The 225,532-nt window shown below is 51.2% G+C and overlaps 5 protein-coding genes, 1 long non-coding RNA gene, 1 other non-coding gene and 1 pseudogene across 8 annotated transcripts in view; 3 read left to right on the forward strand and 5 right to left on the reverse strand.

Annotated features, from left to right (window-relative positions):
• The window catches only part of EIF4A3 (eukaryotic translation initiation factor 4A3), an 8,380-nt gene extending 4,496 nt beyond the window's left edge, over positions 1-3,884 (reverse strand). The window contains exons 1-6 of the mRNA XM_075562318.1: positions 3,629-3,884; positions 2,254-2,326; positions 1,682-1,748; positions 1,034-1,096; positions 455-587; positions 261-341 (exon numbers count right to left, since the gene is read on the reverse strand). Of these exons, the coding sequence (XP_075418433.1) occupies positions 261-341; positions 455-587; positions 1,034-1,096; positions 1,682-1,748; positions 2,254-2,326; positions 3,629-3,797 (586 nt within the window). The 5' untranslated portion in view covers positions 3,798-3,884. The remainder of the gene's footprint in view (positions 1-260; positions 342-454; positions 588-1,033; positions 1,097-1,681; positions 1,749-2,253; positions 2,327-3,628) is intronic.
• A 19,027-nt stretch (positions 3,885-22,911) lies between these two features.
• CARD14 (caspase recruitment domain family member 14) lies at positions 22,912-40,524 on the forward strand. The gene is made up of 21 exons (XM_075562319.1): positions 22,912-23,189; positions 24,523-24,660; positions 25,829-26,133; positions 27,291-27,458; positions 27,723-27,842; positions 29,010-29,135; positions 29,420-29,575; positions 30,000-30,116; positions 30,476-30,594; positions 30,799-30,890; positions 32,169-32,195; positions 32,541-32,553; positions 32,789-33,002; positions 33,242-33,368; positions 33,535-33,772; positions 34,979-35,042; positions 35,545-35,670; positions 37,276-37,435; positions 37,848-37,969; positions 39,016-39,131; positions 39,626-40,524. Exons 1-21 carry the CDS (start codon positions 22,979-22,981, stop codon positions 39,831-39,833), a joined length of 2,967 nt encoding a protein of 988 aa, XP_075418434.1. The 5' UTR covers positions 22,912-22,978; the 3' UTR covers positions 39,834-40,524.
• Positions 40,525-40,549: 25 nt separating this feature from the next.
• Positions 40,550-47,734, reverse strand: SGSH (N-sulfoglucosamine sulfohydrolase). 2 transcript variants are annotated; one of them, XM_075562322.1, is made up of 8 exons: positions 47,579-47,734; positions 46,050-46,210; positions 45,327-45,432; positions 45,033-45,183; positions 44,490-44,646; positions 44,180-44,261; positions 43,633-43,836; positions 40,550-42,225 (listed from the first exon to the last, which is right to left on the reverse strand). In XM_075562322.1, exons 1-8 carry the CDS (start codon positions 47,673-47,675, stop codon positions 41,666-41,668), a joined length of 1,518 nt encoding a protein of 505 aa, XP_075418437.1. In that variant the 5' UTR covers positions 47,676-47,734; the 3' UTR covers positions 40,550-41,665. The 2 variants fall into 2 exon arrangements, with proteins under 2 accessions (XP_075418437.1, XP_075418438.1); XM_075562323.1 differs by having other exon boundaries at positions 41,725-41,947.
• A 16-nt stretch (positions 47,735-47,750) lies between these two features.
• SLC26A11 (solute carrier family 26 member 11) lies at positions 47,751-62,644 on the forward strand. Its single transcript, XM_075562320.1, has 17 exons — positions 47,751-47,837; positions 48,922-49,157; positions 49,783-49,975; positions 50,291-50,376; positions 52,382-52,461; positions 53,848-53,990; positions 54,867-55,042; positions 55,537-55,609; positions 56,747-56,797; positions 57,626-57,686; positions 58,006-58,061; positions 58,585-58,725; positions 59,455-59,582; positions 59,841-59,940; positions 60,180-60,313; positions 61,167-61,239; positions 61,879-62,644. The coding sequence occupies exons 2-17, from the start codon at positions 48,924-48,926 to the stop codon at positions 61,968-61,970; spliced, it is 1,821 nt and encodes a 606-aa protein (XP_075418435.1). The 5' UTR covers positions 47,751-47,837; positions 48,922-48,923; the 3' UTR covers positions 61,971-62,644.
• Positions 62,645-74,008: 11,364 nt separating this feature from the next.
• Positions 74,009-208,464, forward strand: LOC142460102 (E3 ubiquitin-protein ligase RNF213-like). Its single transcript, XM_075562324.1, has 67 exons — positions 74,009-74,176; positions 78,445-78,608; positions 91,965-92,495; positions 92,731-92,841; positions 93,271-93,443; positions 94,414-94,572; positions 94,876-95,075; positions 99,463-99,746; positions 99,921-100,171; positions 102,093-102,284; positions 105,628-105,850; positions 106,373-106,428; positions 110,867-111,020; positions 112,382-112,552; positions 113,809-113,898; positions 114,418-114,540; positions 115,678-115,858; positions 117,932-118,105; positions 118,430-118,579; positions 121,489-122,075; positions 123,488-123,653; positions 124,318-124,535; positions 127,393-127,533; positions 127,640-127,804; positions 138,244-139,399; positions 140,280-140,473; positions 140,638-140,793; positions 141,629-145,240; positions 146,627-146,763; positions 147,349-147,444; positions 149,113-149,231; positions 152,234-152,353; positions 152,842-152,990; positions 153,699-153,840; positions 154,972-155,107; positions 168,290-168,481; positions 170,160-170,296; positions 171,037-171,191; positions 171,294-171,506; positions 172,008-172,189; positions 172,719-172,839; positions 174,622-174,722; positions 174,831-175,013; positions 178,422-178,591; positions 178,690-178,789; positions 180,840-180,951; positions 181,502-181,709; positions 181,939-182,129; positions 182,895-183,017; positions 183,779-183,889; positions 184,310-184,549; positions 184,912-184,993; positions 185,750-185,784; positions 187,285-187,379; positions 188,407-188,566; positions 190,994-191,174; positions 193,938-194,029; positions 194,594-194,845; positions 196,263-196,395; positions 198,896-198,979; positions 199,922-200,102; positions 200,318-200,519; positions 201,700-201,777; positions 202,238-202,432; positions 203,135-203,224; positions 203,319-203,497; positions 206,498-208,464. Exons 1-67 carry the CDS (start codon positions 74,083-74,085, stop codon positions 206,649-206,651), a joined length of 15,507 nt encoding a protein of 5,168 aa, XP_075418439.1. The 5' UTR covers positions 74,009-74,082; the 3' UTR covers positions 206,652-208,464.
• Positions 95,048-217,253, reverse strand: LOC142460103 (uncharacterized). Its single transcript, XR_012786501.1, has 3 exons — positions 216,987-217,253; positions 139,297-139,462; positions 95,048-113,865 (listed from the first exon to the last, which is right to left on the reverse strand). It is a non-coding gene; the product is annotated as an uncharacterized LOC142460103 (long non-coding RNA).
• On the reverse strand, positions 128,880-129,805 carry LOC142460245 (histone acetyltransferase type B catalytic subunit pseudogene; annotated as a pseudogene).
• Positions 131,684-131,790, reverse strand: LOC142460382 (U6 spliceosomal RNA). The gene has a single exon (XR_012786594.1). It is a non-coding gene; the product is annotated as a U6 spliceosomal RNA (small nuclear RNA).
• Positions 217,254-225,532: the final 8,279 nt, after the last annotated feature.

A 225,532-nucleotide genomic window follows, 5' to 3' on the forward strand; every position in this document is an offset into this window, starting at 1 on the left:
AGTGCTTCTCTAGCTGCACTAAGACACCTGGGGAGGGGATGGTGGCTGGAGGACACTGGAGCTGCTTGAATGTTATAGGATGGGGCTAGACCCCTCCCTCCAGAAAGGCTCGTCGGAGCCACACCTCAACTCTGCTTCCCCATCCCGCTGGTCCCAGTTTGTGCTAGTTAAGCGAAGCTCCCTAAGGCCACAGGAGTTTTAAGTTCGTCATTTGGGTCCCGGCTGCCGAGCCTATGCTGGGAGAGCCTCTCTGCACTCACCTTTATTAAGCATCTCGTCCGCCTCGTCCAGGACCAGCATCTTGATGGCACGCGTCCTCAAGCTCCTGCGACGAATCATGTCTGCAGACCAGGTTGTACAGTTACCCCTGGAGACGGCACAGGGGAGGCAGCCGGGGCACGGTTTCCCACGCAGACCCCTACCCAAGGGTCTGAGGGCAGACAGGCACACTCACCAAAGACGCGGCCCGGCGTGCCGGCGACCACGTGCTGCCCGTAGTCGAGCTTTCGGATGTCCTCCCCCACGTTGGTGCCGCCAATGCAGGCGTGGCACTGGACGTTCATGTAGTCGCCGAGAGCAAGCAGGCCCTGGGGGACACAGAGGCCTCAGGGCTCAGGGTGTTCAAGTCCAACCCAAGCACCCCCCAGGGCTTCTGCCTCCATGAGAGCTACCAGGAGCCCCTCCCACTGCTTTCCCCATCAAAGTGAAGGGAGCGTGGCCAGGCTGACAGAGCGACCACCCAGATAAGATCCAGGGAACCGATGGCCCTGCCCGTCCACAGGCACCATCAGGGCTACCGAGGCCCCTTTCTCACGCCTGCAGGCACAAGTGCAAGCCGCCATGCTTACTCTCAAGGGGACAATTTGTTTAGAAAGTGACCACAAGCAGGACTTCACACACCACAGACAGCAAGATGTGTGACGTTCCCTGGCTCGACTCAGGGACTGGGACTCGCCCACAGGCACCCACAACCTGCCGGTTACAAAAGGATCCCATTCTGAGGGCCCAGTGGTCTGGGGTTGAAATGACTGACCTTCTGAATCTGCACAGCCAGCTCTCTGGTGGGAGCCAGGATCAAAGCTTGGGTCTCACGAACCTGTCAAGGTAACCAGAACAGACCCCCCTCCACTAGTACTCAGTCATCCGGCCACTGAGGCCGCCGTCAGTAAACACAACCCAGCACCACCCCCAACCCACCTGTCACCTCAGAAACCCCACAGGGCACCCGACTGCCTTCATGCCAGAGGTCTGCTCCTGATTTCTCATAAACCCACTGCCACCGAGGGGCTTCCGACTCAAGACCTCCACAGAGCTACTCCGCTGGAGCCTCTTCCGGGAACAGAGTGCTTCAGCGTCCCATTAGCAGCCCGGTGCTTAGCTCAGTGTGTCTACCGTCCACTCAGAGGGGAGTGACTCTGAATGTTCATGAATACCCAAAGCAGATCCTGGGCAGCAGGCGGCATGCCCTCTAACTGCGCATCAACTCTCAGGGTAAGAGGGTGGTGGTGTGGTGTGTCTATTTTCCTGACAGGCCAGAGTGGAACTGCCCCGAGGGTATCCGATGAAGCAGTCAGCGGGTTCACACCGCAAACTTCTCCAATGGGGCTTGAAAACCTCACGTGCCGTATTTTCCAACCAAGATTCTCCCGGACGGAAGCTCAGGGTCACGGCAGTGTGTTACCTGGATGTCCAGACACTGCAGAACCGAGATGCTGAAGGTGGCTGTTTTGCCGGTACCAGACTGGGACCTGGAAGGAAAAGTGGGTACAGGCTGTAGCTGCTGCCCACCCTCACCCAAACACCCCCCCATAAACCCCTCAGGGCAGGGAGCAGCACCCTCCCAGCAGATTCCAAACCTCCCACCCCCAGCAGGCCAACAATACCTGTCACAGGGAGGGATGGGACCTGGCCTTGTGTTGGAGGCCATGGGCAACGGTTCTACAGGTATTTTACAACCAGCCAAAAAAAAGTGGGTGCGGGGGTGTTTCTTTTTACACAAAGACAGTTCTGCTGTCTGGCCTTGGACTGGGACAGTCTTCTGAACTCCCCCTCGCCAGGGGGGTGGCACCTGTGTGTCCATGAGTCTTGCTATACAAAACAAGGCCCAGGACGTACATCTCCACCCCCGGCAGGAAAGGGGAAGCAGACTCCCCCAGCACAGGGCCCCAAAGGACCCACAGCCAGACACAAGACCTGGGCTGTGGGGAAGGGAAGCAAGGGACCAGCATGTGCCCAGGGGGCAGAAGGACTCACTGGGCGATGACGTCCCTGCCCTTAATGATCTGCTTGATGGCACGCTGCTGGATCGCCGACGGTTTTTCAAAGCCTGCCAAGAGAGCACAGACCACCAGTTCCACCCACTGCGCCACCACGTTCCCGGTGCAGAGGCCAGCTCTCTGTTCACCAGCAGCCCCCACACTTCAGGCAAAACAAGTGCGTTCCCAGGAGCAGTGAGTGCTTGGGGCCAGGGATGGGGTCTGGTCACCTCTGGTCTTAAGCTCTGGCTGTGCAGCTGACTGGTGAGATGTCAAGGATGGGCAGTGACAGATGCCCAGCCCACACTTTGAAAACTGACCACCTACCTTGTATGCCCATAATTTGCACCTCCAAACCACCTCAATCTCCACCCTGCGCTCCAGCCTGCCTCTCAAGCTCCCCACATCCCAGACAGGACTCCTGCCTCCTCTGAAGGAGTCCCTACCAGAGTGGCACCACCCAGACCAGAATCAAGCCAGAGCCAGGCATCTCTGCTGCTCACACTGGCGTTGGGGCCACTGACTTCTCCCCATGGCAACACTGTCACTTCCCAGGGACCTTGCTCCATGTCCATTCCTACCACATTGCCTCCAAGCCCAAGGGCCACTCCAACCCCACTCTTGAACCCTGCAACACACGTGCTGTGTCCCAGGGTACAAGGCTCTGCAGGCTTCTCCAACAACCTGGCTCCAGGGATTCCTCCCCCCAAGCACAGCCCCAGGGCCGCTCTTTCGCAGTTCCCCCTCCTCTGCCCCTTTCACTGACAGCACCCTCGGTGTCATCTGCTCCTTTTCCACGAGAACCCCTCCCCCTTTAATCGCTTCCTAGCAGGGAGCACTCAGTTCAGTTCGGTGGGGTGGTCTTCCTCCCTGCAGGAAAGTGGACCCGCTCAGTTCAGTATGTGTGTGGGGTCCACTTCTGCTCCGCGGCCCCTGGTGACGGGGCAGGGCAGTCTTAGACTGCCCACAGGTTCAGTTCCACCCTGTCCAATAGGGAGGGTCACTCAAAGTCAGAATGGACTCCATCCATGGCTTTGCTGCCTGCAAGTGAGCAGAGCGCCGGCCTTTCTCCGGGATGGGTTGGACCTCCGGCCTTGCGGTGAACAGCTGAGCGCTGAACCATTGCAACACCAGCCCCCGGGCCTTAGCACCTAAAGCAGCCCTGACTCACGGCCCCCCTAGGCAGGGCTGACGCGCGCAGGCAGCCTCTTTCCCTCGCTGGCAGCTGGTGGCTCAGCCGCCTGGGCGCCGGCCACAGCTGCCCGTCCGATGGGCGGGTCCGCGGACACGGCCCGCAGCAGCCCTGGGAGCCCTGGCCCCCACGTCCCCGCTCGGCCCTGGCCTTCCCGGCGCGCACCGGCCCGCGCCCCCACCGTAAGCGTAGATCCCGCGCAGCAGGTCCTCCCGCAGGCCCATGGTGTCGAAGGTGGGCGTCACGTCCACCTCCTCGCTTGTCTCGAATTCCACCTTGGTCATGTCCTCCTCCTTGAGCAGCCGCTTCCGCGCCGAGCCCGAGGTCGCCATCGTGGCCGTGGCCGCCATAACTGCTGGTCGGCCGAGAAAAACGCGCGCCGGCAGGCCGTAAAGGAAAGTGGAAGGTAGGCCGCCGCTGCCGCCGCCGCCAGGAAGTGACGCCACCGAGCGCGCCTGCGTGCGTGCATGCGTGCGTGCGTGCGTGCGAGTAAAATCGTTGCCGTAGGGAAACGCAGGGACCTGTTCTCGCGAGATCTTGAGATCCCGCGGTGCCGGTAGTCCAAAGGGGTCGGGTCCTGCAGGACCGGAAGTGGGCGGGCACCTATCCTGACCGGCAGTGCGTCCACGATGGTCTCTGGGCTTTTCGGAGCTTTGTTGCTATGAGGTGTCGGTCCCGATCCTGTACCTGAGAACAACCCGGACCATCCTCACAATTGTTCTCAAGCTTGAGCGCAGTTTTACAGCTGTCTCCTTGAGAGCCTTCCCCTTTTCCGCCGGCCTCCCTGACATGTCCGAAGTGTGTGAGATGCCGTCTTAGCGTGCTTGCCTAGGGAGCACTCTGGCCCTACTTCTCCCAAGACGCGTCTCTTGACCCAGGTACAGGTTTCCCATGAGCACAAGGAAGCGTCTGGGATCCCCGTTCTTCCCAAGGCTGTCCACAGTTTGTGATCATCCACAGGGTCCATGCCTTGGCATCGTCAATAAAGCACAAGTCAAGCTCTGTCTGGTATTCTCTGCTTTACGCCAAGATCCAGCTGATATCCCTGGTTCCACGTCCTTTTCTGAACCCATCCTGAACTGCTGGCAGCTCCCTGTCAACGTACTGCCGCGACCATTGCGGGTGGTCGTCAGCAAAGTTTCCCTTGCATGTCGTGCCAGTGATAGATGTTCTGTAGTTTGAGCATTCTGTTGGGCCACTTTTCTTTGGAACTGGTACAAGTATGGATCTCTTGCCAGTCTGTTGGCCAAGCAGCTGTCTTCCAAATTTCCTGGCATGGTGGGTGTTTCCAGTGCTTCTCCATCAATTCCTGGAACCGTGTCTTTGGCTAATGCATTCAGTACAGTTTACATTTCTTCCCCCAGCACCACTGGTTCTTGCTCAAATGGTAGCATGTCCACTAGGTCTTTTTGGTACAGCCACTATGTATTCTTTCCATCTTTAAAAAAAAAATCATTTTATTGGGGGGCTCTTACAGCTCTTATCACAATCCATGCATACATTCATTGTGTACATTTGTTATCATCGTCATTCTCAAAACACTTGCTTTCTACTTGAGCCCTTGGTATTAGCTCATTTCCCCCCCTCCCCAGCCTCTCACCCTCATGAACCCTTGATAATCCATAAATTATTTTTTTCATGTCTTACACTGTCCGACGTCTCCCTTCACCCACTTTTCTACTGTCCCTGGAAGGGGGTGGTATGTCAATAATTGTGATCAGTTCTCTCCTCCCCACACCTTCCCCTTCCACTCCTGGTGTGGCTACTCTCAATATTGGTCCTGAGGGCTTTGTCTGTCCTGGATTCCCTGTGTTTCCAGCTCTTATTTGTACCCATGTACATGCTCTTGTCTAGCCGGATTTGTGAGGTAGAATTGGGGTCATGATAGTGGGGGAGGAAGAATTAAAGACCTATAGGAAAGTTGTATGTTTCATCAGTGCTATACTGCACCCTGACTGGCTCGTCATTTCTTTGTGACCCTTATGTAAGGGGATGTCCAATTGTCTACAGATGGACTTTGGGTCTCCACTCCACACTCCCCCTCATTCACATCAATACGATTTTTTTGTTCTAGGTCTTTGATGCCTGATACCTGATCCCATTGATACCTCATGATCACACAGGCTGGTGGACTTCATCCATGTAGGTTTTGTTGCTTGTCAGCTAGCTGGTTGCTTGTTTATCTTCAAGCCTTTAAGATCCCAGGTACTATATCTTTTGATAGCTGGGTACTATCAGCTTTCTTCACCACATTTGCTTATGCACCCATTTTGTCTTTAGCAATCGTGTCGGGAAGATGAGCATCACAGAATGCTGGGTTACTAGAACAAAGTGTTCTTGCGTTAAGAGGTACTTCAGTAGAGACCCAATGTCTATGTGTACATAGATCTATTTCTCTATCATTATATATAAATATATTTACATATGTAAACACCTGTATTTAGACATCTATAAATGCCCTTTGCCTTCTAGTTCTTGCCTCTATTTTTTTTACTTTCCTCTTGTCCCACTATCATGTTCGGCCTTCATTCGGGTTTTGGTGGTTCCTCTCGGCGACATTGCCCTTGATCAAGCCCCCCCATCCTACACCATCTTCTCTTGATGCTTCCTGCATCGCTCAGCATTTTACCCACACACTCGTTCAAGATTGCAACTCAAGGCTTGGATTTTTCCTTCAGTCCTTTCAGTTTAAGATATGCCCAGCATGCTCTTCTTCTCGGTTTTCTAATTTTAAGTCTTTGCATATTGCAGTGTAATAGTTTACCTTTTCTTTATCCTATCATGGACAGCATTGTGCCTCAAGGTGGCTCTTGAAATGTCCTTTTTGACTTTAAGGTGACACCAATTCCTCTGGATTGTCTCATTCTCAGCTTCATAAACCAGAGGAGGGATACGGTACCTCACTGAGGGGGCAAAGCCACACTTGCCTCAGGGAAAGGGAAGGAGACTGCTGTTATTGTGTGAACTAGAGTCAGGCTAGGTGGCCATCTAAAAAGGGTGGGGCCTGCAGAGAGCAGCACACACACACACACCCACACACACACACACACGCACACCGCTCCTGTCTGGCCCATTGTCACTGGGTCTGTATCCAAGAGCATCTGGGAGTGGACACTGGCCTTATTTGAGCAGCAGAGTCAAATTGGCCTCAATTCCTGCCCCTGTGTGTGAAAACAGAGTTTGGCATGAGACTGGAGACCCAGAAGTCAGAATGAGGATCCGAACTTGGGAAACCCCAGCCACCTGGACACCTGGGCACCTGGATGGAGTCTCTAGGGGGCTGGGCCTTGGCAGAAATAACCTTGAGTCTGAATCTCCATTTCATGGTTCCTTAGTTGTTTGTATTACACTAGAGCTTAAATTCGGACACCTGCTTTAGTGACAGCCCCAAATCCATTACATCCAAGGCTCCAAACTCCCTGCCACCATGTCGTCCTGACTCACAGCGGCCGTAGGACAGGGAAGAGCTGCCCCGGGGCTCTCCGAGACTGCAGCTCTTTATGGGAGTAGAAAACCTGGTCATTCTCATTTGGAGCTATGGATGGTTTCAAACTGCTGACCTCAAGGTTTGCAGCCCACCGGGAACCACACTCGCAGCCATCCAGTCTGCTCTGACTCACAGCGGTCTTATAAGACAGGGCAGAACTGTCCCTGTGGGTCTTTGAGACTGTAGCTCTTCACTGGAGTAGAAAGCCCCGCCTTTGTCCTGTTGTGAACCGGCTGTGGTTTAGAACTGTTGACCTTGTAGTTAGCATATCACAATGTAACCAGGACTCCATTGTCTTTGCCTCAGGGGCCCCCTTCCTGGGTCTGCAATGCAGTTTACAAAGGCAACACTGCGGGTTTGGAATGCCTCCAGCCCAGGGGCTTGGGCATCCCGCCCCTCAGCAAACCTGCAGGCTGTGTTTCCAAGGCTCCCGCTGTGAGCCATCACCCCAGCCAGAACAGAGGTGCAGGCGCTCCCAGTGCCTCTCACCTCCCCGCCCTAGCCCCGCCCACCTCCCTGTCTGCATCTCCCTTGCTGTGGAGGTCGGTTCCCACCATAGGTGGGATTCAAATAATATAGCAACCCGTCAGCTGCCCTCATGACCGTGTTCGGTCTAAAGAAAGGATACATCCAGGGGAGCTGACATCAGGGGCTCAGGTGGGAGGAGCATGCTTTGAAAATGATGATGGCGGCATATGTGCCAATGTGCTTGACACACTGGAGAAAGGTGTGGATTGTGATAAGAGCTGTCAGAGCCCCCAAGAAAAGTATTTAATTAAAAAAGCATGAAAATAATAACAATTTATCAGGGGCTCACGAGGGGGGGGGGAGGATAAAAAGAGGAGCTGATACCAAGGGCTCAAACGGACAGAAAACGTTCTGAAAACGATGATGGCAGCATAGGCGCAAATGTGTTTGATACAGTTGATTGTTATAGGAGCTGTCAGAGCCCCCAGTGAAGTGATTTATTTTAACAAAAAAGAAATGATATAACCAAAGGTGGTTTATGATTTCACACAATTGATGCTTACGTAAGAACGATAAAAGAGGTGCACAGGACTAGATGGTTATAAGAAAGAATTTAAAAATATTCATGAAAAATATTGAGCAACACCCGACTAAGACAGTGAAACTGTTATTTAAAGTACTTCCATATTTCTTCTCGATTGGCGTCCTCACTGCAATATTCTCCACGTCCATCCAAGCGAGCGAGCGTCGTCGGCTGTGTGACGTGTCTTGTCCCTGACGGAGGAGGGTCCCTGTCCTTAGAGGCAGGCCAATGAGGCAGTAGTCACCATGCTCCATTGGTTAGGAACAAGCTGCTTCTCTGAATCGCGTGTATTCACGCGTCTGAGAAACTGGACGATGAAGGGCTGGACGATGGCGTGGGGCTGACAGTAGTGCCAGCTCTTTGACGTTTCTCAGGGATTGCACAAATCACGCCTCCTGTGGGAATGTGGGGTCACACAAGGCTGGGACACATGACAGCGTGTCACCGTCTGGTGGTTTGGCACTTGTTTACTGAAGTAACAAGAGCAGGAAAGAAAAATGTAGTACTTAATCAGGAGCATAATGAATCTACAAAACAAATAAATCAACAAACATTATAAGCATCGTTCCATCTAATTTTTTTGTTCCGATGGAATTGATGAGCATTGCGCTGGGTGCTTAGAGTGGGAGGAGGAGGCGGCAGGGAAAGGAGCGGTGAGCAAACAACACCATAGACAGGGAATTAAAATCAACAATGAGGAAGACCTAGAGATAGGGAGCAACAGCAATCTAGCTGAGAGGAATTACTGAGGCAGAAGGACCAAGGTAGTGGCAAGGCAGGAAGAAGGTAAAGGAAACAGAGGAAAGATGTAGGAAGCAAAACTGTGGATAGAGGTAGAAATAGGTTGCACTTATGTAAATATACTAATTCATAAAAATAGAGGTATTGGCCTATGTAGATATTTTATATGGCAATACATTGAGGTAGTGGACGGACTTCGGGCCTCTGCTCAAGCCCTCCCTCAGTGCAAGAACACTTTGTTCTAACAACCTGGCGTTCTGTGATGCTCACCCTCCTCCGCATGATCGCTGAAGACAAAACGGGTGTCTAAGCAAATGTGAAGAAAGCAGATGGTGCCCAGCTATCAAAATATTTAGTGTCTGAGGTCGGAAAGGCTTGATGTTAAATCAGCGGCCATCTAGCAGAGAAGCAGCAAGCCCATATGGAAGAAGCACACCAGCCTGTTCAATCACGAGGTATTGGGATCAGGTAACAAGCATCAGAAGACCCAAAACAAAGAAACAAACAAAAATATATTGTTGAGAATGAGACAGGTAGGAGCAGACATAAACCCATCTACGGACAATAGGACATCCACTCATAGAAGGTCACAAGGAAGGGATGAGTCAGCCAGGGTGCAGTGTAACATCGATGAAACACACAATAGTCCTCTGGTTCCTTGACGCTTCCTCACCCCCACTATCATGACCCCAGTCCTGCCTTTCACTGTGGGCTACACCGGAGCATGTACGCAGGTACAGATAAGAGACGAGAACTCACGCCACACGGACTCCAGGAACAGGAATGGGAGTAGCGGTACCAGGAGGGCACCGGAAGGTGAGGAAAGGAGGGGAGGAAGGGGAGACAATCGTGATGATGGACACATACCCACCCAGCCCACCCTGCAGGGGACAAATAACAGAAACTGTGAGGGAAGGGAGACAGCGATCAGTGTAAAATATGAAAATAATAATTAATAATTTATCAAGGGGTCACGAGGGGGTGTGAGGGAGGGGAAAAAGAGGAGCTGATACCCAGGGCTCCAGTAGAAAGTAAGTGTTTAGAAAAGGACGATGGCAGCCTATGTGCAAATACACTTGATACAACGGATGTATGGAATGTTATAGGAGCTGTAAGAGGCCCAATAAAATGATCTTTTAACTAAAAAACAAAAAAAGAAGAAATTAGGTATCAGTTCTGCCGAACCGGTGTGAACAGCCGGGCGGGACCACCCTTGTTCTTTATGGGAGTAGAAAGCCACCTCTTTCTCCCTAAGAGCCGCCGGTGGTCTCGAACCGCCAACCTCCTGGGCAACCACTCCGCACCGCACAGGGACAAAAAGACAAGTCTGCTAGGAGCCGCAATCAGATGCACTTCTAGCTCAGAGTCTTTAACTCCCCAAGCAAACTCACTGCCCCCGCGTCAGGGCCGGCTCTCAGCGGCTCACAGTCTCACTCAGCGCCCGTTTTGTGCTTGTTGCCCAGGTCTTTCCTCTCAGCCCCATGGCTTCTCGAGAGCGGGTCTCCCGGCCACGGACGCAGACTCATGCTCTCGGTCCCCACACAGAGTGTCTCACCTGATGAGACTGTATTGCCCAGAGGACAGGGACCTGGCATTGAGTCAAGCCTCTCTCATCGAGTGTGTGGGGCTTCTCAGGCTGCCAGTCTCTCTGGACGCGGCAGGTGGTTGTGAACCCCCGACTTTTCAGTTAGCGGTTCACCACTTCCCTGACAGTGTCCTCCTATGAGCTTGCCAGCTTCCTGATGGACAAGGGACTGAGGGCATGGTTCAGCTCAGGGGCTCCGAGATCTGTGGGGAAGGTGGTACAGCAACTGAGCCCCCATGCTGGAGCCAGCCTTCCCTCCTCCCTTGCCCAGGCTGGCTCTGGGCTCAGGGTGGAGTAGAGGAGATCCGGAGGTGGGGTGGGGTGCGGGTCCTCGATGGAAGCAGCAGAGGCCGTGGGTGCTGGCTGGCTTCCTCCTGAGTCATCCATCACTGCAGGTGGTGCTGATCCCCTGGCCGTAGTCACCCGATCCCAGGGACAGTCCCCAAATGGAAACTTCCTGCCAGCAGACCTCACCCACTGAAGGACAAACATTCTTCCCGCTGACCCCATCTGACTGGGCGTGGGCATCTCCCTGGGCACCAGCTGGACGCAGCTTACCTGTGTCCCGGCTCCACGGTCAGGAGCAACCGGATGGCCACAGGTCTGAGTCACCCAGCAGGGACCAGGGTCACAGGCCTGGCCTTGGCGCTGGTTCTGTCCTGGGCGCTGGACTCAGCAGTGGGATGGGGCGGCGGGGGTGCCGGGGAAGGGGGGCACACACAGTAATGCCCACTCGTGTGCGCATCCCAGTGCAGGGCAAGACCCACAAAACACCGGCACGCTTCTTACACTGGCTGGCTCTCTCATTTCTGGGGAGAAACCCAAGAAGGTCAAGTGGGAGAGAGGCGCCAGCTGGGTGGTCTCTCAAAGGGGCTGGAGGAAGGCGCCCCCCACCTACAGTGAGGTGAGAGGTCGTGGCCATGGGGACATCTGCGGGGTGGGGTGGGGAAGGCACTCAAAGCAGAGGAGGACAAAGTGAGGTGTGAGGACAAAGACGTGGGGTGTGGCCGGGGTTAGATGGCTGGCGAGGCTGTGGTCGTGACCGCGGGAGAGCTGGTGGGGCGGAGGCGGAGGGCTCACCAAGGGGAATGGGCCTGGCCTCTTATCCTGGCATGGGAGAAGAGGGGTGGCCTGGGTCCCCTCAGGCTCCCATTGTGAACGCCCGCAGCACAGATGAGCTATCTCATCATCCAGAGACCGGGCGCCCAGGACCAGGGGCTCAGCCATGGGAGTCCTCCCTGGGGCTCTGCAGGACTGCCTGTGCCCACCTCTCTCTCAGCCGCGGGGGGCAGAGGAGGGTGGCTCCCGGCATTTGGCTGCCACCACAGCATCAGATGCATCCTTCCTCCCTCTACCTGCCTCGTCCCCTCTTTGGCAGGGCCTGGCTGACCCCGGTCCGAATCCACGTTAGATGGAATGGTGGCAAAGACCGCCGTGGCCTGGCTAGGAGATGCAGGGCGGTCCCTGCCGGGATGAGAAGCTAGAAGAGTCGGCTGGCTGCTAGAGGGTTCACGCAGAGGTGTGTGTGTGTGTGGGGTGGGGGACCAGCAGAGCGGGTGTGCAGGGCACAGAGAATGACGACCCCTGGGCTTGCACATCCTGGGCCTGGGGATCCAGGGGTTCCATGTTCAGTGACCCGGGGCAAAATCACCAGCTCCCCCTGAACCCATTGTCCTGGAGTTGCTCCCACCTCACAGCTGTCCCCATGGGTCACAGCAGGGTGGGGCTCCCCCAGGGCTGTCGGAAGTGGACCTGCAGGCCATGTTTCTGGGTGGACTTGGGCCCCCTGACCGGCGGGCAGCTGAGTGTGGTCATCGTGTGTACCCCAGGGACTCAGTGCCAGGTGACTGGACTGCAGGTGGGAAGCCCAGACGTGCCCTGGAGGTGTCAGGGGGCATTGATACCTGCCTGCTCCTTTGCAGGTGGGAAGCAGAAGGGAGTGGCTGATCTGCCCGCCCGCCCTCCCCACCCCAGCAGGGCTGGTGCTTCCTGCTCCCTTCCGGTGGCAGCCCTGTGGGGTGGGGAAGGCCTGCTTAGGACATCGGAGAACAGCCCTGGAGCTCTGCCATCTAGGGTTAGAAGCGCAAACTCTCCCTACGCCCCGCCCGGATCCTCAGTTCAGCACCCGTCCTCAGTTCCCCCCCATTCCTGTTCTCAGAGGTTCACTTGGACAGGCAAGCTTCCATACCTAGGAGGCCAGCACTGCCTGTCATGCTGCTGCACTGCGGGGCTGCGTATTCCTGCGGTGCTAGAAGCTTGGCCAGTTCCGGTTTTCCCAGACCACGAGGGTCACCGCCATGGACGAGGTTCAGTGGAACATCCAGACTCAGACCGCCTGGGAGAAAGGCCTGGCAGTCTGCTCCCGAGAACCGGCCCCTGAACTTCCTCATGCTCACATGGGGGCCTGGTCCCATAGCTGCTGCAGAGCCACCCCCTGGAGGGAAGGCACATCGCTGGGCTCACGCACTGCCTGTGGTCATGGCGTGGGCACCACGGGGGCCGCCGAGTCAGAGGCCACTGGACAGCAACTAACAACCACCACCACCATCACTACCCCAACAACGAGCACAACCACAGCATAGCCACAACTCCAGCCACCACAACCACCACCAGACACCAGCCGCCCCCACCACATCAACCACAGGCCAGCCACGACAGCAAATGGCACACCACCCACAGCGCAATAACAACCAGAGCACCCCACATCCGTGCCGCCGTGCCCCTACACATGGCAAGAGCCCTCGTCTTCACCGGAGAACCGTCTCAAGGTCCAGGCAAGTCCAGGAGCCTGCCCCAAGCCCCACACCACGCTGCCCACCCGCCGAGTCCATTCTGACTCGGAGACCCTCTGGGACAGGCTGGGGCCGGCCTGTGGAGTCCCAGCTGTCACTCTTGATGGAGCAGGAAGCCCCCCACTCTTTCCTGAGGAGTGGCTGATGGGTTCCAACTCTGGGCTGCAGCCCCGCCCCGTTTACGGCGGAGTGACGTGTGGCCTGGAGGAATTCCGTGGCTGCCTCCAGTTCTAATGGAAGAGCCTCATGGAGCTGTCTTGGAGAAAGACGAGTCAGGTGCCCCTCAGAAGCAAGGCTGGCGAGAAGGCTTCGTCGCTCACAAGGCTTCATCGCCCTGGAGAGCGTCACTGAAGACCGGGAAGGCCCCGACCAGGTGGGTGGGCACGGCGGCTGCTGCGGGGGCTCACACACTGCGGTTTGGAGGACGGCAGGGTTTGCTCACACTGGACTCGGGGTCGCCAGGGAGAACGGCTGTGGAGCAGCGAACCACGTGGACTCGGGCTGGGGACCCTCCAGGTGGCGTTGCCCCAGTGCCAGTCTCGCCCCGTCCACCCACTGGGTGTTTCTCGGGAGACACACCTCAGCCATGCTCCCAGAAATACTGCTAGCCGACTCTCAGGGTGTGTCCCCTGACAACACAGGGGTGACCGGGAGGCCCCAGGGGTAGTCTCCCAGGTCTGTCCCCGAGGCCCTGTCATTCTATCTGTAGGACAGACAGCAAGACCCCTCCACCTGCAGGTCCTCTGCTGACTCCCCAGTGGTGTCTGGGAGTTCTGTTTGTCAGGAACATTCTGTGTGGTGGCGGGCATGGTGACAAGAAGGGGCTCCAGACCAGCTGCAGCACCCTTGTTAGTCCCCAGGAGAAGCACCCACGTTCTAGAAGTCACCAAGGCCGGGGTGGGGGTGGCCCCATGACAGGCAGGGACTGTGGTTCCTCCTGAGTCTGTGTCTGCCCAGTGCCCAGTGGTCTGGCTCCACCGCCTGGTCAGCAGGACAGGAGACTGGGCTCCTGGGACATTCCCAGGCTCAGAACTAGCCTGGAATGATTGGAGGAGGTGGATTGACACGCTGGCTGCAACGACAGGCTCGGACAGGACCACGTGGGTGAGGATGGTGCAGGACAGGCTGTGTGTGATATAAGGTCTCCGTGAGTCGGAGCCAAGCAGATGGTATCTTATGACAATGAAACATTGTAGCTATTTAGCGGCTCTTCCCACACAGCTCACAGCCTCCCCAAAGGCCCCTTCTTCCTGCCCTGGAGCCCCTGATGGGTTTCAACTGCTGACCTTGAGGTGATCAGTGCAGTCCGTTTGCTCTTGAGAACCGGAGAGCAACATGCGGAGCTGTGGTTGGCAAGACTATTCCGAGTGGTGACACCTGTGTGTGCGTGCGTTACAGAGCAGAGCTGAATCCCATGGCAGGCGTTTCTTCCGTGGCTCCGCCGGGTGGGCTCGAAGTCCAGTTGGTGCCACTAGTGTGCGCCGCCGAGGAGCCTGAGGACTGAGGGAGGACGGCCCACGGTGCAACTGGCCCAGGGTCAGAGTCATGGTGAGCAGGCGGACGGGTCACAAAGGCGAGGACCTGTTACCCCCTGCCCCCAAGGTCCTCGGTGTTTGCTCCTGTGAGTCTGCCAGATGCAGGGGTGGTTCTTGGGGCAGGGTGGGGTGGTGTCCCTGTGACTCTGTGACAAGCAGCAGAGGGAAATGCCCCCCTGCCCCCACCCCCAGCCACACCATCCTTGCCACGGGGACTCTCGGGGTGCTCCCGGGGGCGTGGAGGAGCCAGCGCATCGCTGAGTCTCTGCGGGCAGGGCTGGGCGACATGTCGTCAAACCGGCTGGTTGGCTGCCGTCTGGGCAGTCCCGTCAGCCGGAGACACAGAGGACGAGGACGCGAAACAGGGCCACCGATCAGGTCACTGCTCCCCGGGGCCCGGAGACACCCACATGGGCTCAACCCCCTGGAGCGCAGGTCAGCACGCCAGGGGGGAGCTGGCTCTGGGCGGGACTGAGAGCTGTAGGGGGGCCCAGGGCCTGGTGTGTGGCAGGGGAAGGACCGGGGTGTGTGGGTAGAAGGGGTGGGTGACTAGCCAGCCCCGTTTTGCGGGGTGAAGTGGCCTGTGACGGGCAACTTCTGGTTGCTAAGGGCCATCTCCAAGGATGGGTGGTAAGCGAGACAGGGGCCTCCTTTGTGTCCTTGTCTTCTGGCCCACTGCGGCCTCGGGAGGAGGGTGAGGGAGAGGAGCAACAGCTGTTGGTGGGCGGGGCACAACGGGACCCCCATGAGGACAGTGGGCCTGGGCTTGGCCAAGGCTGCAAGGCCACTCCTTGCGGTGGGCTCACGGCCATGGTCCATGCCCCTCATCTGTGGCCAGCTCTCCCTGCCCTGCTATCCTGGAGTCCTGCATGCTGGGGGGCAATTGTGCCTGAGTGTCTGTGGGAGCTGCGTGTGTGTGTGTGTGCAGACATGCGTGCATGCTAGTGTGAAGTGGGTGCCTGTGTGTGTGCGTGTGGCATGGGTGCCTGTGTGTGTGTGTGTGTGCATGCAGGAGTGCACGTGTCCACCTGCATGTTTGTATGACACCCCTGGCCTGAGACGCCCGTTGGCATGGGGAGGGGTGCAGGAACCGTGGCTCTTGGGGAGGCTCTGTGGCCCCGCCCTTTGTAAGACCCGTGGGATTGGAGCCCCCGGTGGGTCTCGGACTGTTTTCCCCGCCCCCGAACTCCCGGCAAACTGGGTCACTTGCTGCAAAGCAGCCCCCACCCCCGTTCACCCACAGCTGCGGCTTTCTGAGCTGGTGCCTCGGGAAGAGCCGGCTGGACCAGTGGGCTGCTCTTGCTTGTACCTCGTGTCCCATGTGGCTCTGGGAGGGTCTTTCAAAGTGCTCTGTCCTCACTGCTCTGTGGGCCCCCCTGGCCAGAGCACCACCGCCCTGCGTAGACTGGGGAGGGTCGTGCTCCGGCCATGTGCGTGAGTGACGTTGAACTAGACACCCCTCTCAGAGAAGGCGCCCTGTGTCTCTGCATCATAACTATCTGGGGGCAGGACAGACCACGGCTTCAAGAAACAGGGGTACCTGCTCAGCAAGCAGGGCCATTAACCCTCTGGAGCCCAGACAAAGGAAGGGATTGGGGATGACCCTTCAGAGCCATTCATCTGCTCTGACCTCCAGGCCGAGGTCTGTGCCCAGGGAAGAGAGAGAGAGAGAGAGAGAGAGATGTTAGGGAACAGGAGGATTTCATAAAGCCGCGCATCCCTTATGAATTGGAAGTAAAAGAAGTGCTGTCTCGCCAAGGGGGTACTGATCCACCACACCCTGCCTTTGCCTTCCTGCGGCTGTTCCAGAACCTTCTACTGGCCCCATGTGGAGTACCAGCCCCCATAACCGAAGGGGCCCACGGGGCGGCTGTGTCGCTGAGGGATGGAATTAAGAGACATCAGACAGGTACGGCGTGCAAGGGCTCACCTCCGGGACTGCCGTGACTGCAGGAGCCAGGTCCACGCAGAGAGAGCAGATAGGTTTCCAGCCAGGGCTTATATACACACTAGGGGCATGCCAGCCCCCTAGTTACAGTCACCACATACACAACAAAGTGGGCTGTACCCTGACCCCAGAGGTCCCCGAGCACATTGGAGGAGTCACCTGACACCAGGGTCGGGGCAGGTGAGGGAGCGGCCGTCTTCTGAGCCCAGAGAGCAATAGCGCACGTCTGCCCCTGCAGTGGAAGCTGCCGGCCACCTAGCAGTCAGCCGTGTGCTTCTCCGAGGTAACCTTAAGGCAGCGCTGTGATGGGAGGATGTAGCGGGAACAGTATTAACTATGAGAATGTGACTGGGACTCAGCTACAACTCTCAAGGGTGAAGGCCTCCCCCCACCCCAGAAACCCAGCCTGCCGGGCTTCTTAACATATGAGAATAAATCCGTATACACTCTGCCCGTTCACTGCTTCCCACAGCCCCACTCTCTTCAGAGTCCGGGCCGAGGAGAAGCAAGGACAGGACATTGTGAGGTTTGAGGGGCTGGGCACCTGTGCCTCTTTCCCTCTCACCTCTTTTGTTCTTCTCTCTCTGACACACACACACACACAGATGGACAGATTGGATTGGGTGGACAAACAGCCCTGTCAGCTGACAGAGGGACAGATGTCATCCTTTAAAAAGTGACCAAGTTCTGTGTGATCAGCAAGTGAAGGGTCCGTCCACTTCCCCACTGCCGTCTCCTGGGTAGCTGCTGGCTTGGGGGCCTGACGATGTCCTTTGAGAACTGTTGGGGCCGGCAGTTCACACGTTCCACGGCCACGGGTTCACACGTTCCACGTGAGAGTGACGTGACAGGCGGTGGCTGCACTCAGGGCACTGTCACCAGAGAAGATGCAGGGGGACCCCAATGGCGCTGCATGCAGAGGGGTATTGCGGGGGGTGTGTGTGTCAGGGGGTGCAGCCAGGGTGCTGGAATGAGAATGTGGCAGGGGCAGCCCTGGCTCAGCACCTCCCAGGGGTGGAGAAGTGGGCTGGGCCTCTGCTCCTGGATGGAGGGCTGGCCTGCGGAGGGCAGGGCCAGTGGGTGCCAGGGGCGGGGCCTCCTCCTGCCTCTTCCTGAGGCGTCCCACCTGTCACTGAGGAGAGAGGCAGGTAGGAGGCAGGCTTGCGGCTTTGGGATTTTTGTCTTTAAGGCTTTATTGAGGGCAATCCCCCTCCACAATTCCCGTGCCAGTCCGGTACACAGCAATCGCCACCACAGGCCTGTCTGCTTTCTGTTGCTCGTTCTTATGAGCTATTTCTTGAGGAGTCTCACACGCCGAGCCAAGCCCCAGCTCTGCGACTCACCAGTGACCCCAGTGACGGAGCAGGGGCTCCGAGGGGTCTCTTGGCTCTCCCGTGGGACCTCCCACTGGCGGTCCTTCCAGTCGAGTCCCACTCAGAGCGACCTTGTGGGGCAGGGGAGAGCCGCCCCATGGGCACCCGAGACAGTCGCTGCCCCCAAGGCGATTCCAACTCCCAGCAGGCGGAGAGGACTGTGCGTGGGCTTCTGAGGCTGTCACTCTTGATGGGAGGAGAAAGCCGCCTCTTCCAGAGAGCCTGGGGGTGGTTTCAAACCGCCGACCTCGTGGTTAGCAGCCCAATTCTAAACCCTCGACACCACAACCGGTCAGTCAGCAGTCAAGCATTCAGCCATCTGCCTATCCAGGACTCCGTCACCAATCCTGACCCCAAAGCCCACGACCATCGAGTCAAGCCCACGTCTAGGGACCTTTTGTAGGGTCTCTGAGACACCGGCCTTGATGGGCGCACACCGCTTCACCTTCCACGTGCGGAGTGGCTGGTAGATTCTAACGACTCCCCTACGGCTTACCCAATGCCCAACGCAGCAGCCAGCTCTCTTTTTTTGTGTGCAGTACTGCTGGTGGGTTTGAACCATGGACCTTGGGGTTGGCAGCCCAGCGCCCACCCCACAGAACCAGGAGGGCTTGCTAACCCAGGTTGCGGTAGTTTTACTTTGCACCATCCGGCTGCAGAGCATGAAACCGGCAGCTGGCGGGTCCGTGCTGACACCTGTCAACCTGAGTGAGGAGTGGCACGGTGGAGCCGGGCCCCAGGGGGCTCCCGTTTCGGTCGGTGTAAGCTGTTGTTTATCAGTGGTTCTGCTGAGGACCGACAACAGACCAGGCAGATTCTCCTCCGACCTTTCAAGTTGCCGTTGTCCATCGGAGCCCGGAGAGCCCTGGTGGTGACAGGGTTATGCGTTGGGCTGCGATCCATGTGGTCGGCAGTTCAAAACCACCAGCAGCTCCTTGGGAGCAAGACTGCGGGCTTTCTACTCCCCTATGTGGTTACAGTGAAGCCCACAGGGGGTCGTCATGAGTCAGCATTGACTCGATGGCAGTGCCTTTATATTTGGGGGGAGTGCATTCTTAAAACAGCGTGGGGTTCAAGGCAGACTCATGATTCTATTTTCCACTAGAGTGCTCTTGTGATTTTAAGACAGCTTTGAGGGGCATTTTTGTTTACAGATCCAATGGTCGCCTCAGGGTGATTGCTGCCGGGGGGTTTACCCATGGCTGCAGAAAGCCAGGACTCTGAGACTTTGAAACCATGTTCGGACTTCGGCGCCCTCTGGGTTTCTGGTGGCTGATGTTTCAGGCCAGGTGGCCAGGCCTTTTCCCCAAGACACCTGGGGGTGAACTCCAGCCTTCAGTCGGTAGCTGAGCAGATGCCTCATTCTCTTCCCCCACCCTCACCTCTGGCGACAGTGTCCTTATTCTGGGTGTTACACTTTGTGGATGGTGCTTCTGGGGGCTCCCATGGTCACCCACACTGGCCTTGGATGTTAGCAACTTAGTCTTGGGGGTCAGGGGCGTGCCAGCATTTAGCTAACTTCCAAGCCCTCAAATTAACAATCATCAACCAGACTCCCTCCTAAAGCAGCTTGGAGATGGGACCTCCCCGCTCCCTCCAGCACACCCCGCCCCCTCTCCAGCAGGCCCCTATGCCAGTCAGGAAGCTGGGGGATGGTGCTGGTACTGCTGGCTGACTGGAGGTGCAGATCCCAGAGGACACACAAGGGACCCCTTGGACCTCCCAGGTTCATAGCCCAGGCTGGTGGCAGACAGACACCTGTTCAGGCTCCTGAAGCCCCAGGAGCCCGAGTCGCTTGCCCAGGGTCAAAGGTCTAGGCTATTTCCTGGATCACGGTTTGACCCTCCTTCGTATTCCCTTTACATCTAGTCTTCCGTGCCGGAACTTTGCATTTGGGAGCAAGTCACGTGGTCTGACACAGCTGCCGGCTCCTTGGCACCAGCTCCGCATCCAGTGCTTCCTGTTCAGCCCCGTCCCCTCGGCGGCCTGCAGAGGACAGGGCGAGCCAGCGGCCGGCCCTCGGACAGGACCCAGGAGCCCCCACGTGAGTTCTTGAGACCTCTTTGGATGGACTGCTGGGGCGGTGCGTGAAGGCAGGGCCTCCCAAGGGCCCTCTTGTAACTGGTAGGGTATGGTTCGCTATGGTCCACCGGCCGCTGAGGTTCCAGAGGGAGAGGAGGCTGGGGAGAGGCATGTCTGTCAGAGGCACGGGGCCAGGAGCAGGGCGAGCAGGGCAGAGAGGAGTCCCGCTGACAGCTCTCGTTGTGTGTGGCTGCTCTGGTCTTCACTGGCTCACGGGAGTCCTGGTGGCAGGTGGTTACGCATTGGGCTACAAGCTGCAAGGCCAGCAATTTGAAACCACGAGGGGCCCCTTGGGAGAAAGGGGACTTTTCTTACAGTTCCGGAAACCCACAGGGGCAGTTCAACCCTGTCCTGTAGGGTCGCTGTGAGTCAGCACTCACTCAGTGGAGGTGAGCTTGTCTTTAGTTTTACCCCAGACCCTGCCTTAATCTGGGAGGGTCACTGAACCTGCGGGCCATCCGAGCTGAACGGGTCTCTAGAGACAGAGGGCTGAGGCTGGCTGGGGCGCGACCTGTAACCCCGTGTCCCCCCTGTGCCTGGAGAACAGCTAGTCAGGCCCTTCCATCCCAGGCGCACAAGGGGGCCCAGCCGGCCCGTCGGCTCATGGGCTCCCATAAAGCAGGGCCCACGGGTCCTCCATGTTGAGAAATGGCAGGTGTCCCCCACCAAGTAGCGTGGGGGTGTGGTCTGTGTAGGGTAGCCCAGAGGGTGGGGGTCTGGGTCCAACAAGGGGGTGCAATTCCGCTCTGAGCCACGCGGGGCGCCAGGGGCAGTCAGCTCCACAGCAACCAGCAAGTGAGCGTGTTTGCAGAAAAGCCCAAACCAAACCACTGCCACGGAGTCCGTGCCATTCGTGGAAGGGTGCCCAGTCCCACGGCCTCCAGCCTGGTCTCAATGCTCAGCCACGATGGTGCCCGGCTAGCAAACGATAGAGCATCTGTGTCTTAAAGGCTTGAAGGTAAACAAGAGGTCACCTAGCAGGGAAGCAACAAGCCCACCTGGAAGAAGCACACCAGCCCGTGTCGATGGGATACGGTATCCGGCATCAGAGACCCAAATCACATCTATCATTGCGAACACGAGGGGATTGGAGTGGAGACCAGAGCCCACCTGTAGACAATTGGACATCCCCGCGTAGAAGGGTCACAAGGAAGGGACAAACCAGTCAGGGTGCAGTATAACCTGTGGGTGGTGACCAGTTTGGGGATGGAACGACCCTTTCACAGGGGTGACCCAATTCATAATAGTAGTAAAATGACAGTTATCAAGTTGCCATGAAAATAATTTTATAGTTGGGGGAGTCACCACCACATGAACTGTATTAAAGGGTCGCAGCATTAGGAAGGTTGAGAACCACTGCTCTAGTTCTTGAATGCTTCCTCCCCTCCACTATCACGACCCCAGCCCTACCTTACAAATCTGGCTGGACTGGAGCATGTACACTGGTAGAGATAAGAGCTCTGGACACAGGGAATCCAGGACAGATAAAACCCTCAGGAACAGCAATGGGAGTAGCAATACCGTGAGGGGAGAGGGAGGGTGGAGGGAGAAGGGGGAGAAACGGGGAACCGATTACAATGACGTACAACCCCCCCCCCCAGGGAGATACACAACAATATAGGGGATGAAGGAGACAGCGGGCTGTATGGCATATGAAAATAATAATAACTTTTCAGTGGTCCATGGGAGTGGGAGGGAACAGGAAGGAGGGGAGAAAAGAGGAACTGATACCAAGGGTTCAAACAGACAGAAAATATCTTGAAAATGATGAAGGCAACAAACGTACAAATGTGCTTGATACAACTGATGTATGGATTGTGAGAAGAGCTGTAAGAGTCCCCAATAAAGTGATGTTTTAAAAATAATAATAGGAAAATGTTCAGCCAAGACCCAGGGCAGTAAAGGAGCATGTATTACCCTATAAGGAGCCCTGGGGGCGTTGTGAGGTATGTGTGGGGCTGCTAACCACAAGGTCCATGGTTCTAAACCGCCAGCCGCTCCGCAGGAGAAAGACAAGGCTTTCTACCCCCATAGAGAGTGACCGGCTCGGAAACCCGCAGGCCCTTCCCGTTCTACCTCAGTCTTACAGGGCTGCTATTAGTCGGTATGGACTTGAGGGCACTGAACTTGGTTCTGGTCTTGGTATGTGGTGGCAGAGCAGCCAGTCCTCTTGCTGATTCTGTCCTGAGCAGGTGGCTTAGTAATTACAAATTACTGCTGCCTGCAAGGTCAGCAGTTTGAAACCATCAGCCGCCCCGGGACTTCATCCTGGCTGCTGAGCCCTGTCACCCCGTGGTGATGCACCTTCTAGACCAGGTGGGGAGCTTTTCTTTTGGCCAAGCAACATTTGGATATTTTTTTCAGATTCTTAAGCCATACTAGTCAAACATTTCATCGGATCACCCTTAAATTGAGGGCTTGTCAGGAGTCCTGGTAGTGCAGGGGGCTACACAATGGTCTGTTAGCCATGAGGTTAGTGGTTTGAAACCACCAGCTGCTCCAGGGAGGAAAGATGAGACTTTTCACTAGTCTCTGAAATCCACAGGGGGCAGTTTTACCCTGTCTTGTAGGGTCCCTGTGAGTCAGCGTGGACTGCGTGTTAAGGCTGTGATGGCTGGAAGGGCTTCTCTTTGGTGAGGGAGGCGTGTGGCTGGAGCTGGTATGGACCACTTCCCAGGCCTTGTTCGGCCCAGCCTAGTTCTAGACCAATGAGAAAAGGGATCTCCTTTTAAGTGCCACCCTTGTTTGGGGCCTTAGCCCAGGGCCAGGAGCAGCTTCCTGTGGCTAACAGGGAATGCAGTTGGCTCCCTGTCCAGGGGCTGGCCTGCCTCTGTCCAGCAGAGCCTGTTCTCTCCTCTGCCCAGGGCCCCGAACGCACGGTTGGGAGCTCACGACGGCCCGCTGTCCCCTCTGACCCCGGGACCGACCGGAGCAGCCATGGCGGAGCTTTGTCGCACAGAGTCCACGCTGATGTCGCTGGACGAGGAGCAGCTGTGGGAGATGCTGGAGAGTCACCGTTGCCGCATCGTGAGCAGCGTGTGCCCCAGCCGCCTGACGCCCTACCTGCGCCAGGCCCGCGTGCTGGGCCGGCTGGACGAGGAGGAGGTGCTCCACGGGCCCAGGCTTTCCAACACCGCCATGCGTGCCGGTGAGGCCCTAACCAGCCCCCCACTGGCCTTGACCGAGACCTGCCCTGCCACTGGCCTGCACCTACTCACCCCGCCGACCCCTGCCCTGGCTCTGACAAGGCCCTGACCCAACCCTAACATGACCCTGATCTGGACTTGACCCAGACCTGCTGATACCTTGACCCTGATTTGGAACTGACCTGTCCATGACCTATATCTGACAGTGACTCTAACTTGACCCTGACCGAGCCTTGAACTAGCCTTGTCTGAACCCAAACTGAACTTGATGCTGAACTGGCCCTGACCCAGACCTGACCTGACTCTGACCTGGCCGTGACTGGACCCTGACCTGGGCCTAACCTGACTTTTATCAGGTTAGATTTGACTTGACTCTGATCTGATCCTGACTTAGACCTAACCTGACCCTAACACAGCCCTGACCTCATCCTAACCAGGCCCTGACCTCTCACCTGGCCATGACCCTGACCCAGACAGATGTGATCCTGATCCTGACAATTTCCTGCCCTGCCCCTGCTGGCCTGGGTCTCTGTCCCAGCCTGGCTCAGCCTCAGCCTCAGCTCCAGCTCCAGTCCTCAAACCCTGTCCCACTGACCTGAACTCAAGTCCTAGGTCTGAGACCTGACCCCTGCCCTAGCCCCAGTTCTCAGGCCCTGCTGACCTGGACTCCTTCTCTGGCCTGCCCCAGCTTCAGCCCCAGCTTGTCACAGACATCAAACTCAGCTCCCAGACCTGACCCCCTGCCCAGCCCCACAGGCCTCTTCACTGCCTGGCTGGCTGAGTGGTTCTTTCTCTCCGCTCCTCCCTTGACCCCCTTGCCTCTGAAAGAGCTCCCTGGGGCCTGGTCACACAGCAGCTTCCCCCCTACCCCCGCCAAAATCCACAAAGTCCCCCCTTTGAGTGTGTGGGCTGTGAGGGCACTCAGCCTCATCGCCCCGGATCTTTCACATGCGCCAGGCACAGTGACCCAGGGCTGACAGGGCAGCATACAGGCCAAGTCCAAACATGAAGGCCTGGCCTTGCCCTTCCACAGACCAGCACTCAGGATCCTCAGGGGGAGGGGTGGGGGGGCCAGACTCCCTCTTGAGCCTCTGGTGGGTGGGGCCTTCCTTGGGTCTCCCTCTCCACCTCTCTGCCCTCTTGGCCCCATCTTCTCCCCCCGGAAAGACTGGGAAGCCTCCCCCACAGCAAACCCTCCCCAGACAGGCCCTTACTGCAGTGCCCATGGGGACCCAGCCCAGCACCCGTTGCTGCAGGCCTGTCCCCCAACAACACACACAGGGCATCTGCAGGGCTTTTGCTTTCCCTGCCGCTGAAGGCCTGTGCCCCCCACAGGGCACCTGCTGGACCTGCTCAAGACTCGGGGCAAGAACGGGGCTGTGGCCTTCCTGGAGAGCCTCAAGTTCCACAACCCCGACGTCTACACGCTGGTCACCGGCTTGCAGCCCGCCGTGGACTTCAGCAGCTTCAGTGGTGAGCGCTGGCCTCTGCTGGGGACCCGGCTCCATGAGCCCCTCCCTCCCAGGGCCCACGAGGTCATCCAAACGAGGGCCCCCGCTTGCCTCTGCAAGGACACAGAGCCTGCACTACTCCCCCCTCCCATTAACAGGGCAGGGGGAGGAGGGAGAGCCCAAGTCCAAAGCCCCTCACTCCCCGAAGCACCAAGGCCCTCTCGGGTGGAGACCTGAGTTTGAGAGGCGCAGACCCTGGGTACTGGGGCATGTTTCTGGGAGCTTGTCGCTCCCAGGCCTGTCCTTTGCTGAAGCAGGTTATGTATTTGTTATGCATTTGGTGTAGTGGATTATGTATTGGGTTGCTAACCACAAGGTCAGCAGTTCAAAACCAGCAGTCACTCTACAGGAGACAGATGAGGCTCTATCCCATCAAGTTACCATCTAGGAAATCGACTTGAGGGCAGGGAGTTTGGTTTTAAAGGGTGATGGTCTCAGAAATCCACTGGGGCAGTTCTGCCCTGTCCTGTCGGGTCTCTGCGATGCAGAAGGGGGTTCAGCAGCAGTGTATTCAACAGACGAGGAGCAGAAGAAAGGGCTTGCGTGCTGAGTGCATGAGAACACAGCTCTGAAAAGCGGGTAGGCCGGTTCACTCTGATTACCCAGTCCCTGCGTGTCAGCATCAGCATCAGCATCGAGGACAATAGGTGGGTTTGGTGCTTGGGGACCAGCAGAAGTCTCTTCTAGAGAGCTATGTTCTCTGTTAGGGCTCTCTCAGGAGCCCTGGGGACCCAGTGATCACAGATGGGGCCCCTAGCAGTCTGAAACCACCAGCTGCCTTGAGGGATAAAGACAAGGCGTCCAGTCTGGGAAACCCACAGGGGCAGTTCCACCCTGTCCTAGGGGGGTCACTGTGGGTCGGCATTGACTAGGTGACAGTGAGTTTGGTTTGGGTTATTAGGGCTCTCTCAGGTGACATCAATATAGGGCGTTGGGTCTGAACCGCAGGTGTAGGGACTCCACACAGCCGTGAGTACCACCGCCCCTTCTGCCAAATGCGTGGGCAGGGGCTGGTCGAGGCCTGGTCCAGGAGACTGCCGGCCTCAGGGACCCTCAGGCAATTCGTGGCTGACATTGGGCCCTGGAGGAACAGGGCGGGCAGCCTGGACCCAACTGCCCGCCGTCCCCAGGACTCATGGAGACGTCCAAGCTGACAGAGTGCCTGGCGGGCGCCATCAGCAGCCTGCAGGAGGAGCTGGTCCAGGAGCAGAGGCAGAAGGCAGCGCTGCGGGAGCGCCTGGGCCTGGCCGAGGCCCGTGTGGAGAGCCTGCGCTCGCTGGAGGCCGACCACGGCCGCATGAAGCGCGAGCTCAGCGCCCACTTCCACGAGGTGCTGAAGCTCAAGGACGAGCTGCTCAACCTGTCACTGCGCTACAGCAGCGCCCTGCAGGAGAAGGAGCTGGCCGCCACGCGCTGCCGGGGCCTGCAGGAGGAGGTGGGGCCTGTGGGAGGGCGGGGCCTATGGGAGGGTGAGGCTGTGGAAGGAGGTGGGGCCTGCAGGAGGAGGTGGGCCTGTGGGAGGGCGGGGCTGCAGGAGGAGGTGGGGCCTGTGGGAGGGTGGGGCCTATGGGAGGGTGAGGCTGTGGAAGGAGGTGGGGCCTGCAGGAGGAGGTGGGGCTGTAGGAGTGGGTGTGGCCTTAAAGTGGGTGTGGTTATGAGATGGGTGAGCCTGCAGGAGGAGGTGGGGCCTGTGGGAGGGTGAGGCTGCAGAAGCAGGTGGGGCTGTAGGAGTGGGTGGGGCCTTCAAAGAGGCTGTGGCTGAGATGGGTGAGCCTGCAGGAGAAGGTGGGGCTGTGGGAGGGGTGAAGCTGTGGGAGGAGGTGGGTGGGTATGGCTATGAGATGGGTGAGCCTGCAGGAGGAGGTAGGGCTGTGGGAGGGGTGAGGCTGCTGGAGGAGGTGGGGCCTGCGAGAGGGTGGGGCTATAGGAGGAGGTGGGGCCTTAGAAGTGGGTGAGGCTATGAGATGGGTGAGCCTGTAGGAGGAGGTAGGGCTGTGGGAGGGTGGGGCTGCTGGAGGAGGTGGCACCTGTGGGAGGAGGTGGGCCTGTGGGAGGGGTAGGGCCTGCAGGTGGAGCTGTAGAAGGAGGTGGACAGTAGGGGGAGCCATGGGATGACTGTGGGGAGGCGGGCCAGCAGTCACCTCTGTGCTTGCTGTTCCATCTGTCTGTAACTCCCTTTGCCGCCCTGCTGGCCAGGAGTGGGTGCTGCAGCCCACCCTACACCTAGACCCCACGGGCTGCCCCTCCCCCCTAGCTCTAGCCCCAGCGCAGAGGAGGCAGGCCTGGGCACTGCAGGGCCCCTGGGCAGACAGCAGGTGGTGCACTTCCCCAGTACACCAGCCCCAAGGAGCTGCTGGAGAAATGAGTCCTTGGCCCCTGCTGCCATGATGACAGCGTGAGGGCTGGCTCCCAGGGCTCCTTGTCGGGGTCTGTGGGCCCCCATGGCCCATCTGCCAAACACACACTCTAACCCTAACCCATAAGACCATTCGATGGCGTGCGGAGTCCCTCCTGAGTGAGGAGGGGTGAGGGATGCTCTGTGCCAGCCAAGCACAGGCCCTGAGGTCACCCCGCACCCCTGTGTTTCCTCAGCTGTACCTGGTGAAGCAGGAGCTGCAGCGAGCCCAGGTGACCTCCTCAAGCGAGCAGGAGTCTCAGGAGCGCTCCCTGGAGATGGTCAGCAGCCTGGACTCTGAGGACGAGGAGCTGAGCCGCCTCAAAGAGGAGAACCAGAAGCTCCGCTCGCTGACCTTCAGCATGGTGGGTCCCGCGGGCAGCGTCCATTCCGAGGCCCCACCGCTCCCCAAACCACAAGAGCCCCACTGGCTGCTCCATGCTGACCCTGGGCGGTCCTGTGTTCTGACTTCGCAGATGTACATTGCTAGACCTTTCTCCAGAGGTGTCTGTGGGTGGATTTGACATTTTTGGTCCATAATCCAGCACTGTGTCTGGCCTTAGTCTCAGGGGCTGGGCAGGGGCATCTTCCAGGTAGCAGCCTGCCTGGCTGACCCGTCTTTGTCTCAGGTGGAGAAGGATATTCTGGAGCAGAGCCTGGACGAGGCCCGGGAGAGCAAGCAGGAGCTGGTGGACCGGATCCACTCTCTGCGGGCACGGGCTGCAGCCGCCGAGAGGCAGCGCAAACAGGTGAGGACCTGACCTCCTGACTCCCTCCTGTCCCTCCCTGCCTTCCTGTCTCTCCATTCCTCCTGTCTCTCCCTCCCATCCTGTCTCTCCATCCCTCCTGCCTCTGCCATTCTCTGGACCTCTGCCTCCCTCCTGCCTCTGCCTCTACCCATCCACCCCTGCCCCAGAGAGGAGCCCTGTCCTGTGGGGTGGAGCTCAGCTTAGCTGCTACCAGAGCTCTAGTGTGTGCCAGCTCACAGTCCTTGGCCTCCAGGTCACAGTGGATTCGAGGGCCGGTGAGAGAGTCCTTGGTCAGGGAAACCAGCGAGTGAGCCCTTGTTGCGGTCCCCAGGGGGAGAGGCAGGGCTTAGTGCATTCAGAGGCTGAAAGATTAAGTCAGTGGGGAGCTGACCCCTCTCAAATGAACCCACATGGCTGAGGATGGGAAGGGGCTGCTCTGGGCTCTCCAGGCAGTGACCTGCTGGGCCTGCTCCCAAGGTGCCACAGTAGTGTACTAGCGGATAGTGCTGGACTGGGCAGAGAGAGGTCACCGGCTCGGGGATGGAAACATTGTTTCCAGCCTCACGGGGGGTGGTTACACAATGTACTGTCACTGGGGCCCCTCAAATGCCCAGCTGGCCTCCCAGGGACTGGGAACCCCTCATCTCCTGCCTGGGATCTTTGCCGCATCATTCTCGGGCCGTTAAAATAATTAGCCTGCTGACTTCCGTCCCCGACGCTGAACTCACTCAGCCCTAAATTGATGGCCGGAACAGCGGCTCTTGGGTGGGGCCGACCGGGGTGTGAGCAGGCGTTGGGGATTTCTCGGGCCTGAGATGACCCGTGGGCTGGTCCTTCCTCACCCCTGTCATACAACAGCAACAAAAAGTGGGGGTGATGCTTACACAGAAACACCCCCAGTAGGGAGGGGTAGGGATGGGGGATGCCGTGAGTGGAGTGACCCACAGGGGCAGTTCTGCCCTGTCCTAGCGCTGGGTGGTGGTGATGATGAACGTGAGGGTGGCCGAGAGGGAGGCAGGTCAGGGGAGGGCATGTGTCAAAGCCACACCTACAACCAATGCCAGCCCTAGCAACTTGGAGCCCGGTGGGTGAGAGAGGACAGCGAGGGCGGCCCTGGCCCTGGGCACGCTGAGCTTCCTCGCCCCGGCGACCGGTCTCTCTAAGCAGTACTGGGAGGAGAAGGAGAAGACTCTGCTTCAGTTCCAGAAAATGCAGGTGGACTGCGAGATGTACCGGGAGAAGACCAGCGCCCTGCAGGACCAGGTGGTGGAGCTGCAGAAGGAGCGAGACCAGGTACCCCACCTGCTCTCCCTCCTGTCCCCCCACAGGGAGACAAGGTACCCCACCTATGCCCACCACCTGAGAGACCAGGTACCCCCCCTGCCTCACTCTCCTGACCCCCAGGGAGATCAGGTACCCCACCTGTCCTTCACACCCCCAGAGACCAGGTACCCAACCTACCCTCCCCCTTCCAAGAGACCAGGTTCATACCTGTTCCCCGCCCTCCCAGGAACTGCCCCTCAGGGGCCGCCTCTCCGAGGTGAGTGAAGGGTGGGCCCCGCCTCTCTGGCCCCCAGGCCTATGCAGCCCGGGACCGTGCCCAGCTGGAGATCTCGCAGCGGCTGGTGGAGAAGGACTCACTGCGCAGGAAGCTGTTCGAGCTGACTGAGGACACCTGTGAGCTGCGCAGACAGCTCCGGAAGCTGCAGGACAACCCGCCCCGCCAGGGGAGCGTGTCCCCAAGGAGTGTCCGGGGAAACTCAGGAGAGACAGACACCCAGGTTCGTGCCCCTGGGGGCTTCAGTGCCTGACATTTTAGAATTAAATCACCTGGCCTTTCTTCTGAGGCACCCAGGGGAGGACTGGGCCATCCTTTCAGTCAGCAGCGATGGAGGTGGTCGTCTGCATCCCGGGGGGCGCTGGAGGGACGGCAGGCAGACTTAACTGCTCCGGTCAGTGTCCTGGGGCCTCTCCGGCCAATGTGCGTGTTGTGGTCAGGGAACAACCTTCTCAGGTGGAAGCTCTCTCAGGCCCTTCTTTGTACCTTCTGGGTGGAGGCCAGGCATGCCAGTGGTCTGGGGTACCCAGGAGGGGCCCGGGGAGGAGCCCGAGGGCCCGTGGGAGCCGTCCGAGCTGACCGGCCTCTGTGTCCAGCAGGCCAGGCTGGAGATGGGGCCCCGGGATCCCTGTGCGCGGGGCAAGCAGCGGCTGGTCCGGATGTATGCCATCTGCCCTCAGGTGGACAGTGATGGCAGCCCCCTCAGCTCCACCGAGGTACCTTCTCCCTGTGCTCCCTGGTCTCCCGGGCAGGGGTCCGTCTGCTCAGTCTCTGCGGCTGGTGCCCCTCTGAGCAGGCTGACAGCTCTTGGGGACTCGCTGTATGTCTGGGGCTGGGGTCCCCGTGTTTCTGTGCTCCCCAGTTGGCCAAGGGGAGCCGGGACTGGGTGCCCAGGTCCTCAGGGTGAGCTGCCGGTGACTGAGGCAGGGTGGGAGGAAGGGGACCAATGCCCAGCCCCCTTCCTGGGTGCTTCCCTGGGACAGCTCCTGGGCTGGGCATCACCAGGTATACGGGTGGTGGGGAGGTTCCCTATGGGGCCACAAGGGCTGTCTCCTTTGTCCCCCTCATCCCCCAGCTGTGGTCAGACACCAGTACTATGTCCAGCTTCCGCTCCTGCAGCCCGGTGCCGCCCAGCCAGCAGTCCCTGTACAAGCGGGCTGCAGAGGACCAACTGGAGGACCCCTGGTCTCTGAGGTAGTGAGGGTGTGGGGTGCAGGGTGTGAAGGGTGTGTGTGTCTTACATGAGGATTGGCAGCTGGGCTCAGCCACCTGGCAGGGGCAGCTAAGGTGTGCCAGCTGGGGTCTCCCTTAGACTCTCCTAGGCGCTGGGGATCCCAGGCAGTCCCAGGCAGGAAGGAGCCAGGCTCCGGGTCTGAGGTGCCCTCTGTGGTCCAGCAGCCCTCCTGAAATCCTGGAGGCAGATCTGAGGCCCTCCCCAGAGGACAGGACGGACGACGTGGACCTGGACTATGAGATCGTGGACAAGGCAGGTAAGCGAACCCTCCCCTGAAGCCGGTGCCCAGCACCTTCTGGAGCAGGGCAGGGGATGAAGATTGGGAGGGGGAGGGCCGCCCGCCCTGCACGGTTCTGACCCTGCTCTGCCCTGCTCTAGGGCGCCGTCTGATCCCCTGGAGGCAGAGAGGGTGTGTACACACCTGCGTCCCACTCAGCGTGCAAGTTCAGAGAGCTACACACACTCACACAACATGCACACCCCAACTCCTGAAGACACACAGACACCCTCTGTGCTCTCTCCCCCGCGGGTACCGTCACTCAAGCCCACACACGCACACACCTTCACACACGTGTGCACACACAGGGACACACACATACACAGAGGCACCTACCCACTCATGCATTTACACATGTCCCCCACCAACCTCAAACAGACACTTGTGTAAATGCACAGGTACCCACATACCCTCTCTCACACCACCCAATCTCATACACACACACACGCTCTCCCGCACTGCCCCTGCCGTGGACATTTGGGGACCTATGATTTTGGGAGGTGACAGGTGTCGGGTGTCAGTGCCTGCCTGTGGGGTGTTCCCAGGGAATGGCACTGAGGGCCTCACCCTACTCCCTCTTTCTAGTCTGGCACCTGAGCACACCTGGCCCCGCCCCCCACATGCAGGGACTTAGCACCCACCTGTATTTCGCCCCTCAACCACCAGGGGGGGCTCGCATCACGCCACTATGCACAGTGACTTTGGAGGTAGGGGTGATGCCTCTTCGGACATCCCACACTGTCACTCCCATAAGGGCCCACCTGAGATCCGCACATACCTGGAGGCCGTTCCCAGAGGACTTTAGACAGAGTCACTGCTGATGTTGCCCACAGGTGACAGTGGCGGCTGCGTCCTCCCAGAGGGACAGGGCATGGTCCTCAGCGCACAGTCCTCAGCTTGCTGGGCTGGGGGCACCCCATTTGCCTCATAGGTTGCAAATGCTAGAGCCGGGGGGACCCTGGGAGCATGTGACCCTGGGAGGCCAGGCCAGGAGGCCAGCAGAGCGGGCTGTGCACAGGGGAGGCAGTCGCTCTGTGGCCATGCCCCTGCCATGCAGAGACTCAGGCCTGTGCAGTGGGTCCAAACCAAGCCCCCCGCCCACTCTCGGCTACCCTCGCGGCCAGAGGAGAATAGGTCCTGCAGGATTCCAGGACGAGACAGCCCATCCTCCTCCTGGTGGCTTAGAACTGCTGACCTCGCAGTCAGCAGCCCCACGTGTAACCAAGACGTCGCCAGGGCTCCTGGGTGGGAACGCAGCCCGCACAGAAAGGGAGGCCAGCTTGGGTTTTTCAAGTGCACCCAGAAATCTGACTTCAGTGAGATAGCTCCTGATCTTTTAAACCACGCTCAAGACGGAGCTGTCCTCCCCTGGCCCACAGGGTCGCGATGGTTGTGAGTTGAGTTAAAGCATTGGTAACAAACCTAAATAGTCAAAGAGTACCATGTGGATTGGGCCCCGCCCCCCACTGCCCATGCAGGCCTCCACAGGCACCACCCCTTTATCTTAGAGAGGATGAGTGGAGATTCTTTGTGACCAGGAGGGGAGGACTGCTGGGATAGGGGCCTCTGAGGTCCAGCCTGGGCTCCAGCTGTAAGCTCCTTCCTCCCTTCTAGGCCTTCCTGAGGTAGAGGGTACTTCCCAGCCCTGCTGCGGTGACCCCTATGCCTCCCACAAGTGAGTGGGGACAGGGGAGGCATCCCTGGGGAGCTGGGCCTGGAGGAGGCACAGAGCAGCCTGTGTCCTCTGGGACATGGGCTGGGGCAGGGCAGGTGAATGGAGCATTCCAGAACACCCAGACACTCGGTGGGCTGGGGATCCCGGCCTGGCCCTCACCTGGCTGCCCCTGCTCTGTTAGCGCGGCCCCTGTCCCCCACAGCAGCCTGTGTCCCTCCGGGGGAAGCATGCCCGTGCGGAGGCGGCCAGCCCGCAGGATGCTGAGCCAGGTCACGGCGCTGGCCTTCCAGGGGTGCTCGTTGCTGCGGCAGATCAGCATCATTGGGGGGAACCACGCTGGCATCTTCATCCACCGTGTCACCCCCGGCTCAGCGGCCGACGAGATGGCACTACGCCCAGGCACCCAGATAGTGATGGTGAGTGGGTGGAGGGTTCGGCGAGACGTCCGTCCAGCCTCTGGGGGCCTGACCCAGGCTGTGGGCAAGGGTCAGGACTGTGTGGCCTTTGGCCTGCCCGTGGCTGGGAGGGGGCACGTCTGTCTGACTGTGGTTCTGCTGTGCCCTCCCCGAGGACACCCTCCCCCCCAGCCTCCTCCTGTCTAGCCCAGGACCCCAGAGTCCTCAACCCCAAGGCCAACCTGGCTATTTGCTCTCAGGTCGACTGTGACGCAGCGGGGTCCCTGGTCAAGGCAGTGCTGGAGGACACCACCCTGGAGCAGGCCATTGGGCTCCTGGGGCAGGTGGACGGCTTCTGCTGTCTGTCTGTGAAGGTCAACATGGAGGGTAATGCCCACCAGCCCTGCCTGCTCTCTGCCCCCGCCTGTCCCTGCTCTGGGGTCCCCCAGGTGATAGCACGGCTGTGGCGGTGGCCAGGTGGCCCCCCCTCCCATGTTCTTGTTCTAGAATGGAGCTTCTTGGCATGACTGCAGCTCCTATCCGCTCTCCTCAGGGTACAAGAAGCTGGTCCAAGACCTGGAGGCCAACATGGCCACCTCGGGAGACTCGTTCTACATCCGTGCCAACCTGGCCATGGAGGGCCGGGAGGAGGGGGCGCTGCAGGTGCGCTGTAACGAGGTCCTGCATGTCACCAACACCCTGTACCAGGGCCCGGGCCGCTGGCACGCCCACCGAGTCAGCCCCTGCACCATGAGGGACATGGACCACGGTGCCATCCCCAACTACTCCCGGTGGGTCCTGAGTACTGCTGGGTGATGGGAGACAGGCCTGACCATGGATCATTCTAGAACCTTCTAGAGGAATCCCATCCTCTGCCCCGTGGGCAGCCGGGGCTGGGTCACTCCACCCTGTGCGGGGCGCGGGGTGTGAGCATCATCTTTGGCCCCACTGGTGACAAGCCGACCTGTTCTCAGACAGGCCAGGAGTCACCATGGCCCCATCTGGCACCGGCTCCCTTAAAACATCCAGGAAACACCCCCATTCTGGGCAACCCACCAAACAAACAAAAGACCCCAAACATCACGCACGTGTGCATGTCTGTGTTTGTCTCTGTGTGTGTTTTCCTGTATGTATGTATGTATGTATGTATGTATGTGTAGAGCTGCCCATGGACCAGTTGTGTGAGCCATGCGTGGGTGTAGAGCAGTCCCCGTGGGCAGTGTGTAGGGATAAGACAGTCCCCGTGGGCAGTGTGTAGGGATAGGACAGTCCCCGTGTGCAGTGTGTAGGGATAGGACAGTCCCCGTGTGCAGTGTGTAGGGATAGGACAGTCCCCGTGTGCAGTGTGTAGGGATAGGACAGTCCCCGTGGGCAGTGTGTAGGGATAGGACAGTCCCCGTGGGCAGTGTGTAGGGATAGGACAGTCCCCTGGGGCAGTGTGTAGGGATAGGACAGTCCCCGGAGGCAGTGTGTAGGGATAGGACAGTCCCCGTGTGCAGTTTGTGTCTCTGGAGGGTCCTCCGTGTTCTCATCCATAGTGGTTTCCCAGCCTTTCTTGGGAGGCGCCTCTGATGGAGTCTCCCCAGTTTGCACCCAGTGTTATACCTTTGTGCCACCCAGGGGCTCTGTTCACCCACTCCGGGGGGAAGCTGGGCTCTTGTTTCGAACCACAGAGCCCGGGCACCCTGTGTGAGCCTCTCAGGGTGAAGGCCAGGGCTGCAGGACTGAGCAAGGTGTCTTCCCCAGGCCGGCTCAGACCCTGTGCAAGTCCAGGTCACATGCGATGGGGTCGACGGGTCGGGGACACCTGAGTAGCGAAGACCTGACTCCTGAGAGCAACGCCTGGGAGAGGCTGCCTGTGTGGGGCCAACTCCCCCAGGGAGGACTCAGGCGGGTGGGCAGAGAATGCAGCCCCAGCCGGCCCCCAGGGGCTTCCAGATGTCGCAGCCCCAAGCCAGCTCCAGCCATCTGCATCTGTTCTGGCCTCCCCTCTGCAGGGCCCAGCAGCTGCTCATTGCCACCATCCAGGACATGACACAGCAGAGTGCGGCCGCCCGCAAGGTGAGGGGCGTCTAGGGAGCAGCACCCACTTGGGGCCGGCCCCTTCCCATCAGCACTGGTCCCACCTGAAGTCCTGCCGCCTGGGGTGGTGGGCCGGGGCTCCTGGTGGGAGTCCTACCTGCCTGTGCCCTAAGTCGGTGTGGCATCCCCAGCAGCATCCTGGTCTGCACGCGGCGGGTTCTCAGGCCTGCCCAATCTTCTCAGGGGTCTGGCATCTTCTCTCTCAGATGCAGACACCCCCCCCCCCTCAGGGTGTAGCACTCTGACCCAGGGCATGCTCCCCTGGACCTCACTCTGCTGCCTGCTGCAGCGAGCTGCTGGGCAGGGGGCTCTGTCTGCTTTGGGCCCCCTCCCATCTGCCGAATCCCCCTCGGGCAGCCTGAATATTGAGTGACACACAGGGTCCCAAGGCGTTCCCTGGGTTGGGGTGCTGGCAGGCAGGGTCCCGGTGTGCTCTCATGGCTTCATCACCCTTCACTCATCTCCCCTCACCCCGTAGCAGCCCTCTGGGGGCCCTCAGAAGCTGGTCCGCTTCGTCAGCGCCGACAAAGCTAAAGGCAGTCCTCTCTGCTCGTCCTTGGACGGGGGCCCGTTGGACACCAAAGGTGAGGCTCTGGGGGCTCTGGTGGTGGAGGAGGGGGAAGGGCCCCTGCCTGCCACTGGAAGGAAGACCCTTAGCTTAGGAGCTTGTGCAGGGATACTGAGCTCACCCAGAGGCCCTGGGCGCTCACACTCCCTTCCCGTGGTTTGTCTCTTGGGACTCCCTGCCAAGACTGTACATTTCCACCGGGTCTCCGCTAGCTCCTGATCCACTGCGCCCACTCACTCCCGGCCGTGGGTGGCTCCCACGCACCAGGACAGACCCTCTAGGACGCAGTAGACCGGGCCCCTGCCCAAGCTCTCCAAGGCTGTGCATCCTTACAGGCACACGCAGCCTCCGCTTTCTCCTGTGCAGTGGCTGGGGGGTTCGAACCGCTGACTTGCATTCAGCAGTAGGGTGCTTATCCTCTGCTTCACCAGGGACCCTTAACACCACCCATGCTGCTGCCTTCATTCCAGCTCGGTGTCCCTGTGGGACAGAGCAGAACTGTCCCTGAGCCCCCCACCCCACCCCAGGTTGTGAATCTTAAAAAATTTTTTTAAAAATAGGGGCTTGTGTAGCTCTTATCACAATCCATCCATCCATCCATCGTGTCAAGCACATTTGTACATTTGTTGCCATCATCATTCTCAAAACTTTTTCTACTTGAGTTCTTGGTGTCAGCTCCTCATTTTTTTCCCTTCCCACCCCCTCCCTAATGAACCCTTGATAATTTATAAATTATTATTATTTTCTCATGTCTTACACTGACCTCTGCCTCCCTTCACCCAGTTTTCTATTGTCCATCCCCCTGGGAGAGGGGCTATATGTTGATCATTATGATTGGTTCCCCCTTTCTCCCCCACCTTCCCCTTATCCTTCTGCTATCACTACTCTCATCACTGGTCCTGAGGGGTTTATCTGTCCTGGATTCCCTGTGTTTCCAGTTCCTATCTGTACCAGTGTACATGCTCTGGTCTAGTCAGATTTGTAAGGTAGAATCAGGGTCACGATAGTGGGGGGCGTGAAACATGAAAGAACAAGAGGAAAGTTGTATGCTTCCTTGGTGCTGTACTGCACCCTGACTGGCCATCTCCTCCCCCACCTTGGAGGATGGGGTAGTAGGTACCCTTAAAGAGTTGCAGGTGTGGGAGGGGCTGTCTAGAGGAGAGGGGTTGTGGGATCTCGGGGCACTAATGGTGTGTGGGGTAGCTCATGATGGGTGGGTGCTGATGGTGAGAGGGGCTGACAGTATGGAGGACCGACAGTGTAGGAGCTGAGACAGTGTGGGAGCTAACAGTGAGGGGGCTGGCAGTGTGGGGGCGCTGATGGTGTGGAGGGCTGATAGTGGAGGTGTTGATGGTGTGGTAACTGATGGTGTCTGAGCTGACGGTCTGGGAGCTGGCAGTATGGGGGCTGATGGTGTGGGGAACTGATAGTGGGGGTACTGATGGTGTGGGGAGGCTGATAGTGTGGGGGATGACAGTGTAGAGGCTAACTGTGTGGGGTCTGACAGTATGGGGGACTGACAGTGGAGGGGGGGCTGACTGACAGTGTGGGTGACTGACAGTGGGGCATGGATGGTGGGGTCCCTGAGGTGGAGGGAAGCCGACTGGCCAGGCACACGCTCTCCCCACAGACTCCTTGGCTGAGTGTTTCTGGGCAGAGAGCTGCTTCACCCTGGTGCCCTACACGCGGGTGCACCCCCACCGGCCCAGCAGGCCTCGGCCGGTGCTCTTCGTGCCCAGGCTGCTGGGGAAGATCCTGGCAGAGAAGCTGAGCCTCTCCAGAGGGTTCGAGAAGTGCCCTGCAGGTATGCCCCAACTGTGAGCCCCTCCCCACCCTGCCCACCGGCCTCTGTGACACCATACCTGCTTGCCACCGAGGCCTGCCTAGTGCAGCTGGGTGGGTGGGTGGGGTTATAGCTAACTGCTTGCAGGGAGGTTAACAACTAACTGCTGGGGGAAGTGATAGGCTGTGCCCCCCCGGACCTGGTCTGGAGCAGGGGCTGGCACAGACTTGCTGTGTGCTAGCTGTGCGCTGTCCTCTGGGAGCCCCGGGCTATGGTGGGGGGCAAACACCTGGGGGACAGTGGAGTGGGTATGGGTGGGGTCAGGGGAGGAGTGGGGTGCTGCCCTGCAGGGGAGGGAGGAACTGAGTGCCAGGGCGCCAAGGTGGTCCTGTGAGCACAAGGTGACACATCATGGTCACTCTGTCACCTGCAGAGGCCCTGAGCCCGGAGGAGTATGATGCACAGACCCAGAGAGGGGACATCATCCAGGGCCCAGAGGGGCCCCGAGGACGCTGCGGGGTCACCCGCCAGGCTGTGGAGTGTCTCATGGAGAAGGTGGGGAGTACGGGGGGCAGAACCCTCAGCGGGAAAGTAGGCAGGGTGCTAGGGTCTTGGGGGGTGGGGCTCAGGGGGTGTGGTCTCATGGATTTGAGTGGCGCACTGGTGCCTCTGAGGAAGGTGGGGGGTGCAGGGGGTGTCTCATGGAATTGAGTGGGCTTTGAGTCTCTGAGGAGGGTGGGCAGGGTGCAGGGATGAATGGGCCGCTGGGGTCTCTCAGGGAAAAAGTAGGTGCTGTGCTGGGGGGTAGAGTCTGTATCTGGGGAGCTTTTCTCTGAGTTTGTCGAATGGCCCACATAGTCGGTGGTTCAAATCCACCAGCCACTCTGAGGAAGACCCATGAGGCTGTGCACGTCTGTAAGTGTGTTCACCCTGGAAACCCACAGGGGCAGTTCTCTGGTGTTCTGAGTCAGAATTGACCCGACAGTAGTGGTGTGTGGCTTCCCAGGGGGAGGGGAGATGCAGGGGAGTGAGATTCTTGCAAAAGCCCCGCAGGTGGGAGCACACCTCCACAGTTGTAGGTCAGGCCTAGATCGAGGTCGTCCCCTGTTCAGCTGCCCCTCGGAGTGCAGCCCCCCCCCCCCATGTCCAGCTCTGCTCAGCGGAGCCACTTAGAGAGACTGCCGGCCACTCGCAGGCCTCCCATGGCCCCAAGTCCTGGGTAGTCCTGTGGCAGACAGGCCCAGTTACCTGCACACGCAGGTGAAGAGGCAGCTGAGAACCTCTCTCTGTCCCTGTGGGTTCCCGAGCATACCAAGTCTTTAGAATAAAAAGCCTCCCTCAAGGTGCGGCGGGTGGTTTCAAACTGCTGACCTTGTGGTGATCACGATGCCACCAGGGTTTCTGATCTCACATCGTGGCTTGCAATCTCTGGATTTCCAGATGAAAAAAATCAAATGAGGTATCGATATGCTAAAAGATTGCATGCAACCCCACCCCCACCCCAAACCCCCTCCCATTTGTGGGCCCCAAGATCCGCCCAGGTCAGGCTCCTTTCAGGACCCAGAGACCATAGCTCACACTGTGCCCCCCCTCCCCTGCAGAACACCCACGGCCTCCTGGATTTGGGGCTGGCCAGTGTCCGCACCCTGCACCACTGGGAAATCTTCCCCATCGTCCTCTTTGTCTCCCCCACCGAGAAGACCGCCCGGAGGCTCAGGTAGCTGTCTCTCTCCTACAGCAAACTTGGGTCAGGTCTCTGAGTCCCATCAGGGCCCCACCCACAGGCTCCACCAGCAGAACGTCCCCTCCTTTGTCCCTAGAGGTGCTCTTGGGGTGGTCACACACAGTTCCCTGGACAAAGTCCCCTCACCCCTGGGGAACTAAGGGGCCAGGCCCAAGGCCACCTTAACTTGATCAAGGACATTTCTAAGGGGCTAGACATTCCTGGGGTGCATGTGGACAGAGCAAGGCTGGGCCCCCCTTGATTTGCACCGGGGACACATGTGGCACTTGGGATGGAAGGTCACAGATTGATTCTCCCTGAAGAGGGGACTGTCACTTGAGGACCAGCTGGCAGGCTTGGTCAGCTAAGCTCCAGTCTTGGGGTCTCTGCCCCAGCCCTCTCAGAGTGGGGTTGCTGTGGCCATGGCGTGGGCACCTCTTGCTGGGCCTCTGCCTCTAAGTCCGCCACACCCCCGACACCCCCGGCAGGAAGTCCCTGCAGCGGCTGGGCGCGTCTGAAGAGCAGCTGCTGGAGGCAGCCCGGCAGGAGGAGGGGGACCTGGACAGGGCACCCTGTCTGTACAGCAGCCTGGCCCCTGACAGCTGGAGCGACCTGGACACCCTGCTCAGCTGCGTCCGCCTGGCCATCGCAGATGCACAGAAGAGGGTCGTGTGGACCGAGCAGAGCCCCCACTGATGCTGTGCCCCTCCCCCCCGGGAATGCAGATCCCCTGTGGGCTTAGGGTTCGGGTCCACAGCAGACACTGCCGTGGGGTGTTGACCCCACTGACCTGGCCCCTCCGCCGCCCACGGGTCCAGACCCCCAGGGCAGCCCTCCCACCACTCAGCGGTTCGAGAGTTCACCAAGCCCACCCTCACCAGGGCTTGGCGTGTGAACTTACCCGGTGACCCGTGGACTGTGCAGGATGGGTCAGCGGGCCCCGTCCCCGGTGTTTTTGTGGACACCGGCTGCCCTCTGCCTGCTCCCTTGACTTCATGTTTCAGTGTCAAAGGGCTAGTCGGACGGGCAGAGCTCTGCCAAGGGCCAGCTGCCCTGTGCCTGTGAGGTCCATGCCCTCCTGGAGGACAAAGCAAACTGTCGCTGTGACTACCATTTCTTAGCCCCCACAGCTGGGGAGGACAACTCGGGCCTGAGGTGCTTACCTAGCAACACAGGCCCAAGGGACGGGAGAGGTGTCTAGCCTGGGTCCTGGCGACGCCTGGCGGAGACCACAGAAGTACCAAATGGTCTTCCTGCACCCAAGACTGCCTTCCCCTCCTAAGTACACCTCAACCTCCAGGGATGCCCCCCACCCCACCTCCAGGGACCCCCGTGGGCCCCTTGCAAGACAGCAGTGGCAGGGATTTCTGAAACAGACCAAGTTCAGGTTGGGGGCATTAAAACCAAGTCTAGAAAATGCAATTCTATATAATTGCTAAAATTAAGTTTTGGGGTTTTTTTTTGTTTGTATTTTTTGTTTACAATACTGAGGCCTGCTGCCTGCCATGCCCCCTTGGCTTCCGTATGGTGCTAATGAATGTTGGGAGCCCCCCACCCTGGGGAGAGAGCCTCCATCTTCAAGGCCTCCTCAGGAGGTCGTGGCTGCCGTGGTAGGTAGGAGCAGAGTAGGGATGGAATGTTCTAGAGGAAGTGTCTATATCTGACACTGGTGCTTATCCAAGTAGATGTAAGTCAAGTTCGAGGGGAGGTGCCGTTCTCCTCCAGCAGTGGTGGTCCCACCCGTGGGTGCTTCAGAAGGAAGGGCGAGCTTGGCCTGCCACCCTAATGACACTTCATGGGCCCTGCAGTGAGCAGTCAGGTCACACAGACCCAGCGCTGGGGTCACGAGGGTGACAAGGGGCTAAAGGGAGGAAGCAGGAACTCCAGGACCTTTGAGAGGTGTCCTCGAGCCCACAGAAACCCCGAAACCTCACATGGCCACCGAATTAATTCTGACTCATAATGGCCCTGTAGGGCAGGGTGGAGCTGCCCCTTGTGGGGTCCCAAGACTGTAACTCTTCCCGGGAGCAGACAGCCTCATCTCTCTCCTGTCAGTGCAGCTGGTGGTCTTGAACTGCTGACCTTGCGGATAGCAGCCAGACATATAACCAATACACCACCAGGGCTCCCCTCCAGCCCACATCCTGATTAAAATCAAGATGTGGTGTTTCCAAGCTGAGGGTGGTCAGGCCAGCCTGCCCACCCCCCCAGGCACGGTGGCCCATCTTTACGGGGAGGGCTCAGAATGACCCGGGGGCAGCCACCCTTCCCTGAGCAGCCTCACCTTGTGGTGGGCTCGGGCCACCCCATCCTAGGCTGTCCCTGAATTCCTGTGCTGGGCCACATGGTGTGACCCAAGGACAGAGTATCCTCTCCCATGGGGGCAGCATCCTGGGAGGGGCCAGTGGCCAGGCCTACGCTCTGCCCCTGGGGCATGGAGGAGGGATGGCCGGTGTGCCGAAGCTGTGTCCTCCCCCAGTCTGGCCGAGGGGACCATGCGCTGGGGAGGGCCACGTGTGGCGGGGCGCTCACAGCTCATTGTAGAGGGGCCGGCACTCCGGAGAAAGCCGCTCTTCCAGGACCCCGTCCGGAGCACACACCCAGGGGTCATGGGTGGCCCACTGCCACTTGACCAGCTGGGTCTTGAGCCCTTCAAGGAGCTGGGCGTAGCTGGGGTCCGTGGCCAGATTGTGGGTCTCGTGGGGGTCCCGGCTCCGGTCGTACAACTCCCAGCGTTCACGGTAGTAGTAGTGATGGAGGTCTTTGTACCAGCCCGTGGGCTGGCCCGCCCGGGTGCGGTTCAGAAGGTCCTGGAAGGTCGGGGAGACGTAGAAGTCTTGGTCAATGGGAAAGGGCATCTTGAAGTGGAGGTTGTGCACCAGGTGGAAGTTCTGGTGGTGCACGGAGCGCATGGGGTAGGACATGGTGACCTCGTGCAGGCTCTGGCTGCCGAAGACGGTGGCCCAGGGGGGCTCGGATGCCAGCGCCGGCAGGAGGGACCGGCCGGTGAGCTGCACGGTCTTGGAGCCGAAGATGGCGTAGCTGGGGTAGGGGATGGAGAACCAGTCCAAGATGGTGGGCGTCAGATCTGGAAAGGAACTGAGGTCTCAGCACGGCAGGGATTCCCTCAGGGGCCCACAGCCCACCTCCTGGAGGTTGACCTAAGCCCCTCAGCACGGATGCTGGGGCTCTGGACAGAGGCGGTCTGCAGAGGACCCAACATGTGATCACAACCCTTCTTTTAAAACCATTTTAATTTGCTCCTTATAACCCTTCTGAGGGCCATGTGTTAAGGGTCCCACCATGCCCCCCAGAAAGAGCTGTTGAACCCTAGTGGCTGCATCCATGGTGACCTTGTTAAAAGTGGGGTCTTTGGCAGGGGTAGGCCACCACAAGGGCCTATTAAGGTGGGGCCTACACCCTGTGTGACTGATGTCCTTATGAAGGAGAGACGGGCAAGGGGCAGGGAGGATGCCACGTGATGCTACCGCTGCAGACCAGGGCCTCTCGGGGCCTCCAGGGGCAGGCAGGGCAGGGGCAGTCTCCCTCAGAGCCCCAGGAATCAATGGCACTGACCCAGCGCCAGGACTGTGGGACAATGCATGGCTGTTCTCAGGGGCCACCTGCTCTGGGCGCTCTGTCACTGCTGGGCTGGGAGGCTTCTGCCCCACAGCACCCCAATCATATGCCGAGAGGCCCCCAAAGGTCCCTTTGAAGCCCAGTGAGGGTACCCCCCGGCTCCGTGTGTGGCACAGAGGTTCCCGGCTTCATGTTCTGGGGCTACCCCAGTGCTTCACCCAAGCCACCCACCAGCTCCCCCAATGCCCTGGACTTTGTCTGCTTAGCTGTCCAGTGGGAAGACACAGATCAGGCTTCTGGCAAGATCCTCGAGGGGCAGCATGATGGGATGCGGGCTCTTGGGGCAGAGGGTGATGGAATGTAGCTTCCTGGGGGGCAGTGTGAGGGGATACAGTTTCCCAGGGTGCTGCAGCCTCGCCTGGAGGCTTGTCAGAAATGCTGGTTCTCGCACGGCCCTGGATCTGCTGAGGCCAAGCTTGGTAGGGGCAATCCTGGGATTGAACAAGCCTGTTCTAGGGAGTCTCGAGCCTTGGTGGCACTGTGGGTTAAGCAGCCGGCTGCTACAGAGAGAATGGTTGATGGTTTGGATCCACTAGTCACTCTGTGGCAAGAGATGAGGTGGTCTCTCTCCACAGTGATGTACAGACTCAGCCCCTGTGAGCACCTCTGTTCTGTCCACAGCTGAGGCAAGTCCGTATGTACAGGTGACTCAGAGCAGGGCCAGTGCTTGAGCACAGCAGGCTGCCTGCCAGGTCCCAGCTTTGTGCGGCCCTGGGCAACTGAGTGGTTTTCTTCCCCCAATTAAGTGGGGGTGCCCAATCCTTCCTGGCCAGGCAATGGCAGAGCCCTGAGGTGCTGGGTACAGAATGCCCAGCTGTCCATCCCCCAGCCGGCACCTGAGGCAGCAGTGGCTTACCAAGGAGGCTGGCGAAGGCCTCGCTGACCTGGCCCCAGCGGCGGGAGTTCTCGGGGGACGAGAGCAGCAAGGGCTCGGCGGTGCCCGGCCAGTACAGGTTGGTCCTGCCGCTGGGGAAGGGGATCCCGTTGTCAGACGTGAAGATCACCAGCGTGTCGTTCAGGACGCCGGCTCCCCGCAGCTCCTGCAGCACCAGGCCGATACCTGCAGGCGGAGCGGGCGCAGGGCTCAGCCCGCGGGCGCGCGAGACACACACACACACACACACACACACACACACACACACACACACACAGAGCCTTCTTCCTGCCTCAAGGCCTACCAGTCCCGCCCATGACTCCCGCCGTCCAGGGCCTCTGGTCAGCCCCCTGCACTCCGTGCAGTGCCCACAGAGTGCGACCTCCCTGAACCGGTCTCATGTCTGCTCCACAGAGCTAACAAGGCGCACCAGGACCGGTCCCCTGGGGCTGACAGTGCCCGCAGGGACAGGAGGAAGGTGCATCCACAGCGGGGTGAGTGGCAGCCACACACGCCTCCTGGCACCCACCTTGATCCAGGCGGCCAATGGTGGTGTACTGCGCGGCCAGGTCGGCTCGGGCAGCTGGGGTGTCAGGGATGAAGTACGGCACCTGGAGCGGTAGGGAGGATGGGCCTGAGGGGGTGCCCTGGGACAGGCAGGATGCAAGGTGCCAGCCTCCTGTCCACATCGGAAGCCACTTCCTCCCTGGGGATGGATTGGCCAGAACACTGTCCCCGGTGGTACCTGGGTCCATCTCCGACAAAAGGGCTTTGATCACTGAAGTCATGCCAGGATGATGCAGGCAGTGAACGAAGGGTGGGGGTGGGGAGCTTCCTACCTGCACGTGCTGGGGGTCGTAGGTCTGGGGGGTCCAGTCGGGGATGCGCCCCATGCCGCTGTCCCCATTGCCGAACTTCTCGCAGAAGGCTCCATACTGGGGCTGGGAGTGGCCGCAGCGGTGGGGGTCGTGGAAGGCCACATACAGGAAGAAGGGTCTGCGGGCAAAGGCAGGGCGTGGGGTGGGCGGGTCTGCTTTGGGGGTACCTGTGCTTCAGGGGGAGCTTGCCTCTCAGCTCTGCATGCCCAGCCCCGAGCCTCCCACCACCCCACCTCCCCTCTTCCTCCACCCAGATCAGTATGAGCACCTGAAACCTATTCCGGCAGTGCGGGGAGGCCAAGGGTCCCAAAGAATGTGGGTGTCCGTCAGGGATTAAGGGCCTCTGGGTCTGGATGTGTGTCTAAGTGTGAGTGTATGTGCACAAGTGCAAGAGTTTATAAAGGGCAGGGGGGGGCCCTGGGACTGCAAGAACATGCCTGTGTGCATGAGTGAGTGTGTGTGTGTGTGTGTGTGTGTGTGTGTGTGATGTAGGGCCTGGCCCACCTGCTGCCCTGGGACTGCAGGAACTTCCGGACGAGCAGCTTGATCCTGGTGATGTTGCGTCCCACCTGGAGGACGGAGTTGTTCTCCTCCGTGTAGGCGAAGTCGAAGGGGAACACCAGCTCCGGCCCCACGTGCTTCTTCCCGATGATGCCTGCGCAGGGCGGGCAGAGGGCTGTGCAGGCGCCCCGGACCCCACCCTCCGACCCCAGGAGCTCAGTCCTCATGACCCCAGTGATGCTCAGGGTGACAAGGCACCAGTGCTCAGGCCGGGAGCGGCTGTCTGGGGTGCCTCACCTGTACGGATGCCTGCCTGTCTGAGCAGCAGGGGCAGGCTGCGCACCTTGTCGAAGGAGTTGAAGTGATGGACATCCTGGTGTAGGCCATACATCCCATTCTGGTGCTGTGGCAGAGGCCCGTTCATTCCGTGAGGCCTGTTCATTCCGTGAGGCCCGCCTGCTGCTGCCCCCGCCTTCCCCGGTGTTAGCCACACAGGCCCTGCCTGGTCTCTGAGCCCCAGAGAGAGTTCCTGCCCCCCAGCTCCTCGCCCTACAGGCCCACTCCGAAAAAAATCAGCAGTCCGCAGAGACCAGAACACTGGCCACGACAACAACAGGCAGCTTTGACTCTCTTCAATGAACCCTGCTGGTGTAGCGGGTTATGTGTTGGGCAACTGACCAAAAGGTTGGCAGTTCAAACCTACCGGCTGCTCCTCAGAAGAAAGAGGAGGCTGTCTGTCCCCATAAAGATGGCCACACGGACTGGCTATGCACCAGAAGGGAATCAAGGGCAGGGCTTAGTCTGGGTTTCACTGTCTTCTTTCTGCTCAGCTGTTCTACCCAACCACCCAATCTTTCCACAGGGCCCCCGCAGCAGACAGACCAGACTTCCACTGACCACTCAGGCCACAGTGATGCCTGGTGTGGGTCTAGTGCAGAAGAAGACAGTGACACCCTGGGGAGACCTGGTCCCTGGGCTTGCCTCCACCTTCCCTGGCTTGGGGAACCCCACTGTCCTCACCTGGGGCAGGCCGGTGAGCAGACTGGCCCTGCTGGGAGAACAGCTGCTGACAGAGGTGAAGGCATTGCGGAAGATCAGGCTGCGTCGGGCCAAGGCATCCAGGTGGGGGGTGAAGATGGCACTGTTGTTATATACGCCACTCTCAAAACCTCCATCGTCCGCTGGGGTGGGGGGTGGAGGCAGAAGGAGCAGCATATGACAGAGGGCCCTCGCCCCAGATGCTGGGAGCATGAGACCCAACAGGGATGGCTCCTAGATGGGAATGTACCACTAGGACCCCACCTGGTGGGCCTGCCACCTGGAGGACGTTCTAGCAGGTGTGGCTGAGGAACAGACTAGACCTCCCCACCCCCTGCCAGGCAGTCCTTGCAGGTGTTTGAGGTCCCGGAGAAGTGCCCCACCAAGGGGCTGTCTGTGTGACTGTTGCCCATCCTGTCCAAAGTCTCCTGCGGGTACACCTGTCCCGCCTGGTGTGTAAGGAGACTCTGAAGCTTGTCGGGTCCCACCTCCTCGTCCTGTGGGGAGCACCTGAGGCCCAGAGGCTGCCCAGCTGCGCAGTGGGGAGGAGAGGGTCTAGACCTCCTATAAACTTCCCATGCTCCCCCTGGCCTGCAGACTGGAGAGGCCAGTGGGAAGCCCAGGGTCAGCCTTGGCCCCAACATCCTCAGAGGGCAACTCAGGGGGGCCTGGAGGTGCTCCCAGTGGCCCTTGCCATCCACCCGCTGACCTCTGATGGGCCGATGGCAGCTGAGCCCAGAGAACTGGACTGGGAGGGCAGCCGTCAGAGGCCCAGGAGGGACACTGCTCTTCTAACCTGGGTGTCCCAGCCCAGTTGCAGCCCTGGTCCTGGGTTGACCGTCCCAGGCCACACACTAGGACCCTCAGGGAGCCCCCAGGAGCCCCCCTGGCAGGGGGAGTGCACAGAACCCCTGAGGAGCTGTTTGTGTTTTGATTAGTGGAGCCACACTCCCTGACACCACAGTATCAGACCCACTAATCAGAAAGCCTGGCCTGGCAGGGTGCCAGACCGCAGAACAGGAAAGAATCGGGCGCCTCAGGCTGGCCTGTCACGAGCCAGGGCCCGGCCATTCAAACAGGAAGTCTTGTGAGCAGTGGGTGCTGAGGAACTTGGGGTTTTGGGGCAGCTGGGGGAGACAGCAAGGGGGGCATGGTCCTTGAAAAGGTTCTTGGGGTGCGAAGGATGGTAAACTCAGGGGGCTACCATCACTGGCGGTGGGGGGAGGTACCCAGGGTACCCCAGCTGTCTCCCTCTGGGCTGTGTTCACCCTAAGCCTCCTGCGTGGGGGCCACGGTGTCACCCCGGCTGCTCTGGGTACAGGTGGGAGTCCTGGGTCAGGACAGGGTCACAGTGGACGCTGGGGTCCCCTGCCTCCCCTCTAAGGAGCAGGTCCAGCAGCGTCTGGGGCATCAGGGAGGCTGCTGGGTGCTGGCGTGGGGACTGGCCGTGGTGGGGGTCGGAGAGGTGAGGCACGTCCAGCTGGCCGAGGCGCCGGCGCGGGAACACTCACCGAGGAGCAGCAGCACGTTCCGGGCACGCGCCCCGGGCGCCGAGCACAAGGCCAGGGCGAGCAGCAGCGCGCAGCAGGCGGGCGCGCACGGGCGCATGGTGGCGGCTGCGCGGCTCCTGCAGCGGCCGCTCGGACGGTCCCGCCTCGTCACGTGGGCGCCTGGCCCCGCCCCGGCCCTGCCGCCGCCGGGTCCCCTCCCCCTGCGGATCCTGCGGACCCGGCTGTGGCAGCGTCGGGAGACCCCGAGCTGCGGCGACAGGTGAGTGTGTGGGCAGCGGCGAGGAGGGGATCCAGCCGTGGGCTGTCGGGATCCGGGGGTCCAGGAGCGGCCGGCAAGGGGCTCTGAGCGCAAGGTCCCGGGGCGTGGAGTCCCGGGACGCCTCCCGCGGCGCCCCACCGCGTCCCACCGCGTTCCTACTCGCCTTGCCCAGGGTCTGGGGGCCTCAGCTGTTTTGGGGTCCCCACCTTAGACAGCGGACACGGCATTATCCGGGGTGCGTTCTGTCCAGAGCGACCCTTGGGGGGCAATGGGGAAGGGGCTGGGGGCGCCCTTTGTGCATGGTGGGGAGGGGGCGCCAGGACCCAGGAGGACCAGGCTGAGCTGCTCTGTGGTTCTCCAGAACCTACTAGAATCTCCGGGACCCTCGGGGATGCGCAGGCTACAGGTGGGGTCCGCTAAGATAGGCCTCCGCTGAGACCCCCTCCCCCTCCCCCTTGCGCCGCAGTTGCAGTTCGCCGTAGTGGGTGGAGCCGGCATGTACACACTTGCAAAACCTGGGGTCCCCAGAATCCCCAGAGAGGCATCCGGAGCTCCCGAATGGGGCTGGCGTGATTTGGAAAAAGCAGGCTGAAAAAGGGAGTCAGCCCCGCGGGTTGTAAGGGAGACGTGGTTGCTATGGCCACGTCTTGATGCACCTGTTCTTCATCACAGTAGAATGTTTGTATTGAAAAAAAAAACACCACCAAAAACAAAAACCACCTTCCAGGGGGAATAAAAACGGAAATAAATTCTCCCCAAGGAGTTGTGCCCAGTGTAAGGAGCCTTTAGGCTTCCTGTTAAGAAATCAATCACAGATTCAATTGAGGGACCATGGAAGTTCCCCTAGGATTTGGACCAGAGGGCTGTGGTGATGGGGTAGGGCCGACCTCAGTCCTCACCTTTGAAGAGACCCCTGAGCACCCTGCGCTTTAAAGATATGAACGACTCCTCTCTCAGGCCGCCATGGCCCCCTGGGGAATGAGTCCTTGTTTGGGACCCTTGCGAGGATGGAAGCCTGCTGTAGCCCTGGTGCACCCAACCTAGCCCCTGACCGGGCAGCTGGTGTCTCCATCTCTGCCCGCAGGCATGCCCTCCTCTGTGCAGGCTCTGGGAAAGCCCCGGTCAACCCACTCTGGCATGGCGGGGCCAGGAGGCTGCTGCTCGGCATCGGCCCTGCAGAAGTGGCTGCCCATCCTGTCCTGGCTCCCCAACTACTCTGGCCAGTGGCTGAAGATGGACTTCATCGCTGGCCTCTCAGTTGGGCTCACGGTCATTCCTCAAGCGCTGGCCTATGCTGAGGTGGCTGGTCTCCCACCCCAGGTGAGACTCCGGGTCCTCACCCTACAGCCTGGCCTTCCTCCTCCCTGCCACAACTCACGTCCAGAGAGGTGTCCCACCGGCTGCCCAGCCCCAAAGGTCCACTGTCCTTAGATAAACTCCCCTTGAGCAGCTGCAGGCCCACACGGCCTTCTCACTGATTCCCACATGACAGCCCAAGCTGGGCTGAGTCCAATGGAGCCTGCAGAATACACAGCCTCGGGGTCACCACCACTGTCCACTCTGGTCACATAGTCCCAGGGTCACCACCACTGTCCATTCTGGTCACATAGTCCCAGGGTCACCACCACTGTCCACTCTGGTCACATAGTCCCAGGGTCACCACTACTGTCTACTCTGGTCACATAGTCCCAGGGTCACCACCACTGTCCACTCTGGTCACATAGTCCTGCAGGAAGCCCCACTTCATCTACTCTGGTCACAGGCACCCCAAGATCTAGCAGATGGGAACAGGAAAGGCCCTTCATCACTTCAGGTGGCCCCCAGGTGCAGGGTAACAGGTTAGATGCACCACCCACAGGGACCCTGGGCCTTAAACCACAGGATGTACTCAGTGGGGTGGGGTGTGCCTCCACCCCCAGCTCCTCATTGCTGTCTCGTCACACAGTATGGCCTCTATTCCGCCTTCATGGGGTGCTTCGTGTATTTCTTCCTTGGCACCTCCCGTGATGTCACCCTGGGCCCCACGGCCATCATGTCCCTCCTGGTCTCCTTCTACACCTTCCACGAGCCCGCCTACGCCGTGCTCCTGGCCTTCCTGTCTGGCTGTATCCAGCTGGCCATGGGTTTCCTGCGTCTGGGTAAGGCTGCCATTGGCAGGTGTCTGTGTGTCCCACCGAGGTGCCTGAGTCTGGGGGTGTCCTTGACCTCTTCGCTCCCTGTACATCCTTCCCCTGGCTGTGGGGCAGGGATGCCCTCGGGGGCTGGGGCACTGAGAGGTGGACCTGGGCCTCAAGTGGAGTCTCCTTTCCCCACGCTTCAAAACCAGTCCAAGTAGCACGTGCCCCTCAAAAGTCCTTAGCTGCAGCCTCTGTCCCCAGTCCCGCCCAGCCACTCATCTGCCCTGGGCTGGGAGGAGCAGGTGACCAGCTCCGTGTTCCCTCCTGACTGGCCAGGGTTCCTGCTGGACTTCATTTCCTGCCCGGTCATCAAAGGCTTCACCTCGGCGGCTACTGTCACCATTGGTTTTGGACAGATCAAGGTAGGTGTACTCTCCGCCTACAGGAATGACTAGCCGGCAGGCAGTGTAGACCGATGGGGCTGAAAAGGCCCCTCTGGGAAATGGTTCCTGCTCCCAGAAGCTTGGATCATGTGGTCTTCCAGGAGTAATTAGCAATGAGTCACCAACCTCTCACCATAAAATGGCCCTTGCCAGGGAGCCCGTGAGCAAAGCTCAGATTTCATGGTGGGTAATTTGGATAACTGGTAATTACTCAGTGGCCCTGGTCTGAGTCTGCCACTATGCCACGTGCCTAGCTCCAACCCCCAGAGTAGGAACCTATTACCTGAATACCCACGCTGCCAGGAAGCCTTCACAGCCTGCCACCATCCACATCTCCACAATGCCCTCCCATCCCACCTCACCTGGTTCAGTTTTCACTCTTGGACCGATTTGTGTTTACTATTTCTTTTCCCAATGCCATGATTTAGACACTTCTATTTCAGACATCACTACTACCCTGGTGGCAGAGTGGGTTATAAGTTGGGTTGCTAACCTCAGGGTCAGCGGTTTGAGACCACCAGCCGCTTGAGCTTGGTTGATAAACGTGTCTGTCTGTACCTGTAAAGAGTTACAGCTGTGGAAGCGAAGCACCAGGCACTTTAATCTTCTTTAGGCTCACGATGAGCTGGACAGTGAGTCAAAGTGGTTCTTTTTAAACCTCTTTTAAACAAACAAACAAAAACCAAGCCCCTCGCCCTGAGTGGATTCCAAATCAGACCAAACCTAGAGGCAGAATGGAACTACTTCAGGGATTGTCAGTCTGTCCTGAGAGGCCCGTGGGTTTGAAGTGCCAACCTTGCAGTTAGTGCCTCAATGTTTATGACCCACTGTGCCAACGGGACACCGTTAATATTAAGTTGATGGGGCCGAGTGGAAGGCTACAAATGCAGCTTCAGGGTCACTCCCCTGACTTGGCACCCAGGCCTAGGTTCTGCCCTGGCTGTACCCTGTGTGTGGGCAGAAGATCCCGTGCGTAAGTAAAGGAGCAGGGATTCCCCCTGCTTGCTTGCTCTGTGCCTGCACTTCAGAGGATAGGTGTCAGATGATAGGCACTCGGTGCCAGGCTGAGCGTGGCACATGCTGCCATTTCCTGGACGGTCTGGTCCTGATTCTGAAATGGCAGCCACCCTCTGGTTTTCATCCTAGGACTGGGCGTTGTCCCATCAGCCCTCGAGGATGGGATGCCCGTTGGGCACCTTCCAGCTCCCAGACTCAGGGCAACTGGTACCTGTAGCCCTCGCGGGATTGGAACTGCTCCTACGTGGAGGGCACCTTCCCGACCCCATCCCCCACCCCCGGAGTCCCTCTGCCCAGAGCCCTAGGTCTGCCCCGCGGTGCCAGAGACCCGCGCAGGTAGACTTCCGGCAGCCGCGTTCTCTTAGCCTGCCCCGCCCACCGCGCGGCGTGATTTCTCCTGCCGGCAGAGGGCGGTGCCTCCGGAATAGTGTATGACGGACGTGGCTTCGAGCCAATGGCGCTGGGGCCTGTTCGGGGGCGGGTCGAGCCAACCGCGAGTGACAGATGAGGCTTGGAGCCGCGGCTGCTGGGCCTGCGTGGCGGCAGAGGGCCGGGCCACCGTGTGACGGACGCGCCTGTGAGCCAATGGCAGCGGAGCAGCGAGCAAAGGGGCGGGCCGGGCCGCGGAGTGACGAGCGCGGCCTTAAGCCAATGGGGGCAGGGCCTGCGCAGTGTGGGTGGGGCCCCGGTGGGGCCCCTGGCTCCTCTACCAACCTTCTGATTCGTCTGCCTGCGGGACCCCCGGACCAAGTTTTCCTAAAACCAAGTGTCCTTACCCCAGATGTTATGAGCCGCGCCCCTCCCCCAGCTGGCTGTCCAAACCAGGAGCGGGGACCCCAAGGACCTGCGAGCTAGATGGGGTGGGAGGCGCCCCCGCTTTTCCTCCCTGTCCGCACAGGTGCAGCCTGTGGGGGCGTGGCAAGCAGGGGGCAGGAGGTGTCTGACGGACCTGTGTCTGTCTGAGCAGAACCTCCTGGGCCTCCACGATGTCCCGCGGCAGTTCTTCCTGCAGGTGTACTACACCTTCCTGCGCTTGGGAGAGACCAGGTACGGCTCCTCATCACCTTCCCACCGCTACCTGGGGCAGCCCTGTGGGACAGCAGACCTGCCTTACAAGCTTCCCAAGGCCATGGGCTTTCTCCGTGGGAGCCACTGGTGGGTTTGACCCACTGACTGGTCCTCAGGTTAACCCCTGTTGCCTCAGGGCTCTTCCTACTGCTCTCCCAGGTGGTGTGGATCCCCAGGAGGCCGCACCTGGCTGCTGGGCCAGAAAGGCAGCAGGAGGAGGGCAGGCTCACCCTCTCACGAGGTTGGGCTCCCAGGAAGGGGTGTGGCGTCGCCCCACCTGCTTGAGAACTCAGGCCTCCCAGGTCATGTGGTCAGTCAGAGGGCAGCACCTGGGTTTTCGGAGTGCTGCCTGAGCTTCGCAGCAGGCATTGTGTTTCATAGGGGCCTCTCTGTGGCTGACTGCCCCATCCCCTTTTACTGTTGAGTAACTTTTCCTCACACAGCCCTGGTGGCACAGCTAATCAAGCGCTGGGCTGCTTACCCAAAGTCAGCAGTTTGAGTCCACCACCCGCTCCTTGGGAGAAAGATGAGACTAGGTGCTTTACAGCCTTGGGAACCTGATGGGGCAATTCTCCTGTATACTGGAGTAATTGACTTAGGGCATTGGGTGAAACTTGGTAGAAGAGGCAAAGCTTTGTCAGTGCACCATGTGAGGTGGTGTGTTGGATATTTTCCATTCGGGGGGATTGTGAATGAAACCCCTGAGAACTTGGAGTAGAAGAGGGAGGGAGAGAGATGGAAGCAGAAGCCCCAGGTGCAGAGGGGCAGCAGGTGGCGAGGAGAGCTGGTAGTGGTATGGTCCAGTCTGTAGTGCAGGGTCCCTCGCAGGGGTGGAATAGGTGGGGAGCAGACGCTGTGGGAGAGAGCCCAGCCAGGACTAGGACCTCGGCCTTGACCTTGGCCTGGGGGCACGAGGGGAGAGACATCTGCAGGACTGGAGGGGTGGGCCTGCAGGCAGGAGAGGCTGTAACACCCCTCCCCTCCTCCTGTTTAGGCTTTCCACTGACACAGTAGGAACCAAGGAGCTCCCAGTCCCCACCCTTCAGGTGGTGGGGGTCAGCCTTGGGGAGGGCCGGAAGTGGACGCCGGTCAGTCACAGATGGCCAGGGGAAAGAGAACTCTGTGGAGTAGTCCAAGACCCTTAGTGTCAGGTCATCTAGTCACCGAGACCCTCAGTGTCACATCATCTAGTCATTGCTCTGCCATGAGGATCGAGGGGCACGGCCCCGAGAGAGCAAAGTGTCTGCCAGTGGGCCCACATGCCTGCCAGCTGAGGGCCCTCACTCTATGGTGCATGTGTGTGTGTCAGCTCCACCCCTCCCCCCAAGGCCTACTGTCCCCACTCCTGCATGCATCTGTCCGCAGAGTGGGGGATGCCGTGCTGGGACTGGTGTGCATGGTGCTGCTCCTTGTGTTGAAGCTCATGCGGGACCACGTGCCTCCCGTCCATCCTGAGATGCCCCCAGGCGTCCGGCTCAGCCACGGACTTGTCTGGACGGCCACAACAGGTGAGCAAGCCTCTGGGCTGAGGACCAGCTCAGGCCATGTGGACCAGGTCTAGGTGCTGGTTCTGAGGCATTTGCACCTGCTCAGGAGACACTGGCAGCTTAGTGGTAACAGGCCCTGCCTTCCACGTGAAAGCCCCTGGTTCGATTGATTCCTGGCCTGTACACCCCTTCACAGCCACCGCCCACTGACCCGGAGGCTGGCATGTTGCTGTGAAGGGCGTCAGGCAGGTTTCCGCAGCGCCTCCAGGTGAAGACAGAGCAGGAAGACAGACCTGAGGTCTGCTTCCAGAACCCAACCCCGAGGATCACCATGGCCTGATCCGCCCTAACCGATCAGAGGGGGTGCAGGATGGGCAGTTTTGTTTCAGGGCTGCTGCATGCCGGACTCTAGCGGTGCAGTGGGTTTGGCTGTGGTCGGTAGTTTTTAATCTGACCTCTGTCTTTTTCCTGGGTTCTTCGTGCCGTTGGTGTGTTGGTTTGTCCGCTTAAACCCACCCGTGCTGTTTATTTTCTGTCCCCTTCCTGCTTCCTGTGTTCCAGTCTCGTTGCCTTCTGCAGCGCTGGGGGATTTGTGTGTTTCTTTTATTTCCTTTGTTAGCTGTCACTCTGGTTGTGTGTCTGTCTTTTCATAGGTGGTGGAAGGGTTATAGCATGCATCTTTTTCGCGTTCTAGGTTCAACTGGCGTGACCAACTCCATACGTAGTATCAGACCCTGTAACTACATCCTTCCTGGCCTGATGGGGTGTCCCACAGCCATCCTGTCACAGGCCCACGTTTGGCTTTCCCCATGGCTGTGTGTGTGTTTGAGCATGTGTGTGCGTGCCCACACACCAAGGGCACAGGCAGTCTCTGATAGGCCTCTCCCCCTGTCCCAGCCCGCAATGCCCTGGTGGTCTCCTTTGCTGCCCTGGTGGCCTACTCCTTCGAAGTGACCGGCTACCAGCCCTTTGTGCTCACTGGGGAGACAGCCGAGGGTCTCCCCCCTGTCCGGATCCCCCCTTTCTCAGTGACCACAGCTAACGGGACGACCTCCTTTGCTGAGATGGTCCAGGTGAGCCAAGACGCCAGGCCCACATCCCTCTGATTCCCGGGAGGACTGCTGAGCCTGCAGTCAGGGTCATGCCTGGGCACAGGGACAGCTGAGACAGAGCCTCCTATCAGGGGCCTGAAGAAACCTGACATTCTGCCTGGTGACTGCAGGCATGACTGAGCAGAACTCTGTTCAGGGGCTTCTCAGGGGCTGAGTCATTAGGAAGTAGTACAGCTAGGTCTTTCTTCCAAGGTACCCCTGGGTGGACTCCAATTTCCAGCCTCGTACCCAGGTCTGCATCGAGCTAGAGCCCGGAGTTGAGGTTGGGAGGGGGTCCCTCTCCTGAGCGCTGGCAGTGAATGAACCCACTGGGTTGTACTGGCATCAGAATTATACCATGCGGCCATGTGTGAGGAGGGTGTGCTCCTGCAGCCAGTGTGGGGATGTGCCCATCTTGAGAGGTCACTGTCCAGCCAGGCCTGACCCCTCCTCACCCAGCATTTCCCTCCCCTCAGGACATGGGGGCTGGCCTGGTCGTGGTGCCCCTGATGGGCCTGCTGGAGAGCATCGCCGTGGCCAAGGCCTTCGGTAAGCACCCACCACACGGGCCCTGCTGGCCTTGGCTGGGGGCTCTTGGCCTTGCTTGTTGTGTGCTTCTGTTGCTCGACAACCTGTCCATGTGGTTTCTTTAAAATCGGCCATAAAAATAGATTGATAGTGCAAAGCCCCATCCAGCCCTGTGTCCCGTCCCCTGACCCTCCACCAAGCTGGGAGGTCTTGTTCTGTGGTCTCTGCCAATTGCTGTGGGGTAAACACTCCCCGCAGGCTGGCTTCTGGCTGATGGATAGGACTGACTCCTTGCCCAGTAGGGGGGTTTGAGGTCTGAGATGCCGTAGCCCCAGTTACATCCACCCTCAAGCCACTAGAGAGAGGAACAACCTGGCAGCATTGGGAACTGCAGAATGCTGAAAAATAGGGAGAAGGCAATGCCTTTGTGCCTGACGGGAAGTTTTGATCATAACCACGGCGGATGTGTGATTCCTAAGAAGTGGGCGCCTCTCAGAAAGGACAGTGTCTACAGCCCACCCCGGACAGCAACGTTTGCTGGCCCCAAAGACCTGTCCTGTGGACAAAGAACTCAAGGCGGCTGCACTGTTGGACGGCCCCCCTCGTGGCGCCCTCGTGTGGCCAAGCCGGGACTGCGCGCCACGGCTGGTTTTTCAAGTGGGGTTGACAGGCCTTTCTCCGAGGTGCCCCTCATCCCTAGAGGCTCCCCCATCCCTAGATCTTGCCCCTCAAATCCAGGCCTGTGGGCCTCTAAGCATGTCCTCCGGCTTGCCAGCAGAACAGCTTCTCCTTAGACCCAGGATCCCAGCTGGTCATCCACGGTCAAGTGTAGGATCTGTGTTTGTTTGCAGCACCCCTTCTCCTCCCCTTGCCCCCGTCATTCCAGCACTGCCCCATAGGGGGACAGTATCACCCACTCTGGGAATAACCCCGATTCAAACTCCCCTCCTTGTGAAAACGGCCTCTGTCGGAGAACGCGGCGGAAGCGCAGACGTGCAGAGTGACACGCAGACACGGGTGTGGGTGTGTGCAGCGAGGACACACGAGGAGGGCGGGGGATCCGGGAGTTAGTGGAGCTTGTCTGGTGGGGCTGGACATGCGTTTGGTCTCGGCACGTTTCCTTATGCAGCTGTGACCTCATTCTCCCCCCTCCCCCAGCTTCCCAGAACAACTACCGCATTGACGCCAACCAGGAGCTGACGGCCATAGGTGGGTCACCAGTGGCGGTGCCCGCATGGTACTCTTGGGGGCATGTGTGTGAAGGGGGCTGGGCGCTGTGTCCCTCTGGTGTAGAGACTCCTCCCAGATAGCTAGAGTCAGCGGCTAGGGCCAGGCAGCTTACAGAAGTGTCAGTCCTGACCGCTGCTTATTCAGGAAACCAGGGTGTGCTGGGCTCCTATGTCCAGCCTTGGGTGGGGTGTTGTCAGAACGGCGGGGAGGACCGGTGGGCAGCCGTGGAATCTGACTTGGCTCGTGGTTTGTCCGGCTGCCTGTGAGGAAGCCCTCAGTCCGTTTGTGGTTAATCGTGGCCTCCGTGGGACCCTGGGTGTGGGACTGGGTGTTGTCGGGTGATCCTCCCTGCTCGGCATTGTACCACTGGGGGACCCGCTCCCACCCCTCACGACATCCAGTCCAGCCAGCCTGGGTGATGCTCTGACCTGAATCGGCTGCCCCACCCTGGGGTGGTCAGCATAGGGCGGCTGCCCAGGGCTGCGTGTGGGCTGCTGCTCTGCAGTCTCTGGGGCCCCTGCACCCTCACTGTGGCAGCACCCTCGGGGTGGGGGAGACAAGTGCGGGTGTCTCTCCCCCTTTTGAACGGGGTAGGGCATGGGGGAGCCGGACCCTCTCAGAGCTGGGGTCAACAGATCAACCCCGGAGAACATGGCCAAGATGATGCTGGTGTTCTCCGTCAGAGAGAGAATGAGACGGATGGGGAGCGATGCAGAGAGGAAAGACAGACAGAGAGACACAGAGCACACAGCAACACACCATCTTTTCTTACCATTATTTTATTGCCCCCTTCTCCCTGGCCCCCAGGTCTCACCAACATGCTCGGCTCCCTGGTCTCCTCCTACCCCGTCACAGGCAGCTTTGGGCGGTGAGTGAGCGGGTCCCCTCCCTCAGGCCTGGGCCGCCCTCTGTGGTGGTTGTCCTCCCCAGCTAGAAGGCAGCTGTTCTCAGGGTCCTGTGGGTGGGCAGATGAGGCACCCCCGCCCCCGCCTGCCTACGGCATGGGCTGCCCAACTCTGAGAGTGTGTGCATGTGTCGGGCCACGAGGGATGGCAGGTAGCTCTCAGGGCCCCTAGGGTGTAGGGTCAGACCTGCCCAGCCAGCTTCCACAGGACAGTGCTTATGGCTGCGGTGTGGGAGCTTTTCCCAGGGCCGGCTGGCTGGACAACGCCCGTGTTGCCTTTCAGGACAGCTGTGAATGCCCAGTCAGGGGTGTGCACCCCGGCGGGAGGGCTGGTGACAGGTGAGTCCCCATCTTCCTCTGCGCCCAGGTGGTCAGGTAGGGAAAGGGGAAGGTACATCCAGCTGGGCCTCCAGGATCCTGCTGGGCAGGGGTTGGGCAGGTAGGGCCACACCATCAGGTAAGCAGGATAGGGCCAGCCATTCAGACCCATCCAGACCCTGGGAGGGGTGAGGCTGTGGGCTCCCTTAAAATGCACAGCCTCCGACACCCCCACGCTGCCCAGCAGGATCACCGGGCTCAGAATGGACGCTGGCAGCACTGGGTTGAGGGTTTTTATTTCACAGCTGAATGAGCCCTGGTGGTCCAGAGGACTGAGTGCTGGTCTTTCAGGCTCAAGGTCAGGGGTTCAACTCCACATGCTGCCTCCCAGGAGGAAGACGAGGCTGTCTGCTTGCTTGCATTAGAAGCCCCACGGTGTAGTTCTACTGTGTCCCATGGACTCACTGAGAGTCGACGCTGTGGGTGGGCTCCGCCTGGGTGGCCACCTGCTCATCCCTGTCATCCCTCCCCTGGCCCCTTGCAGGTGTCCTGGTGCTGCTGTCCCTCAACTACCTGACATCGCTCTTCTACTACATCCCCAAGTCCGCCCTGGCCGCCGTCATCATCATGGCCGTCGCCCCGCTCTTCGACACCAAGATCTTCGGGACGCTCTGGCGTGTCAAGAGTATGTGCTTGCGCGGAGCGTGCGTGCTTGCATCTCGAGTGCGAGCTTGCGTGGGGCATGTGTGCTTGCAGCGAGAGTGCGTCCAGGGCGTCTTTCCCGGGTTCTGACTGGCTGCGGAAGCCCTGCGGTCAGCCTGGGGTCGTCAGGCAGCTGCAGGCACATGACCTGCCCTGTGGCAGCGGACAAAGCGTCGCCCATGGGGTGCGGTGCAGTGGGGGAGCAGCGGCCGCGCCGCATGGTGTCAGGAGCCCAGGTTCCGGGCATCGGGCCGCGTCCTCGGGCAGGACCCACAGGCAGGCCGGTGGATGGCGGACGCAGTCACTTGCACGTCTGCAGGTGCCTGCCTGAGCCCCAGGGTGCCGAGTTGCCACCTTTAATCCTGAAAGAAAGGAAGCCCCACGCACAGATGGGAAATGGAGGCGTCAGTGGTACTGTGCCTCAGGCTGGCCCCAAAGCCCACCCCTCCTCCAGGGCTAGAGAAGTGGAGGGGCTTGCCTAGGACGGGTCCCTGTGGCCTGGTCTCTGCCCCACCTCCCCTCTTGCTTGCCTGGGGCTGGGGCTGCACCTCCCCCATCAGCAGGAAGGGATGTGCCCACTGCATTTGGCATATTCCCATGGGCAGGACCCATGCTGCCAGCCTCGGGCACTTTGTGGGCAGCGGTAGCCCCAGAGCTGTGCCAGCTTGCAGGCGGGCATGTGGGTGCCTCTGAGCTGGTCCCTCCCGGCCAGGGCTGGACTTGCTACCCCTCTGCGCCACTTTCCTGCTCTGCTTCTGGGAGGTCCAGTATGGTATCCTGGCGGGCACCCTGGTGTCCCTTCTCATTCTCCTGCACTCCGTGGCCAGGCCCAGGACCCAGGTATGGCTGCCACCAGGCTGCTGCAGGCGGCCGTGGGGGCGGGGTGTGGTATATGCGTTCCTGCCTGCTCTTGGAGGCCTGGGGGTGGTTGGGGGCAGGACCCTGGCTCAAGATGTCACCCCCTTGCTGGAGAGCCCAGGGCTCCCCCTCTGTGTGAAGCCCAGCTGTATGCCCTTGGCCTGTCCGGTCAGGGGTGTCTGGCTGTGCAGCCAGGCTCTGGGCCAGTGGCTGCCCCCGGTGAGTGTTCCCTCCCCGCAGGTGACCGAGGGCCCGGTCCTCGTCCTGCAGCTGGCCAGTGGCCTGCACTTCCCCGCTGTCGAGGCACTTCGGGAGGCCTTTCTCAGCCGTGCTCTGGAAGGTATGAGAACCAGGGCTGGCGGGGGGCCGGTGGGGATGGCTAGTCCCCAGCCTCGTGGTCCCCACTAGCCGGGAGACACTCCTGACTGATCCCAGAAGGGGTACGGCTCTTACATAACAGGTGTCTCTGTGTGTGGTGGCCTCATGCCCGATGGGTCACTGCTGTGGGGCAGCTGAGGGCCTGGTGGGGAGCGAGGCCCGCCTGTGAGACGGTGCTCTGCTGACCCTCCATTCCTGCAGCATCTCCCCCACGGAGCGCCGTGCTCGACTGCACACACGTCTGCAGCGTTGACTACACGGCAGCGCTGGGGCTTGGCGAGCTACTGGAGGACTTCCGCCGGCGTGGTGTGGGCCTGGCCTTTGTGGGCCTGCAGGTAGGGGTTGGCTGCCTGCGGCTGCGAGGTAGCCTCCGGGGGCCCAGGAGGAGTGTATGTCTATAGGGAGCCTCCACTGTCCAGCCGTCCACAGGGACCCTCTCGGGATGGGAGAAGTAGGCTTCTATGAAGGGGGAGGGCACCAAGTAACCCCCAGCAAGTGGGGAGCAGGGCCCTGTGAGGGTGAGGCAGCCTGGCCTGGGTGTCATGACCCTTCCCCTGACCTCCACCCATGGACCATGGGGAGCAGGGCCCTGTGAGGGTGAGGCAGCCTGGTGCTGGCGGGCAGGATCTCTCACCCCACTCTCCCAGCATGAGCGACTTTGCACACTGCACTGTGCTGGCTGGGCCGCTGGTCTCGGGCACAGATGGGCGACAGGAAGCACACAGGGACAGGGACATGAGCGTGGTGCTTCAGGGACTTCGGGGAGGATCAGGAGGGGCACAGACAGACAGACAGACAGAAGTGAGCACAGCATGCACCAGCGTCATCCGCTCTGGGAGTGACAGTGACGCCGGCACTGTGTGTCCACAAAGGGGCCACTCGCCATGACCTCCGAGCTGCGTGACAGGGAGGGGCAGCCTCTCGGTCAGCACAGACAGATGGAGGCTAAGAGCGACTCAAGGCCGGCCCGCTGAGTGACGGTCAGATCCTCCCGGTTATTCGCTGCCAGGGCGATGGTCCCTGGGCTGGGGAAGGCTGAGCCAGCACAGTGCTTGTCATGGCTCCCTCCACATTGTGCCCCAGAGACAGAGTCTCCTCTGATGCCCCTGCCCAGGGTGTCCGATGGGCCCCTGGCCGGCCAGCACAGTGTTGGGAGTGACCTCTGCCCTCCGATGTGTGTCTCCTCAGGTCCCTGTGCTGCGGGTCCTGCTGGCGGCCGACCTGACAGGCTTCCAGTGTTTCTCCACCTTGGGGGAAGCAGGTTGGTACCTTCAGAACTGGCAGCCCAGCCGGTGTGCCCATAGCTCAGGCTCCAGGGCAGGAGGGCTGGACACACAGTCACCAGCAGCAGGAGCTGGGCCCCACCTGCCCTTCTGTCCCTGAGGGTGGGGGTGGCCCCTTGAGGTTGTGCGGAGGGTACAGGCGGGCAGGCTATGAGGCGCTGGTGGCAGGTTCTTGCTCTGAGACTTGTGTGTGCTGTGTGTGACTCAGGTGCGTTCACACCCTCCGACACCCTTGGGCCCTCGCATACCCACCACCAGGCCCCCGCTCCAGGAAGTGCCCCCGGGCCCATCCCTGGTGGGGGGTTAGTGTAGCTCCTTGTCTGGGCACTACCGCCTTACCCAAGGCTGACCTGCTTCAGAAGCTCCAAGGAATGGATGGTGAAGGGTCTGTGCCCAACCCAGATGCTGGCCCTGGGAGGGCGGTGAACCGTCTGCCAGAGTCTCGGTGTGGTGCGAGGAGCGGCCCCCAGCGATGATGGGGGGGTTCTGGGAACTCAGGGAGAAGGGTGTGCTCAGAGGTAGTGCAGCGACACCCTGCAGAGCGTAGGCCCGCCATCTGAGTGGGCAGCCCTGGCCTCTGCCGCTTGGTGCTCAGCCAGCCTTTGGTGCCTCTGCAGAGCAGTACCTGAAGCAGGAGCCGGGGGCCCAGCCCTACAACATCAGTGAGGACTCTGTTCCTGAGCACAAGGTGGCGCTGCTGAAGGCTTAGCTGGGCCCAGGGTCTCCAGAGGGCGTCCTTTCTGTGGTGTTGATGTCCATGCTGCGGAGTCTGTGCCCACAGAGAGGGAGGAGTCGTCCTGCATGGAGGCCCCAGCTGGGAACCTCGGCTTCATTTGGGATGACTGACTGGTTCCCGTCCTGCTGGCCCCTGCGGGCCCCGCTTTGCCCAGGGGTGTCTGTAGTGTTCCTAGAATGTGGGGAGAGAACTGTGGAACATCAGCTCCCAGGAGGACACCCTTGGGCCCATCCCGCCTCCCCCAGCTGAAGAGCGTGTGCCCAGGCTGCAATGCGGTGTCTGCTCTCGGCGGCAGCATCTGTTACTGTTGTGGAGAAGAGTGGGGTGTGCCAAATGACTCTCGGTCTCTATTTAAAAGTAACCTTGTCTTTTGTGTTTTTAAATGGAAAAATGGCTTTGATGTTTTTGTAAAACTCACAAATACCTACTGTAAAGGACCCAACCGATCATCCCCCTCACTCCATGTTGGTGATCATTCCAGGGCCTCCTCCCACACACACGTGATACACACACACGTAGGCGTGCACATGTGACTCTGTTCACAGCCTCGCACATGGCTCATTCTGCTTACGGTGATCTGTAACGCCCGCTCCCAGCGGTCCAGTGTGGTGAGTGTTGGTTGTGTTAATAAATATAGAATATGTGCACCTGAGTGTGGACGTGTGTTTTGTTTTGTGTGTTATGATTTACTCCACCTCTTCATGGGACTCCGGCTGTTAACCCTGTACCCATGTTATCTGTTTGTCAGTGTGGTTGTCACCAGAGGGCTAGGCCCTGGCAGGAGGAGGATGTGGCCGTGGGGTGTATGCTCTGTACCCTGCAGAGAAGCTTGGGCAGGTCCCAACCTCATGTCCTGAGCACAGCGACCCTCGGGGACAGAGTAGAACTGCCCCTGTGGGCTTCCAAGACTGAAACTACCGGCATAGAAAGCTTCCTCTTCCATGGGGTGGCTGGTGGGTTTGAACTGCTCACCTTGAGGTCAGAAGCCCAGCTTGAAACCCCACTATGCCACCAGGGTATTCCAAAACCAAAGTGACTGCCATCGGGTTGATGCTGACTCAGTGACCCTGTAGGATGGGGTTGAACTGGTCTACTGAGTGTCTGAGACTGTAAATCCTTCCCGGAGCAGAAAGCCCCGTCTTTCTTTCAGGGAGCGGCTGGCGGTTTTGAACTGCTGACCTTGTGATTAGCAGCCCAACTTCTAGCCAGTCCGTCACCTGCACAGCCCTCCTGCCTCAGCAGGCACCCAACAGAAAACACTGGAACATGCGAGGAGGGAAGCAGGGGCAGTGATGATCACAGCCTTTGATTGTAGACAGGGTGTTGCTCAGCTGGGTACCACTCACTGCGTGGCCCCCTAGAAGCTGAGAGGAGTGGAGGGGAGCTGTGGGCGCCAACAGAGATTTTTTAGTGAAAGAAAAGTTGCAGAAGGATTCCCATCTTAAGTTACCATGTATGTAAATACGTACACGAAACCCAGGATTCTGTCCATGCAGAGGGACATTCTAGAAGGACCCGTGTCAGACTCATAAGAGTTGTCACTTTGGGGGAGCAGTACATTTTAACCCTCTCTATTAATGGTTTAGTGTTCCCAATAACAGTACCAGTTGGTGCTGAGTTCGCCCAGCTCCGGGTGTATCGGTAGTCTTTCTTCCCAAGATGCCTCGGTTGGGTTTGACCCTCCAACCTCTGCACTAGCAGCCTCACCGTGTTAGTCATTGGCATCCCTCAGGAGCACACTCAGAATTTAACATTCATTTGGAAAATACAAGTTGAGGACAATTTCCTTGCAAGAGTTTGGAACTTAGTGTCAGGAGATGAGGGGCCGAGTTTGAGAGTGAGCGAGTGTGTGTGTGTGTGTGTTTATGGGTATGTTGAGTAAAGGTAGCTACATATTAGCACTTGGACTTCCAAGATCTCTCCATCAGAAGTTACATCAGAGGGACTTAGCAAACCAAAGTGAGCTGCCAGATACAAACAGATACAAGCAGATACAAACAGATACAAACAACAACAACAAGCACTGCCAGCCGGTTGATTTTTAAAGCAGCTCTGGTTAGGGTTTCCGAAAATGGAAATCTTTTTTAAAAAATCATTTTATTGGGGGCTCATACAACGCTTGTTACAATCTGTACATCCATCCATTGTGTCAAGCACATCTTTACATCTGTTGCCATCATCATTCTCAAAACATTTGCTTTCCACTTGAGCCCTTAGTATCAGCTCATTTCCACCTCCCTCCCCGCTCTCCTCTCCTTCATGAACCCTTGATAATTTGTAAATTATTATTTTGTCATATCTTACACTGTTCGACGGCTCCCTTCACCAACTTCCGTTGTCCATCCCCTGGAGAGGAGGCCATATATAGATCTTTGTAATCGGTTCCCCCCTTCTAACCCCCTTTCGTCCCACCCTCCTGGTATTGCCACTTGCCACTGGTCCTGAGGGGTTTATCTGTCCTGGATTCCCTGTGTTTCCAGTTCCTATCTGTACCAGTGTACATCCTCTGGTCCAGCCAGATTTGGAAGGTAGAATTGAGATCATGATAGTGGAGGGTAGGAAGCATTTAAGAACTAGAGGAAAGTTGTATGTTTCATCATTGCTACACAGCTTCTTGACTGGCTCTTCTCCTCCCTGGGACCCATTTGCAAGGGGATGTCCAGTTGCTCACAGATGGGCTTTGGGTCCCCAATCTGAATTCCCTTCCTCATTCACAATGATATGATTCCCCACCCCCCTTGATGCCTGATACCTGATCCCTTAGACACCTTGTGATCACACAGACTGGTGTGCTTCTTCCATGTGGGCTTTGTTGCTTCTCAGATAGATGGCCGCTTGTTTACCTTTAAGCCTTTAAGGTCCCAGACGCTATATCTTTTGATAGCTGTGCACCATCAGCTTTCTTCACCACATTTGCTTATGCACCCATTTGTCTTCAGCGATCATGTCGGGAGGGTGAGCATCATGGAATGCCCGTTTAATAGAACAAAGTATTCTTGCATTGAGGGAGTACTTGAGTGGAGGCCCAATGTCCATCTGCTATCTTAATACTAAGCCTATAAATATATGCACATGGTTCTATTTCTCCATTTTCATATATAAATTTATTTACATATGTACATGCCTGTATTTAGACCTCTATAAATGCCCTTTGCCTCCTAGTTCTTTCCTCTATTTCCTTTTATTTTCCTCTGGTCCCACTATCATGATCAGCCTTCATTTGGGTTTCAGTAATTCCTCTCAGTTACATTGCCCTTGATCAAGCCCTACCAGGACTCCTACACCCTCCTCGCCACCGATTTGGATCACTGGTTGTTCCCTTGTCCCTGGGTTTGTTAACACCACTACCTTTCCCTCCACCTCCCCCTATCCCATGTTCCCCTGGAACTGTTGGTCCCCTAGTTTTCTCCCTGGGGCTGTTTGTCCAGGAATGTTCCCTTCTTGATTTGCTCCAGAAAATGGAAATCTTTATGGAAGCACCACTTCCTCTTTTTCCCACTGAGTGGCTGCTGGTGGGTTTGAACTGCTGACCTTTCAGCGAGGAGCCCAGTACTTGTTTTGTCCCACAGCACCACCAGGCCTCCTGAGTGCAAGGCAGTGGGTGATCAGAGCCAACCTTTTGCCCCTGCAAACAGAACCTCAAGTTCCTGTGGAATCGAGCTCCACGGGGATTAGCTGAGGGAGCGCCCTGATGGGGAGCGTGCACACTCTTGACATGACAGGAAGTTTAGGTAATAAATCCAGGGGTGTGTGTCCTTCTTGGGACAATTAACCGTTTGAGATCTAAAGGGCAGCATTTGGCCAGGGACAGCGCTCCGTCAGGGGCCGGTAGGACAGATGGACAAGTGGACCCGGTGACTGCACGGGGAGGCGGGAAGAGCACTGTGACAGTGTACGAGTGACAATCTACATCACACACTTTTTTTTTAAAAAAAGAAGGTTTGCGTACAATTGTTTTCTCTTTGCTGCTGCTGTGGTTTAATGTTCACTTTTGGTCAAAGGTCCTGAATGACATCATAATAACTTTCGATTGAACTCACAGAGACCCCACCCTGCAGGTTTGCAAGCCTGGAACTCGTCTTTCTTCCGTGGAGCGGCTGATGGTTTCAAGCTGCTGGCCTTGAGCTTGGCAGCCCAAAGCACAACCACTGTACAACCAGGGCCCTTAGGAGCTGGAATCGAGCCAATGGCAATGAGTTTGGCTTTTGGTTTGGTATTTGATTAAATCTAGACTGAATTTTGCTGCAAATAACTACTGTATACATTTAAGAAACTAGGTTGCTTATTTTATGTGGTATGGTATAAGCCTGATGAATTTCTGTAGTTGGTTTTCCTTGTGTTTTGTGTCTAAGTATTGTTTCAGGAAGCCGTGACTGGCACTTACTGAGTTTTCCTTTTCACTGCACAGTTTTAAAATGTAAGAATGTCCCCTTCTTGTAAATTAGGCCCTCAGCAGCCATGCTGGGGAAACTGTATGTAAGTCTATTTGAAAAGTGCACTAAAAATAGGTTATTTCTTTGGATTGGTATAACAAAGCCTTTCTCAGTGACTTGTGTTACCCCCACCCCTGGCAATTTTAACACTTCATAAATAACCACAGAGAAACAAAAGAGCTTACTGTATTCTACATTAATTAAGACAAGTTCCCAAGTTAGTGAAAGTACTAAATTTTCTTTAGGTTAAATTCACACATCAATAATATTTATTTAATATGAGGCAGCCAGTACACAATATTCAATCATAATTTTATTATTTCAATTACTATCTGATCATAACTTTGTTTCTTTTAAATCTAGCATCATCAAAACCAACTAATTTTTTTTTTAAACCAACTAATTTTAACCAAAGTTTGCAGGTTGTTCACCCATCTCGTCCTTATTCCTATTCCAAAGAATTACTGGATTCCAGTGTTTAGAGTCTAAATATTATTAAGTGCCTGTATATGTCCTGTTTCCATGTTTTAATATTATGTATTTTCTAAAGTTTTATTTTTTAAAAATGATTTTATTGGGGTTCATACAACTTATCACAATCCATATATACATCCATCGTGTCAAGCACATTTGTACATTTGTTGTTCTCAAAACATTTGCTTTCTACTTGAGCCCTTGTTATCAGCTCCTCATATTTCCCCCTGCTCCCTCATGAAACCTTGGTAATTTATAAATTATTATTACTATTTTGTCATATCTTATACTGTCTAATGTCTCTCTCTCTATATATATATATTATATATAATCATTTTATTGTGGGCTCATACAACTCATTGCAATCTACATATACATCAATTGTGTAAAGCACATTTGTACATTCATTGCCCTCATCATTCTCAAAACATTTGCTCTCCACTTAAGCCCCTGGCATCTGCTCCTCATTTTCTCTCTCCCTTCCCTCTCCCCCTCCCTCATGAGCCCTTGATAATTTAGAAATAATGATTTTCTCATGTCTTACACTGTCCGAGACGTCTCCCTTCACCCACTTTTCTGTTGTCTGCTCCCCAGGGAGGAGGTTATATGTTGATCCTTGTGAAGTTGGTTTTTTTTAACTAATGAAGTTTTCAAGCTGCGGATCCAGAATTACAGAGAACTAAAATAAATAATGAAAACAAATTATTATGAAGTTTATATGCGAGAACATTGTTAATTTTCGATGTGTGTATTTGGCTCCAGGCCCACCCCTGGGTGGGATGGAGTGGGGCTGCCTTTGGAGTGCAGCCTGGGTGAATCCTTACTGGAGGTCATTTGAGGGGTTCAGCCAGCGTGGGTCCGTGCTGAAAAACGCTGACATTACAGTATATCTTGTAGAGGGGAGCCTAAACCAAGTGGGATCCAAATGTCAGGTTGCTAGATGAGGTCTAAAGGGGGCTGTCAGGGCCTGCAAAGAAATCAGACACTGATTAGATGTCTATGGGTAAACCCGAATAGGCCCAGGTGAGAGGTCCACCTGGGCACGAGCGGTGACATCACACAGGGCCTCCTAAACAGAGCCTCGCCAGCCGGTGGGGGCAGAGAGGATAAAGGCAGGCTGAAGGCAGGCTGCACCATTCTCTTCTCCTCCAGATGCACACTGCAAGCAGAGTGGGGGGGGGGGGGAATCTCTCCCACTTCCACTGCCCTTAAGCACCAGCGGGTCTTCTTGGGACCTGCATTCTCTGGGCTCTCTTGGGGTTTCCTGCTCTTGGCTCGGCATCCTGGGTCGGCATTCCTGTGCCCATATTCCTCATACGTATTTTTGCACACTCCCCTGAAACGGTCATTTTCAGCATTTTCAGTCGCGAACTTTTCCACATGGTCTGGCGTGCTTTCCAGAAATGGCGTGTTCTGTCTGAGTCTGTAATGCCTGGGACTCTCTTTCCCTCATGAAAGTCACGTGGATTGACAAAAGTGCTTCTGCCACGTGAATCCTTTCATCGTTGAGAAGTAAGAGTTGAGGTCAACCGCCCCAGAACCCTAACATGAGCAGCGGTGCTGATTGAATGGAAGGCCTTGCGGAGCCACGTGGGATGTGGGAACTGACGCTGAGGGGAACAGGACAAGGACGACATTCCCTAACCTAGAACGGAGGGAATCTGGAAAGCTGGGATTCCACGGCAGGAAGGCCTCCGTGGTAAGTTAGAGGTAAAATCCAAGTACATTATCTTGCCTTAAATATCATTCCCACAGATTCTCCCCTAACACTATGCTGCCTTAGCGTGAGCACTTGATCGCTTATCTCTCCCTATAGAAGCAGGCATGGTCCTTTTGCTCTCTCTTCCCACCGTGACACCCAACCCCCCCTGCACCTTCCCCCAAGGCACGTATTAGGTCTGCCCACCTGTGAGCTCAGGGACCTTGATGTAGACACCCCGACCCCGGGCCGCACGTAACTGAGTGTGCACGTCTCATGGCTCCCTGTAGATGTGCCAAGACAGTGCCGGCTCTCGCTGTCCTCTCCCAGCTCCGTGGGGCCCACCAAGAGCACCTTGAACCTTTTACCTCCTCCCCCACCGTCTGCCTAATCAAACAAGGGCATGCGATTCTTAGGTGCCTGCAAAATAAGCATTCATGTATTTTTCTGTTCACACACGTGGGAAACAGAGAACACTCTATGAGAGCATGCGGATGGATCCTTTATTCTCATATGTTACGAAGCCTGGCCGGCTGGGTTTCTGGGGTGGGGGGAGGCCTTCACACTTGTGGACTAGAGATGAGCCCCAGTCACATTCTCATAATTAATACTGTTCCCGCTACATCCTCCCATCACAGCGCTGCCTTAAGGTTACCTCGGAGAAGCACACGGCTGACTGCTAGGTGGCCGGCAGCTTCCACTCCAGGGGCAGACATGTGCTATTGCTCTCTGAGCTCTGAAGACAGCTGCTCCCCTTCTCCTGCCCCGACCCTGGTGTCAGGTGACTCCTCCAATAAAGTCAGAGATTGTTAGTCCGGGTTAACTAGAGAAACAAATCCAGAGACACTCATATGTGTGTATAAGAAAGAGCTTTATATCAAAGAGTAATTATATCTTAAGAAAACATCCCAGCCCAGTCCAGATCAAGTCCATAAGTCTGATATTAGTCCATATGTCTGGTTCCAGTCAATAAATTCCTCTTTAGACCCATGCAACACATGCAATGACACTGAATGCAGAATGATCACAGGCCAGTGGGTGCAAAGTCTTGTGGATCCAGTGGCAGTGGAAGCATCTCAGCGCTGGCGCAGGTCTCCACGTGGCTCTTCCAGTTCCAGCGCTCTGGCTGCATCAGTGTAGCTCCATGTGTCTTGTCAGCAGGAAGACAAAGCAGAGAGAGTGTGTATTCCACCTCCAGGGAGGAAGACAGGATTTCCCAGAATCCTCAGGAGAGCTGAGGGCAGCAGGCTTGGTGACAGGGAGGGGCGGCGAAAGGGAGGGAGACTGTCTGTGAAACAGACGGACACGGCGGCTGCAGTGGTGGCTCAAAGGGAGCAAGGATCGCGGGACCGGGCAGGGCATCCTTCTGCTGCACACGGAGCTGCGCCCGGCACGTCCAGCTCGACGGCATCTCACAAGAACCATGCTCGGGGCAGCGCGTCTGTGGTCTCGAGGGCTTTGCAAGACTGCTGCTGCCAAAGCCGCCTGGGAAAAAAGGCCCCTCTGAGGTGTCGCCGTTCACAGGAGGGGGAGCATTCCCATACGTAAGGCCCTGATGAGATGGGGCTTCCGACGAAGCTGTGGGTCAAGCTCCAGAGGAGGTCAGATCCCTGGTTCTTACTCTGGACACTTGTTCTGCCTCATACGAGTGAGTGAGTGTGTGGCAGGATGGAGTTTTGTTTACAACACGCACAGATTGGCATGAGGTAAGACCAAGGACTGCAGTTTCGCCAGCTCCCGGTTTGCACACGTGTTAAGCATGTAACTTCCGTGCCTAAGCCAACTCTGAGAAAATGTCCCCTTCTCTTTCCCTCAAAAAAATTTTTTTTCAGACACCCTTACCATACTTTGCACTTTTCCATAACTTTATTCAGCCTGAACCCAAGAGGACCCCCCAAAAGAAAGACAAAACCCCTCAAACTCACTGCCATCCAGGCCACGTGAATTCAGTGACCCTCTGGTCCGGGTAGGATGTCCCTGTGAGCATCTGAGACTGTGGCTGTCTATGGGGGTAGAAAGTCCTGTCTTTCTCTAGAGAGCGGCGAGTGGCTTCAAACTGCTGACCTTGCAGATCGGGGCCTGCCAGGGCTATGAATCCCGCTTCATACTAGGATCAGTCAGCTACGGGCCCCTCATGAATGAATGTCTTATGCGCATCTTCGGCGGGTGTGATCAGCCTTTGTACACGAAAGGCTCCCGGAGCACGGTGGGTGCCTCGCTTTGGAAAACGCCCTTTTGCCGCCACGGACTCTGTCTTAATCCTAAGCAGACTTGGAATTCTCTGTCTGCGGCAGCATCAGGGGTCTTATGTTCCTCCAGTGGATTCTCTAGAGTGAGTCCCCTTCACATGGACACCTGTGCAGCACCAGAACGAGGAGCCAGCCTCCACGAATGCCTGGGGTGCCCTGGCCGCGTGTTGTCCCCATGGGAGCTGACAATTCCACCTTTGAACCGCGTCTGCCTTTGGGTTAACTCGTCCCTTCCTCACCCTTTAACTAGCGTGGCACTAACCTACGAGAGATGCCACCCCTCACAGCGCCGGCACCTCCAGCTCACCCTCTCCTTACTGAGATCTAGGTGATGGGAAAGGAGGCTTCCCGGTGCCACTAGCAAGCCCGGCCAACAGCGAAGAGACTGCTCCAGCGCCCTTCCAAGCTCTCTCCCCTCCCTGCCATGCCCATGACCAAGGTCTCCAGAGAGAGAGAGAGAGAGAGAGAGAGAGAGAGAGGGATCCCACACCCAGGCTCCACACAGGTGCTCTGGGGGCAGGTGAGCTGCAAGCATTAGACGGGGTGGCACTGCCACCGTTGATTGTGGTCAGGCTGATGTTTTAGGTCACACACCCGTGAGGGGGATTGCACATATAGCTTGGGGTTCCACTCCAGGCTGGCTGTGACCAGGACCTAGCAGTTGAGGTGCCCCACCCCCAGGAAAGGAGTCTTATGAGGCCCCTACCAGGGTCTCTGGGGTCTTCCCATGAGGAATTTCCTGCTGTCTGCAAGAGCCCTGTGCTGGAGGAGGATGAAGGAATCCATCCCCTGGGGTCATGAGAAGGGCGGGAGGGAGCAGCGCTGGGGACTTGGTGTCTGTGGGTGGTTGCGGGGGAATCACCCGCTTAGGGGAGCACGGGCACAGGGTTCAGTGAGTTCTGGAGAGGGTGGACTGGGTCAGGATCTCCAGGTACAGAAGTGAGGTGGAAGGCCCTCAGTCAGCAGGTTGGGGTTTGCCACTTGTATCTGGCTCCCTGGGGTTTGGGACACCAAGCTGGACCCCATTCCATGGGCACAGGAGGCAGGGGGAGGACTGCGGGGACCCGGGAAGCAGTTGGGTACAGAGGGGGCGTTCTGGGAGCAGAGGCACTGCCCAGGGCCCAGGACAGCAGGACAGCCCATCAGGGCTGCAGGGCAGGAGGAGGGTGGCCACACAGCACCCCGAGTCCTTCCCGGTCAAGGCCATGAATCCCAGTGGCTTGTGTCCTTAGTTCAAGGCTATTTCTCCGAAGGGGTGGTGCCGCCTCAGCCCTGCCCAGCCAAGACCAGGACCGGCCCTGAAGGGAGGGGACTCCAGCGTGCACAACGGAAGCCTCCAGGACTTGGGCGTCCCTAGAGGGACCCTGGGGGAGAAGGGGCCTGTAAGGAATTTTGGGGCACGAAACAGAACCAAAGATCCAATCAGCAAAATTTAGAAGCAGGCTTTATTGGGAGGCTTGTGGGCGGATTCAGTAACTCAGGGAATTGAGCTATTGAAACCGCACTTTGGGAAATTTAGGCTGCGGTTTTTGTACCCCTGCTGGCAGGCACAGCTGGGAAGGGGCCAAGCTGGGGAGGATTTGTGCACACAGGTGCTTCAGAAGGGAGAAGGTCTTTGACCTTATCTATATGCCAAGGGCAGCTAGAGTGGAGCGTGCATATCTTCAGAAATCATTCTGGCTCCGGGAGGAGCCGGCTCCAGAAATTTGAAGGTTGAGCAGGGGAGGGGGAGATCAGTGAGAGAGGGAGGTCAGTGAAAGGGAGGTCTATGAGAGGTGAATTCTGAGAACCAAGCTGAAGGCATTGGATTCAAAATGGAGTCCCTTTTGGCAAGACCAGGCAGGGCCCACCGACTCCAGGCCCAGAACCCCTGCCTTGGCTTTGGAGTAGGGGCGGCTGAGGGAGGGGCCTGTGGCTGGGAGGAACAGTGAAGTGACCAGCAGTGGGATGCCCAGGGCATTTATTTGCCCACATGCCCTGAACTGACACCCCAAGTATAGGTGGGGGACAGTGAGGTGTCTCCGGAAGGCCCTGACTTCCCAGGGTTCCTGGTCCGTCAGTGATGTGGGTCAGATCACTGGGAGACAGCCTTGGGCAGAAAGGGCCATGGGAGTTTTGGAGGGGCTGGCTGAGGGAGTGCCCAGACATCATGGGGCTTGCTCTGGGGGTACCCGAGAGATCAAGGAATGCCGGTACCCCGAGTGCCCTGTACCCTCCTGCCCACACAGAGACCACCTGAGCGTGGCAGACAGGCCCCTGGGACAGAGGAGGCTGGGCAGGGAGGAACATGCACTGAGGGGAGCGGCCAGTGGCTGGGAAGGCGCTCTGGCCAGTTCTGAGAACCCCTGGTCCCAAGCCTAGAGCATCAGTGCCCAGCTCCTTTCTCCCCCACCGCGACACCTGGCTGTGGCCCTGCCTGTCGTTTGATGTCACTCCTGACTGGGGTCACATGGTCAGTGCCAGGTCCTAGGTGGCAACCCCACTGCAGGGAGTTCTGACTGCCACTCCTTCCCATCCTCTGTCATTTGTGTTATCAGGAATCCAACTTTACTTGCCCTCCACCCCCTATTCTGACACCGGCCCTGGTTGGTATTTCTGGGAGGTCTGCCTGATGGACTCCACCCTGGGCATCCTGCGAGCAGGTCCCCATCCCCTGCGGAGCAGCCTGGGCCCCGGGGTGCAGCGACTGCAGCAATAGCAGCAGGGTGGCTGCAGGCTCAGGGCTTGGTCCCAGGCGGCTGAGTCAGTGCGGAGCACCGCGCCCCTGGCAGTTAGTTTAAATGCCGAAAACATGCCCGACAGAAACGGTCTGGTGACACCCAGGGCACTGCCCTTCCCACACGGGAGGCTCGCCTCTGGCTCCCAAGCACCCTGTTCCTTCTCCCACTTAGGGTTCCGAAAGTCCGGGGCCGCCGTCTGGGGCTTCCAGAGCGCATTGGAGGAGAGGCCACCCGAGCCTTGGGGGCAGCAGAGGAGGCTGGGGTGTGGGGGGCAGAGGTGGGGGCAGAGGGCAGAGGGCAGAGGGCGGAGCGGGGCTGGCAGTGCTTGGGTTTCGATTAGAGCCGCGGGTTCAGGTGGGCCGCTGAATTTCACTTTCTCAGCCAAGGAAAAGGAAACCGAAACCAGGTTGGGGTCACGTGACGCCCGGCCGAGCGAGTATATCAGCCGGCGCCGCGCCGGGCTCGCAGAGCGCGCGGATCCAGCCGGCCCGCTTCCCGCTTCCCGCGGGCATGCAGTGCCCTTCTTGCTACCACGTCTCCAAAGACGAAGCGCCCAAATTCTGCAGCGAGTGTGGAGTCAGGCTTCCGGCGGTGCCCCCCCCAGGTGAGGTCGCAGGGCAGGCCGGGCCGTGGGACACCCTGGAGGAGGCGGCCTCTCCATGATGATGCCCGTGGCTGGGCGCCAGAGGGGACCAGAGCAGCTGGTCGGGTCCAGACCTGGGGCGCCGGTACTGGGGAGGGCGCGGCTTCTTGTTTCTCAGAGCCTGTGCTCATGGGGGACAGGGAGGAGCTGGGCTGGCTGAGGCGCTGCTGAGCAAAAGAGGCCCCTGGCTGTGGGGTCTGAGGGGTCACGGGTATGGGGGGGGGGAGGCTCCATAGTAGCACGTCATGGGATGTGGGGTAGGACTTCTAATGCGCTCAGTCTGGTTCAACCCTGCACCCGGATATATTAAATCAGAACAGAAACTTCCACCTGACCCCGGGCCATCCTGCTGTCTATAAGAATCACCTGGGGGTCCTGGGCAGCTGCAGATGGATTCAGGCCATCTGAGGTGGAAAGGCACATTCTCCGCAAGGGCTAGACCCGCAGAACCCATTCATCAGGGGCCCTGGTGTGTAGGTGACGGTGGGGGTCCCCGCTGCCCAGTGGGTGGGCCCCCTGGGGGGGCGGGTGGAGTGGTGGGCTCGGGTTCTTCATCTGCTTGGCAGCCGGGACCTTAGCGGGGCTTTCCTTCCTTATCTGGAGGACTTGGTCCTCTCCTAGCTGGGTCACACCCAAACCTCTCTGTCCTCCTGGGCCGTTCCCCTCAGCTCCTGCTGCCCCCTTCCTCCTTACCATGCTGGAGCTCAGTGCCTGCCCACCGCCCATCCCCTCCCCGCAAACAGCAGCAGGACATGCAGCTGGGCCCACAGCCTCAAACTCCTCGGTGCCCACTCCCTTCCAGCTCCCACAGAACTGACCCAGGACTGACCCCTGCTGCCCACCACCCTCTAGGCCCCTGTAGAGGCTCCTAGGGGCCTCCCTGCCTCCACCCGCGTCTGGCACTCATATAGCACCGGGAAAACCACGCCTTCCCCTTCCAAGAGCCTCCCACCCCCTTCTTACCCTGAGCAAAGTCCCTGCTGTCCTCTTCTCCCCTACTGCCCCCCCATCCCCACGATACCATCAACCTTTGTTGCCTCCCACACCCCAGAGCCTTTGTTGCCCTTCCTGGACCATGTCAGCTTTGCTCTGACTACAGACCCTTTGCCCACTTAGCCCTCCACCTGGAACAAGGACCAGGGGGTGGGGGACAATGACCAGCACTGCACAGTAAGTGGGGAAGGTCAGCAGTTTGAATCCAGTAGCTGTTCAGAAGGAGGAAGATGTGGCCGTCTGATTCCGTAAAGATGGCGGCCTTGAGAATCCTAGGGGCAGTCCGAGGTCCTTGTGAACCAGATTCGCCTGGACTTTCCCCCTCTCTGCCCTCTCTCAGGAGGCTCACCCTGACCACTCGGAAAATCAGGGCCAGCCCCTCCCCTGGTGCCCACTGCTCGGCTGGCTCTTAGCATGGGGCCTTCTTCACTGCGGCACCCCAGTTCCTTGCACAACGCCTGCCACAGGATACAACGACCCTAAGCAGGCCAAACTTGCTGCCAACGGGCTGCTCCCAGCTCCGAGCCATTCCTTAGGACCGAGTCGGATTGTCCCTGTGAGTTTCCCACGAGTAGACAGCCCGTGCTTTCTCCCGAGGAGCAGAGCGGCTGTTGGGTTTGAGTGGGAACTGCTGACCTGGTGTGAACAGCCTGTGGGGGCACTGTTCTTCCCGGGGAGAGTGCCCGCCTGATCTCTCAGAGAGAGGAGAGGAGAGACCAGCTTTACCAGAGCTCCGTGCTCACCAGCCTTTGGGGACCCTCAGGAACTGTGCTTGGTGTTAGGGGTGGGGGAGACAGCCCCCTTTCTCTGGTGTCTGCTGCCTTAGATGGATGAAGTGTACCCTGGGGGCACTGTTCTCTCTCGGATGTGTGGGTCTCCATTCCTGCCCATGGGAAATGAGGGGGGCTTTGGGGAGTGGTCAGGCACGGGGGTCAGCTCGGCCCTCAGCTCCTCTCTCCCGGGGTCTCCAGGGACTCAGAGTCCCTCTCACTGGCATGACTGAGCGGTCAGTGTCCCGCTGGCCCCGCCCCCTTCTCAGAGGGCAAGGTTTCCAGCTCTCTCCCCCTGGTCTTTTGCAGAAATGGAAACTGAAACCAAGCTTTGGGGCCGCTGCGGGGTGAGGGCATTTCCTCCTCCAGTCTGTAGTCCACAGGCATGGTGCTCGGGGCGGGGCCATTTATTTCCTCCTCCAGTCTGTAGTCCACAGGCATGGTGCTCGGGGCGGGGCCATTTATTTCCTCCTCCAGTCTGTTGTCCACAGGACATGGTACTGCGGCAGCGGGCATTTATTTCCTCTTCCACTCTGCAGTCCACAGGCATGGTGTTCAGGGAGGTGGCTCAGGAAGCCCGTCTGCCTAGGACTGCAGGGCACTTGGGTCTTGGGGCTGGAAGACTTCAGGATTGCAGGCATGGAGGGGGACCCAGAGAGCCCCAGTTCTCCTGAGCACAGGTGAAGCTTGGGAGGTGGTGCTGGGCTGCCCCAATGAAGGGGGGCTCCAGTGGTTGGGTTGTGGGGACCTTGGGGCCAGCAACTATAAGAGGCCCTTGAGTGTTCAAATGTCCAGCAGCTATCCCCCCACCAAGCCCCCACTGCTCAGCACTGTTCCAGGGGACCCTTCTCCTGAGCCAGGTCTGAGCCTCCCTCAACCCCTCCCCTGCAACCCCACTGAGCACGGTCTGCGCACCTGTGCATCTATCTGTCTGTCCATCTACCTGCAGGTCTTTTTGCAGGTCACCTGCCCAGGTGTCCTGTACACTGTAAGGTAGCGGGAATTGTCCCTGATTCAGGGTCACATCAGGGGATCAGAGACTTCTAGGATGGGGCTCCCACAAATGGATGGCACAAGAGGGATCACTGTTCATCCCCAGTGGGAAGCTGGAGGGGGCAGTGCCCTCCCTGGACTTCACACCTCTCTCATGGCTAGGTGCCTAGGCAGGACACTTACTGTACACACTTGAATATAAGCCAACCCGAATGTCGACAGAAGCACTTACTTTTATCACCAAAAATGGCATAAAAATGTGCTGACAAACTAGGCTGATCCTTGAGTATTTGCGGCCTCCTCTCTGCCCTTGGTTCACTGTTTGTGTCTGTCCCAGCCCCTCCCACATGCGCCCTGGCCAGCTTGCTGGCTCAGTGTGTGGCAGGTGCCTGTAAGCCAGCTGTTAAGAGATGGCCTGGTGGCCACACTGTGTGTGTCAGAGGGCTGGGCTCCACAGGCTGGTCCTGGCAGATCGCCACCCTTGGGGTGGATTCAAACTCCCAAACGCATAGGGTGTAGTGGGACTCCTCCAGTGTGACTTGCAGGCGTTTGTGCTGTCTGCGCTCAGTGCACCCCCTGCTTCACCCTCATACCTGCTACCATCCCAGAGTGATCTGTGCTGGGGTGCACACCTGTGTGTGAGCCCAGCCCCAATCAAACAGTGCCATCCGGCTGGTCTGACTCACCATGAGTCTCAGAGGGTTTCCTGGGTGGTGGGCCTTTGCCAGAGCAGACGGCCTCATCTGTCTCTCTTGGGGGGCCATCGGTGGGCTTGAACTGCTAACCTGCCAGTTAGCAGCCCAGGGATTACCTGCCAGCAGCACACATGAAGGGGGGTGGGGTGTAAAGTATTCAAATCAGGGTCTGTTAGGAAGTGCCTGCAGGGCAGGGAGTCCTCCCCCCCCCCCCCCATACGAATCCTTTGCCAGTGCTCTGCCACCTGGTACTCGGGGCTGGCCTTGCTGTCACTGAGCTGTCTGCTTCCCACCACACACCCCTACACGCTGCCCTGTCCCAACACCCATTCCCCTGTTGTTCCCGCTTTTCCTGGGCCCAGGTCACCTGGTCAGGGGGCGGGGGCCTGCCTGCACATTCTCTGGCTGCTCCTGCAGGGCTCTTTCCCAGCCACGCCCTCCAGAGGTGGGTGCCCCAGTTGTGGCCTCTCGCAGGTTTCTCATCAGCCACAGTAGCAGGCCTCTATGCCTTCAAATTGCCTGCTGCTTGCCTTTGGGAGGAGTCGGGTGGTGCTGTGAGCTACGTGCTGGGTGGCGAATCGCAAGGCCGTGAGATCGAACCCCACAGCAGCTCCGATGACAACGAGGCTGGCTGCTCTGAGGCTGGACTTCTGGCTGGGAGGTCACTCAGTTCACCCCTTGTGTCCTGGATCCCCCAGGCCACTGTGCTCTTCGCAGGAAGGAGGTCACCCACTGAGACTGGACTTCCCCTTGGCCTGACCTTCCCTTTTCCACGCAGGTCCTGAGGTCCCCAGCGCTGAGCTGCTGCCTGCTCCGGATGGGGAAATGGAGTGTGGGCAGGAGCTGAAGGAAGATGGCGGCCCGTTCTTGTCCCCGGGGCCAGCTGACCAGCCCGGGGACCCAGACCAGTCCTGTACAGATGCGTCCTTGACCGCCCAGCTGGTGAGTGGATGGGGAGCGTGTGGAAACCAAAGCTCCATCGGCGTTGCTTCCTCCCTCTGCTGGGGCAGTGGTTTCCTGGTGCCATTTCATCAGCAGCCGAGCAGGCTTGGCCCTGTCCACCCTGGACTGCCCCGTGTCCCCAGAGTGTTCCTCCAGGACAGCTGCAGCTTGCTGATGCTGCCCCTCTGCACGGGCGTAGCAGGGCCCCTCGTTCTGTGCTGCCTCGCTGGGGAGCTGGCTGTTTCTGGGTCTCTCCCCTTTGGTGTTGGCGCCTGAAGGGCCCACCACTGCAGACACAGGCCACACTAGGGAGTGTTGCAGTTGTAGGCACAGGGCATGCTGGGAGTGTTGCACCTCCAGACCTGGAGCATGCTGGGAGTGTTGCAGCTGCAGGCCTGGGGCATGCTGGGAGTGTTGCCGTTGCAGGCACAGGGCATGCTGGGAGTGTTGCCGCTGCAGGCCTGGGGCATGCTGGGAGTGTTGCTGCTGCAGGCCTGGGGCATGCTGGGAGTGTTGCTGCTGCAGGCCTGGGGCATGTGGGCTGTGGCTACAGATACTTCATCCCTGGGGAATGAGGTGTTCTCTTCTGCTCCCTGGGACCTCAGACAGCTCCTTGCCCTCCTCAGCCACCAGCAGGATGTCTGGGGCAATGAGTTTGGGGGAACCCCTGGTGAGATTCCCTTGGTCGGTTCCTGGACATTTCTGTGTGTGTGGGGGGGGGGGTGGGAAACCGTGGTGGTGAGGAGCCCTCTGTGTTGTTAAGACCCAGGTGGTTGACTCTGGTCCCTGGACTTCTTGCCCGACACTGAGCTGGCTGCTGCCCTCTTGCCTGTGTGGGCTGCTTGTGCCTGGTCCACAGCCACTCTTCCAGGGGGTGCTTTGTTGTTGCAAATGAGTGGAGATGCAGGGGAACCAGAGCACATGGAATGAATCTGTGAAAAAGCAGACACCTGCAGCTCGCTCAGGCATGTAGCAAGGAACTGAGCTGTGTCCTCTCTGTTTATTCACGTTCAAGTTTAGGAACACAGGACTGGTTACATTGACTCAAAAATTGTTTCTAAGTCTAAAAAATGACTTTCTCAAAACTACATTATCTAAGACAACAAGTGGTCTGGTGCCCTAAGGTACAATCTATAAAGCAAAGAACCAGGACCATACACACGCAGGAATGTTTGCATTTCCTCGAGAACCAACATGACCCGTCTGCAGAACCGCTGACCCGAATGTGCATCCTTCAAGCCTTGATTTGTATCCAAGTTCCAGCCTTAGTCCGGCTTCCTTTCCCCCTTTCATAGCCTCCAGATGAAGGGAACACAGAGTAAGGGCAGTATTTCTCCTTCTACAGTTCTTTGTTTGCTGAGGGTTTTTTCTGAAGACTAGATAAAAGACAAAACGGACAAATTATGTGCAAAAGCAACCCTGCAAAAGAGCCAAATATAGCTTTAAGAGGGAATAGGTTATAAGTATCCTGTATATGATATTGTAATTGCAAAATATCCTGTGATAGATTGTGATAGTTCAATAGCTGTCTTTGAACACGATCTCAAGGAACCAGAGTGTCATTATAAATCACAGGAGTAACACATATGGACATATGATTCCAATCACTTTGTAATGTAATTTGTTGCTTAATACTATTAATCTGGTCTCCCAGAAGAATAACTGTTTGAGATAAATCAGCCAATTGTTCATGAACTTGCTGGTCAAGATGTTGTTGAGTAGACCACAAAAGCTCAGAATTTTGATGCCAATCATCTATGATCGTAGCGGTTTGTACAGACTGATGTAAAGCTAATCCTGCATAGTAGCAGTAACTGCAATAATTCCTAGGATTGCAGCTATTAAAATTCCCCCAAATCACTTTGATCTTCTCAAAAGTCATTTAGCCAATTTGTCAATTAAAGCTGAAGTAGGAGCACTTTGCCATAGTCGAGACACTTGAGTCGGCCTCCACATTCCCACTGCAGCTCTCAAAATATACATGCTTTCACTACTATGATGAAAAAAAATAGAATTGAAACAAGTAAAAAAGAGCAATGATTGCAATTAATTTCTCCAGAGGAGTGATTCCAATGGACAGATCCTTTCCTGAAGAGCTATGCACCCAAGCTTGGACGTATCTGGTTGTAGTAACTGTAAAGGGCAAGGTGTAATTTCCTGTATGGTTAGTACTGTTGCCAACCCATCCTCTAATAGGGAACACGGCAGCATCTATTTTCCACGAGCGAGTTTGGATGGGTTTTCCTATCATAAGAGGGCGGGGAGGAGAACATCCTCCTCCATGCCAAAGAAGAGGCCCTGATGCCTGCGTGCCATCGATGCCATTGAAGGTCAGCTGCAGATTTGACCCGAGTGGCACCGGAAAGGCTCCCACCAATGAAAACCCCTTGAGAATTATTATCACCTCAGGCAAGTGCTCCAGTGGACCCAATCAGACACGTGCACATAGGTTGGTGATTGACATGGGGGCAACAGAGGGACAGTAAAATTTCCTGTTATATTTCAATTGGAAAACCCTTGAGCACTTAAAATTAGTAATTTTCATGGCTTGTTCTTATCTCCTGAGTTTTTTAGGAGAGACACCTAGGCCTGATATTTTAACTTTAAACCATGTTCCCTGTGTACGATCCATATAGGAAGTCCATCAATCCCAGTTTCATAGGCTGGAATAATGCTGCCTTCTTTGTTTGCTCCAAATGGTCCTCGATCACCCAAAGGCTCCAGCATCCAAGAGGCTTCATGAATATCCATTGGGGCGGTAGGATCTGTCCAAGAGACTCCTCTGTTCAAGGGTGGGTTAGGAATAGAGGTCCGATAAGTAAAATTCTCAGCATTTACCTGAGTAGTCAAAATAGCCATCCTAGCTAACAACAAATGAGACGCTGTCATCCCTTGTCCATGGGAATGCACTGGTTGTTCTCCTTCCGTGCCTAACTTCTCAATCTGTCCCCACGTCGGCAAGTCAACATGCCGAGTCGCATCAAGGGAGCTCATGGCGGTTTAGTTCACTCCAAGGGCAAGGTCTCTTCTGGGCCATCCTGTAATTTTATTTGCTTATCTGGAACCCCCCCATTTTTTTTCCTGTTGAAATATAAGCATGCCCCCTTTCCATTTTATGACCATAGCTGGTTGCCATTTATCTTGTTCACAACTCTTATACCAACCACATAGGCGGTTCTATATCTTCAGAAACATTATTTTCCCAATGTAATTCAGCGGCCATGAAGTTATTGTCATTTAAGTTTAGAAAATTTAAAGTATATAAATCTGTATAAAGCTGCCTTCTTGGATCACTATCCTCATATCCTTTTTGTTCCAAAAGCAACTCTTTCAAAGTCCGATTTTGGCGTTCAATATTAGCTTGGCCAGGAAATACTATTTCCTGGAATACCAGTCAAATGTTGAATGCCATGTACATGGAAAAAAGCCAAACATTTTTAGAAACGTAAGCAGAACCATGATCTGTGGGATTCCCATGATAGCAAATGCTTCTAACAAACGAGTAACAACAGCATCAGCACATGCTGTCGTAGCAGGAGGAGCCCATGAAAAAGGAGACAGAGTAGCACCAGAACGATGAACAAGTTTAAGTTTGCCAAAAGAAGGAATTTGAGTAGCATCCATTTGCCAAATTTGATTTCGGGTGGTGCCTCGAGGATTAATTCCTAAAGGGAGATGGGGGCAGATACCGCTTGACAAGCTGAGCAAGATGGTCAAACAGCCTTCGCTTGTTGCCAAGTAAGCCCATGCCTGTTCTCTGACGATCGTGCATCGTTGCCATGCCTAGCATGTTCATTTTGAGCACTTTGTAAGGATCCCATAAGGTGATCGACCATACCAGTCCCCATACCCACAGGACCAGGTGAGGATGTATGGGATCTAATGTGAGTAATAAAAATGGCATTGTTTCTTTGACAGACTGCCTGCTGTAACTTACAAAATAAATCATTCAATTCAGTGTTATTAACAATAATAGTAGCAGTTTCAATACGTAAAAGAGTGTACATAGCATATTGTGAATCAGTAACTAGATTAAGTGAATGAGGCATATCTACAAGTAAAGTTAAAATAGCAAATAATTCAGCCTTTTAAAAAGAAGAATAAGGAGATGCTATAACATTAGAAATATTATTGTCAATATTTACATATCCAGCAATACCAGGCTTATCAGCATCTGTAAAAAACATAAGTGCTTGAGGAATGGGGGCAGAAACCACCACGTTTGGCAGTTTCCATTCAGTTCTTTTCAAAAATTGAAAATGTTGATCAGAGGGATGTGAATTAGAACTGATACCCAAATCAATGCTAAGGGCATTTTGCCAATCTTTTGATAAAATCCAATGATCACGCATTTCTTTATTGGTGAAGGGTACTATTATGATTGCAGGATCTATTCCACAGAAATGGCATAAATGCATACATCCTTTAATAATAGTTTCGCATATTTTCTCCAAATACGTTTCCAATTTATGCATACTTTTATTAGATAGAAATAACCATTCGAACAAATTATCATTTTGCATAAGGACTCCTGTTGGAGAATGAACAGTATGTATAACAATTAACTGAAGATTATCTAGGAAATCTATGCGCTGTAATTGACTATCTTGAATATGCTTCTCAATCCTTTATAATTCTTTCTCAGCCCAAGAGTTAAAGTTCTAGGACTATTAAGATCTGAATCTCCTTCCAATATTTGAAATAACTTAGAAAGTTGTCCAGTAGGAATGCCTAAAGATGGGCCTTGCCAATTTATGTCATCTAATAATTTTTGAAAATCATTAAGTGCTTTTAAAGAATCCTGACGAATTTGTACTTTCTGAGTTATAATTTTTGATTACCAATCCTTTGTCCCAAATAATTAAATGGATATTCTTTTTGGATTTCCTCCTCAGCCCTTTGTAAACCATAATTGCTTAAAATTATTAGCGCAAATTCAAGAGGTTCTGTTAAAGCTTGAGGATCTGGATGAGCAAATAAAATATCATCCATATAATAACATAAACTACTCGGAAACTTGTCTCGAATCATTGTAAAGGTTGAAGAACAAAAGTTTGACATATAGTAGGGCTGTTTAACATTCCTTGAGGCAAAACCTTCCATTGATAGCACAACATTGTTGACTGTTATTATAAGTCGGGACAGTAAATGCAAATCTGACACAATCTTGAGGTTGTAAAGGGATCGTAAAAACAATCTTTTAAATCTATTATAATCACATTCCAGTCTTTAGGTATCATAACAGGAGGAGGAACACTGGGTTGTAAGGGACCCATGGGGATTATCACCTCATTGATTTCTCGTAGGTCCAGCAACACTCTCCTCTTCCTGCTTTCTTTTTTATTCCAAAGACAGGTGAGTTCCAGGGGCTAGTACTAGACTCACTCTGTCCTAGATCGAGGTGTTCCTGAACTAAACATTGTAGCGCTTCCAGTTTTTCTCTTGGCAGAGGTCACTGGTCAACCCACACACGTGTCTGAGTCTCCCAGGTGAAGGGTCAAGCCAAGGGCACAGCAGTGGCCATGACTCTACATTTGCCTCTAGATATGGAAAACCTAAACCCCTTCTATCTTTTTCCTGGAGAGCTACAAACTCTGGGTGATCCCTTTTTGGTTTAAAATCAGACCCCACATTTATTATCATATGTTTCGCCACAGGAGAGATGGGGGGCAAATAGAAACAAAAGCCCCCATTGTGGTCATAAATCTCTGCCCCCCCCCCCCCCCCCCCCCCGAGCTACGGGAACGTCAGCTCTATCAGGTTGTGATTTTACCATCTGTCCTTCTGGACCGGAGCATTTTCAAACAGAAGCACTTCATTGAATGTTAATCATCGTAATTATCCCAGTACAAGGAGGGACAGCAGAGTGAACGGGCCACTCTGATGGCCAGTTGTGAGGTTGACACATCAGCGCCTGTGTCAACGAGACCAGTCATTTGAATTCCATTTTCAAAAAACCACCATGTGAGGCCTCGTAGCTCCCAAAAATGTTTGCCAAAACACATGTGTTCCTGTGCCTCCATGTCCTCCCTTCCTCTTGACAGAAGCAGCCTTGCCTTTATGAGAAGGTAATAGTAGTAATCGAGCAGTTCTTTGACCTTTTGAAAGCTGAATATGTTTAGAAGTGGACATCATTACAGAGATCTCTCCAGTATCATCTGGACCAATCACGCCGGTGTGAGCCAACACTCCCTGAGAACTTAGACTGCTCCCACCTAAAATGAGAGGTCCAAAAATACTGAGAGGGATTGTGACAATTCCTTGAGAAGATTCCAGTGACAGATCACGAGGAATGATAAGATCTAAAGCAGCACTTCCAGGAGTAGCATGTAATAGATTAAACGGGCAATCTATCCTGCTGTCCCAATGTCCCTACAAGCCCTAGCATAATCCTCTCACTTCCCCCACCAACCTGAAAGGGCTGCACGCCTTTTCTCCCATCAGCGTCAGCATTCTCAAGGGCTGAGGTGTGCAGAAGTACCTCTTGCAACTCAAGGGAAGACACAGCACGCTTGACAGCAGTAAAATTACGGGATAAAAAATCAGCAAAGATTCATTAGGTCCTTGTAAAATTTTAGTAAATATTTTTTCTGTTCCTCTCGTTTCATCTAATTTTTGCCAAGCACGTTAGCATCGATTGTGAACTTGTTCAGTAATCTCATCCCCAAAGATGGCTTGCTGAGCAGTCGCAGCCAAAGGAGCAGTTCCAGTCAGTTGTTCACAAGTCGGTCCTGGCAGCGGCTGCCTGTTCATCTGAGCCTGCTTCTCGGCTTCCTTACGCCACCAAGCTCCCACGGGAGATACTGGCCAGAGGTTAGCACTGTTTTGACTAAAGCATCCCAATCTGAGGGACTCATGATATTGTCAGTAACTTAAGAGTGGACGAGCCCCTGACCGTACCCCAAAAGAGTGTACAGCTTCCTTTAAAGCTTTCAAAATCCTACACTCCTGCCCTTCATGATCACACTGCACACATTCATTGGGAGGTTGGGCATTAGCAGCCATCTGAGTTCTAATAGCAGGGCAAAGAGCAGCCGTGGAAATGGGAGACGGTAAAGAAGTCTCATTTAACTCACAGAATAATTTCAATCTCTCAGCTGGAATTCGAGGCATAGCCTTATTCTCTTTGGACATGCTGGAGGCTTTTCTTCAAAATAAGGGACTGTCGGTTCTACAACAATCTTTCCAGAATCTAACTGAAGACGTTCGGCTATTTTATTTACTTGACAAACCAGATTCTTTAATTCCTCAGCTATGGGAAACTTCTCCTCCTCTTCAGAGGAAGAATCTGAAGAAGAAGATTCAACTTCAGGACCATCATAAACTTTGTCATTTAGGGGATTACTAGCTGGGTCCATCTCGGCAGCTCCCGTAACATTTTCACAAGCAGGTTTTTCTTTTTCACTTTCAGTATTTAATTGAAAAGAGTTTAAAGCAATTTTAACTAAAGACATTAATGGCCAAACATCAGGATCAATGGTTTCACCCCTTAGATGTGCCCTTCGCAAAGCACGAGTCACCTGTTTCCAGACTTTGACATTTCATTAATTCTTGTTTTCAGGGTTTAAACAATAACAATGCTTATGTACAGAAGCAAAAAGTTTCTTAAAAGTCCGAGTTGGGACTTCTACCCCAGTTGTCTTTAATATGACTTTCAAAACTGCAATATAGATTCTCTGTAGATACATACAGGATATCCCATGTCTCTACTTTTTGCCAAGGTCAACTGCATTATTCATATAACTTACCACCCTTGGTTCCGTGAGTCCTTCAGATGCCGCTTCAGGTCCCAAACAGGCAACTTGACATCCCCTTACAGAAGGGTCATGGGGAGGAGATGAGCCAGTCAGGCTGCAGTTTAGCATACAACAGTGAAACATACAACTTTCCTCTAGCTCCTAAATGCTTCCTCCCGCCCCTGCCCCTCATTATCATGATCCCAATTCTACCTTACAAATCTGGCTAGACCAGAGGATGTACACTGGTACAGGTAGGAACTGGAAACACAGGGAATCCAGGGAGGATGATACCTTCAGGACCAGTGGTGACAGTGACGATAGCGGGAGGGTGCAGGGAGGGTGGGGTGGAAAGGGGGAACCGATTACAAGGATCTACATGTGACTTCCTCCCTGGGGGGGTGGGCAACAGAAAAGTGGGTGAAGGGAGACATTGGACAGTGTAAGTATGGCAAAATAATTATAAATTATTAAGGGTTCATGAGGGCGGGGCGAGCGGGGAGGGAGGGGGGGAAATGAGCTGATACTAAGGACTCAAGCAGAAAGCAAATGTTTTGAGAATGATGATGGCAACAATTGTACAAATGTGCTTGACACAATGGATGGATGGATTGTGATAAGAGTTGTATGAGCCCCCAATAAAATGATTAAAAAAAAACTGAGGACCAACCAGTTACCCACTTAATAGAAAAATGGACCAACGCACATGACACAAATGATCTGCACACATGTACCGTGTCCCAGCTTTGAGACAAACTTTGGGAAGTGAAAGAGGTACAGGCTACCGTGCCAAACCACAGATTGATACTCAGGAGCTGGTGTGTCCCGTGCTGGGACGGGTCTCTCAGTGTGCGGTGGAGTGCCACCCAGCCACGGTTCTCTGGACACAGACGGAGTGTCGTGGAAAGGGGGGAGTATCGGTACTCACTCCCATGTGGATGAACTTTGAAACGACTCTGCGTCGCGTCGGGTGAGTCTGCTGCACAAGACCTGCTTAACGTGTTCTTGAGCAGTGACGTTACTTTGGTGACTCAGGGGCACCTGATCCAAGCCAGGGCACTTTCCCCATCCACGATGAGATGAGACTGGAGGGAACTGGGGTCTCTGCATGATGGGGTTGGTGATGGATACTGAAGACGCCATGACTGCCCGAGGACTGAGCAGCCCGGTTTTGGAGGACTCACAGCCAGAGTGCCCCTTCGACGTGAGAATGCCACATGGTCACGTGGTCAGGGGGGCCGGCCCCTGGAGTTGAGGGTTGGGAAAACGAGGGCCTTGCTGGCAGAGGTGGATCGCACCAGGTGCTCACACGTCAGCAGTTGCCTGTGACCAAGCAGCACCAGCTGGAGCTGACTCCATGACCGCTTGGTCTCTGGCCACCCGATGGTGGGGGAGACTAGGGCAGCGTCTGCTCATGGCTCCGTGGTGACCTTTGGGGCATGGTGACAGTGGACCCAGGGCACCGTGATCGGACAAAGTGCTGCGGAATTCCTGTCTTCAGCAAGGTGCCTTTGAGGTGCCTTGGACTTCCCACCCTGGTGGCGCAGTGGATTACGTGTTGGGCTTCTAACAGCAAATGGAGCGGTTTGAAACTACCAGCAGCTCTGTGAGAGGAAGACGAGGCTTCTTACAGATGGGAAGAGTCACAGTCTTGGAAACCCACAGGGGCAGCTCCACCCTGGCCCCTAGGGTGCTGTGAGGCAGCATCCACTCGATGGTAGTGAGTTTGGTTTCGGGTTTTAAGCCAGCCTTTTCACTGAAGGGGGTTTACAGCTGGAAGTGCGGCAGCACACACCTCCAGGTGTGGTGTACACAGACCGAGGGACCAGCTGCAGATGCCCTGGCACTGGGGACTGGCTCAGGGGGCTTCATTCTTCCCACCCACCCCCACCCTATGGCCTGGACTAGAGGGATGATGTGGTCCAGGGTAGCAGAGTGAGTGCTCTGGGTCTCCCTTTCCTTTTGTCCAAAGAGCAGTCTGGAAATCCCTGGGCGTGGGCAGCAGGAGTGTCCCCACTCAGCCAGTGCCTGATTCTCTGAGCCGCCTCTGGGGTGCCCTGCAAGGACTGCTTGTCTGTGGCTGTCCCCGCAGCTGCCTCCCTGTTCGCAGTACTAGCCCGGGCATTTGGAATCGGTCTTAGGACCTGGACCCCCCCAACTTTCCCCATGAGGTGTGTTAGAATCTGCTGGTGGGGACAGGCTCTGACCCCCTCCTTCCCTGATGCTATCTTCTCTCACCCTCCGGTGGATAGCCAGGACTGCCCCCTCCCCGTCTGCCAGACCTGAGTGGGGTGACCTGAGAGTAAGCAGTCCCCAGGTTGGGGTCTGTGGGGGGTTTTCTGGAGTGGCCACTGAAGCCCTGTCATGTCGGAAAGAGTGCTGTCTCAAGAGGGACTTGGCTTGGAGGTTTTGGATGAACCGGGCGCTGTTGTTCACCCTCCCAGCAAGCGAAGAAAGGAGGGCCCGAGCCCGAGGGAGGACGTGGGTACTGCCCCTGCAGACACTGAGCAGCAGCCTGGATAGAGAGTGGGGTGAAGGCTCCCCTGCGGGCTCTGTGTGTGATTGGAGACCAGCTCCAGGCTGATCCTGTCTTGGGGTTCTCTAGGGAAATGGAGAGGGAGACTGGAGCAGAGAGGATGGAGGTCAGTAGACAGATAGACTTATTTGAATGAATGTATGGGCCGGGCACTTAAGGGCCGTAGATGAGGTGGCTGACTGGAGACTCCTGCAGGCTTGCGTCTGAAAATCTGCAGGCCAGGCAATGGCAAGAGAGAAGAGGAAGAATGTTTTGGCAAAATGTCTTCTTTCCAGTCAGGAGATAGGGCACACCATGAGGAAAGTCCCCATTGGCTCTAAAGATCTTCAACTGCATGGAGTCGACTGCAACTCACAGTCACCCTGCAGGGCCAAAGGGACTGCTCTTTAGGGTCACCAAGGCCATCAACCTTTTGGGCGCAGACAAGCCTCATCTTTCTGCCCTGGAGCGGCTGGTGGGTTTGCACCAACAACCTTGTGGTTAGCACATGAAAACAAAACTCAGACTCACTGCAGAGATTTATAAACTTCTTTGGCCTACTGCCCCAATGAAAACTTTTGTACTCTGGCCCCTAATCCTGGAGAGTGTAGGCATCTGCTTTGATGGAACCCCGGATTGTTCCAGCGCTGCTCCCCGGGGGGGCATCATCCCCCACTTTGGGAACCCCTGCTCTACTGGGTCTCTTAGGCTGTCAATCTGGACGGGTTGCAGGTAGTCTCAACTTTCTCCGGGAGCGGAGCAGCTTGGGGGTGGGGGTGGGGTTTGAACTGCCAGAGTTGGCAGTCCGATGCTTATGTGCCACACCACCACATCAGGGAGGGTCACTGGCCTCGCTTGTGATGTGTCCCTGCTCCATGACCAAAGGATGCCTGGGGAAATGCGTCGGGTCCGTCTGCTGCACAGACCTCTTTCAAGTGTTGAAGAGCACGGAGGTTCCTTCGAGGACCGAGGGGTGCCTGACCCCGGCCGTGGTCTTTCCAGTCATCTCCTATGCATGTGGAAGTTGGATATTGAATACGGAAGACGGAAGGAAAATGGATTATGGTGCTGGTGGAGAATATTGGAAGTTCCACGGGCTGCCAAAAGAATCCACACATCTATCTTGGAAAACGTCCAGCTCCTTAGATCGAACATGGGGAGCCGTAGTCTCACATGCTTTGGACATGTGATCAGGAGGAACCAGCTCCTGGAGAAGGACACTGTGCAAGTAAGGGGCAGTGAATGCGAGGAAGGCCCTTGATGAGATGGACAGACACAGTGGCCGCAGCAGTGGGCCCCAACATCACGGGACCAGGTGGGGCTCCATTCTGCTATATGTTGGGTGGCTTGGAACTGCATCCAGTTCGGTGACACCCACCACCACCACCACCACCACCACCACCGCCACTACCGCCACCACCGCCACCACCTCCACCTCCACCTCCACCACCACCACGCAGCAGCTTCTTCACAGCATCAGGGCTCGTGTGTGGCACCGTTGCTGAGCCACACAGACCCATGATCCAACACCGCATGGATTCTGGCTCTTTGGAAAGGCTGAGCGGACAGGCCCTGTGTTGATTTAGCAATGAGGATATTGCTCATGTTGGGTTTCTGCTTTCTTCCTTGTGTGTGCCTCCTAGTTCTCTCATGCCCGCTCCCACCGGCCCCTGTCTCTTGGGAAGCCACCTCGTCTGGCATGTGGGAGCCCCACAAGCAGCACCCTATGGCCTCCCCTCAAAGAGTGCAGGGGAGCCTGGGTCTTAGGAGCTGCAGGGCCGAAGCACAAAGGGGCAGCCGGGAGGTCTCCAGTCACCAACTGTGGCCATGGCCTCTGTTCCTGCCTGGGCCCCTGGCCGCCTGGTATGGGGAGGCCCTGATGAACCGACTCTAGCTTCTGGGTGTTCAAACCCTAGCATCTCTTGTTTTCTGCAATGTTTGGGGGTGTCACAGGGAAAGGGGGGTAATGTGTGCCCTGGAAGCGCTTGGGCCTCAGAAGTCCGGAGCTTCCTGGCCTCCTCGTGGGGTGTCGCTGCCCCTGGGGTTTGCTCACTCTCTATGGGGCAGAGGAGCCTGGGGCTCCCTGTGGTGACATGTGTGGCTGCTGAGCAGCCGTCCAGACCAGGCAGTTCCTCTGTGAATGAGGAGGCGGACGTGGCAGTGTGCTGCTGCCACGTGATGGTCTCGGACGCTCTCGGGGGCAGTCCAACCCTGTCCAGGAGGCTCCAGAGGATCGGGATTCTCTTGATGGTTATGGGCTTGGTTTGTAGGCAGGGAGCCCATGGTGGGATTCAGCTGGCCTGCACCGCTCTGTAGCACCTATACCTACCTCTTTATTGAGTTCAGCCTGCCAGACCCCTAGGGGGCGGCTCTGCTCCGTCACAGGCGGACACTGGGAGCTGGAACCAACCAGGGGGTGGGAGGCTGCATCCATGATGAGCCCAACCCCCAGCATGCTGCAGACCGGCTGCCCTGGCTGTTGTCACTTTCACCGCCGCCTCTGTGGGGTGGACTCCTGGTTTCAGACCCTAAGAAGGAAGAAAAGTCTTCTAGATCAGGCACTTACTTGCTTCCCCTCATGGGTGAGGCTCGTCCCCTCTCCCTGCCATGGAGTGGGTTCTGACTCACGGCGACCCTATAGGACAGGGTAGACCTGCCCCTGGGGGTTTCCACGGTGGTAACTCTTGACGGGAGTAAAAAGCTCGATTCCAAACATCCATGTGTGTGTGGCGGGGGAGGGGAGGCTTCAAGAGTGTGGAAATGCCTTTCTCTTTCAGCTCCATTTTCCCACCCACTTTTGGAAGCCCCCCTGGCCCCCCATACATCAGTGTGACACAGGAAAGCTCAGCTGGGCTGCTTTTTGTGGAATATTCCACGGGGATAACTCAGTGTGGAGCCGGCTGTGGCACAACCCGGCGTGTGGCAGCTGCTGCCCGGCCCTGTGCCTGTGCTCGGTCCACTGCCTGAGAGCAAGGGCTCGCTGAGGGACCAGGCCTGTGGACATGGGGTGGCCGACAGCTGCTCACTCTTGAGCCGTGGAGAGTGGTGAGGCGGGGGTGGAGCTGTCTGTTCAAGACACCAAGTGTGTGTTTCTTTTTTGTGTAGAACAAGAAGAAGAGGAAGAGGAAGAGGAAGAAGAATCAGAGGGCGTCTACGTCTAATGAGCTGACTTCGTTGCCCCAGTCTCCCTCGGCCCCAAGTAGCCTGGGCTCTCTGGCATTCCCTGAAGGCCACGGTCAGCAAGGCGGTGTGAGCAGTCAGCCTAGCCAGTCCCCTGTTGACCAGAGCCTACCCAGCCCAGAGGCTGGGAACCAGGATGTGAGCCTGGGCAAGACACAGATGGAGGGCAATGGCCCCACAGGGCCCCTTGGGGATGTGGTCAAGGCCAGCAGCTGCCCTCTGGATGGAGGAGCAGAAGCATCGTCCAAAGCAGAGGCCCAGATGAGCACCGGGCCTCAGGAACCCCCCAGCCCCTCGCAGGGGGTGGCTGGCCTTCCCGAAGCTGCCCCTGGGGGCAGCCCCGTAGATCCCAGTGATACCCAGACACAACCATTGGCGGAGTCAAAAGGGGCCGACTCTGAGCCCAAGGAAGGAGCCCAGGCCGCCAGGGAGCAGGCGGGGACCCCGGCCTCAGAGGTGAGCTCAGGCGTAAATCAGTGGCCAGTGGCTGGTATGCTCGGGAGTGTGTGTGTGGCTCTGGGTCACTGCTCTCTCTGGGGGGCTCTCCCTCACACAGGCTTCCCTGCACTTGGAGTGGGTGGTGGGTGGTGCCAGGAGGGCCCACGGCAGGGGCTGTGATGGAGCTGACCCTGACCCCTGACTCAGCCTCCCCGTCCCTGGCTCTGAGGTTTGGGGTCTTTGTTTCTTCCAGGCTGCGGGTGCGGCAGAGGAGCCAGCCTGCAGAGGAACACGGGAGGGCGGCAGGGACAGCAAAGAGAAGGTACCGCCAGCCAGCGTCCCTGCTTCCAAGGAACAAGGCCAGGTTAGCATCTGGTCCCTGTCCAGCTGGATGGGTGTTGGTTCTGGGGAAGACCCTGCCCTGTTGCCCCTGTGGTGATATGGGAGGGGTGACAGAGGGAAGGTGCCCTTGTGGCCAGCAGCTGGGCAGGCCTCTTCCAGCAGGAGGTGGTTGGTGGTGGTGGAGCACAGGCCTTAGAAGTGAGGATGTTGCGGGCAGAGGGGACAGCTGGTGCAAAGGCCCTGTGGTGCTGTATGGTTGGGTGGTGTGTGGCTACATTGTTGAAGAGCAGCTGGGCAGCCGGTGCAGTGCCTCATGGGGGTGCTGGGGCAGGCAGTGACTGCTGCTGGGGTCAGGGGCTTGGGGAGTGGACGGACAACCATGAAGGGTCTGGGCAGGGAGACAATGGATTCTTGCTGCCCGTGGTACAACTGGTGTCTGGCTGTGTTCCAGAAAGCAGAGTCCAAGGGCAAGAAGACCGTTCCTGGAGAGAAAGCAGGCGAAGGCGGGAAAACCCCGGCAGAGGACCGGGAGAAACCAGCAGGGGGTCGCAGAGATGACCCTGCCCAGGCTAAGACCCACAAGGAGCAGCGCAACCAGAAAGTGCATGCGCAGGAGGTGGAGCGGTGGGTGTGTCCCCAGGGTGGGTGGGGCAGCCGGGGGCAGCCGCCCTGGGAGCCAGGGGCACGCCACCGATGCGTGGGGGGTGACGAGGGCCCGCAGCTGGCGCAGGGTTGCTTGCTGACTCTTGGCTCGTGTGGGTGTGGGCTGTGGGGACCCTTGCTGATCCCCTGGGTGGGTGACTTGCTCTCCCAGGGGGCCCCTGGCTCTGAGCCCGCCCCGACCCCAGGCTTTCAGACGGCCCTGGATTCCTCTCTACCCTCTGAACCCACCTTCCTCCATCACCTTGGACAGGGGCGCTGGTCCTTTGTAGGGGTGTGCACACACCTTGCTGAAACCAGGAGGTGCTACCCTACCTGCCAGCGCCGGGTAGTAGCAGCTGGGAATGTCCTTCAGGGCATCAACGAGCTGGCGCAGAGGGGTTTCGTGCCTTTTGCCATACTTCCCAGTCCTGGTGAACACCTCGGCTGCTCGTGGGGACATTTGGTTGTTTGCCTCTAAAGGATCACCAGACACTCAAACCCCAGACAAGTGTGGCATGTGTGCAGGTGTGGGTGTCTGTTCAGATACATGTGCGGTGAACGCTTCCACGAAGGGTTGGCAATTCAGACGTACCCAGAGGCGCCTCAGAAGGATGGCCTGACCCCCTGTTTTCCAAAAGACCTTGAGACTCCCCCGGTGTCCTGTTACTTTCTCCCACGGGGTGGATGCGGCCCCACCAGACCTGTTGAGGGCAATGGGTTGGTGTCCATGTGCGCACGCAGCTGTCCCTGTGACTGAGCGTGTGTGTGTGTGTGTGTGTGTGTGAGAGAGAGAGAGAGAGTGTGTGTGTATGTGAGAGAGAGAGAGACAGAGAGAGAGAGACAGAGAGACAGAGAGACAGAGACACCAGGCATGAAAGGAGTGCGCGTGTAGGCATGTCCCGTGGAAGGAAGAGTGAGGGATTAAGTGGGTCTCTGTTTGGCTCTCTGGCAGCACTCTGGGGCCTGGTGAAGGCATCATGGTACACTTCCACGCCATTGTCTCCAAAGACTTCTCCTTCAACTCCAACCAGCACCAAGTGATCGTAAGGGGTGGAGAGGAGCTGGGGGTGCCCAAGTGGAGCCGGCGAGTGTGTGAGATGAACTTCTCCAGGTAAGTGCCCCCCCTCGGACCGCTGCCAGGCCCTGAGCGAGATGCACAGAATGGTTGGTCCTTGGCATGTATTTAGAGAATGTTTTTTTTAAATCAATATAAACGTCTACAGTCTTCTGGAAATCAGAATGCTTCAAAACAGACGTCCCCGGGGGTGCATTTCACCGGGCGCCTTTCTCTCCAGCCTGGGACGCACGCTCTCACTTACAACTGGGGCGCCGCTCTGGGGGTGATGTGGTGGAGATGCAAGGCGGCTCCTACGGGGCCTTCCCGAGGTAACCACCTGGTATCCCGTCTGTGCAGAGACTTGGGTGACCACGGGTGCCTCATCGAAGGCAGCACCTTCATTTCCAAGCAGAACCTGGACAAGCCCATTCCCTACAAGTACGTCATCACGCGGGACCAGGGCGCGGAGGAGTACGAGTTCATCTACAAGCGTCAGAAGAGCCACGAGCACGTGAACCGTTGTCTGAATATCAGGTCTTCACTTCTGGGCACAGGAGGTAAGCCACCAGTGGGGGGTGCTGCCGCCGAAGCCCAGAGGGACAGCCGCCGGTCCCTGTGGGCTGCGCCTGGGTGGCCCCAGCCAGACTCGGGTTTAACGTGCTACAATTAGAAGCCTGGCGCTGGCCCTGAGAGACAGGCCGGCCGGCCTGTTAGCCCTCTGGCACCTGGAAGGGGGGCTTTTGGTATCAGGAGATGGGGCTGGTTGGGGGTGAAGGGTGCCGCGCAGCAGGGGCATGGGCACAGCCATCCCCCTCACCAGGGAGGGAGAAGGAAAACGGGGCGGCCTCCTTCCCCCAAACCTCCCAAACAGGGACACAAGCGAGCACCCAGGGGAGAGGGCACAGCCCCGGGTGTCCTGGCTCCGTCTTCAGGACCATTGCCCCTCCCCCACTGCTTTCTGCCCTTCTAGTCTTTGGTTTCTCCTTCTCTGCCTGAATCCGATTCTCTTCTTTACTTTTTAAAAAATCTTGTTTTTTCATTTACTTCATACTCTGTTTCTGTAGGTATACGAGGGAGTACCAAAAAAACCCCCCAAAAACCCCAAACGGATTTTTTTCCCCAAAGCTATGTATTAATTATATACATATTTTAACAAAACAGCCCAGCACCTCCAAAGTACTTTCCATTGCACTTCGTACATGTGCCGAATCTGCGAGTCCGTTTTTGGAAGCGTTTTCAAGCTCATCTGCTTGGATGGCTGACAGCACTTCCTTGTTTGTTTTGGTGACCTCTTCGATGTCGTCAAATAGCTGTCCTTTCACAGCCCTCTGCATTGACAGAAACACAAAGGAGTCGCAGGAGTGAGGTCAGGTGAGTCAGGTGTATGCGGCAAGAGAGGCATGCTGTTTTTTTGGGGTTTTTTTTGCCCAAAACTGGTGCACTGAGATGGCTGTGTGAACAGGTGCATTGTCATGGTGGTCCAAATCGGGCCTTTTTCTGTTGCACACTGTCATGCAGTCTTTTCAGAGCCTCTAAATAGAAAGCTTGATTAGCAGTCTGACCTGGTGGAATCAACTCCAAATGTACTTTGAGTTGTCATTTGCATCAGTTCGGGAAGTTGACGGATGCTCAGAAAGAGGGTTGTCATCAGTCGACATTTCACCTTTTAAGAAATGAGAAAGCTACTCCTACACTTGAGTTTTCCCCAAAGCGCTGCCTTTGTCAGTTGTGCTCCACATCACAACAGTTCCTGTGGCATTTTTCCTGAGCAGGAAACAACATTTCACAGCTGCACGCTGTGCTCTTAAATTGACCATCACAAAAAATGAGATTTGAGTGAAACTTCTTTTATGAAAGAGTTCACTGTGACCAGAGAGAACCTTCCCAGACGATGTCACTGGGTGCACTAGCTCAGAGCAAGTTGTTTAATGCTTGCCTAGCGGGGGAAATGCATGTTTCAAAAGCTTAGCTCTGCCCCCCAGTGCAACTCTGTTTTTTTGGGGGGGTACCCCTCGCATTCCACGTGTTGACACTTGCCATCTTGCTGAGTTCTTCTCTGTGGTCTGATACCTACTCTACCTTTGTAAGTATTTCCTGGGTGCTCAGAGAGAATGGGCAAGCTGCTGGTGGGATGTGCACATTAGTGTAAATCTATTGCAATGAAAGCCTGTTTCCGAATAAATACTTTTGCACAGCCTTCATCTGTCCGCTTCTGCAAGGTGTTGGAGGCTGTTCCTGATTGTCCACTTTAGTTTATTACTGGTCATGGCGGGCTGGCTATCTCTAGATATTTGGTAGGGCAGATACTCACTGACATTGAGTCAATGTTGACTCATAGTGACCCCCCGTGGGTTACCAAGACTGGACCTGATTATGCAAGTAGAAAGCCACGTCCCTCTTCTGCTTTGCTGCAGGTGGCTTCGAACTGCCAACCATGCGAATCACAGCCCAATGCATAACCACTACACCGCCAGGGCTCCGCTCAGTAGATAGGTGTGTTGTTTGTAGAAATTCTTGGTCGGTTGTACCTGTGCTCGTTGTGTGTGATCAGATGCTCTCAGCAGGGAGTGGAGTACAGGGAACTGGTAGGAGAGCAGGCGACTGTGCAGGCCAGGGAGGCTTCTGCTCCCTTCCCGTGGGTTGGGAAACCACTCCCTGTGGTCAGGCGATGACGTGCGAGAGGCCACTGCCTGTGGTCCCAGCTGTCGACAGTGTCGAGGTGAGTGAGCAGCCTCGAGAAAGCACTTCAAACCTCACATCTCCCGAAGCCCCACATCCGTTGGTTGCCTCTTTCTGCTATGGGATGCTCTATTTATACACGTCTTAGAAACACCACACCACGTTACTTTTGTTCCAGTAGTCCATTTTTTTTTAAGGAAATTTAAGCAGGAAAAATATCTTCTAGACTTAGGCACGAGGGTACCAAGTCCGATGGCCTTATTTCTTCTTTGACCTGGTCTCGTTTGCCTTCTATGCGCAGGGCACCCTAAGGCGTTGGCCCAGCTTTTGTATGTCTGAGGAAGCCTGTCCTTCCCTCTCACTTCGGAGCGTTTTCCCACTTGTGTAGGATCCTAGTTTGACTGTGCTTTTCTTCTTTCCTATTAAGACAGGGGTTCTCCACCTTCCTAATGCCGTGACCCTTTCATACAGGTCTTCATGTGGTGGTGACACCACCCGACCTCCAACCATAAAATTATTTTCGTCGCTACTTCATCATTGTACTTTTGCTACTGTTATGAATCAGGTGACCCCTGTGAAGGGATCGTCCCACCCCCAGGTTGAGAACCACTGTGTTAAGCTATTGCATAGTCTCCACCGAGAAGTCGGCTGCCACCCTTGTCTCTGCTCCTCTGTACATCGTGCAGGTTTCTTGCAAGCTTCCTCTTTATCGCTGACTTTGAGTTGTTGTTTTCCTCCTGCTCCTTGTATTTGGGGGTGGGTGGGTGGGGTTGAACTTCGTTGATTGGTGGGTTTATAGTTTTTATTCCATTTAGGACTTTTTGGAGGCCATTGTTGTGGATTTTGTCCCCCCAAAGTGTGTGTTGTCAACCTTAACCCCTGCGCCTGTGATGACAGTCCCATTTGCGATTCTGTGTGTGGTGTTGATGCGGCAGGGGAGTTAGAGCCCATCGGGAGGCAGCGTCTTCAGAGACATGGAGGGGTGCAATGCAAGCCTGCCGAGGAGCAGAGGGACGGCACGCCACAGGAAGGCCACTCGGGAGCCGAAGCTCAGAGGACCAAAGAGCATCTTCCAGAGCTGACACACAGGGAAAGCCTTCCCCTGGAGCCAGCGCGTCTACAGAAGAGGACTTGAAAGGCTTACCGATGAAGATCAAAGACTTCGGCCTTCAGTACGGATTACAACTCAATGTCAAGAAAATATAAATCCCCACAAAAGGACCAGCCAACAACAGAATGAGCAGAGAGGACTTTGACGTCGTCAAGGATTTCATGGCAGTGGCCTCTGCAGTCACGTCTCACGGACGCGGCCAGGAAATCAGACGACCTGTTACAGGGGGAGAGCTGCTGCCCAAGACCGATGGACAGTCCCCGAGAGCAGAGATGACACTGGGGGACGACGGTGTGCTAAGCCTGAGTCAAAGGCCTGTGGGTGCGGGTGGTCTCATACCTATGGGAAGGCGGGACAGGACTTAGAAGACTGGGGACCCTCGATGTGCTTACAGTCCTGTGTCGGGGAGAATACAGAGGACGCGCAGCCAGCCTGCTCCTCAGGGGAGGGCAGGGTGAGGCTGTTCCATGCACTGTGGACACCGGGAGAGGCCAGTCATTGGGACAGGACATCGTAGGTGGTCAGATGGAGGGTCAGTGGCGAGGAGGGGACACTCGAGGAGCTGGACCGACCCCGGGCTGCAGCAGTGGGCTCAGCTGTGAGAGCAGCTGCGAGGTGGCACAGGTCCAGTGCCGCCTGACACGGCGGCTCCTAACGATCGCCTTCGAAATGGTGAAACACAAACTTCTGTGGGTGAAGTCACCCACGTTGGTATTCTTGTTAAAACAGAACTAGATAACCAAGACAGCCTTTATGCAAATATTTTGGCCCTCCTCTTTTGGGGCTCCCATTCACCTATGGGTTAGGCCACCCGTGTGAAACTGTCACATGATTCTCTTGCTACTCCACCCGGACGGAAACTAGTCATAACCTTTGCGGTATAAAAACTTCTACCTCTGCGCCATCCGTCGTTGAGGTGTGCGTTTCCCACGTATGTTCGAGAGACAGGTCCAGGCTGGGTTCAGACCCTCTGGATGCTGTGACTTTCCCTCCGGGCCATCTGTCCCTTTACACAGCAGCTCCTGCACAGGGCCTGCGTGTTGGAGACGATCAGCTGGCAGGAGTGAGGCCCGGATGTCTTTAATCTACCAGTTTTGGGATTCCTGTTTCTCATGGGCTGCCATCTGAGATACTGTCTCTCTCTCCTCTCCCAGATTGGCATCAGTATGATGATATCATTTGCATGAGGCCTCCTGGTAAGTTCCGGAGGCTGTTGGATAACTTTACAGACAGAACAAGGAAGGACCTGGTGAAGGGCAAGCAGATCGCGGCCAGGGTCATGCTGGACAGCATCTTCAGTATCCTGCAGACCTGGGACACGGTCAATTTGAAGAGCTTTTTCACCCAGCTGCGGCAGTTCTTTGTCGTTGCCCGAGAGCCGGTCGTCTACGAGGGAGGGCCGCAGCCATGGAGCGCACTGCAGTACGGAGAGAAAGAGGTACTGCTGCCGCGCAGGACTTGCTTGGGAGGCAAAGTGGTGGGATGGCCCTCTGTGGGGCTGTTCCTGCCCCTGGTGGGCTTGGTCCCATGCAGAGGTGGTGGGAGGGCTCCTAACCCCTCTTGATGAACCGAGCCCCATGGTTCCTGTGTCTTCCCTTCCTTGTGGGCTCAGGTGAAGAGTGAACTGTGGGAGTACCTGAAAGAGAAAATGGCTCTGATTCGGAAAAAGGATCCTCTGCCCGCCGACTGGCCTGTGAGGAGCGGGCCGAGGATGGGCCTCATCGTCCTGTTTGCAATAGAAGAGTTTTCACTTCCCATGTTGAACCATGACCTGTCCTCACTGTGCACCCTTTTCTGTGCGGATGTCAACTCGCCAGATGGACTTCGCCGGGACTTACAGCCCTTCTTTGGACTGTCTCTGAGGTGGGTGTTTTCCTCCCTGCTTTTGTTGAGAGGTTTTATGGCTACTTATACTGCCCTTTGTATGATTTGAAAAAGAAATGCTTGGCACAGAATGGTGGAGACATTCCTCTCATTCCCGAATGCTTCCTCCCCCTCCCCACCTCCCACTACCATGACCCAGTCTCCCTTACAGATCTGGCGAGGCCAGAGCGCACACATTGGTACAGAGAAGAGCTCTCGACACATGGGATTCGCTCAGGATAAACCCTCAGAAACAGTGGGAGTAGCGGTATCCAGAGGGTCGGGGGATGATGGGGGTGGGGGTGGGGGAAGGGGGAACCCATCACAAGTTTGGATATATAGCCCACCCCACAGGGGGATGAATAACAGAAATGCGGGTGGAGGGAGACAACGGACAGTGTAAGACACGAAATAGCAAGCGTAATGTATCAATGATTAAGGATTCACATGGATGGGCGGGTAGGGGAGTGAGGGAGGGGAAAGCAGGGGAGCTGAGACCAAGGGCTCAAGTAGAAAGAAAAATGTTTTGGAAATGTTGATGGCGACCTACGTACAAGTGTGCTTAATGCAATTGAATGATGGATTGTTAAGAGATTTGTAAGAGCCCCCCAATAAAATGATTAATAAAAAATACATAAAGTATTTGACAACCTATATTTAAAAAAGTAAGATCACCAATGTTCTGTTCTTCCCGTCTGCCATGTTAAAATCGATGCCCCAGCCTCCCCCCGCAGGAATGTTGTGCTCATTTTCAACACGCTACTGGATGGCCTGCTTTCTCCTCCCCTCATGGGGTGTCATGAAGAGCGTCTGTGTGCAGTGTGTCTGGGGACGGCCACAGCATGAGTGTCTGTGGAAGTCTCCCTGGACGACATTAGCAAAGAGACAGACATTCTCCCCTCAACCTCTCCTTCCACCCAGGTTGAGGTCCTGCGGCTCGGGCTCTGCTGAGCGAGGAGATGCCCGTCTCGGGCGCTGCATGACCCGCCCTCCCATTTGCGTTGGCTCTGATGATCAGAGGGCCTTTTGTCTCATGTTTTCTGCAGCTGTGCCTGATTGGCGCTCGACAATGAGGCGATGTAGCCTTCCCTGGGCAGCGATCTTAGTTTTCTAAACGTGAACCAACAGCTGCCGCAGTTGGCAGAAGGCAGTGGGGCTCAGTGGCCGAGTCTTGGCAGTCCCAGGTTTGATTCTCAGCCAGTCTACCTCCTGCACGGACACCGCCTCTCCATCCCTGGAGGCTGACATGCGGCTCGGATGCTGAACAGGCTTCAGCAGAGCTTCCAGGCAAAGTCAAACTAGGAAGAAAGGCTTGTGATCCATTGGGAACCCCACGGATGACGTGGTTGCGCCCCATTGTGCACGAGATCAGGGTCAGCTAACAGCAGCACGCGCTGCCTGTGTTGAAGGCAGGATCCATGGGACGTGCGATCAGACAAAGCGTGGACCAGGATTTTAAAATGTGAAGAAGCAGGAATCCGGCGTAGGGGCAGGAAAGCTCACAGGCAGCGCCTGCAGGTTTGGCCTTCATGTTGAAGGAGTGGCTGTCTCTCCTGATTTACTGTTGCCAGACGGCCCAGGTCCAAACCCCAGCTCTGCCAGGTGGAGTCCCGGAACACCATTTGGCTTCTCTGAGCCTTGCTGCCTCAACTGCCACGTGAGGACACAAATTGATCCTTTGGCCTTGGTTGTGGGCCGTCAGTGAGCTAGCACCTTCAGGGCCTGACACATGGGGTGAGCCCCCAAAGGGCACCTTCCTCCCAGGCAACCTGCTGAGAAGACCTGCCCCCCCACTTTCATGCTCCTGCATATTAGCAGCCACCACGCGCCCCATGCTCTGGGCACACAGCACCACTCTCCTGGTGCAACTTCAGGGCCCTGCCACGCTCAGCTCACTGTGGCACCCTTCTCCCCTTTCTAGCTGCAGGAAGGCCTTGGTAGACCTGTGCCAGCAGTGCATGGACAGAAGGATAGACTTCTGGATCCTCACGCTCCCTGTGCTGCACCACTGTGTGGGGCCGGCCCCGCAAGGGAAGGACATCCCGCCGGAGGACACGTGGGCAGCCCTCGAGGGCCTCTGCTTCTCTGAGTTTTGGGAAAAAAGACCAGGCCCGTAAGTAAGCCATTCCACAGTCATTCTTGGGATAATGAGTCAGAAAGGGTGCTCCTGAGCACACTCGCCCAGGTGACTCCGGGGCTGTGAGTAATAGACCCCAAACCAGGAGGGGGCACAGCGTTAGAGTTTGAATTCTGAGCACCCAGGTGGCAGGAGGCTGTGGCTGACAGTGAAAGTCCAAAATCTATTTGCAAGGTCCCCCTGGGGATTGAGCTTCCCGTGACTCCCTCCGAGCACCGAGCAGGGATGCGAACCGAGCCTTCCCAGCAGCGCCTGGGCAGGCAGACTAGCACAGACGCTGTAAAATTTAAAACCTCGTTATTCGTTCTCCCTTTGACCCATCTCAAATGTGTTCTGGTTTGTCTTATTTTCTGTTCTCTTTTCAGTCGGGGCTTTTCTTTGTTTCCCTCTGTGGTTGTCGTTTGAAGTCCAGGATCAGTGAGTGTCGGCGACAGTAACTGGGTTATAGTTTCTTGGAGTTATGGCTGGGGAGACTGGGGCGAAATTGGGAGCTAATAACAATGAGTACCAGAAAGAAGGAAATGTTAATACTCTTAAACTATTGAATTGTATGCCAATTAAGCTGGTAGGCTTTCTAAAATCAAAGCTGCTTCTGAGATCCTGGGTGGACCCATGGTAGGTCAACAATTCCCATGTCTAATTATAGCGTGATAACGCTTTTCTTTTAGGCTCCGAAACATAACCGAAATAAAGAATCAAACGCCGACTGGCAGTCCGAGAGCACCAGTGTCCATGTTTTGGCAGATACATTTCTAGGCTTTGGTCCAAATGTGGGTGGTGGGGCCTGATGGGCTCAAGCCCCATCCCCCCAAGTCAGATGAGCTCTGTTTGCATTACAGCCTCGTGACTACTGTTTTCATCATCACAGGTGCTCGGTCTCTCTTTTAGAGACCCCCCCACGCCCCCTCACTTTCCTCACATTTCATTTAGCTGACCCTCAATTCCTAGGGATGGGGATCGTTTGCACGTTTTCACTTGGGGAAGCAAACTCGGCTGCGCGTGCACCTGTCCAGTCACTTCCGTGCGACAGGCTCTGGGGAGTGGAAGCGCCGGGTCAGGCTGTGCAGCTTGCGAGGGGTTCACGGGCTCACGCCATGCGGCCTGCACGCCCCTGCCGTGGAGGCCTCGGTGCTCCTGGCGACGCCGGAGCACAGGCTAGATCTGCCCCAGGGCTCCTTACAGGACAGTGAAAGTGGAGCTAGACCGGCTGGAGGATTTTGCAGGTCGTCCTGTGGGTTGACAGGAAGGGCGTGGAGAGAGTTGCCAACTCTGACCCCATCCGGAGGGAAGCTGGCTTCCGTGAGGTGACGGCGACGGGCTACGGAGCCAGTTCCCTGGCATCACCGTTGAGTCCCTTACAGAGCAGCAAGGAGTCTAGTGTTTGGCCAGACCACTGGGAACTAGAGCCTAGCTGGCTGACGTCAAACACAGTAAAAGAAGAAAAAAGATCAATTTAGATATAAAAACGAGGTAAAACGACATTAGAATTCCATACAAAAACATTGCTACTAAAGAAAACCCCAAACCAAAACCAAAGCATTGGTACTTCTGTTCTTTTCCACTAACTTGCCCTAGCAGTGGACTTGACGTTGTGCTGTCCTTCAGGCACCAGTGGCCTTTTCTGTGCAGGGGACCGTCATCCATATGGTTGCTATGGCCTCTGTCACTTCAGCAGCACCCTGCTAGTGTTGTCCCCATTTGCGGTGTCTAGTGCAGTGCAGCGCTGCAGTCCGCATGGCTTAGGGGCCTTCACGGTGCTCACGCGGTTGGTTTGGTCCAGGCCGCACAGCCACTCACGCATCACCGTGCTCAGTCCTCGGTGAGCTCTCACTGCGCCGTTCACTCCTCTGCCCAGGTGCTTGTGTCTGTTCCCGACTCACCAGGGAGCTGACGCGGAAGCTCTGCGCTCTCTAGATCCCCTCACACCATTCTTTAAGAAACCGTTTGCTGTAGTTTATTGTGCCAGCCTGGCCGATAAACACAAGTAGGATTAACTGAAGGGCAGAGGGATAAATGGCTCGGTGAGCCTCGCCTTGGTTGTTCTGTGCCTCAGTTTAAAGGGGTACACTACCTGTGGGACACCTAGCCTGTGGACTGTATCGCTGTAAGTTGAGGTCCCTTGAAGCCCACACGATTGGAGTGTTCATCTCTGGAGCTGGGGACTGACAGTTGATGAGAGTTGGGGACCTGCCTTGCTGTTTGCTGCCTGGATATATATAGCCCAGCTCTCTCTACAGAAGGGGACTGGCAACTGGCGGCTCTCAAGCCTTAAAGGACTGCTAGTGTCTCACTGCTTTATAATTTACCTGTTAATTTATTGTATTATCTATCTGTATATTATTTAACGGTTTATTTCTTGAATTATATATCTATCTTTATAAATATAGTTTTATATAATTACTAGCAATCTGGTTTGTCTCTCTAGAGAACCCTGTCCAATACACCGCTTTACTGGGACATAGTCCATGCACCCTACAATTCAGTAGTTCAGTCGGATCGAGAGATGTTGGACCTCCATTGCCACAGTCAGTTCAGAACACCTTCTTCCTTGTGATTCGCTCCCTACCTCCCCCAGCCTCCCCTGCCGCACCGCAAAGAAACCGCGGAGCCAGTTACTGTCTCTATGAGGTCACGCATCTTGGGTTTCACGTACTGAAAAACTCGCAAAAACAAGCCAAAAAAAGCTAACGAGAATAACAAAATAAAATTGAGAAACACCTCAATTGAAAGGAAAACTGAAAACTAGAACAACGTTGAAAGCGGTCCAAAGGGAGACCAAAGGATGAGGTGCTGCTTGTTAACCTGCCTTCCTTTCCCACCCTCTCCTCCCCTCCCCAGTGCACCCGCCTGCAAGCTGGGGGAGTCACCGCTCGGTCTGTGCTCAGAGGGCATTCACGGGCGGCTGCATCCACGGGGGGTTCCCCTGCACTTTTTTTTAAACTGATGCTACTTTGGTCAAAAGGGGATGGAATAAGGTGTTGCAGTCTAGCCCAACGATATCGACTCTAGCTGCCTCTACGGCACCCTGTCTGGGGCCAAGGCCATTCACCCCGTGGACAAGGATCAGAGGGGACTCCCCGGAGGGGCTTCATCTGTGGGTGGACCCTCCAAATGGAGCCATAGCCTTCTGCGAAACAGGCCGTCACGGTGTGCCCTCCCGAGGGGGATGCGGATTACATCATTGACCATCCTGAGCTCTGACGCCGACGCTCTGACCTCTCTAGATCCCTTCTCACATCGTACCCCCTCACCTCGGCTCAGCCTGTTCACTGACCTCGTGTCTGCCCTCGTTTCCGGGCTGTGTTCTCTTCTTGTCCAGGAATCCGTTGCTTCAGCTCATGGGAAAGCATCAGCATTTGCTGAAAGTGGATGACTGTCTGTTCCGATCGTGGTTCAGTTTGCTGCCTCTGTGCGACCTGAGTGGCTATATGGAAACCGTGGTTGAGAACTTGATGGCGTCCCCCGCTCGTTTCCTGGAGTGCTTCCAAGGGGTTTACTACCGCCTTCGAAGGCTCAAGGAACTCTCGTACAGGCATCAGGAGGTTTGTCCTGAGCTGTTGAGTCCTTGCCGAGCAAAGCTGACTGAAAGCAAACACCTTGGGTTGGCAATCTTCTTTTTGAAAAGCTGATGTGGGGAGGCATTTAGAAAAGGGGGGTCAGCAGCAGAGGTCACCCTGTGCAGGGCTACACGGTTGGGTCAATTGTGTTCATTTTATTGCCAAAAATAGAGGTCAGTTAAAGTCCCCAGGGGACAGCGCACTAACTCGACCCATGGTGGAGCGTGTCGGAGGAAGGCGCTGTGCCCCCCGGGCTGTCCGTGGCTGGTTTCCCGGCCTTCTGCTCGGAGGCACCTGTGGGTGGGTGTCCTTCGGCCGTCCAGCAGCAGCTGAGTGGGTGGCCATCTGCCTCCCGGGGGTTCCCGATGAGCATGCAACAGGACCAGGAGTTACAGAGGGCCCACCGAGCACTTTCCCAGCAGAGAAGGCACCGGGCATCCCAGGACCACCCACTGAATGGTACGTTTTAAAACTTTATTTCTTGTTTCCTTTTCCTCACCACCCTAGGACATTGACAAAGTCTTCAACATGCTGTTGCACCTTCTGGACGCCAGTTTGAACAAGTAAGTGGAGAAGCAAGATGTGCTCTCTGCCGGTCCCCCGCGGTTTCAGGGGTCTCCGCGGTGCTCCTCCTCGGGCGACAGTGCCCCTCATTTGCTGTTACCGTGTTGTGTTGGGTGCTGTCCAGGCCAGCTCCTCGTGACCCGATGTGGTCCCCCGATGGCATGTCCGCACTGCATGAGAGGGGGTGTGGCCCCCTCAGTTCTAAGGCGCTTCTCAGCTGTCCTTCCCGGGACGGAGGTGCTCATGCTTCCAGTGGTTCACGTTCCTTTCAGGATTCATCTTCAACACCGTCATTCGGCCACATCGGTTTTTGCCTGCCTTCCCTCTGCATCCTCCTGATCCCACATGCCTGTGAACGGAAGCAGGTTGGCCCTGGCCCGCACAGTGTCACCTTTGCTCTCTGCATAGGTCTCGGGCAGCAGCCTGGCCATCTGTAGCACCTCATCTGATTCCGTGACTGCCGTTTCTGGGAGCACTGAGTGTCAAAGCCCGTGAAGCGCAAAACCTTTGCCGCTCCGATCTTGTCTCTGTTCATCGCGGTCTTGTTTGCTGGTGCCCTTCGGAGGGTGCTGGTCGCGTTTATGTGGGCATGATACAGTCCATATTAGAGGCCAGGGGTCCTTAAACTTTTTAAATGGGGCCAGTTCACTGTCCCTCAGACCCATTGGAGGGCTGGACTCTAGTTTAAAAAAACCTATGAACAAATTCCTATGCACACTACATATATCTTATTTTGAAGTACAAAAACAAAAGAGGGTACAACAGCCGGCAGGCCGGATAAATGTCCTCGGCGGGCCGCATGTGGCCCGCGGGCCGTAGTGTGAGGACTCCTGCTAAAGGCTGTCGCCTTTGAGTTTCACGTACGCTCGACTTCCAGCTAGCAAGGGTGCGTGTGCTGCAGGTTGTGAAGGAAACTTCTTCCTCTCCTGATTCAGCCTTTTCCTTCCCATGGTCCAGCTTCGTGTACTGACTGCTCCACGCAGAAGGAACAAGTCCGCTGAAAGGACATAGCACACCCTTTAAGCCACGCAGCCTCCCCTCCTTCTGTCCGCGTGCCCGTCTCTTGGTCTGTGTCCAGGTTCACAATGTGAGCGTCGTGGCGTCTGCAGCGCCCCTGCTTCACCATGCGGACCACCGTGTGTTACCCTCCACACGGCAAGCGCCTTCACAGGAGGCTCGTACATCAGTACGCCTCCTTGCTTATGTACTCGATACCCAACACTCATTTCACATTCCCTACAGGGGCAAAACATGTGCCAAGGAATGACTACACCTGGTGGGAACCAGTGCCGAGCTGGAAGTCAGCGGCACTGCCGGCCGCGCCGGCTAAGGGTGTCGGGGTGACTGCGCCATGATTCCCACAACCTGGCAGCTCTGTCACGATGTGGTCCTCCTTGGTTTTTTTCGCAGCACTGAGTTTGCATCACAATCTTGTTGCTCCTGGGGCCATGTCAGGAAGTGGGGGAGTGTGGCGGCCCCACCGTCCTTCTTTCTGAGTTACTCATGTAGCATCCCATTGAAACAAGAGGGTGACGAAGTGGTGTGGGGGCTGTGGCTGCCCCTCTCTGGCGGACAATCCGACTCGGCCCCAGCCCTGTGCTGATTTCTCAGACCTCTGCCCTCCGACCTTGCCCTGCCCTGACCCTAGCCCTGCCTCCCTATTTCTCTGATGGCTCCGAAAACTAACAGACCTGGATCAGAACGCATCAAGGACACGGTTCTCTTGTCTGTGGCTCCTCTTCTCAGCAGTGGTGACAGGCTTGCCTCGCTTTGGTCCTCAACCTCTCAGCCACGTGGCCCTTTACCTCTGCCCTGCCAACTGCGACAAAGCTCCTTCAGCACTGATAAATGCCCAAAGGCGCTCAGATGTGCTCAGCCTCGTGGTCTTGCACTTGGGAGGTCAGGAGCATCCCTGTTCTTCTGAGATAGCTCACTTTACACCCAGTGAAATGGCAGGACTGCCCAGGCCCCTCACTGGAGTCCTGTGCGCCTTACGTCCTTTTGGGGTGGGTGGGTGTGTCGCAAAGAGTGGAGAGATGAGCCACAGAGGGGAAGCGAGTCGATGTCAGCTGCGAGGACTCTGGTTCGTGTCCATCTGGTCGGTCTGTCCTGTGCATTCAATTCCACCTGCGTTTGTAGGATGAGCATCTGTTGCGTGGTCACGGGCCTCTGCTTCTCTTTAGCGTGCGGTCTTCACCTGCCTTTTCCAAGGCAAGTCAGTCGAGAAGGAAAACCAGAGGTAGCTTCACAGAATGGCCTGAAATCATTTGTGCCTGCAAGTTTAGGTGGTTTCTGACACCCTGAATGGACTTTACGGAGTCCTCTGGGCACAGTGGTGAAGTGCTCAGGCTGCCAACCCAAAGGTTGGCCATTCGGCCCCATCTGCTGCCCCGCAGATGGACGTGGCGGACTGCTTCCGTAGAGGTTTGCAGCCTGGGCACTCTCTGGGGCAGTTAGACTCTGTTTCAAATGGATGCTGAGTCGGAATCAATTCACTTGCAAAAGATGATTTCAGAAGGGACCCCGCGTAGAGTGCAGACCTGTAAGGATATCCAGATGGGAGATGGAGTGTGTTTGGTGATTATTGAACCTCCTCTAACACGGTGGTTTGTCCAGTGGGAACAGGGCCCCTTTTCTGGTCCCACAGCCACGCCCTGCAACAGCACCCCAGTCAGTGGGTGAACATGGAACCCTTCACCTTCTTCCAAGACACTCCACACTCAGCATGGGTTCTTGTAAGAGGACAGAGCCTCATCTTTCTCTTGAACAGTAGAAGGTGGTTTTGAACTGCTGATCTTGCAGTTAGCAGTGCAACCAGAAACCCACCAAGCCACCAGGGCTCCACAGAACATAGGGTTCTTTGTTCTGGTTTGGTCTTTCCCCTCCCTGTGTCTCTCTCGAAGGCGTGGCAGGTATTTGTCCGCTGCGCACTGAAAGTTCAGCAGGTTGGCCTCACCAGGTGCTCTGGGAGAGAGCGGAGGCCCTTGGCTCCTGGAAAGCCTTCTGGTCTTGAAGACTCACAGGGGCTGTGGGTCACCGTGAGTCAGAATTAATTTTGATTGGCGGTATGCTTGTTTGTTATATCTTCCAGAATCATTTCCTCCCAGATGTATGTAGTAGTTTCACTGTTAGTAATGTCTGAGGGGGCTTGAGGAACTGCCCAGGGGGTGGGGTTACGTCTGAATTCCTTGGGCTTCATGGGTAGGAAGGCGAATCCAACGCCACACCTCCCCGTGCATAACTTCTGTGTGGCACGGGTTCCACCCCCGTTCTTCTTTACCTTATTCTGACATCAAGCGTCCCAAGAACTCCGCTTCTCTGCTGGGTGTGATAATGCACTCTGATGGTCACACACAGCTCTGAGATGAGAGTCGTGCTTGTGCGGGTTGATCAGGGAAGTGAACAGACTGTCACAAGTTGGAAGCACTCATTGGCCCTCTGCCTCTCAACCACGTGGCTCCTGGGCTGCTGCCCTGCTACAGCACGTGTCCCAAAGCCCCGTCAGCACCAGAAAATGTCCAAAGGGCCCCACACCCTGCGAGCGAGCCACGCTCCTGCCGAAAGGCACTCAGCCTGATTGCCCTGCGAGCTGGGGAGTCTGCTGTTGTGCCTCGTGGTCTCGGCACTGCAGCGTCTGGCGCTCGGCTGGCAGCTTTCCCCTCTTTGGGCAGGGGTCTTGCACACTCTCTGCTGATGGTTGTGGGATTACGCTTGTCCTGATTCTGAGCCGTCTCACTTTCATCCCCAAAGAAGGGGAAACCGGACCAGGCCCAAGGTAGAGTCCTCTACACCTTGTCTGCATGAGCTCGCCCAGTCATTTTAAGGGAGTTTCAGGACTGGCTCGCAGAGCCATACTAAGCTCCTGGGAACGTGGTCTTGAAAGAGTGCGGAGCGTCGCTGTCGACATTGTGGAGCAGTGCTGCACGCCCTTCACTTGCTTGTCCCCCAATTAAGGAAGTGTACGTGGAAATGTTTTTACACACACGCTGACGTCTCCAGAGCAGTTCAGAGGTGAACCAAAGAGAAGTGGTTCCTTTTTCAACTTCATCACAACTTCAGGTCTGATTGGGATTTTCCAGATGCTACTATATCTGAGGCCAAACAAATGCATTTTGGGTAGTTAAAAACAAAACCCGTTGCCATCAATTAGATCCCAACCCATAGCAACCCTGTAGGACAGAGTAGACTTGCCCCTCACTGGGTTTCCAAGGCTCTGGTCTTCAGGCGAGCGTCCTGCAATATCGTTCTCCTGCAGAACAGCCCGGGATTCAAACTGCTGGCCTTTTGAGTTGCAGCTGATTGCTTTATCCGCTGCACCACCAGCACTCCTTTAAATGTCTCCCTTGGTATCTTGACGGGAAGGGGCTTGTCATTGCAATGAGCGCTGTGTCCTCAGTTCTCCGCGGCCAGTCGTCTCTCTCACCTCTTTGCGGGCAGGGCTCCGGAGGATGCCGTCTTTCAGTCCTGCTTGACCATCTGCCTGAAGCTTCACGAAACCGTCTGTGAAATCACCAAAAGTGAAAAGTTGTACAAGATCCCCGTCCTGTCTGCAGAGATGATTAGCAGAATCGTCGCGCTTCAGCCTCTGGTGGTAAGTGGCACAAAGCCGCGTGATGGCGCCCCCAGGACAGCTGTGGAGCTTCAAGCAGCCTCCATTGACAAGGGAGGCCGAGCAGGCTCCGGGTCTAGGGTTACTGGAACGAGGTGGAGTGGTGGCTCCGTTATCAAGGGCAGGCGGTCCCCAGGTAGAGTTGTGACAGACGGCACCTATGACTGCTTTTCACACCTTGTGGTTGGCAATACGTCCTACACACAGTGCTGCCACACGTAATGTGCCGAGGTTATCAATCGCGTGCCAACTGCCAAAGATGTGATCCATAAAGATACAATGATGATGAAGCCTAACGAAAAACAGAGGTGTGTGATTCACATCCGAAGCCAGAGGAGCAGAGCTCGTTAATAGGTGGGGGCTGCTGCCTTTCTGGCGGACGCAGGGAACGGGGCCCGAGTGCCTGTCTCTTGGGGCTCTTCAGGAGGAGATTACCGTGCACATGGGGATGTATGGTACATTTGTGGCCGTGGGGACAGGGACACTGAAAGCTGTGTGAGTCCAGGTTTGCTGTTAGACCAGGCGGCCAGGGCAGCCTGGGAGGCCTGTGATGAGAGGTAGGAAGAGCGGTGTATCGGGTAGTATCAGCAGGAGGTGGCGAGTGACCAGGGGGTGCAGGATGACTAGGCTCTTCCTTCAATGATGTGAGTCACAGCCTTCCAAGGGTGCGCGTTTGGTCTTAAACGTGCAGTGTGAGTTGGTATCTAGGGGACAGGTGGGCCCAGGCAAAGAAGGGTACAAGAGTGGCAGACGTGGCAAGGGCCTGGCTCAGGCTCTGGGCGGTGTGTGTGTGTGTGTGTGTGTGTGTGTAAAACTGACTGTGTAACATGGTGGGACTGCAGGGTGGCCACCTCAGGAAGTCCAGGTTTCAGGGGACCTGGGTGACCCTTCAGGCTGATGTCTGAACCATTCAGTGGAGACCTTAGAAAGGGAGTGGCCTGAGCAGAGAGCACTGACACAGAGACCCGAGCCTAGAACGTGACCATTTCCTGGTGCAGTTAGCAGTTCCGGGGGACACCTTGGTCCTGTGGGTGACTCTAGGTCTTGACGGGGAACTGAGGACAGGCCAAGACCTCTGGATGGAAGATCCCATGAAGCTCAGAGCCCCACAGACTGAGTACTTACCAGAGCGAGGTCAGGCCTTGGGTGCAGAGAGGAGGGGCTGGGGGCGGCCCTGGTGGAAAGGGGAGTGTTGTGGGCACTTGGGGAGGTGAGCGACGGAAGGGGAAGGAGCGGGCCTTGGGCCCAGATGATCCAGGAGGAGGTCAGAGGGTCGCATTTCCTTGGAAACCTATCTCTACTGCTCTGAGAGCAATTAAACTTCCTCTCTCTCATGATAACAGGACTCGGCAGAAGCGCAGAACCATGGGGCCAGAAAGAGGGATTCTCTCCAAACGCTGTTCCAGGGCACTCTCACCGCAACGAGGCGCTGGCTTCAGCGCAGTTTTGCCAGGAAGATGCTCCAGAGTTTCTACCCGTCCCTCGTCTCCTTCTCTTACCCCGAGGAAATGAAGGTGAGTGGCGGGTGAAGAGGAACAGCTGGAAGTACCTGAGGAGCAATGTGGTCGATGGCGCAGGTCTAGATCCTGAGAGCAGGGACCACACAGGACCCTGGCCTGACTCCCACTGGTGCTCCGGGCGGTTTGAGCCCAGGAATGAGTCTTCCTCACCTGAAAAGTTCCGATCTATCAGAGGGACTCAGTGCTTTGTCTGATCAGGTGTCCTCGGCTTTATTGAGATCTTGGTGCAGAAAGCTTGTCCTGTAGCCCCTGGCCCCCCATGGTCCCTGTGATGGTGGTGCAGTGCTGTGGGTGCCAACCGTGGCTTTCAGGGTTAGGAGCTAGGGGTGTGGCTTTGGGAACGGAGGAGAGAGATGAGACCGTGAACTCTCTGAGAGGCAAGTAGACCTTTGGAGCTACCTGTGGAGGAGAGAGGTCCACGCTGGCAGTGGGGGACTCCCAGCAAGCAGGGTGCTCGGCAGCGTCACGTGCTACAGAGCTGCAGGGATGGAGGGCGGCGATGGGGCTGTTGGGTTTGGCCGGGGCCAGTGGGAAGCCCCTGAGCATCAGTTGGCAGGAGGGTGGAGGTGCTGGGTAGAGCGAGAACGGAGGGCGGTGCAGGCGAGGGGAGATCCTTGCCTGTGTTGGTTTCTCTCGGTAAGATGCACGGTGCTCAACACCTTTCCACCCAGCTGAGCTTCCAGTTGATTGGGTAGACCATAGACTCCACCTAAAGCCATCATGCCCCTGCCTGTGGCATCCCTCACAGGCTCCAGCGTCACACAAGTTGGTGGCCGTGTGCCGTGTGCGAGCTCAGCTTTGTGGTGTCGACGGGGCTCCTCAGTGGGCTGCCACCACGCTCCTCTGCAGTGAGGTGGTTCCCTTTGGAATCGGGGTCGCTCACCCCTCACTCCCATCACGGAGCCCCTGTGGCTCTTCCTCCTGGGGGGCCGAGGAGGAGTGCAGTCAGCATCCTGTCTCTGGAGGAGCTGGGACGGAGTTCACGGCCAACTTCTGGCCTTTTGTGTGCCTGCTGCAGGCCCCAGGTCTACCCCAGGTCAGGGCCTCTTGCCCATCGAGATGCCGCAGCTGTCGGTGGCCGAGTTTGGTTTACCCGTGTAACATAGCACCCGATGCCACCACAGTCCAGTCACTGGCATGATGTTCATCACATTGTTCCAACGTCAGACTTCCCTAGTCCCAGATGCCCCTGTCTCCCTGACGGATCACACAGTTGTCCTCGTGGTGCCTCAGGGCTGTGGGTTTTGCAGATCTGGAGCCGGCTGGTGGAAATCCGCTTTCCTGTGGACGATGGCTGGAAGGAGGCGCTGCTGGGAGACATGGAAGGGAGGCTCAAACAGGTACCAGTGTCTGGGGGTGCTCATTTAGAGGGTGAGGGGAAGAGGGATAAAAAACAGACCACCAGTAACAAGAAGTCAGCAGGAGTCTGCACTTGAACGGAAAGCCTCACTGTGTGCGGGACAGGAAACCAGGTTTCCATTTCTGACCCAGGCTCAGTGATTCAATCCCAGTAAATATTTCAGAGGTGGGTCATAATAGTTCAGAAAATACCTCGGATCTTGCTCCTCATTTTGACCCCACACACTGGTTTTGACAGGATATGAGCTAGCTTAACCACTGGATGCATCTTGTTGGGAAACCCACTTGCTTGTCAAAGTTGACCCACTTTTCAAGCTGCCTTTTCTGCGCATGTGAGGACAGACTCTCGCGTCAGCCTGGCTGCTCTGGCAGTGGGGGCAGGGAGGAGGTGACAATAATGGGGCAGGGAAAGTAAAGCACCAGGGGCTTCTGATGGCACGGGGCAGAGGATGGCGCACAGTGTCCTACCGGCTCTGCACATGGCATCTCTGCTTTCCCAGGAGAACCCACTCTTGCAGATCTCGGCCTACTGCAGCTGTGACTGGGGTGCCTCGGGTCTGGACGGCAGTGTGGCCAAGAGCTTTGAGAAGTGCGCCATTGAAGCTGTGAGCTCCGCCTGCCAGGTAACCAGCGGCTGCTCTGACTTGGGGTCACAGCTGCGCTCTCCGTCCTCCACCTCCAGACCGAGAGACTGCGCTGGCACAAGGGGCATGGGAAGTGGGCGTCCCTCACTGGCCTCGTGGAGTGGTTCTGAAACCTGGTGTCCTCCACCCAGTCTTTGACACACGCTGCTCAGTTGGCTGCTCCTGGATGGCTGATGAGGGCGCGACTGGTTCACTGGGAGAATTCTTTCCCTGCAGGAGACCCGTGATCAGTCTGGCCAGCGCACCACAGGCTCTGTCTAACCCCTCCCCAACTCACTCATCCAGCGGAGGCCTGTGTGCTGCCGAACAGGCTTCAGCAGAACTTTCCAAGTCAGGCGGACCAGGAAGAAAGATCTGGCTGTCCACTTCTAAAAGTCAGCCCTGGAGCATAAATCTTCTTCCGGATTATAAGGATATGGGCCTGGCGCAGGCCTGGACAGCCTTCTGCCCCATTGAGCTCGGGGCCGCTGGGTGTGAATGAGTTGGGGGCCCAACTGGAAGGCAGCGGGATGGGTAGTGTGACAAGACTCTCACTCACAGGTAGCCTGGAATCAGGCCCCCTTGCGGGCAGCCCCTGAAAGGCCCTTCTCTGTGTGTCTGCACACACTGGCTTCTCGATGCGTGCACTGTGAGCCTCCAGGGATCTGGCCGTGTTTCCTGGAGGAAGAGTTAGTTACGTGTTTTACTCACCTGTTCTTTTGAGGCCGTGTACAACTCACTACAATGCTGAAATAGCCATGCATGCGTTATTCACCTCAGCTATTTAAAATCCCAAACCAGAGACCCATGAGATCATGACCCGTAGACAGCCTTCAGGCCTGGAACCGAATTAACCCCACGGCTCGGCCTTCAGCCAGATGGTGGACAGACTTACAATGTGAATTCAACCACCAGGGAGCTACCCACTCCTTTGGGAAGCCTTTTCCCGGGTTTATAGCTGACAGTGGGGAGAAACAGGTAGGAGGTAGGAAGAGAGCGCTACACTGGGGGCAGTACAGTCAAAGTCAGAGCGACATGCATGTGAATTCCCAAGTATGTGTTCATCCAAGGCACTGAATAAATAAATGAAAATCAAGAAAGCCTTCTAACTCTCCCCCTCTCTCAACTGTCTGGTAGTCTCAGACCAGCATCCTTGACAGAATTTCTTTGCGCAATCTACGGAAATTCGGCAACCTGCTGTCTGCTATGATCACGGAGTCCTGGCCAGTGAGCAATGGGGAGGCCGTGCAGGACATGGAGGCGGTTTTAAAGCACCTGTTCACGGGTCCAGACATCAAGCAGCTCTTCAAACTGTGTGGTGTGTGGAGAGGGGTGGGGGGGGCCATCCATGGGGGTCCTCTGGCTTCCAGGAGAGCAGAGGGGAAGGATATTTGTGTAGGTGGGGGGGGGGGGCTGTAGTTTGATAAATGCAGCAGCGTGGGTGAGGGTCCAGGAAGGCTCAGGCTGTCTTGCGTGGTCAATAAGAGTGAACCCTAAAAGTCACAGTTCCTTCATTGAGTGCCTACTGTACACGAGCCTCCGTACTGACATCCCCATGAGCCCACGCCCACTCAAGGTGGCACAGAGCAGGGCTGCTCAGTGCGTGCCGCTGGCTTGGCTGTGACCTCAATGGATGCAGATCACTAGGTCTTTCCTGCCCACTACTCACTGCTGGGTGGGTGGGATCGAACCTAATGTCCGTCAGAGAGTCTCTGGCGGATGACCATTCTTCAGAAACCTCGCAGTGTCACGGGCCATCTTCAGTCAGAACAGCAGGAAGTCAAATGAAGTGAGTCTGGTCCTAGCACCGCATCCCTCTCATTCTGAAAGCAAAATAGGACATCCAGCCCGAGTCACTGCCCTCACCGAAAACACAGTGCTGTTCGGCGCTTGCAGTCCTCACCCACAGCCGGGTGTTTGTGGTGGGAGGTGGCGACAAGCACGTCCCTGAGAGCATCTTCTTTATGTTTGGATGGGCGACCCTGAGCCTAAACTGTCTGGAATGCACCAAAAACAGTTCATGTCCCTATAGGCCAAGGTGGTTATGGGGATAAGATCACAGATAGAGTCCGTATAAAAGCTATTCAGTTCAAAAGATTGCATTTGGCGTGTCTTTAATTAATACGCTTCGTCACGCAATTTTCGGCTTCCAGCAAAGCTGTACTGAAAGCACAAAGCGTCCCCACATTATCCCTGCTCCCTGCGAGCACTACTGGTTATGGCTGACCTCTGGCATACGTGGGCCACACTGGTTAAAACTGATGCACCGGAACTGACACATGGTTATTCGCCAGTCCAGAGTGTCTCTGGGCCTCACTCCTCCCATGGCATCTCGTCCACTGACTGGGCGAGGCGAGGCCATGTGGCCGGCTCGAGCAGCAAATGGGCGTTCATCGGTGCACAGTGTCAGGCTCCCACCTTGACAGTGCTGCAGAGCACCATGCATGTGCAGACCAGGTAGCTTCCTTTGATCGTTGAGAACTACTCTGCCGTATGACTGATAGCACAGTTTATCTGTCAACTTGTTGAAGCATAGTTTTGTTTCTTCCAAGTCTTGGCAATTATGTATAAAACAGTACATATGCTTATAGCTCTAATAAAACGCAGAGCTTATAGTATTGTGTGGATTGCTATTGAGTAGCGTCTAACCCATAGCGACCGTACAGGGCAGTGCAGCATTGCTGGTGGCGCAGCCCAGGCTGTCCTCTTGGCAGAGGAGATGGCCATACCTTCTGCCGACTGGCTGGTGGGCTTGAACCACCGAACTTTCGGCCGGCGAATGCTTACCCAACTGTGCGGCCCTAATCTACCACCCTTCACAATGCTGCACTCTGTAGCCTGTGTCACAGAGAAAGAACTTTCGGTGGTTTATCGTTAAATATTTCAAAAACCCTGTCCTCAAAACTGATCCCAAATTCACATTCCAAGTTTTGTCGGGCAGCCAAGAGCTACGGAATGTCGTCACCTTCATGAGCTCAGGTCGCTGTTTCCCTATTTCCCCCAACTGGCAAAATGCCGCCTTTGCCATGTGAATCTGGCATCCAGGCGGGGAGTTAAGGAGATCATGTGTAGTTTAAGGGTGGTCTTCAGTGAGACAGTGAGGTCGTGGTGCAAGTTTGTGGAAACCTGAGAAACGTGGTGAGCCTGGATTTGGGGGACTCATGCACATGAACGAGGAAGTTGTTTGGGAGATGGAAGTAGTTGAGGCTGGACCCCAAGGGTCAACACTTGAGGGTTAGATATGCATAGCAGCGTCGATGGCTGCAGCTCATGGTGTAGGAAGTTGGGGCGAACAAAGAGGAGGGTGTTGGGGACCCACAGGCTTCAAAGACATCAGGTTGAGAGAGCCAACGGGGGCCCGCAGTCTTACTGATGTTCTTGCCCTGATCAGGATCCGACGAGACAACGTTAGCAAATATGACAGAGGAAGGCCAGAGGCTGATGGGCACCGCGGACTCTGTGTTCACAAAAGTTGTTGGTGACCTCCTCAGTGGGAAGATTTTCGTTCGACAACTGGAGCTGCTTGAGAAGCACAAGGCTGATTTTCTGGACATCTGGCAAACAAGTACGTGTCACGTGGAGGAGGGAACTTGAGCCTCCTAAGGATTTACTAGGACAAGGGTGTCTGAGCTCCTGTGTGCATTTTAGTTAAGAGGCGGGCATGGTGGGGAAGAGACCAAAGAAGCGCAAAGTCTGGGCACGTCGTCCTTTTTGCTCTGAAGGGGCTCTTGTGTGGAGGCGCCGTGTCAGCGGAGTGGCCGTGCCGGCTGCCCCCACAGCAGCATAGATGGAGCTCGGGCAGAGGGCAGACGGAAGAAAGGGGATGCTGGGGGAAAGGATGTGTTCGTCTGATCTGTGGGGTTCACTCTTTGGTTCTTTTTTCCCCCAGAGAGTCGAAGTCTTCCCCCCCAGGAGAAAGAACACGACATGAAGGCTGTGCTGCACTGCAGAATGAGTGAACTACGATTCTTAAAAAGGGAGAAACAACATATCGACCATCTCATGAGATTGTGTGAGAGAGTGAAGCATCTGATAAGAGGTAGTGTGGTGAAGCACGTAACCATCCGAGGGGTCTCCTGGGGAGCAGGGCGGGAGGAGGGGTGGGGCGAGAGCTGTGTGCACCTCCCTTCTGAAGGGAGCCAGCGTTGCCTCTTTCCCACAGCTCCTCTTGGTATTTGCCCCAAAGTCTCTGCCCAATATGCTCGAATAGCTCCTTGGCTCTTCAGGTGTGAGCAGGACATGTTGTGGGAGACGAGGATTCAGAGCTCTCTGGTTTCCCAGTCTCTGCTCTCTCTCTCATGACACCCAGCCATCTCATCGTTTTAATCAGATCACCCTTCAGGGTTTCATTGATCACAATGCTGACAATATAGTGTTCATAATGGAGCCATGAAGTAGACTCTGGTTAATTTAGTTTCTTGCAAAACATTTGTTTTCTCAAGAATTATCATGTCTTTCTGCGTGGGCTTTGTTTTCTATGTACGAGTGTGTATTGGAGTCGATCCCCAAATAGACTCCTTGTTAGGTGCTGTCAGTCCAGCTCTGACTCAGAGCGCCTCTGTGTACCACACAGCCCTGCCTGGTCCCGCACCAACTTCACAGTTGCTGTGCGTGCGCCCTTGCTGTACTCACGGTGTCGACCCATCTCCTTGAGGATCTTCCTCTTTTTAACTGATCCTCATCGGTGCCAGGCATGATGCCATTTTTCCAGGGACTGGTCTCTCCTGATAGATAACGTGTCCAAAGAACATGAATCAAAGTCTCATCATCTTTGCTTCTCAGGGGCCTTCTGGCTGCACTTCTTTCAAGACACAGGCTTGTTCTTCTGGAGTCCGTGCTAGTTTGTATTTTTTTCACTGACACCGTGATCCAAAGGCACCGATTCTTCTCCACTCCTCTTTGTTCACTGGCCAGCTTCTACATGCAAGTGAGGCGACAAAGAAGCCGCGTCGCGGGTCAGGGCACCTCAGTCCTCACGGCGACACCTTGCTCTTCAGTGCTTGGGAGAGATCTTGTACAGCAGTTTCGGCCAATGCAGTGCGTCCTTCGATTTCTTCCCCACCACCCCGCTGCGGGGTGATGGTAGAGCCACGTTGAGTGAAGTCCTCGACAGCTCCAGTCTTTCTCCTGGTATCACGACGCTGTCTGTTGGTCCACTGTGAGGATTTTTGTTTTCTTCACCTTGAGTTGTAGCCCATGCTGGAGGCCGGGGAGTCTCTTCAGCCCGCCTCGCCTTCAGCAAGCGCAGTTGTGCCATCTGCACCTGGCAGGTTGTTGAGGGGCCTTCCTCCTGTCTCGACGCTGAGTGCGTCACGGTCCAGCGTCTGGGATCATTTGCTTGGCACACAGCTGCAAAGCAACACGGTGAAAGGAAACACCTCGCATACACACACTTCCCGATTTCGACCAGGCAGTATTCCCTGGCTCTGTAAACCCCAAGCCCAAACCCAACACATGCCATTGACGCTGAGAGGCCAGATTTCCTCTCACAACGAGTTTGAGCTTCAGAAGGACCCTCCCCAAACTGGACTGAACTTCCATCCCAGCGTCTCCCTTCATCCTGAGGGATCCATCTCCCATGTCTCTTGACTGCACTGCAAACCTGGGTTATAGTAGAATGTATGCTCTAGTACCTTCACAAGAAAGGGCTGCCTGAGAGGGTAACCTTCCAATACTTTATGTATCTGACAATGTCTACGCTTGTATGAGATGGATCGTTCAGCTAGGGGTAGAATTGGACCTCCAAACCCCAAACCAAACTCACTGCCAGGCCGTTTGATGCCAGCTCATACTGACCCTAGAGGGCAGGCTAGAGCTGTCCCGTGAGTTTCTGAGACTGTGACCTCTGAGAGTGGAAAGCCCCATCTTTCTCCTGCGGAGTCATTGGTGGTTTCAAACTACCGATCTCTTTCGGGTAGCATCTCAACCTGCAGCCAGCAGGGCTTCTAGAATCACAAAACGGCAGATTAGAAATGACTGTCCTTCGGGCTTCTGAATGTAACGTTATGCTGCACGACTCTAAAAAGTCGTGCTGTCATGAAATCAGGCGTAATTCCGACTACTGATCGTGCATGTCATCTACTTGTTTTCCTCTAAGCTCTCGAGAGTCTTGTCTCCAGGATTCGGAAGTCCCGTGGCCGTGTGCACCGTGTGGGTCTGTTTTCTGTCCGTTGTGCTGGTTGGTGCAGGGGAGTCTTTCTGATTATGTGTTCTTGGGTCTGCTCTTGAATTATCTCATGGATTATCTTCTGTCTTCCTTTTTTTTCCTCGCCATATTATTAAGTGGATATTGGACCCAGTGGAATGGTTATGTAATGAATTTCCATAATTTTTCTCTCCTATTTTCCTTTGGGGCTTTGCGTTGCTTTCCGAAAGCTTTTCTCAACTTCCAGAGAATCCTTTGTATTGTTGCCTAGCAACTAAACCACATATTAGAAGGAGGAGGTGGTGGATTACATGCCACATGCAATGAGGGAGGAGAGAAAGGCAGCATCGTGAAGACTAAGGCAGGCTTTCAATTCAAGTTTATTTATTTGATCACGACATCCTAATTTTCTAGCTACCGGTATGGCCAGTGTGTTTGCTTTAAGAGGATTCAGGGAGGAAGATTAGTTGGGGCTGTCCTGACATTCTTGTGGCTCCTGGCATTTGCCGAGCATCCTGTGTGTAGTCACTAGGATTTGTGGGGGGAGGTGGCAGGTGGAGAGGGGGGATGAGAGTAGATGTGTTTTGTCTTCTCTGCCCAGAAGTTAGACAGCATCGTTTACCCTGTGCCTTGATAAGCAAGTCCAAGAAGCAAGGGAAAGAGCTATTTCTCTCGATGGAGACAAATGCCAGCACCGGTCTTCAGGCCAGTTTCCTTAGAGAAGTGAGGAGAGAAACTGGGAAAGAAAAGCCACATTAGTGGTCAGAGGTTTGACCTTGCTCATGTTCTTGTTGTTCCACAAGTGGACTTCGGGGAGATCGCACAAAGACATTCGGAAGACCTTGGCAGCAAGAGACTAAATGCGGTTGTGAAGGTGAGAGTGCCCACCTGCTTCCAGGGGGAGCTCACAACGCACTACCACCTGAGCTCCAAGGTCCAGGTGATGGGGAAACGCGCCTATGTGCTGAACAACAGCCACATCTTCCAGATGTTTTGGAAAGAGGCTGCCGAGTCACTAAAGGAGCCTGAAGAGAAAGCAGAAGAACAAATGTTCTGCCTGGAAGATGTGTACCGCCATTTGTATTGGCCCTGTTACCAAAAGTTCACTAGACTCTATCTGGATCTCAAGGCAGGAGAGGTCACCTTTGGAGAAATCGATGTCGTCTTCAAAGATTTTGTCAATAAATACGATGACCTGACTAATGACCTCTGGCTCATGTGCACTGTGGACGAGAGTGATGAAAAGCACTGGGTCAAGGAGCGCGTTGAGCAGATCAAGGAATACCATCACCTGCACCAGGCTGCATCCTCAGCCAAGGTCGTCTTGAAGATCAGGGCGAATCTGGACCTGACTGGTGACTTCAATGTCCTTCACACTCTATTACGATTTGTAAGTTTTCTTTAGTGAAGTCTGGGAGGTGGGAGGTAGGGCTGGGGACTTCACCTCAGAGACCCTGGGGGTCCACAAGCTTTCTGGTTGAAAAAGGCAGACAGGCCATGTCCAGAGTCAAGCAGCTCCCTCCCATGGTCGTGCTAGGGTTGTTCCTGGTGTCTGGAGAGGCATTGGCTCCCGCTTGCCCCTGTTTGTGAATGGTGTGACCGAGTTGGCTCAGTCTGGTCTGAGGATCACACAGTTAGGAAGGGGGCGGTAACCCCTTGCAGTGGACACATTTGTAACCAGTAAGTTGGTTTCCTTTGGTTTGTTGGGAAAAAGAGAAATTAATTTTGTTGGCTATCCAACCACATCTCATAATTGTAGCCAGAAGAAGTGAAAAATATTTTTTTTCTGTTAGTCTTTGGTTTCCTGTCTCTTTTATGGGAAACATTAATAAAGAAGCGTGTCCTGTGAGCTGTGTTGTACCATAAGGAACCTGGGTGGAACACCAGTTGAGTTCTTGGCTGCTAATCAAAAGCTAGTTGGTTCAAACCCACCAGAAACTTCCTGGTGGAAAATACCTGGCAGTCTGCTCCCATGAAGACCAGAACCCAGGCAACTAGCGGGGGCTGCGCCCGTTGTCCTGTGCACACACGACCAGAGAGGCTGAGTCTACAGCCCAGCAGCACGGAGGGCCGTCATAGACAGGGGTGCTCATGAGGGCGGGCACGTACACAGAAGACTCCACGTTCACTGCTCGGAGCCTTAGCATCTTCAGGTTCAGAACAGGAAGAAGAGTGATGTGTGATCAGCAGGGTTGCTGTCAGGCTTCCATTTTCTCAGTTCGTGTAAAATGCTTGGCAGAGGTTTGGGCATAGGAATGAGGAGGTTCTTGCTCAGGGGTGGGGTGCGAGGAACAGAGGGTATGCTCTATAACTAGGGAGCTACGCACTGAGCTGATAACCAAAAGGTTAGCAGTTCCAACCCCCTGTCCCAGGGAGAAAGATGAAGGGGTCTGCTTCTGTCAGGATTTAAAGTCAGGATAGGATCACTGCACATTAAAATGGCCTCTCCTACAAGTGTGGTTGGATTGGAATGTACGTAGGGCCACTATGAGCTCCAAATGGGAATTTTTTGCTGTGGTCCTGAGCCTCTGGGCGATGCAATGGTTAACGTCCGATGCTGAGAGACTTCAAGTCCACGCAGAGGCACCAGGCCGGCTGGCCTGCTAGTCTGTGGAGGGGCGCAGTTCACTCCGCCACACGCCGGGGGACGCCAGCGCGGTTGTTCCAGGAAAAGCGCATCATCCTCTGATGGCCTGCTGCCCCAGCAGCACCCGGACTGGGTGTTTGCGGAGGGAGGTCCCCCTCTGGGTGGGCCAGTTGCTGCTCTCAGATGTGGGGGTTCAGCAGAGTCCTGTCTTGCAGACTGAAGCCTTTGACTCCTTCCGCCATGAAAAGCTGGCCCGCATGAGCCCTCAGCTTATCCGTGCCAAAAGGCTGGTCCAGGACATCAGTGGTGACCGGTGTCAGTGCCTGGAGGAGCTGTCCCTGAGGAAGGAGTTCATTAGCTGGGTCAAGGAGGCCCTTAGAGGTAAGGCAAATGGCAAGCTCCGGCCCACAGAGAGACTTGACAAGGGCATCCTGGGTGCTGTCGTGCATTTGGTTTCTATTCAAGGGCTAGGCAGCCTTTGGCACTCCTGCCCTCTGTCTTAGCTGCCATTCACAGTTCACTCATGGCTGGAGTCGGAGAGGGTGTCAGCAAGAGGAGGAGAGGCGGTGCCTGGTGCACAGGGAGAGGTGGGCAGTAGGGGTCCTGTGGACTCTGAGACCGGGGGCTCCGTGGAGGGCTGAAGGTACTGTCCCCTGTGGGACCAGAGGTCAGGAGTCTCCGTATTCCCACGGGAGTCTCTGCTTTCTGCCAAGGACTGCCCACTTGAACCCACATCCTTTGCTTAGCAATCAGCCCACTGAGAATGCCGCTCAGTTCTTCTACAGTGTCCTCTCACCCTCTCAGCCTGTTTCTTTTGTATGCAATGCGGATGTTGTGTGGACTCATGGAATGGGGTGTCATGAGCCTGCCTAGTCTGGTGCCTGGGACATTGCTTTGTTCAGTAGAGGTTAGTTGCCATTGTGTGCTGTCATTTGAAGTAGACCGGGCTAAGCACTACCCACCCCCTGGATGCCCACTGAGCACTTCAGAAAGGGTGTTGCCGAGGCCAAGTCTCTCGTGCTGACCTCGCCTCTCCTCTTCGCAGACATGAATGGGGTGAAGGTATTTGTGGACCTGGCTGCCATCTCAGCAGGTGAGAATGACATAGAGGTGGACCGTGTGGCCTGCTTCCACGATGCCATGCAGGGCTATGCTTCTGTGCTCTACAAGCTCAGCAAAACAGCAGGCTTTGCTGAGTTCATGGACCATCTCAAAGAGCTGTGGAAGGCTCTGGAAAATGACCCACACCTGCCCGAGAAACTGGTAAGCCTCTCCGTTCTGGCATGCGCACAGAACTGAGTTTAACTAAGCTTGGTTTACAACTCGAGATGATGTGCAAATTATAAAACACACTCAGTATGGTAGGTTTTCAGGGAACTGTTTAAAAGGGTTTTTAAAAAGCACTCTCAAAAAAAATAAAAAGCACCCTCTTCTACACAGATGTGTCATTCCTCTTATGTATACAGGGTACAAAATTTCATGTAAGCAATATTAATTCCGACCATACAAGATACGTGGTAAAAAGACTGAGTGGGTTTGTTAAAATGTTTCTAAGGCTTTCCCCCCGAATGGTAGTAATTTGTTATTTTGTTAAGTATGCTTCTGGTATTTTCCATATCTGCCACAAGTGGAAAAGAAACCTTTGAATTTTAAAAAGTGGATGTCAAGAGGCTCTGAAACTTGCTATTTATCATAGAGTAGCTAAAGCAAATGGAAGAAATGATGAAGTAAAAAAGCTGAATAGAACATTCCAAAGGGAAGCTCAAGAAGGCAAAATAGATTATTATGAAATGTGCAAAGACATGGAAATAGAAAACCACAAAGAACATGCTAACTATCTCCAGAGTGGAAAGAACCACAGGACAAAATTCAAGAGTAGAGTTGCAATCTTGAAAGATTCTATGGCCAAAGTATTGAGCCATGCAGGAAGCATCGAATGATGGAAACGCATGGAGTAGCTACCAAAAAGAACTGGTTGACATTCAACCGCTTCAAGAGGGACTGTGCGTCAAGAACTGATGGTCCTGGAGGAAGACAGCCACGCTGCACTGAGGGCATCGTCAAAAATAATGCCCCTGAAATGGACAGGAAACCAATGGAAAGGTTTCAACAAACTGCTAAGCACTAGAGGCACTTGCTCACCCATGCTAAGAAATTCGGAAGACAGCTACCTGGCCAAGCAACTGCATGAAACCAGTGTTTGTTCCTGTTCCAAAGAAAGGTGACCCGGGAGAATGCAGACACTACTGACCCATAGCTCAGACAAGTACAATGTTGTTGAAGATCATTCAATACCAGTTGCTGCCTTGTATTGACAGGGAGCTGCCAGCAAAGTAAGAGCCCGGGGCATGAGGGGATCTCGGCTGATGGAAGCGGAATCTCGGCTGAAAGCAGAGAACATCAGAAAGATACTTGCACTTTATTGACTACAGAAAGACATTGAACTGTGTGGACCACAGCAAACCATGGATAGTCGTGAGAAGAACAGGAATTCCGGACCGTTTCATCGTGCTCGTGCAGAACGTGTACTTGGACCAAGAGGTAATCATTCAAGCAGGATATGGTATAGTTTAAAATCGGGAAAGAGGTCATGCAGGATGGTATCTCTTCACCCCACTTACTCAGTCTGTATGCTGAGCAAATCATCAGAGAAGCTGACTTAGATGAAGAGTGTGCTATCGGATTGGAGGAAGGCTTATTAGCAATCTTGAGTGTGCAGATGACACCACTTGGCTGGCTGAAATCGAGGAGGACTTGAAGCTCTTGCTGAAGATCAAGGAGGGCAGCTCCAGCATGGCTGCACTTCAATATAAAAAAATCAACCGCTTCACAGCTGGACCAAGAGGTAAGAACACGATAAATGGAGAAAAGGTCGACTTTTTCAAGGCTTTCATCCTGCTTGGCTCCACGGTCGGTGCTTATGGAAGCGCAGCCAAGGAGTCAAGCGATGCAATGCATTCAGTAACTCTGCTGCCCAAAACCTCTTTACAGTTTAAAGAGCAAGGATGTCACTTTGAGGACATAGGAACGCCTGCCTGAGTCATGGCATTTTCACCAGCGTCATATGCATGTGAATGTGGGATTCTGCAAAAGAAAGACCATGAAACAATCCGGGGACTGGAATGACGGTGCTTGTGCAGCGCATGGAAAGCATTGTGGGCTGTCAGAAGAGAATCAGGTCTATCTTCAAAGCACGGCCAGAGGGCTCCTTGGAAGCAAGGATGGCAAGACTTCATCTCACCTACTTTGCATATGGTCTCAGGAGAGACCAGTCCCTGTAACTAGGACATCATGCTTGGTAAAGTAGAAGGGGCAGTGAAGAAGTCACTTGACAAGATGGACGGACACAGTGGCTGCAACCTTGGGCTTAGACATGACAGTTGTGAGGATGGCGCAGGATAGGCTCGTGTTTCATTCTGTTGTGCGTGCAGTTGCTATGATTCAGAACCAACAGTGTGCACCAGGGGCCTCCTACACAGATCCAGATCCTACGGACACTATGTAGGGGCCTTCCCAGAGGACCCAGTGCTGCCCGGGCAGCTGGGCCGGCCGCAGAACAGCCCTGGTGGGTGAGGGAGGAACGAGAACTACAGTGAGCACACGGACTGTCTGCATTTTCTCGGCTAGAAGCTCAAATCCAAACAAACGCACGTGTGCCGCTTTCCCCAGATTCTTGTGTGGGTACTTGGAGAGCACATAGGGCTTCTGGAACTTCAGCCTCCTAGCCTTGGACCCAGCAGACGAGTGGGCTGCCCAAGGGAAGCAGGCTTCGTGTCTGTCCATCTTCATCGCTGATTTAGGGTGCAGGCCAAGGGCCCCACCCGCCAACCAGGGCCTGGCCATTGGTGGAGACTGCTCACCGGCTTCTTAGACTTGTGGCAATACCAAGGGGCAGGCATGCGGTGAGGGAGGCGCACAGGCCCATGGGAGCTGTTCCCAGTACACTTGTGGGGGTGGGATGGGGAAGGCTCTCCTGGGAGGGAGGGGACTACAGAGCCTGGACCTGAGGAAGGGACTTCTCCCAGGGAAAATGAAGAGAGAGAGGGGAACACTACAGGGAGCAGAGAAAGACTACAATCATCTGACCCAGGGACCAATTTCTCAACTTTTCTCCCCACAGCGTGATTCTGCCAGGAACCTGGAATGGTTGAAAACAGTGAAGGAAACACACGGATCCGTAGAGCTCTCATCCCTGTCCCTGGCAACAGCCATCAACAGCCGAGGCGTCTATGTCATCAAGGCGCCGAAAGATGGCCAGAAGGTGCCTGAGCTCGGGTCCCAGGCGCGTTTAGGGGACATGTGGGGCTTCTGCACATGCGGAGGCTCTGCCTTCAGTAACTGACTGCTCCTTCTGTGATGTGCCCCAGATCTCCCCAGACTCCATCCTACACTTGGTCCTTCCTGAGAGTCTTGGCGACCACGGGCAAGCGCGACGGTACTCGTTAGAAGAGCTGCGAGAGCTGCAGAACAAGCTGATGCTGATGTCTGGCAAGAAGGAGCAGAACATGGTTGAAGTGGAGGTGTTCGCTGAGGTGAGTGCCCACGGCCACCTCACAGGCAGGCTGGGTGCCCACTGCAGAGGTCACATCTAGGCTGAGTGGCCACTGCTGAGTTGCTGAAGAAACTTAAAATGGCTTCAGCTTGGAGTTCATTGATAAGTCCCTGGAGAACAGAGCTAGTGAGTTTGCTGAATGCACACCACCCACCTTCCCAGCCTGAGGGAGAAGTGCAGCCAATGCAGGCCCTTAGGTTGGCTGGTCTCCTCTATGGTCCATAGGATGAGCTGTGCCTGGGTCCACCGCCCTGGGGAATGGAGAAGCCAATGGGTAGTTGTGTTTTTATTTTCCGACATGTTTGAGATGAACTCGTATGTCACTAAAGACTCCAGGTCCCCTTCAGTTTAGGGATCCTTTTTTGGGGGGCTGGGGCGGGGAGGGCACTCAGACTAGTATTTAGGTTCAAGGGGTAAGGAATCTGGAGGGATTTTCTTTTTCCATTTTAGTTTTTAAAGAAGCACATAGTTACACAGCCCATCTCAACAAATGGAATCAGCGAAAATATCCTACTAACCCCCCATACATGTGGTTATCTACCTCACCCATCCTTCTCTCCCTCCCTCCTCTGTATCTTATCCCTTTCCCCCTCCTGTTCTCGCCCCGTCCCTGGCCTCCTCAGAGTCATCCAAGTCTTATCTTTTGGTATGAAAACCACATTTCTTTGTCTTTCGTTTTTCTTATAATAATGGTGTAATTAAATATTTATCTTTGTAAGACTGATAAATTTTGCTAAGCTCAATGGTCTCTAGTTTTGTTCATTTCTCATGGTGTTTAAAAGAATTGTCATTTATTGTTTTAATCACAATTAAGCATTTATTTTATATGCTTATACTGGTAAGGGCAGAAGCAATTGTAGTGGTATTTCAGAAGCTATACCGTCTCTAAATGCAGTGTATGCTCCTAGATTGAAATAATACTTAAAAATATATAATCTCTCCAAAAGAAAACATTCAACGAAAGATAAGTTTCCATGTAAGTGAAATTTGCAAGATTGTTAAAGTAAAGCCTTCATGGGTTTTTCCACAGCACACTGTACAGAGATTTTTCAGCTTCACTCTTGAGCAAGTTGTTCAATGACAAGTTCCTGAAAGCTTTGTTCATGATGCATGCTTATTTCTATTTGATTCATTTGCTTTGTTAGTTCTTCTGGTCTGAGATATTGTCTCATCTTATCAAGGTCTGTCAGCTTTTTCTTCTATGGACTAATCAGTCTTCTATTATCTAGTTTACGGCGTCTGTGTTGTCAGTGCCACTCATGTCAGTTACCAGTATTCGGAGAAGTTCATAAACCTGTCTAGTGTGTTGCTTATTTATTTTGAACTTCTTTTGTGCCTCTATTGCCATGTCTTTGACAAAGCTTCCCGAACACGAAGTCTCTGAATTTCACATGGCTTTTAGACGGATGGGCTGCCATAATATCAAGAACTGAAGGAGAGCCAGTGGAGCATGTATAGTCTGTTCCGGGACGTGGCACGCCATGGCCTTGACACGGAAATAGAATCAATATCTGCATCTTTCTTACATGGAACAAGGTTTTGCCTGGGTGCACATGGTAATTATAGGCTATTGTGTAGCCTGTGGTCGCAAAGAGCATAGTTCCGTCCATAGACTTCTCAGACACTAGAAAGTAATGCCTTCTGTCGTCATGCACATCAATAAAGCCAGCTGTTTCCATTAACCACATCAAAGAGGTCTGGAGTCTCCCTCTCTCTCTAATGGAGTCTTTCACGATATTCTCGAAAGCCTCCACGTGTCAAGTCAGCTTTGTAAATCTGAAAGGGAAGGCTCTCTCCACTGAGGGGACTAAGAACAGAGGAGGAATGGAGTAAGGTTCCAAATGGCTTGAAATCAACCTCCTTTTCTAGAAAAGATCAAAAGGCATTTGTGCAAAATCCAGGTAGGGTGAATGATCTGTCTCACGTTGTCTTCAACATCAAAATTCTCAACAACTTTCGATGGATAGTTAACATGTGACATTGTTGGCTACATGACATGTAGGCTACCAGCAACATAATGTAAAAGGATATTCAGACCCTTGTTACCAAAAGCAGCTTCACTGATTTTCGCTCCGTGGCTGTCCTGCTATTACATTTGTACTCTGCCAATTTCTTCCCCACTGCATCTATTCAACCCAAAGTTTCTCGATAACCCCAAGTCCTGCTGTTCTGAGCTGCGAGGACTCAGGACTCGTGGCTGAGAACGCTCATTGTTTTTTATTGATACATAATATTCCATTAGACGAGTGTATAAGAGATTATTTATCCATTCCTCTGTGTTCAGAGTTTTCCATTGTTTCCATGATTTTGCTGTTCCGAAGATTGCTGCAATGCTCATGGCTGTTCTTCGTCTGTTTGTGCCGAATTCTTTATTTCTTTAAGGTATGTACCCGGCAGAGAGACTTCTGGATCCTTAGGTGCTTGCATTTGCATTTGTTTAAGGGACTGCCATGCTGACAATTCTGTAGTCCCCCGGGGACAGAAAAGTGTTCCAATCCGTTTGCTCCAGCATTCATTACTCTCTCTCTTCTTGAATTTTGCTAAAAGGATCTATGCGAGGTGACTTTCGTTGTTGTTCCACCTTGTGATTCTCTTCTTGTTGATCAATGTGAACCCTCTTCATGTGGCTGTTGGCTGCTTTGATGGTGTCTTCTGTAAATTAGCCATGTCTTGTGCCCATTTTTTAAATTGGGTTATTGGAATGTTTCTTGTCATAATGTTGAGTTTTCTATAGATTTGGGAGATTAGCCCTTATTCTGATGTATTCCCCCCTCCCGTCTCTTTTTAATTCTTGTGATGAAGTCTTGTGATATGCATAACTCTGGTATTTTTTAGCAGGTCCCAGTCTTTTGTCTTCTATAAGGTGGATCATTTTAATTATGTTTGGTAGTGTCTATGCCTGGTAGTAGGATCTTTAAGGTTTTCACTGTTGTTTCTTTGATGGTGCTTATAGTTGTATGGTTTATATCTTTGACCCATCTTATGTGTGTTTTTGTATGTGGTGTGAGGTATGGGGGAGCCCTGGTGGTGCAGTGATTACGTGTTGGGCTGTGATCCCCAAGGTCAGTGGTTTGGAAACCAGCAGCAGCTCTGCGGGAAAGACTGGGTTTTCTGCTTCCATGCACAGTCACAGTCTTGGAACCCACAGGAGGCAACTCGGAGTCGGTGTTAACCGAACGGCAGTCAGTCTGGCTTTTCACGAGGCATGAGTCCTATTTCATTCTTTGGCAGGTGAAGATTCCGTTTTTCCAGCATAATTTGTTGAAAAGACTATCTCTTGTCCCACTTAATATGTCTTAATCCTTTATCAAAAATGAGTTGTCTGTCAGTACTTGGTTGTATTTCTATTTTCTTGATCTAATCCACTGGTCTTCAGATCTGTTGTTGCATCAGCACCTGGATGTTTTGATTACCATGGCTAGAATAAGAGGTTTTAAGTGTGGGAGTGAAAGGCCTCCTACTTAAATATTGTTTTATTTATCTTAATTTTTCCCCCTTTCCATATAAAGTTGGCAGTTACTTTTCCCCCATTTCTACGACGAATTGTGGTGGGATTTGGAGTGGACTTGCATTGCATTTGTGAAGTATTTTTGGTAAAATTGGCATTTTTCAAAGTGCCTGTCCGGGAGCATCCTAGCTTGTTCCATTTGTGTAAGTTTCTTTTGTTTTCTTGTAGGAGTGTTTTATAGTTTTCCTTGTATAGGTCTTTTGTTTCTCTGGTAAGATTTATTCATAAATATTTTATCTTTGTGTAATTACTGTAAAAGGTGTTGGTATTTTAATATCTTTTTGGCAGTAGCTATTTTAATACCTTTTTGCATCTTTAATATGCAAGCATTTAACAGATTTCTTTTTCTAAAAAAATATGGAACGCTTCACGAATTGGCGTGTCATCCTTGCCCAGGGGCCATGCTAATCCTCTCTGTATCGTTCCAATTTTAGCACATGTGTTGCCAAAGCAAACACTTAACTGATTTCTGTGTGTTGATCTTATAGCCCGCTATGCTGGCTAAATTTTCAACTTGAGCAGTTTTTTAATGGATCTTTGGGGTTTTCTATGTACAGGATTATATCATCTGTGAATAAAGAAGAGTTTTATTTCTTCTGTGCCTATGTGAATACCTTTAATATCTTTTTGATATAACTCTAGCGTAAACTTCCAGGACTATATGAAATAAAAGTGGAGCTAAAGAGCAACCTGTGCTAGTTCCTGTTTGAAGGGGGAATGTTTTTTATTTCTTTCCATTAAGTGAGGTTGGCGGTTGAAAACCACCAGTCTGCTCCACGGGAGAAAGTTGGAACTTTCTATTCCTGTAAACATTTACAGTCTTGAAAACCCACAGGGGCAAGTTTCTGCCCTGTCCTAGGTCTGCATGGACTTGATGGCAGTGAGTTTGGTTCTAGTGAGATGCAGGCCATTGAGTTTGCATATATGCCTTTTATCATGTTGAGAAATTTTCTTTCTGTTCCTATTTTATGGAGTTTTTTTTAACCAGAAATGGATGTTGAATTTTATGATATGCCTTTTCTTCATCAATTGCTATAATCATATGGTTCTTTTTTATTTTATGATGTGGTGAACTACATTGATTTTCTAATAGTAAAATATCCCTGCATATTTGTTATGAACGTGACTTGATAGTGATGTATTATTATGATTATTATTGGTGCTTTGTTGAATTCTGTTGGCTAGGATTTTACTGGAAATCTTGGTGTCTACATTAATTAGAGATACTGGCCTGTAAGTTTCAATTCTGGTCTTGTCTTTGCCTGGCTTTGGTATCAAGAGTTATAGTTGCTTCATAAAATGAGTTTGGTAGTATATAATTCATTTGTATCATATAGAATGGTGTGTGTGAAGTTGGTGTTAAGTCTTCTCTAAATATTTGATAGAGTGCCCCAGTGAAACCATCTGGTCCCAGACTTTTTGATGTTGGGCTTTTTTAGTGACTACGTCTATTCCTTCTCAGTTACGGGTTTGTTGAGGTTTTCAACATCAGTCGATGGTCAATTAACTAAATAATGCATTGCTAGGTATTCATCCATTTCTTTTAGATTTTCATATTTGTTGGGATAAACATTTTCATAATTCTGTGTGATTTTTAAAAATCTTATTTGATTCTGTTGTATATCACCTATTTCATTCTTATTTGTAGAATTTACTTTTTCTCATTTTTGCCCTTTAAGTTTGCCAGTGTTTTATCAATTTTGTTCATCTTTTTAAAAAAATTTAAAAATTTTGTTCATCTTTTCGAAGAACCAACTTATTGATTTTTTTCTATAATTAATTCATTTCTACCCTTATCTGTATTACTTTTTCTAGTATCTGATGGCTTGTTTTGCTGTTTTTTCCCACAATTGTTTTAGTTGATGTATTATGGTGTTTAATTCTTTATGCCTTTTTGATTTGGAAATTATTGCTATAAACTGCCTCTGAGCATTGCTTTTACCATGTCCCAGAGGTCTGATGTGTTGTAATTCGTTCTCATTTGTTTCAAGGAATCTTTCAGCTATGTTCTTTATTCATTTCTTCAATTACCCAATGGTTCGTAAGTAAAGAGTTGTTCAATTTCCATGTATTCGATTCTTTGGAGTTGATCATTCTATGATTAATTGCTAATTTCATGAACTTGTGATCTGAATAAGTGATTTGTAGTATGTCAGTGTTTTAAAAGTTATTGATGCTTGCTTTATGACTTAAAAAATCTCTATTCTAGAATATGCTGTGAACACTAGAAAAGAAATTGAAATGAATTTTTCTTGGTAAATGTTCTATATATCTATGAAATGTTGATTTCCTTTCTAGTTGATAGGCTTTAGTTGAAAGTGATATATTGAAGTCGAATATCATATTTTGATCTATTTGTCTCTTCATTTCTGTAAGAATTAATCTATTTTGGTGGTCTTTCATTTTGCATGTATATATTAGTTATGGTGTGGTTTGTTGTTCAATGAAAGCTTTCAGAATTATATAGGGACCTTCTTTGTCTCTCATTATGTTATTAACCTTGATATCTATTTTGTCTGAGATAAATATTGCTACTCCAGCTTTCTTTTGACTGCCATCACCTTGATATATTTTTTCGGTCTTATGATTTTAGTTTGTTTATCTTTATATCTAAGGTGCCTTTCTTGTAAGCAGCATGTGCAGGGTGGGGGGGAGGGTTTGGATTGACCTATATTTTCTTTCTTTTAAAAAAATCATTTTATTGGGGGCTCATACAACTCTTATCACAATCCATACATACATCCGTTGTGTCAAGCACATTTGTACATTGGTTGCCATCATCGTTCTCAAAACATTTTCTTCCTACTTGAGCCCTTGGTATCAGCTACTTATTTTTTTCCCTTGCCTCCCCCACCCTCCTTCCCTCACGAACCCTTGGTAATTTATAAATTATTATTCTTTTTCCATGTCTTACACTGTCTAATGTCTCCCTTCACCTACTTTTCTGTTGTCCTTCCCCCAGGGAGGGGGTTATATGTAGATCATTGTGATTGGTTCCCCATTTCTCCCTCACCTTCCCCTTATCCTCCTTGTGTCTCTACTCTCATTATTGGTCCTGAGGGATTTATCTGTCCTGGATTCCTTGTGTTTCCAGATCTGATCTGTACCAGTGTACATCCTCTGGTCTAGTCAGATTTGTAAGGTAGAATTGGGATCATGATAGTGGGGGAGGGGAGCATTAAAGAACTAGAGGAAAGTTGTATGTTTCATCAGTGCTATACTGCAACCTGACTGGCTTGTCTCCTCCCCATGACCCTTCTGTAAGAGAATGTCCAGTTGTCTACAGATAGGCTTTGGGTCTCCACTCTGCACTCCCCCTCATTCACAATGATAAGATTTTTTGTTCTTTGATGGCTGATACTTGATTCTTTCGACACTTCATCATTACAAAGGCTGGTGTGCTTCTTCCAAGTGGACTTTGTTGCTTCTCGGCTAGCTGGTCGCTTGTTTATCTTCAAGCCTTTAAGATCCCAGATGCTATATCTTTTGATAGCCGGGCACCATCTGTTTTCTTCACCACATTTGCTTATGCAACTGCTTTGTTTTCAGCGGTTGTATCGTGAAGGTGAGCATCACAGAATGCCAGTTTAATAGAACAAAGTGTCTGGCATTGCGGGAGTACTTGAGTAGAGGCCCTATGTTCATGGAAAGCAGCATATTTATATTTCGTGTTTTGTTCTATGGTTCAAGTTTTCTTATATACTCTGTTAGTCTTTATCTTTTAACTGGTGAATTGGATCTATTTACATTCAGTGTTGTTTTTGATAAATAGGGTTTTGTTGGGGTCATTTTTTTTAAATGGTGTTACTGATTTTAGTTTTCACAATTTTTTTTTCCCTTGGTTGTATTCCTTATTTGTGTGGTTGTCTTATTGATACCTTCTTTACTTTTAAAAAATCTTATTTGCTTATATAATTTTAATCTTGTTTTGTTGTCGAGATTTTAAGTTTTCATTGAAGGTTGGCTTTTTTTTCCCCAAATTCAAAACAGTGTGTTGTATTTTGTTGATGGTTCCATTATCTTCTCCATTCAACTATGCATTGTCTACTCTGTTCCCTGTACTTTTGTTTACTTATTTATCTACCTACCTCTATTTATTTATATCTTCGTAGCAGAATGTTATCTATGGTGTCTCGTTTTAATCCACTTAATTCTGTGTCACTTTGGGTATTGCTTAAATAGAATGTTTTCTCCATAATAATTTCTTTTCTGATATTTCTAGGTTGCTGTCTGTTGCTCTTAAGGATTTTTCTATCCATAGAATTCCTTTTAATAATTTTTTGTAAAGATGGTCATATATTTATAAATTCCTTCAGTTTTTCCTTATCTGTAAAGGTTTTTATTTCTCTCTCATATTTAAGGGATACTTTTGCTGGACACGGGATTCTTGGTTGGCAGTTTTTTCTTTTCAGAATTTTGAATATATTATTGTATTGCCTTCTTGCCTGAATGGTTTTGGTAGGAATGTCTGAACTTACATAAGCTACTGATCTTTATATGTGCTTGCTGTTTGTTGCCATGCTACACTCAGGATGTTTCCTTTTCTTTAATGTTGGGAAGTTGGATTATTCTATGATCAGGTGATTCCTTTGGGGATTCATTGTGTTGGGAGTTCCCTGGACTTACTGAATAGTTTTGTCTTATGTTCTGTCATGATATTATGGAACTTCTCACTTAATATTTCATTGACTATTTTATTAGTAGTTATTCTTTCTGTTACGGGACATTTATCAGGTGTAGGTTGTTCCTTTTCATGGTGCCCCATAATATTCTTTGATTTTCTTCAGTTTGCTTTTTTGGGGGTGGGAGGAGGTTATAACTTTATCTTCTTATATTTTGTTCTTGATAGATTTAGCTTCAAGATCACTGATTATTATTGTCTCCAGCGTGTGATCCTGCTGGTTTCCTCTCTCACGATGTTACCCAGTTATAATCGTTTGGTGTTTCCCTTTTGTATTTCTCTTTGGAATTGTTGAATTCTTTCTGACATTTCATTCATTTTGTCAGGTGATCTTTAGGAGCATTCCTGGGTTCTTGAATTGTGACTTGTGTTTGTTCTCTGTTGCTATCTAATTTTTCCTCCGGTTGCTTAAAGTAACTGAAGACTACTGCTGTAATTTCCCTAATAGAAGGCCCTGAGGTGCTTTCCTCCTCCAGGAGCTTCTCCATATCCATTTCTCTGTGTGTTGTGGTTGATGGGATTTTTTATCCTGTTTCTGCAAGTGTACAGAGATTGACTGCGGCTTCCAAGACACAGTGTTATTATTTGTTCATTTGTTTTTTATGTTTGCCTCTGAATACAGAGTAATCCCCGAACCTGGGTAGTCAAGGATAGGCAGGCATTTCAGCATCAGCCTACCCTCAGCAGGAGTCAAAGACAGAAAACAATTAATTATGACCTTTGTCAAATTCCTGGTTTCAAGGCAGGTTCCCAAGTCACCAGGGGGTACCTGGAACATATTAACCAAACCAGCACAATGGGGGAAGAAAAGCAACTATTTAGAAGAGTATTATTCAAAAGTATCTCCTATGAGGGTTATATGTCAGTGTTGGGCCAATTACGCTTTGGGCATGGGCTTGCAGGCACAAGTGGTTTTTAGCATCTTGAGCCTTGGGCCTGTAGAGGAATACTGAGCCAACTATCCCCCTAATGCCTTCTTGATTTTGCACTTGCTTAGAGCCGGCCAGTCCTGGTTCTTAGGGAAGTTTTGCCACAATCCAATCCCGAAGAAGTCCACCCAGACACTGGGAGTCAGGCCATAGCAGACTCAGATAACCCCGATCTGACTGGCATTCAGTGAGTGGCTTAGGGCCCTCCCATCTCATGGTTCAGAGGCCTTGTGTCCTCCAGATCAAGTCGCCTTCAACCTCTCCCCAACTGTTGGAAGAATGCTGTTAATTAGCAGTGGAATAGAGGGAGAGGGCTGCCAACTCAGCATTATGGTCCCCAGAGTAAAGTGGTCGGTTAAAGCAGAATAGAACCCACCACTTTTGGGGGAGGGGGTAGGTGGGGGTTGAGAGGAGTTATTTTTTTTATCAATTTCTCCTAACAAAGCACCATCAACAAGGGTTAGCTTTTCTCGGAGCGGGGTCTGGAACTCAGGCTGCTGTCAACTTTGCACAGCTTCAAACATTATTATTGGGGGGCTGTGGTGGTGGGGAGGTTCATGTAGAGCATCACCGACTATGTGGCCATGTTAGTCTCCTCTCCAATGGGTAATTCTTAGTGAAATTGCTTCACTCATTCTGTAAATGAGCAAGATTCACAAATCCCAAATCTAAAAGCATATTGGTTTATGTAACTGTCTCTTCATTTATTATGATCTTTAAAGTTCATTTATACTGTTCAAATCATATCCTTGGTCTTAAGTGACACAGTGCCTGCTGGAGAGCCCTCCCATTAAGTCAATTGTATGAATGAGAACGGAGGGCCTTTTTGGGTAAATATCATTTATTGATACCTTGTTGGTTTCTTGGTAGGAATTTTGCCCTCATGTGGGAGACCAGGGTTAATTCCCAACCAGTGTACTGTATGTACAGCTACCACCTGCCCCTCAGGGGAGGTTTGCATGTTTCTATGATGCTGAACAGGTTTCAGCAGACTTTCCAGACTAAGATGGAGTAGAGAAAAGGCCTTATGCTCTACTTCTGAAAAGCAGCCAGTGACATCCTCTGGGTCACGAGGGTCTGATCCACACGTGTCGTTGGGATGGTGCAGGGCTGGGCAGCATTTTGCCACACTGTGGGACACTGTGAGTCGGGGCTGCCTTGATGGCAGCTACAGCAACAGCATTTGTTTGAGGTCATAGAGTCAACCACCGTCTTTCACATTATACACCATCTTTCTTGTTCTAGAAGCCGTGGCCTCTGTGGCGCAGTCTGTAACGGCCACTGTTGCTCCCTTTCCGCAGGTGTTCTGCAACGTGCAGAGGCTTGTGCAGTCCTTCCTCGGCCTTCACTCTGCTGGAAACATGCTGTTCAGGACCTGGAGCGCCCAGGTGTACTGCTCTCCTAAGGAGGGCGTCTCCATCCTCATGGACTTCCACTTGGAGCTGGTGGGCCAGCTCACAGGGAGTGGGGAGGTGGCCAGGCTGCTGGAAGACCTGTGTAGGCAGATGGAGCACTTCCTGGGCCACTGGAAGAGGCTTGTGGAAAAGAAGCGAGCTGAGTATTTCCACCTCAACTTCTACACAGCTGAGCAGCTGGTCTACCTGAGCACGGAGCTCAAGAAGTCCAGGCCCAGTGAGGCAGCCCTGATGATGCTGTCCTTCATCAAAGCCAACTGCACCAGGCATGATGTCCTAGAAGCCTCCAGCAGGACTGATGAATCAGCCAGCAGAGACCGGGGGAGGACAGTGAAGGCAGAATTATCACGGATCCTCTCCTCTGAGCCCAGCCTAGCAGGCAAGCTGAGGGCCATCAAGGAGCAGTCCGAGGAGTGCATGTGCATCTTCTTGCCTCAGTGCTTGGACCTGGATGCCCTCGGCCAGTGTCTGGCTCACCTGTCCACAGTGAGCGGGCCTCCTGTGGAGCGACAGCTGCCCAGCGGCCTGCTGGTCGGTCAGCCCAACCTGGTCGTCTGTGGCCACTCGGAGGTGCTACTGGCCGCCCTGGCCATCTACATGCAGGCCCCGAGCCAGCCTCTGCCCACCTATGATGAGGTGCTGCTCTGTACCCCAGGAACCACGTTTGAGGAGGTGGCGCTGCTCCTGCGCCGCTGCCTCACCCCGGGCTCCCAGGGGCACAAGGTCTACAGCCTGCTGTACGCAGACCAGCTGAGCTATGAGGTGGGCTCCCAGGCGGAGAAGCTCTTCCAGAGCCTGTGCCTGCAGCGCCACCGCGAGGACTACCAGCTCGTCCTGGTCTGTGACCGTGACCGGGAGCACTGCTACCTCCCCTCGGCCTTCAGCCAGTACAAAGTCCATGTCATTCCCCAGGCGACACTGGAAGCCATGCAGACCTACCTGGCGAGCCACTTCCACGCCCCACCACAGATCCTGTCAGAGGCTGCTGTGTTCATGGACAAGATGTGTGTTGGGGTGGTGGCGTCACAGAGAGCTGGTGTGGGTAAGATGGCAGCTGAGATTTCCGGATTCCATTTCTCCCAGGGACCACCTGATGATGTTTCTCCTGTCCAACAGGGGGAAATTGAGTCTCAGTGGGTTTGTGTCAAGCAGGGCCCATGATAGAACAGGACGCCTTTGCTTACTTGGGCAAGTCCTGTGAGCACCCAGTGTTTCTCCTGTAGGCAAGCTTCTCTGCTGTTAACTTTTTAGTTTTAAACTCCTTTGGCCCCTGCGGTGTTGATGGGCTGAAAGCAGGGCAGGTATTATGACTCTGCCTGAGAAGGGGCTGAGACTCCCCTTAGCCTCTGTCTGGTTTCCCCAACCCCACACTGTGCTTCCAGGGAAAGCTTACGTTGTGAACATCACCAAGCTTGGGAAGAGAAAATCTCTCCATTCATATTGACTTTATGTCAATAACATTACTATTTCTGTTGAGATAAAAGTTGCTACAACTCCCTTCATACTCTTATTTTTTCTGTTAATTACATCTAGCTTGCTATTACTTATACCAGGGAGACACCAAAGTTAATGAGTAGGTAATGCTAGGAAATTTGAGGGGTCAAAACTGTATTCTTTCATCTGAGGTTACGGTGCATCTGTTTTGTGAATTACTAATCACTTTGAACGTTCTACAGAGAAAACCCAATATAAAATCCATAGCCATTGAATCAGTTCTGACCCACAGAGATTCTTTTTATGTCTCTACACTTGATCTTAGCCCAAAGGCCGAGAAGCGATTCTATAGCTGTCTCAAGAAAGACTAATTCGTTATGAGGCAGCTACCCTCAAATGTCTCCTAGGGAGCAGCTGGGGGTTGGGACCACCAACCTTGAGAAGCAAATGAATCATACAGCCTTAATTTCCATGTGTTGCCATTATAGGAAAATCTCTCTATGTGATGAGACTGCACAGAAAATTGAAGATGAAATTTAATGGGACAAAAGTGCCTCTCAAGGTCATCCGACTGATGGAGCCCCAAGTGGATGAAGGCCAGGTCTTGCATGCCCTCCTGCCTTTCCTGAGTGCACAGTGCCAGAAACGTCCCGTGCTTTTCCACATTGACGTGACCTCCTCAGTAAGTGCCTGGGGTTTCAACGGCGGGATCCAAGTTAGTGGAGACACAGGCCATTTCCCCAGTGTCATTCTGCCAGAGAATAAAATAGGAGGATCCTTTGGGGTGAAAGATCTCATGATCCAGGTTGTGTAAGGATTTTAAGACGCGTGTGATTCTGTCTTTAGGTACGGTCTGGAATTTGGGGGTTTCTGTTCAAACTCCTAGTTTTACAATACTTAATGGATGCAAATGGGAAAATGTGGCTTCGGAATCGGCGCCATTTATATATCATTGAAATCCTGGAAGGGAATGGAGCATTGCCAAATAGGTCTTCAAGACGGGTATGTAACGGAGCAGCTGTTCATTTGGTGGTGGAGAGTTTTTATTGCTTCAGGTCTTACTGGGGTGGAGGGGTAAGTTTTGTGGTTTGCCCAATAGCTGTAGTGAAATATCCAAGGTGGATGTTAATAGGAAAACTCAGTCTTGAAGATCACTTTTCAATTATATCTAGAATAAAAACACTCTTTAATAGCAGTCACAGAGTAGGTTTGCTGTTTTGATTCAAGACTTGTGCTCTACCCAGATTAAATCCCAATTGTGCTCTGAGTGCCATAGATCGATCCCCTCAGAGAAAGAGCCATCTTTCTACATGCCAGTTGAAATTTGGAGGAGACTTTTGTTATGTGCATTTCTTAACAAAAGGAACACACATGCACATATATACTCGGGCTCAAAAAGTTGGTGGAAAATTGGAACTAAGGGAGTTTCCCCATTAACTTTTAGATGTCCCCACTCTGGATAAACTTAATGGGGAAACATAATTTTAGGAAGTTGGTTTTGTAAAATAATTTCCTAAAAGATTTTTAAGACAAAGGCAGGTGCTCCCTCAATCCAACTTCCATAAGGTCTTCATTCGCTGCCATCGAGCCCATGTTGACTGATCGTGACACCCTGTGGGTTTCTGAGGCTGTCACTGTTCACGGGGTTAGAAAGCGCGTCTGGCTCCTGCAGATGCCTTCACAGCAGTGGAAAAGGGAATCGCCAGAAAGGTATGGGACTTCATTCATAAAAGTCAGTCTAATACAGACCTTGTGGAGCGTTAGAACAAAAGAGCATTTTCTTTACTGACGTCATTTGGTAATAACCATGGATTTGCTTCATATGTCTCCTGTCCAGGGTACCCGTGCCCCTCAGTTCAGTTTTCTTGACGTCTTCCCAAAAGTCACGTGCAGACCCCCCAAAGAGGTGATAGAAATGGGGCTGGACCCTGAATCAAGCCAGAGAGCACCAGGAATGGATCAGAGTGAGTTCGGCAGCGAAACCTTCCAAAGACCATACCAGTATTTAAAGCGCTTCCATCAAAACCACAACCTAGACACATTTCGGTACCAAGAGGGCTCTATTGAGGACACACCAGAAGAATGCCTCCAGCATTTCCTGCTTTACTGTGGGGTGGTGAACCCTTCCTGGTCAGAGCTTCGAAACTTTGCTCGGTTCCTGAATTACCAGCTCAAAGATTGTGAAGCCTCTGTCTTCTGTAATCATAATTTCATTGGAGACACACTGAGGGGATTCAAGAATTTTGTTGTGACCTTCTTGATCTTCATGGCGAGGGATTTTGCGACACCAACCCTGAACACCTCGGACCAAAGCCCAGGGAAGTGTGTGGTTAACTTGTATGGGGTCACAGAAGAAGCTCTAGCTCCTTTCACTCTGAGGAAAAGGTGGGAGTCAGAGCCACATCCATATATTTTCTTCAATGGGGACCACATGTCCATGACATTCATTGGCTTCCATTTGAAGCCCAACAGAAATGATAGTCTTGACGCCGTCAATCATTGGAATGGTAAGGTAATCAAGAAAAATATCATGACAATGAAGTTATACAAGAGCCTGTTGCTTCAGAGGGTTCCCTTCAATGTTGACTTTGATCGACTGCCCAGACATGAGAAACTTGAAAAGCTATGTATGGCATTAGGAATCCAATGGGCCACCGACCCTGATGAAACCTATGAGCTTACCACAGACAATATGTTGAAGATCCTTGCCATTGAGATGCGGTTCCGGTGTGGGATCCCCGTTGTCATCATGGGAGAAACTGGCTGTGGGAAAACCAGGCTCATTAGATTCCTCAGTGACCTGCGGCGTGGGGGTGTTGATGCTGAGACTCTGAAGCTGGTCAAGGTCCATGGAGGAACCACTGCGGACATGATCTACTCCAAAGTCCGGGAGGCAGAACACATCGCTGTCTTCAATAAAAGCGAATATCAGCTTGATACCATCTTGTTTTTTGATGAAGCCAACACGACAGAAGCCATCAGCTCTATCAAAGAGGTTCTGTGTGATCACACAGTGAATGGCGAGCCCCTGGCCAAGGACTCTGGTTTGCACATCATCGCAGCTTGCAACCCTTACCGGAAGCACTCCCAGGAGATGATCCGCCGTTTGGAGTCAGCTGGGTTAGGCTACAGAGTTAGGGCAGAGGAGACAACAGAGACGCTTGGCTCCATTCCTCTGAGACAGCTAGTGTACCGTGTCCATGCTCTCCCGCCAAGCATGATTCCTCTGGTGTGGGACTTTGGACAACTGAATGATGTTTCTGAAAAGCTCTATACTCAGCAAATTGTCCAGAGACTAGTGGACTCCATCGAGATAGACCAAAATGAGACTCGTCTGATCACACAAGTGCTTGCTGCCTCTCAAGGTTTCATGAGGACGAGAGGAAATGAGTGCAGTTTTGTCAGCCTTAGGGATGTGGAACGATGTGTGAAAGTTTTCAAATGGTTTTATGACCACAGTGAGATGCTCTTGTCAGAGCTGGACTCCTTCCCGTGTGCACCAAGTGTCACAAAAACCAAATTTCAGAGAAATCCGGTCCTCTGGTCTTTGGTGCAGGCCATTGGGGTTTGCTACCATGCCTCTTTGGAAAGGAAAGAGTTATATCGCCAAGCCATTTGCAGGTGTCTTCCAGAACCATATGATGACAGCAACGTTATCCTGGAGGAAATAACTCAAACACAGGACCTTTTCCTGAATGGTGTACCTCTGAGGAAAACCATCGCCAAGAACTTGGCGTTGAAGGAGAATGTCTTCATGATGGTAATCTGCACTGAGCTGAAGATTCCTCTCTTCCTGGTGGGAAAGCCTGGCAGCTCCAAATCCCTTGCAAAGACAATTGTGGCTGATGCCATGCAGGGCCAGGCAGCTTCCTCAGATCTCTTCCGGAAGCTGAAGCAAGTCCACCTGGTGTCCTTCCAGTGCAGCCCTCACTCCACTCCCCAGGGAATCATAGCTACCTTCAAGCAGTGTGCCCGTTTCCAGCAGGGCAAGGACCTGGACCAATACGTCTCTGTGGTCGTGTTAGATGAGGTTGGACTGGCTGAAGACTCTCCTAAGATGCCCCTGAAGACCCTGCACCCACTGCTGGAAGACGGCTGCATTGAAGAAGACCCTGCACCCCATAAGAAGGTTGGCTTCATAGGCATTTCCAACTGGGCCCTGGATCCTGCCAAGATGAACCGGGGCATTTTTGTGTCACGTGGCAGTCCCAACGAGAAGGAGCTCATCGAGAGTGCCAAGGGAATTTGCCACTCAGATACGTTAATCCAAGCCAGAGTCCAAGAGTACTTTGGCTCCTTTGCGAAAGCCTATGAAACTGTGTGCCAGCGCCAGGACAAGGAGTTCTTTGGGCTTCGTGACTACTACAGTCTCATCAAAATGGTCTTTGCCTTGGCCAAGGCTTCCAATGAAAAGCCTTCCTCCCAGGACATCGCACAGGCCATCCTCCGGAACTTTAGTGGCAAAGATGGCATCAACACGTTGGCTATTTTTATGGCCAATTTACCCGAGGCCAAGTGCTCTGAAGAAGTCGGCACTCTCCAGCTGATCCGGCAGAACATTTACTGGGATCATCCAAAGGGATCAGGAGGAGAGCTGGAAGATGCTGATTGTCGTTACTTGCTTGTGCTCACCAAAAACTATGTGGCCCTGCAGATCCTCCAGCAGACATTCTTCAGTAAGGACCAGCAGCAGCCAGAGATTATTTTTGGGTCCAGTTTCCCCAAGGACCAGGAGTATACCCAGATCTGCAGAAATATCAACCGCGTGAAGATCTGCATGGAAACTGGCAAGATGGTAGTCCTGCTCAATCTGCAGAACCTCTACGAGAGCCTCTACGACGCCCTCAACCAGTACTATGTCTACCTGGGTGGTCAGAAGTACGTGGACCTTGGCCTGGGGACCCATCGTGTCAAGTGCAGAGTTCACCCAGACTTCCGCTTGATCGTCATTGAAGAGAAAGATGTTGTCTACAGACATTTCCCCATTCCTCTCATCAACCGACTGGAGAAGCACTATCTGGATATCAACACCGTGTTGGAGAAGTGGCAGCAGAACATTGTAGAAGAACTCAAGGGATGGGTAGAGAAATTCATACACGTGGAAGCTGATCCTTTCATAGTCAAACACAAATACAGCCCACCTGAGGTCTTCATTGGTTACCACTCTGACGCGTGTGCCTCTGTGGTGCTTCAGGTCACAGAAAGGCAAGGTCACGAGGGCTTGCCCAGCGACCTCTACCACGCAGTGTTGGAGGAAGCCAAGTTGATCCTGCTGGGTTGTGCCACTCCTGATGCTGTGGTCCGGCTGAGCACATGCTCACTGGGGGCATTTGCGGCCCGATCGCTCTCACAAGAGTACTATTATAAGCAGCAGCATAGCTCCTTTGCGGATTTCCTTCAGGCTCAGCTGCACCTGTTCGACCTGGAACACCGTGTCATCTTCACAGAGGTGATTACCTTAGTTCCCAACGTGTTTCTCTTTCTCCTCTTTCACCAAAGCTTTCAGGAATACCTAGTATCCAGAATTTCAGATTGTTTTGAAGGCTGTAATAGTTGAGACTGGATGTTGAGACTTCTGACCTTTCCCACATGAAGTGTGAGGAGATCCAAAGCGTATGTTTCAGTGCGGTGTAATCGGTGTTTGAGCGCATCTTTCAGTGTCGGGCTCTGTGTAGACTGGAACCCCACATAGACTATTTTCTTCCGCAAATGGAGTTCCATGTGTCAGTACTGAGCTGAGCACAGTGAGGGTATATACACACACCTGTGTTGTTTTTCCCCTTAAGTCGTGAGCAGACATAAGAAAGTCCCTATCCTGTGAGAAAGCTATACAGAGACAAAGAACATCCAGAGACAAGAGCAGATGAGCCTTTTTTCCGGAGATGTCCCTGAGCTGAGCTGAGTTGAGAAGTATGGCTAGGGCATTTGGGCTGAGGGCTTCGGTTGAGCAAGGAAACCAGAAGAGCATCGCAAAGGGGCTCAGAGTTCAAGGCTGTGAGTGCCGAGAGACACAGAGGAAACACTGTGGGAGAGACGGCATGGAGGACCATCTCAGCTGCACTAGAAGTCCAGTGTGTACTGTCTAGAGGGGAGTCATTGAGAGATCTGTCTTTTTGTTGTGCTTCACTCTTGGGAGATAAAACCATCAAGCTTGAATAAAGACTGATAGATCAGCTCGGAGTCTGCTATTTAGCACTTCAGCTAAAATAGAGTTGGGGGCGGAATTGAGACACAGGATGTAAATTGTCAGAAATTAACCAATTTCACCTCGGGATATTTGGATCCAAGGTATGACTGCCTGGTTTTTGTACTAGAGGACCATTAATATAATTAATCAAGAGAGTGAATTGATTAATTTTGGGGATGCAGTGGTATATTCCACTTGGGATAGGTTCTGATAACTATAACCTTGGAATAGACAAATGCTTTATGCAGTTGGACAAGGATCTGAGGTCAGGGGGGTCGAGTCGGGGCTGGGGATGGAGTTGGGAGCCTTCGTAAGGTTCTGAGTATACCTATTGAAGGCAGGATGCTAGATTACAAGGAAGAAGCAGCCTTGTTGTTGAGTCCTTAGTGAGCAGCAGAATTTCTAGAATTCTCACAGAAAGAAGGGACATTGAGGTGTAGGAAGGAGACTCATGCATCGAAGGCAGACACGGTCTTTTCCTCCATGTCAGTTCCGTTCACCTCAGCACTACCTCTTTTTGAAGACTCCTTTGGATTGCATTCTTCTCTGTCAGTTGCAGAGCGTTCAGGCACAGAAGATATTTACCCTGGAGGATGTGTCACTTTTATGTGAATCCTTGCAAACAACCTGCCTTTCCCAACTTTATAGATCACCACTTTCTCCAGACTGCTCACCAGTCATGACTGCGGGGCTTTAGAATTGCAAGTGGAGGGCAGCACTCCAAGGCCCACCATCCTGTCCCTGCAGCTGTTTGACACGGAGTCCTCCTTCCTCAAAGAAGTCCGGTGAGCCCCCACCTTCCCTTGAGTCCCTCCCACCCTGATAATTTGAATTTCCTTACTGTGTGGATGGACTCCCTGGGGTGCAAATTGTTAAGTGCTCAGTTACTCATTGAAAGGCTGAAGATTAACGTTCACCCACAGACTCATTGGAAGAACGCCCTGGTGATGTAACCCCCAAACAGTCATGAAAGCCCTGTGGCCCGCAGTTCTACTTGGATACACACAGGGTTGCCATGAATCAGCTACCATGACTGGTGACTGTGTAGTGACAATAATCTCTGGCACTGAGGACCTGGGCTGAAAGGATGGTTGGCCAGTTCCTCCAGCGTCTCTCGATCGCTCTCATCTTCTGCAACTCCATTACCTGTCAGAAACACTTTCCTAAAACCGCTGTCCTTGTATCTGGTCGGGAAGCATTTATCGGGGTTGTTCTCTCTCCTCTGTATTGTCTGACCATCTTCTACAGGAAAATCCCCCCGAAGAGTATTTTCTTTGTAGCCTTTACGTTTCCCATCACTTGGGGGGGTGGGGGTAATTACCCTTTTTCAGGACAGAGAATTCACTTGGATAATTTGCTTTCTTTTTCAGAAACTGCCTAAGCAACAAAGCCAAATATAAAATTCTCATTATTCAGACAGATTTTGAAGATGGGGCCCACAGTGCTCAGCTCATTGCCTCAGCTAAGTATGTTTTCCGTGTTTTTCTTAGATACCAAGTCAACTAGAAACACTCACTGCCGTAGAATTGGTGCTGACTCTGATCCTGTAGGACAGGGTAGAGCTGCTTCTGTGGCTTTCAGAGACCGTAATTCTTCTTTTTTTTTGTTTTACATGCTTTTTTTTAATTAAACACTTTTATTGAGGGCTCTTACATATCTTATCACAGTCCTTCCATCCATTGTGTTAAGCACATTTGCACATATGCTGCCATCATCATTTTCAAAGCATTCTCTTCCCACTGGAGCCCCTGATATCAGCTCCCCATTTCTTACCCCTCCCTCCTCATTCACCCTCCCTCATGAACCCTTGATAAGGTATAGATTACTATTTTCATATCTTACATCGTCCTTGGTCACCCCTCACTCACTTTCCCGTTGTTCATCTCCCTGGGAGGGGGGGTTATAGGTTGAGCCTTGTGATTGATTCCCCCTTTCTCTCCCCACCTCCCCTAATCCTCCTGATCTCTCTTCTCTCATTGTTGGCCCTGTGGGGTTTATCCTGGATAACCTGCTGGCTCTTATCTGTAGCTGTGTGCATGTTCTGGTCTAATCTGATTTGTAAGGTAGAATTGAGGTCATGATATTGGGGGGAAGGAAGCACCAAAGACCTAGAGGATAGTTGTGTGTTTCATCTGTACTGTACTGCACCCTGACTGGCTCATCCAGACACTGTAATTCTTTATGGGAGTAGAAAGCCTTGTCTTTCTCCTATGGAGCTGCTGGTGAATGAACTGCTGACCTCACAGTTAGCAGTCCAATGCGTAACCACAGGCCAGCAGACTCCTTCAGAAACTGGGCAGGAGACTCAAAATTCATTCAGGACCCCCTAAAGCAGTTTTTCCCTGAAAATAACATCATATAATAAAAACAAGACAAAGATGTGAAAATTCTCCTCCCTTCTACTTCTCTAAACATGGAGCTTGAACTTAAAAAAAAAAGCTAACAACAATACGGAAGCTTTACAATGCAAGAAGTGTAAAAGAATATGAGTAGGCTAGATGGAAATGTTTGCACACATGTTTTGGTAGTTGTGAATTCTGGCTTATACAACTGGATGTAAAAAGGCATGTAAAAAGGCAATCAGAGCAGGTAAATGCTTTCTCTCTCTCTTTCTTTCTCAGTAGTTCTCATAACGTTTGCAGGAGTAAGACCATCCTCTTACATTGAACTATATTCCTATTCTGTGAGATGAAGTAAAGTAAATTCTGTACCTCTGCAAGCACTGGAAACCATGTTTCATGTCATGACTGAGTATAGTTACCACTGGGCAATCCTGGGGTCTTTGTGTGGCCCACATAACTCTGACTCCTGAAATGTAAAGTTCATCTAGCCTCACTTCGGTGTATCAGGGCAATCCCCCTTCTCCTCCTGCCCCTCCACCACCAGCTGAAAAAGGAATGCCCTTCAGACCAGAGGGGTGTATACAATGAGCTCACTGGATGAGCACTTGCACTTATTCTCAAAGAAGAGAGAAAGATGGAGGACGTGCAAAATTAATGCAAAGCAAGAAACAAGGCATAACTAACACAAGACACAAACGTGTGCATGTGACATTGAACACAAGAGCTACTAGGATGCCTTTCAGCCATTTCAGAAAGTTGATGACTGATGACGTTTGCTTGTTTTTAATTTAGGTATTCTGCTATAAATGAAATCAACAAGATCCAGATAAAAAAGGACTATGTCTTGGTCTATTTCATCACAAAATTGCCCAGGATGGGAAATGAGACATCCTATGTGGGATTCCATGGAGGTAGGTCCAAGATTATTAGTAAAGATATTTGTTTTAATAATGTTTCCTTTATTTTAAATTTGGTCCTCTGTGGTAGAAGACTACAATTAGATGATTAACCTCAAGATTCTCTTCAGATACGGCTAGATTTCTTACCCCTACTTATTCCAAAAGGCAAACAAAACACATGGATCTTTGGACTCGATGCTATGACATACAGAAAGAATTCCCTTTATTTTGTTTCTAGAAAACACTTGACGATTCTCTCTGGTTTGTCGCCCTTTATTATGTGGACCACACTGGGAAGATATGCCATTACATGACAGTGACTGCCGTAATGTTTTTGTTGCACTGCCCGGTCATGCACGATCCTCAAAACTTCCTATGCTTGAGTCCATTGTTGCAGCCACTGTGTCAATCCACCTCATTGAGGACCCCCTCTTTTGTGCTGCCCCTCTACTTTACCAAGCATGATGTCCTTCTCCAGGAACTGGTCTCTCCTTAAATGTCCAAAGTATGTAAGATGATGAATCACCATCCTTGCCTCTGGCTATACTTCCTGCAGGACAAACTTGTTTGTCCTTTGAGTAGTTCACGGTACTCTCAATATTCTGCTCTAGCACAACAATCCAAATGCATTGATTCTGCTTTAGTCTTATGTCCAAAATCACAGGCCTATTAGGCAATGGAAAATACAATGGCTTGGGTCAGGTGTACTTTAGTCCTCAAAGTAACATCTTTGCTTTTCAATACTCTAAAGAGGTCTTGTGCGGCAGATTTACCTAAGGGAACTCATCTTTTGATCTGGCTGCTGCTTCCATGAGCATTGTGGAGCCAAACAAGACAAAATCCTTGACTTCTTCGATCTTTTCTTCCTTTATCATAATGTTACCTATTTGTCAAGTTGTGAGGATATGGGCTTTTAAAATATTGTATTGGGGGCTCATATAACTCTTATAACAATCCGTACATATATCAATTATGTCAAGCACATCTGTACATTCGTTGCCCTCATCATTCTCAAAACATCTGCTCTCCACTTAAGCCCCTGGAATCAGCAGCTCATTCCCCCCCCCTCCCCACTACCCCCACCATGAACCCTTGATAATTTATCAATTATTATTTTGTCATATCTTACACTGTCTGACATCTCCCTTGACCCACTTTTCTGTTGTCCATCCCCCAGGGAAGAGGTTATATGTAGATCCTTATAATTGGTTCCCCCTTTCCACCCCACCCTCTCTCCACCTTCCTGGTATCGCCACTCTCAGCACTGGTCCTGAAGGGATCATCCATCCTGGATTCCCTCTGTTTCCAGTTCCTATCTGTACCAGTGTACATCCTCTGGTCTAGCCAGATTTACAAGGTAGAATTGGGATCATGATAGTGGAGGGGGACGGGAAGCATTTAAGAACTAGAGGAAAGTTGTATGTTTCATCACTGCTACACTGCACCCTGACTGGCTCATCTCCTCCCTGCGACCCTTCTGTAAGGGGATGTCCAGTTGCCTACAGATGGGTCTTGGATGCCCGATTTGCACTCCCCCTCATTCACAATGATTTGATTTGTTTGTTCTTTGATGCCTGATACCTGATCCATTCAACATCTCATGATCACACAGGCTGGTGTGCTTCTTCCACGTTGCCTTTGTTGCTTCTGAGCTAGATGGCTGCTTGTTTACTTTCGCGCCTTTAAGACCCTAGATGCTATATCTTTTGATAGCCAGGCACCATCAGCTTTCTTCACCATATTTGCTTATGCCCCCATTTGTCTTCAGCAATCTTATTGGGGAGGTGAGCACACAATGATATGATTTTTTGTTCTTTGATGCCTGATAACTGATCCCTTCGGCACCTCATGATCACACAGGCTGGTGTGCTTCTTCCATGTGGGCTTTGTTGCTTCTCAGTTAGATGGCCACTTGTTTACCTTCAAGCCTTTAAGACCCCAGACACTATATCTTTTGATGGCCGGGCACCATCAGCTTTCTTTACCACATTTGCTTACGTACCCAATTGTCTTCAGCTATCCATTTGGGCCTTTTAATATTGAGTTGTAAACCATACTGAAGGCTTGATCCTTGATCTTCCTCGGCAAGTGCTTCCAGTCCTCTTCATTTTCAGCCAGCAAGGTTGTGCCTTCTGCATATGAGAGGTTCTTAATAAGCCTTCCTCCAATCTTGATGCTGCATTCTTCTTCATATAATCCTGCTTATCTGGTGATTTTCTTAGCAGACAGACTGAATAATTATGGTGAGAGAATACAACCCAGACACACACCTTTCCTGATTTAAAAATATGTAATATTCTCTTGTTCTATTTGCATATCTGCCTCTTATTCCATATACGAGTTCCACAGAAGCACAATGAAGGGCTCTGGAATTCATTCTTCTCAAAGCTAGCCATCGTTTGGTATGATCCATATATTTGAATGCCTTTGTACAAACACAAGTAAACGTCTTTATGGTATTCTCTGCTTTCAGCCAATATCACCTGACATCAACAATGAATGATATCCCTTGTTCCCTCTCCTTTTCTGAATCTGGCCTGAACCTTTATACTTTATGCCTACTTGAGGCAGGAGCTTGCTGTCTGAATGCCTTCCCTTCTACTAGGGGATGGGCCATCTACTGTTTATCCCCTAAGAAAAGTAGCCATCTAGAAATAGGAGCCCAGCAACCTACTGTAATGATCATGGACACAAACATAACAAGAGTGCGGACTGGGCAGCACTTTGTTCTGTGTACACAGGGTTGCTTTGAGTCAGAACTAACTTGGCAGCATGAAACCATAACAACACCAGGACAAACCTTTGCAGGGTCTCCCTCCCATTTATTATTACACACTGGCTAATATCATCAGATCCAGAAGAGCATTACATACTTTACGCCGACTCCCATGGCCCGGCGTGCCCAGGTGGGTTCCATGTGAGCACGTTGAGGGGTTTCCATGGAGGACAGGAGCCCCTCCATCAGCAGCAGAGTATTTAAGCGACAAGAGGACCCCGGGCTTTCTCTCTCCCAGGGCTGTGGCAGTGCCTGCACATCGACGACCTCCACAGGTCAGCAGCCATGGTTTCCGACGTGACCGAACTGCAGCATGTCTCCATCAGCCAGCTCTTTGCTCCACAGAACAGGCCTGAGGGTGAGTGCTGAGTGGAGGTTCTGGGGACACAGGATAGTGGATGTGGCCCGACGGGGAGTGCTGTGGGGGCAGCTGTACACCGTGGGTGCCGGCCAACAGGATACCCAGCCTCGGTACCCTCTGGCTCCCAGCACTTTCCCTGTAGCAGCAGGGCTGAGCTGACCTATCTGACCGGTGAGTGTACACAGCCCCCTATCCTGTTCCCAAGGCTGGCAGAGGGGACGTGTCACTGGCCTCGGAGATGTTTGTGGAGAGACCTATGGAAGGTGTCTGTTTGGTTGGCTCCTCTGACAGAGCCCTGGGAGGCGGAAGGGGGGAGCCACCCTGAGTGGGTGAACTCAACTTGTGTCCTGTCTGTATGGAAAACATCGCCTCATCTGGGGATCCCTCTGGCCAGCCAGGGCATGTGCTAAGCACGTGCACTCACAGGAAGTGCTGCTGAGGTCCCTGTCTGCATCGTAACCTGATTGTCTCTGCTTCCATTGCAGTGGACATGGGACACAGGGCAGAGGACCATGAGGAGGAGGAGGCGATGGAGACAGAGATGAAAGGGCCTGGGGACACAGCAGAGGTGGAAATGGAAATGGACGGCTCTGCCGAGGTGGAGGGGGCAGCCTCTGGGCCCAGAAGCAGTGAGGTAAGCACCAGCCCTCCAGGGCCCCCTGGGCCATGCTGGGGGACCCTCCTTTTCCCCTCTACTCCAGATAGTGGGAGTCCGTGGAGGATGCCAAATGGTAATGGGGACGTGGCTACTAACTGAAAGGCTGGAGTTTCCAGGCCATGCAGAGCAGCCTCAGAAGAAGCCGTGGGGATCAACTTCTGAAAACCAGCCATTGAAAGCCCTGTGGAGCTATTCTATCTTGTTACACATGGGGACACGTGGACTAAGAGTGGACTCATGATGACTGGTGTTAGCAGCACTGCTGTTTTAAGTGCTGTCAGGTCCACTCAGACTCACAGGACAGGGTAGAACTGCCCCCACAGGCTTGCTTTCCTAGGCCAAAATCTTTACAGGAGCAAGTCGCCAAGTCTCTTCTCCTAAGGAGCAGCTGGTGGACATGGACCATTGAGCTCATGGTTTGCAGCTAGTGCCGAACCATGAAGCCTCCACGACTCCCTTTGGCATTGGTAGAAACTGTAGGTGAAATCCTGGCACTCAGAGTTTCCTGAGTTCTCCCAGTTAGCTGTGCTCTGTCCTGACCAAGTCCCTAATGATCAGGGGACGTGGGAGGACCGTCGGGAGCAGCTATGGGTCACCAGCATCATCTATACATGGAAAATCACCTCTGCTTCCTGCATGTTGACCTTGAGATGCCATCTCATGGAATTGTGTTTATGGCTACAGGTCCTGGACACTAACAGACTCCTGAGCAGCTGTGTGCAGAGTGCTGTGGGGATGCTCAGAGACCAGAACGAGCGCTTTCCACGCAATACAAGGAGAGTAGAGATCCTTCTCAGCCTCTTGAATGAAGAAGATGAATTCAGAGGTATGGCCCTCACCCCTCTCTGCGCTATTCCCAATTCCCCATTGTTGGCTGGTCCTCTTCTTCTTTTTATCTAACTTTCCATTGTGAATTTAAATGAAGATTTATATTGGAAATCTGCTTTCAACAATGCACAGATGGCTTAATGTCAGTGACTGCAGTCCCCACACAATAACATCACCTATCCCACTCCTTCTGTGTTTCCCAGGTCCACTCCTCATCTTCCGATAACCCTTCCTACCTTCTGATCTGTATTTTTGGGCAAATGATGCCCTCTTAGTTTCATTTAGTTTATTACTCTTAAATTATATTTACACCAATTATACCCTTATAGACCTGTCTTAAATAGGTGCCAGTGAACCAGAGGGGTGAGTTCAGTTCCAGTCATAAAAGGTGACAGAGGGCCATGGTCTTTGGGGCTCCACCGGTCTCTTATCAGAGCAGTAAGCATGGCAAGCATGGCCCTTTTTAAGAAACGAGATTTTGAGTTTGGTTCCACATTTTTCTCCCATTCTATCAAGGCCCTTCTAGCTCCCTTTCAGTATAGTAGGTAGTACAACTGGGCACCATCCAGCTCTCGCGGTCTGAGAGTCATGGAGGTTAACATTTAAGTGGTCTGTTCATCTAGTTGGTGCCATAGATCTGTTTTCTTCACTCTTCTTTGTGTGAACTGGGAAAAACATAGATTGTCATTTTGAACTATGCTATGTCAATGGACTTTGGTGTGCCTGAGACCATGGTCCTTGGCCCTCAGGCTCCTGGAGCCATTCCTTCAAAGTGTTTGATTATGGCTAAGAACTTTGCTAAATACTCTGCCCCCCTTCCCCAGTGCAGTCCGCTGTATACATGGATACATTGGCAGCGTAGAAATGAACTGTATCAAACTTGTGTCTATTTCCCATCCTCTGTCCATTTGTGGGTTCTTCCTCAGTTGTGTGTGGGGAGCCCTTTCCGTCCTCTGGGGCTCCCAGGAGCAGCTGACTCAGAGGGAATCTGGGAGTCTGCTCTGGAATTGGACTAGCAGATGCAACAGCCGTCTGACCTACTGACAGAGGAGGACGGAAAGTCTTTCGGAGCTCACAACTCGTTGCCTGTAGGGTCTGTTAATTGGGTGTGTCCTCTCCTTCCTTACAGCCTCTTTCTTGAAGATCTTCAAGGACCGTCTCTACTTCCTCTTGAAGAAGCAGGAGGAGACCATGTACAATCAGAAGGAGTGGGTAGTACGGGAAGCCTCCAATCAGGATGCCCTCCAGGAGGCGGGCACGTTCAGGTACAGAGAGTCGAGGAAACATGGATGTGTCTTAATGGTGGCCACAGAGAGGTGCGCTCTCCTGCCCACATCTTCTGCCAACCTGGGAAGCGTGGGGAGACACTTCTTTGTAGAGTCCTCACTAATTTGAAGCTTAAATCCCCCACCCTTTTTAAACTTTTGATTACAAAGCGAGTGAAGGTTAACAGAGGAAACCAGTTTTCCATTTCACACTTCATGTGCAGTTTATTTCATGTCACCGGTTATAATCTCACAATGTAACATCACTTATCTCACTTGCTCCTGGTGTTCCCATTTCATTCCCCCTCCTGCTTTCTGAACTTTGTCCTGGGCAAATGCTGCCCTTTTGATCTCAAATGGTTGGGTGGTTTCAGGAATGCTTACCTCCGCAGTGAGACTGTGCCCCATATGGACTTACAAATTGAGCCGCGGAAGTTCCTTCAGTTCCAGACCTAAACAGTTGCTGAAAGCTGAAGTCTTGAAGATTCTAAAAGCCTCTAGCCAACTGGAAGGCTTAGTCATTTTTATGATTTTGAGTTTTGTCCCCAAATCTCCTCCTCCTCTTATCAAGGACCTTCTAATGTGATCCCTTCCAGATCTATTGCAGGTAGCAGTGGGCACCATCTAGTTCTTCTGGCTAAAGTTGTATGGACTGATTTTCTCATAGTCTTAATCTATTAGATTAATTGTTTCTATGCATCCTCAATTTTCGTAGCTTTTCTTTTCCTCTGAATGAGAAGAGACCAATAGTTGCTCTGTATATGACAGCGGTTCTCAACCTGTGGGTCGCGACCCCTTTGGGGGTTGAACGACCCTTTCACTGGGGTCACCTTACTCATAACAGTAGAAAAATTACAGTGATGAAGTAGCAACGAAAATAATTTTATGGTTGGGTGGTCACTACCACATGAGGAACTTGTATGAAAGGGTCGCACCTTTAGCAAGGTTGAGAACCACTGGTATCCCATCACTCACAGGCTTTTAAGACCCCAATTGCTACTCACCAAGGTAGGAATATAGAATATTGGCTTTGTGGACTCTGTCATGCCCGTTGCCCTTGGTGTCCTCTAAGACCATGGTCCTGAGCTCCAAGGACCACTGTTCCATCCCCTTAAGGTACTTTTTTATGTTCCCCAATTTTGCCTTCTATCTGCCCCATCTCATTCATGGATATATTTGCAGCGCTGGTAAATACCAATTAAAATTTTTTTCCTCTCAAATTTCTCCCCTATATATTTCTGTGCATGTCTTTCTACCCCCATACCACCCCGCTCCTATACCTGCTCTGCCTACGTGTCTGTCCCCATACCCCCATGGAGGTCGTTGTATGGCAGATTATGTATGTAGCAGTGTGTGCCTCTGCTGTATTTAACTCTTGCGTTCCTCCCAATGTCTCTCCCTGCCTCCGTTTTTCCTTGCCAACCTCTTTTGTATATCCCCTTCCCATTTACCCAAGGTAACATCAGTCTGCCTTCTAGCTAGTAACTACCCCGCCTCCCCCTTACACCCTTGGTAATGATCAAAGAATGTTTCTTTTAGTATGAAAATCTTTTCTTTTAAAATCGTGATTTCATAGGACAGCTGTCCTTTTGTGATACTTACTTCACTCAGTGTAATGTCCTCCAGGTTCGTCCATGTTCTGAGGTGTTTCTGCAGGCCTGCGGTTGCTGTTTGATGTATTCCACTGTGTATAGGCTTTGTTTCTCCGTCGTTCCCTCTGTGGATATTTAGATCATTTCCATGTTTTTGCTGGGAAGGACAGTGCAGCAAGGAACATGAGTGTGTATCTATCATCTTGTGCTGTGGCTTTTATTTCTCCGGGATATGCACCAAATGTTGGGATTGCTGGGCCACACAGTGTGTCTAGTTCCATCTTCTGAAAGAAGCACCATATCATTTTCCACGGTGGTTGCACATTTTACGGTCCTGTCAACAGTACATGAGGGTGCTATTCTTTCCACTGTGGTGTCATGAGCTATGCCTCGGGCTGCTAACTGTAAGGCTAGCCGTTCAAAACCACCAGTCATTCTGCAGGAGAAAAGTGAGGCTTTCTACTACTGTAAAGATTCACGGTCTCAGAAATCCATAGAGACAGTTCTACCCTGTTCTACAGGGTTGCTATGAGGTAGAATTGACTCGACAGCAGTGAGATTTTTGAGTGTGCTATTAATGCTGGGGTGAGATGGTATTTCATGATAGTTTAAATTTGCATCTCTTGGCTGGTTAATGATCAGGGACATTTCTTCTTTTTTTAATAAATCATTTTATTAGTGGCTCGTGCAACTCTTCTCACAATCCATACATAAATCCATTGTGTCAAGCACATTTGTACATTTGTTGCTATCATCATTCTCAAAACATTTTCTTTCTACTTGAACCCTTGATATCAGCCAGAAACATTTCTTCATGTTTTTTGGCCACATGGATGTCAACTATCTGTTTCTCTCTCTGCCCATGTTTTACTTGAATTTTTTTTAATGTATGTTTAAAATTTTTTTCTATACATTTTAGGTTTTTCTATAAATTTTAGAGAATAGTCCCTAACCTAATATGTCTTTGCCAAAACATTTTCTCAGACTCTGGATTCTTTTTTAACTCTTTTGATGAAATCTTTTGATGCATATAAGTGTCTAATTTTAGGAAGTTCTAGTCATCTAGGACTTGTCTGTCAGTTTGTCATACTGTGGTGGCTTTTGTGTTGTTGTGATGCTGGAAACTATGAATAGGTGTCAGCAGCGCTTTCAGATTAAGAACAAACCATGAAGAATGCTGCCCACTCCTGAGGAATTAGACACAGAAAACCTTATGGACAGAACTATAACATTGTCAGAAACATTTTCATGAGAAAACCGCATGAAACGAAACAGAACATTGTTGATGATGGTGCCAGAAGATGAGTCCCTCACATCAGAAGGCACTCCAAATCTGACTCGGGAAGAGCTGCCTTCTCATGCATTATCAAGTAGACCATGAGGACATGGATGGAGGAAAGCCTGCGAAAGGAAAGCCTTTGGGACCTGCATTTTCTGATGGGGCACGGCTCAAAATGAGAAAACCAGCCCAGACATCAGTCAGTCATCAGAACTTAGAATCTATGAAGTATGAATCTAGAAAAATTGGAAGTTGTAAAAAAGTAAATGAAACCCATAAAAATTGGCGTTCTAGGCATCAGTGAGCTGAGATGGACTGATATTGGCCATCTTGAATCAGAGAATCATGGCTTACCATTCTAGGAATGACACGAGTAGGGAGGAATGATGCTACATTCATCATCTTTGTTTTTTGGTTTTAATAAATCATTTTATTGGGGGCTTGTACAACTCTTATCATAATGCATACATCCATCCATTGTATCAAGTACATTTGTACATTTGTTGCCATCGTGGTTCTCAAAATATTTGCTTTCTGCTTGAGCCCTTGGTATCAGCTCCTCATTTTCCCTCTTCCCTCCCCACTCCCTCATAAACATTTGATAATTTATTAATTATTATTTTGTCATATCTTACACTGTCTGACATCTCCCTTCACCCACTTTTCTGTTGTCCATCCCCCAGGGAGGAGGTTATATGTAGATCCTTGTAATTGGTTCCTCTTTTCTACCCTACCCTCCTGGTATCACCTCTCTCAGTACTGGTCCTGAAGGGATCATCTGTCCTGGATTCCCTATGTTTCCAGTTCCTATCTGTACCAGTGTACATCCTCTGGTCTAGCCAGACTTTTAAGATAGAATTGGGATCATGATTGTGAGTGTATGTGTGTGTGTGTGTGTGTGTGTGTGTGTGTGTGTGTGTGTGGAGGTGGGGGTGGGGTCATGGTGGAAGCATTTAGGAACTAGAGGAAAGTTATATGTTTCATCGTTGCTATACTGCACCCTGACAGGCTTGTCTCCTCCCCATGACCCTTCTGTAAGGGGATTTCCAGTTGCCTACAGATGGGTTTTGGGTCCCCAATTTGCACTCCCCCTCATTCACAGTGATTTCATGTTTTGTTCTTTGATGCCTGATACCTGATCCCTTCGATACCTCATGCTCACAAAGGCTGGTGTGCTTCTTCCATATAGGCTTTGTTGCTTTTCAGCTAGATGGCTGCTTATTTACCTTCAAACCTTTAAGACCCCAGATGCTATGTCTTTTGATAACTGGGCACCATCAGCTTTCTTCACCACATTTTCTTATGTCCCAATTTGTCTTCAGTGATCGTGTCAGGAAGGTGAGTATCATGGAATGTCAGTTTAATAGAGCAAAATGTTCCTGCATTGAGGGATACTTGAGTGGAGGCCCAAGCTCCATTCATAATCTTAAAGGACATTTGAATATCCATCTCACAGTACCATGCTGTCTGTGATAGAAAGGAGTATATCTATCTGCTGTCAAGGAAATTCAACCAATTTAACTATTACTCAGATTTATACCACCAAAGTTAATGATGAAGAAGTGGAAAAATTCTACCAACATATTTAGTCTAAAATTGATAAAACATTCAATCAAGATGCATTGATAATATGTAATTGGAATGCAAAAATTGGAAGCAAAGAGGAAGGAACAATAGTTGGAAAATATGGCTTTGGTGACAGAAAGGAAGTCTGAGATTGCATGACCCAATTTTGCTTAACCAAATGACTTGATCGCGCGACCAATGACTTTTTCATCACAAATACTTTTTGTTTTCCAACACAAAAGATGACTGACCACGTGGATTTCTCCAGATTGAATACACAAAAATAAAACTGAGTACATCTGTGGGAAGAGATCGTGGAGATGCTCAATATGAGCAGTTAAAACCAGGCCTGGGGCTGACACATATGTAAGAGTTCAGTTGAAACTGAAGAAAACAAGTCCATGAGAGCCAAAATCCAACCTTTGAGTCTATCCCACCTGAATTTTGAGACGATCTCAAGAGCATATTTAATGCAACGAACACTAATGATTGCTCGATGAGCTCTAGGATGACGCCAAGCACATCATACATAAAGAGACGGGAAAGTGGGAAAGGTCAAGTGGATGTCAGAAGAGCCTTTGAAACTTGCTCTTATACACAGAGTAGCTAAAACAAATGGGAAAAATGACGGTGAAGTCAAAGAGCTGAATAGAAAATTCAAGCGGCTCGAGAAGACAATAAAATAATGAAATGTGCAAAAAACCTCGTGTTCGAAAACTAAAAACGAAGAACACACTCGCTCATCATAAAAGGAAAGAACTAAAGAAAAAACGTCAAGGCTCAATTTTCAATATTGGAAGATTCTGTGGGCAAAATATTGAATGATTCAGGAAGCACCAAAGAAGATGACAAGAATACACAATCAATATCCAAAACTAGTCAAAGGTAAATCTATAAAAACAATAAATGGATTAATGATTCCTTAAGGGTACGGCAGGGGAGGTTGGGGGGAAATGGGGAGCTAATAACAATGAGTACAAGAATCAAAATGATGTGATTGACCTATGGGATGCTATGATATCTGTAAGTTGCACCCAATAAAATGATTTTGAAGAAAATGTTCTAAAACTAATTATGATGATTACTGTACAATTCTTGATATGATCAAACTATTGAATTGTATGATATGTTAATCACATGCCAATAAATGGTTGGAAAAAATAAAGAACTAGTGGATATTCCACTATTTCTGGAGGTAGCATGTGAGCAAGAAGCAAAGGTGCTGAAGGAAGCAGTCCAAGTTGCACTGATGGCATTAGCGAAGAACGAGGTTTCAGGAAGGTACAGATACCAATTCAAGTGTTTCATCAACCTAATGAGCCACCCCAGGCACTCACTCCTCTATGCCAGGACATTTGGAAGGAGACTACCTGGCCAATTGTCTGGAAAATACTCATATTTGTTCCAAAGAAAGGTAACCCCACAGAATGCTCACATTATAGGACAATATCAGTAATATTACATGAAAGTGAAATTTTGCTGAAGCTCCTCCAACAATGGTTGTAGCAGGACATTAACAGGGAGCTGCCACGGGTTCAGGCTGGATTCAGAAGAGGATGTGGAACAAGGGACATCATTGCTGATGGTCCAATGGCTCTTGGCTGAAAGCAGAGAATACTAGAAAAATGTTTACTTGTGTTTTATTGACTATGCCAAGGCATTTGACTGTGTGGATCATTACAAACTATGGATAGCCTTGAGAAAACTGGGAATTCCGGAACACTTCATTGCACTCATGTGGAACCTGCACATGGATCAGGAGGCAGTTATGCAAAGAAAACATGGGCACACTGCATGGTTTCAATCAGGAAAGGTGTGTGTCCGGGTTGTATCCTCTCACCATACTTATTTAATCTGTGTGCTGAGCAAATCATCAGAGAAGCTGGATTATACAAAGAAGAATGCAGCTTCCTCTAAGATGCAGAAGATACGACCTCGCTTGCTGAAAAACGAAGAGGACTTGAAGTATTTGCTAACAAAGATCAAGGATCGCAGCCTTCATTATGAATGACAACTCATTGTAAAGGTATGGATTACATATATCCAATGTGAAGAACACGAAAAGCCTCACAACTGTACCGGGAAATAACATCATAATGGAGAAAAGATTGAGGTTGTCAAGGATTTTGCCTAGCTAGGCTCCACAATCAATGCTCATGGAAGCAGCAGTTAAGAGATCAAGTGACACATTGCGTTGGGTATATGTGCTTGCACAAGCCATCTTTAAAGTGTTGAAGAGCAAGGATGTTACTTTGAGGACTAAGGTGCCGCATGTGACTCAAGCCCTGGTACTTTTAATTGCCTCAAAAGCATGTGAAAGTTGGACTATGAAGAAGAAAGAGGAAAGAAGAACGGATGCATTTGAAGCATGGTGCTGGAAGTACCATAATGCCAGAGGAACAGAGGAATCTGTCTTGGAATCAGTACAGCAAGAATGCTCCTTAGAAGCAAAGATAGTGAGACTTCATCCCACATACCACATATACTCAGGTATAAGCCGAGGTTTTCAGCACATTTTTAATGCAGTTTTTGTAAAATTAGGTGCCTTGGCTGATATTTGGGTCGTCTTATGCTCAAGTATATAGGTACTTTGAACATGCGATCAGGAAAGACCATTTCCTGCAAAAGGAAACCGTGTGTGGTAAAGGAGAGGGCCTTCATAAAACCAGGAGCACCCTTGGCAAAATGGCCTGACACAGGGGGTGCAATGATGGGCTCAAGCATCACAACAAGTATGAACATGAAGCAGGACTGGGCAGTGTCTCATTCCATTGGATATAGGGTCTGGATGAGTCGGAACCAACTTGATGGCACCAACAACATCATCCATGAATAGAGTTTGATTTCTTTTCCAATTTTGATGCCTTTAATTACCCTTCTTTTCCTGTTAGCTCTAGCCAAGATATCCAGCATACTATTGAATAAGAATGGTGATAAGGAGCATCCTTATTTGGTCCCATGGGGAATAACCCTAATATTGGCCACTGAATTTGTATACATGCACTTAATTATGCTGAGAAATTTCTCTGCTATTCCTATTTTGCTGAGTGCTTTTTATCAGGTAAAGATGTTGGCATACCTTTTCTGCATCCATTCACATAGTTGTATAGTTATTTTCCTTTGTTAAATAATATATAGTGGATTACATAGACTATTTTTCTAAAAATGTTGAACCATCTTTGAATACCTGGTATGAATCCCACTTGGCCATTGAGGTAGTTAATTGTGCCAACCTGGCTGATAAACACATGTGGGGTTAATTGAAGGGCAGAGGGATAAATGTGTTGGTGAGCCTAGCTTTTCTTGGGTCTCTTGCTTTCTGATGGTCGGACCAGGGTGCAGCTGCCTTAGCCAGTTAGTTCCCTGCTTTAGCTGGCAAGGCTCACTTCCTGCAAGACATCCCTGAGGAGAAGCCACATGGACCTACCCCGATGCAGCCCTGGGTGCTGGAGCACCCATGTGGAGACCCCTGCAAGCACTGAGATGCTTACACATTCACTGACTCGGCTTTCCTCCTGCAGTCAGCATTATCGTGTCTGTTTTGTGAGATGGAGGAGGATTTTGTAGATTGGTGATGGACATATGGGTTAATGTTGGACTTGTGGGCTTGGGCATCACTGGGTTGGGATGCTTTCTTGATGTGCACTTAACCTTTATATAAAACTCTCTCTTATACATGAGTTTCTGTGGATTTGTTTCTCTATAGAATCTAGACTAACAACGCCATAATTTATTATTATTATTTTTTAATATGTTGTTGGATTCTGTTGGGTAATGCGTTGAGAGTTTTTAAGTTATCTTCATGTGGAAAATAGGTCCCCCCAATTTTTTTAAGTGAATGTCTTTGCTTGGTTGTGGAATCAGGGTTGTGTTCACTTCACACAATGAATTCCAAAGTAGTCTATCCTTTCCTGTATTCTGAATTAGTTTGGATAGAATTGGTATCAGTTTTTCTATGAATGTTGGTGGACTTTAGCAGTGAACTTTTTTCTGTTGGTAGTTTTTTTATTGACCTGATCAACTTGTATTGCTGTGGGTGTGTTCAAATATTCTGTTTCAGTTTGTGTTAATTCAGGGAGGTGGTATATTTCTAAAATCTCATTTGTTGGAGTATGGCTCTGTATTTTTTAATGTAGGATATGTTTATATGTACTTTTTTATTAGTTGGGATTTAATAAATACTTCATTCCATATTTCAATCATGTCAAGTAGCACTGTACAGTTGCTACCACAGTTTCCAAACATTCTTTTTCTACATAGACTCCTTGACATTGTTTCCCTTTTTATTCTATATTACCCTTTTTATGTCCATGGGTTTTGCCCTGACATCACCCACTTCATTTCTCACTGGTGCGATTTGCATATCCTCCTTTTCCTGTTTAAATAGAGCCAACTGACAGTCTTGTTAATTCTTTTGTTTTTGTTTCATTTCTTTCTGCCCTTTTATTATTTATTTTCTTCAGGTGACTTTAGGCTTACTTTGTTGTTCTTTTTCTAATTGTTCTGAATGTTGGACTAGGTATTGATTCTGATCCTTTCATCTCTTTTGATATGGATATTTATTCATATAAAATTCCCAGTGAGCACTGCTTTTATTATGTCCCAAAGGTTTTGGTATGCTTTGTTATTGTTCCCATTTGATAACAACAACAACCAAAAAACTCTTACTTCTTTTTAACATTTTTTTCTGTTATTCTGTAGTTTTTAAGTAGGCTGTTACTCAGTTTCTATGTATTTTACTTTCCCCCCTTGGTTTTCCTGTTGTTTCTAATTCCATAATGCTGTGATCTGAGACGGTGCTTTGCAGTGCGTCATGTGCACTGGAGAAGAAGGCATACTGTGCAGTTGGACGCAGTGTTCTGGGCATGTCCAGGAGGACCAGGCAGGGTTCATTCTGTTGTACACAGGGTTGCTATGAGTCGGAACCAGCTCACCAACAGCAAACATTAGTTACTGCAGAGCAGTCTGTTTCTCTCCTCAGTCCTCTTGGAGTTTGATTTATATGTTTTGAGGCTCTTTCACAGGGTGCATAGGTATTTATTTTGGCTCTACCGTCTTGATCGATTGACCTTTTAGTCATTATATAACATACTTCCATGTCTCTTATGCTGGCTTTTGCCTTATAATCTGTTTTCCGGGAAACTAACAATGCCACTCTTGTTTTTGGTTGCCATTTGCTGGATAGACCGCCCCCCCCCCCCCGCCCCATTGTTTGACTTTAGTTTACGTTTGTGTGTGTGTTTAAGTTGTGTCCCCTACAGATATCCTATTTTTAAAATCATTTTATTAGGGGCTTATACAACTCTTATCACCATGCATACACATATCAGTTGTGTAAATCACATTTGTACATTCATTGTCCCCATCGTTCTCAAAACATTTGCTCTCCACCTAAGCCCCTGCATCAGCTCCTCATTCCCCTCCCTGTAGATATCCTATTAATGGGCCCTATTTTCTCATTCATTCCGCTACTCTCTCTTAATAGGTGGATTTAATCCATTTATATTCAGTGTAATTTATGAATTTGCTGTCATTTTTCTCTGAGACTGTGTGTGTGTGTGTGTGTGTGTGTGTGTGGTGCTGATTTTCATTTTGTTTTATGAGAGTGCAGGATGAATCTCGATGGTGGCTATTTGAGGGAATATTGTACTCTTGTCTCTACTTTTGTGCGTCCTTATAACTTTTCATAATAATAAAAGAGAATGGTAGGTAATGGTAGAACGGTAAACATTCATCAGCTTGTCATAAACCCAGGATGGATGTTGTTTTAGGCCTTTAAACTGAGAGTGACATGCAGGGAGCGGAGAGAATTGATTTCTCCAGGCTTACTGTGTGAAGCACCTGTCCATTGCCATCAGTGAGATTCAGACTCATAGTGACACTAAAGGACCGAATGGAGTCTACTGAGGGTATTTCAAGACTGTCAACCTTTATGGGAATACTACTTCTCCTACTGAGTGGTTGATGTGTTTGAAGCATTGACTTTGCAGGTAGTGGCTGGGGCCTTAATCACTGCACCACCAGGGCTCACCTTTGAAATAAACTTACTCATTTACTGCTATTGAGGCGATGCTGACTCATAATGACCCTATAGAACAGGGTAGAACTGCCCCTGTGAGTTTCTGAGACTGCAACTCATGATGGGAGTAGTGGCTGGTAGGTTTAAACGGTTGACCCAGTATGTAACCACTGCTCCACCAGGGCTCCATGTGAAGTAAAGGTGACCTCATGAAGTGGTCCCAGAAGAATTCCTTTATTGTTTATGGTCTTCTCTGTAAAACTTTGACCCCCCACATGTAAGAAGCACACCAGCCTGTGTGATCACAAGATGCTGAGGGATCAAAGAAGATCAGGCATCAAAGAATAAAAAATCATATAATTGTAAATGAGGGTGAGTCCAGAGTGGAGACTCAAAGCCCATTGGTAGGCATCTGGACACCCCCTTACTGAAGGGCTGTGGGGAGCAGATGAGCCAATCAGAGTGCAAGGTAACAATGATGAAACATAACTTTCCTCTAGTTTTTAAAGGCTTCCTCCCCCCACTATCATGATCCCAAATCTGGCTAAACCAGAGGATGTACATTGGTACAGATAGGAAATGGAAACACAGGGAATCCAGGACAGATGACCCCTTCAAGGACTAGTGGTGAGAGTGGCAATGCCTGGACCGTGGAAGGAATGTGGAGTGGAAAGGGGGAACCAATTACAAGAATCTGTGTATAACCTCCTCCCTGGGGGGTGGACAACAGAGAAGAGGATGAGGGGAGACGTCGGACAGTGTAAGATATGGCAAAATAATAATTTATTAATTATGAAGGGTTCATGAGGGAGGGGGAGTGAGGCAGGAGGGGGGAATGAGGAGCTGATATTAAGGGCTCAAGTAGAAGGCAAATGTTTTGAGAATGATGATGGCAACAAATGTACAAATGTGCTTGACACAGTGGATGTATGTATGGATTGTGATAAGAATTGTACGAGCCCCCAATAAGCTGATATAAAAAACCCTTGATGCTTCCTTCAATACTAACCTTTAATGATAATCTTTGAAGAGTTCGTGTGTACTGGAGAAAGAAAGGACTGCTCTGGGTTCATATGCCCACCCCTGGTTGGCAGGTTCACCTTAGGTGACTTTGCTTTGGCTCTTTGCCTCCTCCTCTCTGAAGGGATGCTTACTTCCTGTGAGGGAAGCCCTTCCAGGTCCAGCTTCTCTCGGTGTGATCTGAAGTCAGTTTGGGGTACTGGCCTCTGTGTGGTCAACAAGAGTTGATGTGATGAACACCATGTTTAAGGGGACTCATGCGCTGGTTGTTCTGCCTCCATCCCCCCCCTTTTGTTATGCTTAATTTCCTTCCTAACTATACCGTCTGAGGGATGTTGTCAGATGAAACATGAGCCGAGAAATACTTTCCTTTCCCTGGTTAGGCTTTATGCATTTTCTTCACATTTTCCAAGTTCTGCATTTTCACTCTCCTATTCTACTGTCACTGTCTCAGGTCCACCGGTCACTGACTGCTCTGATGGCAGTACTGAGCTCTCAGTGTCTAGGTCCCTGTTCTGACTTGGTCTCTGCTCTCACTGGAGGTCTCCGGCTGTGTCTGAGTACATCTGAAGCCGGCACTCAGAGCTGTGTCCCTTTCATTCCCTGATCTTTGGTGTCTTGCTCCACTCACCATCCCATTTTGGGAGTACTTAGATCTGCTGCGCTGTTGGGACTAAAGTCCCAAATCTTTGTAGTCTTTATACTCTAATCTCTTACGCCCCCCAAAGTCTGCAGGTACAGCAGACTCAACCGTTCTCCCTGGTCCTCCCCGAGCCAGCTTGACCTTTCATGGTTCTAGTCTGCACTTTGTCGAGTTCAATCTTTCTCCCGAAATCAGGATCACTTTGATCCTGAGCATGCTTTGTTTTCTCAGTAGGCCTTTGGAAATTCTCCCAAGTTTCTGTGAACTTACATAAAAGTACTATTTAGTTCTGTAATTTAAAACATATGGCTGCATTTTCTGCCCAATATTAATTACCTAGTAATAGACTTCATATGTTGTACTGCAAATTTTGAAATGAATCATAGTTTGTTATCTCTAAACATATAACCACAAGAGATAGTGTAGACATACTCCTCAGACGGCATAAGCAGCCATCAACTAAAAGCCCTAGATAAACATGTGTTGCTTCGTCTGTTGGACTTAACCTGAAGTGAACTTTGGTCTCCTCTTCTTTATTATATCCTATCCACACCAATTTCTTTCCGACCTTGACACATTGTTTCCAGATACATGTTGTCACTACTGTACTCACAGAACATTATGATGATCTGTCCTGGGATAGAGTAAACTGAGGGGGTTCAAAAAGTTTGTGGACTAGTCCATGATCTCTTACTGCCATATTTTCACGAACCTTTTGAAGCCACTCCATAGGACAAAATCAATACAATGCTACTTGATCTCTTAAATCGGCAAATTAAATCCCAATCCAGTTTTGCCTTGAATCTTAGACTTTTCTGACTCTCGTTTCTAGTACTTACGAATGACAGAAATTCATTTTATTGCCATTGTTACTGTGGGGAGTTTATAACAAGGTACTTTGTGACACTTCTAGGAGAAGTTGGGTGTCAAAAGGACAGTGGTTCCATGCTGATGACACTGTATCAGTGTTGCCCATTCTCCCACAGGTACATGGTGCCTGAATCACCCTCTTCCCATGATTATTATAAGCTGTCACCTGGCTTAACTCTGTTCTGTGCTGCAGGAATACCCTTTGGAAGCGACTCCAGAATGCGGTGACCCCTCAGCTGGCCAGTACGATATCTTTCATCGACAGAGATGGCAACCTCGAGCTACTAATGAGTCCTGATTTTCCATCCTGGGCAAGAGATCTCTGGATGTTTATTTTCAGGGACATTAAACTTCTCAACATTCCTCTTGTGGTGAACGATACCAGGTACATGGAAAGGTTTCTTTTGATGGGCGAGGGTGAAAGTCATATCTCCACAGCAATGTGAGGACACCTGGTCAAGTATCTGATGAGACATAGCTTGTCAGCTTTAGAACCACATTGTAGTCGGTGGCTCTTTTGGGAGCCTAAAGGATGATGGCATTGCAATGACATGGGGCCACAGCTGACCTCCTCGGACTGCACAAGGGGTTCGCGGGGCCACCATCTGCATCCGTCCTGGGCTGATTCCTCTACGGTGGAGGCCAGGAACCCCCTACCCTCCCACTTACTTTACCAATTCACCCCGCACCGCCCCCCCGCCCCCCCCCCACTGCAGCACTTCCTGCTGCTCAGCTAGGTTTAAGCGTCCGTTGGAATGGCCATTCATCTCATGGACTTTGGCCATATAATCAGGAGGACCGTCCCCTGGAGAAGGACATGATGCTCGGTAAAGTCCACAGTGAGCAGAAGAGAGGAAGACCCTCATGAAGATGCAGTGACAAAGTGGCTGCAACCAGGGGATCAAACCCAACAACCACTATGACGGTGATGCCAGACCAGCAGTTCTCAACCCATGGGATTGAACGACCCTTTCACAGGGTCACCTAAGACCATATTTCCAATGGCCTTAGGAAACCGAGACACCGCTCCTCTATCCGTGTTCAGGCAGGTCTGCCCACACGCAGGGTCACCGCAACATGAGAAGAACTATTAGAGGGTTGTGGCATTGGAAGGTTGAGAAGCACTGTGCTAGACAGTGCTTCTTTCTGTTATACAGGGTCCCCATGAGCCAGGACCGATCCAACAGATGGATTTTGGCATTACAATTCCCCAAAGGAGTTCACTACACCTCTGAGAAATACTTTGTTTCTTTCTTAGCCCTCCTGGGTTTTCCTGCTCTCAGAGCATCCCTTAGGGTTAAATGAGCCGGACCCTTCTCACACAGCAGTGAGGCTGCATACAGGAAGAGCTTTTGGGTGTGTTATCCTCTTCCCTGCTCCTCAGTCCATGCTGGGTACTCCCCAGGCTACCCCTGAGTCTCATCATATGGACACATGCTTAACTCATCTCATAGAAGCTTTCTGTTTGGACCTTGGAAGGCCTCTACTCTGGGCTCTAAGATGTTTAAGAACATCTGAGTAAATGGAGTTCAGTCACCAGGAGAAATACTTACAAGACAAGACTCTACTGATGAACCATGATAGAAGGAACTACCAGGGGAGCTGTGTCTCTCTACGATGCCAAAGGAAGGGAAGAGGGGGTATAGGTGAAGCAAGGTAGTAGTACACTGGTGCAACGGCTAAGTCTTCAGTTGCCAACTGAAAGGGGATTTGCTGTAAGACTTGGTCATCTCTCGTAAGGATTTCAGCCCAAGAATCCCTATGGGGGTGCTGCGCTACTGCACGGGGTCGCTTTGAGTAGAGACTGACTCAATGACGCTTAGCAACAGGAGGTACTAGAAGTCTAGTTTTGCCAGAAACATGAGTGGTGATTTGCCTTGTTTTTGTTTGCTAAGCTCCTTGGACAGAATTCCTTAGAGTAGTAGACTAAAGGGATGTATTTGAAGTCACTGAAGTCCCTTGGCTTTGAGGATTGAAAGCAACGGTGTCACTTATGAATCTTTTCCTGTCCTGAGTGACATCCACCACTGATCATATGCTTTGTCCTCCTGTGGCTCTTGCAGATCTCAGAGTGAGATGTCCCATATTGTGGTGCAGAACAACATGAAGCTTTCAGACAATAGCGTCCCGTTTAGCTGGAGAATCAAGGACTACCTGGAGGAGCTGTGGGTCCAGGCTCAATACATCACCGATGCTGAAGGTGAGGCCACCTCCAGAGAGACTGATGGACACACAGGCAGGCAGGCAAATCACTCTTTTACTCACTGCAGACTGTCTTACAACAAGCCAGTGATATCTGGCTACTACACTGTGAGTGTGCATTTAGTGAAATTGGCTCTAGTAAGGATCAGAGGTCCCATGGACAAGGGATTCTCTTGGATGGGTTTTTGTCATGCGGTGGCCAGGGAGGAGGTGAAATGAGACATGGCCAACAGGAAGAGAGCCTGTTCCCCATCACAAGTGGGCCATTCCCCATCAAAGGCTCTGGCAAGGAGGTGACAGGACTGAGCAGATGTTCCCAGTGGGACCTTTCTCAGCACCATCTTCCCTCCAATGAGCTGTCAGAGTAACTGCTGACACACAGCCCGGACAGGGCACTTCACCCTGCCAGGCACCTGAACGCAGTCCTTCTGGGAAACACAACTATGACACAGCATTTTGGAAAAATCTTATTTCTTATATACAGAATTACCTTTAAATGACCAGCAGGTCACAATACTTGGCAATGAGCTTATTTTTCTGGGTAGGTAAGAACTCTGTCACATCTTCTGAGTGTACTTGCTATTCCACTAGAACACTGCCTAAAGTATCTGGACGTGAACATCCCTTTCTTTCTCCATAACACCAGCCCGCGCACTCCTCTCTGAGGACTGTCCTGACTCAGAGAGTCCCTGCTCCCTGAGCAAGAGCAGGGCAGCCATGCTCTGCTTTCTTTGGCAGGACTGTCGGAGAAGCTAGTGGCAATCTTCCAGCAAACTCCTCTGGGCCGGTTCCTCGCTCGACTCGGGGGAGAGCAGCAGCAAACACTGCTTCACTGGTACCTGAAGGACTTCCTTCTCTTGACCATGCGTGTGAGCACGGAGCAGGAGTTACAGGTCAGTACCAACTGGGGGACGAGTGTGACACCTGTGGCGTGTGGACTGGATGCAAAGGCAGGGAAAGGGCTGTCTGTCACGTAAACACTGCTTGTTCTCCAGTTTCTCCAGCTGGCTCTGTGGTCCTGCATGGGCCAGCTGAGAGCGGTGTCAGCAAGGCCAGAGGACGAAGTGTCCCTGCCGTGGGTGCACCTTGCCTATCAGCACTTCAAGAGTCGGCTGCAGAACTTCTCTCGGATCCTGGCTGTCTGTCCGCAAATCCTAGACAGCCTGACAGAAGCAGTGGAGAGCCACCGCCTGCCTGAGTATGAGATGGTACGGCTCTCATGGGCACACAGAGGAGCTTGGAGGCCAAGGGCTCAGCCTTCTTGAGTGGGATGGGTCGACCCCACCCTGGGCATGGAAAGTTTACAGGGTATCCTCAGATACCGTTGAGTAGAATCTGGCTCATGGCGACTCCATGTGGGTTAACCTTTGAGCAGCAGACCGCCAAGCCTTACTTTCTTGGGACCTAGAGGGGATGTTAACTGCTCACCTTCCAGTTCATAGTCCGGCACTTAACCATTTAGGGCACCCAGAGACGAGCTTATAGGGCCAGGTCCCACAGGGAGATGGCACGGGACACAGATGTCAGTGTAGTAAGAGATGTTGAGAATATCACACAGAGCTAACACATACTGTATCCCAGGCCAATGAGCAAGTCCGCTATGAATCTGGAGCCGAGAACACTCTGGGCTAACAGCAGGGCCTCTGGGTTATGGGGAGGTCAGGGGAGGGGCTCCTCCGTCACTGCCTGTTCTCCGTCCATCTGTCCAGACGCTGGATGCGCTTGCAGCCATGGCCTGTGTTGAGCTGCTGACGAGGGACACCTTACAGCCCACTCCCCAGGCCTGGCTGCAGACGGTGAAGGACCTGTCAACACCGCTGGAGTTGCTGTGTTCTGAGGTGCACATGCGAGGCAGTGGAAACATGACCACAGCACTTGTCAGGGATCTCAGGTGAGACCTGGGTGCCAGCCCCCATGAGCTCAGCACCCTGTAAGCAAGAGCAGCAGGCCCAGCCAGGGAAAGGCTCTCCCTCCTCACTGCCCGGCACCAGCTCCTATGACCAGTGACATTCCATCAAATGGCAGAGGCCCAGAGGAAGGGGAGGGCACGTTCAGGCATCGCTGTGTCTCAGGGGTAGACAGTCAGCAGACCATAATGGCCCTGTGGGAACAATGCTGTGACAGAAGGACACTCAGCCCAGATGGTAGGTGGAGGGGGACTGACAATGAAACTGACTTCCTGGGAGATTATCCCTGAGACATGCTCTCAGCTGGGTCCGACCTGCTGGAGGAAAGGCCTGCAGCAGGTGGGTGGGGAGCATTGCGGGTGCACCCAGAGGCCAGTGCTCTCTCCCATTGTCCCTCAATCCTGAGGTCCTGTTCTTTCTCTGAACTCCCTGCCTGGCTCCGGGGCTGTCCTCCCCTCTGTCAGTCTCAGGTGTCGTCCCCAGAACTGAGAGAATGACCCCCGCTTTGCACAGGACCCAGTGGAACCGCATTTTTTCCATTTCCCTCTTCGTGGACCACGTGCTCCTGGGGACCCAGAGCCAGATCCCTGAGCTGCGCTCGCTGGTGATGGACTGTACTGCCTCCCTCAACAAGGTGAGTGCCTGGCCTTGCTCCACCTCCTTCCACGGCTTGCCTCTACGTGCATGCTCCCTCTCAGCTCTGGACATGGCCATCTGGAAGTGCAGCGCAATGTGGTTTGCCCCAGAGCTGCCCGCTCCTTCCATGTTAAGTGTGTAATGACACGCCCTCTCTGGTTCTTAATCAGAGTGCGTCACTGAAGGGTCAGTTGCAGGCATAGGATGCCCTCCAGTTAAGTGTATGCAGAACGGGAACCAAGGGGGCAAGAAGATGCTTGGGAAGCCACTGGAAAGGAGGAGCAAACCCCACTGGGCCTCGGAGGGTGGCTCCCTGGAACTGTCAGCTCCCCTAGATAGGAAACAGAGAGGCCTCTGCCCTCCCACACCCTTATAAAGTGCCTCTGCAGAAAACAGCTAGCTACTCGGTCATCTCTTTCACCCAGAAGAGAAAAGCACAGACTGATTATTCTTAGTAGCAAAGAATTTTAAGTCATAAAGTACTGATTAAGTTTAAAATCCACTGCTAACCACCATGTGTAGCAGAATATCATAAACACACACACACACACACACACACACACACACCATTAGACTCTGTGATAATAACTAAAGAGAAATCATTGAATAATCCTCAACCATCTTGCCTATTTTTTAAAAAGAAGATACTATGGGGACACTAGGAGACAAGGGGCTTTAGCTGATAAAGATTCTGTCTGTGTGCTTCCCCCAAACCAAACCTACTGCCATCAACTCCATTCTCACTCACAATGACCCTATAGGGCCGCACAGGGCTGCTCCAGAGTTCCCCAAACTGCAAACTGTCCATGGAAGAAGGCAGCCTTATCTTTCTACCAAGGAGCAGCTGATAGGTTTGAACCACCAACCTTGGAGCTCACAGTCCAATGCTTAATACACTGTACTCCCAGGGCTCCTTCCCTTGGCATACATCATATAACAACCTTTATAACAGACATCAGGCCTAACCACACAATCCCAGAAGTCTCTCCACAAATCTCACCTTTCCATATGTTGCCAATGTGCATTTCCTAAAAAACAGCCTTACATAAAATAATAGGGGAAAAAAGCAACAAAAAACCCCTAGCCTTTCCACTTTTAAACTTATACCCTCGAGTTCTGACCTTCCAGTTTGTACCTACAGGAATGTTGGGTACAGAGTGGTAACTGAAAAATGCATACAAGCATTTAAAATGCATTGACTGATGGCACTGTGGGTTAAGCAGTGGGCAGGTGAAACCCAGCAGCTGCTCTGCAGGAGAAAAGACGAGGCTGTCTGGTAAACCGAGGAGCCGTGCAGCTTTGTCCTGCAGGGCTGCTATGAGTTGGAACCTACTGGATGGCAGTAGGTTTAGGGAGTAGTCAACAGTGGGCGTGCCATCGGAGCTGATGTGAATCAGAGGAGCTGTCTACCAGAGACAAGGCTGGCTCCCTGTAGGAGCCTGTGACAGTGCAATCCCGGCTGTCAGGTGTAAAAAAAAGGTGCACAAAAACAACACATTGTTTGCCCTGGCATACATAGGTGGTAAAGTAGCAATTTGGGAACAACATGCCCGTTTCTGGATTTAGAGCAAACATGCCAATATCTCAAAATGGAGAGCAAGGAGGGACCTAAAAGAACAAGGAGAGGATAGTAAAAAAATCAGAAGTTGAGCATCTTAGCCTCCCATGAAGCAGCAGGACCACACAGGAAGGCTGTTCAACAGACCAGAAACTGCCCTGCCACCTCTGCCCTTTGCCCTTGTTGCTCCTGAACTCCCCCCTTGCTGGCTTTTCCGTTCAGTGTCTGCAAGAGAGCTCTGACATCAAGACCTACAGGCCTTTTGCAGCTGTAATGACTACTCTCTGCGAATGTAAGGAGCGGGCCAGCAAGACCCTCGCCAGGTAGGTGTCTGGCTCAGGATCCAAAGAGGATGATTCAGGTCTGTGTGCACTTTTCACTTTTCATGGTTGCCATGTCTTCAAGACTGACCCTACCCTTCTTGAGTCTAGGTTTGGGGTGCAGCCATGCCCCATTTGCCTGGGAGATGCACAAGATCCCGCCTGCCTGCCCTGTGACCACGTGTACTGTAAAGGCTGCATCCAGTCCTGGCTCATCCCAGGGAAGATGAGATGCCCCTTGTGTATAGCCGACTTACCAGACAACTTCTCTCTGACTGTTTCCCAACAGCACAGGTAAACAAACACCTTTTCTCCTAAGAAGGCTTCCCTTTTTCTTTTTAAAAGGCAGCATTCAGAAATATAAGGTCCATTTATCTTCTTACAGAAGAAAACGTGACTTCAGAGAGCTACCATAAGATCCTGTCACTTACAGATACCTTTCTAAACATATAGAGTCTCAAAATTATTCTCTGCAAAAGACCTGCATTTGTACAGATTTGGTGTGCAGCAAAATCAAAAGTGATGAACCAAAAAGTTATAAATTAAATAAAGCAATCCCCAAATACCCAGTAAATGTAGACACAACTGCTTTATCCCTATAAGCTCATCCTCCTGGTGCAGAAGTGCCCCTCTTGTTCCATGGCCTGAAGGTAGAACCAGCCCTCCTGGCTAACTGCTTTGGGCACCAGGTGGTTAGATTAGCTGGTGCTCTGTGGACTTAGTGGTCCCCGCCCAGCTCTGTATTTGCTCTGCTTCTTGCCGTCTCCTGCTCTCTGGTGTCTCCTGGAACTGGAGCACAGGGTGAGCCTAGTGGATGGGTTCTCTGACACACCTTGGGACATCAAGAGTATTGCTGCCTAAAAGATCCGTGTGTTCCTGAGGGGAGATCTGCCTGTATCGTGTTTTGTGATGGTTTTGAAAGCCAGTTCTAATCAAAGTAAAGAAACCTATCTTTCAAAAAAATTTTTTAAACATTTTATTAGGGACTCACACAACTCTTATCACAATCCATATATACATCAATTGTGTAAAGCACATCCGTACATTCTTTGCCCTCATCATTCTCAAAGCATTTGCTCTCCACTAAAGCCCTTTGCATCAGGTCCTCTTTTTTTCCCCTCCCTTCCTGCTCGCCCCTCCTCCCTCATGAGCCCTTGATAATTTATAAATTATTATTTTGTCATATCTTGTCCTGTCACACATCTCCCTTCACCCCCTTTTCTGTTGTCCATCCCCCAGAGAGGAGGTGACATGTAGATCCTTGTAATCAGTTCCCTCTTTCAAACCCACTCACCCTCTACCCTCCCAGTATTGCCACTCACATCCCGGGTCCTGAAGGTATCATTTGCCCTGGATTCCCTGTGCCTTCAGTTCCTATCTGCACCGGTGTCCATCCTCTGCTCTATCCAGACTTGCAAGGTAGAATTCAGATCATGATACTTGGAGGGGAGGAAGCATTTAGGAACTGGAGGAAAGCTGTATTCTTCATTGGTGCTACATTGCACCCTGACTGACTCATCTCCTCCCCTAGACCACTCTGCAAGGGGATCTCCAATGGCCAACAAATGGGCTTTGGGTCTCTACTCTGCACTTCCCCCTTCATTCACTATAAGATTTTTTTTTCTGATGATGCCTTTATACCTGATCCCTTCGACACCTTGTGATTGCACAGGCTGGTGTGCTTCTTCCACGTGGGCTTTGTTGCTTCTGAGCTAGGTGACCGCTTGTTTACCTTCAAGGCTTTAAGACCCCAGATGCTATCTCTTTTTTTTTTTAACAATTTATTAGGGGCTCATACAACTCTTATCACAGTCCATACATATACATACTTCAATTGTATAAAGCACATCTGTACATTCTTTGCCCTAATCATTTTTTTCTCCTCTTTTCTTTTTTTACATTTTATTAGGGACTCATACAACTCTTATCAGAATCCAAACATATACATACATCAATTGTATAAAGCACATCCATACATTCCCTGCCCCAATCATTCTCAAAGCATTTGCTCTCCACTTAAGCCCTTTGCATCAGGTCCTCTTTTTTTTCCCCTCCCTCCCCTCTCCCCCCTCCCTCATGTGCCCTTGGTAATTTATACATCGTTATTTTGTCATATCTTGCCCTATCCGGAGTCTCCCCTCCCCCCCTTCTCTGCTGTCCCTCTCCTAGGGAAGAGGTCACATGTGGATCCTTGTAATCAGTTCCCCCTTTCCAAACCACTCACCCTACACTCTCCCAGCATCGCCCCTCACACCCTTGGTCCTGAAGGTATCATCCACCCTGGATTCCCTGTTTCTCCAGCCCTCATATGTACCAGTGTACAGCCTCGCTATCTCTTTTGATAGCTGGGCACCATCAGCTTTCCTTGCCACATTTGCTATGGACCCGTTTGTCCTCTGCGATCATATCATGGAGTTGTGCACCCAATGATATGATTTTTTGTTCTTTGATGCCTGATAACTGATCCCTTCAGAACCACGTGATCACACAGGCTGGTGTGTTCTTCCATTTGGGCTTTGTTGCTTCTGAGCTAGATGGCTGCTTGTTAATCTTCAAGCCTTTAAGACCCCAGACGCTATAGCTTTTGATAGCTGGGCACCATCAGCTTTCTTCACCACATTTGCTTGTTCACCTGCTTTGTCTTCAACGGTTGTGTTGGGAGGGTGAGCATCAGAGAATGCCAATTTAATAGAAGAAAGTATTCATGCATTGAGGGAGTTCTTGAGTAGAGGCCCAATGCCCTTCCACCACCTTAATACTAAACCTATAAATATAGGCACAAAGATCTATTTCCCCATCCTCATATATATATGCATATGTATATGTCTTTGTCTAGACCTCTATAAATGCCCTTTGCTTCCTAGCTCTTTCCTCTATTTCCCTTGACTTTCCTCCTGTCCCACTATCATGCTCCAGCCCCACCTGGGTTTCAGCTATACCTCTTGGTTACATTACCCTTGATCATTCCCTACCAGGCATGCCACACCCACCTCACCATCAATTTGGATCACTTGTTGTTCCTTTGTCCCTGGGTTTGTTAACACCACTTCCTTACCCCTCCCACCTCCCCTTATCCCATGTCCCCCTGGAACTGTCGGTCCCGTTGTTTTTCCTCCAGATAGTTCATCAAGCCTATCTTATTTAGACAGACCTGCAGAGATAATAACATGCAGAAAAGCAAGACAGAGCAAAACCAAGCAACATTATACAACAAAACAACAACAAGAAACCACTGACAAAGAACACAACAAGAAAGAGAAGCTTGTAGTTAGTTCAAGGATTGTTTGTTGGCCTTTAAGAGTGTTTTCCAGTCCAGTCTGTTGAGGCACCATGCCCTGGCCCCAAAGTCCACTTTCAGCATTCCCTGGGGACCTTGCCGCTCCATTCCATTGCTGTTCCGCTGCACTCCCCCAGTGCTTTGCCTCAGTGTGGTGGGATCAGGTCGGGCGCAATTCCCACACTGTGTCTCCAGTGCTGTCCCCTGCAGGGCCATGGGTCAGTGAGGGACGTCATGTCTCATAGTGGGGCTGGCCATGTGGTCCTCTGTGTGGACTGGCTGCTCTAATTGGGGTCATCGTCCTCAGGGTCTAGTGGGCCAGGAAACCTATCTTTTAAGATAGGAACAAAATGCCATTCAAATCCCAAGTCATCTGTCTTGCGAACTGTGCAAGTCCTTTGACCATGTTTTTCCCCATTCCTAAGGGATGCCATAGAGAAGCACGCCCGGTTCCGGCACATGTGCAACAGCTTCTTTGTAGACGTGGTTTCCACCATGTGCTTCAAGGACAACACTCCACCTCAGAGGGACGTCATTGAGGCCCTGCTGTCTCTACTCTTTGTTCAAAAGGAGCTCTTGCGAGAGGCCCCCCAGAGTAAGTTGCTTTCTTCTGACAGGCCTCACAACTCAGTCCTTTGCCTCATCTTTGTGTGTGTGAAGTGCACTGAGATACCAATTTCTGTCTGGTTTAAGGACATCGTGAGCACACAAAATCTCTGTCTCCGTTTGATGATGTGGTGGATAAGACTCCTGTCATCCGCTCAGTGGTACTGAAATTGCTGTTGAAGTACAGGTAAGGGAACTCATGTCGAGAACTGCCTTGACTCTTTGTCCCACCTCCCAATTATGGATCTCCCTTTTATTTTCATGAATAGTGGCTAGCTCCTAACTCTGAGAAGTGTTTTAAGTGAGACCTCCTGGTTCACTTGTCTATTTACTAGTTGGGTGCTTTCACATGGAGACAAGTATCTTTAGCACTGTAACAAGCACTATTTAGCAAAGGAAAAAAAACCCAATTTGGAAAGGTCCATGAAATTCTGCAGTGGGCAGGAGCTCGAGTCAGGAAGCTGACATTCCCATCCTAGTTCTGACATGAGACTAGAAACTTAGACTCTCGCACCCTCAATTTCCTAGATGTCCTCACAGTTTGATCTCCACCCTGGATTTCCCTGATTCCATGAATTGGTAGAGAAGTCCCTAAGAGGACCTGCCAAAGCTGGGTATTCTTGTGAAATTATATTTTAGTAAATTCTTTCAATGCTTACATGAATTCACAAGTGTTCTCTCAGAAGACCCTTGGTGTACGCATCCTGAATTCAGATTTGACAGCATAGACTTTGGAGTGTTGGGAAAATGTAAACACTGTAAAAGAAGTGCTTGCAGAAACAGCTCTTTCACGTCTAAATGCACACTCAGATGAGTTTATATTTACATGCACACACAGATCCTTTTGTCTACGGACATTTTGTTTTGCTTCTGTTCCGGCATTTGTCACTTAGTCTGTTCAAACAGGAATCCTGAAGGACTTTGAAATGATCACAAACCTGTATTAGTGCTGAACTCACACACTGGTTCTTCAAAATGGCTTACTGTGCTTCTCAGTCCCTTGCAAGACAGGTAGGGAGAGCTGACTTGAGGCACGTAAAGAACCTCTTTTGGTGCTATGTGATTTGCATTCATTTTGATGTGTGAAATCCATATGTTTGGATATTATGGTCTAGAGCAAAGAACACTAGCTTGTGTTTAACTGCCCCCTGAGCATCCCCCAGGGGGGTGAAGTGGGAGAGGGAAACGCAGGAGCATCTTGCACAGCTGAGAAGTGTCCACGACGAATTGTCTTTGGGGTATTCTGTGTCTAGAATCATCTAATCTGCAAATGGAGTTTTACTTCCCCTTTGCCAATTTAGATGCATTTGATTTCTTTTTCTCCTTATTGAGAGAAATGTTGGCCACTGCTTTTGCATTTATGGCCTTTGTTATGATGAGGAATTTTCCATCTATCCCTATTTTGTTAAGTCCTTGTATCAGGAATGGATGTTCAACTCACTGACTATATTGAGTGGATTCTGATTCATAAAGACCCCATAGACCAAGGTAAAAGTGCTCCTGTGGGAATCCAAAACAAATTCTTTAAGGGAGTAGAATGCCTCATCTTTCTCCCCCAGAGCAGCTGGTGGTTTCAAACTGCTGACCTTGCAGTTAGTAGACCATTGCACAACCACTATGCCACCAGGGCTTTTTGGAAGGGCTATGGGATTTTGTCAAATGTCTTTTCTGCAGCAATTGATGTGATCATGTAGTTCTTTTCCTTTGTTTTATTTATATGGAGGATTACATCGATTGCTTTTCTAACATGCTATCCTTATATACCTCGTATGAATGCTATTTTATCATGATGTAGTTTTTTAGTAGTCTGTTGGATGCTAGTAGCTAGTATTTTCACATTCATGTTCCTAGGTGGCATTGGTCTATAGCATTCTGTTCTGGTAATGTCTTGGTCTCACTGGGGAATGGTGCTTGGCTGCTGGTAGAACAAAGTTGGAGTTGACAGTCCTTTCATCATATTCTCAGATAATTTGAGTCGAATTGGTGTCAGCTCTTCTCTGAATGTAGGGTAGAATTCCCTGGTGAAGCCATTGGGTCCTGAACTTTTTTGGGGTGTTGTTGGCTGTTTTGTAATGAGTTGATCTATGAAGGTGAACATCTTCCAACACTTAGTACAGATGAAAGGACGTGTGGGTGTGGGTGTGTTTATAGTGACTCTTCAGGGATGTGTGGGTGTGTGGGTGTGTTTATAGTGACTCTTCAGGTATGGGTTACCAGTACCACATCTCTTTCTACAGCTTCCAGGAAATAAAAGATTATCTTCAGAAGTACTTGTCTATGTTAGAAAAGAAAGTATTCCTCACTGAAGATAAAACTGAGCTTTACACACTCTTTATCAACTGCCTGGAGGTAAGGTCTCGCTTCCCTGCATTTTTGTAGCCATCTCTCTGAACCACATGCTCTTATTACATGGGGAGTGGTTCTGACAATGGGCACATGTCATTTCATTTGGCAACATTAACAGACGCTCTGTGACATTGGGGAAAGAAAGGGTTCAAAGACATTGCCTTCGGTAGTGGTCTCCATTGTCATCTGGGTGACCATGAACAGACAGAGCCGAGAAGTGAGACCACCAAGGTGGTTGTCTTGGGTGGCAAGACCACACATTTTTAAGTTTTCTTTCCATCATATTTTACTCATTTCCAAAATTTCACAGTGGATATGAACTCAGATTTGACAAAGTATTTCCCTGTAGTCCTCCTTTCCCAGCCTTGCCCCTAAAATAAGAAGGAATGTTAATTGTCCATGATTGGTAAAACATCACATTTCCAGCCCCCAACAATGTAGCTCTATGTGTTCCCTCTCCTGCCCTTCGTTCTCCAGTCACACTGTGGCCACTGTAGAAGGGCTTACATTATTGAAAAGACTAACTCTCTTTCATTCTAACTCTGTTCCTCAGGATTCAATACATGAGAAAATCAGTGCTTTCTCTGAGAACGAGGAACTGAACTACCTACGAGAAGAGTGTCTTTTCCTGAAGTCTTATTTCCCATCGAGACGTGACCCAACTAAGGAGGCTTCCATTAAATACCTGCAGGAGATGGCTCGAGTGCGCCTCTGTCTAGACAGGGCTTCTGACTTCCTCTTTGAACTTCATGCAGGCTCAGGCAAGTCTTGCTCCACCTTGGGCAAAAGACCCCATTGCTTAGGAAGCAGAATATAGGAAACTTGTTCTTAAAAGAAGATTGCCCCTTACTCTGACCTCTCTCTTCTGGATTGCTTTTGCTGTGACTAAGGCGGCCTCCCCATACCCTTGAGCAGCTCCGTGTCCAGGACCCTGGCGAATGCTCAATCTCAGTCACCTGTACTCACCCACTCTCTCTCTGCCCTCTCCAGAGATTGCTGAAGAAAAGCAGCATTATCTGCAGCACGTGGAGCACTTCTGTTCCCAAGCCAAGAACGACTGGTTCCGGGTGTACTTGGTGAGGAGGCTCACGAGCCAACACACAATGGAGTTTGTGCAGAACCTCGCCCAACGGGGCCACCCGGCCCAGTGGGTGTTCCCCAAGGAAGTCATTACACAGCAGGTGAGCAGGGCTGCCCCAGAGCCTCACCCACCACCGCCCAGGAGGTGGTGCTGCAGTTCCTTCCTTCCTCCCCATGCTCACTTTCTCCCTTAAGCAGTAGGGAGGCAGGAGGGGCCTAGCCTGGCCCTTCTCTGTACTTCACTGAATCTGACACAGCGTGCGATCTCTAGACTGTCTGCCATCGTGAAAAGATGTGTGTGCCTGCGGGGTTGGTAGGTGTGTGCCTGGGTTTCTGGCTTTGTCGTCTACCTCTCCCTGATCAAGTGAGACACTGGGGAACTGAATCAAAGAATCTTTGTGGGGCCTTTGCTTTGTTCTGATTGAAAGTAATCCCCCAGCAGGATCTGCTCTGTTGGCCTTTGACAGGTGGGAGGGGAAACAATAAGAACCAAGAACAGCAATAAGCTTGGCCCAGGGTCTACAAGTGGCCTTCCCCGGGGCTCCGGAATGAAGAAAACCTGGCTGTCCTGGGTTACAGAACCAGCAGTAAAAACATGGATATTTTATTTTCTCTGGGACTGAACAGCTGCTCTCTGGTGCAATCCTTAATAAAGGAAAGTAGCTGCAAGATCAGCAAGGCCTTCTCGCCAGATTTCCCCCCACTTCTCCCTCTACTTCTTATTGAGAAGGAAGCTCTTCCCAAAGACCGCACAGGGACCACCAGCTCAGCCTCCTTGAAATTCCTCATGGTTACCTGGCTCCTTTCCCTCTAGAAACAGTTCTCTGAAACACTTCCCCCTTCCCTGATTGAGCACTGTGTTACAGGAGGACTCTCCAGGCCAGCTGGACCGATTCCTTGTGTACGGTGATGGATACAAGACTCTTCGTGATGCGGTGGGCAGAGCCATCCTGGAGTGCAATCCCAAGGGCATGGCAGCTGCTCTGGAGGTAGGGCGGCTCCAGGTTTCTCTGGGGCACAAGACAGCCCCTACTCAGGGTCCACATCTGCCTGTGTTTCTGACTGCGGCTGCAGTGGAAATAGAAAAGAGCAGAGACCCACACAGTAGCACTCTACGTGCCGTCACATGCCCGTGACCACCACAGGTGTAGTGGACAGTGCTGGGAACCTACTCACTGAAACAAACAAGGCAGCAACAGCAGTTGAGTTGCTGGATGGACAGATTTACTGTTTTGCTGGTGGGCCAAGGCCACCAGGCCTTTTGGATCTGCACATGCCCATTACTTCCTGTGGGACCCTGTAGAAGATTACTTCCTCCATGCTTGTGTAGGTTCATTATTCTTGAACACAGGCTCAATGCGTGCTTCGTCTAATAAAGCTGCAAGGCTTTCAGATTTATCTTTAGAGCGTTCACGCCGATTTCCTTTTGAGTCCCTGTGGCCCGGGCATTTTGCTGGCAAGAGGGGAGATAGAAATCCTCTTCCTGCTCAGGAAAAGTGTACACAGGTAGTGTGTTCTTCAGAAACAGGGCAAATGGTACTTCTGACACAGCTAACTGAAAAATATACTTTTAGGGAACGGTGCATATTGCAGCGCAGGGTCCCAGGAGCCTGGGGCCTTTGGAAAGGTTTCCTCACTTTTCCCATGGCTGGGAGTTTTTCCACATTTCATCTCATAATCATATATGGGTCACAGGAGATTACAAATGATCTGTATAAAATTTCAATTTCTCATGTCTTTGCGGTCTCAGGTCTTCAGGGAGCCTAAAACTCAGCATGAAGTCTACTTACTGCTGGCACTTTTTCGGGAACTCACGGTTTTGTACAGATCTCATAATGCAAACCTCCACCCAAAGCCTGAGGTGAGTCTCAACATGCAGGGCTTGTGTTGGGTCTCATTATTTGGATAGAAGTAACAGTCACAATAGACATTTGCCCACATATTTTTATCTAGGATGCAGAGTTTCCACTCATGTTAGGTACAGAGATGCTTTCCCATTAAACCAAAGTTTCTAGAGTTAAAGTTTGGAACATGAGGTGATGGTGCCCCCCAGACAGAGTCTAGCATTCAGTGCTGAAGTCAGTGGACCTGTGCTTGTTTATGAAAATGCTCTTCTCCAGAGAACTTTCCTGAAAAATGGCTGATCATTTAACCACAGCTGCTTTGAAATTTGATGTTTGATTTTAGAATGCATAGCTAGATATGAACAAACTTGAATTTTCTTAATAGTCTTCTCTGATATACTTTAATTAAAAGAAAACAAAAACATTTTTCTTGTCAGCAATGTGAAGCTGTGAACAGATTCATACAAGACACCAAGACCCTTTCTCCCCAAGCTGGAAGTTTTGCAACAGCCCTGGTGGCCAATGCTCTGCCACTGCTGACCACAGACACCCATGAAGGGGGTCTTGAAGCGACAGTAGCAGAGATGGCTGTCCATGCTGCAGCCATCCTTCTCTGTGTGCAGAACAAAGTCTTGGAACCCCTGAGGAACTTGGCCTTCTGCCCAGAGCACATGACGGTAAGGCTTGGGTGTGAATTACGTTGGCCTTTCCAGTCAAAACGGCAGTCGTTTGTCACTTTTGAGACTGTGCATAAGCATGCAGACGCTGGACACCTTCCTCTTCTGCATTCTCGTCTTGCCCCTTTTGTCTCATTTGATCTGTTAGCCCACAGCGATGGGCGGTTACATTTTCTCCACAGATAGCTTTTGAGGGCAGTGGGAAAGCAAACCAGAAGTTTACTTTCTTCTTTCTTCCAGGCTTCTTACTGAACAATATCAGCCCATCTGAAAGCTCACTTAGCTGAATCTAGCTCTACTTCACCCATTCATTCATTCATTCATTCACTCACTCACTATTTATTGATTTATTTTCCTTCTAGAATGCTTTTCTTCCAACTATGCCTGAAGACTTGCTGGCTCAAGCTAGGAATTGGGGAGGTCTGAAAGGAGTTCGCTGGTACAGTGAGTATGATGGGATCACACCACCCTCAACTCTGAGGAGCAATGACATGCCCCATGAAGCACTGATGGAGACTTGAGAGCCACTGGTTGATGAGTGAAGGTCCCATTCAGGTAGCTTTCTACCTGCTGCCTTTGTAAGCTTTGCAGAACCCGAGTGGCTTAAAGGAATTGATCGAAGACATTTTTCACTGATGATGAAGAGCCCTCAGGACACAGAATTCCCTGGAATGGAACATTAGGGAGCAGCCTGGCACCCACATCAGTGGTTCTTTCAAGAACCAGAGTACAGTACTGTTGACCAAAAGATAGGTCTCTCAAAACACAGAACTGAGAGACAGTAGAGTATAACTTTGATTTTATCAGAATTGTGTTACCTGGAATAAAAAAATCTTTTAAACTAGGTTTAAAAGTTGTTTTCAAAACATGCTAAGAATAAACAAGCTAAATGATAATAGGTGAGCATAAAAGATTGCCTTTCCCAGGAATGAGCTTCTAACTTACTTTCCCTTTGCTTTGTAAAATAAAATTCAAAATCATATTTTAATAACACACATGGTTTTCAAGGACCTAGAAGGTATCAGATCACTAATAACCAGCTTACGAAGTAGTTGAAAATTTTTGGAAATTTTTTTTTTTTATTTTGGGGGGAAATTTTCGGAAGACATCCACCATACATTCCATTTGTTACGTTTCCCTGTTGCATACAGGCGCTAGGTGAAACCTCTCTAGCTAACATGTACCCTGTTCTTCTCACAGCTTGCCCCAATGGTCATCCGTGCACTGTGGGAGAGGTGAGTCCACATGTCCTGGGAGGGTCTGGGAGCTCTAAGTGTGAATTCCTCTGGTTCTGGGGAGAGGGTGGAGAAAGCTGACTCACTCGGAGGACTGTCCCAGGTGTGCCCACCACACATCTGAGTGGTGCTAAGGTGTCTGCACAGTGAGGTTTGGGGAAGCCATGACACCATCCAGGGTTTCCTCCATTTGCCCAGTGGGTGTTGGACTAGATGGTTCTTTATTGGGAAATCCTTTAGTCTACCTTGTGCACTGCAGAATGTTTTCTCTGGCCGCGTGCCACTAGATGCCAGTAGTACACCTGTCCTCGCTCCAGTGAGACGACCAGAACCATGGCCATGACTGGACATCCTTCCTTGCTACGGCAGCATGCGATCACAGGTCCTCAGAGAATGGCAAAGCGTTGAGTAGACTGTCGGTTGTATCACTCCCCAAGAAAGTGGATAGGGTGAAGACACTATAGGAAGGGGAGACTAGGAAGACTGTTAACCCTGAGGGGAAAGAGTGGGCATTCCTCCTAACCAAATCCCTCAGCATCTTGCCCAGGCCCCCCACCCCCTTTCAGAGTATCTACTTGCTCAGCAACAATCTCAAGTGACCAGAAGAAAGCTCTCTGATCAAGTCACAGGGAAAATGGAATACATGCACAATTCATCTTGTTGAGCTTCATGCGCTGCTTTGACCAGGATACAAGTGACAAAAATGGTTTCTTTCCAAGGTCTCTCCCAGCTCTAAAAAATCTGATGACCTCAGAGTCTGTGACTGTTTGATCTATGATAGGCTGCGATCCATGCACACAATCTGATTTGGGGGGAAATGAGCCTTTGGAAGCAGTAATCTTATGGTGGGATTTTTTTTCTTTTATACTAAAAATGTTCCATTAAAGTTAAGGAAATTGGTTTGGAAGATACTGTAGTAATCCTAGTGTTAAAGAATTATGCTCTAGGACAGCGATTCTCAACCTGGGTGTTGCGGCCCCTTTGGGGGTGTGAAACAACCCTTTCACAGGGGTTGCCTCCTGCATATCAGATATTTGCATTATGAGTCATAACAGTAGAAAAATTACAGTTATAAAGTAGCGACAAATATCATTTTATGGTTGGGGGTCACCACAACATGAGGAACTGTATTAAAAGGTTGCGGCATTAGGAAGGTTGAGGACCACTGCTCTAGGGAACAGTGTGTTATATGCACAAAGATGAGACAGTGAGGAATATGCGAAAGAAAGCTTGAGTTTATGCTTCTTTCTATAAAGAGTCACTATTTGAATATAAAATCTTTCCTGTTTAAAAAAATGCAAATTTTCCGTGTCATGTATAATTTGCATGGAACATCAACCCTGGCCCCCTAGCTCAGGTGAATTATATATAATCTAGAATAAACAAACCTGGTGGCACTCCCTCCCTCCTGTGATAAGAATGTTCGTTGACGTGATAGATTTGCGCATAAAACGATATCAGCTCCAAACTGAGCGTGACTCATATCTGTCTCTACCCCAGTGCGGCATGCCGATGCAGCAGAGCTATTGCATTGACTGTGGTCTTCCAGTTGGAGGTGTTAATCACAGACCCCATGAAGGCTTTCATGTTATCACGTATGTAAGACTGTATTTTCTTTCTAGGTCGTCAAACTATGGTCTTCTGAGTAGTTTCTATTCTAGCTGATAAACTGATAGTAAATATGACACATGTGGACTTGTGTACCAGTGCCAAGGTCCCTGTGGCCATACAGCCATGCGGTGTTTGATTTATCAGTGGTAACTGGGCTCTGAAGCCCAAATCAACCTCCATTTTCATACTTCAGTGCCTTCCATTTGGACCTCAGGCTTGCCCCCAAGTAGAAACATGCTTGACATCAACGTTTCACCTAGTTCAAGGGAGAACATTTATATCGGGAAGAACAAAAGCTAGACATTCATTTATCTAAGGGAAATCTACCACAACTTGTGAGTTATCTTAGCTTTTCCAAATTTCATTTTGGTTTTGGAAAGACATAGTCAATCTTGGCAAATATCAAACGTCAGAATCCAGATGAAAATGTGATCTCACGCTCACACTTGCTCAAGATGGGATGCTCCTGAACTCTTCTGCTGTGGTCATAGTTTCAATATTCTAACCCATTCTCCCCATAAACTACCAGAGCATGCTAACATTCTGGTGTTTACACAACTGAATGCACTTATCAGACTGCATCTCCCATCTGGCTGTGACCCGGATGATGTGGAAGCCACTGGACTTGGAAAAGCAGAAAATGTGTGCAGATCCCCAGGCTGATGTTGAAGGTCCCAGGCTCAAGCTACCCTTATCCTGCCTGCACCACCACCACCCCCCACCCCACACATACACACAAGATCCCAGTGGCAGCAGCAGATCCAGTCCCCCGTCCTAACTGCGTCCAGGGGCAGCACAAACAGCCTCAAACTGACCACTTTCCACACGCAGTGCCATGAGCTTTGGACCAGTCAGTCAAGGACATCAAGAAAGAAAAGTCTCTGGGAGTGTGGCCTGGACTTAGTAGCTTAAGAAATGCTTCACATGCCTTTCTTCCAAACTGTGAACCTAGTCTCCTGTCCTCAGATTCTGATTCTTAATCCTCACCCTGTTTTCCCTTGTCCTTTCCAGAAATGACGCGGACAGAACTCAGACTGGGCACGTGCTGGGGAGCCCTGCTAACAGAAATGCGGTGGCAGTCTCTGACCGAGAGCTCTCCCCCATGGTCTTCATTCTTCTCCGGCTGCTCACTCATTTGGCTCTGCTTTTGGGAGCTGCCCGAAGTCCCCAGGTATAGCCCAGCCCTTCCAACTATGGATATACTCACAGTACTGACCGCCTCTAGGTTTTCCCACCTGAGTGCTGCTGTCAGAAAAATCCTTGCTGCCTCTTTCGGATACTGGTAACCTAAGCCACAGAGAAGGAGCCCCGGTGAGACAAATGTAAAATGCTTGGCCACAAACCAGAATGATGGCATCTGAACTCATCCAGAGGCTCTGTGAGAGGAAGTCCTGCTGATCTGAAACCAGGAAGAGCAAATCCTAACAAACCCTATGAGAAGTTGTGCTCAGTCACCTGGGATCTCCCGGAGTCAGCACTGACTCGAAGGCACCCAGGAACACAACAATCATCAACAAAGTGACGTGAAATTTGCATAGCCACGTCTCTCACTGCCATATATGGAGATGTGGGAGACCGTCCCTTCAGCTTATGGACAGTCTCTTTGAAATGAACCATTGATGGCTTCGGCCCCTTCCCAGGAGTGCAAGAGCTACTGTAATCAGAGCTTTGCCCAGGTCTGCCTGGCAGCTCTAGAGAAGGGTCGATGTTTCCTGTGACTGAGAATCAACCAGAATAGAGAGGAGGACAGACTGCGCAAACACTCCATTCACTTTGATGCTATAAAAGCCCATCACTTTTCCTTTCCTTTTTTAATAAATCATATTATTGAGGGCTTCTACAATCTTGTCATAATGCATCCATCCATCCACGTGTCAAGCACATTTGTATATACATTTGTTGTCATCATCACTCTCAAAACATTTGCTTTCTACTTGAGCCCTTGGTATCAGCTCATTTTCCCCTCCTCCCTTCCCCACCCTCGATAATTTATAAATTATTTTTTTTTTCCATGTTTTACAATGTCTGATGTTTGCCTTCACCCACTTTTCTGTTGTCCGTCACCTAGGGAGGGAATTATATGTAGCTCATTGTGATTAGTTCCCTCTTTCTCCACCACCTTCCCCTTCTCATTATTGGTCCTAAGGGATTTATCTGTCCTGGATTCTCCATGTTTCCAGCGTCGACCTGTACCCATGTGCATGCTCTGGTCTAGCCAGATGTGTAAGGTAAAATTAGGGTCATGATAGTGGGGGCGGGGAAGAATTTAAGAACTACAGGAACACTGTATGTTTCATTGTTGCTACATTGCACCCTAACTGGCTTATCTCCTTCCCACAAGCCTTCTGTAAGGGGATGACCAGTTGCCTACAGGTAGGCTTTGGGTCCTCACTCCACACTCCCCCTCATTCACAATGATATGATTTGTTGTTCTTCGATGCCTGATACCTGATCCCTTCGGCACCTCATGATCACACAGGCTGGTGTGCTTCTTCCATGTGAACTTTGTTGCTTCTCAGCTAGATGACCACTTGTTTATCTTCAAACCTTTAAGATCCTAGATGTTATATCTTTTGTAGCCGGGCACCATTAGCTTTCTTCACCACATTTGTTTATACACCTGCTTTGTCTTCAGCAATCGTGTCGGGAAGGTGAGCATCATGGAATGCCAGTTTGATAGAACAAAGTGTTCTTACATTGAGGGGGTACTTGAGTACAGGTCCAATGTCCCATTTGCTACCTTAATACTAAACCTACAAATATATGTACATAGATCTATTTGCCCATCCTCATATATATACATATATATATATATATATATATACATATGTACATGACTGTATTTAGACCTCTATAAATGCTCTTTGCCTCCTAGTTCTTTCCTCTATTTTGTTTTACTTTCCTCCTATGCCACTATCATGTTTGACCTTCTTTCAGCTCTCTGCTTCCTCTCGGCCACATTGCACTTGATTGAACCCCACAAGGCATTCTGTGACCTCCTTGCCATCAAATTTAGATCTCTTGTTGTTCCCTTGTCCATGGGTTTGTTAACAACTACTTCCTTTCCCCTGCTTCCCCCTGTCCCATGTCCTCCTGGAAGCGTGTCCCATTGTTTTCTCCTCCAGAGTGTTTATCCTGCCTATCTTATCTAGATAGACTTGCAGAGATAATATTATGTACAAAAAAAGACAAGACAGAGCAAAACAAATCAACAAAAGAAAACAAAACAACAGAAAAAGAAAAGCCTATAAATGGTTTAGGGTCTCTTTGTTGACCTTTAGGGGTGTTTTCCTGTTGAGTTTGATGGGGTGCCATGCCCTGGCCCCAAAATCTGTTCTTGGTACACGCTGGGGACGTTGTTGCTCTGTTCCCCTTGATGTTCTATTGCACATCCTTAGCGTTTCGCCTCGGTGTGGTGGGGCCAGATCGAAAGCCATCATTTTCCAATAGAAATTATTTCATTCTTGTCCCAGCCACTGGCCATTGGTGTTGACTCACATAGACCACTCTCTGAATTTCATTTAGCTACCCCCTGATAATGAACTTGCCATCTGGGTGATAAACAAGATCTTCACCACGTGTCTCATTGCTCCCGCAGGCCCTGCAATACATCATTAAGCCTCCAGCAAAGGACCCAAAAAGGTTTCTCCAGCAGCATATCCAGAAAGACTTGGAGCAGCTGACAAAGACCCTGGGCAAGAGCGCCGATGAGGTCGCCAACGTGGTGCACCTGATCCTGAGCAGCCTCCTCAGAGAGCATGAGTCCCATTCTGGGCAGAGTAAGGAAGATGGGAAGGGGTGTGTGGGCAGGGGATCGCTGGGCACAACTGCAGAGAAACCAGGCTTGTCCTGAGGCCCAGAATGAAATGAAATGATGGCTCCTGGAAGGTGACACACCAGTCGGAAAGCAGGAGGAGCCTCACTTGCCAGAGGACTCACGTGGCTGGGTCAATCCCCATGAAGGAAGTGAATGCTGACACTCACTGGGGGGTTGTATTCATACATCTGTGCTATGTTTGAGGTACCTTCTGCTTGTCATAAAACTAGTAGAAGACTGGCCTAACATGTTCAGCCATTCATAATTTGGAAAGGGGCAGGGTACAAAATATTATCACTGAGCTAATTTTCCTATTTTATTTTTTAATCATTTTATTAGGGGCTCATACAGCTTTATCACAATCTATACATACATCAGTTGTGTAAAGCACATTTGTACATTCATTGCCCTCATCATTCTCAAAACATTTACTCTCTACTTAAGCCCCTGGCATCAGGTCCTCATTTTTTCCCCTCCCTCCCCACTTCCCCCTCACTTATTATTTTGTCATATCTTGCCCTCTCCGGCATCTCCCTTCACCCACTTTTCTGTTGTCCATCCCCCAGGGAGATGGTCACATGTAGATCCTTGTAATCGGTTCCCCCTTTCAAACCCACTCTCCCTCTACCCTCCCAGTATCACCACTCACGCCACTGGTCCTGAAGGGATCAACCACCCTGGATTCCTTGTGTTTCCAGTTCCTATCTGCACCAGTGTACATCCTCTGGTCTAGCCAGATTTGCAAGGTAGAATTGGGATCGTGATAGTGGTGGGAAGGAGAAAGCATTTAGGAACTAGAGGATAGTTGTATATTTGATCGTTGCTACATCGCAACCTGACTGGCTTATTTCCTCCCCGAGACCCTTCTGTAAGGGGATGTCCAGTGGCTTGCAAATGGGCTTTGAGTCTCTACTCTGCACCACCCCCACCCCCCTCATTCACTATGATATTTTTTGTTCTGATGATGCCTGATACCTGATCCTTCGACACCTCATGATCCCACAGGCTGGTGTACTTCTTCCATGTGGGCTTTGTTGCTTCTCAGCTAGATGGCCGCTTGTTTACCTGCAAGCCTTTAAGACCCCAGACGCTGTATCTTTCGATAGCTGGGCACCATCAGCTTTCTTCACTACATTTGCTTATGCACCCGCTCCATCTTCACAGGTCATGCCGGGAAGGTGAGCACCACACAATGCCAACTTAATAGAAGAAAGTATTCCCACATTGAGGGAGCACCTCAGTGGAGGGCCAATGTCCTTCTGCTACCCACTACCAAATAGATCTATTTCCCCATCCTCATACACAAATACATCTGCATATGCACATGGCTTCATCCAGACCCTTATAAGCATCCCTTGCCTCCCAGCTCTTTCCTCCATCTCCTCCGACTTTCAATTTTCCTATTTTAAAAAGTAAAAGGTATATAATAAACTTTAGTAAACTGGTGATTTCAAGGAGCTCTGGTGGTCCAGGGGATTAAACACTGGGGTGGTAAGAGAAGTGTCAACGTTTGAACTCAACAGTCATTCCACAGAGTAAAGATGAGGCCTCATCTTCTGTCAAGATTGCGACCTCAGTAGCCCGACAGGACAGGTCCACTCTGTCTTTTGAAGACATTGTGAATTGGGACTGACTTGAAGGCAGTCGGTTCCCTTTTGGGTTTTCTTGTTTTTTAAAACATCTTATTGGGGGCTCGTACAATTCTTATCACAATCCCGACATACATCCATTGTGTCAAGCACATTTGAACATTTACTGCCATTTTCATTCTCAAAATATTTGCCTACTACTTGACCCCTTTGTATTGACTGCTCATTTTCCCCCTCCATCCCCACTCCAAGAACCCTTCATAATTCATAAATTATTATTTTGTCATATGTTATACTGTCTGATGTCTCCCCTCCCCTCCTTTCTCTGCTGTCCATACCCCAGGGAGGAGGCTATACGTAGATTGTTGTAATCAGTTCCCCCTCTCTACCCTGCATTCCCTCTGCCCTCCAGGCATCGCCACTCTCACCACTGGTCCTGAAGAGGTCATCTCTCTTGGATCCCCTATCCTTTTTGGTTTTCTTAATGGGAGAACTAAGTATAGCTTTAGTGTCTTTAATTTCTCTTTTTAAAGTGTCATGATGACAATGTCATTTAAAATAATAACAATTTCAACAGGAATTAAAAGTCCTGTGGCACGAGGAGAAGCTGTTTCTACTTCAGCTGCTTTCTTTCCAGAAAGGAGCATCATTCTATAGTTCACATTGATCAAGCCCTGATTTGAGCCTGAGCCTCTCCTCTGGTGGGACTTCAAAGGAGGCGAGCTCGTCCGCTGTCACAGTGATTTTACTGACTGAGTCTTGGAAGCATTCCCGCAGTGTCTGCAGCATCCTGCATCCATACAAGCATCACGGGACCACACATTTATGTGCCAGCTCAGTGGTGGCGGCTGGGATGGGTGGCCACCAGTACATTCTAGACTTTGCATTGTAATTCCTGTCCTTATTGCCATTTTGGTCAGAACAGCTTTAAAGTCATGACTACTGGGGCTGGGGAAATTTTAGAGACTGAAGTATTGTCACAAAAATCATCAAGTTGCTGGTAGCAGCCGGCACCATTTGAAAGTACTTTGGATAATTTAGGAAAGGAATCACCACTCCAAAATGGAACATCATTTCAATGTCCTGCTTATTTGGGGTTTGAAAAGAGTAACCCACACGTGTGGTTGTCTTTGTAGGACTTTTACAATTTGATGCAAGACTGCCAACCAAGAAGATGAGAAACACTTGGGAAAAGGCTGTTAAAGAGAGAATTCTCTCGGAGCTGGAGGTAGGTGACAAAGACCACCTGGCTACTTTCCCTCAGAGAGGGGCTGCTATCTGGGCGCCCAGGAGCTCTCTGTAGCTTCTGAAAGCTCTGTCCAAAGCCAGCTCTTTGGGTGTTCTCTGACTCCGGTCACTCCATCCCGTCGTACCTAACTCATCTCACCTCCTGGGGCGGTAAGAGAGCCAGGTAAGAGAAGTGCTAGGTCAGTTGTGTTTCCATTACACTTGACGGTAGAAGGGTGAGCATAGAGGGAGAGAGACCAGACCATCATGTGGATGTCCATCACAAACACACTACTATTAAGGCATGAATTATTCCTTGCTAGATAAGAATATTATCGACAGTAACTAAGTCCATCAGCAAATAGGAGCCAGTAGTAAAAGAATGGGAACAAAAATACAGGTCCCATCCTGTGGGGAGACAGAATCCTACAAATGGAGATAACAAACAGGAATATTTGCTTAAGTACTTTAATCAAACAGACTCCTTAGTACATCAATAAAGTCAACAGGTGTCCTAGTCTGCTGATGGCAGTATCTTACAGAATTCTACATCATATTCTTCTAGCATCTAGATCAGACACTGCTGACTGTGAATACTCGCATCAGCCAAGATGAACGCATCAGCTCCAACCCTGTGGCCAAGATCATCTATGGTGACCCGGCGACCTTCCTATGCCACCTGCCCCAGAAGAGTGCAGTCCACTGTTCTAAGATCTGGAGCTGCCGAAAAAGAATCACGGTCGAACACCTGCAGCACATAGTGGAGCAGAAGAATGGCAAGGAAGCTGTGCCCCTCCTCTGGCAGTTCCTACAGAAGGTAAGCCACCATGGGAGCCTGTGTTTCTACACAGGTGTCGCCTGGAGGGAGACCAGAAGGTCCCAGGCTCTTGTTTAATATTATTCTTAAAAACAGAACATCTAACGGATATCTTAAGTGCTTTCACTGAAAGAGAATTCCGTCGCAGATGATCCTGGAATAGAGTAGAACTCTTACCCCCACCCCCCAAAATTATACAGAAGTCTAGAAACATAAAGTCACTGCTAGCATCTAGACCATGTTGGATTTTGTAATAGCCCAGGAAGGGAAGGCAGCACACAACTGCAACAACGGACGGAAACACACCAATGAGCCTGAAGAGGGGGCAGAAAAAGGCAATGATCTGTTAGGATGTATAAAGTGGGAGCCAACTGAACACCTAACAACAAAATAAATAAAGAACTTGAGGGCCAGAAGAGTAACTCCCGATCGTTCATAAGAAATTTCCCTGATCACTGCAGAGGCGTGTAACACGCCTACCAAAGGCTGGTCACATGCCAGTGCCTGTTAAATGGATTTTTAAAATAAATAAAAATTCTCTAACCCAAAACAAAGAAATTAAATGTGTCCCTTGTTCCTAACCCATCTAGGCTGAGGCTGAAGGGTGGACAACAGGATGAGTGAGTGTGTATTGGCAGTGGTAGAAGTAGGGGTATACCAGCCGGACGTGTTGGAATTAGAAATCCTCAGTTTGTGACATTAATCCATTTGCTCTTTACGGTCTACAATATAATTTTCAGTCATTCTGTCCATGGGCTAGTATTTTCTGTCTATCAAGGATTAAGATGATTCACAAGTTCCTGCTAGTCAGTTACAGAAATGTAATCAATACTAGGAAAGGCTTCCTATTAACACTGGGACATCGCACTAACATGCACCAAACCAAAACTCATCAAGTCCATGGCGACGCCCAGCAACCCTCAAGGGTTGAACTGCCCCGTGGGTGTTCAAGACTGTGACTGTCTACGGGAATTGAAAGCTTCCTCTTTCTCCTGCACGGATGTGCATGGTTAGAGTCCATTGAAAACGTTCACATGTTAGGTCTTCAATACAACATCCAGGAATCCTTCCACCCACTACTGTCCCATTTCTTGGCCTTTTTGCTTTCAACAGTTTCTCTCCATCCCCGACTCACCCGCCATCTGGCAAACTCGTTGATATGTGCGCGCCATGAGGCGGCAACTCAGCTCTGCTAAGGCCAAGAGCCGTGTTTCACACTTTGCAAGCAGTCAGTAGATAGTTGCCAGAAGAGTAATTGGACCTTTTCTCTATTTCCAAGCTCTAGGATGTGTCACCATGTCAGAAGGCACATTGATGGATTAAACCCCTAATCCAAGCCCTGAGCCAACCCCCAAAGATGTCTCCCAGTATCATGTTCTAGGTGCATCAAGTATCATGGGTGATCTTCCCTTCCCAGGAAGCAGAACTGAGACTGGTGAGATTCTTGCCTGAGATTTTGGCCCTGCAAAGGAACCTAGTGAAGCGATTCCAGAATGTTCCCGAAGTTGAATACGGATCCCTCAGGAATTTTATTGACAGTCACAATTCAGGTACGACACTACTCTGGCAAGAGATCAGGATTGTGTTGGGTGACTCAAGGGAACCCTCCAACTGGGACAGACTGCCAGGCACACTCTACACCCTCGGCTTCCAGCAAGAGCCAAAAGGGTCCCCTGAGTCCCCAAACACATGAGCAGTTATGTTTGCAGTTGAAAAGCACTTCCCTCTTTCTTGATCCTCAAACTTAACTCTCATGTTAAAGCCGCATTTTAACTGCGTGGTGATGACACGCAGATGCACAGTTGGTTCTGGCCAAAGAGAGTGCCATCGTGGATTGAGCCCCTTTGAATCCCCTCTGCCCATGAACCAGGGATGTGAATAAGTTTGCTAACATGCAGAGTGCACTGGAAAGTGGGCGGTTTCAGATGCAGTTAGGTGAAAAGTTACCATCCTGTCTCTCAATCTCCCTTAGGATTCATTTATATGTGTCCTAGTTTTTAATACATTCTACTTCTTTTTTTTTACATTCTACTTCTTATTGAGGTTTTTATCTATTTTACTTTGTTATTCTTGTTAGGTTTTGTTGTGGTTGTCTCTTTTTTTAAAAATCATTTTATTGGGGGCTCATACAACTCTTTTCACAATCCATACATCCATCCACTGTGTCAAGCACATTTGTACATTTGTTGCCATCATCATTCCCAAAACATTTGCTTTCTACTTGAGCCCTTGGTATCAGCTCATTTTCCCCCTCACTCCCCACTTGATAACTTGTAAATTATTATTTGATAACTTGTAAATTATTAAATCTTGATAACTTGTAAATTATTATTTTGAATGAAATCTTGATAAGTTGAAATCTTGATAACTTGTAAATTATTATTATTTTGTCATATCTTACACTGTCCGATGTCTCCCTTCACCCACTTTTCTGTTGTCCATCCCCCAGGGAGGGGTTTACATGTAGATCCTTATAAATGGTTCCCCCTTTCTACCTCACCTTCCTTCCACCCTCCGGTATCGCCACTCTCAGCACTGTTCCTGAAGAATTCATTTGCCCTGGATTCCCTGTGTTTCCAGTTCCTATCTGTATCAGTGTACAGCCTCTGGTCTAGCCAGATTTCTAAGGTAGAATTAGGATTATGATAGTGGGTCCAGGGGAGCATTTAAGAACGATAGGAAACACACCAGACAAAGCAGGTGCATGGGCAAGTGCGGTGAAGAAAGCTGATGGTGTCCAGTTGTCAGAATATATAGAATCTGGGGTCCCATAGCCTGGAAGATAAACAAGGGGCCATCTAACTGAAAAACAACAAAGCCCACATAGAAAATGCACATCAGCCTGTGAGATGACAAGGCATCAAAGGGATCAGGTATCAGGCATCAAAGACAAAAAAATCATAGCACTGTGAATGAGGGGGAGTGCAGAGTGGGGACCCAGGACCTATCTGGGGGTATTTGGACATCCCCTTGCAGAAGGGTTGTGGTTTTCCTCTAGTTCTTGAATGCTTCCTCCTCCCCACTATCATGATCCCAATTCTACCTTACATAATCGGCTGGGCCGGGAGATGTACACTGGCGCAGATAGGAACTGAAAATACGGGGAATCCAGGACAGATGAGCCCCTCGGGACCAGTGGTGAGAGTGGCAATATCAGGGAAGGCGAAAGGAGGGTGAGGGAGAAAGGGGAAACAGATGACAAGGTCTACATGTAACTTCCTCCCTGGAGGACAGACAGCAGAGACCTGGGTGAGAAAGATGTCGGATGGTGTAAGATTTGATAAAATAATAAATATTTATAAATTATCAAGGGTTCAGGGGGAGGGGGAACAGGGATGGAGGGGAAAAATAAGCTGAAACCAAATAAAAAGCGGGTGTTTTGAGAATGATGATGGCAAGATATGTACGGATGTGCTGGACACAAATGATGTATGTACGGATTGCAAAAAGAGTTTTATGAGCCCCTAATAAAATGATTTTAAAAATTTTTGAAAGTTGTATGTTTCATCATTGCTACATTGCACCCTTCTGTAAGGGGATGTCTAGTTGCCTATACGCAGGCAATCTGCACTCCCCCTCATTCATAATGATAGGATTTTTTGTTCTTTGATGCCTGATCCCTTCGACACCTCATGGTCACACAGGCTGGTGTGCTTCTTCCATGTGGGCTTTGTTCCTTCTCAGCTAAATGACCGCTTGTTTACCTTCAAGCCGTTAAGACCCCAGGTGCTATATCTTTTGATGGCCGGCTGTTTCTTACTGTTTTTCTGTATATGAAACCGAGGATAGGTGAATCTAGAGACAGTAACTGGATGAATGGGGTATGGAGAAATTAACGGGGAAAATGGAGAGCTAGTAATTATGAGCACAAGAATGAAGCAATGTTCTAAAGCTGATTGTGGTGATGACTGTACAACACTTCTTAATGTGACTGAATTGTATGATATGTGAACTATATGCCAATAAAACTGTTGAAAACATAAAGAGCGTGTCATGACTGGTGTGACCTAGACTGGCTTGTGTTCTTATGTGTTTTTATTTTGGGCTCAGATGGTTTGAAGCAGTTGTTTCGCAGCAGAATCACTATCTTTCTGTCAACATGGAACAAGCTGAGGAGCTCACTTGAGACTAATGGTGAGTGGCAACATTCCCCTTTGACAAATGACATGACAGGAAGACCATTCTCACAACGCTTTCTCTTCAGTACAACTCTGCATCTTCCTGGCACCGTGTTGTTATTGCTATTGGGTGCCATCAAGTTGGTGCCAAGTCACAGTGACCCTATGTATGGCAGAATGAAACACTGTCCGGTCCTGTGCCAGTCTCACAATTGTTCTTATGTTTGAGCCCATTGTCCGGCCACTGCTGTCAATCCGTCTTGTCAAGGGCTTTCCTCTTTCTTGCTGGCCCTCTACTTTCTCCAGCATAATGCTCTTCCCCAGGGACTGGTCTCTCCTGAAAACATGACCAAAGTACGTGAAAGGATGTCTCGCCGTCTTTGCCACTGAGGAACGTTCTGGCTATCTCCCTTCCAATGCAGACTTGTTTGTTCTTTTAGCAACCTATAGTACTTTCAGTATTCTTCATCAGCACCATAACTGATGCATAAGTGCATCGATTCTTCTTTGGTCTCATCCACTGTCCAACTTTCATACGCATATGAAGCAATGAAAAATACCACGGCTTGGGTCAGGCGCTTTAACCCTCAAAATGACCACCTTGCTTTCAACGCTTTACATAAAGCGATCTTATGCAACAGATTTACCCAATGCAGTGCCTGGCATCAGAGCCCCATGTTATGGCAGGACAGTCCTGGCTCTATGAGCCCTTTGATGGGGATGTCTGAGATAAGTGACACATACACTTATGTGGATAAATATGGGCAGTGATGAGGTTGAGGACATTTGACAGCATACAAACGAGAGATCACAAGCTGGTTCCTGGTCCCCAGCTTCATTGAGTCAAGGTGACTTCCACATTCCTCATCCACTTGCTGAACAGTTAGCTCCCTTACCTTGATGTGAAAGCAGCAGTAGGGACTGACTGCTTCTCTAAGAATAACCCCTGTTGTGTCAGGTGACATCAAGCTTCCGAAGGACTACTGCAGCACTGATTTAGATCTGGACACTCACTTTGAGGTCATCCTGCCACGTCGCCGGGGACGGGGCCTCTGTTCCACTGCCTTAGTCAGCTACTTGATCAGGCTTCACAATGAAATGGTCTACACGGTGGAAAAATTCTCCAAGGAAAATGAGAGGTGAGTGCACAATCCTACAGGAAATCCAGCCCTTGGATTCATTTCTGTTACCCCTAGGTTCTGTAGGGCAGACAGAAGCCAAGCTTCATCCTTGCTCCCCAGTGTCCCCAGATGTGTGTATCCAGAAATCAACTAGCAACTGAGTCAGGGTAACCTAAAGCCCTAAAGCAGGTGTGTAGTGACAGGAACTGAGCACTGTGTATTATGTCCCTCAGCTATTCCATCGATGCCTCTGAGGTCACCGACCTGCATGTCATCAGTTATGAAACAGAACGGGACTTGATGCCCCTGATCCTCTCCAACTGCCAGTACAGGGTGGAGCAAGGTGGAGAGGCCCTGCAAGAGTTTGACCTGGAGAAGATCCAGCGGCAGATCATGAGCCGATTTCTCCAGGGAAAGCCCAGGCTTACCCTCAAGGTATGGCTACCCTGTGGTGTGTCCATTTCAGTTTGCTTCCATCACAGTGTTGTTTGTCATTTTTATTATGAATTGGGGGAAGGTTTACATCCATCAGCTTATACACATTTTGTTTCCGGTCACTGATTGTAACAGTAGCACATCATTTATCCCACTTCCTCCTTGTGTTTCTTGTTTCCATTCCACCTCTTCTCCCAACCCCTCTGAACCTTGTCTTTAGGTGAATGCTGCCCTTTTAATCCCAAGTGTTTCATTACTCTTAATGTGTGTGTGCTTCCCTAGTGGTGGTGTTCCCCTTGTAGATCTGTTGTTTGGCTGAAAACTGAGCCATGGGCTTGATTGAGTTCACTTCTGAACCTGAGGGATGACAAAGGACCAAAGTCTCAGGGTTCAATTAGTCTCTTTCAGGCTGGTCTCTTTATGATTTTGAGTTTTATTCCACTCTGTCACTCTGTCCAGGACCTTCTGTGATACTCTTCACAGCAGCTGGGAATGGTAGCTGGGCACCATCTAGCTCTTCTAATTTCATGGTCTTGGAGGATGAGGTCTGTGTAGTACATCAGTCCACTGTTCCCCTGTAGTGTGTTCATTTGTATGGCTTCCATCACAGTATTTTTGCAGTGAAACTAGAGGGATTTCCCAATTGATCTCATTCACATCCACACTTCCAGGACCACCACTCACATGTGTATGGCAGGGCTGAACATCTCTCCTGAGCGTTCGTCTGCCTGTCTTACAATCGCATTAGAATTACCATCCGGGTCTTTCTAACATAGTTAATGACATCCCCCAACTAAGCAAGACCAACCTCACCGCCATCTTTTCCTTCTTGTCTTTAGGCCCCACACAGTCTGTCATCAGGGATTGTCGGGTGTGTCTTTGTATCCCTGTGAATGATCACAACCACTGCTGTCACTTAAACCGTCTGTCTGGAAAAGAGACCCCTGCATTCTTCAGCCATATTAATATTCCGCGTGGCATCCACACTCTAAGCTTGGCCTCTATCCAGCCCATCTCCAGTCTCTGCCCACCAGCCTTCTTGGGTCTTCTGATCTTCCCCCTGGCTCATACTTCCTACACTGACACACTAGTCTCTCTCGATAAAAATATGTATTTATAAATAAGTTTACGTAAAAACTAACACAAAACTTTACATAAATATGTATACTTTTATTTTTAGGGACTACCCACTCTGGTATATCGACAGGACTGGAACTATGAGCATCTTTTCATGGACATCAAGAACAAGATGCTACAGGTGAGGCAAAGGAAGCAGCTCTGTCAGTGTGTTCATCCATACTATCGAGGCGGCCACCTCATTCCAAAGGCCTGTGAATCCCCAAGAGTCCCAGTGGCTGCTTAACTGCCCCTAGCCCAAGACTCACTCCAATGGGCAAGCAGGACATCCAATATGCAAGCGGTTTTTTGTTGAGTATAATCAGGTTTCAGTCAGAGAACTGGTCATCTCGTACTCAGGAGTATGTGCACTGAAGCAAAAAAGACCAGAGCACATATTTCTACATACACACCCTCTTTCTTTCTAGACAGACAGACAGATGAGTGCATACACACATAAAGGTGGTCCTCTAAGGATTACATGAGTCTCTATTGTTTTGGTGTCTGCCTCATCTTATGGTCTTGAGCTTAGAAGGGACTCTTTTGTTAGGGAGCAATAAACTAAAATTCCACCTGGGCCCTGGCCTGCTTTTGCTCCCCAGAGCGCTCTCCCCCACGCGGTCCTCGGCACCCTCAGAGGACAGCTGCAGTCCTTCAGTGATGCCTGTGAAGCTCTGTCGGTCACAGAAGTCACCTTGGGCTTTCTGAGCACAGCCGGTGGCGACCCGAACATGTCCTTGAAGGTGTATATCCAGGACATCCTGCGAATGGGTGATCAGACAAGCCCTGCTTTACAGGTAGGTCTTATATTAAGGTTTTTGTCAAAATCAGTCTGCATGGCCCCTTGCCTCAGTTTCCACACTTTGTACTAGAAAGGCCACCATTCAGGGACTGTTAATCTAGGCACCCTGAGAAGGAGGTGAAAACAGAACACCCACTCGCCCAGTGGTTCACGTGTAGATAGAATGCACTCTGGGCAGCACAGACAGTGATGTGCTTGAAATGCTAACCAGGTAGGTCAGGCGTCCTCAAACTACAGCCCACGGGCCACATGCAGACCGCCGAGGACATTTAGCTGGCCTGCCCGGTATTTCGGCCCCGTTTGGTTTTTTACTTCAAACCAAGATGTGTGCAGTGTGCATAGGAATTTGTTCATAGATTGTTGTTTTTTTTAACTATAGTACAGCCCTCCAACAGGTCTGAGGGACAGTAAACTTGCCCCCTGTTTAAAAAGTCTGAGGACCCCTGGCCCCGGCAGTGCACCTGGATGTGGCTGAGAACACAAGCAGATGCCTGAGGATTCTGAAAGACCGGAGGAGGGGAGGACTATAGAGAGGAGTCTAAAAGCTGAAGCAAGGGAATCAGCACACTGGAATAGGCATGGTGTCACAAGGGACAGAGAAAGAGTACAGAGCAGAAAGGACCACGTGGAAGAGCAGTCAGACCCACTGCCTACGGCATGAGGCCTTCTCCTCCTCAGGATTCTGCTCCTCTTTCAGGCCTTACGCAGTTGTCAGTTAAAGCACGTCACTGCCCTGTGGTGGTTCCTCTCTGCGCACAAGTGCGAACAGCTCCTGCGACAGGGAAAAGTAAGTCACTCTCTCCCGGAGCCGGGACTGTGGGCAGCGGCTCTCCTCCTCTGCTCCTGAGTTTCTCTTTTCACTTGTTCGTATTTCACTGCAGGATCCCTTTAAGGAAATCAGTTCGAAGTACAAAGAGCCTCTCAGCGCAGAGGATGAAAAGCTCCTCAGCTCCTTCCTGCATCACACTGACCTAGAGGCCTTCTTGCTGGAGCTTCATGAAATGATGATCCTGAAACTAAAGAGCCCTCGTGCGGAGGAGGACTTCAACCCTGCATGGGGGTAAGGCCTTCACTCCAGAATGCTCTGCTGTCTCCTGGTGGTCACGTAGCAGTTCTTGACTTACTGCAAGACTCTGCCTCCTGCTCTTCCACCAGGGCACCTGAGAGCTGGCTTTTTGTTTGTTTGTTTGTTTCAATCTCTTGAGTTCAGTGTTGTTAATAATCCAGAACTCATTTTTTTCTCGTTATAACAAGCAGACTTACTATGGCAGATAGAGGAACATTTTAAACTTCATAGGAAAATCTCCTTCAATATATAAACAGTATATTAGAATGTGCAATGCTAAATACTATCCCCTTTTTACATTTTGCCAATCTTCCCATGGTTGACTGTTGAGACTGATCATATGTTTACAGTTGTTAGTCATTGGTAAAATTTCGGAATGATCTCTTAATGTTGTTACATGCTCTCCAGTGGATTCTGACTCAATGTAGACCTCTCTGTAATAGAACAGAATCCTGCCTGGTGCTGAGCCGTCTGCACAATGATTACGTTTGAGCGCATTGCTGCAGTCACTGGGTCAGTCATTTTCCTTAATGGCCTTCCTCTACTTAACAAGCCAGGGACTGGTCTCTCCTGATAACAGGAACAAAGTCTCCCCTTCTCATTTCTAAGAAGTACTCTGATTATACTTCTTCCACAGTAGATTTTTCTTGTTTGTTTTACTGACAGGCCTCAGGACTTTCAGTATTCTTCACCATAAGTCAAATGCACCAACTCTTCTTTGGTATTCTTTAGTTGTTGTCTAACTTTCACATCTATATGAAGCAATTGAAAATATCATGGTTTGAGTCAGCCACACTTCAGTCCTCAAAGTAATGTTCCTGCTTCAACACTTTATAGAGGTCTTGTGCAGGTGTGGCCAATGTGATATGTCATTTTATGTCATGACTGTTGTTTTCACCAGCATTGATTGTGGAACCAAGTATTATGAAATCCTTGACAACTTCAATCTTTTTTTCTCTGTTTATAATGAGGTTGTTTATTGGTCCACTTGTGGAGGATTGTTTTTTTCTCTTTCCATGGAGATGCTCCTCTTCACTTTCAGCAAGCAGGCTTGCGTCATCAGGATGATCAGCTGTGATAAGCCTTTCTCCAGTCCTGATGCTGCATTCTCCTGCATATAGTCCAACTTCTCAGACTGTATGCTCAGCATACAGACTGAATAAGATACAGCCGACACACGCCTTTTCTGATGTTACACCACACAGCATTCCCTTCTTTTGTTCAAATGATGGCCTTTTGGTCCATGTATAGGCTCCACATGAGCACGATGCAGTGTTCTCGAATCCTCAGTCTTCTCAAGGTGATCCATAGTTTGTTTTATGATCCATACATTTGAATGCCTCTGAATATTCAATAAAATATAAGTAAACATCTTTCTGGTATTGTCTGCTTTAAACCAAGATCTAGCTGACTTCAGCAATGACATCCCTGTTCCAAATCCTCTTGTGAATCTAGTTTGAATTTCTGACAGCTCCCAGTCAATGTATTCTTCCAACCATTGTTGAATTATTGTCTGTAAAATAGGACTTGCAAATGATATTATTCAGTCATTTCCACATTCAGTTGGGTTGCCTTTCTTTGGAATGGGTTGCAAATGGGGATTTTCTCCAGTATGTTGGTCAGGATTTTTCCCCAAATTCCTTGCCAGAGGCAAGTGAGTGCTTCTAGTGCCTCGATGTTCATAGTTATTCCAACCATTCCTGGAGCCTTGTTTTTCACTGATCCTTCAGTGTTGCTTGGACTTCTTACTGTGTTCCTTCCCCCTTCTCTCTTTTTTTAAAAATCGTTTTATTAGGGGCTCATACAACTCTTATCACAATCCATACATACATCCATTGTGTCAAGCACATTTGTACATTCATTGCCCTCATCATTCTCAAAACATTTGCTTTCTACTTGAGCCCTTGGTATCAGCTCAATTTTCCCCATCTCTCCCCAATCCCCCCTCCCTCGTGAACCCTTGATCATTTATAAATTATTATTTTGTCATATCTTACACTGTCTGATGTCTCCCTTCACTCACTTTTCTGTTGTCCATCCCACATGGAAGAGGTTATATGTAGATCCTGTTAATCGGTTCCCCCTTTCCACCCCACTCTCACTCCACCCTCCCAGTATCGCCACTCTCAGCCCTGGTCCTGAAGGGATCATCTATTCTGGATTCCCTGTGTTTCCAGTCCCTATCTGTACCAGTGTACATCCTCTGGTCTAGCCAGATTTGTAAAGTAGAATTGGGATCATGATAGTTGGGGTGCAGGGACAGAAAGCATTTAAGAACTAGAGGAAAGTTGTATGTTTCATTGTTGCTACACTGCACCCTGACTGGCTCATCTCCTCCCCGAGACCCTTCTGTAAGGGGATGTCCAGTGGCCTACAAATGGGCTTTGGGTCTCCACTCCACACTTTCCCCCTCACTCACAATGATATGATTTTTTTTGTTCTGATGATGCTTGATATGTGGTCCCTTCAACACCTTGTGATCGCATCTTCCCTTGATGCTCCCTGCATCATTCAATATTTTGCCCACAGAATCCTTGAATAGTTCAACCCATGGGGCTTAAATATTTTCTTTAGTTCTTTCACCTTGAGCTATGTCACCTAGTTCTTCCTCTCTCACTTTCTAACTCCATGTCTTTGCACATGCCATTAAAATATTCTACTTTGTCTTCTCCAGTTGCCCTTTGAAATGTTTTATTCCGCTCTTTTACTTCCTCATCTATCCACTTTGCTTTAGTTACTCTATGTTCAAGAGCAAGTTTCAGAGTCTCTTCTGATATCTTCTTTGGCATTTTCTTTCTTTCCTGTGTTTTTAATGACCTCATATGTGATGCTCATATGTGATGCTCTTGATGTCACTGCACGCTCAATAGTACTTCTTTTGCCTTATGAGCACTTTGGTTTTATTAACTACTAGAACAAATGACAATTGATTGCTTTCCTTTTGATATTTGGGAGCCTCTTTTAAATGCTGTCTCTTGTTCCTTGTTTTCTCAGTCTCAGAGACACTCTGGTAAGTTACATGGACACTAAAGAGAGGGACGTTCTTCCTGAAATGGAAACTCAGTTCCCCGAAGGCATCCGGCTCTCCAGTTGCATACCTGTGTGGATCCTGGCAGGCAGGCTGAGACAGGCCCGGCACAGAAGCTAGAACAGTTCTTCATCACTGCTTCTGGATGACACTTGGGATGAGAAGGTCTGTTTTCCCTCCACACTGGATGCCATCACAGAAGGTCGGGACACTTTTTGGAGTGCTTACTCACACGAAATCTAAGACCAAGAAGTGATGTGAATTCTCAGTATTTTGACAATCAAGTTGTTTCAAGAACATGTGTATATTTCTAAACTTTCTCGTCATGTTTTAAATACTCTTCAGGGGAAGCTGAGGATTGAACGCTGTCCTTCACATCCCAGGACACACACAAAAGGGTAGCTTCTCAGACTCACACAGCAGGACCCTGAACTGGCACAGACCCAGCTAGCAAGTTCCTCCCTCCTGAGACTACGGCCTCATTAGAGGGAGGGAAACAAGAGAGGGATTAAGTGTTTGCTTTAATTTTTTTTCCTATGTATTTTCCTTTTGCGCTCATAGAAGAAAATCTAGCTTTCCTCTTTCCCCTAAATTCTGAGTGTTGGACAGCTAGTTTTAGGGTTTGAAGATTATGTGACAAACTGCAAGACCTTTTCCTCTCCCCCCCCCCTTTTTTTTTTCAAATACAAGTCAACTCACGGTGTTTTGTGAGTGCCCAAAAAACTGGAGTTTGACAAGAAAATCTGACCTAGGCCCCACAGGGTCTCACTACTGTATTTCAAAGGCTAAGGGCCAAGCTGCTGTTATGTGAGAAGCCCTGAATTAAGAGTCTAGGACACTCTGGGCCCAAGTCTTATCGTCCAGAAAATGAGACCCTGAATTGATGGCCAAAGTTCCTCCCAATTCTTATCATTGGAAATTCTAAATCAAAGGTTGTTAATGCAACTTGGGTCAAAGGTGTGCCTCTGGTTCTCCTATAGGTAATTTTTGATCATGTAGCATTGAGCCAAATAAACTTATGTGATTTAGAGTTTCCAGTGCTCAAATATCTGGTCCACTCGTTCAGTCTTAACCAAGGCATAACTGACACTCAGGGTACAAACCAGCTTAGTTTCTGAAAACAAAGCCAACTAGTCCTCATTTTGTGCTACAACCCTCATGTGAAGATGCCTTGTTTGTTTTGGTTTCACCCCCAACATCTCTGGACTAAATGCTCTACCTGGATAGCTCAGTAGCCATATTTGCACTGCTGTTAAGATACCAACTGTTTACAAGTTAGTGGCAAATGTCCTTAACATAACTTCTAAATGAGCTAATGGATCAACCTAATGAAATTGGGCCCATCTGGTGTGAGCGCTAGAAAAATACAAAATACACATAAACAATGTGACCACAGACACCTGAAGCACCACTGGAAGACGTAGCAGAGGGACTCACTGTGTGCATGATGTTTACATTCTCTCCAGGTTCTCAATGAAGGATATCCAGACCCTAGGTCAGAATTCATTGGATGCATTTTCCTCTTGCATAGAGTAATCTGTGGTTGGTTACCATTTGATACTATGGAAAGGCTATCCGTCCCACACATATCTGCATCCTGGATTGCCAATGAATGTGGTGGAGGGTATGACACTCCTACCTACACTTGGCACTCTAATGATGCCTCCAATTAGGGATCAAGCCATCAAGTGGCCACTCATACCCGCATGGCTTCAGGCTGCTCTGCTGGTGCTGTTTCTCACTCTGCCACACCTTAGCAGGTGAAAACCAGGTGTCTATCTGTTGTTGTGACAACTTTTTTCTTGGCGTTTTTTTTTTTTTCGCATTTCACCCCAATTTTATAAAATGTTCTTAAATTTACCTATTTCCTTTTGTATGTTTTCAAAGTCTTAACTGTCATATATATATATATATAGCATTATCTTGTTATTAAATAAATATATATACTAGTCTAACACATGGAAAATGTCAATTTTATCCTAATTGCCTTCCCAGTTTTAATCAACATGAATTTATTAAAGCGATAGTGTTTTTCTGTTTTAGGAAATAGACATCAACTAGTCTTTCAAGGCCGGGTCACCTTTATTGTGGAAATGTTCCTGTTGCAAAGATATTTTATGCAAATTAACACAAGATTAGTCTCAAGAAGGTGAAGATTGAAGATGCCCCCAAAGTCCAACTTTTCAAAAATGCTCTACCGCTCTCTTTGCAACCAGCACCCCCTCCACGGTTTATTTCCCCACATCCCAGGGTTCTCCAATTCCCTGCAATGTCTTAACTCACTAGGCTTTCAGGAAATGGCTCATGCAGTTGTGGGTGAAGGTCCGTCCTAAGTCTGAAGGTCAAACGTCTATCTGGAGGGTCTTCATCACCCCCCAGGCTGTGGGAATGGGGAAAGTTAGCTCAGATGACAGGTCATAACTCAAATCCCAAGACCAGAGAGGTCAGGCAAAGGCAAGCCAGATGCAGGATCCACCGCAAGAACCTAAACATCGCAAGTTCAAGCAGGACTTGCTTCTTTCTGCACATGCTCGGGAAGGGAGGTCACAAAGGTGGCCTGGATGGAGGTATGGTTTGGCCTTCTGTAGACCATACCCCCAAGAAAACAGAGTAGTGACTCGAATCATACCATCTAATAAATTGAGGACTCAAAATATATCCCACGCTTAAACCAGACGAAGTAACCTCACATCGGGAAAAAACACTTAACAATACTTATGTAGAACCCAAGTGGAGAATATGCTCAGTACTGTGTTCCTAACTGGACACCTTTTTTTGGTCTTTCCTCCTGAGGGTTTTTTTTTTTTTTTATGTAAAGAGAAAGTTTTATATAAAGGTTAAGTGAACATCAAGAAAACATCCCAACCCAGTGCTGCCCAAGCCCACAAGTCCAACATTAACCCATTAACCCATAGGCCCAACACCAGTCCACAAAATCCTCCTCCATCTCACAAAACAGACAGAATGATGCCAACTGCAGGAGGAAAGCCGAGTTGGTGAATGTGTAAGCATCTCAGCACTGGCAGGGGTCTCCACACGGCTGCTACAGCACCCAGGGCTGCATCGGGGTAGGTCCATATGGCTTCTCCTTGGGGATGTCTTGCAGGAAGTCACACTTGCAAGCTGAAGCAGGGAACTTCTAAGACAGCTGCACCTTGGTCCAACCATCACAAAGCAAGAGACCCGAGAACTAGAAAGGCGAGGCTCATTGAGCCATGTATATTCCTCCACCCTTCAATTAATATCACATGTATCTATTGGCCAGCTTGGCACAATGAACTAATTCAGATATGATCTCATTTTCTTAGGGATCGTAGCCTATCAAAAAACAGCTGATTTGTTTATTCCAAAGTGGGAGGGGGGATCCTAACACTCATTGCAGGCAAAGTATCTTTGCGACACGCGGGAAGAGAAAAGGATTTCCTTGAGATTATAGAGATTCTCCATGGAAGCTGACAAAACAAATTCCATGGGTTCTATAGCCCGGGACCCACGCTACAGGCAGAACGCAGAAGTGACAAGGCCCAGAAGACAGATGGTCGCAGCACCATCTCTACCCAGGTAGAGAGTACCTGGGTAGATTAACTAAAATTCCCAAGCACGGAGTACCATACATGGTGGTGCAAATGGCTACAAGTTTGGAGGTCAAGTCCACCCAGAAGTGCCTCGAAAGAAAAGCCTGATAATATCTTCTGTGGCCCAAAAAGAAGCCGTTGACTACCCCCGTTGAGTACTGTGTTAGTCTGGGTAGACTAGAGCACCAAGTCCATGGATACACACATATGTGTATAAGAAAGAGATTTATATACAAGTCCTTATGTCCGACATTAGCCCATATGTCCGATACCAATCTATAAAGTCCTCTTCAAACTCACAAAACACATGCAATGACGCTGAATACAGGATGATCGCAGGCTAGTGGGTAAAAAGCCTTTGGATCCAGTGGCATTGTAAGCACCTCAGCACTGGCAGGGGTCTCTACGTGGCTTCTCTGGCTTCAGAGGTCTCATTGCATCAGGGTAGGTCCAGGTTCTCCCACTTAGGGCCCTAGAGTAGTTCCATGTGTCTTCTCAGCTGCAATGTCTCCCAGGGAGTGGCAGAGAGAGAGAAGTTCTTCCTGAGGGTTGTTTGGTTGTTGTTTTTTAATTATTGGGGGCTCATACAACTCAATCCATACATACATCCATTTTGTTCAGAACACTTTTACATTTGTTGCCCTCATTATTCTCAAAACATTTGCTTTCGACTTGAGCTCTTATTATCAGCTCATTTTCCCCCTACAATGGCATTCCCCCCATCCTCCTGAACCCTTGATAATTTATAAGTTATTATTTTGTCATATCTTACACTGTCTGATGTCTCTCTTCACCCACTTTTCTGTTGTCCATCCCACATGGAAGAGGTTATATGTAGATCCTGGTAATCGGTTCCCCCTTTCCACCCCACTCTCACTCCACCCTCCCAGTATTGCCACTCTCAGCCCTGGTCCTGAAGGGATCATCTATTCTGGATTCCCTGTGTTTCCAGTCCCTATCTGTACCAGTGTACATCCTCTGGTCTAGCCAGATTTGTAAAGTAGAATTGGGATCATGATAGTTGGGGTGCAGGGACAGAAAGCATTTAAGAACTAGAGGAAAGTTGTATGTTTCAGTGTTGCTACACTGCACCCTGACTGGCTCATCTCCCCCAGCGACCCTTCTGTAAGGGGTTGTCCAGTTGCCTACACATGGGTCTTGGGTCCCCAATCTGCACTCCTCCTCATTCACAATGATATGATTTTTTTTGTTTTTGGATACCTGATCCTTTCGACACCTTGTGGTCACACAAGCTGGTGTGCTTCTTCCATGTGGGCTTTGTTGCTTCTGAGATAGATGGCCGTTTACCTTCAAGTCTTTAAGACCCTAGACACTATATCCTTTGATAGCTGGACTCCATCAGCTTGCTTCACCACATTTGCTTATGCACCTGCTTTGTCCTCAGTGATCATATCGGGAAGGTGAGCATCATGGAATGTACCTGGACACTTTTGACCTAGTTTCTATCTAGCCCTTGGTGACCCAGCCCTCAGTGACTGAGGCCTGGTGCTATAGACAAATGGAACTTTCAACTCTGCTCTTTCGAGGCATACAATATCTGCTATAGGCCATATCAGAAGGATTTGAAGGGGAAATTTCTCTAAGTGAACTCGGCTTTACCTTAAACTCCCCTGTAGCAGACTTAAGGAACTGACATCCTCCCTTGGACTTCAGGCTGAAATGCACTCGCATGAGAAGACGCATGTGACTAGGTTCCCAAAGTTACAGGTAGTCATTGGACTTTGGTTTGGATCTCTTGCTTTGAGGGTGCCCAATGAATGGTGGCCTGAGATAACTATCTATTTACTATTTTAATGCTCTCCCTTTCTTAGGACATGCATTAATCTGGTATGCATGGTTCCGCCACTGTGAATGAGTGTTATTAGAAGGTTTGCCCCATCACCAACCCCTCATTGTTTGTGCAAACATTGTCCAATCAAATGTTTAATCTGTACAAGTCAACAATTGATGTATTGTGGTCTGGAAAGCCAAGCTATACGTGTATAATTTCCTTTAAATTTTTTTTAAATTAAAAAAAATTTGTGTAATTTCCTTTTCATAACAGTGTTTTAAATTCTATACTATTGGCTAAATTAATGACACATCAATAGAATTACCTATGCCTCAGGAGATTTATAATGTTCTCTTCTCTGTCATAAAACAATAATGAGACGTATATGAGCCACAGATATATGACTGGATTTGGGGCTTGAACTTAATTCCAGCCTCAATCTAAGAACAAATAGTTCTTATGACATGGCCCTACTCGATTTTCTCCCTCATGAAGGCATCACTGAAAATATAGGTGCTACAGCAAAGTGTGATGAAGAAACCAGATGGGCTTGCTTGTTTTAAAACAGCCATCTAAGTGAGGCATCATTTCAGTCCACATCAAAGGAGTGCACCAGCCTATGTGATGCAAGAATTATAAGTAGTAAAATCCAAAAGCACAGGAGCTAATGGTATCAGAGTTTAGACTGTGAACACTCAGTTTAACCGAAGGTTATGGATAATAGTGGAAGCCCAAAGTTCATTTGCAGCGTCCCCACATGGATTAAGCCTCCAGTGAATTCCCTCTGACCATGGCCCGGGGAAGTGAACAGCTTTGCTATCAGCATGGAAGTTGATAATGACAGATGTGATTAGGTTAAAATGTAACACCTTATTATTTGATGTGTCTTTTAACCCATCTTAAAGTTGTTCTGCTTTCTTTTTGTTTGAGGTTTTTCCTCTGTTTTGTCATTGTTGGTTTTTTGTTTTTGTATGATTTTCTGTATATGAAATCCAGTATAGGTAAATCTAGAGAGACAGTAACTGAATTAATAATTAACTAGGAGCATGACAAGGGGAGGTTGGTGGGAAATGGAAGGCTAACAAGTTCCAGAATAAAATATTCTGAAATTGATTGTAGTGATTGCTTAACTCTTCTTAAGAGGACTGAATGATTAAATTGTATCATGTGAATTATATGCCAATAAAACTATTAAAAATAGATCCCACCTGAATCCCTTATTCATTTGCATAACAGATAAATCTGTTAAATGGGATTATAACCATGGATGTCGAGGCAAGAATTGACATCACAAAAGGGAGAAGGATGGCTGTAAAGATCATATTAAGTGATCAGCTACCTTGGAAGGGTCTATGAAAGTTGAAGAATAATCCAGAAAAGGTGCACTTGAAATGCACAGCAGGGAACTTGTCCGCAAGAACCCAGGGTAGAGTTCACATCCCTCCTTTGGGGCCAAAAACAAAAGCAGAAGCCTCTGCCTGAGTGTGGTGTCCTGCTCTGCTGGGAGTGACAATGGTCTCCAGATGAGTGCTAGCTCTGTCCATGCATTGGGTCATGGGATCGGGGCAGCAGTTCCTCAGAAAAAGGCAATCAATGAATGTGAGCACTAAACAGTATGACTCCAAGCAGCCCACATAGGTGTGGGGCATGAAACACCACTTTAGGGAAAACTGCAACTTCTCTCCCCCAAAGAAAAAGTGCCTGCGGAATATGGTGTGCGCATTCAAAGACAGATTTGCACACAGGGTTCAGCCTGCAGTACAAACGAAGGATGACCTGTCCTCAACTGCCAGACGCTTCTTCAACCGCTTCTACTGCACTTCCTCCAACTCTGTTGCACTATGGCAATCTCGGTACCAACCTGAACCCCAATCCCAACGTGCCCTCCATCCCTGCCCTGCTATTTCTGCCCGCCATCCACATTCAAGTGTCTGGACACTGCCACACTGAACAGTGTGAATCTTCGTGACTTGCCATGACTGCTTTTTGAGACCTTAAGGCGTACATACCAGGGATGGGAACTGATCCTTTGTTAACTGAGACATCCATGAACTATTTCAGTTCTTCCCCAGTTTAGAGAATTCCAACATACTAAAGAACTTCTTGCGGTGGACCATCACTATGAAAATATTAGCTGGCAGTAAATGGCATAGGGGGGGCCATATCTGACCTCTGGCTTCCCTACTGCCACAGGCAGGGGGCAAATATTCCTTTACCCTCTGTTCTCCTTTATCCTGTTCCTCCCAAGGCACTCTCCTTCTATGCTGGACTTGAGAATTCATTGCAATGGTTATACAATGCACTGACAATACTCATAATCAAATGGGGATTAAATTGGAACTGACTTGATGGCTGTGAGTTTGGTTGTTGGAGTTTGTATCAGGGAAGCGAATAGGCTATCAGGATCAGCAAACAGTAAGGATACAGTCATTGATCCTTAACAGCATCTCTCTTTGGCCAGCAGCCAAGTCTCTCTAGCCCTCAGCTTCTCACCCATGTGGTAGCCAAGTCTCTCTCTGGTCCTCAGCCTCTCAGGCATGTGGTCTCTTGGTCTTTGCCTCCATGAGCCAGGCAGACAGCTGCCCCTCTGCCTCATAGACCCAGAGTCTCGGTGCTGTTCCTCATGCTCTGGCCCATAGTCTCCAGGCCAGTCTCTGATGCCTCTGGCCTCTGTCTTTGCCAGTTCAGATAGAGATCTGGAACGTGCTTTTTCAATGGTCCTGTAAGGCTTTCTCTCTCTCTCTCTCCTGCCCCTCCTCTCTGAGACGACTCTTATACAAAGGAATGGCTTTGATGGAGATGTGGCTTTTGTTTTTTAGTTGTCCACACTCCCAAAGAAAATGAAGTATGGTGTCCTAAGTCTAGTGGAGTCTAAAGAGAGGCCACAGGAAACAAAGGGTGTGACTTGGTTCACACACTCTACTAAGGTCAGGACCAAACCCCACCTTAATCTTGTCTAGTTGGTACAGCAAAGAACTCTTGCCGAAATGGGATTATAGACATAGGCCTGATGTTCAGAATTATAAAGCATCACATAAGAAATTATGGCTAAAAGGGTCATTAATTGACTACATCTCACCGCTCAGTGGCTGTGCTTAGTAAGCAGAAAAAATGCCCCACTTCTTGCATGTACACTGCTATGCTAGTGGGAAACAGCTAAATAGAATCCATAAAACAGGTTTCTATGCCAACAGAGGCTGGAGAGAGTCCTTGATGGGGAGGAGGAAAAGAAAGGAAGCCCGTGGCCTTGGGCTGAGAAGCAATCCTCCAAGGGTGAGAGTAGTATAGGAAGTCATCAGGACAAAGACAGAGAGAAACTGTGGGGAAAGGACCTGAAGCAAGCAGCCCCACACTCCTGTGGAGACTGCTTCACGCTCATGTGCTGTCATTACGACCTGACTCCCCATCCCTTCCCTATGCACTTTACTAGTGAGCTACATTTCCTCAATACTCCTTCCTCCAGCCCAATGGGACTTCACTTAAAGTATACATTAATACTGTCCCCAATCTCCACATCTGTGAATGATTCTGAACTGCCACATCGAAGGGCCTCTATCCTGAACAAAAATCCTTACAACTAGACCAACAGGTAATATCATGACAAAAAGAGAAAAGATTGAAGTTTTCAAGGATTTTGTCTTGCCTGAATCCACGAGTGCTCACGGAAGCAGCAGTCAGGAGATCAAACGACACATTGCATTGGGTGAATCTGTTGCACAAGACCTCTTCCCAGTGCTAAAAAACAAGGATGTTACTGCACCTGAGACAAGCCATGGTATGTTCAATCACCTCACAGGCATGGGAAAGTTGGATATTGAATACGGAAGCCTGAAGAAGACTCAATGCTGCCATGAATTGCCAACAGACAAACAAATCTGTCTCTGAGGAAGTACAGCCAGGATGCTCCTTAGAAGCCAGGATGGTGAGACTTGCTCTCCTCTACTTCAGACATGTTGTCCGGAGGCGCCAATCCCAGATAATGGCATCATGCTTGGTAAGACAGAGGGACAGCGAAAAAAGGGAAGGTCTTTCACAAGATGGTGCCAACTATGGACTCACACATAAGGACACCTGTGTTAATCCTGGTTGGAAATTGTATTTTGTTCATTGTGTTAATTAGGTTCTACTAGATAGAGTTGGATGGTTCTAAACCTAATCACCTCTGAGTTATACAAAGAAGATTAGGAACAAAGGGACATACACAGGTGCTATATGAAGTTGGTCTATAAACTAAGGTATCAACACCGCCAAGACCTTGATTTGGATATTTAGCCACCAGAACTGTGAGCAAATATATTCCTGTTCCTTAAAGACACCCACTTGTGGTATTTCTGCTAAAGCAACAGTAGGATACTGAGACAAATCTCAACTAGCGGATCAATCCCTTAAGGCCCTTTAGCCTTGCTCATTGTTTTTGCCTGAATCACACTCTCAGCTCAGTGTCCTCTAAGCCTCACTCCTCAGACAGGGATCCCAACCACCAGGCCCCATCTTTTCCCTCATGGCTCTTGTCACCGTCTGTAGTGGCACAGGCAGTGTTTTCCTGTTCCCGCCCGCACTGGACAGCTGTAACCCCAGCATGGAGCCCAACCCTTGGCAAAAAGGGCACCGGCTTGGCTAAACTGACAGGAAGGCCGAGCATGTTCAGTAGGATGCGTGAAGCCTGCTGCCCACCCAAGTCCAGGCGAGGTGTGTCTACAAGACACCGGTCCTGCTCTGATACTTGGACGACCCTTTTCTACAGCCCGCTGTTGTGGTGTGTCTACCCAGCCAGCCAGCCACCAAACTGCGCGCACGTGGCCATGCCGCGCCAGGGGCACTTCTTTCGCTCAGGGCCACCGAGTGGATTCTCACTGAGAGCGCCCATGGGACAGCCCCTTCCCCGCGTGGAGAACCCACTAGCCACCAGGACGCCTTCCCGACGCGGCGGTGGTGGCGGCGGCGCCCTTTCTGCAGCTCCCTGTCCTGGCCGAGCTGCCTCAGCCAACCGCGCTAGCCGCTGGAGCCCAGCCTGGGGCTAGATCCTGGAAGGGCGCAGAAGCCCGTCGGGCCAGCGGGGCCGGACAGGACCCCCCCAGCGGGCCTCACCTGCGTGGGACAGCTTCAGCCCCTCACCTGTGGGGCTCGCGGGAGCGAAGGGCCTCAAGGCTCACGAATGCCGCCTCTGAGGAGCGTCCCTCGACGAATCCCCTCGACGCCACGCCAGAGTGTCGCCGCCGTGCATGGGACGGCAGGGCCTCCAGGGGTCTGAAGTGATAAGACCAATGGCTAGACGCGACAGCACCCGCGAAAACAGAAGGTTTTAAGGGCGGGTCTCACGCTGGGAGGCGAGGCCCCAACCGGTCCGGCGGGAGGCCCGACTGGCCGCGAGCGACACCTGGCGGCGACAGCAGCCTCGGCGGCCTGACAGAAAGGCAGCGAGGCCGGAAGGGAGACACAGCGCCTGCGCGAGAGCGCTCCGGAAGTGAAGGACCGGAAGAAGCGCTGGCGCCGAGTCATGGCATATGTTGGGACCACGTGGCCTTCCCAAGGAATCCCGGTAGCTCTCGAAACGGTAATCAGGTCGGGGAAAGACAGGTAGAGCGGCTCCCGCGCATCCTCCGACCATAGCCCTGCGGCTTCCAGCTCAGAGCGGCCAATGCAGGAGCCGCCGCCCTCAAAGGCCAGCTTCCGGCTGCTTAATGCATATTTCAAAATTGTAGTCTCCTGGGTGGGCCTCGTGTCAAATGGGGCCAAGCCCCCAGAACTATGTCCTCAACCGTGGGTCTGTGGTTTTCCCCCTGTGAAGGGAGACCAACACCCAGCCGGATTCCCCAAAGGGAAAACTAGAGTAGTTCTTCAAGGCCCACACGCCTGGGACTGGCTTTCCCTGCATGTGGGGGTGCACGAATGAAGAATGATGGGGACAGAAGGGTATCCTGATGGGGTCAGAGCCTGAGTTATGGAGCTCACTAGCAAGAGGGCCTGGAATCAGGGTTTGAGGTGCACCTGACCAAATGTCACCTCCAACCCTCCCAGTAAGCAAGCCCAACTGAAGGCCTGGGCCATAGACTGGGACATCTCCGGTGTGCAGAGAGTAGGGCATGCCCTTTGTGAAAAGGGCACAGTGGCCTCACCTCCTTGGTGGTGCTCAGCCACCGGAGCCCCTAGTAATCAGGGAGGGAGACCATGTCTGGCACTGGCATCCCCCAAGTTAGAACCAGCACCTCCTGTAGTTGTTTCTTAAAAAGTGGGAAGTCATGGAAGAGAAAGTGGGAAAAAGGGAGTTCAGGAGGTAAAAACTATGGGAGGCTCAACGATCAGTGTATCTGAATAAGAACATTATCTCCCTCCAGTGTCCAGCTTAGTGAGCCGCATCACATCCTCAAGTTGCCCAGAAATCTGCCTTTCTGGTTCTTCTCTTTTCATTGGGAATGTTGGCCTCAGACTACAGCTCCAGTTTTCAGCTGGAGACCCTACTTGCTCAAAATGACCCTATGCAAGATAGAACAATCCTGCCCCAGCCTCGCAGTTGTTTGTGTTTGAGTCTATTGTTGCAGCCACTGTCTCAATCTATCCCAGTCAGGGCCCTCCTCTCTTTTACCAAGCAGATGTCTTTCCAAGGACTTCTCTCTCCTGTCTCCAAAGTATATGAGACAAAGTCTCACCGTCCTCCCTTCTAAAGAACATTTGGATTGTACTTTTTCCAAGACTTTTTTTTCTTTCTGGAAGTACATAGTATATTCAATAGTCTTCATAACACTGGCTGATATGCATCAATTTTCTTTGGTCTTCTTAATTTACTGTCTAGCATTTGCACACATAAGAGCCCATTGAAAATACGATGATTTGGATCACGTGTTTTATATGCCTCAAAATTATGTCTTTGCTATTAAAAACTTGTAAGATATATTTTACAGCAGATTTGCCCAGTGCAATATGTTTTTGGCTTCTGCTTTCATATGCATTCATCATGGGCTCAAGTAAAATTAAATCCTTGATAATTGTTCTTATGTTTTCTCCAGTTATCATGTTTTTTATTGACCCAGTCAGGTGATTCTTGTTTTCTTTATAGTGAGCTGTAATGCTTACAGAAAGCTATAGTCTTTTATTATCAAGCTCCAAGCTTCCATCATCACTGGAATCTATGTCACTGGTATTACAAGTGCCAACACGTAAACAGATTTCAGTAGAGCTTCCAGACTAAGAACAAACTATGAAGAGGGAATTGGCTGCCTTATGCATAACATCAAACATTGTCAGATACTGAAGGCCTAATGAACGGAGGTGGAACATTGTCAGAGATTGTGCCAGAAGATGGGTGCATTGGGATGGAAGGAACTTAAAATGTGACTGAGGGGGAGCTGCTTTCTCAAAGTCAACTTGACCATGGTGACATAAATGCAGGAATAAAGCCTCTGGATTTTCATTTGCTGTTGAAAGCACAACTTAAAATGAAAATCTAGACCTAAAAAAAAAATGTAATCCTCAGAACTTAGAATGTATGAAGTGTGAATCTAGAAAAGTTGAAAATCTTTAAAAATGAAATGAAACACAAAAAGCTCAATATCCTAGGCATCCGTGAGCTGAAATGAGCTGGTATTAGCCATTTTGAGTCAGAAAAGCATATGGCTTACCCTGCCAGGAGTGACACAATAAGTAGGAATAGCTTGGCGTTCGTTGTCAAAAAGGACATTTCAAAATCAATCTTGAAGCACAATGCTGTCTGTGATAGAATTATCTTTCTCCTTTTTCAAGGAAATGCAATCAATACCAAAAAAAAAAAGAAATGCAATCAATACACCTATTAGTCAAATTTAAAAACCACCAACAGAAGCTGGTGAGGAAGAAATTAAAGAATTCTACCAGTGTTTTCAGTCAGTGTGTTAGTCCGGGTAGACTAGAGAAAGAAAGTCATAGATATATATATATATAAAGATGTATATATATATATAAAGATGTATATAAATATATATATATATATTTAAATATATGTATATATAAATATACGTATATATATGTATATATATATATATGAAAGAGCTTTATATACAAGAACAATTGAATATTGAGAAAACATCCCAGCCCAGTCCAGATCAAGTCCATAAATCCGATATTAACCCATATGTCTGATGTCAATCTGTATAGACTCACGAAACACATGCAATGATGCCAAATGCAGGATGATCACAGGCCAGTGGATGGGAAGTCTTATGGATCCAGTGGCGGTAGAAGCATCTTAGCACTGGCGGGGTCTCCATGTGGCTCCTCCAACCCCTAGGGCTCTGGCTGCATTAGCGTAACTCCTTTTAGTTTCTCTTCAGTTATGTCTCACAAGGAGTGAGCCTTGTCAGTAGAGAGTCTCCAAGGGAGTGAGCCTGTGTCCCACCTCCAGAGAGCTACTCATCTCCTTACTCTCAAATTGACAACAGATTATGTAACCACCACAGTCAGACATTGTTCAAACATTCAATCAAGATGCATTGATCATTATTGATGATTAGAATGCAAAGTTGGAAACAAAGAGGAAGGAACACTAGTTGGAAAATAGAGACTTGGTGATAGAACTTAAACTGGAATAGCAGATGGACATTAGTTCTCCACTCAAGTACTCCCACAATGCCAGAATACTTTGTTCTATTAAACTGGTGTTCCATGATGCTCACCTTCCCGACACAATTGCTGAAACAAAGCAGATGCATAAGCAATTGTGTTGAAGAAAGCTGACGGAGCCCGGCTATCAAAAGATATAGCATCTAGGGTCTTAAAGACTTGAAGGTGAACTGTAGTTTGAATTGGGGGTGCCAGCCCCCCAACACTAATCATGGGTTCAGTAAGCACAATTGTATGGTATATATATATATTTATATATATATATATTTATATATATATATATATATATAAAATCATTGAGAGCATGAGAGTGCTGGTCCACATGGAGGAAAAAGGGAAACGGGAGGACAGGGAGCTGAGTAGAGGTCAAGGGAGGAGCCGAGAGAGCGTGAGATCTCTATTGCTAAAGAAGTAACAAAGGCCACATGGAAGAAGCACACCAGCCTGCGTGATCACACAGTACCAAAGGAATCAGTTATCAGGCGTCAAAGAAAAAATCATATCATTGTGTGCACACCTCCCAGATACAATCGCTGAAGACAAATGGGTGCATATGTGGTAAAGCAAATGTGGTAAAGAAAGCTGATGGTGCCTGGCTATCAAAAGATAGTGTCTGGGGATCTTAAAAGCTTGAAGGTAAACAAGCAGCCATCTAGCTCAGAAGCAATAAAGCCCACATGGAAGAAGCACACCACCCTGGGTGCAGTGTAGCAATGATGAAACATATAACTTTCCTCTAGTTCCTAAATGCTTCCTGGTCCCGTCCCCCCCCCACTATCATGTTCCCAATTCTACCTTACAAATCTGGCTAGACCAGAGAAAGTACACTGGTAGAAATAGGAAATGGAAACACATGGAACCCAGGACAGATGATCCCTTTAGGACCAGTGCTGAGAGTGATGATACCAGGAAGGTGGGGTGAAGGGGGGAACCGATTACAGGGATTTACATATAACCTCCTCCCTGGGGGACAGACAACAGAAAAGTACGTCAAGGGAGATGTCAGACAGTGTAAGATATGACAAAATAATAATTTATAAATTATCAAGGGTTCATGAGGGAGGGGAAAGCAGGGAGGAAGGGGGAAAAATGAGGACCTGATGCCAGGGGCTTAAGTGAAGAGCAAATGTTTTGAGAATGATGAGGATAATGAATGTACAAATGTGCTTTATACAATTGATGTATGTATAGATTGTGATAAGAGTTGTATAAGCCCCCAATAAAATGATTATTAAAAATAATATCTAAAAAAGAAAGAAATTAAACTGGAGGTCGCGTGATGGAATTTTTCAAGTACCCCTTTTTCAACAACACACGAGGCAACTATATCCATGGACTTATCCAGATGAAATAGACATATCAAATCACCTAAATCTATGTGAAGAGACAATAGAGAAGCTCAATATCAGATGCTAAAGCCACACCAGGGACTGACTGGAACAGACCATCAACTGATCATATGTACATTCAGGTTGAAGCTGAACAAAATGAAAATAAGTGTACGGGAGTCAAATAAAACCTTGAGGTTGTCCCACTTGAATTTCAAGAGCATCTTAAGAATAGATCTGACACATTGAACACTAATGACATAAGACCTGATGAGCTGTGGGAGGACATCAAGAACACCATTCATGAAGAAAGTAAAAGGTCATTAAAAAGACAGGAAAGAATTTAAAGATCAAAGTGGATGTCAGAAGAGACTCTGAAACTTGCTCTTCATCATAGAGTAGCTAAAGCAAACAGAAGAAACCATGAAGTCAAAGAGCTGTACAGAAACTTTCAAAACCAAGGCAACTCAAAAGACAAAATATAATGAAATGTGCAAAGAACTTGTTAGAATACCAAAAAGGAAGAGCATGCTCAACATATCTTCCCTCCCCCACAACCTATCTTAAACTGAAAGAACTAGAGAAAAAAAAATAAAACCTTGAGTTGCAATATTGAACGATTCTATGGGTAAAATATTGAATGATGCAGGAAGTGTCAAAAGAAAATGGATAGAATAAAGAGTCACTGTACCAAAAAGAACTAGACATCCCACCATGTCTGGAGGTAGCATATGAACAAGAACCAATAGTGCTGAAGGAAGCAGTTCAAGCAGCATTGAAAGCATTAGCCAAAAACCAAGGCCCAGGAAATGATGGACTACCAATAGAAATGTTTCAAGAAGCTGATGAAACACTGGAAACACTCACTAGTCTATGCCAGGAAATTGGAAGACCGCTACTTGGAAGAGATCCATATTTCTACCAGTTCTAGAGAAAAGTGACTCATTGGGATGCTCAAATTATAGAACACCATCATTTATATCACATGTAAGTGAAATTTTGCTGAAGACCCTCCAGCAACGGTTGCAGCAATACATTGATAGGAAGCTGCCAGAGGTTCAGGACAGATTCAAAAATGTATGTGGAAAAAGAGACATCACTGCTGATGTCAGATAGGGCTTGCTTTTAATTGTGGTTGTGCAGAACCTGTACATGAATCAGGAGGCAGTTATGTGAACAGAACCAGAGAATGCTGCATGGTTTAAAACCAGAAAAGGTGTGCGACAGGGTTTATCCTCTCATCATATTGATTCAATCTATATACTTAGAAAATCATCAGAGAAGCTGGATTATATGAAGAAGAATGTGAAATCAAGATTGGAAGAAGGCTTATTCACTGCGCTATGCGGATGACAACAACCTTATTTGCTCAAACTGGGGAGGACTTAAAGCACTTGTTGATGAAGATCAGCGATTGCACCTTTGAGTATGGGTTAGGACTCATTTTTTAAAAGACCAAATACAGATAAAAGCCCGAAACATAGGGATTCCAGGATAGATAAGCCCCTCAGGGCCAACAATGAGAGTAGTGATACAGGAGGATTAGGGGATGATGGGAGTTGAAAGGGGAAATCTATCGCAAGGATCGATCTAAAACCCTCTCCCAGGGGTACGAATAATGGAAAAGTGGGTGAGGGGTGACAGAGGATAATGTAAGATATGGAAATAATAATCTATAACTTACCAAGGGTTCATGAGGGAGGGTGGGTGGGGAAGGATGGGGGAAGAAATGGGGAGCTGATATCAGGGGCTCAAATGGGAAGAGAATGCTTTGAAAATGATGATGGTGGCATATGTGCAAATGTGCTTGACACACTGGATGAATGTATGGATTGTGATAAGACATGTAAGAGACCCCAATAAAAGTATTAAAGAAAAAAGACCGAAATTTTCACAACTGGACCAATGGGTATCATGATAGAGGAACGATTGATTTTGTCAAGAATTTTGTCTTGCTTGGCTCCACAATCAGCGCTCAGTCAAGAGATCACATTGGGCAAATCTGCAGCTTCACAAGACTCTTTAGAGTGTTGAAAAGCAAGGATGTTACTTTGAGGACTAGGGTTCACCTGAACCAAACCGTGGTATTTTTCATCGCCTCGTGTGCAAGTGAAAGTTGGACATTGGGAGCCTGAAGAATTGAAACATTTGAATTGTGCTGGAGAACAAAGTACCATGGACAGCCAGAAGCTTAAACAAATCTGCCGTGGAAGAAATACATCCAGAATGCTCGTTCGAGGCAAGGATGGCAAGACTGCATCTCACATACTTTGGGTATGCCAGGAGAGAGTCCAGTCCCTGGAAAAGGACATCATACTCAGTACAGTAGAGGGGCAGCAAAAAAGAGGAAGCCCTTCAAGGAGTGGCTTTGACAATGTGTTCAAGCATAGGATCAATCGTGGGGATGGTGCAGGACCTAGCAGTGCTTTGTTCTGTTGTGCATAGGGCCACGATGGGTCCGAACCAACTTGATAGCTTTTGATTTATTTAGATAGCTTTATTGGCACATAATCCACATATCATATGATTCAATAGTTCAACCATACAGAACAGTTTCTTCTTTCTTGTTCTCATTGTTATCAGCTCCCCATTTCCTAACCTCCTTTGTTCTACTCCAAGAAACCGTTAATCCAGGTGCTGTCTGTAGATTTAGCTATCCTGGATTTCATATACAGAAAAGCATACCAAGACAAAAGAGAGAAAAACTGAAAACCTCAATCGAAAAGAAAGATGAAAATCCTAAAAATTAGAACAAATTTAAAATGCCCCCAAAGGGAGATCTAGTGGTAAGGTGTTAAATGTTAATCTAACTGTGCCTGCAATAATCCACTTTCCAATATACTGTGCATGATAGCACAGCTAGGCACATCCTGGTCTGTGGTTAGAGTGAATTCACTGGAGGCTTACTCCATGTGTATTTCGCCTTCATTTTTTAAAAAACAGAAACAACTTTCCCAGGGGTCAAAAGGAGATGAAGGATAAGATGTAACCGTTTGCCATATCAACTTCACAGCGCTCTTGCTGATAGCTAAATTAGTCACATCCCTAGACTATGCTCAGAGGGCATTCACCAGAGGCTTAATTCTGAGTGTGGACCCTGCACATGAATTTTGGGTTTGCACTGTTACCCATAGCCCTCGCAATCCAAGTGTTCATAATTTAAGCTTTGATATAATTTTCTCCTTTGGATTTGGATTGTATTAATGATAATCCTTGGATCACACAGTTTTGTGTGCTTCTTCCATGTGGATTTAGTTGATCTTTAATGGCTGCTTATTTGAAGACAAGCTTCTAAGACCCCAGGTGCTATTTCTTCTGATAGGCAGGCACCAGCTAGTTCCTTCACCACACTTTGCTATAGCACCCATATCTTTAGTGATCTCTTCATGAAAGTGAGTAGGCCAGCTTTTTAGACCACAATACATGAATTGTTGACTTCTACAGAAGAAAAGCTTAAATGACTGGACACTGTTTACACAATGAGATTTAGGGATAGAGCAGATTTTTCAATAACACTCATCCACCAAGGCAGAACCAAGCCTGCTAGACAGACACGTGTCACAGAATTCTTAGCCAGTTCTGATGCCTTTAATTTCTTGTCTGTTCACTCTGGCGAAGACTTGCAGCACAGTATTGGCTAGAAGAGATGATAAAGGGCATCCTTTTTTGGTTTCTGTTTCTCTCTGTTGAGAGTCATGTTGGCCATTGGTTTTG

This window comes from Tenrec ecaudatus, chromosome 10 (genome assembly GCF_050624435.1).
Source record: "Tenrec ecaudatus isolate mTenEca1 chromosome 10, mTenEca1.hap1, whole genome shotgun sequence".
NCBI lineage: Eukaryota > Metazoa > Chordata > Mammalia > Afrosoricida > Tenrecidae > Tenrec > Tenrec ecaudatus.

Coding starts and splice junctions, on each gene's coding strand:
- CARD14 (XM_075562319.1), top strand. CDS start 22,979: ATGGCGGAGCTTTGTCGCACAGAGTCCACGCTGATGTCGCTGGACGAG. Junction 29,136..29,419: donor TGCAGAAGGAGCGAGACCAG/GTACCCCACCTG, acceptor TCTGGCCCCCAG/GCCTATGCAGCCCGGGACCG. Junction 30,595..30,798: donor GAGGACCCCTGGTCTCTGAG/GTAGTGAGGGTG, acceptor GTGGTCCAGCAG/CCCTCCTGAAATCCTGGAGG.
- SLC26A11 (XM_075562320.1), top strand. CDS start 48,924: ATGCCCTCCTCTGTGCAGGCTCTGGGAAAGCCCCGGTCAACCCACTCT. Junction 56,798..57,625: donor CCAGGAGCTGACGGCCATAG/GTGGGTCACCAG, acceptor CCTGGCCCCCAG/GTCTCACCAACATGCTCGGC. Junction 58,726..59,454: donor GACGCTCTGGCGTGTCAAGA/GTATGTGCTTGC, acceptor CCTCCCGGCCAG/GGCTGGACTTGCTACCCCTC.
- SGSH (XM_075562322.1), bottom strand. CDS start 47,675: ATGCGCCCGTGCGCGCCCGCCTGCTGCGCGCTGCTGCTCGCCCTGGCC. Junction 46,211..47,578: donor GAACGTGCTGCTGCTCCTCG/GTGAGTGTTCCC, acceptor CCCCCACCCCAG/CGGACGATGGAGGTTTTGAG. Junction 45,433..46,049: donor TGCTCACCGGCCTGCCCCAG/GTGAGGACAGTG, acceptor CCTCTGCCACAG/CACCAGAATGGGATGTATGG.
- LOC142460102 (XM_075562324.1), top strand. CDS start 74,083: ATGCAGTGCCCTTCTTGCTACCACGTCTCCAAAGACGAAGCGCCCAAA. Junction 94,573..94,875: donor TGTGAGATGAACTTCTCCAG/GTAAGTGCCCCC, acceptor CCGTCTGTGCAG/AGACTTGGGTGACCACGGGT. Junction 105,851..106,372: donor TCTCGTACAGGCATCAGGAG/GTTTGTCCTGAG, acceptor TCACCACCCTAG/GACATTGACAAAGTCTTCAA.